This window comes from Furipterus horrens, unplaced genomic scaffold, assembly GCF_987537825.1.
Source record: "Furipterus horrens unplaced genomic scaffold, mFurHor1.1.pri manual_scaffold_6, whole genome shotgun sequence".
Classification (NCBI taxonomy): Eukaryota; Metazoa; Chordata; class Mammalia; order Chiroptera; family Furipteridae; genus Furipterus; species Furipterus horrens.
Genome location: NW_028327176.1, coordinates 17,827,004 through 18,104,992, shown reverse-complemented (window position 1 = coordinate 18,104,992; position 277,989 = coordinate 17,827,004). Strand labels below are relative to the sequence as shown.

Genomic DNA, 277,989 nt, shown 5'->3' with positions numbered 1-277,989 from the left:
AATGACCAGACCAGCCCCCTCTCAGGAGATCTGTGGTTACAAAACTCCTTCCTGGAAGCATCTCCCAATGGGAGAATCCTTGCAATTCTGTGTGTCAAGAGGACAGGATGGTGGGGACCTTCCAGACACCATCAGAAGGCAGATGGAATGGGTAGGCAGACATGTGCCATTACCCCAAACCCCACCCTCAGGAACAAGATCAGTGTTGACACATCCTTGTACAAAGGACAAACAGCCAACTAACCTGCATCCCCCAGGGAGTGTGGCAAAGCATCACAGTCATTTCAGCAGTATGGCAGCGTCAGACAGACAGCAACGCTTGGGCCAGCTCACTTGGCCTGCTGGCCCTGCGCTGGGTCAGCCAGGAGAGGTGGCCACGGTTATCAGCAAGGACTCTGGAGGCAGACAGAGCCAGAAGACGCAGAGCTGAGCTGTTAGACGGCCCTGTTAACATGTTTCTGCACACAAAACACTGAGACTGATGGGTCACCTTCATCTCTGCTAAACGAGGGGAAACCCAGGAGAACAAGTAAACCATTTTTGGCAGGACTTGGAGACAAGCCTCACCTGGATGTCCAGGTTGAAAGTCCAATACACCTGCACGCTTTGCTGCCCCAACCACATGTCACCCCAGGCTCCTTCGGGGCCTGCTTGGGTCCTGGAGACAGGAAGGGCAGAATGGTACAGACCTAGGTCAGCTGTAAGCAGCCCAGGGTTGGCCGTGGCTCCTCCACACCAGCTGGATGGGTGTCCAAGGGAGCAGAGAAGGGTCCTATTTCACAGGACACATCCTTGTACAAGGGACAAACAGCCAACTAACCTGCATCCCCCAGGGACTGTCGCAAAGTATCGCAGTCATTTCAGTAGTATGGCAACATCAGACATACATCCAGGCACCAGAGCTTGATTGTCTCCTTAAATTAATAGGATATAAATGGAGTAGTTATTCTGTTATTTGAAAAGCTGACTCACAGCTGCACTGGGGCCAGAGAGCTCGGAGGCTCCGCCTGGCCACGGCAGAGGGGCCTGGCTTCTCTGTGTGGGGCTGGGATGGTCCTTATCTCTGTCCCTCATAGGAAAGGAGGCCTGGATCCTTAGGCCCTGCACGGGACAGACCATCTAGCTTGTCCTAGGCTATGCCTTCTCAGGGATCCCCACATTCTTCAGCCGAGACCTAGAGAGGCCTTCAAAGCAGGGCTGAAGACCCAGACTACCCCCCTGGCCCTGCCAGCCTCTTCCTAGTGGCTCCTGGAGCAGGTTGTATCATCTCTGGAAATAAGGGCAAGCAGTACAGTGAGTGCCAGACAGGGGTGGCAAGGGACAAAGGCTGGCAAGGAGGCTCTTCTTGGCATTTTACAGATCACTTCCTTGAGCCCCAGAGAAGAGATGGCTATCCCCTTAGAAATGGCAGGTGCTAGACTCAGTGACTATATTCTGTGCAGCAACTGGGTGTTAGGCTGGCCCCAGGTGGAGGGGAGGCCCACTTCCCCGGACCTGAGGGCTACCTCAGTGATGGTGAACATGCACATGGACATACACACACACACACACACACACACACACACACACACTGGGAAAGCCGCACCCCAGGAGCAGCTCTATGTGTGAGCGCAGTGGTTTAGGGTTAACAGCGGAGTTGCTTCTCCCTAGAAGTGGGTCCCTTGGCCTGACTTGGTTCTCAGCACCTCCAGGCCCAGGGGGACAGAGGCCGGATTTACCTCAGTCCATACAGGGCTTGTCATGTCTGTGTCCTCCCTCTTTGCCGCAGCCCCCACCCAAGCCTCTCTGCTCCATCAAGGGCCCTGATCGCCTAGGACAGAATCTACAGAGGCAACTCAGTTTAATGGGATTTTTTTTTCAATTCAAAATGTTCAACTCACCTATGTTTTAAATTAAGAATGGAGGTAATATAACTTAACCACAACTAAACATTTAAAACCTTCAGGCCCATGTAATGGATGGGTGGATGATGGGTGGATGGATGGATTGCGGGGGGTTGGGGATAGGAAAAGAGGAGAGAGGGTAGAGTAGAAGCAGAGAGTAAGTGGGAGGGAAGAGCAGAGTGCATCAGATGGCAAACCAGAAACCACTCAAGGTTTCCCAAGATAGGGATTTAACACAGGGGGTTGCGATGCCTACAAAATCGCTGGATTGGCTGGAGGAACAAAGGCCCAAGAAGTTACCACTAACTCCCAGATTCACCATTAGCTTTTAGCACCAAGAAGCTGCTAAAAGCTAATGGTGCCACCACCCTAGCCAGACGCTGTAGGGAACTGCCAGACAGTCACAGCTGCCGGCAGCCCTCAGGCAGGTGATCCCCGGACCTAGCCTCCCCTCTGCTGAAGGCTCACGTCTGCCACCCTGTGGAGGCCCAGGGCAAGGCTCTGCCTCTCTCCAGCCTTCCAAATGTCACATATGTGTGTCTCTGGAGGGACTTAAACTGTATCTAGAACTCTCTTGGCAAGGTAGTTCTCAGCCTTCCAGCCCCAGCAGCCAGGAGGTAGAAGGGGGTAGAAGGGTATCAGATACCAACGGACCACAGTCAGCACAGAGAAAAGAGAAAGGAGGGGAGGGGGGAAGACAAGCAGATGAAGATTCAGACCAGGGGCAGACAAATGAGGCATGGCAGGGAGCAAGGCAGAAGAATAACGTGGGGGAGGCAGAGGACATGGCAGAAATCAGCATGTCAAAGCAGACAGAAGAGGACTGGCGTTTAAGAATGCTGAGGGGGGTGTTGGCCGGAGGCCCAATCATTTGGAATCCCTCGTCCGTGGACGTGTTCCCTTGTGCAACACGGGTCAGGGCTGTGGCTGTGATTCTGACTTCACTGTGCATAAGAAATAACCTCAAATAACTTTGTAAGAAAGCTTCAGAGATTCTGACTTAGAAAGTCTGCGGTCAGGCCTGGGTACATGCATTTTTAAAGTTCTTCACGTAATGCCTGTGGTCCTCGAGTGACATTGCAGGACCAACGCTACTTTTATAACTTCACCGCACAGTGGAAATGCTCTGGGCTGCAGCACCCTGGGAGGTGATGGGTGGAATGCCTAAGTGAACTCAAGCTTCAGGCTTGCTAGGGTTAGAGGCATCCCACCCAACCCACCCCCAGCCACATCACTGCCTGGGACATCTTCAAGATCTCTTCCTAGGTGCTCCCAGCACCCTCCTCCCCCTTCCTTCCAGAGATGTCCTAGTTGGTTTTTACCTCTAAACAAGCTAATTAAGCAATATTCCTAGAAGAATCCATCACTCTGACAAGGCAGTTGATTAACCATCCGCTAGTCGAGCCAAAAGTGCTTAATATCCCAGCAGAACGGTCAATCATGAGCACAGCAGCAGCATGGGCTGCTGGAAACCAGGTGATGGCCGGAGCTGAGAAGATAGCTCCAGAATGGGTCCCGGGACCCTGCGTTACAGGAAGGTGGGCCAGCTTGAGGCTTCACAGGCTGGGGTATCTCTAACCAGACTCTGTGGTTCTTTCTGAGACTAAAAAATGCCTCGAGAGAGCTTCTAAGGTCATGAACCACTCTGGACCAGGAGAGAAGGGCCATGTGAAAGGGGCTTGGACATAAAGACATAATTCTTCAAGTTTACAGCTGTGTCAACTATATAACTGTGGAAGTGAGAGGACAGACAGGCTAGGCGATAAAATGACTGCCTTTGAGAGATCAATTTCAAGTCCAGGCTGATATATCTTTTTCTTTTCTACACTTAGACTGTTATCTTAAACACCCCCATTCCTTAAAAGATTGACTTTCTTTACTGCTAGGAATATAGTCCTTTTGACCAAGCAGGACGTGATGAAACACTGCCCCCTGATAGTCACAGTTGTCGCAGCTTGGAAACATCCCCATTCTGAAGGTTCTTGCCCATCAAGGATCCAGGGTGGGCCCAGAGGTGGAAACTCCCAGCCAGCCCCGCGGAGAATGTGCCTTCTGAGCTGCCATCTCTGCGAATTACCCCATCATCTATCTGACTCCATCTCTGCCTGAATTCTGGTCTCATTTCTGTTGTTTTGCATAAAGCGTGGATGACGTTGGCAAATACTCTGGACCACAGGGAAAGAAACAAACCCCCAGTGATGCCACCCTGACTTGGTCATTGCCAGGCCCTGTCATCTTACGTTTTTAAGTGTTTCTAATTATGTTCAGCCACAAAGAAAAGACAAGAGCGTATAGTCAGTGCTCAACCAGTATGAGGAGAAGGAGTGACTGAGCAGGTGCAGTGCGAAGGTAGGGAGCATGGGGAAGGGCATAGAGCATCGGGCCAGGAATCTGGAGCCTCTTGTGGGAGTGCCGGTTCTGCCTCCGTCCTGCTGTGTGTGCCTTGGGGAGTAGCCTTCCCTTTCTCTAAAATAAAGGAGCTAAACTTGAAGATCTCTAGGGTCCCTTCTATATCACAAACTTGGGGAGTGAGTTCCTAAGGATGCTAATCCACAGTCATTATTTAGAGGCAGCAATTAGCCAGGAAAGGAGCCGCTGGCCTAGCGGTGCAGCAACAGAAGCTCTTGCTGGGATCCACTCTCTGGAAAGTAAATCAGACAGTGATTTCCTCCTTTGCCCAGGCTGGGAGTTGCTGCTGCTTTTTTGATGTTGTGCTATGGAAATTGCAAAGCCCCTTCACTTACCCCAAGTCTTGCATTAGCATTAACATTGCCTTGGGGAGGTGAAATCAGGCCACAGTGCAGCTGCAGACGGTGGTGAGACAGTGACACCTAGTGGTCATCTCCACCAATCACAGTGCCTCTCAGCACTTAACCAAAGTCCCCTCAGCTCCCTATGGCAAATGGACATCATTAACTCACAGTGTGTGTAATGAGTAATGCAGGACCCTGGGTTGTCGTCTCAGTCTTGCAACTGCCTCTCTGTCTGACAGTCTCTTCAAATCGGAGTTTGGCCCTGAAGTCCTTCCTTGCAATCGCCCTGTTCTCTGTGACTCTGCGGTGGCTTATGGTGAATAGTCAGGGATGCTAGGCCCGCGTGGCAGGTGGGATAGCCCTGCCCAAAAGGCGCAGCACAGAGTTCATGTGGGCTTTTCTAGGGTGTGTAGTCCTGCCATGCATTTGCCTCCGCACGGCTGTGAGACAGGACCACATAGCTTCATTGCTGCAGATGTCTGGTGCCAACGCTGCCTCCATGCCAGCTGCTAGATGCTGCGCGAGAGAAAAGTAACAGAACCAGCCAGAAGGAAGCCTTGTTGAGTAGCTTTGTGTTCCTCTGGTGTCACCCACATGGGGTACCAGGATCTTGCCCCATGGGTCTGGTCCATAGGTTCCACTGTTCCCTAAAGAACAATGCAGATGCGTCCTTTCTAACACAGAGAGTAGAAAGAGGTTGTTTGCTGAGGCTTCCGCCCCTCCCTGCGGGGCCAGGGGCTCACCCTATTTCAGCACGGCTGAGCACACAGAGCCTGAGCTTGTTAGGTCTCTCCAAAGTCCCACATTATTCTTACCTTGGAAGAACTGGACTCCCTGCCTCTCGAACCACAACCCTTATCACTAACTTTTCATCTGTGTTTATGAGTCTTTCTCAAAGTATAACCTTTGTGTGCTGCGTGATTGCCACAGAAGATCTTGGTATTTTCCGAGATGCGAACTGCAAAAATGCTGGATGAGCTTGTTTGTGTGACTTTCACTACCCATGGCTTCCCTGAGAAGTACACAGTGGTGACACTCTGGAGACCTTTGAAAAAGGAAGTCATTCATTCAGGTTGAGGATGTAAATTCCAGAGTTGCCAACAGCTCCTGGTGCTGTGTGGTCATTGTTTTCCTTGTCATTAGGTGGTGGATGTAAAAATACCTTTTTGGAGATAGAGAGCAGGTGAATTATCAGTTTAAAACACATGTATTAGTCAAGGTCAATTAATATGAAGAATTATTACCAGTGAAAGGTAATTAACTTCTAAAAGGGGCAATATAGGACTCTAAGGAATACAGATCTAGAACATGCGGGAAGCAGCTGTTGCCTCTGGGGCTGGGGAAGATTACCCAAAACGGCTCAAAAGGAGCAAAGAGATTTGGTGAGATTCAGACCACCTTGGAGAGATCTTGAGTTTGGCTGTAGCCCATTGGATGGTGGAGTCCACTGGGTTTCCACTAGATGAAGCTGGCATCCAGGAGGCCCCCTTGCTGGGGAGAAGGAGACGGGGGAGCAGGGGAGGGGAGGCAGCTCACCTGGAGAGCTCAGAGGGCTGTAGGAAGGAGAAATGGCACACTGAAGCCAGGAGGGGGCGCTCTTTCTCTGTGCACCGTGCAGTGTCTCTCTAGCACCCTCTACTGACCACGCCTAACATTACACCAGTTGGCAACGGTGCACTGCTGAGAGCGCCCAGCTGCAGGATGACCAGGCCAGGCAAAGAAGGGTGGATTTGGAGTTCAGAGGCACCACGTCGATAACAGGCACACCTGCTCCGTGCCTGGCCCTGTCATATGCATCTGCTTCACAGATCTCATATCATCTCAAGCAATATCTCTTGCCATAGATAATAGAGTTTCCATTTTAATGTTGAGAAGACACTGTAAGCTGGGAGAAGCAACCTGAGAAGGATATGCAGCTCACATACACGGCCAAGCCGGTGGTTAACCTGACGTGTGTGTGACTCTAGTGTCTGGGTTTCTGCACCTGGCTAACAGCACCTCTCTGGGTAAAGGATAAGAAACAGAGTTTGTTCTTTTCCTCTGTTAGCATCACCTCTTGGCCTTCTCCTTGAACAGACGCACAGCAAAGCCAATGCCATGTGGGTGGTCTAAGGCAGTGACCCCCAGACCAGAGTCACTGGGAGAGCCTGGTGAAAACAGAGGCTCCTTGACCTAGCTCTGCAGATTCCAATTTAGTAGATTGGGGACAGGAAGCTGGACTCTGCACTTAACAAACTCCCCAGAACTCCCGATGCACCCCAAGAGAGGATTATCAACCTCCAGTGAGCTAGAAGTGGAAAGTGAGGAGGGGCCTGGCCTGTGACAGGGGAAGGAAACTTCATGCTAACAAGCTTCTCTCAGCCCCAGCGCCCCATGGAAAGGTCATTATTGATACCTGGCTTCTGAAATGAAAATCAAACAGGGGACATGGATCTGCTTTATGGGTGATGAAGTTGTAATCACTCTAACAGAGGCAGAATTGATTCCTATTTGTCAGTGGATAATTGGAGGATGGGCTCTGGGCCTCTTGGCCTCCTTGTGTGGTAGCCCCTTTCAGCATATTCTCTGGACAGGAGGCATTTCAGAGCTAGAGCGTGCCAGAGCTACTCCCTGCTGACTCAGGAAAAAGGACCAGCAGCTTCTGAGTGCCTCCCATGTGCCACAAACGGTGCCCCATGGTCTCCGATCCTTAACGCCTCTTGCAAAGTTTAACAGCAAAACTCTCAGATGAGAAAACTGAGGGTGTTGCCCAAGGTCACACAGATTCAAGGGGCAGAGTTGGGATTCACATGCGGGGGGTGGGGGGTCTCTTCGCATGGGCCCACAAGGCCTGGGAGAGGAACCAGCTCCTGGCTCAGGGTCCCTGCGGGGAGAGGGCCAGGATGGTCCATCAAGAGGCCGACTGCTTCCCTGAGGTGGCTCAGCACTTGGACCAGGACTGCCAACACTTGGGCCATGAGGCCCCAGACATGCCTCAGTGGGGAGAAGTGGGTGCTGAGCCTACCCAGCCACCCAGATCTGAGGTGAGAGAGGTTGAGGGAAAGGCAGGGATGTGGCCTTTTTAAAAACTGGTAATCTGTTCACCAGTAATTGGGGCCCAAGTGAGGTTACAGTATCTGATCAATTCTCCTGAGTCACTGTAGAAATGGCCTCCTGTAAAATTACATCTAGGAAGGGGGACAATTCAGAAACATCTCAAGTGCGAGCCTGTTGAATCCTACAAAGGGGTGAGAACAGCTTATGCCCTTCCATACAACACGGCCTAGCCAATTCCGGCTGCAAGGGAACTCAGCATGGCTGACCTGGGCCTTGTGCCTACAAAGCAGAAACCAGTTTAAGAGCATTTGTGACCCCCACCAGCTCTACCTGCTCAGGTTTCTCTGCAGTGGCCAGCTCGTGCCTGTCACATGGCAGGCCATCTGTAGCAAACCAGGTGACCTGGTGTAGTCAAACGGGTCCAGGCTCAGATCCCTGCTGCTTCTTGGCTATGTGGCCTTGGTCCTAAACCCTCTGGGGCTAGCTGCCCTCCTCTGCAAACAAGCATTTTAAAAATACCACTTCTCATCCAAACCCATAGGATGTATACACAGCACCAAGCGTGAACCCTCATGCAAGCTGTGGACTCTGGGTGATGAGGACGTGTCAGCTGTAGCTAATGTATCCCTCAGGGGCGGGGTGTTGCGGGCAGGGAAGGCTGTGTGTGTGGGACGGGGATTATGGGGAACCTCTGCTCTCCCCTCAATTTTTCTGTGAACCCAAAATGCTCTAAAAATCTAGTCTATCTAAAAGAGGGGGAGGGGGGAAATCACTGGCTCTTAAGGTTGTTGGAGAATTAAATGGGATAATGTCGTCAAAGGGCCTAGCCCCATTTGGGCCCACAGTGGGGTCCATAGTAGCCACATGAGGGGGTATCCCCTCGAAAGCATGGAGCAGACCCGCGAGGGCCTGACTGTGGCAGTAGCACGGTCTCATCTCCATCACCGCCTCAGCTCCCTCAGGGAGCCCTTGAGCTGAGGACAGGCACAAAACCAGACTGGGCCAAGTGCCTTGTTAATAAATCAGGAGAAAGGACAGCAAATATGGCCCTGGGCTGAACATAATTAATAACAGGCTCAGGTCAAAGATTGGTGAGATCAGTTCCTCCCTCCTTCCCTCTCTCCAGACAGACCTTCTCAGAGCCAACAGAAGGAACGGGAAAGGACTCGGCTCTAGGGCAGCAGTGCACCTGTGGCTGGCCACTTCCCTGCTCCCAAACCCTCACTTGCTCCCCAGTGCCTTTGCCTGGCACACAGCCCCCGCCCCTGACTCGCTCAACCCTGCAGCCACTCTGCGTGCATGCCATTTTGTGGAGCAGAAAGAGTACAAGTGTGTGTCTAGAGACCCCAGGTTGGGACCCAACACTGTGGAATCTGTGTGATCTTGGGAATATCCCTCCCACTCTGTGCCTCAGTTTTCCCCAGACCAGAGGCCTTCCTTCCTCCTTTCACTGAATACATTGCTGAGTGTCAACTACAAGCTGGACAGTCTCTAAGTCCTTCCTATGGGGATATTATTTTTTTATACAGGGCAGTTTAAATTCCCTGGGAGAAATGTAAAACACACACACACTCAAAGTATAAAGAGGAAAATAAGGTTTCCTTAATCATGGTTCCCAGAGATGGTGCCTTTCCTCCCAGGCTCCATTTGAATCCACATTTCTGTGCCTACCTTTGTGGGAACGGGACTTTTGTTTGGGAAGTGCTTGGATAATTTGGAAGAAGACTTTGGGGTGTGATCTTGTCCTCAGTATCTGTCCAGAGCTGATTGGGGACAGAGGTGGATGCTTCCTGACTCCCCTGGAGCCTCCTCCATCATCCTCCGGTCCCCCCAGCCAGACCCCACCCCCGACAGAGGATTCAGAGCTTCTCTGGGAGAAGCAGAGATACTCAGACAAGCATGAGCTTGGCTCCAAACAGAAATGGTTCTGATCCTAGCCCTGCCATTTCCTTGCTGTGTGACGTTGGGAAGTTACTTAACATCTCTGAGATCCCCTGCTCTGTATTTGGCAGAAAGAATAAATTGCTACCTAACATGGTTGTTGTAAGGATGAAGTAAAATGACCCAAGTAATGTTTCTGGTCACATAAGAGCAATACCACTTTATTTAATATGAGATATTAGGTATCTCATCCTTAAATGAAATAATCCCTGTGAAGCGTTAGGACAGTGGCTTGGTGAAAGCTCCACATTTAATAGCTATTATTATCATCCTCATCATTTTCATCACCCTCTTCAACCGGTTCCCGTTCCTTCCCTCTGACCACCAGGTGGCAGCCTGGGGCCATGGAACCCGAGCCCTCTTTCTCTTTGGGCTGTCACCTCACAGAGGGCTTTGGTCTTTGGGTGACAATAACTACAGGGCTGTTGATTGAGCTCTTACCCCACGTGGTGCATGGGGAGCACTTAACAAGCACTTTGTAAGGACGTAAGGAGGGAGGTACAGCTATGCATCTTGGACAGGAAGGAAGATGTGCTCTGGCAGGAGGAGAGCTAATGGGGCAGGGCCGGGACTCAGTCCCCTCTGCCGGGGGCCTGGGTGCGGGGCCACTGAGACAGGTGGCCTTCTGGTGGGCTCTGCGGTCTTCATTTGGCAGAGAAGGACAGTGAGGCCCCAGGCATTAGAAGCCGTGGCCCCGACGCCCAGGAAGGTGCCCTTGCCCACACAGCCTGACTTCCAGGTGGTGTCTCATCAGTTAGTGTCCCCACTGCTGTGGGGCCCCACCTGGGCTCTCTGTGGGACCCTGAGAACCCCAGGAAAGCAAGCACCCTCATCTGATATGACTTCTTCAAACCCCCAGGTAACTTTGTCACTGGAGACACAGTGATTTGTGGGACACTTCCTCCAAATCCCAGCTAACCCCCCTTGACTGAACTCCTCTAGCAATTGTATTTTCAGCTGGGTGGCCTCTAATTCCCTTGGACCCAAACATTCCCCGGCAGGCACATGTGCAGGCATGTGTCCTGCTGGGGTCCCTCAGCCCACAGGTCTGAGCCAGAGGCCTGAGACCACCAGCGTGTCCCTCTCAGTATCTACCTCCTTTCCTCCCTGCTGGGAGTCTCACTTGACAGCAGCCAAGGCGCGCACACCCCCCACCCCACCCCTCCACCCTGAGCAACCCTCAGAGGAACACCCTCGTTAGGGTTAGGCCCTCGGTTTCCTCCTCTCCACATGGGGATGTGGATGAGGACATACTACGGTGAGATAGTGAATGAGCTGAAAGCAGTCTGGACTCTAACAGAGCTAGTTAGCTGCAGTTATCCTAGAGGGTCTACCTGCCCCCCCCCCAGCCCCGCCCTAGCCCTCCATGACTATCAGGGGCCCCCTCTCTCCCCTCTCTGGAAGTGAGGACCCCGAGGGACAGCAGCTCCTCCCAGAGGCTGAGAGGGGCCATGGAGGCGGAGCCCACCGTGGGCGTGCAGGGCTCGGGGCTGCTGGGCATCACCAGTTCTGGCTGCGGACAGGGCCGAGGACCTGCGGCTCTGACAAGGCGCAGGGTCAGGCTTGGGGCCGGACCTGCTGAGCGCCAGTGGGAATACAGGGCCAGGGAGGGAGGCGGGCGGCGCGGGGCCAGCCCCAGCCAGCAGACAGGGAGCAGACACAGGGAGGCGCTGCAGGTGGTGGCTCTGTGACCAGGACAGAATTATTGAATCACTGAGGCCCAGGTACTGGATCTTTTGTAACCCATAAGCCAGCGGGTCCTCCTGCCCCTAAGAAGGAGCTCAGATCGCTTCAGATTCCTTGTGGGAGTTCTAGTCCCTCCTGCAGATTTATGCTCACACTGGACCTCCTGCTGTGGGCTTGGAGCTGTGCCCTCCCCCCCCACCCCCACCCCCCACCCCCGTCTCCTCCCAGGTGCTGGCCTTGGCACGGATCCTGTTTCATTTCCCTACATCCATGCTATACTGAAAAACAAAATTAAAAACAACTCTCTCAACTACTCTCTGGAGCAGAGGACTCCAGGCCTTTCCGGGGGGTTATGCCTCACTTAGCTCAGAGCTCAGTAGCACACCAGTGGCCAACCAAGACCTGCCTCCTCCTAGCAAGACCCCGACCCATCCCTCTCCCGCTAATGCGGAGGTTAGCTCCTGCCGCAGCCTGGATACCGGAATTCGAGTCGGCGTGTGGAGCAGCTCCGGGTTAGATACCCAGGCCCATGGCCTCACCTTCCTCACAGGTGTGTCTCGTGTCTGAAACCTCATTCCTCTCTCAGGGGTCTTGATCCCCATGACTCAAAAATACATGGCATTCAGGCAATAGCTTTCTAACTTTTTAAATATAACAGAAACATTTTGCTCACAATCAAACTTCATGCAGGAACCCCAGTGCCTATAAAGCAGTAAAAACAGACCTGCTCAGCTGAGTCTGGACGAGGCAGAGGGAAGGGGAGCTCTTAATCCCAGGCTCAGATTCCACCAGGTGCTGCCCTCCATGCCCCCTGCCTTCCCCACCACACACACACACACACACACACACACACACACACACCTCACAGGGATCTAAGGCATCCAGGGCCTGGAGAACACAATGGGAAATTAAAATGTCTCTTTAACCATGTCAGGGCGTTCAGTTTAACTCTTAGTAAGATAAATGCCAGTTAAAACCGCACTGAGTTGCTCTATTGCTCCATCCGATTGGCAAAGATCCCAAAGTTTGGAAATACTCTGTTTGGGCAAAGGTATAGGAAACAGACACTCTTATGCATCATAGGTGAGATTCTCAATGGATGCAACCCCTGCAAGGGCAATTTGGTAATAATATCTGTAACAGAAACTCATATAACCTGAGACCCAGAAGTTCCACAGGGGCAGGAATTTATGCTACAGCTGATCTCTGCACAGGGAAAGTGACCTTGAGTATTGTTTGTGAACAAACTCAACATCACCAATGTGGTACGCCCATTCAACGGAACACTTCAGATCCACTAAAATGAGAAAACTTTCTCTGTGGATCAGGAAAAGATCTTCTAAACAAATACGTCCTGGAGCCCATCCTGGAACTAACAGGCTTCTCCATTACTATTATGCTATGGGGCGGAAGGATGTATGTGTTTTGAAAGAATTTGCATTGGCTGCAGGTAAGAGGGGGCAGGAAAAGACAAGGTGGGGCAGTTCTATGATACGTGTACAGTCTGTATGGAAGAAATATTTACTACTTTTGATTGGATGACAGGCAACAGTCCTGAAAGTTCCTGCACATATGGGAGGCAGTGGCCTCTGGTGGTCGCTACCGAGGTTGATTCAAAAAGCTCCCAACGCAGCTTTAGGAATGTGAGCGGAGTGTTGTGAGCTGTTCCCGGGTGATTAACCGGCAGCAGCTACCTTATCTCTTTCTCTCCCTCTCCAGCCAGCTGTAATTCAATTTAGGGCATCTCAGAATTGTTCTCTTTCCATGCACATTGCTAGGTGGATGAGGCAAAGTAATAGGACAGTGTGCAAAGTAGGCTACCATGTATGGAAATAAGTGGGAAGAACAAAGAGGTATTTTCTTGTAATTGCATAAAATAGTTCTGCAAGTGTAACAAGCAACTTGAACTCTGGCTCTCTGTAGAGAGAATGGGGTGGTGAGGGAAAAGGGATGGAGGCAAACCATTCATTGTCTGCCCCTTTGAGTTTTGAACTGTGTGATAGTATATCCTGTTCAAAAAATATATAAGAACAAAGAACTAAAAGAAAACATCTGCATGAAACAAAACTAAGACTTGTCTTAGTCTCCTGCTTTACCTGTACATAGAGGGATTTTTACTTTCAAGGAATCCAAAGTCAAGATGTAAATTTTATTTTGAAATGTTTTCTAATTTTGCTCAGTAAATAGGCTTCTAGACTTCTAAGCTCAAAGAGCTCTAGGACTCCTGGCTCCTGCTTCGAGTATAGAACTCTGCAAAGAGCATTGCTCTCACCCTTACAGAAAAGGAAAAAAGGAAATAATCTAAAAAATGACCCCTGTCTTGAACTCATCAAAGAGCTGAGACTGAAGTCTGTGAACTGAGTAGGGCAGACACAGGTCCTTGCTTACCTGTTATAGCTGGGAGAAAGAATGCCACCAAACTTTTTAAGGAATCATTATTTTTAATGAATGCTAAAGGCCAAGGGGGACCCGCATGGATGTATGGAGCCCTTGGGAGCTGAAGGCGTGAGGGAAATCCACACCCACTCGCTCTTCTCTGTGGACCACACCGGATGCTCACAAGAAAAACTGTGGGAAGGGGAGAGACCTGAAGAAAACCTCTCTTGGTGCAGGTCTGCGGGGTGGGGGAGGGGAGACCAATGCTTCAGGAAATACATGAAGTTCCATGTAGATCCTTCTCCCTATATCTCTGTGGAAAAATAAATAAATAAACCTTTGGGAAAAGAGCAGCAAAGTCTGTTGTCCTTAGGGCCCAGGAGAAGACCCGTTGCAGCTAGGACTAATCCTTTACCCCTGGGGGAGGGAAAAATACCTCCAGACAGTGAGTCTCCTGCACATGGAGGGGGTGTGGGAGGGTCACTGAAATATGCCCCATCTCCACTCCAGCCCCAAGCCCAGGCTAACAAGCACTGAATAGCGCTAACAGCAATCGATTGCTAGGGGATGATCAAGAGCAGGAAGAGACATTTTCTCTAAGATACGGGCACAAAGAGGGCCCTCAAGTGAGGGCTTATTAAGATGTCAGGTCACCTCGAATTCATAAGTACCTCTAGTGCAGCGGCAGTAAAACTCCTTGCAAAATATTTAGTAGAAATTGACAAGCTAATGGTAACATTGATAGGAAAGGTAAAGGAACTTGAACAGCCTGTTCTCCCGCCCTCACCCAGTGTTCCTCAGGCTGAGTGACTGTTCAGTGAAGTTAGAAGTTAAAAATCAATTAATGACCAAACCCACAGTTTCCTCGGTGCTTTTCTCTCTATTCCATCTGTCTATCCACCTTTCTGTCTGTCTGTCTGTCCAACTTGCTAGGTAGGCCTGAGTCAACCCAGAGAGCCTTGGTTGTTGCTGAACCAAGGTCTGTCTTCCGGCATCCTGCATGTGTGTATGCATGTGTGCATGTGTGTGTGTGTGTATATGCATGTGTTTATGGCAGACGTGTGTGTGTACGCATGTGTGCGTGTGTACGTGCATGTGTTTATGGCAGACGCAGAGGCAGGAAGAAATGAGTGGGAATGAGACGTTCTTTTCTTGGAGGAAAAGCCAGAGATGACATCTGTTCGGAAATATCCTGCCTCTCTCATGGATAAATATAGCGATGGTAGTTGATGTGTGGCTGAACAATACTTTCGAAACAAATCTGGGCAGAGTCCCTTGGAGAGGTGGCTGCTGCTGGCTCTCCCATTGCTCTTCTGTACCCTGAGCTCCCAGACAATGGTCAGGAGGGAGAGCAAGGAGGGGATCTGTGCTCTGCATCCCCAGCAATCTGTCAAAGCAGAGGAGTAGCAGGAGCAGCGATGCTCCTTAAAGGGCTGCTGGGCAGAAGGTCCGGGTCACCAAATGTCCCCCTCCAGAGAAGATCCCCAGAAGTCACTTCTCTCTGTGATGGGTGAGTGAGAGCTCAGAACATGAGGGCAGCCCCACAGAGGCATATTCACCAAGTGCGGTGGCTGGAGCAGATCACTGGAGCTAAGAACACATGATTTGAACCCAAGAGTGCCATTAAAATGACGTGGCCCCCAGCACAGCGGAGGCACCTGCCAGCCAGAACATGGACTCCAGCCCATGACAACAGGGAGGTAAGACAGCCACAGCATTTCACACCAGCTGAGACTTCGCTCCCCTTAGACCATATGCAGTCGATCCTCCCAGCAGCCCTGTGAGGTAGGTATTGTCATCCCATTTTTCAGATGGGGAGACTGAGAGCAGGAGTGATTCCGTGATTTACCCAGCATTTCACAGGTGGTCATGGCAGAGCTGGGCTTTGCCTCTTCTGGAACTGACTCTATGAGAAGGTGGGTGAAGTTCTGCTGGCACCTCAGTTCAACCCTGCCTATCAGAGGCTTTGTTAACTGTGGTCACTGACAGGGCAGCACCTGGTCCTAATTCTTGTGAGATCGTCACAGGTCCTCGAGAAGGAAGCAGCTGTGAGCTCCACACTTCTCTCACCCTCAGCTTAGCCTGGACCCCCTTACAGTACCTCAAGCATCTGTCCCTCCAACTCTACTGCAGGCCTGGGACACCTCTCTTACCTGGCTAAGCAATAGCATCTTCGGCTCAGGGGCTCCAAGCTCTGGTGAAAAGTTTCTTGACATCTTCTGGACCTGTGGAGTCAGACAGGCCCGAGATCAAATCCCACCTCTGCCTCTCTCCACCTTTGTAGCCTTAGGAAAATCAATGCCCTCTGTATTAATTTTCTAATGCTGCTGAAGCAAATTACCACAAACTTAGTGCCTTAAACAATACAATTTAACATCTCACCATTCTGGAGGAAAGGTGCCAGAATCAGTCTCCCTGGACTAACATAGAGGTGTCTGCAGGGTTGTGCTCCTTCTGGCTCCAGGGAGAATCCATCTGCTTGCCTTTCCCTGCGTTCCTTGGCTCGTGGCCCCACCTCACTTAGACATCTACTTCCATCATTGGGTCTCTTTCTCTGACTCTGGTCTTCCTGCCTCCCTCTTATAAGGACCCCTGTGATTACACTGGTCTCTGGATAATCCAGGATAATCCTCCATTCCCAGATCCTTAATCACATATGCAAAGCCCCTTTGTCATGTATGGGAACCTGTTTTTGGTGATTAAGATGTGGGCATCTTTGGGGGGAGCATTATTCAGCCTACCACACCTCAACATCCTCACCTGGAAACCAGAGGTGACAATCTGGATGGACCTCACATATTACTGTGAGAGCAAAGTTTGTTATGCAGCACCCAGCCCATACCTGGCACAAAGTGGGAAATGGAGTCACGAAAAGGTGGTCTCTCCTCTTCTGCATTGCTTTCTCTGGAATCGCTGGTGCCTGTCCCCAGACCTGGCTCTCAGCAGGGACTTAAGGAATCCATGTTGAAATAAGACGCCAGTGGTGACAAATGGCTCTGACCTCCCAGATGCCAGAGCATGGCTGTTTGCAAACTTAAAGGCTTCTAGGCAGCAGTGGGAGGAATTTGAGCAAAAACATGGAACGGTATGTTCAGGGACATAAATTCCAAGGAATGTTTGTTGGGAGAGTAGAACAGAAAATTATTCCATCTGTGTCCCACACGTTGGAGTTGCTCTCTCCCAGGTTGGCTGGGTTGAGACTCATTCCAACAGCCCAGCTAGAGGCTGAGGTGAGGTTCTCTGCCAGGGAGCGGGGTGGCCTGAGCCCTAGGTCCCCAGAGCAGGTGTTCCCGCCGCTGCCCAGATCTGCGAGGTGACAGGGGCTAGAGCAGCAGGTGGCTAGTCCAGGAGCACAGATGGGAAGACCCCATCTTCTGGGAAGGAAATCACAGCACTGCCGGGGGCTGGGTCCTTAATGGGGAGGCATGGGCCTGGGAGGGGACCAGACCCCCTCCTGATACTTCCTCTCCTGGAAGGCTCTCACGGGCACAGTTTAAACCCAGTTTAATTCAGTTCTCTGATTAGTAAGACATCTTTCAGCATGCCCTTCAATAAATGCATATTTACTTTTAAGTTTTATGGCATAAATTACTACATAGATATATAGTGTACACATTAAAACTTTCAAAAATATTAAAATAATAAGGGACGGAGCTATAAATAAACATAAATAGAAGACCAATAGTTTGATCCTGCATTGGAACCAATGAATGGGTGAGCATGGTACTAAAAAGTACATCTGCATTCATTGTTCTTCTGTTTTCTTGAATCTTGGTTCTTCGTATGTTCACTTCAGTAGGCACCTCTCCTACCAAGCAGGGTTTGAATCTTGTTTCTCCACCTGGCTTATAGAGTTGCCAAAGACTAAGAGCAAAGTGCATGGTACACAGCTGGTGCCTAATAAGTCATTCAGTAAATAGTTTCTGAACATGTACTTTGAGCCCAGCTTTGTGGAAGACTCTGCAGGTTCAAAGAACAAGACATGGGCCCACCTCGTGGAGGGAGCTCCACAGAGTGCCAGGGGGTTGAACTGGGCTTGGGGGAGGCTGTTTCATTTGAGGTAGATGAGCAGAGGAAGAGAGTCAAGCACAGGAGGCGCATGTGCAAAGGCCCAGGGGCCTGCAGGAGCCTGAGGTGAGCCTGATGTGTTTAGGGTGTGATCCCTGGGCAATTATGGGCTGACTCAGGAGGGAATGAAAGGGATGGCAAGAGAGAAGCCTGGTGCTGGGCAGAAGGTGGGCCACTGAGGCTCTAGGTAGGAAAAGTTTGTGGTCAGCCTCACTTCCATGGCTCTCCTACTCTGGAGTCCACTTGTAGTGCCCTTTTCTCCACCCATCTCAGCACAAGGGTAGGAGGAGGACCAGAGGACTGGTGAGAAGGCATCTCTCAGCCCTCTCCCCTCTCCAGTGAGAAGGACACAGACCAAAGCAGAGGCTCTGAGGGCTGGGTTTTATCCATAGACAGGCTCACGGCTCCCACCAAGGCTCCACCAACTTCCTTGTGAAGCCACTATGGGGTCCAGGTTTGAACAAGGGGCTTCCAAGTGGCTCTAGCAAGGGTTCCCACCCAGCTGCCTTCACAGCTCTGCGTGGAATGCCTGCTTCTAGGCCAGTGGTCCCCACCTGTGGATGGGTCCCCTTCCCTGCTCCCTGAGGTGGGAGCCTGTGTTCTTTCCGCTTTGGGCTCAGACCCCTGGCAATGCCCCAGAGCTGGGAGAGTTCCCAGCTGAGCTGGCCGCATTTGTTTGAATGAAGGAACTGTAAATGCTTTCTGAATCTCACTGGCCAGCAAATGGAAGGTGTGAAAACACTGATCCCTGAGGATGGAAGTGGGAGTTGCCTACAGGGAGAAGATCCAGGAGGAGGAGGGCAAGGGCCCCAAACAATTGCCCTGATGCAGCAGGGGCCTTGGGCCTGGAGACCTGGAGACCCGACCACCTGTCTGGGGCCCCAAGCCTCAGTGGTTCAGGCTTCAGTGTGGGATGGGAACTGGATGCGGGATATCAGATTTGGGGAAGTTGAGAGAAAAGTGGTTTATTGTTTCTTCCCAAATCGATGAGACCTAGGAGCATGGAGAGGGCAGGAGAGACGCCCAGAGGTACGTGCTGGGGCTGGGTCCCCATGAGCGGTGTGCTTTGTGTCTTCAAGGAGGTGCGTTGCACAGACCTGCAGATATGACGGGTGGCTTGTTGAGGATTGGAGAAGGAGCATCGCGTGTAAGAGAAATTTGGAGCAAGGGTCATTACGATCCCTTGAAAAACACAGGAGGGAGAGGCCCATTCTAGTCTACTTCAGAATACCCCCAACCCATAAAACCCCAGGACACAGTCACTCTTGGCAGTGGGCTATTTCTGTACGCTGGCTCTGGGGTGCTGGGACAGGGATGAGGAGGGCCTTCAACACCACTGCAGGAATATTGTCAGTCCATCTGGGGCAGGGGTAGCTGACACAGGAGAGCCTGCAGGCGGGACCTCTGTGGTCCCCTAGTTCAGAGACTCAGAGGCAGGAGCTACCACCCAGCCCAGAGGGTTCACTGAGCCCTTGGGGACGGGATCCACCGAGAATGGGACTGGGTCAGGCCCGAGGAAAAGGAGTAAAGGCTGCAGTGTTGGCTCTGTCCATGACCCCCCGGGACCCAGCTTGGGGCCCCTTATCTGGGCAACGAGGAGGGTGGGCTGCATGTCCTCTGGGGTCCCTCTCAGCTCTGATATTCTTGGCTCTGTCTGGGCTCATCCAGGCTCTGCCCTGCCCTTTTCATCTTCCAGCCTGAGCCAAGAGCCCGCCAAATGGTGGGCCACCTGAGAGGCAACTGGGCACCACTGGGGGCCTTCAGAGAAATTGCGAATAGCTGTTAGTTTTCTTCCTGAGAAGGAGGAGAGGTGTGCTGAACCCCATACCACCCCCCGCCCTCTGTGGGCGCAGGGAGAATGTGCCACCCTCTCTTCAGCTCCGAGGCCTCTGTGGCCTCATGGATGACTCTGAAAACAAGCCATCAGAGGGAGGAACAACAAGCCACTGTCCCAGAATAGCTCTCCGAAGCTCCGTGGCTGCCAAATCCCATGCCTTTGCAACAGACTTCTGTTTTTCTGACAGAGCCCAGCAGGCCACCTGAGGGGCTTACAACACACACCGGAGGACTGGCTGGGTCAGGGGTGAGTGCTCGGTCTTGGGCCAATGGATCAAATCCCACGACCCAGGGTGGAATGCTGCCAACTTCCTTTTGCAACTTACCCTGATGGAGGGACAGATTAAGGGACAGACCCTGGGGTAAGAGGCCCTTAGATCATAAGCCAGGGAGAAAGATATGAAGAAACATTCCCCCTTGCTGGTCACCAGGACTTACAGCAGAGAAGGAGCACCGTGGAGCCCAGTGGAGCCCGGCCATTGTGCCCGCTGCTGCAGAAGAACAATAATTAGAGACGAAAACTCGAATGGCTGAGATGTCATTCGGATGTGCTGATGGCTTTACCTGACAGCCCATGGGGCCAGAATTCAAGGGGTCTGTGAACTTGGGTGGAAAAAATTTTATATCTATTTTCATTAACATTCAGCCAAAACTTAGCATTTCCTGCTATTATGAATGTAGGCCACAAACCTCAGACATTTTAGCGGCATCTGTGATTCATCACCAGTAGAAATCACAGACGCTTTTTCATATCACAGTGCGCTGGTTGCAGATATCTTAAGTTATTGTTTAAACTCATCACAGCTTTGGGATTAGTTGGTGGTGGTTAGACCTGTTACTAGATCTTGCTGAATGTGCTAACAAAGCACGTGGGATACAATATGACAAATCTGAGAGTTTAAACGATACTTTGGTAACTGCATTTCAATGTAATGCCTTTCCTTTGCAATCCTGTGTATCCTCTTTTATGCATTCAAGCATATTGCTCTGAGGAGGGGTACGTAGCTTCTCCAGATTGCCTTAATGAAATTAAGGATTCACTTTCCTGTATCCCCTGGTGTGCTGCGTGTGTGGCTGGGAAGATTCCATGGTCCTGCAAACCTGCCTTTGTGCAAACAAAAAGTGTATCGGGAAGCCCAGCCCATCACAGGAAGGTAGGGCTGCTCTGGTTGGATTTGGCAGTAGGGGTTTCTTAAGAGCTACCTTGCCCCCGCCACCCATGCTTCCCCATTAGATGCCCCTTCCCTTCTTCCCCCCTTCCCCCCTCCCCCCCTTTTCTTCTTCCCTCCTTCCCAGGAGAGCTCCATAGACTTCTAGATTTCCACAGAGCACATCTACAAATCATCAACCTAATGCAACCCCTTTCTGGGGACAGAGGAGCAGTGCCAAGCACTCACCTTGGTGGCAACGCCCCTTCCCATCTTGCCCCACCTGCCCTGGAAGTCCTGACTGCAGGCAGGTCCCGGGATTGGGGTCAGCGAGATATCAGTTTTAAACTCAAGGTGAGGTTTCCCGTGTGTGCTTGAAATAAACCAGGAGAGAGGGTATCCTCTTCACTATGAGCTTTGGGTTCGAATACTGGTTTGACCGCTTACCAGCTGCCTGGCCTCCATTTTCATCTGTTAATTTGTAGTAACAACAGCCCCCACCTTAAAAGGTTGCTTGGGGGATGAAAGGAACTAATTCATGTAAAGAGCTCAGCCAGTTCAATAAAGTCCTTCTGCAACCTGATCCTTTTCTCTGGGGAAGAGGTGGACACCTGTTACAGCCTCCTCCACGCCCCCCTCCTCCTCATACTCTGCCCCTGAGGTACCTCCCTGACACAAGTCACCTGGGATCTGGTTTTCACCACCCAGGCCTGAAACACTTAGTTCTCCCCATCTTTCCAAACATGTCACTTGGCGTTCATGGGTGTTTTGGTGGCAGCAGCAGCAGCAGCTAACCCAGACAGCACACACTGTAGCTATTATCTAATCATCTGATAATTAGCCTGACATTTAGAAAGGGCCTCGAGGGCCTTGGGATGACAATGCTATTTTCAAATGCAAGGATTCTGTAATTTTGCACCTGTGCCAGGCAAGATGCCAACAGAAGGGAAACATGGCCCAAGGTTTTACATGTCCTCAGCAGTCCCTGGCGTGTTCAGGCAGAGGCAGGGTATCAGGAAGCTAAGGGAGCAGGATCTGTAGGGTCCCTCAGCGCACAGTCCTGTGTTTTCTGTGAAATTTGCAAAAGCGGTGTCTGTTCGTATATTTTCTCCTAAAGATGCTCTCCAGAATTGTATCAACTCCACAATACCTAATCCAACCCTGGATGTGAAACGGAAGTTGGCTCTTGGGTTGGCTCTGTCTAGAGCTGACTCTGACAGTTATTGCCAGTTTAGACGTGGCAAATAAATGTGGGGGTGCAAGTCACAGAGAGGGTTGCATTGTGGGCAAAAGAATTTGGTGATTCGTTGGAACAGAGAGGAGCCTGGGACATGGGGTCGTCAGGCAGTCAGTTCTCCGCTCTGCTACCTTCTGGCTGGGAGAGTTGGTTGCAGCCACAATACCTCAGCCTGGCAGTCCTCCACCATAAAACGGAAACACTCATTCAAAAGATGTATACGCCCCTATGGTCATTGCAGTGTTATTTACAATAGCCAAGAAGTGGAAGCAACCCAAGTATCCACTGATGGAGGAATGGATAAAGAAGAAGGGGTGCATAGACATAGTGAAATATTACTTGGCCTTAAAAGGGAATGAAATCTTGCCATTTGCAACATGGACGAATCCAGAGGGTGTTATGCTCAGTGAAACAAGTCAAACACAGAAGGACAAATACCATATAACTTCGCCTATATGTGGAATTTTTAAAAGTTCAAAACAAATAAAGAAACAAAACAAAACAAAAACAGACTCATAGAAACAAAGCACAAGCTGATGGTTGGCAGAATGGAGGGGATGGAGGGATGGGTAGAAAAGGTGAAGGGAATATAGTCTATAATAGAGTGATACCTCTGCGTGGTGACATTTGGTTACTAGACTTAGTGTGGTGAGCACATTGTAAAGTATATAAATGTCAGCACACTATGTGGTACACCTGAAACTAATTTCATATTGTATGCCAACTATACTTGACTAATAATAAAAAATGAAATGTAATTAAGAAACCTGATCTGCCCACAACACAAGGTTGATAAAAAGAACAGCTGGGTTATCTGTCAGCACACTGAGATGATGTTGCTGGTAGTGACTGCAAAAAACACATAGAACACTGATTTAGGGATTTAAAAAAGCCAGAAATAAACTCTCTCCCCCAGTCCCTGGCAAGTCTTGGAATGACGTACATAGCCTGTGTGTGCCTTCCTTGGCTAAGAAATAAAATGGGGGAAACACAAGATACTCCCCTCACCATCCTTATCAGGAGCACAGGGCTGAGGAGGAGAAAGCACCGTCATAGGCCTCCAGCTTCTACAGCCTAGACCTTGTAGAGTAGCCTCTGGAACAGATGACCAGGGAACAGCATGTGGCTTCAGCCAGGACACGGAAGATAGAGGTCAGAAGTAAGTGAACAGCAACAAGGCCAGGCTCTGTCATTATTTCTGTCCATGACCCCACATTCCAGTTGGGCTCAGACCCCACAGCTAACACCTTCTCTCCCATTTTCCCCACATCTGATGAGTTGTTAAGTCTAAAATTTCCACCTCAAAATCTGCTGCTGTGTCTGCTCCTCTATTTCTGCAGGCATGCATTTCCTCTTTGGCCAAGAGCAACAGACATCTAATTAATGCAGGGCTTTCAAACAGATAGGTGTAGGTGGGCGGAGAGTTCCATCTGCTTTGCCCTCCAGTGACCAGGCAAGGCTGGGGGGTGAGGGGGCTGGCGCTGAGACTCTAGACTAGCATTTTGCAGCCTCAGAAAGCCTTGTTAGTTAATCTCAGTGTGCAATTCAAATGTCATCATTTTTATGTTGCGTCCATGTGGGCAGTTTGGGGAAGCACCGATCTCCCAAGTGCCCCCTTCTGCCCACTCAGACTCACCCTAGGCACTGCGGTCAGATTCATCCCCACAGAACCCAACTATAGCCAGGAAGCTTGCGTTCAAGAATGGCCATCAAGAGCCTATACAATATGGAAGTTACTGAAAGCTAAGGGCAGGCGAGAGGGACCAACACAGGGTCTTTCTCACAGGGGGGTGGAGGGGATGTGCAGAGAAAGGCAGCCCTGGAGGACACCTGGGATGGTGGTTCTCAAACTCCTCTGAGTTCAAGTACCACCTGCTACCCTTGTGAAAATGCAGATTCCAGGGCCGCCTCCTGCCCCACCGAAATGTCCCATCGGTGTGTTTGCCTGCAGAGCCAACAGTGCGCACTGTTAGGAAGCAGGCTGATGGCAGGCTCCAGGGCCACATGGAACGCACTTCAAGAAGCAGCACCCTGGTGACCTTCCCTGACCTGCAGATTTCACCCAGGTGGCTCATAAGATGACATAATGGCATATGGGAAGGAATTTGTGTTTTAGCCTAAGTCCTCAAATCAAACATATCACTTTAAAAATATATGTAAGAATAAGGGATCCTTAAAATATGAAATGTGGTTGAAAGAAAGACCATCTGGGCGAACCAAAGTTGCTCATCCCCAAGAACACTCCCCCAGAAAAGGCAAACTGCATGCAAAATGCAAAATGCAATCTTGAAGAAAGTCTTAAAATCCTAGAAAGACGTTATTTATAAACTATAACCAAGGCAGTGCATTGGGCAGGCAAAGCCGGCCAATGGCCCTCTAAAATGTGCCGACACGGGGGTTACTTTGAGGACATGGAACTATGTGTGTGGCCAGATGCTGACTGGCCAGGGGGTTGGGGGTGGGTACATGTGCCCCTTCCTTTAGGAGGTTCCCAGAGTGGAGAGAACTTATTCGGTGGCATTGTTACCTGCAGGGTGGATGATGCCTCAGCCACAATTCCAGCTGCCTCAGGGACCTGTGCCCTTCCGCAGCCAGGTGACTCTGCAGGCTGTTGGGACTTCTTCTGGTTCCCAGATGGAGAAACGGTCTGGCTCACAGGAATGCCACGGACACATCAGGCCGGTGGCACTGGACATTTGAAATCCAGACTCATTTGAAAATATGAATCACCCATTCACCATGATTTCGAGGGGATGTTTGCATCTTCCAGTTGACATTGGCCATCGCTGTGGCTTGTTGTCACTGCTTCCTCCTCTGCCTACTTTATACGCTGCATGAACCAGTTCATCACAGTGCAAAACCCCACCCGAGGGCTCAGGTGTTAATGGGCTGTAGCTAAACAGTGACCCAGCAACTTCCTTCAACCAGGACAAAAGCTGTGGTCATTCCTCTGCTGAAGGAAGACTGAGAGGTGGTTCTGGAAGGGCAGCTCCATCCGGCTGGTTTGGACGGGTTCCACGCCAGTGGGACGGGCACTGCTGACAGTTTCCCTGAGGAAATGTGGCATTTCTTGGCTTGGCTCCACAAGGACGATTCAGGAGGAGGCTGAGAACCAGCAGGAGGAAGTGATTAAAGAAACCCGTTTTCAGCTCTTGTGTGAGGCTCTATTTTTAACGGCGATAAAGTATCTGTCAAGGAAAGAACCACAAAATGCTCCTCTTAGAGACGCATCGAATATTCATGTGGGCGTAGGGTAGAATAGCCAAGTGTTAAACACCGAGCTGGAGACAAATATTGCCATCATAGATTCTCTTTGGATATGATCATAAATATAAACTTTTATTTTAAATGGGAAATTAGTGCTGCTTTTTTGTTATTAAAATGTTTAATATTCAGGTGTTTAGGATGACTCTGGTGCAAGAACAATGTCTCAGCAGCATCTTCTGCAAGTTGGCTCCCACTGCCTCACTGTGACGTGCGTTTATAACATTCACAGATACTCCTGGTTCTGAGGTCACAGCCAATGTCAGCTGCTTGTGATGGTGACAGTGTCCAGGCTAAAGGGCTCCGTTTATTCTTGAACAATAAGCAACTAACAACAATTCCTGGATATGAAGAAGTCTCAACCAGGACTTCTTGCAAGATTCATGGCACATATTATATTAAATAACTAAAAATTAAATGTAGCTTTTCTTTTTTTTTCCATTTTTAAGTATATTTTATTGATTATGTTGTTACAGTAGTCCCAACTTTTTTTCCTTTTGCTTCCCTCCTCCCAGTAACCCCTTTCCCTCCAGCAATCCCACCCCCACTTAGTTAAAGTCCATGGGTCATGCATATAAATTCTTTGGCTTCACTCTTTCCTATATTATTCTTAACTTCCCCCTATCTATTTTGTATCAACCAATTATGCTTCTTGATCCCTGCACCATTTCCCCATTTCTCCCCCTCCCCCCTCCTAGCTGATAACCCTCCAAATGATCCCCCTACCTATGATTCTGTTCCTATTCTGGTTTGCTTAGTTGGATTTTGTTTCTATTTTTTGGATTCAATTGTTGATAGTTGTGAGTTTGTTGTCATTTTAGTGTTCATAGTTTTGGTCTCCTTTTCCTTAAATAAATTCCTTTAACATTTCATATGATAGTAGCTTGGTGATGATGAACTCCTTTAGCTTTACCTTGTCTGGGTAGCACTTTATCTGCCCTTCCATTCTAAGTGATAGTTTTGCTGGATAGAGTAATCTTGGTTGTAGGTCCTTGCTTTTCATCACCTTGAATACTTCTTGCCAGTTCCCTGTTGCCTACAAAGTTTCTTTTGAGAAATCAGCTAATAGTCTTATAGGCACCTCTTTGTAGGTAACTGTCTGCTTTTCTCTTGCTGCTTTTAAGCTTCTCTCTTTATCTTGAACCTTTGGCATTTTAATGATGATGTGTCTTGATGTGGTCCACTTTGGGTCTAGCTTCTTTGGAATTCCCTGTGCTTCCTGGACTTGTATGTCTATTTCCTTCACCAAATTTTGGAAGTTTTCCTTCATTATTTGTTCACATAAGCTTTCCATTTCTTGCTCTTCCTCTTCTCCTTCTGGCACCCCTATGATTCGGATGTTGACATGCTGAAAGTTGTCCCAGAGGTTCCTAAGCCTCTCCTCATTTTTTCCAATTCTTGTTTCCTTGTTCTGTACTGGTTGACTTTTTTTTTTTCCCCTTATGTTCCAAATCATTTATTTAAACCCAGGTTTCCTTCCCTTCACCATTGGTTTTCTGTGGATTTTTCTTAATTTCATTTAGCATAACTTTCACTTCTTCCCTTATGTGTTTACCATACTTAAGCATATTTGTCAAGCCTGTGAGCATCTTTATAACCAGTGTTTTTAACTCTACATCTGTTAGGTTGGCTATCCCCTCGTCACTTAGTTCTCCCACTGGAACCTTGATGTGTTCCCTCTTTTGGGCCATACCTCTCTGGTCTCATCTTGACAGACTCCTGTAATTGTTTGCCTCTGTGTCTTAGGTAGAGCTGTCACACCTGTTACATTGTAAGGGGCAGAGCCTTAGGTGTTCATCAGTGTGGGGCAACCTGTTTCACCATGTTGCAGCATTGTATGGGGGGGGGGGTCTGAGAGGGAGCAACACTACTTGCTCAGCACTCGCCCCTTTTCCAGGCACTTCTCCCACTTCCGTATAGGACTGGCGCCTCTCTAGCTGTTGCCCTAGCCATTGTTCCCAGAGTGAGTAGGTCTGTGGATGTTCCAGGACTGTGGGGGCCCTTTAAACAAGCGGTCTCTGCTGAGAGACCGTCAGTTTCTTCCTCTGCCCCAACCCCCACTGGTTTGCACAGTCAGAAGTAATGAGGCTTTATTTTCCCCGGCGCTGGAACTGTGAGCTGTGCTGTCTGGTCTGGTGCTGGGAGTGCTTCCCAGGTGTCCCTCCCTACTTTTTAAAACATGTGACTGCACTTTCCATGGGTCTGCCACTGCTGCTGCTGCCACCACTGCCGTCACCACACTGTGTCCTCTTCACCCTGGCTCTGCCCCTCCTACCTGTCTGGACAAGTATTTCTTCTTTATATCTTTGTTTGTTGGACTTCCATGCAGCTCGATTTCCTGGAACTTATGGTTGTCTCTAGTTTTGAGGTAGTTGTATTCCTTCTTAGTTGTGGAGGAAGACACCTGGCCCTCCATCTTGGCCAGAAGTCCCAAATATAGCTTTTCTATGTTAATTTGTTTATTCAAGTAATGCTTTCACCATAGAATTCTATCAAGATTAGAATCGTAATCTAATTTATATTATTCTGCCTTGTGTTACAAATTTACTTGTTATAAACTTCACTATAGGTGGCTATGATCAAATCCCCGTTCCAGATCATTCCCCCACATGGAGCCTCAGGGAGGGGTACTGCATGGAGCCTCGGGGACCAGCGTCTGGTGTAGGCTTGGAGCACACAGCCCAACCTCCTGCAAGATGCCTGCCAGCATGTGGGCCTTCAGCACATATCTGTGGAATGCATGAGTGGCAAAGTAGAAGAATAAATGAAGAAATGAATGAAGATGTAAGCCAGAGCCAAGTTAAGAGGAGTTGGCACCTGAAGACTACATGCTCTAGGTAAGGTGAGGTTTGAGGGGCAGACCTAGAGCAGGCAGGAGGACAAAGTTGAGCCCATTGGGAGCCCTGATATATATACAGAGATGGTGGGACAGAAACGAGGCTCCAACAGGGCAGCTTGGCCAGAGGTGGGGAGTGGGTATCCTGGTAGGGAGGCCCATAGGTGTCCCAAGAGCATGTGAAGTTTATACAGGGGACACAGAGCTTAGGAGCAGGACTTCATACCCCAACCAGGGTGAGTCATAGAGGAAACAGAACTTGGGCCAGGTGTCAAGGCCCAGAGGGTCCCAATGACAATTGGAACAGGAGCTAGAAGCATGACTTGGCCACTGGAATAAAGCCTGTTAGACCTGATCAAAGCCAGTGAAGGACCCTAGCCAGGCAGGCTCAAGGACAAATCCCCCAAGCCACTGAACTTTAAATATTCTCCTCAACTTAGGAAAGAATCTACCCAGGGACCACAGCAGGGATGAGCCCACATGAAGAAGACCAAGCGGTCCCAGGGAAGAAGTCCAGGAGGCTATAAAAGTATGAAGCCAAACAGGCCATTGCACTCAGCAGAGAAGGTGAGCTACATGTTTAAATTTATTTCAGGCTTTGGTTTGCATAGGACAAGCTGTCTGAGGGGCCTTGAATATCTTAACTGATAATCAGTTGACCAACAATAATGTGGCTTGCATTGTGCTTTCTGTTAGGGACTGGAGGCATGAAATAGTCATTGAACAGGTGAGTTTATACTAAATATGCATAATGTGTCACTATTCACAGAGAAGAAAATGAGGGTGTAAAAAATGCCATACCAAGACAATGCTGCAGATGATCATGGGCAGCAGAGGTCAGGGAGGGCTTCCTGGAGGAAGTGGGATGTGCCCCGACCTAGCGAGAACATTTACCACTGATACCTTTGGAATTCCTGACTGCTCAGAACACTCCCCTCAGAGCTAAGGAAGACATCTTACTAAACTGCAAGACAACCAAGGGAAGGAAGAGAGAATTCATCTTTGTCTGGTGTACTCACTGAATTCCATCTTACAGGTGAAAACCTGTGGCACAACAATGCCGGGGCTTGTTAGTGGTAGAGTCAGACAAGAAAGGGGGCTCCTGTCAAATAGGGTCCAAGTCCCCACAGTCTTTTCTGACACAAAAGAGCTGCCCTCCTGTCTCCTGCTAACTGGACAGTTGGTTTTGACTTCAAGGTGAAGATTTTGGCACTTTGGTTGGTCTGGGATTTTTCTTTGTTTCGTTTTGTTTTGTTTTGAAAAAGCTATTAAAGGAGGGAAAGGGGGGGGAATAACTTTTTTTTCTTCAGTGGTAGGACTGGATCTGCCTTTAGATCCATGCAAGAAGGCCCCCCTCTGGGCCACTCCGGTCAGGAGGAGGCACAGTGGCCTCCACAGGCTGTCATGATATGATGGTTGTATTAGTTTCCTATTGTTGCTATAGCAAGTTACCACAACCTTCGTGGTTAAATTGACACGGGTGCTGACAGGACTGCTGCATTCCTTTCTGGAGGCTTTTGGGGACAATCCATTTTCTTGCCTTTTCCAGCTTCTAGAGGGTGTTGGCATTCCATTCATCCATCCTCAAAGCTAGTATTTCTTACATGGCATCACTCTGACCTTGTCTTCTGCCTCCCTCTTCCACTTTTAAGGACCCTAGTTATTACATTGGGCCCACACTGATAATTTATGATATCACCTCCCCATCCTAAAGTCAGTTAATTAGCAACCTTAATTCTGCCTACAACCTTAATGTGATATAACATATTCGCAAGTTTCTGAGATCAAGACTTGGCCATCTTTGTTAGGAGAAAGGCACTATTCTGCTCACAGTTTCCAAAGTCAGAAGACAGAATGTACTTTATTGAACAATCTGTTGACTTAGTTTATAATTTTAAGTATTTAGAGATGGTGTGGGGTCGTGATGGCCATGGTGAATGGTGCTGCAGCACTGTTAGTGGAGTGGGAAAGCTGAGTTCTTGTCTTTGGCCAGCAGCTTCCCGCTCTGCACAGTTTCCAAGGCTTCCCCCGCCCCATGAGCCTACAGAGGAACACATCATCTTCATTGTCTTACTTCTGATTCAAACTCTGACTCCCAACACCTTGCTTTCCTTACAATAGCGTTCTTCCCAAAGAAAGTGAATTTCCAGTTCTTTTTGCTTTCTACTTTTCATAAAAAGGATAGAAGCAAGTGAAGGAACCTCCTACTCATTCTAGCCCAGTAGTGCAGACACATCAAAGGATGCCAAGCCCCTCAGGAAACCAGAGAGTGGCTTACATCATCCTGCAGCACATCGCTAAGCAACTGTGGGATCAACATCTGTTTCCATGGAGATGTCCCTTCATCACCATTCTCCAGGCGGAGCAGAGAAGTACATCTGGGGGGAAGGAATATGCTGGGCTGTGCCAGAGAATAACACACGCCAGAGACCATGAGCAAAGGAATTATGATCAAAATGAGAGGTTGATGAGAGAGAGTGGGCTAGAAGGGGAAAGAGAGAGGGAATGGGCGGGCCCTGGATGGGTCCAGAAGGAGTCATCTGGTCCACCTCTCTCAATATACAGAGTGGCCAAGAGAGGCCTCAGACGCCTGTCCAGTCTTACACAATGGTTCACAGGCCAAGCTGGGGCCAGAAGCCAAGTTTCATGCCTCCCTGCCTAGGATCCATCCCACAGGGAGGGGAGGCACTAAGGAGCAGTAATACTCTTTCCCCTGTTGGTTCCAGGCAAGCAAAGATGGTTCTTGCTCCTTTTGCTCTGGCCTTTACTTTGGCCTGCCCAGCACAGTGCCTTTCAGGGACAGCAGCTCCCACTCAGCTAAGACAAACCTTGTGGCTACAAGGCATGGCCTTCTGAAATGAAAATGGCAGAGGGAAACAGAAGGGACTGCTGTTCACCCAGCACTCGCTATGTGCTTTTTACAAACTATCTCAACTAATCCTCAAATTCCCAACGTGGGGTGTTACAGCCTCAGTTTATAGGCAAGAAACTGAGGTTCAGAGAGTCAAGGTGGCTTATTCAAGCTGATAATAATAGCAGACTTTTAGAGTTCACTTACTATTGCCGAGCTGAGGTCCTGGCCCCAGCTCAGCCTGTGAACCATTGTACAAGATAAAGTAGGGATGTGAGGCCCCCCTTGGCTACTCTGTATATTGAGAGGGGTGGGTCAGGTGATGTGTCCCTGGGTCTGCCCACTGACTCTCTGCTGGTCCCATCCAGTGCCCATTCTCCCTCCCTCTCTCATTCTATTCTCCCTCTCTCATCAACCTTTCACTTTGATTATACTATAGTTTTTTGCTCATGACCTCTTTACAAACACTAATTCATTTCAGCCTCACACAAAATCTCTGAGGGGGTGTTATTACCTGTCAGTCAATAAGTATCAGGGCCAGGCTTTGCAGCCTGCGGTGGTGCTCTTTCCACTGACTAATCTGACCCCATTATCTACAGTTAGGGCAGCAGATCAGGAGGCGGGCACACAGGAATAAACTGATGATAGATTGATATTGAAACAGGATTCCTTCTGTCACCTGCTTCTGTCACTCAGCATTGTGTTTTCAAGCCTCATCCATGTTAAAGAGTGGTGTGCTTGATTCATTTTTGCTGCATTATTATTCATTCTCTGGGTGATGAAGTTTTAGGTTGGTTCTGATTTTTCTGCAATATCGCTGTTGTGGAACTCTGAGTCATGCCTCCTTGTGCCTACGTACAAAGTCTCATTGGGATCCATACTTCGAGACTGAACTGCTGGGTCAGGGCATGAGTAAGGGCAGCTTCGATTTTATAAAATGATGCCAAATTATTCTCCAAATTCTTTTTATCAATTTATGCCTCCACCATTAGTGTTTTTGAGTTGTCTTTTCTTCACATCCTCACCCACACATGGAATTGGCAGAATTTAAATTTTTGCTAATCTGATACAAACTGAGTATCTTTTCTTAATTTGCATGTGTCTGAACACAAAGAGGCTGTGTATTTTTATATACTTATGGGAATTGAGATTTCCTCTTTTGCTCATTTGGGAAGTTATTTTTTTTTATTGATTTGTGGAAGTTCTTTTTTCTGGAGATTAATTCTTTCTTAGTTGAATGGGTTGTAAATATCCTCCCCCAACATGTAACTTGTGTTTGCCTTAATTTTTTGTTTTTTGAGCAACGGAAATGGTTCATTTTAATATAGTCCGAATTCTCAGTCTTTAAAGTTTGTGCTCTCTGTGACTGGTTTAAGAACTTCTTTCCTGTCTCAATGCTATAAGATTTGTAACACTTTTAAAGTTCTGCTTTTCACATTTTGATTTCTTAATCCATCTGAAAATTATTTTTTGGTATAGTAAGAAGTAATTTTTTTTTCCATTCAGGTAACCAAATATTTTCATGATGTTGCCACTGATTTGTAATGACACTTCTGAAATATCTCTAGTTTCCATTTGATTATTGATTTATCCATGTGCCAATACCACACGGCGTACTTACTATAACTTTATAAACAATCTTGCTATGTGGCCAGAAGAGCCCACCCGTGCCTCTTCCAAGTACCTCTGCCACTGTGGGTCCTTTGTTCATTCGATTAGATTCTATAGCCTATTGTCAGTTTCCATGTAAAAAAGGGGGGGGGGTTTATTAGGATTGCATTGAAAATATAGATTAATTAGGAGATCAATAACATTGTTAGTATATTGACTTTTCTCACCTATGAGACATTGCACACTTTGGTTAGGGTTATTTCCTTTCTCTGAGGTAGCTGATAAGTTTTATTATGAATGGGTGGTGAATCATAGCAACTGCTTTTTCTGCATCTATTGAAATAACAACATGCTTTCTCCTTCATATTTTTGTGTAATAAGTGATAGTAATAACTTATCTAATACTAACCTTTATAATCCTGGCCTACACTTGGTCATGAAATATAATTTCTTTCATACATTAATGAATTTCTTAAGCTAATGTTTTGTTCAAGATTTTTGCACGCATGTTCATAAGTGATGTTGAACTACCAATTTCCATTCTCTTTTCCTTGTTTTGATGGCAAGTTTTACCAGTTTCATTAAGAAGCTCATCTCAGTTTTAGAACAATTTGTATTTTTAAAAAGGGTATATCTAGCTCTGGAATTTTATATGTCTGGGGTGGGAAGGGACTAGCCTATTAAGCCATGTAAGAGTTTCTTTTATTTTTTTTAATCGTTAGTTAGTCTCCAATTTAATTTATTTAAATGAAAATTCAGCCCTGGCTGGTGTGGCTCAATGGGTTGAATATTGACCTGTAAACCAAAAAGTCTCTGGTTCAATTCCCAGTCAGGGCACATGCATGGGTTGCGGGCCAGGTCCCCAGTTGGGGGCGCGAGAGAGGCAACCAGTCTATGGTTTCTTTCGTACATTGCACATTGATGTTGCATTCCACAAGTTCTTGATGTAATATTTTTCACTGCAGTTAAGTCATAATAGTTTTCTAGCTTTCATTTTGATTCTTTCACCCATGACTTACTTAGAAATGTGTGTGCGCATGCATGTTTTTATTTCCATATATATGAGAGGCTTTATGTTATGTTTTCATCCCTGATTTCTAACTTTTGGTCTGTGTGATACTGATCCTTTGAAAGTAGCTGAGACTTCATTGGTTCACACATAGCCAACCTTTGTAATTATCCTATATAGATAGATGGGTAGATGGATAGAAAGAAAGAGGGAGAGATAAAGAAAGAAAGAAGAATTAATTGAGAACAGTATAATTTGTTCTAAATACATTTGAGAATAATATGTGTTCTCTCAGCAGTAAGTGGAGAACTCTACTTTTAAATTATGTTTGTTTCTGGTGTTCAAATTCTCTATATCCCTACTGGTTGCTTATATGGCCCAACAACTGTGATAGAAATGTACTAAAGTGACTCACTATGACTATGGATCTGTCAGTTCATCTTTTACAAACTCTCAGGCTATTCTTCCAGTAGGACTATAGTTATATTAGATTCCCCTTTTCTAGTGTTTCACTGGTATCTATTCTTCCATCCTTTCACTTTTGTCTTCTAGAGTCCTTATTTTTTTTAATATGGTTTTTTTTTTTTTTGGATCCCTTATGTCTTTTATATATTTCTTGTCAACAGAATATAACAGAATACTATTTCTCTCTTTTAACCAATCCAACAATTTCTGTTAAAATGAGCAAGGTTAATTCTTTCAAATTTAGTGAGATGTTTGATATGTTCAGATTCTTTTCTATCAGAACTAAATTGGTGTATATATCTATATGCACATTGCTTTTTAATTTAACTTAATTTTGTTTTTTAAAGCTTTGTTGAGATATAATTGACATACAATAATCCACAGGAGGGAAGACTGGGAGGAAAGGGTGGCTCTGATTTTGTAGAGTCAGTGAGCTAAATCATTCATCATTGTCCCAGGAGACCAAGAGGTGCAGCCAGGCTGGGATCCCTTTATGGAAGCCCCCACCCTGCCAACTGGGATCAGCCAGCACACTGGAAATAGAGGAGACATCACAGCTCTCTAGGCTAGACTCTGACCTCACTCAGCCCTGATGAGATCCCCCATCTGCCCAGGGTCCTTGCTCAGACACAGCACTCACCCTGCCAATTCCCTCGTTCTTCCACTTCTAGGGCTGGATCCCAGCGGCTCCCTTGCAGGCCTTTATCACCTCAAGAATCTGACACGATACCTGAAACATGAGGGGTCACACCAGCATCCCCAAACCCATGTGTGGAGTCCACCCAACAGAGAGCAGGTTCCAAAAACCAAACATGGAACAGCAGCCCCACAGGGGTGCAAGGCCATGGCTGGACAGATAGACATGAAAGATGTCCTCCAGGACACAGCTGTGAAACAATGTGATTAGTATGCGGGGCAGGGGTAGCAGGTAGGACTGAAAACATTTTCCTATCCCAGACTACTATTCTCAGCCACTTGTCCAGGATGCAAGCTCTATTATTAGCATTTTGTGAATTATTTTTCTTTCAACGTTATTCCATACAGAAAACAGCATATACAAGGGTGGGCTAAAAGTAGTTTACAATTGTGAGTATGTTAAACACAGTTTATTCTTGTATTGTTATTTATTGATTATTGTATCATTTACCATACTAAAAACTATAAACCTACTTTTGCCTGACCCTGTATATGTATATAAATAGGTTACACATCCACATCCACACATTACATTGAATCTTAACCCCAAATGGAGCCATCTGTTCATTTTAATGGACTAGATGCTAAGGATACACCTGGTCCCTGCTGTCACAGAGTCTGGTGGGGGGTACAGACAATCACCAAAGAACCACACAAATAAAGAGATCCAGGGAGGAAATATGTGTGGCCCTCTGAATTGAGATGCCCTCCAGGTGACAGCAAGCTAGGCACCCCAGACCTGGTATCTAAAGTGCTTCCAATCAAGAGCAGAGCCCTGAGTCACTGCCCTCATCTGCTGCCCAGGGCTCACATGACTCAGAGCCCCCACGCCACCTGGTCCCCTGGGAGCGCTTCAGAGGAACTGTAGACCAAATCACTCCCTATGACTCAGGCAGAGAGAGGCACAGCCTGGCCTGGCTCACGCCTACTGCCCATCCCCTGCCTGAAAAACGGTGGTGGGCACTGCGCTGGCCTCTGAGTGACACACCTTTTCAGAGGTGTGCTGATGGAGTGACAGTCTCTTCCTGGCAGGTATCCTCAGAATACTAGCCATGATTACATGATTAATCCATGGCTGCAGATGAGCTTGCCAAGGGAGGCATGAGGAATCATGCTCAGTTCCACCTCCTTCCTCTGTAGACTGCTCCCTGACCACACCTTTCTGCCCAGAGTCCCCAAGCTGGGTCTCTGGTGCCCTGCACACCAAGGCCCAGGCTGGTGTGTACACAGGTCTTCACAGGGCAGCCACTGCCCCAGCCCCTCAAAGTCCACACACCTGAGCCCAGCTCCCATCCTCCGCCAGAGCCCAGCTCTGTCCCCTGTATCCCCTCCTTCAGTGCCTCCACCTGCTGCCCTAAATCCTGGCCTTGAAGGCCTGAAGCTCACTCCAACTCCTCCCTTTCCGTCACTCCTATCATCCCATCCTTCCCCTTCCCTCCCATCTCTCGCTTCAGCCTTCTCTCATGCCCTTTCCTCCAGAAGGGCTCTTCTGGGAACCCACTCACTAGCCTTGACATCATCTCCTAAGTATGTCTCGGTGGCAATTCTTCAGCCTCTGCTGGCATCTCCTCAGGGTTTGTGGCAAAGACCACAAACTCACAGGTCCATAGAGGGCAGACAGGTGACAGGAGGGAAGCAGGCTGAGGGTGAGTGGGTACAGAGCTGCAATAGGGAGTGGTGAGGACTGGGGCCAATCAGAGAACGCTTTTCCTCCTTGGGGATGGCCTCCAGCCAGCCACAGCTAAGCATAGCCACAAGGGAGCCAAGGTCCCAAATAGCCGGACCTCCCAGAGTTTCCTAAGAACCAGCTTTGTTTATGAAGCCTCCTACTTTATAAATGCTGGTAACGAATTCACACCTGAAACACTGAAAACTTTCCTCCGTCCTGCCTTTCGGCAGGTCCTCTGGCTGCATCTCCCCTGCACTCCCAGCACTGTCTCCCCACATCTGCCCTCTCTACAGGGGGCCCAAATCACGTGGCACTCCAAGACACGAGGCTATGGTTACTTCTGTCACCCTTCCCCACTCTTGCTGATGCTGCTCCTCACACTGCCTGGGGTGTTCCCTTCGAAAGCTGCCCAAGGCCTAGCCGCCTACGAAGGGCCACTAGCTGCCACGCCTTAGCCCCACGGCCAGTTACTGGGGCCGCCTCTGCTCCGCGCTTCCCCTACACGCTGCACCCTGTCCTGGCACAAGATGCGGCCCGGCCTGTGTTACCAGTGGTGCGTGTGCCTGTCCTCCTCACGCCGTGGGAGATTCTCAGATACAGACTCTGTCTTATTTGTGAACATGGTGGACAGTTCAGGAATCATGCTAATGAGAACTGAGGAAAGGGAACTAACCCAGCAACACAGTGTGGGCCTGGGAATTAGGGGTGTCTTGGACCCATTGCACACCCAGGGCCTGCCTCCTGGGCTGCACACCCAACTCCCCCAAAGCCTCCAGCCCTGAGCCCCACCCAAGTCTGTCGGGCGTGGGGATGGGCACCTGCGGAAGCTCTGAGTCACCATCTGAGCTTCGTCCTAACGTTTGGCCTAATGCTCTTCACAGGCCTTGTTGTTAGTAACCTGGCCTGCTTGTGCTTTGCAGTCCCACCCCCCCAACCCCGGTTTATAGTGAAAAACATCTGTATGGAAAAGAGCCTTGCCAGAGTGTTTGCACTTCCTCCCCACCCCTCCTCCTGCACCTGAAGTCCTGGTCCCTTCCGGCCATTTATGACTGTTTGCTGTGGAAACGGCTGGCTTCATGGCCCAGGAGGGAGCAGGTGCAGAGGCACCCAGAGAGCAAATAAGTGCATGCGAGTCAGCAAGCCTGCTGCTCGCTGTGACCCTGAGGAGCGAGCGCGGAATGTGGGCTGAGCAGCACCATGAAAGGTGGGCTGATGTTCTGGGAGGTGTGAGCTGGATGTGAGACGGCCTCCAGATGTGGATCTGAACGGCCCCCTAAAGGGTGAAGCTGAGCTTCTAGCAGCCTCCCTGTGGGAACCAGAGGCAACCCTGTTCGCGTCTTGCACACAGGCCTGTTCTCACTGTCCCTGGTGCCCCGCGCAGCTCCTGGGCCCTGCACTGCCACAGCCACATGGGCCGTTTAGACGTGAGCCTCTAGGACAGCGGTTCTCAACCTGTGGGTTGTGACCCCTTTGGGGGTCAAACAACCTTTTCACAGGGGTCGCCTAAGACCATCGGAAAACACATAATATAATTACATATTGTTTTTGTGATTAATCACTATGCTTTAGTTGTGGTTGGAGGTCACCATAACATGAGGAACTGTATTAAAGGGTCGTGGGGTTAGGAAGGTTGAGAACCACTACTCTAGGAGGACACAGAGCTGCCCAACAGGGCAATTCCCCTTCCACCCCTATGCTCTGTTCACATTTAGATGAGAAGGATTGTTGTGAGCACCAACTGAAAGCCTCAATGGGCCCTGGGGGCACTATTTAGTGGTAGCACTCACAGGTGCAGGAGTTACGACTGAGAGAAAGATCATCTGCTAAGGGACTAGCACCCATAGCAAATGCTCTTATTCCAAGCCTGTGTTTTGATCTTTCCTTCAACAAGTTCTTCCTAAGCACCTCCTGTGTGCAGAGCATTGTACTAAGCACTGCAGGACACAAAGGCACCAGCCAGGAGTCCTAGTCAGGAGGTGCTTACAAACCACTGGAGGAGGGGAAACACACAAATTGCTTTATGCGCTACAGCCATGAAGAAGGAAGGAAGGTAGAGAACCTATGAGGAGAGCAGACAAGGAGTCTGAGCCTCATTTGCAGATACTGGGGAGGGGTGTCAGCAAACAGAGTGCAGAATGGCAGGGGGTGAAGGTGGGGAAAAGGTGAGGGGCAGGGCTGGAGCGTATGAGGAAGGCCTGAGAAGGCTGCCTCTTCACGAACACCTGGCCCCTGACTTTGTGACTTTGTGAGTTCGTGGGAGTCCCTGAATGGTCACAGACAGCAGTTGGTGGTCAATGAAGGAGTTGGCTAATGAAAATGGGGTCTTCTTCTTTTGGGCCAAGAAGCTGTTTTATTGCTGACATTTAATCACAACCCGGTCATGGACAAATGAAGGACTTGGATCCCATTAGCAATATCTGCTTTGGGACTCCAGTTGTGCCGGCTCCTTGGGACTAGGGTGCGAACCCGAGAGTCAAAGCTAGTCCCTGCATCTCCTACTTTAGGAGAAGCTCAGTTGCCAGGCTCCTCTTCCTTAACTTTGGTCTTGACATTGCCAAGATGAAGGAGGTTCTCCTCCCAAAAGCAAATAATCATCTTGTCTCCATGGTTAGAACCTCTATAATCTCATAAAAGGTCATGTCTCTAAATGGGAAGCTAGGCATCTGCCTGGTTTGTTTTCATATCACTTCTACTCAAGTTCAAAGCACTTGCTACACAAGTACTTACCCAATTTCTCCTTACTAATTAGGAATTATAGCCTTGAACAAGGTGAAACACAAGTCTTCAACTACCTCCTACTCTCTGCTCTTCCACCCCTCTTTTCCTCATGGTGAATTTCTGTCTGCTCTGAAGTTCTCATCTAGAAGTTAAAGAGCTGATTCCTTTTGGGGCTGGGAGGGGATCCTTAATCCTGGCATCGCAAGGTTTAGTTATTGTTTCAAAGACTCTTTCCCAAGAGTTCCCATAAGGCCTAGGAAGTTTATGCAAATTAAGATCTCCCTCCAATTTCCTTCCCCTCGCCTCATGCCAGAAGGCTTGGGCAATTTGGCAGGTCAGGCTCGACTTTGACCCAAAGCCACAGATCTGATGAAGAACAGCTTCATGATTCAAACAGCATCCGTGTTCTTTTACTTAATAAGCTCCCAGCTCTACTAATAAAAGCTTTACCCAAAGAGAAGCCTTCTGTGTCCTGAACTAACTCCTGTAGGTCCATAGCTTTTGGGTCAGAGGAGGCCTGTGTTCTATGCAGATCATTTATTTCAAGAATGTTCTAGATCTCAATTAGCTGCTTTTGTGACTGACTGCATAGTTTTGCACAACTGCTCAGTAAGAATGATTAACCCTGGGAAGCATGCATCTCAGAGGGAGACCAAGCACTTCTCAGAATGATCCCCTATACTTCAGAGAGGCGAGGGATACTGGGGTGTGTTCCTCATGAAAAGTAGTGTGTGACTGAGATTTTGGGAGGGATGGCACGCTGACCATGATCATTGCATGAGCCAAGGGAGCCATGAATAGTATCAGCCCCGACTTCCTGCCATTTACATATTCTTTGCAGGTGCCCTTTTTCAGTGTCTGGGCTGCATGACAATTTAGTTGAACCAGAACCATAACTTAAAAGAATTGCAACCCTGGGGTCAAATGATACCAAATCATGATTGTCAAACCACTTGAGGGCCTCAAATAAAAGGACCCATCCTTCCTTCTTTTCACAGAGAGCCAACATTCACTATCTGGAAGCACACAGAATTTGAACCTGGGTGACCAGATAGCACAACGGGCCCCAGCATTTTATTCTCCATCATGGAAAGGAGTCTTGTCTTCTCCTCTTTCCCTTTCAGGCTCTCTTGAACATGTTCATGCAGCCCATTCAACCATACCGTTCATGACCTTTTTTTTTTTCACTTAACCACCATTCTTCATCTTCTTATCACCAAGGCTCTAACTTCTCTAGTTTAGGAGATACCGACTGGAAATTCTCTATGAGTACATGCGGTCAGCTTCCTTAATGGCCTTTGAAAGTCTCCCTTTATCCTGCCTCCATAGTCCTGTCTGTAGGATGTTTGGGCAATGTCCTAGCAGAAGGTGGAACAGAGTGTCTAAGGGGCAGGACACAGAGGAGCTCAATAAAAGTGGCTGTTGTGTGCCCTTGGACAAGTCATCTGCCCTCTCTAGGTGCCAGTTTTACCATCAGCTCTGACTTTTGCTAATAAAGAAGACAAAAAGGAAAGGAAGAGAACACAAAGAGTTATGTAAGAAAGAAGAGATAGTGCCAGAGGCTAGGGGGAAAGATATTGCATGTGTTCAATTTAAACTAACTTCTACAGTGTGTCCATTCCAAGTTTTAATTGTAGGACTGAATCTCAAATGCAAGATGGTAAATCCAGAGCCCATGTGAACTACCATACGGTGGGGGGAGGGAGTGACATTTTCTCAGCACATGTTTTACATTTATCATTTTGTCATCCTTATGGTGGCTCTGAGCTGGGTATTATCATCTCTATTTTTCAGTTGGGGAAGCTGAGGCTCAGGAAGGGTAGGCAGCCTTGAGCTTCACCCAAGCCCAAGCAGTGGGTCCACAATGACACTAGAGTTCAACCCAGATTGGCTTGTGTGCAGAGTATGTGCTCTCCCTGCAGCACCAGGCTGTCCTCAGGGAAGTTCCAAGTCCCACCCACAGACCAGAATGACCTTGAGCCTCTGCTGAAGATGAGTAGCTCTAGCCTGAGCTTTACTGACCTACCTGGCAGGACAGAGTGTTAGTCACCAGAGGGTGAGCTGTTGTCAATGGTCAAGAGTGAAAATGAGGGCAGAGAAGCAGAGCCAGGATTAGCTTGTCACATGGTACTAATCACCGAGCATTAGGACTCTTCTTCTATTGTTAGCGGCTTGAGGATGAAGCTGGGAAAGAAGCCAGCATTGACAGCATCTCTGTGGTACCCTCTTGACTCCATGAAGACTTTGTAAGTGTGAACATGTCTTTTCCCTTTAGTTTCCCAAGACTAAGGGAGAGCACCAGAGATGCTAGCCATAGTGCGCTGTCCTCAGAACTTCTAGCATCAGTGGGTGGGGTGGAGACCAGCTGTGGGTCTCAGGGCAGGGTCTGGGGCCCGAGAGCCCTATCAACAACCTGTGCTTTTGCCTGAGTCTGCACAGAGCAGAGCTTTGACATGGAACAGGGAGTTGGTTGGATGGCTGGGAAGATGGGTGAAATCGCCAGGCCACAGAGTAAGGACTCTTAAGGGAAATATTCTGGAGCGGGTTTGGCAAAGAATGGGAAAGTGTGAGATGCTGGCGCTCCTTATATATGAAAAGTAGAAGCCTCCACTCAGTGGTCTCCCCTGAATTGATAAGCTGATCTCCCCAGTTTCTCTTTTAACTACTGTAACCCACCCTTCATGCAGCACTAGGGTGACCTCTTCATTTATAACATGAATCAGATTGTTACTTCCTGTGCCAATTCTCCAGTAGGCAAGCACCATACCACGTACATTTTATGCTGACACCTGCAAGGCCCTGCACGGACTGGCCCTGCCTCTCCTTTCCTCCACCACCCTGCACCTCAGTAGCTTTGCTGCAGAGCCACTGCCCCTCCCCGATGCAGTCCACACCCAGGTCCCCAGGAGATTCAATAAATGCTGGCTGAGTAAGTGAGCAAGGAGACCTGAGCTGCTGATCGGATCTTATCTGCTGTGATCTTTTTTCAGCTTTATTGAGATATTATTGACATATAGCATATGTAAGTCTAAGGTATAAAACATGATGATTATGTACACATGCATATATTGCAGAATGCTTACCACTAAGGCCAGTTAACATTTCCATCCCTCCCCATAATTCCAAAGTATATATGTGCACGTGTGTGTGCATGCACATGTGGTGATAACATGTAAAATCTACTCTCTTAACAACTTTCAGGTGTATAATGCAGTGTTGTTAATTATAGCCACGATGCTCTACATTAATCCCCAGATTTTGTACCCTTTGACCAACTTCTTCCAATTTCCCACTCCCCCAATCTCTGGCAACCACTATTCTACTCTCTGTATTAATGAGTTCAGCTTTTTTAGATTCCACATGTAAGTGGAATCATACGGTTTTTGTCTTCCTCTGTCTTACTTGTTTCACTTAGCGTAATGTCCATGCATGTTGTCACAACAGGCAGAATTTCCTTCTTCTTATGGCTGAATAGTATTTCATTTTGTGTGTGTGTGTGTGTGTGTGTGTGTGTCTGTGTGTGTGTCTCACATCTTTATCCATCCACCCATTGATGGATACTTAGGTTGTTTCCACATCTTGGCGACTGTGAATAACACTGCAATGAGCAACTGAGCGCAGCTACCTGACTTAGCGTTTTCATAAGTGGCATTGCTGGGTCATATCGCAGTTCTATGGTTAATTTTTTTGAGGAAACTCCATACTGTTTTTCTGTAGTGGTTGCCCCCATTTATACTCCCACCAACAGTGCTCAAGGGTTCCCTTTCCTCCACATTTTCGCCAACACTCATTATCTCCTGTCTTTTTGGTAATAGCCATCCTGACACTGGTGAAATGATATCTGATTGTGGTTGTCATTGGCATTTCCCTGATGACTAATGATGTTGAATACCTTCTCCTGTGCCTGTAAAAATGCAATATGCTCTACAAATTAGTTCATATTATGACATCAATGTTCATTTCTTGGGTTTGCTGACTGCATTCTGGTCATGTATGATGGTAAGGTTTTGGGGATCTGGGTAAAGTGTACACTCCTGCCTCAACATTCTCTGCCCTGTGGTTCCTTCTGCTGCGATGCCTTTTCCCCAGATATCCACACGGTTTGGTCATTCATTCCCTTCCTGTCTTCACTCAAGTATGTGGAGGCCTGAAATGTCATCAATTTTTCCACTGTAGGAGAATGTCCCTCAACCAAGCCACATCCTTCCCATTCACTTTTTAGGAAATAGCCTCACAATCTTCCTATTGAGACCATGAAGAAAAATATCAATGGTGGGAGAGGCTGGGTCAGTGCGTCATCTTTCTTGGCGGGAAGTAAGGAAGGTCAAGGGTAGGAGCCATGAATGGGGCCTGCAAATGTCCAAATGGGGATGTTGTTAGAACAATGGGCAGCTTCTGCCCACCACTCCCCTGCACAGGGTCTGGGGCCAGAATCAGGGCTGCTCAGTGGCTGAAGCCAACGGCACCCATTCCCTAGTCACCACCAGGGGTTAGATGTTCCCAGACACTGTGTGACCAGAAGGCAGGGTGTACAGGCCTACTGTGTGCTCTGTTCTGTGCGAGATGCATGCCCACTGCGGGGATGGGAAGAGACCAGAACCAGACCCTGTCAAAGAATTTTACAGAAGACTGCTGAAAACTCTTTACCCTTTTCCACCCATTTTTTAATTTAAATCTCATAGTATTTTGTGATGGAAGGAAGCCAGGCTGCAGGTGTCAGACACGGTGATCCAGTTGGCACGACCAGCGGGAGGAAGTGCCGCTTCTACCGTGGCTTCTACCACAGCTGTGCAAGCTCCAAGCACAAAGGCTCCTCCCTCCAGCCCAGTTCCTTCGAGGCATCTGCAGCCTACCCTTCCCATTTTTTCACTGTCAAAACACGGCGGCAGCCGGACCGCCTGCCGGACTTTTGACATGCTCAAATGAGCCATATACAAATTAACCTAGGCCCCAGCTTCCCCCATAAGAAATGAAAATAGACTTTGCTCGTTCCCAGAAGAAATGTTGATGGGCCTAGCACAAGACATTGGGGAAAAGTGGGGAAATGTAAATAACCTGTTGAATGTGTTGATGTATAAACTCACCCTAACCGAAATGTATGTCTGGAAAAGTGTGGAGCCAATGCCTGCAGCTGCGTAGGCGCGGGGTAGTTCCTCTGGGCCCTTCTGGGCAATCAGGCATTTCCACTCCGCTCTCCACTCTTCTGTTCCTCTGTCCCCATTCCCTTGCTCCAATGGACTCTCGTGATGAACCAGGAGTTTCCCTCTTACCTCTAATTCTTTTTCTCTCCATTTTCTTAATGAATCTGGTGTAAAAACCTAGACTCTTTTTCTGGGTGATTTCTCGGAGTGAAGGCAGCCTGATGGTTTGGTGCTGAAACCCAGGGGGGGCCCTGAGAGTAGTCACCGGCAGCTTGCAGGCAGGGGAGCGGCGGGCTGCGGCAGCACGTCCCACCCTGCTCGAGAGATCCGTGCATCTGATGACCTCCATCTTCGGACCCTTTGCCATGGCCTGCCCTCCATCCACACTGGACACCAACTAGTTGAGTTTCATCTCATTGGGTGAGTCTCTCGTCAGGTTGGCCATCTCATTTCAGAGCCTGCTGTGGCTCTGCTCAAAAGTTCTAGGCCTAGGTCAGTCTTCCCTGGGGCCTTGCACCTTGTTGAACTTCCACAGGTAGTTGGGGACGCCCAGCCTTTGGGCCCAGTCGGACTTCCAGAGGCAACAACTGGGGGCGTCATCCCCCTGGACAGTTCTCTTGGGGCCTCTGTACCTCACAGAATCAGAGACTTAAGTGGGGACACCCTTTAACCCTCCTGATTCATTTCGTCTCGGGCCCACCCTCTGGGGTGTCACTCTCAGCCCCATGGGAGCACATCACATCAGTCCCTGCCCCCAAAGGACTCCCCTTTGGGCTCTCTGCCAGAACCTCTGGACCCTTCAATTAGGACCCCAGGTAAAGCTAAAAAAGCTAATTTCTCTCTCCACTGTTACCTGGCCTCAATATCCTCTTGATAACAAATGCCATTGGCCAGAACATGGAACATTTGACCCTCAAATTCTTACTGCTCTCCACAACTACCTCAGGTGTAACAGCAAATGGCCTGAAGTTCCATACACGGAGGCCATTTTTACTCTTCGCAGCAGACTGTCTCTTTGCTCCTCCTGCTCCCCCCTCCAAATTATTCTCCTTCAACTGACCTCTACCCACAGTTCCTCAGTGTCAACAAACTCCCTCCACACCCCCCACCCCGTCCTCATCTTTTACAGAAGCAGACCCCTTGGACCTTGGACACCCTTTCCCTCCCCCACACACCCCCTCCGGGTCAACAGCTCCCCCTACAGTAAACCCTTCTTCCTCCTCCCCCTCCCCTCCTGTTTCTCTGGCTGAAGACGAGCCATTGCCGCCCCAGGACTCCACTCCTCTCATTTTGCCTCCCCACACCCGTTCTAGGGCTGCTCTAGTGTCCTAGGCGCCCCCACCATCCTTGGGCCTGTATCCTCTTCATGAGGTGGCAGGATCTGAGGGCATCGTCCAGGCACATGTCCCCTTTTCCTTCATGAATTTAGCCCAGATTGAGCACCATCTAGGGTCTTATACTGCAGATCCTACCCATTTTTGCAAGGAGTTCCAATATATAACTCAGATCTATTCATTAACATGTCAAGATGTCTATGTCATCCTAACCTCCTCCACCACCCCAGAGGAAAAGGATTGTATTCTTTCTGCTGCCTCCTCATTTATGGACACCCTACATGTCCGAGATCCCAATAGAAATCCAGCTGGATGTACTGCAGTTCAAGCAGCAGATCCTCACTGGAACTATCAGTCAGGGGCCCCTGATTTGGCTAAGATGTCTCATTTTCTCACATGCCTATGTAAAGGCATGTGTAGGGCTGCCCTTAAGGCCACCAATTATGACAAAATCCTAGAAATTATTCAGGAGGCCTCTGAGGACCCAGCCTCATTCGTGAACCACCTTATAGAGGCCATTCTCAGATACACCCACCTGGATCCCAACTCAGAAGAAGGCAAGCTCTATCTTAATACCCATTTTATTACACACTCTGCTCCCAATATTAGAAGAAAGTTATGGAAGCTGAAGTATGGACCCAAAACTCCCCAAAGGGACCTAATTTGGATTGCCTTCTGAGTCTTTAAGAACAGAGAGGAGGAGGGAAAACAACAAAAATTAAAAAGGGACCAGCAGAAATACCTTATGTCAGCTACTGCCATTAAGGGTCAGCCCATGAAAAGTCAAGGGAATACAGGCTTGCCAAAGTCTCCACCAGGACCGTGCTTCAAGTGTAAGCAAACAGGTCATTGGGCATGACAATGCCCCCAACCGTGACCCCTGCTGGGTCCCTGTCCATCCCATGGATAGAAGGGACATTGGAGGATCGACTGCCCTCTGGCCTCTGAGGGACCAGTAGACCACTCCAGTCCACTTCAGATCAACCTCAAAAGGATGAAGACTTCAGCATTCCAATCTGTTGGGGCTTGCCACAGATGACTGATGGCGCCCGGGCTCGGAGCCCCCATCTCTGACCATCTCGACAGCTGAACCCAAGGTAATCATGGTGGTGGCAGGTACGTTGGTCTCCATTATTGTAGACACGGGGGCGACCTGTACCATCCTTATTAAATATGCAGGAGTTTTACACCCATCCCCCATCTCTGTTGATGGAATTAACAGGGTCCATACTAAAACCTTAGCTATCAAATCCCTCACATGTACATTAGGGTCCTTAATCTTCGTACATGCTTTACTGGCTATGCCTGAATGCCCAGTTTCCCTCTTGGGAAGAGACATCCTGACCAAACTAGGAGCATCCCTGTCTCTTAATCTAGATGGAGGGGCTAAGGCCAACTCTATTTTCTTTTTGGCTTTAGCACAAGAAACTTCTCAAGAGGATACCCCTCATCAGCTGCGCCATTATAGTGTGAATGTTAACCCGCTTGTTTGGGACACCGAGAACCCAGCAGTAGACAGACACCACGAGCCAGTATGGGTCACCCTCAAGCCTGGAGCTTCATTCCCCAGTCGGTCTCAGTATCCTCTCAGTGCACAGGCGACACAGGGTCTACAGCCGGTCACTCACCACCTGCTCAAAGCTGGACTCCTACAGCCAGAAACCTCTCCTCCCAACACTCCCATCTTAGCTGTTAAGAAACCCAATAGGTCTTTTTGCGTAGGCCAGGATCTTCAGGCAGTCAGTGAAGTTACTATCCCAATCCCTCGTGAGATCTGCCTTTGAATATTTGCTGTTGAATGAGTCTTGTAAAGAACTTGACTGTAATCTCTCTTATTTTTGAGTCATAATGTATACCTTCCTTTTATTATATTTCTCCCCCTTCTCACCATTCTCTCATCTACCTACCTAACCCCCACTCCTGATCTCTCAAGATGATGCTCCATCCTACTCTCAGCTTATCGAAATTTGCAGGCAACAATTATTCTGACTCTCAGTGTTGGATTTGCATAACCCTGAATCCACAGGATCTGTTAATATTTCTCTTTTCTCCAATGACTCATGGAAACCTGACATTTCCACCCCCTGCTCTCCAGAGATCAGAGGCCTTAGCCAACCAATATCTGAAAAACCTCTCAACTTATGCTTCTAAGTCTTTATCTATTGCAGGACCAGTCTTCACCAGGGTCTCCATCCCCCAAGGCCAGCAAGTGCCCATTTGTGCTTTTCGGACTCAACATTCAGGATCTTCTAGCCCAGTAGGTCATCTGCCGGCTCTCCTGTGCAACTTCACGATCAATATAACACGCCAGGAGCAACACGAGAATCACCCGGCCTCTCATCTGAACCTGGCATCAAAACTTACATGTGCTCTCCAGTTCACGACCCCTCCCTACTAAAACTCGCTGGGACTTCCAACCATACCTCTTGTCCTGGAAACCCCTCTCCCCTGCTATTCCCCTTTGGCATCTCTAATCTCAGCTCCCCTGTGAGTGCCACCTGTCACCAGTGGTCTAATCTTAGTCTTAACCTACAAGGTCCTTTATAGAGAATTCCTCAGTACCTGATGCCATCCAGGGAATGACCTGGGCAGAGACTATCTCAGTCTGGGAAAAAAAACCCCAGACAATACATTTAGGAGGTACCTGAAACATCTACGGGGCACTCAATACAGGCACATCTCTGACAACTCTCAGACTTGCCTACCGCCTTTATCTTCAGGTATGCCTTCAACATTCTGGTGTTTTCTTTCTGTGTGGATCACAAGCCTACCTCTGTCTACCTACCAATGTAGGGGCACCAAATATTCCCTGTAAAAAAAAGTTTCAAAGGTCTGCTAAATATGTAAGTATGTAAGGGCTTTAAATGTTCTTTGTAAGAAGTAGCAAGGACTTGCTAAAAGGCCTTGGAAAAAGAAATGTAAAAAGGAGTGTTATAGCAATTGGTGATTTACAAGCTAAAAGCACCTCAGCCTCTATCACCTCCCATTTGCTTGCTTTTGTTTGGCTTATAACATTTGTGAAGGTTGGGCTTTGCAGAATGTCTAGCCCTTTGAAGATAAATTGCTTCACAGGGAGTTTGTCCCTGGCTGAAGAGCTATGCTGCCGCCGGAGATAACCTTATAGCCTTGCGAATTTCTGTTCCTGTTACTGCCAATACATTACTGCAGTCCTGCCCAGCCCCCTCTTCCTAAGGCTGTTTCCCGCCAAAGAAGAAACAAAGAGACTGCACTAGTATAAAAACCCAGCATTTAGACTCCATTGTAGGTTGGAGCATGTTAGAGACCAGCTCAGGGTCTGCCCAACTCCTGGCCATTATTAAAATCCTTTGCTTACTTTATACACCGCTTCAGAGTGTTCAATCTTGCCTATGTAGCCATAACACCAAGTGGACAGGGAACTGCACAATTTTCTTTCTAGCCCCTCCCCTATAGATGATGCCACCTGACTCAGAGATTCCTATTCCCCTTTCTACGGCGATAAGAGTAAAGTGAGCTCCAGTACCAATCCCCATCCTGGCAGCCCTTGGCATAACTACTGGAGTTGCAATGGGAATGGCAGGGCTGAGAACTTCCCTCAAATATCATCAGGAGCCTGAACAGAGCCTAGAAGATACAGCACAGGCTACTTCCAAGCTTGAATATAAGGTAAACTCCCTAACCAGAGTTGTCCTTCAGAATAGAAGGGTTTTAGACCTCCTTACTGCCCATAAAGGGGGTACCTGTGCTTTTGGCGGGCAAGACTGCTGTTTTTATGTTAACCAATCTGGAACAGTACAGGACATAGTTAATAGGCTAATGAATTGAGCTGCCCAATTAAGGGAAAATATAAGCAGCTCATCAGATTCATGGTTTGACTAACTGCCCCTCTGAAGTCCATCCTTCTACCCCTCCTTGCACCTTTGCTAACACTACTTTTAGCTCTCATTCTAGGACCTTGCCTCCTGCGACTCCTTGTCAACTTCATCAGAAGGACCATCAGTACAGCTACGGTGCAGACAGCCCACACCCTCATGCTCCTATCTACTCCTCGGTAACAACCCCTGCCAGCACAAGAAACAACAGAGATATAGACAAGGAAATATACACTCTAACTATGCCCTCATGTCAGCAGGAAGGAGCCAGAATGACTGCCATGCCCCTTTTCCCTTAAAACCTTCCATCATTGACACTGGACCTCAGCATCATTCTTTTTATTACAAACAAAAACTGGAAATGTCAGAACATGTGATCCAGTCGGCGTGACCAGTGAGAAGTGTGGCTTCTACCGTGGCTTCTACCATGGCTGTGCAAGCTCCGTACCCAAAGGCTCCTCCCTCTAGCCCAGTTCCTTCAAGGCATCTGCAGCCTGCACTTCTCGTTTGTTCATTGTCAAAACATGGCGGCGACTGGACCGCCCACCAGACTTTTGACATCTGCAAATGAACCTAAGTCCCAGCTTCCCCCATAAGGAATGAAAATGGACTTTGTTCATTCCCAGAAGAAATGTTGATGGACCTAGCACAATATGTTGACTGGGGAAAAGCAAGGAAATGTAAATAACCTGCTGAATGTGTTGATGTATAAACTCACCCTAATCGAAATGTATGTCTGGAAAAATGTAGAGTCAGTGCCTGCAGGTGCATAGGGCAGGAGACAATTTCTCTGGGCCCTTCTGGGTGACCAGGAGTCTCCACTCCCCCTTTCTTTCTTTCCCCTTCCCCATCCCCCTCCCCTCCCCTTCCTTTCCCTTCTCTTCCCTTCGCTTCCCTCCCCTTCCCTCTTCTTCCCTCCCATCCCCTCCCTTTCCCTTCCCTTTCCTTCCCTTCCCTTCCCTTCCCTTCCCTTCCCTTCCCTTCCCTTCCCCATGCTCCTCTTCTTCCCTTGCTCCTACAGACTCTCGATGTGGACCAGGAGTTTCCCATTTATCTCTAATCTCTTTTCCTCCCTTCCCTCAATAAACCTAGGTGTGAAAACCTAGACTGCTCTCTGGGTGATTTCTCAGAGCAAAGGCAGCCTGACAACAGGCATTTCCTCCATTTCTCAGATGCGGAACCCAAGGCTAGCTTTGAGTATCTTGCTCCAGAACACACAGTTAGGAAGCCATCCCAAGTCAGCTTTTTATAGGGCACCACTACGTCTCCACACTGTTGCGTTTCTTCCCAAGGCTAGTCATTGTTGCAGGTGTGGACATGTTTGGAGCTAAATGGCAGTATACTTGAAATATGGGGTTATGAGTTTGAATCCTGGCTCAACCACTTAGGAGCTAAGTCATCCTGGGCTTGACCCTTAATTAACCCTTTTGGGGTTTATATTGTCATAATGTGTGGATAAAGTCTGAGAAAGTGCTTTGCAAACTGCAAACTATCTGCCTGTTGCTCTTAGTACCTGTGTGGGGACAGCAAGGATTAATGTTCCATGGCTTGTTATGATTAGCAAATGGCCATGATACAAATCCTAGCTACATTATGGGGTGCACTGTACTGCACGTTGTCTGTGGATTACCTTTTTTAGTTCTCACTATAACTCAAGACAATGTTTGGGTTTCCTACTGCTATGTAACAAACTCCCCAAGCCCTAGTGACTTACATTCACAACAATCAGGTATTCTCCCTCAGACTCCATCAACTGCACTGCGGGCGTGGTCATTTGTCGTTTTACAATGGTTTCTGGAAGTTGCACTACCAGCTACTGTCCGCAACACATACTTAGCCACTTGCAGTAGACAGAGGAGCCACGGGGCTGGTGCCCTCTGCTGGTCAGCTGTGTTCTGGGAGCCCCCAGCCCTGGGGCACCACACTTAGGTGCCAGACATAGACCTATGCCTTGGACAGGACAGGACAGGACATCTGCTCTTATTTTATCTTCTTCATTTCTGTCTGGTTGGCTTCACACCTGGAAAGTGTTGCTTCCTAAACAATGGGTTCTTTTTTCTGTTTTTGAAAGAGGGAAAGTGCATATGTGAGCAAGGGCAAAGAATGAAGCACATTTTGAGCCACATTTCTACTTTTAAAAGTTCGTATACTAACATATTTTGATCAAGCATATCAGTCAAACATGATTTGATTCTCGTAAAAAAAAAAAAAAAGTAATTATTTTCCAGGGTTTGCATCTCCATTTTTTTTTTTTTTGTTTGTTATTTTAAATTTGTAAATTTCTGTACCCAGCTCTAGTTTAGAACAAGATCCTTTCTGAATGACTTCCAGGAATCACTGTTAAGAATTTACTGTGCAAAAAGAATGACTAAGATGCTGGGCTGGGCACTATTTGGGAAAAGAGAAATATGAGACATCTTTATCTTTGCTTTCCAGAACCTTATAATCCAGTTGAGGGAATAAGACAGAAAAATAACTGTAACAGAAGATAGTGTGTAGTACAGTCCAGCGGGAGTTGCTGAGAAATATCACCACGACAGGAGGCCATTTCAAGCTGGACTGATCAGGAAAAGCTTCAGAGAGAAAGTGGGATTTGACTATACTTGGGCTGGCAAAGGAGGCACCTGTCACAGGTGAAGAATATGAGAGAAGGTGGGAGAGGACGCGGGCTACATGAGGTTTGGGCACCAGGGAGATCGGGGCAACCAGATGTGCCAATAAAGATTCACCACACCTGGGGAAATCGGGCCGAGGTTGGGCTGGGGTGGGGACAGTTGGGAGAGGTAGGGTCCCGGCTGTCTGGCAGTCCGCAGGAAACCACCGGGAGTGTGAGTGGTTACCATGACTAACCCAGGGCCGTAGTGAGATCAGCTGGGGCCTGTGTACCAAGACTGGGCGTAGAGCGCCGGGAGCGGGGAGAGCTGGCAGGAGGCTCGCAGACCTGCCAGAGCTAATAACAGGAAGGAAGGGCTGCCCCGGTAGAGGAGGGCACAGGCGGATGGCACCTCGACTGTCCAGGCAGGATGAGACAGCAGGATTCTGCGCCTGCGGAGCTGGGACAGGAAGTGCAGCCTTGCGCAGGGAGAGGCGTTAGAGCGCAGCATTTCTGCTTCAGCAGGTTCCCGTGGAGAGAAAGACGCTTGGATACTGTGCTGCTTAAGTCTGAGGGAGCGGGGTGGAGGGGAGCCCGCTGAGGAATTCAGATGACCGACTGCTGGTGAGATTTATCTGTGCACAGCCCTGGAACTGATGGAGAGGACTGCTGAGCGGCTTTGTGTTCTGTTGTGCAGGGGTCAGGGGCCCTCTCTGGAAGCCACGCTGGTTTTCTCCTGACTCCACTGGGGGTTTGGGAAGCTCTGTGGTTGAGGTGGCCATCTAGCCATCTGCACCATTTCATCCTATTCTCTTAAGATGATCCTCACAGTCTTAAAATTCATGCCTCTTCTACACTTCACCCCAGGCGGAGGTCGGGGAGCAGCGAGTGGCCCCTATTGTATTTCTGGGCAAATAACTGGCTCGGGAATGAGCGCTGAACCCCAATTTAGGATTTCCGTTGAGCCATTTTGGGAGCAGCCTTTCTGGCTCTTTCCCACCGGACTTGAACATGAGAGGATGGAGAGCTGAAGTGGCTGCAGGTGTGAAGCCCCACGTGGATCCTGCAAATCCAGTCGGCACAGCCAGGAGCCTGCAAGTTGTCTCAGAAATTTACTTTAGAAATGTTTCCATGGGAGGAGGGCACCATCTGTGCGTAGATGAGCACCGCGCGTGTCCCAAGGCTTCCTAACTGCCATCTGAAGCACCCTCATTGCAGACCCACCCTTCACAGGGAGCCGCTGAAGCCGTGTGTGTAACTTCTCGGTAAAATGAGGAGCCTGGAAGACGAGTGAGGGGCTAGACAGACTACGTTCTCCTCTCTCCCCTTGGGTAAACAGAAGGTAGAAATTCCACCAGCCCGATGGGCCAACGCTTGACACTGACTCAAGGTCTAGACTCTTTTGGCCCCACGTGTCCCTTTGCCAGAGAATGGCTCTGGGCTCCCCTCGGAGTGACTCTTTCAAGCCAAGGGCATGTTGCAGAACCAGAAGACAGTGGAGAATCGCAGAGCTTATAAGGATTGGTTATGTAGGGGAGGAAAATAATTGTCTCTCTGCCTTCTGAGTTCTTTGTCCAAGAGCCCAGTGATAAAAGGCAGATTAACAAGAGAAAAATAAGCATAAGTCTATTAACATGTATCCCTCAGGTATACATGGGAGAAATCCAGGAAAAAATGAGGAACTCCCCAGCATGACTTCAAATTCAGGATTAAATACCATTTTAACAGGGAAAGGGGAGGGGGAGGTCGACCTCTTAGGGGAGAGTAAATGACTTTTAGGAAAGGTGAATGGGCCCTTGGAAGAGATGGAAGGTCTGACGGTTTGGGACCAAGGTTGCCTCTCCTGGGGCAAGAGTCAGTCTCCCTGGCTGAAACTCCTGGGGAGGGGATTGACGGCAATTGAGTTCCTTTTGGAGGATCTGTCTAATGTAGGCAGATAAGTGTAGTTCAGCAGAGAAAGCCTCTCCCAGTATTTCCTGTTTCTCAGGTGCTTACAGCTCAAAATATGTGAAAGTGGCATACTGTGAAGTGATGTGTCCTCAGCTCTTCCACACATTTTGGGATGTCATACTCTGCCACCCTTCAGTTCTACGATTTCAAGGGTGTGTGTGTGCATGTGCGCTAAGTACATTTTTCAGGTTTGGGTTCAAGATTTGCTTTTGTGGATGAAGCCTCTGATAGTAGGGGATAGGCGGCATACATATGGTCTCATGTACCTCTTACAGCTAGTGGTGCTGATACTACCATAAGAACCCCACACTTGTGGAACCATGAACTGGCCCCCAGGGCTGAACTGAGAGAGGGAAGGCAATCAAGTTCTGATGACATTCACTAACCCTGTATTCAGCTGTGGCCTCTGGATTCTCAATTCCGGAGGCAGTATATTCACTCCCTTCTCACTTAGACATTTCGAAGAAAAAATCTTTGAAAGGGTTCTGACTGTCTAGCTTTTCAACTGCTACATATTATAAGGCTAGAACAATGTGTAGAAACAAAGTAGCACCCAGTCATTTCTGCAAAGACAGAAACATAACACACTTGTAAACTATTTAATTCCTTCCACTTTATTCTGGGGTTTACATTACAGATAACACAACTCACAAACATACCTGTGGACATTGAAAACTAAGGCCATTCTGTGAGTTATTTTTAAAATTTGGTGTTTTGCACATAATGATCCTTTAAAAAACAAATTACCAAAAACCAAGATTCTCTTCCAAAATAAAAGTTTACGGTTGGTCCAAGACCACTTTAGGGCCATATCCAATCTGAAGCTCGCCCTGTGACGAGACCCTCTGTGTTCTCCACAGCACACGATAGCTCCACGGCAACTGCTGCCTTGGCACCACGCTCTCTTCTCCAAATGGCATCAAAAGTAGTGTTGACCGCAGTGCCCAGCGGCTATAAACCACTCCCAGTGAGTCGTGAGACTTTTACCTAAGAAACACACTGCAGAGTTCTTGGAACATGGAAAAGAAAGAGACCTGTAACTAAGGCACTGAAAGCACATTGTTTATATAAAGAAATGTAAACAATTTAACACCAACAGGCCCCCTCCACCAAGTCTCCTATATTGTGCACGGGGCACGGTGGTCGGGGCCAGAGCTTGAAGTCCAGGTGAAATGAGAACGGCCTCTCAGCGGGTTTCGCTCTTGGCTCCCACATATGGATTCTGACATGGTGCCGCCGAGCTGACTGATTTCCCAGTGACTCTGGAGGCTTGTTTCCCCCAATCTGTGTTTCAATATTGTAACAAACGGGGAAGGATTTCCCTAGGAGTTTTCAGTTAGGGGCTCTAACAGCCGTTTCTCATGTTCTCCCACCGAATTTCACAGTTCCTTCGGCTTGTTTCAGCAAAGGTGGCGGGTGGGAGAATGTGAGACCGGATCAGTGCCCTTCCTCTGGGTTCCTGGTTTAGGCAGAACGGTTCATGCCCTATATGCACCACACACGCTGTGTTTAAAACGTTCCCGAATGGCAAAGATTTAACAATTGGGCACAGAGCACTGTAACCACTTCGAAGTCCAAAGAGTTGACCTTCGAAGGCCTGGAGGGAGCCTGTGTGTCCAGCGGCTGCCGGGGAAGGTGTGCGGAGGGGCCTCTGCTGAGGTCAATCACACACTGAAGCTAAATTCATTCCTACTTGACATCATCTTATCAACTTCAGATAGCTTTAAGTTCCAGATCATTAACTATATTATTTCTTTACATTTTTTTAAAATAAGAAAAATACAAACGGGTTGGAAAACACAAATAAGCAACCTTCTTCTTTTTGACGTAATTTCTAATTCTTACAGGAAGTACATTGTCTCTATTCCTGTTTTAGTGCTTATGAATTTTGGGTAGGTAAAAAAGCCTGCATTTTATCTTAAACATGTTTGCTATGATCGAAAACCATTTTTAAAAAACGAAGAAAAAAAAAGATTTTCCCTTTTACAAGTTCTGACAGTTAAAGAGGGCACAGGACCTTGGCCACTGAGCTGTGAGAGGTGGGAGGAAGGGTGGACGGGCTGCGGGGACAGACCCAGCTTTTCTCCTCTGCCCAGGACAACGCAATCCTGATTACTAAGACTATTTCTGTTTCCAAATATAACCAAAGGAAGTAGGAGAGAAACCTAAATTACACACCCCCTTAAGAAAAAAATTAAAATTAAAATACACCCTAAGAAGCTATAGTTCCACAGCTGGGTTTGCAGCAGATGTACATAATAACTAATTAGTAGCTCCTGGCAGGATTAAAAACAGCCTCGAGGGCGCAGTTACATGTAAGCTGGTGCGTGCGGGCAGAGGACCGAGACAGGCCTCTTCTAATAGGGACTGTGTGTCCACAGCGTCTGCCCCAACCAGCACTTCCAGAAAGAAGCTGCTCAGTGAGTGAGTTCCGCTCACAAAGTGCTTACCTGTCATGGCAACGCGCGTCCCAGCTGTTGGATAGAAGTCACTGTCGAGCAAAAACGAGACGTAACGAAGGGGAAGGCATGCGTGCCAAAACAGTACACGGAAGCAATGAACGGCTTCTGAGGCTGGTTCAAGGCGGGAGGAAAGCTGGCAGGTTTGCTAACAGCTAAAGACTTCTAACTGCCTCAGGTTTTCTGCTGCTCTGACCAGCATCCTCATTACATCACAAAAGGAAGCCGTGCTGGGCTTCAGCAGAGTGGAAACAATGACCACACCGTTTTTCTGCCTCAGAAGGAGGTGGGTGCTGTTCGCTGGATTTTCCACTGACTCCAAATGACAGGAATATGTAGGTGAATAATTGGTCAAAAACGGGTTTAAATTTTACTTCTGAAAGAGCAAGCCTGGGACTAAAAATGAGAGATTCCCTCCCTTGTTATTAAAAAAGGACTCATTTTTGTGTTAGTTTGGTTTTAAGAGTAAAATTTGTCAAGGCTACAAGGTTGAATGATTTCGGACAAACCGTCATTGCTTTATCTGCAGGTGCTCTTCTGCCGTTGCCATCTTAATGGCAGACGTGAGACCCACGTACATGGAGAAAACACGCTAACCCTCCTTTTAGGGGCAGCTTTTAAAGGAATCTTTCAAAAGACACAGCTTCAAAGGAGGGTTTCTGACTGCAGTAACAACAATGTTCTACACTTTCCTTTTAAAAAGTGATTTTTACCGTTTTTAACATAGAAGAGGCTACACACCTGCTGACACGCCAATTAAGAAACCCGCACTAAGCAGGTGAGATTAAGAACAAGTGAAGAACTCAACTGTATGACTGCCTATCTTTAAAATTTCAAGCTCAGGTTTCCAAGTGGGAGCCTGTGGTTGCCCCAAGATGTGTCCATGTCTTATTTCCCACGTGAGGAAAGGGCACAGGTGGTCTTCCTATCAAAATGTTTGGTCAGTTTAAGGACAAGAGGTGTCTATTCTGTGGTCTTAAGGAAGAATGCGGTGGTTTGACTGGCATAGAAAGGGTTGGGAGGGAGGGAGCCAGGAGGAAGGGCCCGCACCCCGGCAGTCAAGTGCCAGCGTTTGAGCTGGGCCAGTCCTCGCAAGCTCCAGAGCTGCCTCTGGTCTGGGTGTTAGTTAGGAAATAGGACCAAGCCTTTGGGAAAATCTTGTGTGTACCTTGTCTGTGAATAGCCTGACGATTGTTTAAGAATACTCTGGCCCAAGTTATTTCATAGCGATTGCTCCCTGCTATTCATATTGAAATTACATTCAGAGATTTAAGAGAAAAAAAAAAATGTCTGTGTAGCAATATTTTCCCACAAAACTAAGTGCAAAATATCTTTAACAAATAATGATGGTAGTAAGAAATATTTGATATAGTCATGCAAAAACGCATCTCAGTTTACAAAGGCTTATCACATTTCCCAAATATTCCCTAGGCTGTTACACTGTGAACCTTATCTTACTCATCTTTCTTTGCATTTAAGTGTGACTGTTTGTGTAAAAAACGGTAACATGCAAGTTCGATGATCTCCAGTCCACCAAATATCCTCTCTTGCAGTACAAAGATGATAATGGTGATTATGAAATACCACCGAACAAAACTGTACAAATAGATAAGGAGGCACATTGCAGGGCTGAACAGGGTCCAATAAAGTATGGAGAGGAATTTGACCACAAGGACCCTGAGCTCAGACTTGCAAGGCGGAATCACAGTCTGTCCGGTAAAGTAAAAATCCTTCTCCCCTCGATAGAAGGAGCGCAGCCTCTCTTCTTTCTCCTCCCACCGCTTGTGGCACCAGAGCTGGAGGTCTTCCTTGGAGGTGGGGAGCGCGTCTATGGGGTAGCGGTGGACGTGGAAGTGGATCTCCTTGGGGAAGTCCCCGTGGAGGAGGTGCCTCTCTGTCTGGGGAATGTTGTGGGGGTAGGCCACCGTGATGTCGTGGACGGCATCAAGGTTCTTACCTGGGTTTGGGAAAGAAAACAACAGATTCAGTAATGAGCAATCTGGACAGCAGTGCTGATTCACACTGCAAGGCAGAGCCAAAGCCAGGAAAAAAGTCAGAACAGAGTGAACCATGAGGAACAAACAGGGCTATAAATACTGGTGTTCCTGGGCACTTGGGTCAATATTTACCAGTCACTTTTGGTTTTTCATCTGCTTGCTAATTACCATGGAGACCTTTAGAAAGAAATTATCTTCATTCGCAGAAACAGAAATCTGCATTCTAGAGCTGAATAAAGAAGCACATAAATCGGATCTGAGACAGGAGCAAAAGAGCATAGGACCATCCCTGTAACCCCAACAGGATTCACTACTTTGAGGCCTCCTAGTAATATACCCTTCTCTCCAAATAAAACAGAGACTTTCTCATTTTTAATCCAATATTACCATGACAGCTAATGGAAAAAGAAAACCTCGAAATCTGACTTGATAAAGTGGTCAGAAACACATGAAAATGTCCATGTGAATTTTTTTAATTTTTAAAACTATATCAACTTGAAGTCCAAGTGAGACCCTGACCTGGTATTACCATCATCCTTGGCACTCTCATGATTAATTATTTTGGAGGTGTTTTTAGCCAAGTCATATGCTAGATGCTGGAGATAAAGAGACGAAAAGAACAGGGCCCTAACCTCACGCAGGAGCTCCCCACAGAACCAGGGAGACAGGTGTGCACAGTGCCCGAAGCAGACCAGAGGGCGTCCACGCGGGGCAGGCGCAGGCTGCAGCGGGGCAGACGGAGCCTCCCGGCAGAGCGCGTGGTGGGGCCGAGGGCACTGAGAGCAGGCTGGGGGCGGTCAGCAAAGGCCCTCACTGAGAGTCTGAACTCAGTTCCAGGTGTAGAGAAGCACCTCAAATGGCGGAGAACCACCTCAGGGTTTTTAACAGAAAAGGGATCAGATGGTTTCACGTAGGCAAGATTTACCTTGGAGGCAAAGACAAGAATGGTTTAGAGGACCAAGAGCAAGAGAGGCAGGTGGAGTAATTCGACGGTCATTACCAGGCAGGGACGGCAAGAAATGAAGAGAAGGTAGTGCCAAAGGTGTTGACATGCGTCCAACAGTTACAAGAAAGAACTGACGTCACAGAGGCATCAGCTGGATCTGGGAGGATAAGGTGGAAGGAGCCCAGGGAATTGCGTGGATGGTTGGTGCTTTGAGATTAGAAATGTCAGCAGAGTAAAGGCGTTACAGGAATCATGAGGACCACCTAGTTGCACACTACAGAAGGTCCAGAGAGGTCAAGTGTTTTGCCCAAGGGCACACAGTGTGTCGGAGGTTAGTGTCTGACTGTTGTTCTCTTTACCACGTTATCTTCAGTGACAGACTTTGGATGTGGACTTGATTCATTAAAGAACTATATGACGAGGCAAACGACCTGTGGTACTGTGGTTGGCTGTGGGTGTGGAAACTGATTGGAAGGTAGCAGGAGGAAATCTGCTGGGTGGCAGGAACATTCTTCATTGATTAGGTGTGGATTACCTCAAATTGTACATTTAAAACCTGTGCATTTTACTCTATTTAAATTTTACCTTAATAATAAAGATATGCAGCAACTTTTCCACCTTGTCTCACCATGTTTACCCTTTCTATTGAACCTGTTAGGTTGTGCTCATTTTATTTTAATGATTCTTAAGTCTTCTGTCAATGTTTACTGTCAATCTCCTTTGCCTGATTTACTTAAGGGTAAGGACAGGTTTCAATTTGGATTAATGACTGTCTTGTAAATATAATCAGATCTTAATAAAGGTTTTGTAATAAAAAAAATGAAAATAACTACATCCACAAGGCTTAGATTCAAAACTGGAGGGATAGTCTGGGTGTGCTGTATGTTGTCCAGATTAGATCAGAGGCAAGGAGGTGCAATGAAGCACTAATGGAAGAAGGCTTGAGAGGAGCTGATCTGAATGCCTAGAAGGAGATCTAGCTCCAGAGGGGACAAGGGTATGCAGTGGTTAAAAGCCACAGGGAAAAGCATTTTAACAGCTGTCAAGACGTAACATATTCACTGTTTGAGGAAAGGATGGCTCACCACTTGCCTGGTTAGCTGTAGCAGGAATTTCCACACCAGAAGGTGGTTTGTCTGATTAAACATCCAAACAAAGAAAACCTACTTTAACTGGTACACTGAGCATGATCCATCAGCTAGGACAGTAATATAATGTCTTACCTGCTAACTGGCCTGCACTTCTGGCCAAGATGGAGGCCTAGACAGACACGCTGCATCTCCTTCCACAACTAAGAAGGAATACAACTACCTCAGAACTAGAGACAGCCAGAAGTTCCAGGAAACTGAGCTTCATGGAAGTCCAACAAACAAAGATATAAAGAAGAAATACTCATCCAGACAGGTAGCAGGGGCGGAGCAGGGGTGGAGAGAACACGGTGTGGTGGCAGCAGCAGAGGCAGGCTAGCAGAAAGCATAGTCACACATTTTAAAAACTTGGGAGGGACACCTGGGGAGCATTCCCAGCACCAGACCAGACCGCACAGCTCACAGTTCCAGCATAGGGGAAAATAGAGCCTCATTGCTTCTGACTGTGCAAACCAGTGGGGGTTGGGGCCGAGGAGGAAACTGCTGGTCTCTCTGCAGAGTCCACTTGTTTAAAGGGCCCCCATGGTCCTAGAACATCCACAGACCCACCCACTCTGGGAACAACGGGGATAACTTTAAACATGCCAACATCCGAATCATAGGAGTGCCAAAAGGAGAAGAGGAAGAGCAAGAAATTGAAAGCTTATGTGAACAAATAATGAAGGAAAACGTCCCAAATTTGGCAAAGGAAATAGACATACAAGTCCAGGAAGCACAGAGAGTCCCAAATAAGCTAGACACAAAGAGCACCACACCAAGACACATCATAATTAAAGTGCCAAAGCTTCCAGATAGAATCTTAAAAGAAGCAAAAGAAAAGCAGAGTTACCTACAAAGAGGTGCCTGTAAGACCATCAGCTGATTTCTCAAAAGAAAACTTTGCAGGCAGGAAGGGACTGGTAAGAGGTATTCAATGTGATGAAAAGCAAGGACCTACAACCAAGATTACTCTATCTAGCAAAGCTATCATTTAGAATGGAAGGGCAGATAAAGTGCTACCCAGACAAGGGAAAGCTAAAAGAGTTCATCATCACCTAGCCATTATTATATGAAATGTTAAAGGGACTTATTTAAGAAAAGACCAAAACTATGAACACTAAAATGACAATAAACTCACAACTATCAACAACTGAATCTAAAGAATAAAAACAAAATCCAACTAAGCAAACCAGAATAGGAACAGAATCATAAGTATGGGGATAATCTGGAGGGTTATTAGCTGGGAGGGAGAAGGGGGAGAAATGGGGAAATGGTGCAGGGATTAAGAAGCATAATTGGTTGGTACAAAATAGACAGGGGGAAGTTAAGAATAATATAGGAAAGGGTGAAGCCCAAAAACTTACATTCACGACCCAGGGACATGAACTAAGGGGGTGGGGGATTGCTGGAGGGAAGGGAGATACCAGGCAGAGGAGGCAAAGGGGAAAAATTGGGGTAACTGTAATAGGATAATCAATAAAATATACTTTTAAAAAGTTAAGCAACCTTTTGTCTATTCAGCATTGACCACCACTGTCTTTTTCCATAATATATCAAACTTCTCCTTGATCCTGCAGCTGGCTGAGTATTCCCGTGCACTGTCCACCGCAGACCTCAGGGCCCCTTCGCTTGTGCCCATCCACCCACCTCGGCCATAATCCTTGTTCTGCCTGTCTCACCTCCACTCCCCCCACTCTTTCCCCACTTTCTCTCTCAATGAGGAAACAAGGTATCTTTACCTCTTGTCACCTCTCATGCCACTTAGCCCCTCATTCAGAACTGAGTCCATATTTCATTTACTTTCAAAACTCCTCTGCAATCAACGTTTCTGCTGCCGCCTCAGCCCAGACCTTCTCCTCCCCATCCAGGTTTCTGGTCTCATCAGCCTCACTTGTTCACAGGCTTGGGTGGCCTCCTTCCCCACGCGGCTCCCGCCATCCACCCGCTCCTCCACTTCTCACACTTCTCACAGCTCCTCTTCATGCGTTGCTGGCAGGCCCTAGCCTTCCTCCTCCAGGTCATTCTCGGCGCTTACCGAGCAAACAGAGTTATGTATTATTACAATAGGAATGGTATATACTGTACTAGTGGGACTAACCCAACCCTCGCTTTCTGCTTCCTTCCTGACAACGTGAAGCACAGGGTTGTGAAACACTCATGGTACCACATACAGAAAGGTTCCTAAGTGAAAAACCCTAGATTCACTGTACAGTTGTCCCTCTCTATATCGCGGTTCACTTATCACGGCCTCCCTGTATCGCCAGGATTTTAAAAAATATTATATTTAATTATTTATCGTGGATATTTTGCTGTATCGCGGGATTTTGTGGTACTGTACACGTATGTTGTTAAAGTTACGTCGGTTTAAGAGTGTAGAATATGTTTAAGAACATAAGTAGTGTTTAAAAAGGCGTAACCTAGAAACATTCCAGAGAAATTTCTGAACACCAAGGAGAGAAAGAGCCTCTTATAAACTTGTAGTTTGAAAGAACCAGTTACATACAAAGTAAGAGCATAGATTAGCATTGGGTTTTTCTTCTGCAACATCAGACAATGGAATAATGTTTACAGACTCTTGAGGAAAGGGAATTGTGATCCGAGAATCCTAAATGCAACTGAAGTATCATTCTTCAGAAACAGCAAATGAAAAACACTCATGTAATCTGAGGAAATTATCCAAGGAACTACTCCTACCTAATGAGGTTGAAATTAGAACAAAAGTCTTCAGATAAAGGGAAATGAAGGGTGAAAGAAACGATGTTGAGCAATAAGTTTCAAATATGCTTTGTATAAGAAACATCCAATAGTGAAAATGAAATTGATAATGAAGGGATGAGCAAAGATATAACAAGGAAATGTATACAGCAGTCCCTCTCTATATCACAGTTCACTTATTGTGGCCTCACTGTATCGCAGGATTTTTAAAAATACTATATTTAATTATTTATAGCAGTTTTTTCACTATATCGCGGGGTTTTGCGGTACTGTGTACATATGCTGTTAAAGTTACGTACGTTTAAGAGTGTAGAATATGTTTAAGAACATAACTAGTGTTTATAAAAGTGTGAAAAAGGTTAATAAGGGACTGAGAACAGTTTATAAGTATGTGGGAAGGGTTTATAAAGTCTTAAAATATATCGTCGTCGTCGTCGGCAGCCGTCCGTCTCGAGAGACGATGGTGTAGCTTCTTAAGAGTCTATCTGCACCGCCGAGAATGGCTGTGCAGTCCGACTCGGGCGTGACACGGTATCTGTCTCCTCCCGTGTTGAATCGACATCTTGCGATGACGCTGGAGTGTCCTCTCCAGTGAAGCTGAAGCTACAGAGCCTGGGCGGGGTGATATGGAGGGTCTGCTGTTGCCCATGCAGCAGACCCCCCCTCTCTTCGCAGCTGAAGGGTCCAAGGGAAAGACGGAGTCAATACAGCTTGGCTTCAGGTGCGCCGCAGGAGTTGCCGGTGTTGACTACAACGTCAAACCGCCTTAGGGACTCCGGCTCCGGATTTTCTGTCGGGGTTTACTCCCTTAGCCTTTCCCCTGAAGAGGTATGCCGCAAGGCAGCGGAGGTTTTTTGGAGTCAGAGTTTTCCTTCTCTCATGTGCCCTGACTGGAAGATCGAACCAGCGACACTTAGCTCGCAGGCCGACGCTCAATCCACTGAGCCAAACCAGCCAGGGACTTAAAATATATACAAATACTAAAATAAATGTAAGGTTCCTACTTCGTGGATTTTCACCTCTCACAGCGGTGGGGGGTGAGGGGGGCTAGGACGTAACACCCGCGATAAGTGAGGGCATACTGTAGTGCAGAGCATGGAGGGCCGTGGAAGCAGACTGCCTGGGTTCAAGTCCTAGCTCTGCTGCTTACTGACTGAGTGAATTACTTACTTTCTTGGGGGCTTACTTAGTTCCTATATCTATCAACAACCTCATAGGGCTGTGAGCATTAAATCATATAATATATGTAAAAACACATAAAACAGGATCTAATACACAGTTAAGTGCTCAATAAACATTAGTGGCTGCTGGTGCTATTACTGAATCACAATGTTAGCATGTTAGGCTTTGACCTGTCATCTCTACTTTAGCTCCTAGTGGTCCGCTGGTGCCACTGTGGTGTTTGTGGAGGAAAAAACTGCATTCAAATGCCCTCTCCACCACTTGCCGTGGTTTGGATGAGCCCTAAAGATGTCCATCTATTTATATGATAAACAAGAAAAACATTGTAATGTTAGAAACTAAAAAAGACAACATGAAATAGGGAGAACTGAGAGGGGGAGAAGAAAGACAGTTTTTACCCTGTCTTCATTTCCCTGAGCTGCCCTGGATCTTTAAAGCATCACAGAAACTCAGAAATGCATTAAATGCCAGAGCCAGAGGAGGATGTGGAGAAAGGTTTTTGCACGTGGAGGGAGTTGGTCGACAACTTTTAAAGTTTTTATGATAAAATAAAGGTCTCCACACAACACAAAGCCACAGGTAACTCTTTACTGCTAGTAGCAGAGCTGACTTCTCGTATCAGCCTATAATGGCCCCCGGGCCCCATGGCCCCCAGCCCAGGGGAGCTCGACCACCAGACAAGTTAGCTTCCTCCTAGAAGGTTAAGAGGGAAGGGCTTAGCTCGCTTGCAGGGCTTGGTTCATACTTAAGTGACAATAATGAAATAATGAATATTCAAAAGTTGAGATGTGCCTTTATTTCATTTACCAATAAGGCACTAATAGATTAAGAAAAGAGAAGTTCCTGCAACTGCAAAGGATTTATACTGCCTTTAAATCTTTTAGTATGAAAATAACTCTTAAATATTCAAAGGAAGTGACCACCCTCAGTAAAAGACATTTTGAAAGATCTTATTGTTTTGTCAGTAGCCTAAATGACAAATCTAGATGCTGTCTGGACACTTGTCACCAGCTTATCTATCTGGGGCTTGAAAATGGATCTGCTCTGTTTCCGACATGGTGTCTTCTGGAAAGGTGCATATTTTCCTATTATTTTGTGGAGCCATCATTCTGTTAGAACATGCTCAGTTGGGTCCCTAGACTTTTACTTTTTTTCCTGGAAGAACAGAACAAGCAGTTGCTCAAAACATGTATTTCAAATTTTAATTTCTAGTCTCAGACTAAAGCTGAGAGAATTTTTAATAGGTTAGTCATGTTTCATTAACCAACAGAAGTTTAAAAGATATAACTGGAATTTACAAATATAATTACAGGAGAGAGTGTCTCCAAGCATATAAAGTTGAGCCTCTGATGATTAGAAGAGTCCTACCCAATATGAAAAGCTGACTGGGAATGGGAGAGAGCCAAAGACTTACACATTTGTATGTTTAAAATGAAAGCTGAGTGAAGAAATCCTGGTTTGCCCCTGGCCGCTAAAGACCAGATCCAATTATATAGTTCAGTGGCAGAAAAAAAGAAATATCAGCTTTTAAATGTATTTTTGGTGTATAGTGATCTACAAGCTTAGAAAACAACTGAAATTTTTCTTTATCCCCATTCCATATTATGTATGCTGAATATACAAAATTAGAATTTATTTTGGATCTCATTTTAATAGCTGCTTAAAAGTAAAAAAATTCCAAGCCTATTTTCTATTAGCCACATCTAAATCCATAAATCTAACTACATATTAAAATTAAAGAGTTTTAGATAAAGTAGCTGGTCATCTAAGATGCTTTGTGTAAAAAGAAAATGCCAAATCGTAAGATAAGAGGTTAGCATGTTTTTCAGACTTATGCACTGTTTTTAAGATTAAAAAAGAAAATTACCCCAACTGGATAAAAGTTGGGATTGGTAACTAAACAACTATTCACTGTGACACTTTGACACTGACATACAACAGTAGGTGGCCAATAATAAGTGTGACAAATTGGCACTACCCAGTACACTTCGAGGAATAGTTCTGAATGGACAAATTTGGATATATTTAGACTATAAATACCAGTGAATAAGACACCTTTCAGCACGCACGAACCATTTAAAACCAACTACTATTATAAGACTCAAACAATACTATTTTCTTTGTTAGAGGAAATACTACTGTTTCCTACGAGGAACATTATTCCTTTTTCCTTCTGTATAAGTTGGACACTTATGGAACAAAAGGGAGAGTCAGACAGCTCCTGGCCTGCCTCTAATCAGCTATGATCTTGACATGTTCCCTCTAAGCCTCATCTGTACAGAGGGGTAATAACAATACCTACCCTCACAGGCTTCTGTGAAGATTAATTGGGATAAGGACGATAAAATCCTTAGAAGTGCCTGAATATTTTCTAGTCTATGGCAGATTTGACAATGTTAAGTATATAATGCTATTTTTCAGCTGAAATTCTGGAATGCGGTACCAAATATTTTCTCCATCATTTCTCTCTGATAACAAAGGACTTCCTTATGCATGTTGGAATGCAGCCTCTTCATTAATTCAGGTATTACCATAGAAGCGTTTGTTTCCTAATCAATTCTCAAAAATCTGGCTTTAAATAGAACTACCAATTCCTCAAAGAAAACCTTGAGATTCTCTACTGTGCTATTTTTTTCTTTCTGCCCATGAGAAACACGGGCTCCCACTAGCTTGAGAAAAATTTCTCAGAGACGCCGTGGCTGGTGTGGCCCAGTGGATTGAGCACTGGCCTGCCTGGCCTGCAAACCTAAAGGTCACTGGTTGATTCCCAGTCAGGGCACATGCCTGGGTTGCGGGCCAGGTCCCCAGCTGGGGGCTTGCGAGAAGTAACCAATTGATATTCTCTCTCACACATCGATGTATCTCTCCCTCTCATTCTCTCTCCCTTCCCTCTCTCTAAAAAAATAAACAAAATTTAAAAAGAAATCTCTCAGAGCTGGCATTTCCGTCAGTAACTGCTACCTTACTTACACAGCACTCCCATTTCTATTCTGACCTCTTCCCCGGCGGGGGGCGGTGGGGGGGGGGTCTCCTCTGCCAACCACCAGAGCATTTCAGCAGTTCCTGCGGCCCCCATCAACAACCTCCTCTCTGACCCGGACAAGGCGGCCCGTCACTGCTGCCTATTGACCTGTTACAAATCTTAGCCTTACCAGATCTTAGATCCTTAGCTTCCAGTCCTGACTCCGAAACACCTTCTATCAGCCTTTGCCCTACTGATGCGGGTTTCTATCATACTGATGCGGGTTCCTATCATACCACAATCTTCAAAAGAGAGCATTTCACATGGGGAGGAAGGGAAGCATCTGCACTCTCAGGAGCAGGTAACTCAAGGAACAAAACTGCAAAGCGGGACCTCAGAAAGTTCAGGACGCTGGAATGCTTTCCCCTCTCCTGGAATTCCCCTCTCCTTCAACTGAGAATGTGTACTCATTTTCTCTTTTCATAATGGACTTTCTTGATGCCACACAAAAAATATTTTCAAGATATTTCAGCTGTAGCAAGTTAGAATATATTATTTGGCTTCATATGAGTCGGACTGCACAACCATTCTCGGCGGTGCAGATAGACTCTTAAGAAGCTACACCATCGTCTCTCGAGATGGACGGCTGCCGACGACGATTCATATGCACATAGTAATGCAAACTTTCTCATGCACACATAGTAGGGAAGGAGGAAAGACTAAAAGGATAAAAAATAAAAACAAAAACCTGGACAAAAGGGTCAGAAGAAAAAGGCTAAAAAAAGTATAAGAGCAAGTGGTGAAGCCAGGCTAATGAAGTAAGGGAGGAATGTTGGGGGAAACCCGATTAAGAGAGTAGTAAAAAGACCCGGAACAAAATTCAGCGTCCATCATTGAAAGACAGGAAAAGCAGGTTAGGAATCAGGAGGCAATAATGGTCAAGTAAGTCCAAGGAGTTTAAAAAAAAAAAAAAAAAAGAGCAAGACAATATTTATGTCTATAGAGGCCCTTAATTCAAAACCTTTATCTACGATTTGCTTATTTCTGGTGACACTGAACTTTTGATAAAACAGAAAAGACCCATTTAATATGTTGAACTATTTGGAATGAAAGCTGATGCCCAAACTAAGGAACACGAGAATGTATTAACTCGAAGCTCAATATTTTAATATAAAACAGAATTAGTGTATGGTTTTCAATGACGGCATGTTACAGCACCTGAGATACTCTTCAGTTTAGCAGAGTGACACCCGTCCTCGGCTTACAGAACCACTCCAACAGCAGGGTCTTAAATACTATGGGGATCTATGGCTATAAAGACGATCTTAATATTCTTAATCTTCTGATGTTAAAAACAATTTCCACCAGACTTTAATATAAAAGTGGATAAATCAAATGAAATTAAATCAGTCTGTACTTGGGGAGCTATCTTAATCAGAAAGAGATTTAATGAAAAGCCTTAGCTTAGATGACTACTTTAATTATTACAGGCTAATATTTGTCCACAAAGAAGGATTTGTTTCAGGATTAGTCAGAGACCAGGAGAAGCCAGAGACACCAATTCAATAATGGAATGCCTAATTAAATGATAACGGAATCCTAATTATAATGTATTGCTTTCCCCTGCACATGATTTATTTACCACAGCCGATTTTCAGTTGGTTCATTATGGAAAACTAAATAAAATACAATTACTAAAAATAAACGGGAGAAGAAAAGAGAATTGGTAAATTAAAACTTTTTTTAATATGGAGGAATTCAGATGTAACAAGAAGTATAATTGTTAAAAAACAGTCCTGCTGCAGAAGATATGACTATGGTAAATCAGTGCACGGAGAAACTGTACATTTATCTGTCTCACCCACATCCTTCATAAGTCAGTTGCTCCCCTTATGTGCTTACAATTCTGTATGTGCTTTCAATCCAGCGAATCAAAGGTACTGATGAGAAGCCTAGTGAGCGCTCACTGAGTCCTGGTTATGACGATGATTACAGATCCTGTGCTAGCTACAGCTTCTGGGGGAGATTTGAAGACGTGGAAGAAATCCCTGCACTTTGGAAGTTTTTAATCGAGTTCAAATACAAGTTATCATATAAACATATGAAAATTAATAACACATGAAGTGAATAAAAGTTAGTGTAAAATTTTAAGAGAAGTAAAGTGAGCATAGCAGAAAATTAGTACTGTGAGTTCAGAGAAGGACAAGATCACTGTTGGCTGAAATGCCTAACAGTTCTCAAAGCAAGAAGGTTATTATTTGGGTTTAACACGTGCATGAACTAGTTTCTTGAAATTTAGAAGAAACAGGGTCTTCAACATTGTAAGTAAATTCTAAAAAAATCAAGTAGTTATGGAAAAACAAACATCATACAAGTATCTCTCTCTTTTTTTTTAAAGATTTTATTTATTTTTTTAGAGAGAAGGGAAGGAAGGGAGAAAAAGGGAGAAAAACATTGATGTGCGAGACTCACCAATCGGCCTCCTCTCACACGCCCCCAACTTGGGCCCTGGTCTGCACCCCAGGCATGTGCCCTGACTGGGAGTCAACTGGGGGTGGCGCTCAATCCACTGAGCCACACCCACCAGGGCATGAGTATATCTTAAAAAAAAACAAACAAACTAATGCAACAGAGTAGAGTTCAAAGCCATTCTGATGGACATATAGAAACTTCATGGACAACAAATTGACATCACAAATCAATGAAGGAATGACAGATTGCTTAATACATGGTGTTGGAGAAAAATAAAACTGGGTCCTCAACAAACACTTTTAAAGGAGGATTCCATATGGATAAAAATGTAAATGTATAATGTAGTTATATAATTAGAGTAAAATGGAGACTATTTTTGTGTTCAAATAGTAAGAAAGGTTTTCTTAAAAAAACAAAAACAAAAAATTTCAAGAGCATAAATTATAAGGCAAAACAAAGTATGGTTTTGATTACATTAAGAATTTATGTTCAATGAGTATGTAATAGAGTAGGAGAACATATTTACAATGTGTAACACTAAACAAGGGATTACTATCCAGACCACAAAAGAACTAATGCAAATCAATACATCACTAGAACAAGCTCAATAAAATATGGAAGACACAGGGGGGGCAAAAGTAGGTTTACAGCTGTGAGTATGTGGAATCGTTTATTTTTTATTAATTATTGTATTATTTTCTATATGAACAACTGTAAACCTACTTTTGCTCCACCCTGTATAAACATAGAAGCAGAAACCCAGAAACATAACAGGCACATGAAAATCCTTTGTAATCACACAAAAGCAAATTAAAACAAGAAGGCATTACTTTACACATATTCCACTGGCAAAAAGTAGAACTGAATAACACCAAATGTTGGTAGGAGAGAGGGGGATAAAGGCACTCTCTTGGATTGCTAGTGTGAGTTTAGAGGACAGTAACCACTTTGGAGAGTAGTTTGGAGCTAGTCAAGTTAAGGTGATCTAATCCTATGACTCAGCAATTCTATTTTGGGGCATATACCCTAAAGAAATTATCCAACGGGTACAAAGAGCACCCATGAAGTCTTTGCTGCAAATGCTTCCGTGACAGGAAGAATTGGAGGTTACCTGGGTATTGCTGGGAGCCTCAATAGCTGAAATGTAGAAAGGACACACCACAGAGAAGGCAGCAGTCAGAAGCCAAGGATTAGAAATATGCATAATACCATAAATGCATTTTAAAAGCAAAATGCTAAGTGAGAAAGCAAGAACTAGAACAAGATATATAACAGTCCTAGTTATGTAAACTTAAAAACATAGGAATGTAAAACAAATTTTACAGAACACATAGAAGCAAAAAGATGCACTTCAAATATATCAGAATGCCTGTCTATGGAAGGAGGAAGAAATGGGAGTAGGGTACAGGGATAGAGCAGGATAAATAAAAAAGAATAAGACAAAAGAGATGCTTTGCCCAAGACCGACGATAATGTCCTGTAAACTGAGAGGACTATGATTAACTCGATCCTCTGAATCTCTGGTCTTCATTAAGTAATAAAATATTCTTAAATAATTAATGAACACTAGAAAACTCAAAGCAGGTCGTTTAAAATAACAGCCTCCCCCCACCCCAGACCCCCTTTAATCTAAATTAGCTACTCAAATAATAGCATATTTAGAAAGGAAGACCTAACAACAAATTTTTGAAGCAAAAGCCAAAGGTCAATCTTCACTGCCACTGAACATTATAATGTTAATATACATCCCAGGACGGGACAGGGTGGGGATGGTTTGTACCAGCCATGAAAACTATTCTAAGCTGGAGTGCTACAAGTTCTGAGGACAGGGTTATTTAGATGTCTGGTATTTTTGTGCATCACTTTAGTTTTAGGTTCAGTCAAGTGAAACCTGTCGAAATATTTTAAAATTTAGGAACAGCTTTGCGGTGACCACTTAGCTTTCCTTAATTCTCACATGTAACTCTACAACAGATCTTTATTTCAGCTATCTTAATCTTCAAAGAATTTATACTAAATGAGAATCTGTGTATCTTTTATTTTTTAACTTTTACTTTGAAAAAATTTCAGGCTTATAAAAAAATGTGCCAAAGTACTAAAAGGACTTCTAGTAAATTTCACCCACTTTCCCCAAGTGTTAGCACCTTGTACAGCCATAGTACATTTAAACAAAACCAGATTAACATCGATACTTCGCTATTAGCTGGTCTACATATCAAATTTTATTCAAATTTTGCCAATTGTTCCACAATTATCCTTTTTTGGGGGGGTGGGGGGGATCCAGGATCAATCCAGGAACTACTGTTGATAGTTATTTTGTGGACTGTTTGTCGGTTTGGATTCTCTGATGTTTCCTCATAATTAAATCCAAGTTATGCATTTTGGCATGAATACTTTGTTAGTGATGATATGCCCTTCTCAATGCATCTTCAGGATCTATTATCTTTTCAATACAAGCTGATGTGACTCGGGAGGGGTAACAGTCACTTCTTATGCTCACAGCACCATGGTTAATGTTAGGAATTACAACATCCCAAACAGTCCAAGGTTATGATTTCTTTTCTCCCAGTCACCTGAACTCTGGGATTTGATAACATACACATTGTCTTCCTTCTCTAAAATCCACAGCTCTTGATGTGAACTTCTCTTACAGCACTTAGCACCCTTCTAGTCGTTACTAAGTGTTTATGTCAAACTTGTATCTCTTGGATTAGATTATACATTTCTCAAGGGCAAGCTGCATGTCTCTCTCCCCTTTGTATTCTCCACATGGCTATGAACAGACTACTCACAGAAATACCTGTTAGGGAAATGATTCCTCTGTATTAAGAAGACTAAAAAAAACAAAACAAAACAACAACAACAACAAAAACACTGAATGCCAAAAAGTATGTAGGTACTTTTTCATATTATTTTACTCAATACAACAACCCCATGAAGTAGATCTTGTCTGAGGTTGCAAAGCCATTAAGGGGCAAGGGATGGTTCTAACGCAGGTCAATCTGGTTCTATAGCCCTGGGGTTAGGTTAAAGAATTTAATATTAGGAAACAGTTCAGCATTTCTCATTTTCAGTTTGGTAAACTGAAGATCAGAGAGATTAAGTAGTTTTTCAAAGAGGCTTAGAGTTGGCTGAATGAAAGGACTAAATTTAGAAGCCAGTTTCCTGCCTCCTTAGCTTTAGTTGGCTCTTTCCATTTCATAAAAGAACTGGAGCAATGGCCCTCAAATTGTAATTTGGCATTCTCAATAAGCACACTTTTTACAAGTTACAATCTGGAAGAATACAATTGGTCTTTACATTATCTTTTAAAAAGTCTCTCAATATGTTAAGTTTGGCAGCAAAAGCCTTTTAGACAAACTTAAATATTTTAATTTAATTACACTGCAAATATAACTGAAATTCTTTCCATTTCTGAAACATATTACAAACAAAACATCAATTAATCAACATTTGCCCACAGCAAAAGAAACACGCTGTTCTAATTGAGAACGTGTCCAATGGAAAAGGACTGAATTATGGTATGTTTTCTTGCATATGGTTCTGAAATGGAAAATTTTCCATTACTCTTCTAGGTATGGCTATGAAAACCTAATTCTATTTGAAAGAATTATGGCTCACATGTGAATTTTTAAATGGTTCCTTCACTGACCTGTAAAAAAGTGAGAACTGGCATGATCTATCACATTCTGAGGTTGAACTAGGTTATCTTTTATTCCAGTGAATTTACATTGCTTAGAGTATGTTTTCTACTTAATAATATGAATAAACTATTTTAGTAAGTATCTTTTATATCCAGCCTGACAGAGAAAACTAAAGGTTTGTAAGTGAGTAGAATGACCATATAAATGAATATTCTCTTGTGGTTCATTTATCTCTGCCTATAGTTTTTTCTTTATGGTGCTGCTACTATCCATCATTCTTATTAAAATCCATCATGACTCTTGGGGCAATATTTCCTTTTCTCTCTACAGAAATAGAAATACTCTGTTATAGTTGGCTCCGCTAGTCACAGTATGACTTCCAGTCTCTCTGACTTGTCTATTTTCAAAGTCTCTCTCCAGATATAACCTACCTTTCTTAACCATTGTCATATATATAAATATTGCCCACACTGAGAAAGTTAGCAAAGGTAACCTGATAGCAAAAGTAAATTCAATAAGACTCTCAGAAACACTAGCTTGCATATTTAAAATGAAGGCTAAACTTATTCTGGTGTATCTTTCAGTTTAGAAAACAGCTCAGTCATTCTAAAGCTAATTTGTCTCATATACTGTTGTGCCACAATTTATTTGCGTGTATGTGTGTGTGTGTGTGTGTGTGTGTGAGAGAGAGAGAGAGAGAGAGAGAGAGAGAGAGAGAGAGAGAGAGAGAGAGAGATATCCTGCCCAAAGTGCCACAGCAAAGTCAGTTTCAAAGTCAAACTAAGCTGTCGCTGCTCTGGGGATGGGACAGATCCCCTGATAGGACATCATTCTTGATCCTTTTAGTGTTTAGAATGCCTTAAACATAGTCTCAGAATCAGCTCTAAACCCCTATGGAAATAAGAGAATATAAATGAAAATTAACATCTGAGACTTCCAAAAATTAGAATATACCTTAAGAATTCATGACTGAATCATATGGAAGTGGGAAGCTTTTAATCTCATAGTTTTTTCATTGTTTTTGAAAACTCACCAACTCAAACAAGAATTTTATAAGATTGTATATGTTTCTCAAGAATAACGGGTATTATACTTTTGTATGTCCAATAGCACTTGGTTCAATGCTGTCTCCTTTTAGGCAATCAATCAATATCTGCTGAATAAATAACTACTGTCATAACTGGCTTAATAAAAATGTCTCAGCCTTGTTAACATTTATCTTCATTGAAATAGCAATGAAATAGATCAAATTTCATCTTAAAATAGTGAATTTAAATGTATGAATTAGTGATAATGGTATCAGATTGGCCAGAAAATCGGATGCTCATTTTTTTATTGCATCTGAACTATATATAGCCCTGCTGTATTTGAACCTCAGTCACATACCTGAAAAAAAGAGTTGCATGAGCCACTCATCCAAGAAACAGAATGGAATGCCACCTGCTGAACTCCTATTTTAAAAAGTAACTAGGGAAGCTCTATTTGCAGCCAATAGCCCTGGGTGATGAGTTGAGCCAACCATTATCTTATAAAGCTTGAGAACAGAGTAATTATGTTCATTTTAATAAAAACGTCAAATGATTTACAAACTCTTGATCAAATTTATGCCTCCCTCCTTTGTCTAGTGACAAGCAACATAAATGTCTACCTGGTGCTGTGGTGGGATTTGAGGGGACATGACTGAGAACTAACTAATTCCTGGGTCGTTATTAATGGGAATGTTCGTATGGGTATGCTTGGACTGAGAAGAACTTAATTTTTCAATTGGCCTAGTACTAGACAAATATTTGGCATTCATCAAAAGGAACAAATCTGACTTTCTATTAAGTCTTTGTGGGCCACCTCCTAGAACCCTTCTAGCTTGAGAGAACATAAGAATGATGGCACTGGTGAACAGAAATGGAGAAGCTGGGAAGAAAGTAAGGAGCCTGGGGTTAGACATATTTGAGGTGATAGACATAAACGAAATTATCCAATCCACTTATTGGAAACACAGGTCGGACAGACCTCAGAAGACGGAGAACAGTGGTAGTCACAAGCTTGGAGGTATATTCTAAGGGAGAAATGAATATAATTTAATGAGAGAAGAGCCAAAGGCAGAGGACAGACTTTGGGGAATCGCTTTTCCACTGGCGACCGGAAAAGGAAAGGAAGGCAGCAAAGGAGACTTAAAAGGGGAGAACAGTTATGAAGAAAACCAGCGAGATGAAAAGGTACTGGCAAATACGTAAATGAAAAAGTCCAAGATGCCCATGGGGTCTGGGCACATGAAAGCATTTTGATCTGAACTTCTGGTTTCTGGTTCCTGGTTCCGGGGACTGACTGGGAGGGGAGATGCTCCTTTTGGGTCAGGGCAGCAGCAGCTTCTGGCTTATTTCTTTTGGTTAACCTTCCCTTTGGGGTGATCAGCCAGAACTCAAGATTTGGGGAGTAAAAACTGTGAACTTGGTATTGAAGTTGGCACTTTCAAAACATAAAGGACTATTTAGAGGACGATACAGGACATAAAAGATTCTGTTCATCCATTTTTTCTGCCTGGCACTATCTGGAGTTGGTCTCATCGTTCACTGAAACTGCAACGGAATCTTTCTTTTTTTAAAGATGGAGCTTCAGGGCTACATATAGAAAAAAAGTGGAAGTTATGTTATTGATAAGGAAAACTGCTTTCACAATTACTTTTAAAACATATTTTGCTAGGCTGAAATTGCCTTAAATAATGATTTTAGATATTTGATCACTTAGAAACACAAAAGCAATTCCTAGGAATAGCAATGCACAGAAATCTGGAGAAATAAATACACTAAAATGAGACATGCAATTTGGTCTTCTTCAGAATAAATCTGCATATAGTGTCCTGCAGTGAGTGGCACACTTTACAAAGAAAATTAAATCCATGAAATTAACATTTTAATGAAGCAGACAATTTACATCAAGACTACTTACTGATTTCAGCTTCCAGGTGGCCTAATGAGATGAAAATGAAGTCTATACCTTCAGCCAGTCTAGGCTAGGGAGGTGGGGAGATTATGATTGAATTTAAATTAGAAAATACTGCTGTGTGCAAACATGTTTAGGCTAGCAAGTAGGCTTTGCAAACCTTGGCACCACAAATCTTAATTTAAAATACTTAAGGCAACATACACACATCTAACTTTTTCTGAAAACTGTCCAAAAACCCATGGGAAGCCACTGTACTGGGGAAAACATTAAAACACCTTTATCAGAATAATCCATTTAAGTTGTGTTATAGGCCTATGAAATATAAGAATGAAAAGGGAGCTAGCGTGAGGTCATCTGGTGCAGCCTCCCACCTCCATGTGACCACTTCAAGCACAGGGACCTTCTCATCACAGGCAGCTCTAATCTGCAGAAACACCCTCATCATGTGAGGAAATTTGAGGCTGAAATTGACCCCCCTAACTCCCACTCTTTAGTTTTAGGTTTGTCCTCTAAAAGCAAACACTATGATACCATTAGCTTCTGGGCATAGCAATCTTTCAAGTATTTAAAGCAGGGTCAGCAAACTAAGGCCCAGGGACCAATTCCACCTGTGTTTGTACATCTTACGGCCTAGGAATTCTTTTTTCCATTTTTAAATGATTAAAAAAGTAAAAATAATATATTTAACGACACATGAAAGTTCTATAAAATTCACATTTTGGTGTCCATAAATAAAGTTTTATTGGAACACAGGCCCACTCACTCGTTTGCACTACAACAGCAGAGTTAAGTAGTTGCAAAAATAACCATATGGTCTGCACAGCCTAGAATATTTAGAAAAGTTTGCCAAATCTTCTCTTACTCTTCTCTAAGCTAAGAAGACAGAGTTCTACAGCACATAGGAGAGATTTCCAGATTACTGGATGCCCTGCAGTTTGTCCTGTCCATTCTAGGTTGCTGAGGCACAGGGAGAGGGTGCGGAAGGGTCACACTGTTGTAGCCAGAAATGCCACACATCACTTCTGCTCTGTCTAGGCCAGAGCCAGTCACATGGCCCTGACTAGCTGGAAGGGTGCTTGCAAACAGTATGCTTCCACGTGCCCAGAATGAGAGAAGAAGAGCCTTAGTAATGTTTGCCATGGGTTCTAATCAATGCAAGAAGCAGTCACTGCTCAGCTGGTTAAGCGCTGTCTCGCAAAGCAAAAGGTTGTTTGCTAGTCTGACTTCCAGTCCAGGCAGATGCCTGCGCTGCAGGTCTCGTTCCCAGTAGGGGCACGTGCGAGAGGCAACCCAGCGATGTTTCCTTCTCTCTCCCTCCCTCTCTTCCCCTCTAAGAATAAATAAAATATTTAAAGAAGCAATCACCTGCCAAATTTCTCCCTAATCTGTAATGCCACTTCCTAAAGATAACCATTTCCAACCTTTTTAAACTGTTTATTATATCCACCTCCATATAGCTAAATAATATGCTGACATGTCTTAATTCTTTTTCACTTTTCCTGTTACCTATCAACTTCCTACTACAAAAAAAAAATTATATTATCTTGCTCTTACAACATTTCTCCCCATACCCTCCCTTCCTCCACAGTCCCAAATTAGTTACACCACAGTGCTTGGTAAGGTTAATATTTGGTGTTTACATTATATAATGCCGTATTAACAATATAGTTGTGTAGTAGCTTTTCAGTGCTACTACTTTCCCCTGGAGTTAATAATGACTTCGCTTTTCTCCCTGCTAATTTTCTAGAGACCTGCTACTAGTTAATCCCCGAACTCAGCCAGAAGTGTAAATCTCCTTCCAGTACATTCGTACACACCAGACAGCCTATAGTTCCATCATCTTGGAGATGTTCTCTGGGACCCCTCCAGGCTCCTGCTCCCATCAGGACTACAGGCATCAAGGTCTGCAGCACGGCTGTCTTCCTGGATCTTCTGTAACATTCCTGAGATCCCCTGCCTGTGTTTTCCTTGTTTCCTGTATCCTCTACCTTCATCTTTTGGGGCTTACTTCTATTGTTAGAACTCATCCTCTGTAGCTCCCAAAGGCAGGTATGTAAGAGGTGAATTTTGAGATCTCGAACGTTTGGAAATGGCTATTCTGTTCTCACATTTGGTTGAGCAGTCAGGTATATTCAGGATTCTTAGTTGGAAACTATTTTTCTTCCCAAAATTGAAGGACTTTCTCCACTTTTTCTACCAGTGTTGCTTTGGACAATGTGATGCTATTCTAATTTTTGATCTTTTGAATGTTATTTCCCCTCTTTGGAAGCTTTTAGGATCTTTGTTTTATTTCAGGTATTCTGAAATTTAATAATGATTATAATATGTGGTAGTTTTTTTCTTTCATTGTATTGTATACTCATTGGGATTTCTCCATCTAGACATTCATGGTTTTAAAAACAATTGGGATCAATTCTTGAGTAATTTCTTCAATAACTTATTCCCTGTGCCAAAGACTGCAACTTTTAGGAAATAATTTTTTTGAGTACCGTTTTACATATTTTGTTTCTTGTATAGTTTGCATTATATATTAGTGCTAAGCTTCTTATATGTATTTTATTTAACTGAGGCAACACAGTAAGTGTTAGGTAAATGTTTAATGTCCTCATTTACGAATGAAGTGATAAATCACCGAGATCACACAGCCAGGAAGAAATAGAATTATGATTCTAGCTCAACTCTTTCCTAATTGAAATGCTCTGAATTATTATGTTTTACTGTCTCTGATAGAAAATTGTATAGTCTCCACTCTAGAGATCTTATCTGTCTCTTAAATTTATATATGATCAGCCCTGGCCAGGTGGCTCAGTTGGTTGGAGCATCGTCCAGCACACCAAAAGGTGGTGGGTTCGATCCCCAGTCAGGGTGCATACAATGGTCAACTGACTGATGTTTCTTTCTCTCTCTCACATCAATAAACAAAAACAAAGACAAAAAAAATTAAAAAGAAAACTTACATGATCAAATCAAAAGACAAGGATGGGAAACCAGGACTGACCTTATACTGAAGAGTCAGCGTGACTGGAAGAGCACCACACAAAAATCAATGTGCTATCAAAGCCTTCCCAGTAGGTGGCCATGATGCTTAAATTTTCCACCATTGGAATGCACATAAAAGACAAAACGGAAGAAAAAGAAAGGTTTTCCGAAGAAACAATGGACTGGATTAATTGTGTTGTGAAAAGTTCTTAAAGAAATGACCCACAGCCTGATGATTCTGGGTAAGTGCAGGGGAGGGAACAATGCCCAGTGCACGCGTGTCCAGGGAAAAGCCCAAGATGGCCAAAGGACAGCAGGATCTCAGTCAAGGGCGGGGAGGACAGGGAGGGTAGGTGGTGAGCTCTGAACCAAACCTCACCTCTGACCATTTTACCAGACTGGCATCATGAAAAAACTTCTCAAAGTTCTCTTTAACTTTGGAGCTGAAATACTTTGGACCTCGCTGTCTGGTGCAGAAGGAATGAACTATAGACTCTTCTGAGGAGCATTTTCCAAGTTGCTGGTAAGATCCAGTACGATCCACAGTAGCAGAGGAATGTTCAAGGTTCTAAAAGCTCAGCAATCTACTTTGCTGTACTGTTAACACAACTGCAAGGATAATCTCTCTCAAACACACTTATCAGCCCATTATTTCCTGGTGAAAACCCTACAGGTCTTCCATTTGTCTATTTGAACCTAACTACTTAGCAAACAGATCCTTTGAGAAAGAAGCTGGGCGGTTAACAATGAACCACCCCCTAAAAGGAGAGGTTTGGCAGCGGCCGCTTTCCCTCGTCACTTACATTCACCCTAACGGCTCACTGTTGAAATTGGCCCCAAATCTGTCTTGTTCTAAACTTTATGCTATTTTCTTCTTCTGCATTTTTGAAATTCATAGAGTTTGACAATTATTTTATGTGCTGTACCAATTGAATTATACTATTTACAAAGAACTTATACACAACATTTATATCACTGTTGGTATGTCTCTGGCACCACATTAAAAAAATAGAAACCTTGCCAAATAACTTAAATGCTTTCATCGAAATGTATTATTTTCTGCATTTGCTAACCTTGGGATATGAAGCTTGAACCACTGACCATGATAAATGGGTCTGTGCTCAACTAGTCATATTCATGTGAATATGGAAAAGTATTTATTGGAGGGAAGTTAACTGGCCCACATGGGATTAAACCCACCATCTTGGTCTTATTGGTCTTTAACCAAAAGAAATAATACACTGAAGTAAAGCTAGTGTTCTGATTTGGTTATTTTACCACTTCAGTAATTATCTTCACTCACAGAGCAACTCAGTGTTGAAAAATTGCCCAGAAATATTACAACAGCTCTTGGCATGCAGTAAAAATATTTGAAAAGTGATAACATACCACATTCAAATTTAGAATCCCAAAATTCAGGCTCACTTCTGGAAAATTATGCAGACCTATTATTTAAAACCCTTAGTATAACTATTACTTTGATATAAATAAATAAAGCTTTCTAACATTAGTTTTCTTATTTTAATTTCATTGGGATGACATTGGTTAATAAAGTTATGTAGGTTTCAGGGGTACAGTTCCACATCATCTGTATATTGTATTGTGGTCATCACCCCAAGTCAAGTCTCCTTCCACCATCATTTTCCCCCTCTTCACCCTCTTCTCCCTCCCCCACCCCCTTTCCCTCTGGTGATCACCATACTGTTGTCTGTGTCTATGAGGTTTTTTCTTTTTCTTTTTTTACTTAATCCCTTCACTTTTTTCACCCAACCCCACAACCCAACTCCCCTCTGACAGCTGTCAGGCTGTTCTCTAACTGTGAGTCTGTTTCTATTTTGTTCATTATATTCCACATATGAGTGAAATCACATGGTATTGGTCATCTTTCTCAGACTGGCTTATCTCACTTAGCATACATTATTTTTTAGTTACCTAGTAAGGTCAGTAAATGCTCAAAGCTGCTGGGTGCTGAGGGATGCCAGCTAATGAAAAAGGGAGGACAGATGAGAAAGGTATTGCTCAGAAGGGCAGATGCTCCCGTTGGGAGTGGGCATGGTGCTTTCAGGAGGCGCCGCGAATCTAAGTTCAGCAGGATGGAGATAATGTGGAGGCATCTTTGTGTGCTGGCACGTAACTGCACTCAACACGTTAGTGATTTGAATGAAATGACTAAAGTTGGGTCTGCTCTAAAAGTCAGGAAGAGGATGGACCTAAGCGACAGACAAGGAATGGGAAACCACACAAGCAGGAAAAGGATGAGGAGGGCTGCTGTACCCCAGTAATGATGTATCACAGAGCAGTACCTAGAAAGTAGATAAAAGACGAGAGAAATGCAGTGGTAAGAAATGAGTGTATACCAGACAACAGAATGAAAACTGACTCTCTTTAAGTTTCAGGGAACAGATGTGTAATAAACCTCTTATCACAAAGAGACTATCATTAAAATTGATCTTTAAAGAACATAAAAGACAAAGAGAAAGGTCAAAGACAAACCAATGAAATCTACAGGTAATCCCTTTTGAAAACTAGCATAATCAAAGTTTGGTTCATGATTTATAGGGAGACTATATATGTATATAATGCTTATTTTATGCTTGATTACAATATTTATTTAAGAAGGTTCCAATATAGCATAAACTTTGTAGAGACACCTTTAAAAATATCCAATAAAATTTGCTTCATTTCTTTTCCTGGAGAAGAATTAACTATGCACTGTTTCACATCAACTACAATGGAATTCCTGAGACTAACAGGAATAAGAAGGGATGTCACACTTCTAGTCACTGTGCTGAGAAATAAGAGACCTTAAAGGTAACTGGCAGCTTTGGTGTAAATGCCTGGGAACTCTGATTCTGAAAATCTGTGTATACACCTACACATGTGCACACACACATGATTAAAGGAATCTCAGTAAATAAGACTAAATGAAACAGCAATACAGCTTGATGCAAATTAAGAAAATTAAGCCAAAAAAAAGGAATTCATAAAGGAGATCCAACCAGGAATTAGGTTCAACTAATCAACTATCTAACAGATATGTGATTAAGAAGAATAAAATGTTTAGGATAGAATCTAGTTGTTAAGTAAAGAGTGTTCATTATAAACTTCTTTGAACTTTGTTGTATGTTTAAAAAATTTCAGGAAAAACTAGGTGAACTGGCAGGACTATTTGAATACGGAGAAAATCATGTATCTGCCATAAACAAGTTTATGCAATGTCTGGGACTTTTCCTTCAATTTTTATAAGAATAACATATATATATACACATAGATTTAAAAATCAAATGGCACAATAAGGCTTATAACGAAAAATAGCAGGCCCCTATGTATCCTGAGTTTTCAGATCCTAAAAATACAGGGTGAAATTATTAAAACTTTATTAAAATATAAAACCCATTACATTTCTTGTGTAAGTTTTTTTTTTTTTTAATGATTATAGAAGGAAATAAATTGGAGAGTCACGGAATAACAAAATTTTAGAATTAAAATTGTACATGTTCTGATGACACACAAAATTATTTTCTAAAATGTCATCACACAAATGTCTCCTGCATGTAACTGGAGTGGGACGAAGAAACCACAGTGAAACAAACACAGAGAGCCTAGGTGGCCAGGGTTTCTTAGTGGTGCTGCTTATACCTTAGGCAAGAGAAGGAGGGGAAACCTCAGCTGATTAAGAAGCTAAAACAACTTAATTACTAAGATTTGAAAATTTATATCACTGTCCAACCAACTGATTAAGAAACTAACCTCAGTGAAATACTACTGCATGAGAGGACTAGATTAAATTTCTTTGAATTTTGTTTCAGGCAAAATTTCCTATTCTCCAACTAGATAGATGCCTGGATCAATCCCGAGAAAAATATAAGGGCAATATGCCATTTTGCCAGAATTTAAAAATTTTTTTCATAATGAAGTTTGGAGACATACTAAGATTTAAGAAGTATGGTCAAATTCTTGAACAGCTTGTCAGGGACACTCTTTTTAAAAAGTGATATTAAAATCTAATTAATTTGTTCTGCCAATAATTGAAATGAACAATTTCCCATGCACAGGAAAGTATTTTCTTAATGTGACTTTCTTTGGAAAGACAAAATATAATCAATCTGATATTTAACGGAAGTTTCAGTAAAATAGTCTCTTAACAGGGCTGGCATTCTCTTAATAAAGTTTAAAACTTCCACGTTTCATTTTGCCTTGGATAATTTAGACAACTGGAAGTAGCGATGGATTTCTCAGCTGTCCACTTACATGAACTGAAAGAGTTACAGAGACAGAACGGTGGATGAAGAAAGGGTGGGCAGGCAAGAAGACTGATACGAATTTAGATAACACGCAAGTCTGGGAGATACAAATTAGATAGCAACTCTAAAACTATTTTTTTTATCTACTCCAACTTTGAGACACAAAACAAACCTCCTTTTAGTATAAATGTTTTATACTAAAAGGAGTTTTCAAATAACAAATGTGGTTGTCCAGGAAAACCTTCCTAGAGACATGGAACATTACCCTAAACTATTTAATTTTGTTATAATCATGGAAAATTCAAATCAGGCAACATTAAATAAAAATGAGCATTAGTGGTAACAGTAATTCTCTTCCCTAAAGGAGCTTGGACCTAGATCATTAATTAGTTTCACTTCACAAAATGTAGGTTTTCAAGTGTTGAGAATAATTCTTGAATAAGTTTTATGAGAAACATCTATAACCTTATAAAATTAACCACCAATGAATGCTTATCATAATGATCCATATGCCAGAATTTACTAATATATTGGATTTGACTGTAAATTAAGGAAGTCCTTCAACTAAACCTTTATTCTATAGCCATTCATCACTGAGGACAGAGAGTTCAAGAGCTCTTTACTTTGGATTAATTGGGAAGAATGGGAAGTATGTTCCACTTTAGGTTTCTTTAAGAATGAATGGCATTACTGTTGCTTTAAGTGTATTTTGTTAAAGGAAACTGCTAGTAGCAGATTGGCAAATAATAGTTTCCACTGGATGTACTTTAGTATTATTTTGGGTCACCCCACCCCCACCCCACTAGTTAGCTATTAACTTATTTATCTTGTTCAGAACGTTTTTAAAAATTTTTACTGTATTTTTTCCATTACCATTTAGTTCCCTTATACCTCCCTCCCCTCTGCAATCACCACACCGCTGTCCATGTCCATGAGTCCTTTTCCATTTTGCTCAATCCCTCCACCCCTTAACCTCCGCCTGCCTTAGCTGTCACCCTGCTCTCTAAGGGTCTGTATCTATTTTCCTTGTTAGTTCAGTTTGTTCATTAGATTCCACATATTGAGTAAAATTATATGGTATTTGTTTTTCTCTGACTGGTTTATTTCACTTAGCATAATATTCTCCAGATCCATTCATACTGTCGCAAAGGGTAAAATTTTCTTCTTTTTTATGGCCAAGTAGTATTCCACTGTATAAATGTCCCATAGTTGCTTTATCCACTCATCTATTGATGGACACTTGGACTGCTACCATATCTTAGTGATTGTAAATAATGCTGCAATGAACATAGGGGTGTTTATGTTCTTTTGAATTAGTGTTTTGGGTTCCTTTGGATACATTCCCAGAAGTCGGATTGCTGGGTTAAAAGGCAGATCCATTTTTAATTTTTTGAGGCATCTCTATACTGCTTTCCACAATGGCTGCACCAATTTGCATTCCCACCAACAGTGCAAAAGGGTTCCCTTTTCTCCACATCCTCGCCAGCACTTGTTTGTTGATTTGATCATGGTTATTCTGACAGGTGTGAGATGATAGCTCGTGTGTTTAATTTGCATTTCTCTGATGATCAGAGCATCTTTTCATATGTCTATTGGCCATCTGTATGTCCCTCTTTAGAGAAGTGTTTATTCAGGTCCTTTGTCTATTTAAAAAAAAAACATTTTATTTATTTATTTATTTTTTTTTTTAAGAGAGAGGAAAAGAAAAGGAGAGAGGGAAACATCAATGTGCAAGAGATACACTGATCGGCCAGCTCTCACACTCCCCCAACTGGGGCCCTGGCCTGAACCCAGGCATGTGCCCTGACTGGAAATCAAACCATTGACCCTTGGGTTTGCAGGCCAGCACTCAGTCCACTGAGCCATACCAACCAGGGCTTTTTGTCAATTTTTTTATTGGATGGTTTGTTCTTTTGGTGTGGACTTTTGTAAGTTCTTTATACATTTTGGATATTAACCTCTTATAAGATGTATCAGCAAATATGCTCTCTCAACCTGTGGGGTGTTTTTAAAATATTTTGTGGATGTTTTCCTTTGCTGTGTAATAACACTTTAATTTGATGTAGTCCCATGTTTTTTTTTTCTTTTGTTTCCCTTGCCTAGGGAGATATATCTTATAAAATACAGCTACAAACGGTGTCTGAGATTTTGTTATCTACGCCTTCTACGATTTTTATGGTTTTAGGTCTAACAGTTAAGTCTTTCATCCATTTTGAATTTATTGTGTGTGGTGTAAGAAGGTGGTCTAGTTTCATTTTTCTGCACATATCTGCCCAATTTTCCCAACACCATTTATTGAATAAACTACCTTTAGTCCATTGTATGTGCTTGATTCTTCTGTCGAACATTAACTGACTACAAAGGTGTGGGTTTATTTCTGGGCTCTCTATTCTGTTCCATTGATCTATGCATCTGTTTTTATGCCAGTACCATGCTGTTTTGATTACTACCGACTTGTAGTATAGTTTGATATTAGGTAGCACGATCCCCCCCCACCCAAGTTGTTCTTTCTCATGATCGCTATTGTTATGCGGGGTCTTCTGCGGTCCCATATAAATTTTTGAAATATTTGTTCTAGTTCTGTGAAATACACCATTAAATTTTGATAAAAATTGAGTTGAATCTACAGATTGCTTTGGAAAGTAAGGATATTTTAATGATGTTAATTCTTTCTATCCATGAACATGGTATGTACTTCCACTCATTTGTACCTTTCTGCAGTGCCTTATAATTTTCCGAATACAGGTCTTTTACTTCCTTGGTTAGGTTTATTCCTAGGTATTTTATTCTTTTTGTAGCAACTGTGAATAAGATTGTTTCCGTAATTTCCCTGTTAGTTCATTATTGGCATATAAAAATGCAACTAATTTCTGGGTATTAATTTTGTATCCTGCTACTTTGCTGAATTCATTTATCAGTTCTAGTAGTTTCTTGGTGCAATCTTTGGGGAACTCTGCAAATACAGTTTTACTTCTTCATTTCTAATTTGAATGCCTTTCTTTCTGTCTGATTGCTGTGGCTAGGACATCCAGTACTATGTTGAATAAGAGAAGTGAAAGCAGACATCCCTGTTTCTTTCCTGATCTTAAGGGGAACGCCTGTAGTTTTTGCCTATTGAGTATGATGCTGGCAGTGGGTTTGTCATATATTATGTTTAGCTATGTTTCCTGTAATCCCACTTTGCTGAGAGCTTTTATCATAAACAGGTGCTGGGTTTTATCAAATGCTTTTTCTGTATCTGTTGATATGATCATGTGGTTTCTATGCTTCATTTTGTTTCTGTGGTGAATCACATTTATTGATTTGCGAATATTGTACCAACCTTGCATTCCTGGAATAAATCCCAGTTGACCATGGTACATGATCTTTTTGATGCATTGCTGCATTTGGTTTGCTAATATTTTGTTGAAGATTTTAGCGTCTATGTTCATTAGGAATATTGGGCTATCATTTTTTTTCTTTGTAGTGTCTTTATCTGATTTTGGAATTAGGATAATGCTGGCTTTGTAAAGTGAGTTTGGGAGCCTTCCCTCCTCTTGAATTTGTTTTGAAATAGTTTGAGATAGAGAAGTGTTAGTTCTTCTCAGAATGTTTGGTAAAATTCACCTGTGAAGCCATCTGGTCCACAGCTTTTGTGTGTTGAGAGTTTTTGGATTACTGCTTCAATTTCACTAGGTGTAATCTGTCTGTTCCGATTCTGTGGTTCTTCCTGATTTAATTTTGGAAGATTGAATGTTTCTAGGTATTTATCCATTTCGTACAGGTTGTTCATTTTGTTGGCAGATAGTTGTTCATAATATTTTCTTACAATCTTCTGTATTTCTTTGGGGTAAGTTGTTCTTTCTCCTCTTTCATTTCTGATTTTATTTATATTGGTCCTTTCTCTTTTTTTCACTCCATCTGTTGATTGATAAGTGCAAAGCAAACTGCGTATTAGCTATCCAATTTTCCTCTAAGTTGAAGGACCATAAGAAGGGAAAATTTTATACATTAAACTTGTAACATCACAGCAATGATATTACAAATCCTATAGTGTATTTCATATGTTATATCTAGACACGTAATGGATGGCATATTAATTAGCTTTGATCAGGCATATCCTTGATGGTTTATTAGTACTTACTATATATTTGTATTTTAATATAATATTTGGCACCTTTGAACTTTGTTTTACTTGTGTAAAAATAAATTGACCTTGCCCTTGAGTATCTGAGTTTTCTATGTATATTTAATATATTTCCATATCATTACCTGCTGCTAGATAATTAGTTCCTGAAATTCTTACTGAGTTTCAAACAGTGAAACCTAAGATGACTTGTTTCAATGTCAAGTTTCCATTCCAAAGTAAATTTGTAATTTGCTTATTAATTTGCCTCCTTTGTGTATGAGCCATGCCTCATCACTCCCAGAATACATATTAGGCTGGCCTTCACATAAGAGTGGGTAATAAAATACTGACTTTTGGTAGGGCAAATCAAATCTCTTATTCTTTGTAATGTATTCTTCACGTCTTTTAAGAAAGCAACTGATTTCCTTACCACCTATAAATTTAGCCTTAGCAAAAGAACAGCTAGGCAGCTTTTTTCCTATCTGAAAGGCAATCTCTCAAATACCCTAGAATATTATAATGCCAATGATGGAAGGTTAAAGTCAACAGCTGGCAAAAATCAGTTTTACGTTTCTTCACCCACAAATATTCTAGAATCACTAGGAGTTTGTTTGGATGAAGGTCATCCTTCCTATGCAGAAGATTCCAGAACTCTTATAGACACAGCAGGTTCCAAACTTCTTCACTAGATAAAGAACAGAATGATTATATAAGTGAAATCAAATGCACCAGAAGGGCAGCACTAAGGGAGATGCCCTTGAACTCTTCTTGCTCATGAGGAAACAATTATTACCTGTTCCAAAACGAAAAATTCAATAAAATAAAATAGAAAATGTCATACAGAAGGCAGAACACTTAGTCTGAATCACCACTTGGATACTAGGTTTTATTATAAGAGACCCTTTTCAAATGCGCTGGATAAGCAGCAAAAAATGAATCCTGGTTTTCTACTAAATATTTATCAAAGACAACGAAAGGGACACAGAAAATTGTAGGAGCAACAGCAGACCCAAAAGACACTGCACAATTACTGGGTAAAAGTTCATCCTTCGTAGTGGGATACTTCAATATGCTCTGAATAACAAGGATAAATAGCTTTTATTTATAGTTATATCTATGATTTTTCTCCTTAATATGGCACCCCTTGGTTATTCTCCAGGCTTAGGATAAATACATATTCCACTTTGCGCCCTTTCCTCAATTCAACCAATTCAAAAGAAATTAAAACAAGGTTAGCATCCAGCTATGCTGGAGAGTCCTCTAACATTATATCCTAAAAAGAACCATTGTAATTGTGTTGCATAAACTGATTATAAACCCCAGGGTGGTGACAACATTTTGTTCTCCATAAAACTAAATGTGGAACAATTATTTCAACTGGAAGACATTACATAATATTTTAGAAGTGTTCCGAAGCTCACTGTCATGAAAGAGCTATGGCAGTAGGAAGTCCCAGGTGAACCTGAGATTTAATATCTGGTGAACTGGAAAGCAGGCCTATTTGCTATAGGATCCAACTGCCAAATAACCAATTTGCAGAATTTACAAAATGTACTGTTTACCAAAATCTTGTTTAACTGTCAAGTATGTAGCAATTCATATTGGAAAGGAAAGATTTTTTTAACAACTTTTGAAGACTTCTGCAGTTTTATTTTCCTGGATTTCATGGGTGTTTTATTAATTTGCTACAGCTGGAAAAAACTGATGTGGGCAGAGGGACCAAAAGAAAGGGGAGCTTAAAGTCTCGGACTCCTGGAGCTCTGGGTTCAGACGGTTGTAGTGCTATCTCCGACAACTTTTCGTCCCCTCGCACCTCCTCCCAACCCCTGTTTGTGTGCAAGAACAAGGTGGCAGTGCAAAGAGGCCTCTGATTGTGTTTGGGGCCCAGACACAAGAGCATACACAGTAAAAAGGGCAGAAGAGAGGGGCAAGGTGTTTTCCCCAAGGAGTAGGTCTGAATCCCAGGGAGAGAGAAGGTTCTAATTAAAAGCTGAAGGAACTCCTTCCAGGAGGGACTTCCATCAGGACAGAGCAGTACAGGGCCACCTAGCCCTTGGCAGGGCGGGTGGCTGCCAGGGGAGCACAGGAAGCCACGCCCTACACAGCGAAGCAGGGTCTCACGCTGGGCCAGCCATCTTGGCGTGGTCAAGGTGGCTTCCCCGTATGGATTCCAGAGTTCAGACCGAGAAGACAGAAATCCTTGGAAATTACTGGTGGACAGTTGGAAAAAGATGCTGAAGTTCAGCACCCAGGCTGGAGGGGGATCCAAGACAAAACTTTTTTGGTATTAATAAGGCCTCATTTGAATTTTTAGTCTAAGAGAGGCTTGGGGACGCTCAGAATGGCTACAACAACATAAAGACTTGCCAGTTACCTCTTAAACATTGTTCTTGGATAAAATCAAATTGCCCTATTTCTAATAGAGGTAAACTATTTATCTAAAAGGAGAGCTGTTTGGAAAAAAATGTTTACCATAAGCAACTGAGTCCTTCGTACAAAAGATTTTTTAAGGAAAGGGAGAAAACTATAAACTATTCAAGTTTTGCTTAACTCTTTTATACCATTTATTTTCCATTTTCTCTTACATTATTACTTCATCACCCTACTCTTTTTGAAAAATTAAATTGAATAATAAGCCTTTTCATAGGTTTAAAAATCTCATATTACAAGAGAATTTTTCAGACTTCAGAATTTAAAGATAGCTTTACACATCAAAGTCTGTATCTTTAGATCTCAGATTTTAAAATTCAGTATAGCTAGTTTCTATTTAAAGTTTCCCCAGTGTGTTTTCTGTTTCTGAGAAATAACAAATACAGTTACTAAAAATAATCTCTTTGAAATTACAGTAACCGCATGAGAAAGATGTTGCATTCTGTAGCCTCAACGTTATTTTTTTTAAGCACTACCATGTTTAAATAACCACACATTGCCTAAACGTTTTATAAACAAGGAGAACTGAAATTCCTGAAATCTCTGAAAAGTCATCCAATCTTAGAACTAGCAGAGATCTCAGAAGTCTTCTAGTTCTACCTAGTTTATTCTCTTCCCAATTCTCACTAAATTCCCCTCAAGGCAGGGGATGTTTCTAGAGGAAGGGACTGTCCACCAGGGTCAGAGGACAGGGCAAGAAGGAACAAGATCTGGCTTTTATAGCCAGGAAGTCACTTGAGAGACTGTTCAGGTTCTGTGGAATCCAGGGGGTGAAGACGGGGTACAAAGCAGAGAGAAGCTACGAGGGCAGAGAGTGTGGGGACGGAGCCCACAGCCCCTCTGAGGAGCCTGTGTCTGCGGGGAAGAAGGAGGCAGAATGAAAGCTGGAGTAGGGATGGAGATAAAAAAACATTTTCTGTGTAGTTGTATAGTTTTTTGGTTTTTTCTTTGTAAATACTAAAGATATTTGAATGACGTTGAGTGCCGAAGACAAGCAAGCATTAGTAAGTTAAGAGCTTAAAGATACAGTTTAAAAAGGTGGAGGGGGAGCACAAAGTTTAAAGTGAGGTTTCCTAAGGGGCGTGAGGGCATAGGAGTCAGTGTGAAGGTGGGGAAGGGAGAAAATTTTAGACAGGAGGACGGTCTCTTTCATTACAACAGAAGAAACAATGAATGTAGACTCAGGTAGTCTGCAGGTTTGAAGAAAGAGGAAAATGGGTTCTGGTTTGATGGTGTCTGATTTCTCTGTAAAAGGAACAGGTGAAGGGAGGATTGAAGTGGTGCGGATGGGCAGGAGAGGCCTGAAATTATGGTCAGTATTGAGGGTCCCTCAGAGATCAGCAACTATACTGGACTGAAAAGTATGTGTCCCCCCCATACACACATGCACAAAATTTCTGTCCATTGGAACCTGAGAATGTGATCTTATTCAGAAATAGGGTCTTTGCAAGTGTCATTAGTTATAATGAGGTTGTACTAGATCAGGGTGGGCCCTAAATGCAGTGTGAGTGGTATTTTTATAAGAAGAGGGGAGACACAGGGGAGAAAGCCATGTGAACATGCAGGCACAGAGGGGGAACTTGTTACCACAATCCAAAGAATGCCAAGGATTGTTAGCAACCACCAGAGCGCCAGAAGTCGGAAGGGTGGGGAGGATTCGTCCCCAGAGGCTTCAGAGGGAGTGCAGCCACTGACAGACCCCTTGACTTCAGGCTTCTATCTAAATTCCAGACCAGGAAAGCATACATTTCTATTGTTTTAGGCCACCCCCGTTTGTGGTCATTTGTTCCAGAAGCCCTAGATAACTAATTTAGCAACCGAGGATTGACTTTGGCAGTGATCTGCATGGTTTGGGGAATTTTCTCCAGCTGAGCTCAAAGCCAGCGCAAATACGGAGAAGGCAGCATCTGGCAAGACCCAGGACCTCTTCCAGGTGTGGGCAACAGGATACTGACAGAAGTACAGTATAGTTTTAAAGGATGGACCACAGAGTATAACTGGGATGGGAGAAAAGAGGGAAGGCAGGAGGGTGATTCTGAATGGAGAAAAAAATAGAGGCATTAAGAGAAGAGAGATCTTAATGAAAGTGAAGAACAGCTATAAGGGGAACAACTTATTGATAGCTGTAATAAAAGAGACTGTGGTCAGAGAATGAGATGTTTAAACTTAACATTTAACAGGTAGATCAGTTCCAGAAGACAAAATTCAAAATAGGAAGTAGTGTGGATAATGGGACAATCACGGAACTGGGCCAAGTATGTCATCGGGTAGATGGTGAAGTGACCTGAGAGGATGGGTAGACCAGAGACGGAACAAGAGGCTGAGCCACGGGCTCTCTCCTCTCTTTAGGGAAGCGAGGGCTGAGGCAGAGGATGGAGAGAAGGGTCAACTGATATCTGAGAGGAGTGAAGGTTGCAGTTATTGGATGCAAACCACTCAAAGAAATCAGGATTCTTGTCCAACTCCAAAGTGGATAAGTTGGAGGTGAATTAAGGTTAAAACGTAAATAAGATGCAACAATAAACAGCTTTCACTAAAGGACAACAGGGAAGAAGCATGAGATTAGGAGATGGTTGTTTTAATAATATAGGCAATAAGGCAGAACGGATGGTCAATACAGGGGCAGCTGTTTGAAAAATGACCCACCCCTTGATAATTGAGATTAATTATTTATTTCTTATTTTACCCCATATTTCTTCTACAGATGTTGTAACTTGGCTATTACAAATTCACTATGATATTCCTGTCCTTTAAGGAAGCCTAGAGGTTTATAAACACAGTGTTATTGGTTCCTTAGTCAGGACAGCAATTGGTTCTTCATTTCCTACCCAACTCCTCCAGTTCATGGGTACCAAGTAACATTGTTGGGAAGATCATTGATGCTTTGTGATGTGCTTGAGAAGCAAAGTCCAAAGACCACTGAAATCCAAAGACCTTTATATTAATGTCTAGAATATAGCCAGTTCTAATGAATTCTAATCATTAAAGAAGTCTAATGACCCTAAAACAGAAAAAAGTCAGACTAATTATTATCATGGAAAGATTTTTTTTTTCTAAGCTGCATCAGTAACTATGACCAAATTCTGCTACTTGGAAAGGTGACTGTCCGATTATAGACAATAAACTAGAAAAGTACAAGAAATCCAAAGAACCCTCTAAAATACTGTCAGAGTTTATACGGCCATATGCTATGGTAAACTATACAAAGCAGTGATCTTTAACCTTCTTTAAGACTGAGACATCCAGACCTCGCCAGTGTGGCTCAGTGGGTTAGAGCTTTGCTCCATAACTAGAAGGCTGCAGGTTTGATTCCCAGTCAGGGCACAAAGTCTGGGTGTAGGCATGTGGGTCTGAGCACAGACAGGAGGCAATCAATTGATTGCTTCTCTTTCTCATATTAATGTTTCTCTCCATTTCTCTGTCTGAAGGAAATGTCCTCGGGTGAGGATTTAAAAAAACAAAAACAAAGACTCTGGCATCTATACCTTCAAAACCTATCTTGAGTGAATTCATTAAAATCACCGAGAAATCCTTTTTAGTATTACTAAAGCCATCCTATATATGAATTGGCTAAGCAGAGTGAGTAACAAGAACAACTGCAACAACAAAGCTATGTGTGGCTATACGTACCGAGAGCTGGAAAAGAAGCAAGAGCAGGGTAGCCAACAGGCTAAGAGTGTAGACAAGTGAGGTCTATGCAGGTGACTACAGCACAAACGGAGGTGTCTTAGCAGAAGGACAGTTAAATGGCTACAGGAATTTAGGGAAAGAAGAGACCACTTCTAGCTGACAGCACCAAGAAGCGGCATGGAGAAAATGGCTACAACTGGCAATTACTCTTTCTCTTTCATCTTTTTGCCCATTTCAAATATCCCTGCATCCATGGTGTTTTGTTTGAAAAATCACCCAGGACTTTATCATTGTGTTGGTGTGACTCTTTTTCCTGCTGAAATTATTTTACATATATACCAATACAGAGGAATCGGAACGAGGCAGTGAGTGGGAAGTTCCCCACGTAGGCAGAATGATTCTTTCCCCTCTCCTCTGCTCTTTATTGACTCCAGTTTATAACACACTGTCCCACTCTGGACAAAGTCAGCAGACACACTTAGAAATTAAGGGTTCCATCTGTCCTGAACACCCTTCCCAAAGTGGGAGTACGTTTCAGTAGTACCTTTCCAGAGACTGCACTGGGGCTGAGGTGGGGCAACCTGGGTGTACGTGGATGGATGGGTCTCGCTGAGGCAAGGAGAATATTCCCGGACGTGCTCTCCGAGCCTTGGGTAGGGGCAACGGCAGTCCGCGGACAGGGCTGCTATCATGGTGGTGACGCAGAAAACCACACTTTACTGCACTTCCGTGGAACAACGAAGCCTACGATCTCGGAGTTTGCAGAAATGGAATCCGAGTTATGATTGCTCTGTATCTCTATATCCAAAATGGCAAAAGAGGCATTTGGAAGCCTGAGAAACTTCTGGTTTAGCTCCTCAAATGAATAACACCAAACCAAGTTCTGTAATGCAAATTAAGATCTAAATACTACGTTCTTTTTTAACAATAAACCATAATAATGTCCTTCTAATTAATAACTCAATAAATAGGTAGTTACTTCTTCTGGTTAATTTAGCTATATCTTAAATTTGTGTGGGCTAACGCTTGCAATAAAAACACCAGAGAAATAATTCGAGTTCAAACAAAATGAACTGGTTCTTGGGGCAGAAGAATGGTCAGCAGAACACATATCTGAAATATTAAAAATTCTGAAGTAATATAAAAGAGGATGACCTTTGTAAGAGAACAGCAATCTTCAATTTGTGGAAATGTTATGAGCTCCTAGACAATGGGAACCAAGGCTTCATAAAGCTAAGAATTCTCAGGCAAGCTCCACCACATTTTGCTAAGTCGAACATTGTCATTTTCTGTAATTGCTGCCTCTTAGTTGTTTCCATTCTGATTTTCCCATCCTGGCCAAGCGTTGTGGGGCCAGCAGCATAAGATGCTCCCGTTGGTACACAACGTGCCTTCAGCACAGCACCATGAGTCACTGAGTGAGAAACTAAAAAGGGATGTAGAGAGGAAGTCTAATCTTCGGGTGCATGGCATGTTACTGGCATTAGCATCTTTACCATTAGAGAAGCCAATATAAAAGCTACAGAATAAAAAAGTTGGACGCAACAGAGAATGTGCTTGGTGTGAGTTCTTCATGCCTCGGAGAATACAAATAAGTCAAACACTAAAAAATGTGGCCACCAAGTTACAGTAATCATCTATAAACACAATATATTTCACTGCTATTGCGAAAGGGAAGTTAAATACACACACACACACACACACAAAATAATAATAATAATAATAATATTTGTAAATTGATGCCTGTGGGTTATTAACCTGAGAAAAAATTCTGACAAACTTTACCTTCCTATAGAGGTCTATTACTCTCTTATATAATTTGGTTGTGGATTTGCTTCGTTCATTAATTTATTCATTCAATATTTATTGAACAATATAGCAACACTGCCCTAGGCAGAGAGAGAGAAATAAGAGAGAGAGAGAGAGAGAGAGAGAGAGAAATGGACCCTAACAAAGCCATGATTCTTCCCCTAAAGGGAATTACAATTTAGGAAGATAAAATATATTTGGAAATTATGTGATTCTTAAGAGTGGTTCAATTGTTGCAGAAGCCTGGAGAGGGCACTGATAGCACTTCCAGCTGAACAGATCAGGAATCAGTGTACCTGAGCTGGGCGTAAAAGAACAGGCGGACTGGAGCAGAGGCAGAAGCCGGGGAGTGCTGTGGAGCGTCATCGGCAGTGAGGACAGGGCCTGTGCAGGCAGTGAGTCAGCACTGTGGCTGGAGCTTACAGCCGGTGGGAAGTCAGCCTGGGCCTGCAGCCTGAGTCAGAGAGCTCGGCAGTGCTTGTACTTGTTTTCATTAGCTTCCTTTTCTCATTTCCACAGCAACTATTCCAAACTCTCATTGATCACCTGCCCCCCCCCCCATCATCCTCCAATTACATAACCTCTGACCTGGCAGAGAGAAGCCTCCCAATCAAACAATCCCCCACTTTCTAACATAACTCCTCTCCAAACCAAAATACTATGTAATTCAGGTTCTTCAGCCTGGCCTTACAAAATGAGGAATTCCATTAACTTTGTTTCTAACCCCTTCTAACTTCTCAGAAAATTTGCTCCATCATTAATCCATTTCACTTTCAGCTTTTCCTCTATTGAATTTTCTCAGCCTTTAAAGATACTCACCTCCGCTAGTCATCCCTGAGGCAGTGTCCTGCAACTGACTACTCAAACTCTCTCCTGTCCTTTATCAGCAAACTCCCTGCAGGAACCATCTATACTTTCTAGCTCAACTTAATATCAATCTTCACTCCACTCAAATCTGGCTTCTGGCACCCCCATTCCAGCAAACTTATTCTCTGTAAGATCAACAAATACATCCCAGTTGCTGTACCCAGTGACTCTTCTCAGACTTTAAGTGCAAAGAATCTACTGGCACCTAGAATTTCAGACACATTGCTGATGTTTCAGTAAGTGAATCCATAAAGCCCGTGAGTATCTGACCTTGCAAACAGGCCAATACTGCTGAAGGAGATTAATTCATATCAAATCAGAATTTGCAAATGTAAAATTATGACCATTTACAGCCATCCACAGAAAAGTCAAAAAAATTTTTAAAGTCTCAAAGCCATTTCTAAAAACAGAAATAAGACATTTTTCCAAGAGTTCTTTCCTAGGAAAAAGCTGTGTAATTAGGATGAATCATACTTTTCCTACTATATGCCATTATATAGTCTGTAAATACCTCACTTGTGGATTAAGAGATATAAAAAAAAACATGAGGTGCAATTATTTTACTGAGTCTTCCTTTGACCTGAACATAAGTAATGCAGAAATCTCAAAAGAGGACTATTTTGGGATAACTATGTTGATGATGAAGCCAACAGATCTTATTTTATCTGAGAACAAAGTAATATACTGCTTAGGAAGATAATCAACTCTCTTAGAATTCTAAGAGAACAATTTACTCACCAGCCCTAGAGTATTTATAAACTCATAAACACTGTCTTCACAACTTCCACAAAGCCTGCCTCTCTAACTGTAGGTCTTACCACTTGAAAAGACGAACTGTGGGCTCCAACCCGGCCGCTCTCCTCTGTTGGATCTCCAACACTGACTGCACTCTTCCAACTTATTTTTTTCTCACCAAATCAAATCCTACTATTCCTCAAGATCCAATTCAAAGTCCAGTTCCCTACACTCGCCCCTTATTCTGCCCCTCACTACAACCCTTTCCTATTACACACCTGTCTGCTGTTACTGTGGTACTTGATCAATGTGGCCATAGCGATGGGTCCGTCACACATTTTCATTCAGATGCTGTCACCAGCATGCCTTGATTGCATAGTATTAACCACAAAACACAGACCTTACCTAAGCTTCAGATTATATTCATTTATAAAAAAAGACATTTTCTTTAGAGTATTTAAATATAAACACCTTTAATAAGCACAACTTTAATGATAATATGTACAGGACAAACTTTTTTATGTTTCCCTCTGTGTAAATTCTGTTCATCTGTCAAATCTAAACAAGTCAGCGTTACCTAACAAGTCTTTCCTAAATTCAGTTCTTACCAATGTCCATCCCTGAAGTGGATCAGCTTACTATTTTTTGGCTTTACAATAGTGCAAATGTGATACACATAATGAATTACACAGGATATTCAACATCTAAACTAGGCTTTGTGTTAAGATGATTTTGTCCAACTATTGGCTAATCCAAGCATTCTGAGCATGTTTATGGTAGGCTAGGCTAAGCTACGATGGTCAGTTGGTTAGGTGTATTAACTGCATTTTCGACTTACAGTATTTTCAACTTACAATGGGTTTATCAGGACATAATGCACAGTATTTTCAACTTACAATGGGTTTATCAGGACATAATGCCTCAGGAGTCAAGGAGCATCTGCATTAAAATGTAAGCCTTCATTATGACTGATATAGTAAATAAGAGGTAGCTACAGTCTATCTGAATTACTAAAGGAACTAATATTGGAACCAACATACGATGTTTTTACTGATCAGAAAGTTTATTTATTAGTAATTTCTTTAACAAAAACTAATTGGTAAACTATTTGTAAACTTTGTTTGGGTTTACTACTATTAACCTATTGTGGTTGCTAAAATTCTGTTCTAGGTGAAAGCAAGTCTTATGACCCAGAAAAGACTGTTCAAAGTATAGCAGGTCCTCAAATAATGTCATTTTGTTTGTCGTTTTGTTATGACATTGGTGGGAGGCTAATGAAACTTAACCCTTGTTTATATCAATTAGCCTATAGTAAAATTGGTTTGTTATATATCATTCTGCCACACTTTCAAGCATCTACTGGCAACGTTAAGTGAGGACTTCCTGTACTTTCCATGTATTCAAACCAACAGCATCAAGTTCCTCTCCTGTGTCGAAGCATATCATGGCCAAGTGGTAGATCTTTTACTAGAATGACATCTAAGAGCAGTCTGCAAAAATCGGAATAGTTTGTTGTCCAGATTTGAGGAATGTAGACTCAGTCAGAACTGCTACCCAAGAGTAGTGATAACTGCGCCTAGGAAAGGCATTGACTAACACTTCCTCTTCCGCTATAAATGAGCTCTTAACTATTGCAAATCACCAAGAACTTAACACAGTGAGTAAAATATAGGAAAACCTTGACTTCTAAGGTCACTGCTAAGGTTTATGGATGACTCCAGCTTTTCTAGCTTGGGTAATAAAGCCCTATACACATATACTAATACCTGACTTGGAACTGTGAGCCATGTTTTCCTGCTAAAGGCCATTTCAAATCTACAAGGAAACAAGGAAGATGTAAATCATAAATAAACTATGAATACAGGATTTTTAAACTTTTGTAAAACATCCTCAAAAGTTCTGCCAAAGTTTCTACATGGAACCCCAAACTACTTTCAGACTACATTTATACAACACAAAATTAATCCAAAGAATAGAGAATTCTGACAGATAAAATCTATCACCATCAAAGAAAGCAGCTATTAAGCTGCAGATACAGCAGACAATGCTTGACACAAATTTCCCACATTTAACATCTAAGAAATTGTGTAGCACCTTCACAGTATCAAAGGCTAGTTGTTTGTAAGTCTAAAAATCCCCATGCCCTGTAGTCTTTTAAAATGTGTTATACATAATAAAAAATGTCACAGACAGCTGTATACTTAACAGCACTCAAGCATTTGTTAGAAAAGCATTTTAGTCACCACAAACAGACATTAACATGAACAGTAGAGAATAAAAAAGACAAAGAGCACAAACATGACACTTGTCAGGTTTAAGACAGTGATTTTTTTTCACATAAAATATTAGAATGAAAAGAATCCAACACATTGTAGATTACTGTTAGTTCACTACACTCATGAGACTCTAACTGGAAAAGGTACTTTACAAAACAAAGATTGAGAAATAAATGTAAGTTTGTGGTTATAGTTTCGCTTTCAATTATCACTCCCAATGAAAAAGATGACCAAGCCACAATGAAAAGGATTTGCATTAAGTTATAATCATCACAAAATAAACACACAGAAATAGGCATGTTGTGTGTTTATGCATGCTCTGATAGCTTCTCCAAGTCAATAATCTTACCAAGCGAGACAATACTTAGAATTTGTTCTATGTGGGCAAATGTATTACTTTCCGGGCAGGGAATGAAAGTCACTGAAGACATGTATGCTTTCTTCTCCTACATAACTTCGTTAGGAGAAAGCAAGTGAATTGGAAAGTCGCTAACATACTGTCACCATCTTATGCTTCATGCAGTACATACAGAGCGGCCAGCTTAGGGTAACTGTACCAGGACTTGTTTTGCTCAGCCCAGATTCTATGGCAAAGTGAGTTTGGGTGCTTTTAGCAATCAGATGGTAAGTGTAGGGTGCCTATGTTATAAAATATATAAAATATGTTATATATATATATAATCATATAAATTTGTTATAATTACTTTATAATATATGTAAAATATAATTAGGCAAAAAATGATTCATTTTAGAAAGCTGTTCAGACAATTTTCAACACTAACAAGTAAACAATTTCTGTATTTAGTTTCATGTTCTTGTGGGACTGATTTTTTATCAGAATATATATTTAAAAAGTGAAGACACATGACCTTGGTTTGCGTGTGCATGCGCACACACACACACACCAACAAGATCAGTGTTGCTTTAACAATATCCTTGCAATACATAAAACAAACATCAATTTATTTGTTTTTTAATGAGAAAAGGTCCTAGCAACTGGAAAAAAATGCAGAAAAGGTATTTCAATAAGGAAGAAAAAAATCTATAAAGCCAAAAGAGAAAAGGCACAACCTTTATAAATAATGAAATGGACACATGCCCAGAATAAAGGAGAAACAAGGTAAAGCTTTTTTGGACAAACCCAAAAAAGACACATAATATACCCACAATGAAATTGTATACTAGATAAAAACCAATAGGCAAGCATACATTCCTGTTAAGATGAATATCTGTAATCATGGATCCAGAGTTTAGATTTAGGCCAACATCTCAACTTCAGTGAGAATGAGTTTTGATTTTCATATGAACAGGAAGCTAGAGTATATTGTTACATACATTTTGCATACACACTGAAACACTTGTATTTTGCTTCAAAACAGCATTACAAGGACAGAGTCTTAGTGTGGAGCTGCCACACAGAGAGTCAACACCGTGGTGCAGAGCTGCTGGCATCCTCTGCTGTCTCATGTCTCTCCCCTTCGTCTTCAGAGGGAGGGCTGACCAGACATTTTAATGTATGTAACAATATTCCTTCTAGTCAGTATACAATCTACAGAAAGTTATCACTCAAAAGCAATTGCACAAATTTTACTTACAAATCTTCTTCCACAATTCTGAGATTTTAAAATAAACATATTTTGTGTCAGTTATCAACATTGTTCAGCATGTCACTCAAGACAATATATAAACATTAGAACATCAATATTTAAGCACAGATAACTCTTTCCAATGAGGAAAATACACCTATATAATTTCCACGCATCTATGAAAACGATAACCTTCTACCCAACAGAAGAATGCATATCTGAGAGTTCTGCATTAATGGTGCCACATGACATGCACTCATTACCACCCAGGCCTCCCTTTCACACTAGCAGGCATTTACTGTCGCTGGCCGATGTGAGAGTAGTAGGCAGCTTCAGGAGGAGGTTTTTCTTCCACTGAACCCAAGTGGCACAGAGGGCACAAGCGGAGATGACTGTCCCATGAGCACTATCTCAGAATCTAAAACTGCCTGAGTAGAAATACTAATGAATCAGGAAAACACTTCAGAACCACAATTCCGTACTGATTTTTATGTGGTCAAATGACAAGATCCTGTTCATTTAAGTTACAAATACCATGCTTCTGTATGTCTCTTTTAATAATACAGATCATCTAAAACACAAACAAAAAATCAGCCTTTGTCCTTCAGTAGTTAAAAAAAGAGGAGACTGTCTTAAGAGAGTATTTTTTACCAAGTGAGCACCTGCCTTCCTGGCCCCCTAGCGCTGCCAGACGTCCACCCTCTGGGAGATAACGGGCTCCAAGGGAGTTAGTATCGGCCAGGGCCTGAGGTCTAGGCTGACGGTGACAGAAGGCATTATAATCAACGTGCACATATACCTGAGATGTGAGATGCTGAAGAGATCACCTACAAAAATTTGTACAAACCTAGACTGCGTACTGAGTAATATAATATTCACGACACTGCCTGAGAGCCTCAGATATAAACACAAACAAGACACAGTATCTACCCTAAAGGAGCTTTGAGTCCAAGAGAGACAGAAAAAGATTACTGATTATAGAAGTAGATGAAAGCAGTGACTGAGACCAATGCACAGAGTATGATGAGCAAGGAGAGGGGACCCCCGTAACCTGGAGAGGCGGGAGGTCCAATGTTCCGAGTTCTCATAAGACTGCTTTTCCTGAGCGGCTGGCCTGTGCTCGTCCCTCCATTAGCCAACGTGGACGAGAGCTCTGCGGCTGCGCGGAACACTGCACACAAAGGCGCTGTGAGGACGCTGGGCACGACCGCACGGTGTGAGGAGCTATGGGAGACAGTTCCCTCGAGTCCCTCAGAAACGATCAAGCATGTGGCTTGCTTCAGTCTCACGGACCTTGTCAAAGATTCCATTCAGTTTCCCTCTACAGAAGGTGCCAGAAAGCTCAGGGCCTATTTTACAGGAATATAGAACCTTGTAACATATATTTTGTATATTAATCTTATAACACGTACACTAACCTTATAACATATATACTAACCTTACATATTTTATATACTAAACTCACACCCTTATGTTATCTAACTTCCTTCTCTTACATTGTGGTCCTGCTGTTATTGTAATGCACATATTTATGTTTAAACCTTTATTCAAATCTTCAATCTTTACTGGGACATAGCAGAGTATAAAATTACATCAACCAAATGGCTGATTGGTTCAAAAATTTTTTTTAAAGTTTATCTTATATGCCAAGCCTGTGTTGAAGGCTGGAGATAAAACCTGTCAATGGGACAGACTTGATGCTCTGGAAACTGAGAATGGATGAAACAGGCAATTAAACAAGTGATAACACCGCAGGAAAAACTTAACATAGGGCAAGTGTAGTAGGAAGTGCATTCACACAGGGAACACAGGAGTCTAAGAGAGTGGGGAAGGCCTCCGAATGAACTGTCATCTAAACTGGAACTGGGAGCTTGAGTGCGCGGAGCTATGCTGCAGGGGAGAAGGCTCAGACTACTGCGCACTCGGGGAAAGCATAGCAGTTCGGTCAGGCCAGCACAAATGGTGCAGAGAAGGAGGTGGGAGACAAGCCCAGGGAGGAAGGCAAGGACCAGGCAAATCATGTTAAGGAAAGTGGATTGAACCTTCGAGCACTGTGCAACTAACTCGGAGAGGTCGGCCAGCAGCTGGCCCACTCAGATTTGCACTGTACCCTTTATAGTGCTTGCTGTTTTCTAGGCACTGTGCTGAATGCTTTATGTGCATGACTGTAGTGAGTCCTCACAAGGGTCCTACAAAATCAGGTAAAGTAAGCATACTATTATCATTCCTTTTATAGGTGAGGAAACTGAAGTTTACCGATGGAAAGTAATCTGACCAGTCACACCGCTCATCTTGGTGAAGCCAGACTTCGAACTCAGGTCTTTTGACTCCAGAGCCAGAGCGTGTACCGCAGTGTGCTGCCACCCTCATTTGGAAAGAGGCCTGACGTTCCAGCTACAATGTACAGAAAGTATTGGTTAAGGGACCAGAACTAGGAAGGCCAGCCAAGCAGCTGTATAACTCAAGGAAGATATGATGACAGTGCGAATAACAAGATTAACTTGAGAGATACTGAAGAGAGGGAACCAGAAGGCCTTGGTTGGGATTTCAGTGTCTGTGAGAAGGCAGAGAGGCGTGAGGCAAAAATGACTCCCAGGTGTATGGCTGGGGCAACTGAGTTAATGATGCACTAACATACATGGTGGCTAAGACAGAGGCTCTGTAACCAGACTCCCAGCTCTGCTGTCTAAAAGGTGGGAATTTCGGACTATTAGTTAACTTCTCTGTGCCTCAGTTTCCTCATGCATATAATGGAGATGATACTGATGCCTCTTCCAAGAATTAAGTAAACTAATTCATGTGAAGCTCTTAGAATAATACTAGTAAATGAACACTCAATTAATATCATCATTACCACCACCACCATTCCGTGGTGTAGGGATTAGAGAAGCAAAAGGCAGAATGACAAGTTCAATTTTGAACATACTGATGTTGAAGTACTTATAGAAACCTCCAAGTGGCAAAGGTCACATTTATGGCTCCAAACTAAACAAGGGCTTTGGACTAAGGATTGAAACTTCGGAGTCCTGAGCATGGACAGTCATTTAAGCCACCAGCCTGAATGACATGGCCCAGGGAGAAGGTGTGGGGTGAGAGAACAAAGGAACCTAGGAGAGCCTTTTGAGGAACACAGACATTTAAGAGACAGACAGGTATAAAAGAACCTGCAAGCTTGAGAAGCAACCAGAGAAGTAGAAGAAAAAATGAGAAGCTAAGGGGAGAGTATATTTCAGGAAGAACCAACAGTACCAAACGTTGCTAAAAGGGAAATAAGGATGAAAAGGTATTAATTGGATTTAGAAATAAAATCCTTGCCTTTAACGGTTTAGGTGACATGGCCATCGCTGTCCTATTAGGAAGGTAAAATACAACGTGTATTAAAACAGCTATTAATATACGATCTACTGTGCGAAGGCCTATTAGAGAGGAAAAGGATATTCAGTCCAGATGACTGCCAGCTGGGGGAAGTAGGAGTGAACTCTTAGAAGAAGATCATGAAAAGAAGAATAGTATTTGGAGTTTAAAAGAAAACATCAAAGCATTGCAGGTTTTGGACTTCACAGAAACAAGCAGAGGCAAAATTCAGAAAGCATAAAGCACAGTCAGGAATAGTCAATTAATTCAAATAGGTTGGCTCCCACTGCATGAAGGGGGGTTCTGAGTGGTGAAATCTAGACAGTAGACAGGAACCATTTTTACAGAAAGCCTTGATCAAGGAATATGGAAGTAATGCAAATATTTAAATGCCTTTCCTCCCTGGAAAATACCTAATTATTCTTTAATTCTCTGCTTACATGCTATCTCTTTAGTGTCAATTTAGGTAAAGATGAACTAACCTTTCTTTATATCCTCAAGTCATTTTCTATTCAGATCTCTATAATTATGTTTCCTAAATCTCATACTACTCAAGAGAACGGGCTGTGTCTTGGTATTTCAGCAAGCCAAACACCATTAGAGTGGTACTTTATCAAGACCGGCACCTGTGTGCAATACGGATTAGCAGAGAAAGCGGAGGCAGACCAGTCAAAAGGCCAGGAAGAGTGAAAAGTAATGAGATGCCACCTGTGGGGCCACTGTGACATACTGGGGGGTGGGATGTCTCTAAGAGATGCTTCCAAGGCAGTATCAACAGAATTTGGTGACCAAATGAAACAGAGCAGAGCGTAACGCTAACTAAGTATACCTTTTGGCTCAGTAATGAGACTTGGAAATATACCCTAAGGAAATAATTACAGAGATGTACGCATACTTGGTATTACTTATAAAGGTGGAAAACTGGAAATAAGCTTCATTTTGAACGATAGAGGATTGGTTAAACAAACAGTGGTCTATCTAATAGACTACCATGCATATATTAACATCATATTTATCAAAACTGTGTAAGGACAGTGAGAAAAATGTATACATTATAGTAAATTATGAAAAACTTTATAAAACAAAATATGATTTGATCCTAATTTTGTATGATCTATATAAAAACGTGGAAAAACACAGGAAGACTATATGTACAAGGCAGGCAATGGATTTTTCTCAGAGGTGACTGACAACGCTATAAATGCCCTTTTCTTCTTTATAGTTCATTTTCCAGTTTGTTTTACAATAAATGTTGTTTTTATAATAAAAATTAAACATCCTTTTTTTGTAGGAAGTAAGCTACTGTAAGAAAATCAAGTTATAAGGCTATTTTTTTCTGAGAGTTGGTGGGAAAAGAAAAACAGAACCAAAATTTGACAGATAGTATGAGCATCATATTTGTTTTTCGTAAATTTTGTTTTACTTTAAGGATTAGAGAAATGGAGGAAAAGCTGACATATATACAGGATCCAGAAAAATAAAAGAGATGCTTATAAAAGGATATCCTTGATGTAATTTTCCATTTAAACAAAATGCACAGTATAGCCAAGGATACCAGGGAGAAATCTTGGAAAGAGAAAGGAAAAAAAAAAAAAAAAAAACCCCTACAAAGATGACATTCCTATAGCATTTGGAATAGAAAAACTGTTAACTTATTACATAGTGTGAAAAACTATGGGCTCTGGCATCAAACAGACCTGGGCTTAAGTCACGATGCCTCTACTTTGCAGCTGTGACCCCGGGCAAGTTGCTAAAGTGAGTCAGTCTCCTTGGGTGTGGCACAGTGCAAGCCCCTGCCGAGCTCAGCACGGGAACTGGGTGATCTGTATGAGAGTGGCGATCGGGGTGGCTGTGAGCCCAGCACCTCACCACCAAACTGGGATTCTGCAGGTCTGAGACGAGTCCTGAGTATGTCAGTTTTTTAACAGTTTCCTGGGTAAGTCTACTGTATGGGTAGGAGAAAGAAACACGTGAACAACTCAGTGCCTGGCACATGGTTGGTACTTGGTAAATGTTAGATGGTTGTTTTTATGTACTGAATGCAGGCCTTCTATCATTCTTCATTAAGGCTGTCATGGCTTTTTTATCAAACACAATGACAAGATCTGTCCTAAGTATCTCAGACATTTCTGCTATGAGAGAATGAACTAAAATGAACAACAACAAAACAATACAAATGCCGTTTATGGTCCAAAACAATACCATGGCATTCAAAAATTCAATAAGAGTGACCCCAAAGGTCTCTGACATGTGGTCATCCATAGTTTCACCAAAGCATATCTGAATCATTCCTGCTTCATGATGCAAAGGACCAAGTCACTTCGCTGATCCATATGCTTTCCCACTAATCAGTATCCAAATTTCATTTAGGTTTTGTTGTAACTCTGTTCATCACCATAAACAGAGAAAAGCTTCTTCTTTGTAAAATGGCCTCAAAAGAGAGTCAACAGCTATGCTACAGATATATCTGCAAATTTTGGGAAATGTAAAAGGTCTCAGAAAATATTCTAGTAAATGTCAAAGATCTGTACAATTACATTTTTTAACATAAAGGAAAGGTCTTTTCTAGCAATAAAAAGTCACATGAAAAGGTCAGAGTACATGGCATTTAATGCACCAAATAATTCAAAGGTTTGTCTGCCTTTCTTCCTGACCTCCTAGAGCATGCTGGCTATTAAAAAGGATCTTTGAAATGCAACCCTGGGGGAGGCTCACCGACTAAGGTAAGTGCAGTGTGAGCCACAGAGAGCGGTGGCTGCTGGCCATCTTTACTCCCACTATATATAGCTCTATAGGCAAGAGACAGACTCAATTACCAGTAGGTAGTTGTATACAAAGCAAAAAGTTCAAGAAATTAAATGGTCTAACCACACTGCTGAAGACTGAGCTATCTATGATCAGTATACTGCGTTTCCTTCTTAGGTAACCACCAACTTTTATCAGAGCAGGTAGATAACTACCGTAGACCAAAATGAAGAAGCTAAAGACAGTACAATCAGATACTGCCTCTGTAATCTGGGTATTAAGTCAGCAATTCTTTCTCCCTCCATACAGACTGAAGAACTTTAATCAGATGTGCTGACCCTTATTACCTAGTGGGAATTTCTCTTTTCTTCAGTGGTTAACCCTCTACCACCTAGATTAGTGGAAGGACAGTATCCTTCATTCCTTCATATTTAGAATTTAGGCATATGAACTAAATATGGATTGAAACATGAATTGTTTTACTTTAAATTCAAAAACATTCTATTTCAAACCCAAAACTTAAGTAGACCCATATGATGTTTTAGCATCTTAACACATGAGCTGATTTGCTTGAGTGACTTGATTTGGAAATGGGTAAACTAAAAACATGACCATTTGGGGGCAGGAATTAAGTTTTTCAACAATAATGTCTCCATACAACCTTCTTAAATATTATATGTTACTCTACAACACAAGTCAGTTCAGTGTGACTGGTTTCGCCTACCTGACTGTGCAGCTCCACACTGGCCCAAATTCTGTGCCCTTCCTTAGAGTCTTCTTTTTCTGCCTATCCAATCACATAGTCTCTAAAGTCTAAGGAAAGTTCAATTTATTGAAAAAGCCTTACCCAAGCATTTCAACATCACATGATCTCTCTGTACAGAACATTCCTGTAATTATTCAGGATAATATTTATATACTATATAACATAAAAGTTAGTGTGTAATAATATTGTCTTATATTATTCTTAGATTTTTTTCCCCCATGTTTATTATCAATCCATGAAGATGGTAAACCTCTTGAAAGCAAGGTCAATCTTAAACAAGACAAACCTTCTAACAAATATGGAGTATTGTATCTTTACCCCCAACTACTTGAACCTACTTTTAAGATGTTTCAAATGTACATACTTATGCTGTCCAACGGTGAAAATAACTATTATTGCATGGTTACAATTGGCTTACAAAACAGCAAAACCAAACAATGGTTGGACCAAATCATTATTTGTATAAAATCAAGGAAGAATAAAGCAATTATTGCTAAAAATTATGAAGCACCAGAGATGAAATAAATATAACTAATTTTTGGTGCAATAAGAAGTTTATTATTAAATGCATAATAAAAAAAAGCAAAAACTTTCTCATATAAAAGTCTCCTTTCTCTAAGTTAGCAACTTCCTTTTGGGTTTGGGTTAATCGACTACTGAAAAATAATTACATAATCACATATTGAAATGCCCTATAATTTGAGGTACATATGAAATTAATTATCCATGACAAATACAGATCTAGGACACTATACTTGTCTTACTTTTCAGTTAAAAGGAATATTCAACTCAACTAATACTGATTGAGTCCCTATTATATGCAGCGCATTTCCTAACCTTAGATGGCTATGACCTAGCAGGAGTATGAAGCAAGTACACTGATGATGGCAATCAAGGCACTGGGGGTGGGGTGTAAACTCTCTGCAATTATGAGTCCAGGAACAACATATCTGTATAAAGTTAGAAAGGGTTTTACATTTCAGGATAAGTATGCATTTTCTAAATTTTCTTCATCACAATAAAATATATTCTAAAAAGAAGAACAGAAACTACTTTCCTTGTTTTGCATTTTTTCTTTCTCAATGCTTCCTAGTAAGACCTTCTAGCCTTAACTTCTTGATGTCATAAATTTCTCACTTTCCCATTCGTGCTATTGGATATCAGCACCACTGAATTCAGTTACCTGTGTGAGTAGTAAAAATGTTATTTAATTATAATTGGTTTTAGTATATGTTCTTCAGGATGCCATTAAGTAAATTTATTTCGAATTCGAATAGTCATTTAACACCAAGCTTCTTTAAAAAAAAAAAAAAGTTTCTTCAATTTATTGGGGTGACATTGGTTAATAAAATTATAGGTTTCAGGTGTATCATCTGATTTCGAATTGATTATCCAAAGCAGATCTCAGAAGCCTAGTGATCAGAAGTTGTGCTGGGTGCTTTCTGAGTCAGATTCCTTTTCTAAAAGGATACTGTGCCTAGATTGCCCCTAGGATCCTCTTCACCCCTGATTCTCGATGAAGTTTATTCTTTCTGTTCACATGGCATGACATCACCCCTGCCCCACACCCCCTCCACTCTGTGCTCTCCTCCTGATGCCTCCTGGGGCTGGCCTGCTCCCCTTGGCATCTCAGGCAGCATCAGAACCACTTCCTTTATGACCCCTATCTTTTTTTTTTCTTTTTAAAAATCTTTCTTGAAGAAAACCATCCAGATCACTATTATCACAAAGATAGTTTGTTAACTAAAATTACACTACAAATACAAAAAGCACGAAGTTACAGTAAAAAGAACATGGCTATTCAGTCAGACAAATCATATTCCAATAACTTTGACTAGCTTCTTCACTCAATTTCTGCTTCGATTTTGCCCTACAAGTTAAATATCAATAGTAGGAACTATCATGTAGGGCTGTTGTGAGGATTAATTGACAGAACACTTAGCATAATGCCTGGTACTTAGCAAATATTCAATAAATGTTAACTGCTGTTACTATAATAATTGTCATCATCCGATTTCTTACATCTATTATTATTACAGTATATAGGTCCATTATACTTTTCTAACTAAAGCAAATGGAATCATCTGTGTTTCTCTTTTTACTGGTATGGGGGTGGGGGAAACAGCTGCCAGTTCTGGCAGGAAAAATTGCATACTGTGGCTGTTGACTAGTACTCTGAGTGATGACTAAGTGATACACATTCTCCAAAGTTATAAATCAGTTTGCTACTAAAATATTTTCCAGATTTCAGAACTACAGATATATCCTCATCCACTATAAAACGATCCCTCAATTATCCTGCCTACATTTAGAAAGATTTTTATTTAGCAAAAGATGTGTTCCAACAGCATATACTTGTGTTAACAGAGAAATCCAGCAGACGAATGGGTTCCATGACATCAGAAATACATTTAATAAAATCATGAAATACTATAAAATATTAATTATGTGAGGAAATAAAAAATAACATTGTCAAGTGAAAAGAGTGATTCTAAATGGGAAGCCACAGCAAGTAGTACCATGTTAAAAAAACGAGAGGAAGAAAAGAAAGCCTCACTGCTTTAATGCCTTTGTGCCTCCCTATGCCTTTCCTGGGCACAGAGAACTGCATTCTCCACGCGCTTCTATGGGTAGATGGGCATCACTATTCACACGCAATGCAACCATCAGGCCCTTGAGTCCATTTCCTATTAACTATAAACACAGAATTCCGAAAGCAAGCCAGACTCACAGGGACAACATTTTCAGTCTGTACTGTAATTTTGGATTGACTGTATATTTCTTTAAAATCACAGGTACTTAGCTGTGAAGATGCTTCATCTTGGCAAGGTTCATTAACTAATGTTATACTGTACTTACTATCTTAAAGCACACTAAACCCTAATGAAACAACAATGCCATTTAGGGAAAGAAGAAAGAACTTGATACTCACATAATGTTTCAAGGCCTTTAATGATAGGAGCAAGCAGTTTTGTGACAAAGAAGCATTCACCAGATAAAGTGATAATTTGTCACAGATGTCACCAGATTTTTCTTCTGTTAGGTGACTCTAGGCTTTGAATTATTCTTGTAAAATTAATAACACTTCAGCATGTTCCTTTTTCAAATATATTAATGTGTGTGCTATTTATCTGTATATACATGTGTGTATGAATACATACATATATATATCTGCAGCTAAATAAAATGTAAAATTGTTTTTTTTACATAAAAAATCAAGACATAAACATTTAAATGGGTGTTGGATGTAATATAATCAATGAAATGACCTTGTCCCCACAGGCTCTTAAACAGACATGGTTCTAGAAGAAGTGTGTGAGGTACTTAGTATGAGACACAAACTAGGAAGCAGAATGAGGTTCTATCCCTGACCTACAAAAATGTACTAGCTGCCCTAGACGCCAGTTCTCTTTAACTATAAAATGAAGGTAGCATTACAGCCTGCCTACCAGTAAGACTAATTTGTTGAAGTGAATGAAATAATGAATGTAAAATTATTATAAAGCTATAAAGAACTATAGTGTAACTAAAAAGATACTTTCAAGGCAGTTTTGCTGCTTTGAGAAGCATTTAAAAATAGAATGATAGTTTAACTGTATATTTCATTTTGTCTATTCCAAAAAGAAAAGAAAGTATTTTGTTTTTATAAAAATATTTTTTACATTTCTAAAGAATACATAATAGAACATTTTAGGGCACGGAGTCAATCTAGTATAAAAGTATAGAATCTCATTTCTTGATATAAAATACAAAAAAGTGCTTTGTAAATTCTAAAGGGCCATATATGTACACACACACACACACACACACACGCACACAAAGTTTAGCAATTTTTGCCACTTATATAAAAAAGTACACTTTAGGATGGGTGCTTACCTTCCCTTAGACGTTCTACTACAAAAGTAAAGCCTGTAGTTCTTGGATGTAAGACATATTCATATTTCTGAAGTCCATTCTTTTCAGCAAAATCATTACTTCGAGCTTTGCTGTTTTCTAAACAAAACAATAGAAAATTAGAATCAGTAAAATAAAGGAAAATAATGCAAGGTAAGAAAACAGAATTTCTTTGACAAAAATGGAAGTTAATTTTTCTATAATTGCTGAGTATAGTATACTGAGTCAAATAAAAAGATATAAACACTTTAATCCCTAACAAAGATCCTAGAGTACGTATTTATTGGAATTTTGAAAATTTTATAACGTATTGTATTATCACACTTTTTATAATGGTTTATAAATTCATACTCAAATCTTTAAAATTCTTTTACGAGATTTCATAAAAATCAATATACAGTGAAAACTAAAATACAAATAAAATCCTAATAAACTAAAATTTTCATAAGTCTTTACATAATAAAAATTGAAAAACTAAATATAAGATGCTAATAAAATAAAACTAAAATAGTAATCAAGCATAAGGAGATTTATACATCTAGAAGAAATAACTAGCAATTTACCAAATATATCAGATTAACATTTTTTTAACCCAATAATTTAGGGCCTCAATGCAAAGTGAAATATCTTCCTTGCTTAAGCACACAGCATGCTAATATTACCAACCAAAACCACTCCACAGCAGAATGGGCACATGATTAGCACATCATGTACAAACATCTGAACATGGTTTGGCTGAGTATAGTTACAGAGTCAAGTATATGTTCCAAATTTTGGCAAAAACTTTTTTCCATTCCATGAGGTAACTTTATGAGTTCCAAGAAGAACCAAACCCATTACTCAGCAAACATATTTGGAAAAAGTAAAGTGTTCAGAAATCTGGCCTCAACCCCTGGGGGAGATCATGAAATAGTTTCTGATGACAGCAGATGTTAGAACCTGCAATCCTCAGCTGCATCCTGAAATTTATAGACTATTCTAAGTCACAAGAAAAAGACATATCTATAAACATAGCTTTCCTAGGACTAAATTTAAGACCACAGAACCCTCAAGATCTCAAAAAACCGCAGATGGATTCAAAATATTCAAAGAACACTCCTATAAAAGGGGTTACTTTATTATTATTATTATATTATATTATTATTATTATTATTATAAATGAGCAGTTGAGTCAAAGAACTAAATACCCACAGATCCCCAGCAAGTCAAAAGTAAAGGTCCTAAACATAACAAGTAATAAGCTCCTTTTACATTCATTTGAGGAGAATATCCTGGGCACAGGAGTACAAAACACTATTTCATCGACAGCTAACAGGACCTTCCATGGGAGGAGGAAGCCCAGGGACACTAAAATCATGAGCAGTTAACTACTCTTTCCGAGTTTGCTCTTCTAGCTCGTCAGACTTTAGGGAAGTGAAGACCACACTGAACTGTGTTGTAGAATGTGTATACAAGTCTAAGCAGTTCTAAAACAAAGTCACAATGTGGGAAGGCAGACACAATCAGAGAGAGAAATAGAGGTGCAGATTTTTCCCTCCATGCCCACTTCACTTAGCCACCCCCCAGACTCGGTGGTTACCGGTAACTGCACAAGCACCCCATTTTCTGCCCACAGCCCCCTGTCTTGTCAGCTCACTCCCTATAACACTCCAAGGCCAGCAGTCCTTCCACTCCAAAGGGCCAACTGGTCACTTGGCTGTTGTCAAACCAGCCAGGCATTGTTCCCACCTAAGGATCCATCCATTTGTTCTTCCCTCTACCTAGAATGCCTTCTACCCAAATATCTGCATGGTTTTCTACTTTATTCATTTAGTCTCTACTTAAATAGAAACTTAAGGAGCTTTCTCTAACCACCTTATATAAAATAGCACCTGGTGCCCCCATCTTCTGTTATCCTCTCCTTGTTTTTGTGCACAGCATTTATGAATGCTTGGTGTATTTTTATTAACTTATTCAGTTTTTTATCTATTTTTCTTCATAGAATTTAAGCTTCATGAAAGTAGGGACTTTGTTTTATATATACAGTTCCAGGCACTCATACATTAAATGAAGAAGTTTTATGTACAAGTGTACTGAACTGCATTTAATGTTATAATTGTTAAAACCTAGACAATCTTACCTTTCCAAATCAGAAAAACAGAACCCAGAATTATGGTATATCAATTGTCATGATTAATTTTGTATGTCAAATTAGCTAAAATTATTCCAGATGTTTCTGTGAAGGTATTTTTGATGAGATTAATATTTAAATCAGTAGACTTTGAGTAAAACAGGTTACCCTCCATAATGTGAGTAGGCCTCACATCTCCCCCCCCCACACACACACATACACACACCCTTTTGGTACTGTTTTTCAGGACAACCTTAATAACCAACAAAATTTTAAAAACTACCCAATCTTTAAAACACATGTTTTCAAAGAATAAATATAATGTGAGATTACAATATAAGTAAATCTATCATTTTAATTTTCCAGTTTTGTTCATAACATGTTTATATGCCCATACATATTCCTATATATGTGTGTATGTGTACATTTGTATGTGTGACTAAATGACACAAAAGCAACAGAGTAAAATTAGAATAGGTTTCTTTATGGGCAGTAGGATTAGACTAATTCTTGTACTCCTGTATTGCTAAATTTCCCCAAATTAACATAAATTACTTCCATAAGCAAGAAAAGCTATTACTAACAATAACATGAAGATAGAATATATGTAAAATTACATTCAAATATACTTATTTGAAAATGTGTAAGCAGGCTGGATCCAGAACTTAAGAGGATTACAAAACATTTTCATTGGGCTTAAACACATTTAGAGTTAACTGCAGTTAACTAAAAACACCTTTGGCCCTGACCAGTGTGGCTCAGTTGGTTGGGCATCATCCCACAAAGCAAAAGGTCGCCGATTTAATTCCCAGTCAGGGCACAGGCTTGGGTTGCAAGCCATCATTTTTCTCTCTCACATTGATGTTTCTCTTCCTCTCTTTCTCCCTTTCTTCCCCTCTCTCTAAAAATAAAGAAATATCTTTAAAAAATAAAAAATAAAATATAATAAAAACACCTTCAAATGAACATGTTTTCGAAATTGGAAGTATGTTGTTGGTAGCCTATTTAAAAAACAAAACAAAACCCCACTTTAAACTATCTGTATAATACTGTTTTTTAAAAGCTGTTTTAAGCTTTAGGATTGGTCTGTGTTCTCTATTTGGGAAATAGTCTGTATATGCTATTTTAACTTTAAAAATATGCAATTAAATCATATAATGGTGAGTACAGTGGCCCCTGAAAATATGCAACTAGATGTTAATTAAGTTCATCACCTAAAAAAGACATCTGAGAAAAAGTGAAAAATGTGTTAAATATATATATATATGTGTAAGCTCTGAATGCCTAATGTGTGAACAGTCTAACAATGATGTACCAAAGCAGCAGCAACCTTTAACTTTCGCCCCTTAGCTTCCAGTTACTAAGTAACTTCTTAAGTTGCAATTCTTTAGTGCACATTATGGCATTCACAAATATAAATTAACCTACCGTTTCGGTAAATGACACACCAATATAGCTGCTATTTCAATACCCAAATTTAAGTATTATACTTTCTAAGTATTATAGAACTTAAATATGGCTGTCCATTATAAGTTCCCAATGACTGTTTAGCTCTGATAATCAATCAATTTATATTTCCAAGCTTAAACAACATGCAGACAATATTATCCTCAGGAATCAATTACTTTTAGAATTTTAATTATAAAAATCAAATATATAGTATACAGTAAGCATATATTTTAGTATATAATACTAGTACATTAAAATTGCCATAGTTCACTTGGCTCAGTTCCATCTGCAATAAATTAGTCAAAGATCTCTTCCTTGCTATCAATGTTTCCCAAAATACTTTAATTTCTTGAATTGACATACTATGGCTTAGTCACCCATTCACTTACTTAAATGGTTGTGTAATTTGTATTTTCATTAAACTCTCTTTTTGGTACTGGTTCCATATATCGCTATGTCCAGAGGGTGAATTAGTATGTTCGTTTACATATTCTCCTCTCTTAAGCTCTAAGGGGTGTCCCTCTTGGTAGCTGTTAGTTGCCTCAATCTGGTATTGAGGATTTGGAAGCCAAGTTCATGGTCCATCTCTCCATACTGTGTGATTATTAGACTTCAGGTCTGTCTCCCCTGTATAGCAGACCTTCACCCACGGGGAAGTTTTCTACAGAACTTCTTGTCCAAGCTTACTCCTCAGCCCCACCCATGTTCAACCACAGCAGTTCTTCAATCTGTCTTAAATCCTGAACTGCAAATGAAGGCTTCATCTATAAAAATCACCTATGGTTTTAAAACATGTAAAGAGTATTTATTTAGCAAGGATAAAAGACTATATTTTGTTTTTAATCTTCTAAAGAATTCCCTGAAATCCAATGGCATTCTTGGCCTATGTAGTTTACTATCTGGGAAGGTAAAATTCCTATGTCCTTCTATGTCCCCTCCACAACTCAAGTATGGCTGTTTTCTTGAGAAAGGGCAAAGCTCTTCTTGTTTATATTAGAGATTTTAAAATACCAGGAGAAAGGCTACATATTAACTTAAATCAACAATAAATGAAACTCGTTACTATCAGCTGCTTTTCTAATAAGAAAGAAGTTGAGAAAAAAAGGTCTAATGGATAAATATGTATCTTGGAAGAAAACAGGAAATATAACGAACAGGAAGGGGATTCTTCTTTCTCAAGATTGGTTCCTATTCAGAGCTTTTGTGGTTCCATACAAATTATATAGAAGGCTGATACTTAAAATATATACTGAGACTCAAAATACAAAGGTCTAGGATGGCAAATATAAATAATAGTGATCTCTTGAGGTTGCCCAGCATAGATTCAGTGAGCTGGAGAACAGGTGTATTGGGTTCTAATGCGCTAGTGATTAAGTGACTGACCTTGGCAGTGGAATGTTAATCTTGATGGTATTGTTGATTTTTAAATTCCTTCATTTTTAAAAATTCTGTGATCCAAACCCAGGCTACTTACCTGTGAGATCAGTCCCTTCTGGGAATATGAGGAGTTGAAGTGGTTCACGGATATCACAGAAATAATCGATCATGTCTTCAAAGTGGCTCTTATCATCTTTCCATTTCCTGTGAATGAAGATATAGGCAGCAGCCTGCATGGCCCAACCTAGGATCAATGGAACAAGCATTTACATACAGTTTTACTGCCAATATCTGTATTACTGAATATAATTAATATTTCAGAGTTTTCATTTTACTACAAATGCTTTGCTATCATAATAAAAATCTCCTAGTACAGTTTAAATTCAGCACTGGTCTTGGGTTAGAAACACATACCAGAGAATATTCCTAAACAGGTTTGCTAAATACTGGGGTTTACTAAATCCTCAAAAGCCTCTTTCAAGCCAAACCTAGCTATTAAAATATCAAAGAAAAAAAATGCCCTAATATTTATCAGTAACTCATCCAAATGTTAACAATCCTAATTAAACAGGCATTTTAACCAAGCTACCTACAAGAGACAGACAACTGTGTGTTGTCAGGCTTGTAAAGCAGTAAGCACAGTTCTCAAGTCACGTATACAAGCACACTTCAGTATTTCCCCTCTGTACTACTCAATCTCTAAATCCAAATGCTATTTTCAATTCTAGCTACTTCTTTAGATTTCATTTAAAAGGGAAAATGTGCAATGGCTATAAACACCTTAATGAAAGTGTACACTGTGATCACATTCCCTTTCTCCAAAGAGGTAGCCCTAAAAGAGCCATGTTTTATCCAACCAGCTACCCCTCCCCAACCAGAAATAACTAGAACTACTGTGGTAAACACCTAACTCAGCTGATCTAAAGTCTAGTCCATAGTCTATGGAGCATGAAATGCTTCACCCAAACACAGTAACTATCTTAGCCAATTAAATGTTCTCAGAAATTTTACCTTGAACCAAGGCAAAAACAAGTTGGTAATACATATAAATGCAAATGGAGAGACAAAAAAGCATATGAGAGAGACAGTAGCAGCTGGGGCAAGATAAAGATAGTATACTGTAGTGAAGATCTTTAAAGAACAATCTTCTAGCTGAGGTGCCTAAAGCTGATTTTGATTGAGAACAAAAGACAGTTTTAGTCTCCACAAGCACTGGCCAGTCGACGGAGTGACCTCTTAGACATTGCTAAGAGTCCACCTCCTTTATTATCCTGTGTATCTTTATAACATACTTTCACTATTTGAGCTAGTGCAGATGAATGATAGTTCCTTACAAAGAACGCAAGTAAAACAGCTATCTTCATTTGTAAATATAGTAGTATCTGAGAATATATAAAATTATTAAATCACTTCTTAACGGTTAAAAAAACTGTAAAACTTTTATTTGGTTTGAATACATTCAAACTAGAATACGGTTTTCTACAAGTATAAATAAGCATATCCCAAAAAATCCACTTTAGTATAGGTCTTGCTGTTATGCATTCAATTATTACTCACCCACTGCACTGTCAGTATAGCCATCAGTACTGGACTTGACCCCACACCGACCCTCCCATATGGCTCTCCTCCTCCACCCAAGGACACCTAGGCCAACAGTGCAATGTCTGTTGGCAGGGTAGCTCCAGAGTGCCATTGCCTGGGTTGGAATCTTAACTCCACCACAAACCAGCTGTTTGTTAGCCTTGAATCTTTGTCCCTTATTGACCCCAAATGTAAAAACTAGCATAATGTGTAACAGTATTTACCTAAGATTGTTATATGAAGTAAATAAGATATTTAGCACAGAGTATTCAATAAATGATTATTATTATGATTAAGAAGTTCCAATAATACAAAGGATATTATAGCAAGAAACATAAAAATATAACAAAGATCCCATTCACAATAGCAAAATAAAAATGTCAAAAATAAATAAATAAATAAAAACCACCACCACCCTGCAGACATCACATGAAGACAACTACACAACTAGGGGGGAACAGTGAGACATACAATATTTCTGAACTCAACCCATATTGCTAATGATCTCCAGATTTATAATTTATTAGTTTCATTTAATTACAATAAAAATTCCAGAGGCATGAGGGTATGTAAGAATTTGGCTAGTTGATCCTAAAGATTACCTGTAATAAAAAAGAGGTGAGAAGAGCCAAGGTAATTTTAGAGTAGAAAAATAGTAGGAAAAGATTCACACCATTAAATATATTCATTAAATGTATTACGAAGCAACAATGATTAAATCAGAACAGTATCTCTGCAATAACAGACATATAAAAAAGGAGGCAAGACCTAGTAAAAGGCCCTGAAATATGTAAGAAATTTGGTATGAGAGATTTCAAATCAGAGGGTAATGAATAAGTTGATTGGGGTTTTTTGGTGGTGGCTTTTTTTTTTTACATTTTTATTGAGGTGTAACAGTAAACTATACAGATACTAAGTGTGTAGGTGTAAAGCTTATTGAATTGTTACATTATGCCTATGTGGCCACCATCCAGATTAGAACCTTTCCAGCATCCCAGAATGCTCCTATGTGCCCCTCTGCCAATTACTACCCCCCGACCCCAGCAAAGGAAACCATTATTGTCTCCTTTTACCATAAATCATAAAAATGAAATCACACAGCAGATATTCTTTTGTCTTTGGCTGAATTTTGTGTCAATGAGATACATCCACATCATTATGTGTAGCAGTATTTCCTTCTTTGCTTGCTGTGTAGTAGTCAATTATATGAATACATCACAACTTACTTATACTCTTGATGGAGAGATTTCTTGGATATTAGGACTAGCGTTCATACGCATATTCTCAAAGCACTCTTGTCGAACACAAGCACTCAAATGTATAGAGTGAATACTCAGGAGTAGGGCTAGCTACTGCATCATAAAATTCCTGCATGTCCAGCCTCAGGAGACAACACGTTTTCCCAAGTAACTATATGAACCGACACTCCCATCAGCAATGTATGAGACTTCTAGTTGCTCGTCCGATAGCCTCACCAACACTAGGTCTTTTGAGTCCTGTTCATTTTAGCCATTCTGATCCAGGTAGTTTTAATTTGCATTCCCTTACGATCAATGATGTTGAGAACATTTTCATATGCAAATTGGCCATCTGGCTATCTTCTTTTTGAAGTGCCTCTTCAGACTTTTTGCCCATTTTTAATGGAATTGTCTTTCATTAACTTGTAGGATACAAAGTTCTTCATCAGATAAATACACACAAAGGAAATATATACTATTCTAGGTGTCACATATACTGGAATGTTAAATATCTTCTTCAATCTGTAGCCCGCATTTTCTCACCCTTACTGGTATCCTGTTATGAACATAACATCTAGTATTAATGAAACCCACGTTATAAATCTTTTCCATTGTGCTTGGTCCTTTCTGTATTCTATTTAAGAAATATTTGTCCATTCCAAATTCATAGACATTATCCCAGGCATTATTCTAGAAGCTTTACTGTTTTAACTTATATATGTTGATTTATGATCATCTCAAATTAATTTCTGTATACTGTGTTAGGTAGGTAAAGGTCCTTGTTTCCCATATGGATATTAAATAGTCAAGTAACATTTATTAAAAAGACCAAGAGATTATTAATTTAAATAAGACATACTACAAAATAAATGAAAACATATTGCTGTAAAAAAAAAAAAAGTCAAACAATACAAAAGTAAATAGACTAAAAGATGAAAATACTTTTATTACCCTGTCCTTCAAGCCTAATCCCTCAATCATAATCTCTTTTTTGTAATCATGGTTAACAACTTGATGTGAATTGTTTCATATTTTAAAAATTCATTACATAGTGTTTTTTTAAAAAATACATTGAATCATACCTTTATACTGTTCTATTATTCGTTTTATTTTTCATTTAAGATGTCTATAAATATGGATCTACTTCACTTTTCAATATCTGAATTGTATTCTCTAAAAGTGCTTCTCAAACCAGTTTTGTTTTTAATTTCCAAACCATTATTGAGTTTTATAAATTACAATAAATTACTAGAAAGATGATCACACACACAATGTCACAATACTACGAAAGTTTCCAACTACTCTAGTTCTGCCCAGTAACAGTTTGCTAACTGGCACTGTTACATAAATCACATTTTAAGAAGCACTGTTCTATAATATAGATAAACCATGATCTAGTACCCTATTTATTATCTACAATCTATCCAATCTGAGAATCTGGCTTTAGTGACAAAGTTTACTCCATTCACATTTACTAGAACTGTTTTTTTCTTCTACTGACATCTTTTGTTTCCTATTTATTATACTTCCTTATGGTTTCTTGCCCAGCTTTCTTCACTTTTCTCCCCTTCTGTTTTTCGTTAAAATTATGTTTTCTTTACCCCCTTACTTTGTTCCGTAATAGAGGTCAGCGGAGCATGGAGCAAATCCAGCACACTGTCTATTAAATCTCCTTGGCTCACAAGTTAAGAATATTTTGTACTCTGTGAAAGTGACATGAAATTCAAATTTCATTGTTGAGAGACAAAGCTGGATGAAACCTTAGCCGCACTCCCTTGTTTATGTGTATCACCCATGGCTGCTTCGGTGCAGTGGTGGCAGGGGGACCAGGTGTGGCAGGACAGCACCCCTGCAAAGCCTGAGCTAGTTGCCACCTAGCCCTGTACAGTGAGTCTGCCTCTTGTCGCTCCTCCAAGGTTTGTAGAAATATCCAATAGTTCCCCAAAGTTGCTGTTATCATTATTACTGACACATTCCTTATGCTTCACAGAAACATTTTTAATTATTTAGACTCAGTATTAAGTGTGTTGGCTTCTTGGCTTGTCCGTGTTCCTGGAGTCCTATGTTCTTCCATTAGTTCTGAAGACATTTCTGTCAAAAAATGCTTGAGCATTTCTGAAGTGTGTTTGTTCTCAGTTTTGGAGGCTAAATAAAGCTAAAATCAGAATTAGAGATTCCAAATCATTTCCCCCTCAGAATTTCAAAGCTATTTTTCCACTCTCTGCTATCATCTAATACAGCTCATAAGAAGTCTGATACCAACCTGATTTGTGTAGGTAACCTAATTCCTTTCCTCTGGAAGTTTTAATGGTGCTTGATTTTAGCGAATTTCATCAGCTTGAGTTTAGGTATAGAACTTTTTCATTAATTCTGCTCAGCAGTTGGCACACTGTTCCAATCTGAGTCTTTCTTTAACACTGGGAATAGTCCTCCCATTATTTAATATATTTTTTCACCTCTTCATTCTCTCAGCCTTTCTGTCTGGAGCTTCTAATGTTAGATGTTAAACTTCTGGATCTGCTCTCTCATACTCTTCATCTCCTTTCCTTTTACAATGTGTCCAAGGGAAATTCCTTGGTTTGATTGTCCAACTTGCTAATTTGATCTTCAGCTGTGTATGGTCTGCAATCATCTCTTTAATTTTTAAGATTTACAACTGGCTCTTTCTCATAGCAGCCAAAATTTATGAATAAATAGTAAAAAAAGTTATGACAAATACAAGTTATAATTTTAACAAAATTGTTTATTAAACGATCACTATGTGTCTGGTACTGTTCTAATCATTTTTTGTTAATCCATTTAGTTCTCAAGACAACCTTATGAATTAGAAAAAATTATCATCCCTATTTTATGAATGAGGAAACTGAGGTACAATCAGATTCAAAGAATTGGCAAGTGGTAAAAACAGGTTTCAAATATAGGCAGTCTGGCTCCCAAGCTGATGTTTTTAACCAGTGTACTAAACGCCCTCTCTGCAATACATACTTGAATCTCTGCAAGGGTATTTATTAGTTAAACATAATTTAAATTCTCCTCAGAGAATTATCTATTCCTCAGAGGCTAGACTTCACATTTTTTTGTACTAGGCTATCTTTAAAGTGGTGCATTTTCCTAAAGTGTTGGTTCTGAATTGTCTTCCTATTTGCAAAGGGAGTTCTACACTCAACAACACTGGCAGGCAGAATGTATTTCTCCATTGCACGTGAGAATGTCTGTTGCTCCCTGGGGAAGGGAGCAGTAGCGAGTCCTATGCAGCTGTGTCCTCAAAATTTTCTAATGTTCTGTGTGTTTCAGAAATCTCAGAAAGGGCAGTAAAATGGCTGAATGAGGCAGCCTCTTGGACCTCCCCTTTGAAAATACGATGATTCTTCCCCTTTGTGCAACTGCCTTGTCACGTTCCATTTATACATCACTAGTGTTTTTGAATTTACTGCTTTTAGTGTAAACATTTTTCTCCCTTTCATAAAAATTACAGGAACACCTTGTGATGTTTTCCCCCCTTTTCACCGTCATCAAAGCATATTTTATTCCTGTTTAAAGTAATACCCAGATCTCTTAACATTCTTAAAATCCTCAAATGTACATTTTTATGACGTTTCTTCAATGTCTATGAACTGATAAATGACAGTGCAAGTGATCATGGCATCTGAATTTAGGCTTGTCGTTTTCACACTTTCCCACCAGAGGACATTCCGTTTATCACCTCAATTTCTCAGACAAGGCCTGGGAGCCTGGCAGGCTGACGAGGACAGATTCTGTGCACACTGGTGTGGTATTGCTACCAGTATCTTCTTTTTGAAACCCCATTTACGTTATCAGCACTGCCGTCTCAAAGCAGACAGGTGTGATCCCTGAGCATACTCTATTGTTCAAATCTATTCCGTGATTTTAGAACCTGATTTTCCTTGGCTTTTATTTCTCTTTTATCAAGTTCTAGAGGTAGCTAGGGAAAAACAGCAAATCTATTTACTTGTAGATTTTTAACATTCATTCTTTCTCAATAAAAAGTAAACCATTTTTATCCTTTTTCATTATAGTGTAGATGGATATAGTTAAGGGAATCATAAAAATATCTGCACTACTCACCTAGTACTGTAAAAGCTGAATTTCAAAGATAGAGTAATCTGATTTATCACTGTTGTCCACAGATAGATTAATTCATTTGTAGTATGGGACTATGAATGCAACACCAGAAACAAAAAGCAATATGGAAGACACAGATAAACAGTTCTCATCAATGCATTTTCAATCCTGAATACGGGGTGTGGATGCAACCAAGGAAATGCTACACACAGGCCTCTATTAAATGAGAATGAGTGATAATATTAACAGATACAAATTTTACAGAAACTCATATCACAACAACTGTGATCAAATACTATATTTACTGAGTACATATAACAATAACTACACAAACAGCCCTGACTGGTGTGGCTCAGGGGGTTGGGTGTCATCCTGCAAACTGAAGCACCGCTAGTTCAATTCCCAGTCAGGGCACATGCCTGGGTTACAGGCCAGGTCCTTGGCTGGGGCCATAGGAGAGGCAACCAATCGATATTACTCTCACACATCCATGTTTTTCTCTCTTTCTCCCTCCCTTCCCCTTTCTCTAAAAAAATAAATAAATAAAACCTTTTTAAAAACACAGTTACACAAATAAATCTAGAGTAAGTAATTAAATTTCTCAGAATTTCAACTTCTGCCAGGGTACTAAATGCTATACAAAGTTAGGAAAGTTCTATCTATTTTGAACTCACATTTTAATTTAAGCAATGCTATCTACATCCCTCTTCTATGATAATTAACTTCCAAGAAGGCTCTGGCTTTTAGAAACATTGAGAGGAGGCAGACAATTAATTTTTCCTGCCAATAATCCTGAAATCATTAGGTTTCAAATATGCCTGTGCTGAAAACACAAGACAGAAATCAAAGTATAAAATATGAGCAGGCAATTAAATGATATTCTAAAGTAAACTTAATTCTAAATGCAATTTCCAATTTGAAAGACCCAAGAATTGACAAAAATGGAGAAAACCATCCTTACTTCACCATACTCCAGAGAGATTATCGTATATATCTGTAGACAGCAGAAAGTCATGCTTTCCATTGAAGAAATACCTACTTATTGGGTGGGTTTTGGTTGCTAAGATGAGGCTTCTTGGTTATGATTACAATTTTGAGGTCCACAGCATTGTGGGACCAAAACCAACCTTTCCTACTGTGTGCGATCCGCCATCTAATCTGTTTCCTAGGTGCGCTGCCATCTGAGGTACCTCTCTCTGTTCCTGCTGTCAAACTGATTCCTAGACTAAGTGTGTTCCTAGCTCTGTACACTGAGGGGGCCAATAACAACCAGCAAGGCGTAAGCAGGTGTCCACAGCCAAATTCTCTAAATCTAAAAGTACTCCAAATATAAATGTATTTAAGAACATCTATTTGTTGATGCAAACTTCTGCTTGATTAAAAGATACATACATAATGAACACTTTGCATTCTAAAATCAAAGACCTAAATATTCTTACTTAGGATTTACTTACTATACCATTTACTTGACTGTCACAGGTAAAGATTATCAGCAACAACATTTCTAAGATATAGTTCGGCACTATTTTTATTGTGTAAGAACATTTTAAACCCTTGGCCACATAATATGTCCCCGCCAGGTATTCGTTGCACAATCATATAACACTCAGATATATCTGCTTTAAGCCTATGGAAAATATTTTCTATAAGATTACGATAAGCCGCATAGGCTTTTAAAACTCCCCTAATAATGACGTGTACAATAAAGACAACAGCCACTTCAGTTGTCCCTAGTATCGCAATGTTGCTCTCTCTTTCACAATGCCATTACAAGTTAGAGGTACCTCACTCAACCACAAGACAAGTGAAGGCATGGGAGTCAATTTAGCGACTGAAATTAAGGTGAAAAAACAAACTATAAAGTACCTTTGGGTCCATCTCTCCTACCTTTTTACTATTATTGTAAATACCCTTTTCAAAGCTGCTCAAACTGATCATTGTAAGACTTATTTTATTTGTGCTTCTCCACTAAATGCAAAGCACACACAAAAGCCGTAGAGCTCCCTTTAAATTGTTTTACTGCTTTCTCCTAAATTCATCCTCTTATAAAAGCATTGTTTTTAGGTAATTTTTAGAATCTACTTATTAATTTAGGCAAAGGAATTCCTTAATTTACAGTAGACCTGAGGGTATGGGAAGGCCTAAAGTCAAAATATGTTTCACAGTTCACATTTGGGATGCCTCGCAGCCTAAAGCAATGCACACCGGACTGAAGTATTAGAGACTGTACACATCCATGTAATATACAACTTAGGTAACCACTTGTATTAACTTCAGTAAGTGATTGATTGGATAACCTTAAAACCAGAGCCATTGCTCTCAGCCAAAGAAACTGTCAACTTCCACACAGCTCAGGGCTTGAGATTTGTCAGGAAGTCAGCTAACACATTCAAAACAAAAGATTCATTTAAATTACTTAGATCTCAGTGCAATCCTAAAAATTACTTAGTTCTCAATGTAATCCTAGAAAGAAGTATAATCCTGGTATACTGCCTGGCACGTGATTTAGCTGAATTAAACCTTTGTTCCCAATGCGTTTCCACGCCCCCACAAAAGAAATCAAACTCATCTCAGCCAAGCAACTCTGGCAACTGAAACTGCAAAATCAACAATTACAAAAACTTATTTTCCACCTAGCAGTAGACTTGTTAAGATGAAACTGATTTCTCTTATGTATCTGAAAATACACAGAGGCGTGTGTGGGACAGCTAGTCATAGAACGAAAATGGATAACTAGTCATAGAACAAAAATGTGTTTAATATTCTCTGTCTGCTATATTTCATTCGACAGTTTTTATTAAAATCTTGATTCATACACATTCAGTAAAATTTACTGAATGAGTAAATCAATCATTAGATACTCTTCTTTATAGCCTAGTGAAACGGGGGAACGCAAGTTATAGCAGGATGCTTTCAGCTGTAAATAACAGAATACCATTTGAAAGTCACATGAACAATGTGGGTGTATGTTTCTCACATAAAATGAAGTCTGGGCCCGAGGCTGGTTCCGACGCCAGGCTCCCACATTCTACTCTGCCATCCTCTTGGGCTCAAGATGGTTGAGGTAGCTCCAGGGATTAAATGCTCTCACAATAAAGCCCCAAAGTAGGGAAGGAGCACATCAGCCCTTCAATCAACCTTTCCTCTTAGTGAGGAGGACACCTACCTCCTGACAGATCCTCCGCATCAGGCTCCTTTGGTGAGGCTAGCCAACAGGCTGAGAAAGGCACTATCAGGTTATTTTCATCCTCAGTTTGGGATGTATCAGTAAGTCGTCGTTAAACTTAGTGAAAACATTCAAATATGTTCGCTGTAGAGGGTCCTTCCAAAAAGGCCCAGGCAGTTAGTTTGGTGATGAGGATTGCTTAGCTAATGTTAGGTGGACAAAACTGATACCTTGGTTGCACCAAAGAAATAGGGGTGAATTGTTACTGATACTAGGTCTTGTGGAAAGTTTTCTCCAATTTAGGAATGTACTGGTCTCATTTTTCTGAGTTGTGAAACAGCAGAGCAGCATAAAATTTTGTTAAATAAGAAAGAACCCACCAAATTGGATGAAATCAAAGACCTTCGTGGCTTACAGATGGTTCTAGTTTTAGTGAATATCCATTTCAAGTAGGAGGAAGCTGGATAGAAGGAGGAGAGCTTTCCTTCTCACAGTATATAAAGTCTGGTATTATAAACTGTAAATATCTCATAGAGAAACAATCATTCTTTATGCTTAATATACAATAGATAATAAAATTAAGTGACTTCAACAAATTTAGTATTAAAACTGAGCAACATCTTTAAATAAATTTATACCTTACTCTTATAAATACATTCATGAAATACAATTAAAACTGCAAAGCTGACCACACAAAATGGATTATCTTTTCAGTCAACATATGGTCCCTGTGTTGCAACAATTCCGTGTTGAATAGCAACATGCTCTATCATCATTTCTCTGAGTGCTCCAGCAGGGTACACAACAAATATGAAGGGACTGGTTTTTTTATTCATGATCTTTAAAAAGAGAAACTCTTATAAAACATCAAAGGCATTTAAATTAAACTTTCAGTTATTTCTGTAAATCAAATGCGACCAAACATTTTAAAAAATATTTTGGCAGACAGATTATACCCTGGGAGACTGAATTTATGGATAGCGTCCTACCCAGTTTCAAATATCCCACTAAAGCAAACACCACAGGACCTTCTGAACATACATGCACTCACAGGCTCCAGACACCTTGAACAAACTGAGATTCACAGAGGGCCAACCTGTTCCTTCTGACTTCTCCCTGACTCATTCAAAACAATCTAGATATATTTCACCACTGACAATTTTCCTAGCTTTCACCATTACACTACGTTGCAGTTTTAGAATTGAGTTATACAATTTACTTTGTCAGGGAGATTTTTAGTTTAATACATAATATGGCCGTTTTTTAAGTCATAATCTCTTTAACATTTACCACATTATGCTTTCTAAAAGCCTCAAACTCTTCTGCTACTCCACTGTGATTAATTAATGGTCCAGAAAAACCAAAAACCATGAGCTGGGTGGGCACAAATGGCATATGCATTTCCTAGTACAACCTCAACACACAAATGGACATTTTATGACACCTTTGGGTTTAATATTTCATTTCATTACATTTTGCTAAGTGGTTAAAAAGTTGGTTAAAAACAAGAATCTATGTGTATATCACCATTAGAAACAGCTGACATCTAACCATAGGACATTTTTTCTTAAAATCTAATTGCATATATCTTAGCAAACTCTAAACAGTTTAGTTAACTTACCAAAACTCTTTGTAACTTAACCTGGAATCTAAAAACTCTTAATGATTTCTTTCCTGGCCTGCTACATAGGTCTGTTACTTTTATATTTTAAGAAAAGAACTTTCAAATTCCCAACTCTCATCCATTCTCCAACCTGGCACTACAGATTAAAAATATTATTTTTCTTCACTAATTATATTCCAAACATCTGGTAAACAAAATTTTATTAAAAGATAATTATAAATAGCAATATTAAATACTCCCTAAAGTCATGCCAAATTGTCAGCAAGCTAAGTCCAGCAGTCTGAAGCCAGAGATAGCTGTGACCACTAAGACACACCCATACTTTTCCCTTTCTTTCATTTCCTCCTGCAAATTCCAACTGTAATACTCTCATTTGCAAATGAACTCTGTTTGGGATTTCTTTGCTGCCTACACTTCGCCTTGCTTAATTTACTTTGCACTTACTCACTACAGAGATACTAATTTTTTTTTTCTCCAAAATCTTTTCTCATTAATGGTTTGTATTTTCATGAAATCATATCAAGTTGGCAAATATTTAAGAGCCTACAATATGTAAGACACTTTATGAGAAGCTTATAGCTCATGTGACAGAAGAAAATAGGCAAATGGGAAAATCTAAGAATGGCATACTTACACATAAACACAAGGCACGAGAAGAGACAGATTTGTAATGATAAAAATGGGTATACTGGTGCACAGTAGGCGGAAATAAAGATGAAGTGATCAAAGAGAATACGGGTCTGGGAGTCGCAGGGAAAATCAGAGGTCTAATACGGATCTCCATAAGGCAACAGTGGAGGTTCCAAATGTAACTACAGAAGTAAAAGGCAGCAGCAAATAATAATACCCTATCGACATTTAACTTCATCCTCACAACCACCCAATAAGCAGTACTACTTTTTGGAAACTGAGATATAATTTGATGTATAACATTATTAGTTTCAGGTACGATAAAATGATTTCATATACAGGTGAGCAAAGTAGGTTTACAGTTGTTCGTGTAAAAAACAATACAAGATATTGTTTCACGTACTCACAACTATAAACCTACTTTTGCCAACCCCATGTGTGTACATACAAGTGATTTTCAATCTTTGCATCACATGGCACATATAAACTATTTACTAAAATTCTGCGGCACAACAAAAACATTTTTTGTCAATTGACAAAAAGAAAAAAAACTGGTATAATTTTGATTCATTCACACCTGACAAGCGTTGGCTGTTGTCATTTTTTTATTTGACAAACAGAGAGGAAAGACTAAATAGTCAGGTACTGCACATTTTAAAAATTCTTGTGGCACACTGGTTGAAAATCACTGATATATAGTGAAATGATCGCCACAATATGTCTAGCGAACAACTATCCCCACACATAGTTACAAATTTTTTTCTTAGGATGAGAACTTTTGAGATCTACTCTCTCAGTGACTTTCAAATATACAATACAGCATTATTAACCATAGCCACCATGCTGTACATTATTCCCATGATATTTATTTTATGACTAGTAAGATACTGCTTTTTGACCCCTTTCATCCATTTTGCGCCCCCCCAGCTTCTGGTAACCACCAATCTGTTCTCTGAATCTATGAGGTTTTGTGTGTGTGTGTTTTAATTCCACATATAAGTGAGATCATATGTATGTTTTCCTCTGACTTACTTAACATAACGCCTTCAATGACCATCCATCCATGTTGTCACAAATGGCTGGATTTCCTTTTTGTATGGCTAAATAATATTCTATATTGTGTGTGTATACGTGTATACCACTTTTATTTATTGAGTCATCTATCAGTTGACAGTTAGGCTGTTTTCATTCTTGGCTATTGTAAATAATGCTGCAAAGAACAAGCTTGTGCAAAAAATTTTTCCTGTTACCTAGACGTAGAATTGCTGGATCAAATGCTAGTTCTATTTTTAATATTTTGAAACAAATTGCTCTCTTCCATATTGTTTTCTACAGTAGTTGGAGCAATTTATATTCCTACCAATAGTGCATAAGGATTCCCATATCGCCACATCCTTGTCATCATTTATTATTTCCCAAGTGTTGTAAAACAGAAAGGTGTGAAGTGGTACTTCACATTGTGGATCTGATTTCCATTTCCCTGATGATTAGTGATGTTGAGCACCTTTTCATGTACCTGTTTGCCATCTGTATGTCTTCTTTGGAAGACTGTATTTAGATCCTCTGCCCATTTATTAATCAGATCCCATTTTTTGCTACTGAATTATATTCATTCTTTATATTGTTTGGATATTAACCCCCATTACATAAGATTTGACAATATGTTTTCTCATTCTGTAGGCTGCCTTTTCATTGTGTTGATGGTTTCCCTTGCTGTGTAGAAGGTTCTTAGTTTGATGCAGTTCCACTTGTTTATTTTTGTTTGAGGTGTCAGATCCAAAAACTCATCACCAATACCAATGTCAAGGTACTTTGTTTTTCTTTTAGGAGTTTTATGGTTTCAGGTCTTACATTCAAATCTTTAATCCTTTATAGTTAACTTTTGTATTTGGTATTAAAAAAATGTGTAAGTTTCATTATTTTATATGTGGCTGTCCGCTTTTCCCAATACAATTTATTAAAGAGACTTCCATTTTCCCATCAGATATTCTTGACTCCTTTGTCGTAATCAACCAAAAATTATGTACAGGTTTATTTCTGGCCTCGCTATTCCGTTCCATTAATTTGAGTCTGGCTTTATGCCAATACCACACTATTTTGATTACTACAGCTTTGTGATACAGCTTGAAATCAGGAAGAATTATACCTCCAGTTTTGTTTTTCTTTTTTAAGATTGCTTTGGCTAGTCAGGCTCTTATGTGTTTTTATACAAATTTTAGGATTGTATGTTCTATTTCTGTAAAAAAAAATTCCATTGGAATTTTGATAGAAATTTCATTGAATCTGTAGGCTGCTCTTCATAGTATAAACATTTTAACAATGTTAATTCTTCCAATCCATCAATACAGAATATCTTCCCATTTATGTGTGTCTTATTCAATTTCTTTCATTAATGTCTTATAGTTTTCAGTGTACATACCTTTCACCTCTTTAGTTAAATTTATTTCTAGGTATTCTATTATTTTTGATGAAATTGTGAATGACAGTGAAGTTGTCAATTAGTTTTAAGTTTTTTGGTAGAGTATAGGATTTTCTATATATAATATGTGATCTGCAGCTAGTGAACAGTTCTACTTATTTTCATTTTTGGATGCCTTTTGTTTGTTTTTTGGCTAACTGCGCTGGTGGAGACTTTTAATACTGTGTTGAATAAGAGTGACAAGAGTGGTTCTGTTCTTACAAAAGAAGCTTTTAGCTTTTCACCACTGATGTTAGCTGTGGGCTTTTTACATGGCTTTTACTATGCTGAGGTCTATTCCCTCTATACCCACATCAGTGAGAGTATTTAAAATAAATGGATGTTGAATACTGCCAAGTGCTTTTTCTGCATTTATTGAGATGATCATATGATTTTTATCCCTCATTTTGTTAATGTGGTGTATCACACTGACTGATTTGTGAATGTTGAACCATCTTACAGTCCTAGAATACATCCTAATTGATCATGGTATATAATTTATTTTTTAAGTATGCTTAAATTGCAAAGAAAGAATTAGAATAGTCATTATTTGCAGATGACATAATACTACATAGAGAGAACCCTAAAGATTCTACCAAAAACTATTAGAATAAATGAATTAAGTAAAGTAGCAGGATACAAAATTAATATTCAGAAATCAGTTGCATTTTTATACAATAATGAACTATAAGAAAGAAAAATTAAGAAAACAATCTCATTTACAATTACATCAAAAAAGAATAAAATACCTAGAAACAAATTTAACCAAGGAGGTGAAAGACCTGTGGTCAGAAAACTATAATACAGTGAAGAAAGAAACTGAAAAAGATACAAATAAATGGAAGCATATACTGTGCTCATGGATGAGAAAAATTAATTTCATTAGAATGTCCATACTACCCAAAGCAAACTACAGATTCAGGGCAATCACAGAACTAGAACAAATAATCCAAAAATTTATATGAAATCACAAAAGACCCTGAATAGTCAAGGCAATCTTGAGAAAGAAGAACAATGCTGAATATATCACGCTACCTGATTGCAAACTCTACTACAAGGCCATAGTACTGAAAACAGCATGGTACTGGCATAAAAACAGACGCACAGATAATGGAAAAGAAGAGAGATCCCAGGAATAAACACACATTGACAGTCAATTAATCTATGAAAAAAAGGCAAAACTATACAAAAGGGTAAAGACAGGCTCTTCAATAGATGGTGGTAGGAAAACTGGGCAGATATATACAAAGAAAAAACTGGTTACTTTCTTATGCCATATTATAAGAATAAACTCAAAATGGATTAAAGGCTTAAATGTAAATAGTTTATTCTCTCTTTCAATGTCAAATGCTTCAAAAAAGATAATCAAATAAAGTAATCTGCTGTAGTTCAGTAAGAAAAAAATGAAACTGGTGACTGTTTTTAGGCCAGTGAAGAAAACATGGTAATGGCTTTCATACTTCAGTGGAGTTGAGTAAATTAGTCTTTTTTTAGGTGAATACATCACATATAATATGAATGAACAACTTAATTTGTGAATAACCTACCAAATCCAGGAACACTTTTTAGACTGGCTTTGAGACAAACTTTCTCCAATCTGAGGTAGCTATATCTCATCAGACAATTCCACAGGAACATCCAGTCCATTCTCGTCCGATGGTTCATGATAATGACACTTCTTTCTCCAGGAACAAATGCATCACCTGTTATAATCACTTTTACACCAAACATGGTCTCCAGCAATGCCTAAGGCAAAACAAAATAGATATATAACACAGTTATTTCCCATACATAAATAAGTCAAAAGCATAGTGGCTCCCATCAGTCTTCTATAATAAGCCAGGAAAAAGAAGTTAATCTGGAAGAATGAGAATGTGAAGGCACCATTTCTATTTTTAGTTCTACTAATTTAAGTTTCTGGCAGTTTTCTAATTAAAAAATGCTAACTTTCTTTGAAATTTTGAAGATACTATGTTAAGAAGAAAAAGGCATACAAAATTCCAATGTGTAATTTTTTAAGGGTAAAGGGCTGAGGGAACATAAAGTCAAACTTTTTATTTCATACCTTCTATACTATGATCCTTTTAAAAAAAATACACATATCTGTTTATTTTAACAATACATAAAGAATAAAAAGTGTATTTTGACTAGGATGCTGCATCCTTACCACTTACAACAGAAAATGCTCAAAAATTTGCTACATTTTTAAATTAACTTTTCTGATGGCCAGCATATATTAATACTACATATGAAATATTTAGAAGAAAAGTATATTATAGACTGGAGTTCTTGAAAGAGAAATAACAGATACTAAGACAACTTGATTATTAACTTCAATCCCCAATTAAATTTCTAAATAATTTATAATACATGTAATAAATTTACTAGTTAATATTTGATATCATTATTAATGGAGAGAAAACTGGTCCAAGGCCAATAAAAAAATAAGAAAATAAAAAGTAAATTAAAATTTCCTTGGCGATATCATGAAAACCTTGATCAAATTATAGCAAATAACCTCTGGTAGAGTCACAATGGAATATGATACAACGCAAAAATAAATGAAGTGCAGGTATCTACAATAATATGCATAACACACAGCATAATGTTGAAAAACAGAAGCAAACAAAAAGTATATATATACAGTAAGTGTCTATATGTAAAACTTTCAAAAACGAAGATATTTTAGTGGTAAATAGATGGGAAGTACAATTATAAACATCAAGGAAATAACTACCTTATAAGACAGGTTAGGAGAGCGTTGTGACTGGAATGAAGTAGCTTGCTGGAGTGCTGGCAATGTTCTATTTCCTGACCTGGTTGACAGTTATACTTTAAAATTATTAATTAGAATGTGCATTTATGTTTTATTAACTTTTCAGTATGTTTGCTATATTTCACACACAAAGTGCTACTTTTTAAAAAATATGATACAAAAGAAAAATAGAACTTCAACAACAGAAGAATAAATAAGATTAAGAAAAAAAGGTTAAAAGGAATATTAGCCAAAGGAAAAAAAAAAAAAAGTTAGAAATGATGTATGTCCAAAGAAGTACAAAGCAGAGCATAAGATCTTCTCAGAGTAGAAGGGGATCACTTGGGCTAACACAGCAATGGATATGCATTAGGTCCCCATTAAATTACTTTCCTTCGGCTGAGATTCACTTTGGTGCCTGGGTATTTAACCTGGCATTTATTAAGCCCTAGAAGGATGGCCTTCAAGAGGTCAATCAGCATGTACCCTTTTTGAAATTATACACAGGTACATTGCTAGGCAAAATGCCTATAGTTTTTATTAGATTTTCAAAAGGGTACATCAAACACTCAAATAATTATAACCCTCACTCCTCCAAAGACTCTGGGAAGTTAAGTCCCTATGAAGGAGGCTTCATGATGGGGCGAATCATGGCAGAGACTGCTAGGCTTGGACCCACAGTAAGAAATTCTTTTTCTACTTGTAAGCATAAAGGACCATAAACTATCAAAATGAATCACTCCATTTTTATGTCTTGGCCAAGAGGATATGTGTGACTTCACCAGCCATGGTTAATTTGCATCGACTCCTCCCTGCTTTACAAATATGACATACTTTTCAAATTTACAAAGAAATGAAATGCAGGATACCCTTCCCTTAACTGGCAGAAAGAGAGAGTTGGCTATTAATTGTGCTGTACTACAGACAGGAGCTTCTTAAGCCTGGAAAAACCCAATACAGCAATTCCAACCTTCTACATGCAATTTCTAATACATGTTTCCTATATATCCTCATTTGTTTTTCATTTTGGAAAATGTTTAAAAAAAAACCCACATTGTTTTTCCAAGAGCATAACATATGACATTTTCTCCCTTACCATCTAGCACTCTATCAGAATGTGCCTGAAGGTTACATATAACCTTTTGGGCAGCCTCTATCTCAAGCTCACATTAATCATTTTTAATACCAGACAAGACATAGCAAGTCAACATTATTTACAGCTCCTTCAAGGCAGAATAACAATCACACCACACAGAGATAGAGTTGCAATGTCTACAAAGAACTCCAGGATTCAAATAATCCAGATTAAAAGCTCAAAAAAGGACACCATTCTCATATTTCTCATATTTGTACCATTTCTAATATAGATGCTACTTTCAGCAATACAAAATTAATCTTATAAAATTTTATAATGCTTTATTTCTTCTGCTGAAATAAGAGCTACCACTCATAACTTTTAACTAATTCAACAAATATTTCTGCTAGAATTAGAACCATGGAGGCAATTTTTGAGGAACTTTTATATACCACTATTTACTACCCCCAAGAGCTGCACCATGTAAGGAAACATTAAAATGAGAGGTTCCCCTCATGATCAGAGAATGGGTTTTTCCATCATGCCCTATGCGCTCATTTATCATTCCAATGGATCTTCATTAAATCTGAGGTAAGAACAACTATGTTCCTCATCTGCTTTGTCTTTTCAGACTCAGCTTCAGCCTGGCTCCTCAAATCCTTAGCTATTTAAGGCCTTGCAATTCCAAGTCATTCATCAAACACTAAGCACCCTCTTTCTTAAGAGAAACAGTCTAGACAGAAATTACCTCCATTAGTCTGTGTTTGTTGAACACCTGATTGTTCTAGGACTGGAATGAAATCAGCACGCTGTGGAAGAGACTCATATCCTAGGTGAGGAGTTAGAAAATGACCTCTAAATTCCTAAGTCATGATTTAAGATGAAAGGACAGAACTCTTAGTAATCTTCATAATCATGGCAACTAACTAACAATTGGACTGTTGAACAGACTCGACTTTGAAAAGCAAAAACTTCTCTGGACACATGCAAAGTTTGACTCTCATAGTATTATGCTGAACAGAACCACCCCAAAATGAAATAAACAAAGACATGCACGACCTATTATAGAAATGTTCCAAGAGAAACTGAGAGAGTCACTCCACACACTGTTCTAGCACACACGTGCAGGTTAGGTTCAGTGACTTCTAAGTTTCATCTAAGATTCCAAAAGATTTTACTGTGGTACCTCATTTAACACAGAAAATGTGCTCTTTGAAAACAGCAGAGCAAGAAAAATCTTGCCAATGAAATCATTTTAAAGGATGAAAGAAGCTTATAAAAGTGATCATTTTGTGATTATTTCTGTGAACAATAGTCTATTCATTTGCCTTAATTTATCTGTAGTGAAAATGGTTTTTAACTGTTTGGGACCATTTAAAAATAAAGTACACCGACTGTAGGGGAAAAATGACTAAATTCCTTCTAAATAAAAAAAAAAAAGTGATCTTTTTGCTTCAAAATAAAAACTCCTTTAGTATCTTGTAAAAGTATGAAATTAACAGTCATAAATGACACCCTGACAGTTTTTCTCCATTCCTTTGAACAGAGATGTTCACTATCCCAAAACTAAAACATCACTTTTCTGTAACCTACCTATAGGTTTCACTTCAATAAATTTCTTAACTGAAAGACTCTCCACCTGATACGCTGTTAAAAGTAAGCAAGGCACTAAGTCAAACAGCTAGATAGTAGAAGTTTTTTGAAATATATACCAGTATAATACTATAATGGTGTTTGGATCTTGCCTATGTGTTAAGTTCTCATATCAGATAATAAGGCAGAAGTGAGGAACAGATGAAATTACCTTTGTAAATCTCATAGGAAGGTGCCTCTCACTATCAATGAGTCCAGCTCAGCCAGTTCTTTCTGAATGTTGGGCCAAATTTCTCCAGCTGACCACCAGATGAAGTGATTGGCTGCTTGTTATTTTAAACACATGAATCATACTCAGCCCAGGACCACTCACATTTCCCATTTCACGTCACATGAAGTGAAGGTTTGGGAGAAACCCCATATTCTTCTCTCTCCACTTTTCGCTCCCCCATCCTAGTGTATGTAATTGAAGTTATAGAAGGTAAACAGATGTATAATGTAATTCTGTAGTAATAATACTGGTACTAGTAGTAGCGGTAGCCATGGCAGAATTTGTCCAGTAAAATCCAGCATTTCTTCCATAACAATACATTTAAATTGTGTGCATGACTGCTCAGGGAAGGGAAAAAAAAAGTCTACATTTCCCAGATTCTATTACAACTTTAGCTGTTCTCAGCAATGGGTGAGCAAGAGAGACATGTGCACCTTGTAATTCATTGATCTAAAAGAAGGGTGCCTGTGCTTCACCCCTTTACACTGACTGTAGAGTGGGGCAAAGAAATGGCAGTGACCGGCCGTGACCACATAGAAGAGGGTATTATGCCAGGCTGGGCAGAAGGAATCTCCATCCTTAAATGACATCAGGGGGCAGAGCTACCCTGCCAACCTGGACCTGAGGATAAATAAAGCTCTACCTTATTCAAGTCACTGTATTTTAAATTTTCTTTGATAGCACAGTTGAGACTACCCCTTAAAATGAATATAGGAACAAACATTTGCTGCATACTTCACAAAGGCTTTAATATCACCTCATTTAGGTGTCATAGTAACTCTGAGGTAGGTAGGTAGTATCAGTACCCCCCTTTTTTTACAGATGAAGAAAGAGAAGTTTAGAGAGGCTAAGTAGCTTAGCCAAGTTTAAATGACCAGAAAGCGGTAAGGTCAACAGTGAAATGAATGTGTGTGCCATCAGGCACTCTGCTTATACCGGCTCTCCAAGGAAATCTGAGCGGACACTGTAAATCATTACAATTGCAACAATTTCTACCGATGTAGTAACTACAAGAAAATTCTCAGATCTTTTAAGGTTTTGGTAGAGAGGTTCAGTGAAAAACATAATCAAAAGATTATATACTGTGGAAAACTAATGACATTAAAGAAAATAGAGTGTAGGGGCAAAAATAGACTGTTACCAAAAAGTCATTTACCTCTAAATGTTTATTTTCAAAATCTATATATAATGCTGATTTGAGAGGTTATCTACTCTTTCTTATTTTACAGATGATGAAACCTAATGAACAGTTATATAAATGACTTGAAAAGAATTAAACATTTTTTAAATGAAATGTCTATGGTTTTATTAATGATTATAAGTGGGATTAGACAGTTTATAGATGACTTTAGAAAAACTACTTGTGATAGTTAATTTTATGTGAACTGAAACTATGCTTGTTTTATTTAATATAAATATTTTAAGGAACACTCACTTGGTAAATAAGCAAGTGATAGTGGCTGTGGAATACCATAAGATGACTATTTTATATTAAATGGCATGTTTGATAGCTGCTATGAAACAACGGACATCATAATTTTAAAACTTAAAAATCCGACTCTAAGAATTCATGGTCTGGAAAGTCAAGTTCTATCCTCTAACAAAGGAAGTAGTCTTTCAGCCAAATATAAATAAGGCAAAAAAGAAGGTAGTCCAGCTGTGTAAATCTACAATTTGAAAAGTTATTTTAGGTAGAAGGACTATTACTTCCACAAGGACAGAGGTCCTACCTGTCCTGTTCATCATTACATCCTAGCAAAATGTTTGGCACATGGTGGACACTAATAGCTGTTGGGTGAATCTTCAGGGATCCCACTGACTACTTTTGCAATAAACAAAAGTTACTACAAAACATCTTTCTATTAAAAAAAGAAAAAGAAATTTTGCATAAAAGAGTAAGAAAGATCCATACCAATAACATAGGAATAGCACAAATATTCAGTACAAAGTATTTCCTACAGGAGAGGAAAAGAAAGAAGAAAAAAAAAAGGGTAGTGATTGCTGCTTCCAGCCCTGGCAGAGCAAATGATACTAGACTTACCTTACCACCCAGTTGACTTCAAGGAAAATACGGTCATAATGAATAAATAGAGGAAGAACCAAGAAAGTAATGAAACCAACAAAGAACAATAAATTCTAGAATTTAAAAGTACAGTATTTTAAATAAAAATTCACTATGTGAAGAAAATAGGAGAAAAGGTCATTGAACTTGGTATCTCCTTTGTGACACTATTCCAATACAAGAAATCTAACAAAATTGTAGTCCCAAAAGGAGAGAAGAGAAAGAATTAAACAGAAAAAAAATATATGAAGAATGAATGACCCAATTTGGTAGAAACAAACTAACCTACAGACCTGAGCAGCCCAATGAACACAACAAATTAAACATAAAGAAAACTACATTTAGCTATATCATGATCAAACTGTTAAAAAACAAAGAGAAATCTTGAAAGCAGTCAGAGAAAAATGACTCATTACATAAAGAGAAGCAAGAATATTTATGTTGGCTAATTCTTCATGAAAAATAATGGAAACTGCAAGACAGTAGAACCTTAAAGTATGAAAAGAAAAAACAGTTTTTATAGCCAGCAACACTATGCTTCAAAATGAAGGCAAAATAAGGAAAACGACAATTAGATGAAAACAAGTCAGCTACAGGAGCCCTCCCTACAAGAAAAGCTGAAGGGAGTTCTTCAGGCTGAAGAGAAATGACACTAGATGGAAACTCTTAATTTCCAGAAAGAATAAAGAACGTTAGAATGGAAAATATTTAAATAAATATAAGAGACTATATCTTTTTTTCTTCTAGTTTTCTTAAAAGACATGACTATTTAAAGCAAAAAAATTTAGACTACTGCATTACGGAGGTAATGATGTTAAGTACAGATGTAATAAGATAATGCGGCACAAAGAATGTAAGAATGAATGCACTTCAGTTACAAGGTTCTTGTATTTTACATGATGCAGTAAATATTCTAAGGTTGCATTAGGTAATCCCTAAGCCATGACTAAAAAAATTACAGTCATACCTCAGTATTCGTCAGCTTCAGAACTTGTGAAACCCTGTACTTGTCACAATGTGACAAGAAGAAAATGTTTCAGCACTCAGCGCCTGCTCAGGACTCGGAGCACTCGCTAGAACGTGTGTGAGTCACGACACTGCCCCGCAAGGAAAGATGCTTATCACTCACCACTTGAAAAATTCCTTCAGTACTCTTCGGTCTCGGCGCTCGTCACCAGTTCCAGAACAAATTAAAAGGCAAGTACTGAGGTACCACTGTATATAGATGTAATTTTCTTCCAAAAATAGAGGCGAAAACACTGCACATCTCATTTTATGAAGCCAGCCTAATTCTGATACCGAAGTTTGAGCAGTTTGACCTTGAAATTTTTTTAAGTTTGTCTACTCAGCCAACAAATGTTTCTAACACGTACCTTGCCGCATGTATTTCAGCAACCTGTGTCTCTGTGTTCTCTACCAGAAGAGAAGGCTTTCTTGCCAACTGTCCTCTTCCACTGTGAGGGAACCATACTTTACTGAGACTGATTTTATTACTGGTATCAGCTTTTCTCAAGTCAGGCATTCCCTGCCTGCAAAGAACTCTAAACCTCCTTTTGAAGCAATCAAGAGGTACCAGTGGACTTCTTACTCCTGGGGAGTTAAGGCTCCATGTGACTTTGACCAATCCTATCACTTAACGCTCTAATGGCAGCAGACAAGCTGGGTTTAATCTCAGCCGTGCTTAAATAACACGCTTCTGTGTGTGACCTTGCGCCAATTACTTAATTTCTCAAAGCTTCTATTGCCTCTTCTTGTAAAATGAGAATAGTGGTCACACCTGAAATGAAGCCGTCCTCCTAAAGCACAGTATCTGCCACGTAAGTGTCAACAGCTAGGATCATCGTGACCCTTGGGTTTTCACTTTGATTTCTCCTTTTAAGAAAATCTAACTCTTCTCCTTGTATTTGAATTAAATACGAAACCATACCACAATTATTTTTTTATCTACCAGTATGCTGTCCCTGCCTTGTGCTTGTAGAACAGACAGCTTTAAGTGCAAATACAGAAGAGAGGGAAGAGGAAGGAAGGACAGAGAGGTGGGGGGCTACTTTTAGTTTAACAGTATCATATTTCATAAAAGTTATCCCTGAATAAAAAGTTTAAATAAATTAATCTTATAAACAGAACAAATGTAATTTCTAAAATTATTCATCACAGAATTCCTTTTTAAATATGAAAATAAGGGTACACTGTAAATGATTTCTTAAAATTCAATTTACAAGAAACTTCTAAGAAATATCTGCTCCATCAAGATTAGTACCACCTCCACTGTCTCTGGAAATATTTCCCAGTCGCTCTCTACCTGAGGGGTCCCAATTCAAAAGAAACGGGCAAAGAGGACCCTTCAGCAGCTGAACAAAGAGGACGCCTTCCTAGTTTCTCTTTTTCAGGTATAACCTCCACCATAACAAACCAATAAACCAGTAACACTAAGTTCTACGTGTTGCTCAGGAAAAAGGAGGAGCATCACACTCGGAGGAAACACAGCCTATTCAAGGTAAAGGCAGCTGCATACACGTCATTCCACTTTTAGAGAAGGCACAGCAGGAGAGAAGGATGGAAGCCTCTGGGGTCCCAGACAGGGGTGGAGTCCGGCCTGGAGTCCTCCTGGAAGTGCCCAGCTCAGGATCCCAGGGAGTGGGCTCCTGGCAGTACCCACTGGCCTTGCAGACAATACCTGGCAGTTCTAAAAATCTGCACATTTTGTATGTACTTTTACCTCACAGATGTTGTTAACCTAGCCTGCAGATAGGAAATCACTTTATTTCTTAATTCTGTGCTTACTGGGAAGAATTAAATCAATCACATCAATACCAATGTTTTTTAAAGTTTGTTATCTAAATCTTTAATTTTTGTCAGTTTCATAAGATAAATGGAAATGCAAAATAAAATTAAGGTTGCAAAAAAGTCTTCAATCTGTATCTTTAGATTTGCATGTTTTGCTATGCATAAAGCATACATACCTCAATAAAAATGTTTAAAAGAAAATTCACAATACAAAAGAAACTATTTTTAAGTGTCTTAGATATGTTACTTCAAAGGACAAATTATTTTTGCTTCTCTCTTGTTTTTGTATTCCCCTTGTAAATTCTCATGCCCCTCTTATACAACAGGGAAGACTTAAATCCGACATTTGACTAAATCTGACTCTTACAAAGTAAAAATCAACAGGCTAGGCCCCTTTGGTGCAGGCAGTCTCCTTCCCTGGTGTGCCACTTACCACAGGAAGCGTGAGCCAGGTTGCCACAAGGCGGTTGTTGATCCAGCGATACCAAGATGGGTTTATAAACATCAAAGGTAAAAAGGGACCCAGCATGAAAATGCTTCCAAAAAAGCTTCCCCAAAACAGAGTGAGTATAAAGTAAATCCCTTTCCATGACACCATGATTCTGAAAGATATAAAAAAAGGTATAGTTTGTTACTACACATATAACTGCCCAAATTCAATTTCAGAATGATGCCTAGATGATCTTTAATTATAGGGCTACAGAATAGGCCCTGATAAATGATATTAAGAACTTGAGTGCCATAGAGGTGACCCTCTTACATGACCTACTGGTCTAACAAGTTGTCATTCTACTCAAAATTCATACTTTCAAAAGAGTAAATGTCTGACCTCCAAAAATTAAGCTATCTAGTTTATGAAGCCTTTGTTTTTCTGTTTTTTTTAATCTGTTTATTAGTATTAACATAAACCTGTATATTTTCTTTTCCAGGATATTATCCAACAAAAAATTTTTAATTTTCCCAAGTTTTTTTATATCCTACTATAACAAACAGATTTAATGATCTAAAAACTGCAGAACAGCTTCCTAATTGTGACTATGCCTTCGAGTGATGACAATTTTACAGTGCACTAAAAAGTTTTTTAATCTAGAAGTGTTAATTATTTACATTGGACTCTGAAAGGATATCTTTGGTCAATTAGTCTTAAACTGGCTCTTTATGAGCTGAACAGTTAAACAGCAGTCGGGCTTCTCACTCTCTTTCTTAAATTATTTGCCAAAGGATTATAGCCATTCCTCCGTATCTGCAGGCCCTACATCTGTGAATCCAAGGGTGGACAGAAAATATTTGGGGGGGGGGGGGACATTACTCTGTTGCTGAAGTACACAGTGTAGTTAGGCCTGTGATGGTCACATCTGTATCAAACACGTACAGACTTCTTTTTCTTGTCATTATTCCATTAACAATTCAGTGTTAATAACTTCACATAGCATTTACACTGTATTTTAGGCATTATAATCTAGAGATGACTTAAAGTATATGAGAGGATATGTGTGGATTACATGCAAATACTATGCTATTTTATCTAAAGGACCTGAGCATCCTCAGATTAATGGAAACTAATACCCCATAGATACTGGGGGATTACTACTTTTGTGGATCCTCAATACCAGAACATAATGACTGATGCTTTTTGGAAACACAGTCTATAGTAAATAAGCAAACATTTGATTTTACAACCTAAACTATATTAAAGCAAAAATATGGTTTACCTCAGGATAATAAAACTATTGGAAATATTAAACTATAAAAACAATAATGATTAAGAGAATAAATCTTGAGAGAGAGCAATAATGGCCTGAAAATTTATATATTAAAAAACGCTATTCCAGCAATCAAGACCTCTGAATATTTTTAAAGAATCACAACAGCAAACAAATAAAATTTCAAATGTCACAGTGCTTTAAAAGACATCAAATAATAAAACAGGTCAAATTCCTTAACAACACAGAATCAAGTTTATCTGAGCAATAAGTACATTATCAAATCTCTAGCAAGGCTTAACAGCATGGGTACAAAATTGTTCAAAGTACAAACAATAAATATCTCACAAGAACTTTCTTCTTATCTCTGAACTAGGAAGTGAGGTGGGGGAGTGAAGGCGGAGGGAAGACCCCTGGAGAACAGTGGTCAGACAATTAGGTCACACAGGGCCCAGAACTGTCCGCGTCCCACAGGCCCTCCTTTGCGCTTTCTCTGAGGCTCATGCCCTCCTCTTCGCACTGAAAGGCATCATAGGCAGCTTCTCTCCAGTCTTCAGTTTAACTTAAGGCTTTTCTTAATCAGGAAAAGAAAAAGCTTCTAAATTCAGCATTTTCACCCCCTAATTCCTTTTATACCCTCAAAAACAGCAACAAAAACAAAAAACAAAAAACAACCCTGCACCGCTGCCACTACATTTGAAAACTTGTTAACTACCTTTTTCTATCTACTGCTTGTTTCTGCCAATTGCCCGTCAGCTAGTTCTAGGTTTAGGTACCCCTAAACTCCCTATGAGGTGTAAGATGCACTTCACAGTGTATTCACAGCTAAGTCTGCCCCCCAGCCTCCCACTGAAGGCTCTGGCCCGCTTCTTCCTCACCTACTAAACTATTCTGCATTTGATGTGATTACAATAATATATATAAAGGAGCTGAGATACAATCTAATAAAATCTTTTCATTTTCCAGTAATGAAGCTGAGGACCAGAAGATGACTCTCCTAAGTCCACATAACCAGTCAGTAGCATCAAGTCTTTTCTGCCTTGTGCTTCTCCGTGCAAAGGGGCTGGCTGGGAATCAGGGAATGGAGTCAATGCTAAACATATTTAAACACGGATTTAAAGGGACGTGTCACGTGAACTGTATTTCATCCATTCATATGACATCCTGGAAAAGGCAAAACTAGAAGTGGTTGCCAGGTTAGGGGTGAGGACAGGTGTGATTATGAAGGGGCAGCACAAGGGGGGTTTTGGGGGTTGATGAAAGTGTTCTGTTTCCTGATTGCAGTGAAGTTACAAGACTATGCATTTAACTCACAGAATCTAACAACTAAAAAGTTTTTTATTCTGGATGTAGATTAAAACAGAAATTTTAAAATTATGCTATGTGAGCTTTTAGGCTATGCCTGGCACTGCTTCATATTTCATATATTTTACATGAGTGAACTTGTTTAACACTCACAATAATCCCATGCTGTATTTTCACTGCCCCACCTTTCACATACAGTATTTCCTCACTTATGACGGGTATTACGCTCCAGACCACCCCCCCCCATGAAGTAGGAACCTTACATTTATTCTACACTCTTAAACCTACGTAACTTTAACATACATATACAGCACCGCAAAATTCCGCGATATAGCGAAAAATCTGCAATGAATAATTAAATGTAATATTTTTTAAAATCCCACGATACAGTGGGGCCGCGATAAGTGAACTATGATATAGAGAGGGACCGCTGTACAAGGTTATTGAGGAACAAAGTGGTTAAGTACTATGTTCAAGATTAATATAGCTAGTACACTACTAAATGGCAGAACTGGGATCTGAATCCAAGTAATTTGGTTTTAGAGTCCATGCTCAGTCTAAAATGCTACACTATGCTTCTTTTTCAGGAATAGATTACTTCTGTAATTAAACACACACATTTTAAAACAACTGGTCTATAAAATAAAGATTCCACAATTCTAAACCAAACTATTAATACCTCGTGCAAAAAGTATTTCCAATTTTAGAAGATCACAGGAACTTAGTGAAGAAGCCTAATGCCTTTCTTACCTTAACCTAACAGAATGTATAGCACACAAAACCTGGGGAGGGCCGAAGAGGGGGGTCGCCAGCTTCTGCTGGGAAAAAAGGTCTGGCTATATAACTGGTAATGGTTGTATAACTGGTAAATTAAACATCTCATCTTTTAAGATTCTTTTTTATAAAAGGCTACATTACTGAGAAGTAATTACAAATACTGCAATTTTATATTATTGTGTGTTCTTTGTATAATACTGATGGCGTTCTCTTTAAAAAAAAAAAACGCCATTTGGAAAAGAAGTCATGATAGTTTAAAAATGGCACATCCATTTTATTGCCAAAAAGAGAGACGAAGAACACAAAACTGTTGGTCACGTTGAAAGGCTGTGCCTAACACTTCAGTGTGACCCAAGAACTGTTTCCCGTAAGACCACGTTCCGTCGATGAGTTAACAAGACCTCTCACCCCACTAACTTCCTCGCTCATAATGTGATTCTGATTCTGATGCTTGCCGATGCTGTCCAACCATGTCTGGTTCAAACGATCGCAATACCAAATGAAGGCAAAACGGAGCACAGGAACCGGAACCGCCCACCGGGCTTCTAATCCAGCGGCATGTACTATTCCTGAAGTATGACAATGTGGGAGGATACTCCCCGACGAGGATTAACGGAAGCCGTTGGGAATTCCTGTAGTTCCTTACTCAGGAAGGAAACACACTTCACTTCATAAAATCTCCTCAGTTATTTTATTCACATAACAATCCCAATGTTAACCAGTATGGCTCTCACAGTCTAACACCGACGCTAAGTATGCTAAGAAACTATTGTAAGTCAATGTGACACGTGCTATAACAGAGGTATAACAGAAGGAAGCAACACGTGTAAGAGTAGATCAAAGGCGAGATGAACTCTGCTAAAAGGGATTTAAGAGGGCATTAGACTCTTGGAGGATAAGAGTTTGGGTGAGGGGAGAGATTATATTGGGCAGTAACACATGCAGAGTCAGAGAAATTTGAAACAGCATGACTTAATAAGCAGGGAACTGTAACTCATTAGATATTGAGGTATAGGGTACACATCAGGGAGCTGCAAGAAGTCACAAGGACACACATCCTAGGGACAAAGCACACACACCCAGGCCAGGACAGGGTGGGAAGGCATATGACTCACGTTTTGGAGATAAATGTTTAAAGTAATATGGTCCACGTAAACATGGACTCAATCAGTATACAAACTAATTTTAATAAGAGCCTTAAGAGCACAGAGCTTCTCTGCCCTTCAAAACAGACAGTGCACGGGACATGTGACAAAAATCCCAGCATTGATAGATGCTGGTATCAGAGGGCTGTGAAGCACGATCATCTGCTCCAGCTCTTCCACTCAACAGCCCAGCGATCATGGCCACATCAATTAACCTGGATGCTTAGAGATGAGGAAGCTGGGAAAAACAAACACTCTCAAAGGCCTACTTTTTGACTGCCTTTTAAGCACCTACTATTTACTAGGAACATTATGGAAGGCTCCTGATATTTATATATTTAACACCTAAAAGGTCAACTCCCCATGAACAACCCAAAGGTCCATGACATGTGAGTTATCTGTAATGCTGCTGAAACTCAAAGTTGAAAGTTGAACACTGCAAGGCTGGTGTCAAAAAACAAGTCATGTTAGCACTGGTGGAATAGTGGTGAGCATAGCAGCCTTTCAAAAAACAAATCATTAGGTAGCAATAATCTGGCCAACTGTCCAGTATCGTAAGCCAATGGGCCTTTATTCTGTTCTACTTACCTCATATGCGCTCAATGGGGGAAGTGATATGCCACAGATTTGTAACTTTGAGCTTTTAAAAGGATCCCACCAACATCTGCAGAGTCCTATCAGATACCCTGACTGCTGTGAGCCCTTGACTGTGGACTTCCAGGAGTCATTTATGCATGAACTTGCCCACTACCTTCCCCAGAAAAAGATCTGGTCAACCCTCTGGGAAGCTGAGGTCAGACTGTCACTCAGAAACTCTGTATCTATATGAGTCTTCATCTAATAGTGGCAATGTCAGATAGATTATGCTTACTTCTCAAGTTTTCAAGAAAAGTTATAAATATTTTATTTAGGGATACATATATCTGTGGTAGATTTTTAAATAAAATAATGAGTAACATAAAAGAATAGTACTTGTCATGGAAGGAAGATATAGGAGGCTTCTAAGGTACTGGAATATTTTTTCTTAAGGATAGTGATTACTTATGTGTCCAACGATGACTTTTAAAATATTCTATCAATGCTAAACGTAAGATATTTTTGCCAATCTGCACACATACCGTGTACCAAACACTGTTCCAATTATATGATACATTAGCAACAACAAAAATGTGTTTAGTGATTACCATTCTTGGTGGAAACAGGAAAGGAACAGAGTTTTCACTTTTTGATTCCTGTAATATTATTTTAATTTTTATAAAGAATAAGCATGCATTACTTTGTAACTAAAATATTTTAATTATAAAATTTTTAAGAACACATTAATTAATCCAGGTTAGAATTACCTCTCTTTGCTTTAATGCCTAATTAAATGCTCTACCATAGAAAACAATCCTTGGGCATCAGTGGAGACAAATATATGAGACAAGTTTATAATTTTTCCAAGACTACTCCAAAATAAATAAGCAACATGTTGATCTTGACTCAAATGCCAAAATCCAACACATATAATAAAAGTGTAAAAATGAATGTTAAGTACTGTATATATGCATATGTAGTAACAATAATATTACTTATTATTTGTCCTCACCCGAGGACATGTTTATTGATTTTAGAGAAGGAAGGGAGAGAGAGGGTAAGAAACATTGATGTGAAAGAGAAACACCGTCAGTTGCCTCCCATATGACCCCAACCCGGGAACAAAACCCACAACCTGCGCACGTGCCCTGACTGGAAATCAAGCAAGCCACAACCTTGTGGTTTACAGGACAATGCTCCAATCAACTGAGCCACACTGCCACACCTGTATATGTAAAATGATTGCAAAACGGTTACTTAGCGATGAAATAAAAACGTTTTAACATAGAGCTAAAACAATTACACCGATTATTGAGATTATTACACAATGTGAAAGAATTTAACTGTGTTTATTATTTAAGTGAAATGCTCTTGATGCACTACTCTTGTAAGCTAGATGAATACTTCACACCCAGACACAATAACACTGATTTAGCTTTTTCACAAATATAAGTGAAATATTTATGAGCTAATTAATTTCAAATTCAATACATTTTTAAATCTCTAAAGCATGTTAATTTGCATGACCTGATTCTGATGAGCATTTCTCCATTTTTCAGAATTTAGTAACATAAACACATCTGTCTCGCCTGATGAAATGGTATGCTTTGTTTCCCAATAAGCACTGAATTAGTTTTCAAGTCTCAAAAGACAGTGGCTCATAAATTTAACATTCAATTCCAGAAGCAAAGATTATGGTTTTTATTATCTTTCTCCTCTTACAATCTTTCATTTTTATTCTTATTGGCATTATCACATTTGTCTTTCATTGTAAATCACTTGAAATTCTTTCAGGAAGCAGACTATCAATTAAAATAAATTTAAGCCCTGGCTGGTGCAGCTCAGTGAATTGAGCAACCGCCTACGAACCAAAGGGTCCTGGGTTCAATTCCCAGTCAGGACACAAGCCTGGGTTGCAGGCCAGGTCCTCAGTTGGGGGGCACGCAAGATGCAACCACACATTGATGTTTCTCTCCTTCTCTTTCTCCCTCCCTTCTCTCTAAAAATAAATAAAATCTTAAAATATAAATAAAATAAAAATAAACTTAAAAGAATGCTGCCATTAGTGTGATAATTTTATTCATCTTTACTTATTTTACTAATTTTTTTTTTTTTGGTGGGTTTCTTTTTTTTTTTTAATGTGTTTTATTGATTATAATATTACATTTGTGCCAATTTCCCTTCCCTCTGCTCCCCTCCACCCGGTGGCCCCCCTCCCTCCAGTTGTCCCCCCCTTTTAGATCATGTCCATTAGTTGTGCATACAGTTCTTCTCAACCTCTCTGTCTATTCCATTCCCTCCTACCATGATCCTTAATTCCTATATCATCTCCCTCCCTCTCCCCATTCCCCCTCCCTGTTGACCTCCCCCCAATATGTTCCCCGTAACTATAGTTCTTTTTCCAGTCTCGTTGCCTATTTAGTTTGCCTTTGTTTCAATTCCCTAGCTTCTGTTGTTTCTTGTGATGCAGTTTTCATTTTAGATTTCATTGTCTTGATCCTCCTTTTTCTAAACCAGTCCCTTTAACATCTCATATAACAGTGGTTTGGATCTAATGAACTCTTTCAGTTTTATTTTGTCCTGGAAACACTTTCTCTGTCCTTCTATTCTGAATGACAATTTCGCTGGATAGAGTATTTGTGGTTGTAGGTTTTGGATTTTCATTACTTTGAATATTTCTTGCCAGTCCCTTCTTGCCTGCAGGGTCTCCCTTGAGAAGTCAGCTGATAGTCTAATTGGGACCCCTTTGTACATAATTCTTTTCTTCTCTCTTGCTTTTAAGATTCTCTCTTTATCTTTAATTTTTGACATTTTGATTATAATGTGTCTTGGAGTGGTTCTCCCTGGGTCCAGTTTTTTTGGAACTCTCTGTGCTTCCTGGATCTGTAAGTCTATTTCCTTCCCCAAGTCTGGGAAGTTCTCCTTTATTATATTTTCACTCAATTTTTCAAGTTCTGGTTCATCTTCCTCGCTCTCTGGCAAACCAATGATTCTTATGTTGGGCCTTTTATAGCTGTCCCAGAGGTTTCTGATCCTCTCATCGTTGCTTCCCATTTCCTCTCGCTGCATTGGTTGACTGCTTGTTCCTTCTCCATATTCCAGTTTGTTGAAATGAACTCTGGATTTTACTTCCTCACCATCTGTCTCGTATGTGGTTTTGTTCCTTTCGTTATGAGTGTTTTTCGCTTCTTTCTCATCTTTTTCCAAATCTTTTGTGAATTCTGTAAGCCACCTGATAACAATGGCCCAGAACTGATCATCTGACAGGTTTCTTATCTGTTCATCTGTCAGGTTCTCCATCTGTTGCCTGGTGAGCTGTGCCACCGGGATTTCTATAGTTGTCTGCCTCATTTTGACAGATGCGTTTTGTTTTCTTGGGCCGGCTGTCCGGGGCAGTGCCTGTGTACGCGTCACAATCCAGCGACCGGCGCCTGTCCGCGACCTATTTCGCAGCCCTGTGGTGCTTTCTTTGGGGGCGGGGGTCCAAGATGGATTCACACAGTTATTCCGCTAGGAGACCGGGATCCGTCCTCCCGCCCCCCTGGGCCTCACTGTTCAAGGCGATGTGGTAGCTGCTTTCCCCAGCGTTGGGGTCGCGAGCTGCCGGGGTTCGACTGCAGCCGGGGTTGTTCTCCCTGCCGCTGGGATTGTCCTCCCTGCCACTGTCCCTGGTGCGACCGCAAACAGCACCGCCCCCTTTCGCTCTTCCTACCTGCCCAAAGAGCGCCGCTGGTTTATAACTTCATATGTTGGGCTTCCATGTAGTTTTATTTTCTGGAATTTCTAGTTATTCTTTGTTTTGAAGTAGTTGTATTCCTCTCTAGTTGTAGAGGGAGACCTAGCGCGTCCGTCTAAGCCTCCATCTTGGCCGGAAGTCCTTTACTAATTTTTTTTAAAGTCTCTCCTAAAAAGTGTCAGAAAATCACTAAAAAAATTTTTATTTTGGAATTATTGTAAGAGATATTCTAAAGACAAAAAGGTAAACTCCTTTAATAAGCAAATCACTAAAAGAAATAAAAAACAAAAATTAGCCAAGAAGAACTTAAAACACCTTTCTGTATCCATTAAGAATACATAAGACAGCAGAGGAGGCCAAAATGCTAATGTATAAAGTTTGCTCTGGCCCCTTTACCTGTGTGGGAAAATGACACAAACAGGAACAGGAAAGGGACAAACCAGGCAGTTTCACACTTCCCGAAGCAGCACAGAAGAATAATATTTTCCCAAATACAAAAAGGTGCAAGGTAAGCAGGCATTCTAGTTAATACCAGATAAAGCAAAACCGCAGTTTACCAATTTTTATAAAACACAAGACAATCAAAGAGCAGAATGAAGTCGAACCTCAGATCTACCCAAAATTAAGCAAGGACTTTCAATAATCAACTGGATTTCAGTAAACAAGTTTGCTAACTCCCAGGGGAAGGAGGGAGTCCATTCTAACAGTTCCTACAACTGTATTAGGACATCAAGGGTTATATTGGGTTGGCCAAAAAGTCCATTTAGTTTTTTATGTAAAATAAAAGACACATTTTTCTTTCTCACCAGTAACTTTATTGATTAGGATGTTTTGAGTACGCCAGCTATCTCCTGTGGGGGACAGACAGGCTTGGTTTAAAAGACTCTGACCCTGTGCAGAGCCGCCCCCGCTGGGCCCTTAGCCAGCAGGTTATCTTCCAGGCTTGCTCTGAATCCCATACTCCAGGAGATTTTAAAGATAGAACAGAAATACAAAGCAGCTTTTAAGGAAAAGGAAACCCGGTCTGTTTTTCTCTAAACAGCCCCAAATTCTTGTCAGTAGGATGTGAAAAATAAAACGATTGAGTAAATGTTTTTAAACTTGTGTAAAATACCTGGGTGCTTCTCCCTGTATTGATCTGCATTTCCCTTTGTTATGACTCCCAACCATTTGGTGAAGGGCTGCATTTCCCATGTAGAAAGTAGATAAAAACCCTGGCTAATAAAGAAACGAGGGCGATTTTCCACAGAGAAAACCCCTCCCTTCCTTCCTCAGATGGTGAGTGTCTGCGTAATTTCTTCACCCACTCCGAGGGACCCAGAGTCTCTCTCAATCTCCCGCTATTGGCTTCTTGTGGGCAGAGGTCAGGGCACCGCGACACATATCCCAATGCATAAGTCAGCCCCACAGCAAAGATTTGTCCAAAATGTCAATAGTACCAAAAAACTGGAAACCACTTTTGACATGTTCCATCAGTCACAGCACTTTCTCCAAACACGGCACAAATCTTTTTTTGTGTTTCAGTTGCATTTTTACCTTTCTTGAAATAAAGTACAATACACTAAAAATGTTGCATATTTTCTTCCATGTTCAGTATCAAAATGGCTACATAAAAATTCACCAATTTTGATAGGCTTCTTTTAAATGCATGTAACAATACAATCTAACAAAATTATTTCGAATGAAGTTACAGACAACTAAGCTCTACTAGAGCCATTGAACAGAAAAAATACTACATAAACTTTTTGGCAAACCCAATATAATGACACTAATCTCTTAAAGTTTAGTGAGAGAAGAAAGTATCTGCATAAATAGTCACAGTTCTCAAAACTGTGATGTAATTCTTAAAATGTATTCTAAAGTTAATACATAAAAGATGAGAGTATGTCCTATACGATTCTATTTATCTACAGTTCAGAAACAGGAAAACTAATTGATAAGTTAGAAATAAGGATAATGGTTATCCCAGGAAGGGCGGAGAAGGGGTGGTGACTGGAAGGCGCACCACGGGGCTTCAAAGGTTTTGGTAATGCTCTGTTGATTCGGGTGATGGTTACATATGATATATTCACTTTATGAAAATTCACTGGGCTCTACAGTTGTGACTTATGCATTTCTATAGGTATGTTATATTTCAAAAATATTTACAAAAAAGGTTATTATAGTAATTTAAACAGGATACTTTATAAGTAATCCAATTTAATATATACAGCTTACAGGAAGAAAATACAGATCAATGAACAAAGAAATCTTCAACCTCACTATTTTCAGAAAATGTAAATTAAAACAACAAAACACCTTTTTTTTTTCTCACAGACCGGCAAAAAAAGTCTCAATTTTGTCTCTGATATTCTAAAAATCATTTGTTGGTGTCTTTGCCTTCACAGCTGGATGCAATCAAACTTTAGAGGGCAAGCTGATAAAGAGCTATTGTAATTTTGAACATGCCTACCACCACAAATTCCTTCTCAGTATCTACCCTAGAGAAAGACTCAACTGCAAGTGTAACGAAGTTTCATTTCAGCATTGCCTGTAACAAAAAATTCAGAAACACAAACGTCCATTAAGAGGGGAATGACTGAATAAACTGGTATAGCCAACATTATGAAACACTATGCAGCACTGCGAAGAATAAGGTCAAGTTATATTTTCTGACATGAACAGCTCTCCAAGATACGTTGCTAAGCAAAAATAGTAGAATACCATTTTTGGAAAGGGAGAAGAACCACACCTCACGCCACCACCAAATGTAAATACACATAAATCCGTGTACAACGATTCACGCTAATGTTACTATGGCCACCTCTACGAAGGTGGAAGAGCTATAACTAAGGGTGGTGGTCCAAGAGGAACAGACCTTTCCTGGAATGTTTTTAAAAGAGAACGTTTTCATTTGATACGTGAACAGTAAAAAGCATAGGAGGGAAGGACAAAGGGAGGGAGAAAAGGAGGAGGGGAAAAAGAAGCTTAAAGTATAGCCAAAATATACGAGCTTACCAGTAATGCCAGTTGTGCCTATTTTTCCCACAATCTCATGATCAAAGACAGAATGATTAAATGTTGAGGTAGAAATAACCCATCCCCTGTGGCCAAATAACTGTTTGCCATACTTTAAACTCAAAGTAAATTTTTACAAATTAAAAACATAAAAACAAATTGAGATAGGAATGATAAGGTACCGTTGGAAAACTAAAGCACACCAGGACCTCCAAGGATCCTTGGCCTAAAAGTAGTCACTTAAAACCATCATTCGATTTACTTTAGCGCATTTATCTGTTAACTTGAAGTTTAAGCTCGCATTTTGCTTTCCCTTCATGAGACACAGGACAACGCCACAGGAACATATTGTATATAACATCACAGGATAAAGTTCTAGCAAAAAAGATGTTAGTTTAAAAAAATATTTTATTTACTTATTTTAGAGAGAGGAGAAGAGAAGGAGAAAGAGAGGGAGAGAAACATCAATCAGTTGCCTCTCCTATGTACCAGATTAGGGACCGAACCTGCAACCCAGGCATGTGCCCTCACCAGGAATTAAACTAGTGACCTTGCGCTTTGAGGGACAACACCCAACCACCTGAGTCACACCAGTCAGGGTGATAAAAATTATTTTAAAAGTTAGCAAAAACAGAATGTTCATTTCAAACTATACCTGTGTCTCGTCGGCAGCCGTCCGTCTCGAGAGACGATGGTGTAGCTTCTTAAGAGTCTATCTGCGGGAGGCTTAGACGGACACGCTAGGTCTCCCTCTACAACTAGAGAGGAATACAACTACTTCAAAACAAAGGATAACTAGAAATTCCAGAAAATAAAACTACACGGAAGTCCAACATATGAAGTTATAAACCAGCGGTGCCATTTGGGCAGGTAAGAGTTAAAGAGGGCAGTGCTGTTTGCGGTCGCACCTGGACAGGGGCGGGGCGGCGAGGAATCCCAGCTGCGGTCAAGCCCCTGGCGGTGCGCGACCCCGGCGCTGGGGAGAGCGGCCGCCGCATCGCCTTGAACAGTGAGGCCCAGGGGGGCGGGAGGACGGATCCCGGTCTCCTAGCTGAATAACTGTGTGAATCCATCTTGGACCCCCGCCCCCAAAGAAAGCGCCACAGGGCTGCGAAATAGGTCGCGGACAGGTGCCGGTCACTGAATTGTGACGCGTACACAGGCACTGCCCCCGACAGCCGGCCCAAGAAAACAAAACGCATCTGTCAAAATGTGGCAGACAACTATAGAAATCCCGGTGACACAACTCACCAGGCAGCAGATAGAGAACCTGACAGATGAACAGATAAGAAACCTGTCAGAGGCTCAGTTCTGGGCCATTGTTATCAGGTGGCTTACAGAATTCACAAAAGAGCAGGAAAAAGATAAGAAAGAAGCGAAAAACTTTCATAACGAAAGGAACAAAACCGCATACGAGATAGATGGTGAGAAAAAAAAATCCAGAGTTCATTTCAACAAACTGGAATATGGAGAAGGAACAAGCAGTCAACCAATGCAGCGAGAGGAAATGGGAAGCAACAATGAGAGGATCAGAAACCTCTGGGACAGCTATAAAAGGCCCAACATAAGAATCATTGGTTTGCCAGAGAATGAGGAAGATGAACTAGAACTTGAAAAATTGAGTGAAAATATAATAAAGGAGAACTTCCCAGACTTGGGGAAGGGAATAGACTTGCAGGTCCAGGAAGCAAGGAGAGTTCCCAAGAGACTGGACCCAGGGAGAACCACTCCAAGACACATTATAATCAAAATGTCAAAAATTAAAGATAAAGAGAGAATCTTAAAAGCAGCAAGAGAGAAGAAAAGAATTATGTACAAAGGGGTCCCAATTAGACTATCAGCTGACTTCTCAAGGGAGACCCTACAGGCAAGAAGAGACTGGCAAGAAATATTCAAAGTAATGAAAATCCAAAACCTACAACCACGAATACTCTATCCAGCGAAATTGTCATTCAGAATAGAAGGACAGAGAAAGTGTTTCCAGGACAAAATAAAACTGAAAGAGTTCATTAGATCCAAACCACTGTTATATGAGATGTTAAAGGGACTGGTTTAAAAAAACAGAAGCTAGGGAGATGAAACAAAGGCAAACTAAATAGGCAACGAGAGTGGAAAAGGAACTGTGGGTACGGGAAGCATATTGGGGGGAGGTTAACAGGGAGGGGGAATGGGGAAAGGGAGGGAGATGATATAGGAATTGGGGATCAAGGTAGAAGGGAATGGAATAGACAGAGAGAGGTTGGGAGGAACTGTATGCACAACTAATGGACATAATCTAAAAGGGGGGGACAACTGGAGGGAGGGGGGCCACCGGGTGGAGGGGAGCAGAGGGAAGGGAAATTGGCACAAATGTAATATTTTAATCAATAAAACACATTAAATCTGAAAAAAAAAAAAAAAAAAAAAAAAAAAAAAAGAGTCTATCTGCACCGCCGAGAATGGCTGTGCAGTCCAACTCGGGAGTGACACGGTATCTGTCTCCTCCCGTGTTGAATCGACATCTTGTGATGACGCTGGAGTGTCCTCTCCAGTGAAGCTGAAGCTACAGAGCCTGGGCAGGGTGATATGGAGGGTCTGCTGTTGCCCATGCAGCAGACCCCCCCTCTCTTCGCAGCTGAAGGGTCCAAGGGAAAGACGGAGTCAATACAGCTTGGCTTCAGGTGCGCCGCAGGAGTTGCCGGTGTTGACTACAACGTCAAACTCCTTAGGGACTCCGGCTCCGGATTTTCTGTCGGGGTTTACTCCCTTAGCCTTTCCCCTGAAGAGGTATGCCGCAAGGCAGCGGAGGTTTTTTTGGGGTCAGAGTTTTCCTTCTCTGATGTGCCCTGACTGGAAGATCGAACCAGCGACACTTAGCTCGCAGGCCGACGCTCAATCCACTGAGCCAAACCAGCCAGGGTAATAATACCTGTGTCTACTTTAGCCAAAAGCATAGTCATAAAAAGAGAGAAAAGGGAAAAGTTAAAATAGCTGCCTAAATTTACCAAGATATTTCAATCATTTCATTAAAACAGAAAATAACTACCAATTAGAATCATTCCAATCATTAAAAGCTCATATATTTGTACTATTAAACACTATCTTCAGACAAGGTACTACAAAGAACAGTAAGAGTCTCTACCCTCCTAGGGCATACCACCTAGTAGAAAGAGATGAATAAATTTGAAAAGAATGGAGGGAGAGAGGGAAGCAATACAAGAGTGTGTGTATTAAATGCCAAGTTCGTGAAAAACCAGGATGTGTGACAATCACTTAGTAAAATCTTAGAAGTCTAGAATGAGAATTAAGATCACAGAAACAGACTCATAGATACAGAGAACATTTTGACAGCTGCCAGATGAGAGGGGGGTTGGGAGAAGGGGTGAAAAGGGTTAAGGAATTAATAAGCACAAATCAGTAGTTAAAGAATAGTCATGGGGATGTAAAGCATTGGGAATATAGTCAATAATATTGTATTAATTACGTATTATCAGGGTGATCACTTTATAAGTTACATAAATGTCTAATCACTGGGCTGACCACCTAAAACTAATATACTATTGTAATCGACTGTAACTGAAACATAAAAAAATTATTTTAAAAAAGATCACTGAGCTTTAAACATCTTTTGGTTTCACAGATGATTCTCTCATTACACCAATGAAGAAGGTGGGGAACAGGAAAGCTGAGGGACCTGACTTGTGTTCACAGTGGCACAGCCAGTGGAGACAGCAGGGCTAAGCCCTCCCATCTCCAGTTACCAGCTCAGTGTTCTTTCCATTAGAAAGGGGTCCTAAATGGCTAAGACAAGCAACGAAAACATTCAGAGGAATTAAGATACAAACAAGGCCTGGGCCTGGAGGAAGAATAGTACTCTGTCAAGCTAAGACGAAAGAGAAAGGCGGAGAGGCCGATCTCTTGACATTATTTATTCTTTACAGTGCACACTGTACAGTCACTGGTTCAGGTCTCAGGATTTCTGTTGGGTTTTGTTTCTTCCAATTTGTTTCCAACAAATGAAGTATTAACAGCAAGTTGTTGGTTTTTTTTTAATGAAAAGTCACCACTTTTTTTCTGTGTAAATAGCAAGCACATCCACATTTCAACAATTTCCTGTTGTTACACAAGGTTTCCTTATAAGTCGTAAAAGTTAAAACCACATACACCCACACTAAGTGGAACATTACTACATGAAACCATTTCAGAAAGACTGGCTAGTATATCTCTATTACACCTCCTACCTGTTATTCAAGACTACCTTCTTTCTTCAAATTACTTATTATAGCCTTGCAAGTGTAAAATATACCATATAACCCAGCAATTCCACTCCTAGATATACATACCTAAATTAAATGAAAATATCTGTCCATACAAAAATGTATACACAAAATGTTCACAGCAGCACAATTCGTAATAGTCAAAAAGTGGAAACAACCCACGTATCCTTCATTTGAAAAATGAATTTAAAAAGTGGTACAGCCATCAGTGAACATCATTCAACAAAAAACGGAATGAAGTTCTTGATACATGCTACAACATAGATGAACTTTGAAAACATTACGTTAAGTGACAGAAGCCAGTCACAGAAGTCCACAGATCGTATGATTTCATTTACATGAAATGTCCAAAATACACTGAGACAGAATTAGAGTAGTGATTCCCTGGGGCTGGAGGTAGGTGGAACGGGGGTAACTGCTCATGAGTATTGTTTGTTTTCAAGGCTAGAAAAAAATGTTCTAAATGTTGATGAAGTAACGTCCAGCCTAAGAAAAAGTCTTAGAAGAGTTTGTTTGAGCCAAACTGACAACTGCTGGGAAGCAAACCCTCAATGGATTAAGAAAACACTTAGGAGAATGGCAGTTTTGCAGCTTGTTTTACACACTGTAATCAAGGGACACCTAAGGAGGGTTCCATGAGACCCACCGGTGGTAGCTTAGGGAGGTGAGAGAAGGCAAAGCGGGAACTCTCCGGGATCGGATAGAGTAAAACAAAGACACTTCTTCTACATTGGTGGGTCCAAAAGAGTTAACATTACAGCACGTAAAGACGTTATGTGGGCAACAGCATAACAATGAGGGGTTCTGTGGTCTCTTGCTCTGATGGGAGGCTGCGTTCTGAGGGGTCTGGAAAAAGGGGGATTATACTGACGTTCCAAAGGTACATTAACATAGATGCAAAAAGACAAAAGACAGGCTCACTTAAAGACTGGCCTTTGTCAAGGAAGCTATAGGCCTAGGACACGGCTCCCAGCCATGACCCTTTTAGTTAGGAATGTTTGTGTTCAGACCCTCCTATGTGAGAACTTTCGGTCTCTGAGTCTGTAAGGCCTCCCCTGAGCTTGTCAGGTGTAGTGTGTGGCCCCCCCTTCGTCCACGTGAAGTCAGGTAATGGTGATAGCTGCACAGCAGTAAGCGGCCTAAGTCCTGCCGCCTCGTGCACTTTTAACTGGATGATGATTCATGGAATGTAGTCAAAGGTTAACAAACCTACTAAAATTGTATGCTACATATATATAGAAATACATATAATTTATATATACATATGTATGTATTTTTCTGCAGAGAGGGTCACTAACTTTTATCAGAGGGGTCTGTAACTCAAAGAAAGTTGAGATACTACTGCTTTAGAGAAACAACTATACAGTAGCCTAATATGGTCTCCTGTTGTAAAGGAATTCTGGAAATGCTTTTAACTCTCAAGAAATTATGTTGTGCAGTTTTCAATTATAAAATAAATTTATGAAGTATCTGGGCAATGAGGTAGAACCAAGGATAAATCACATATCGTCACTATTCTAGACAAAAACTAAGTTGGTAAATGAAAACACCCACAAAGTATTGTAAGCAAAGGTAGAAATATTATAGATTATAATATTACTTTATTTGAAAAAATAATAATAATATTACTTCATTTGTATTTATTTGAACTAGGCTTTGTTTTAAAAAATATCTGTGATGTCTTTATTATTTAATATCTCATAATATAAATGAAATCAAGTAAGTTTTATTCAAATTGTTTCAGATTGAATTCCATTAATATTGCTGATATTCTACAAAATGGAATTCTGGGTGAATGCTATAAATGTATAAAACAGTTTTTTCTGACTTATTCTGAAAAACAATGACTGGGTTTTGGTTCATATGTAAAAGTACATTTTGTACAAATAACAAGGTTATTATCTGGAACATCTACTTTGCTATTAAAACATTACTTCTATGAACTTTTTCCCTAAACTTGCAAAAGTCAAAATAAATAACAGGCGGAGAATGACTCTAGAACTCACCCCATGTGTTTTAAAGTGTTTCAGGTAGCATGTTCTTACCATTAACAAATAAAAATGCAGGTGCAGAAATATGAATGCCAATAAAAATATTTCACTTGGTAACAAAAGCTCATGAAGACTTAAGAATAGCAACTGTATTTATAGGATTTTTTATATTTTTCTGCAGACCTTACAAATGTAATTACTCTATCTGATGAACAAAAGGAGGTCGTTTTCAGAACAGTTAAATGCATAAATTATAAAAGCTGTCTCTAAAATCACACTGCCTATAAAAGCATCTATAATGGGAAGTCGGTTGAAGGGGCTTTAGAGATAACTTACTCCACTGGCGTGCAAACCTTTTTGACGTTCCAACGCCTCATTCAAAAATCTCACGGAGATACTGGTGCCCGTACTCTGAAGGACAGGATGCAGCCTGCCCTGACCTGGACTTACACATGCTACCATTTGATGTATTCTGACTGGCTAGTTTTTGTTCGTTTTCACTGTATATTTACAGCAATAAAATCATGCAGTCAAAAAACAATTTACCAAGAAGTCTCATGTATAAAACAAAAGCAGAGCGGCTGCGTCCACAGCTGTCCTCCGCCCCCGGACCTGACTCCTCGCCCTGACCCGGACCTCTCCTCCCTCAGGGGCTTTAAAGAACGTCATCTGGAACCACTGGCAGAGGCAAATCCTTCACATCCCAGGTGATGCAGTGGAGGTCTAGATTCACTTTTCCTTACTGCTAAGAGAATTCTGTGTCTAAGACGGCCTGGGAGTTTGTTTACTCCTCAGATGATCTTTGCATAAAGTTAATCACAAATTCACATATTTTTTAGATAAAGGGGGCCTAGGACAGGCCAGGACTTCTCACTGTCGGTTTAGTCCATTCTGCCCTTTTTTTTTCATATTGTTAGTAGACATGGGACAGAGAGACAAATACTATATAAAGTGCTTCACATAAAATATCCCTAATCTCACAGCTCTGGAAGTAGGTCAAGTGCACCATTTTACAGCTGAATAAAGTGAGCTCAGAGACATTCAAACATGTCCAGACTATAACTGGCAAGGTTGTGGGAAAGCTAGGATTCAAACCTGCATCCATTTAGCTCCAAAGCTTGTACTCTTTCCAATAAAACACATTATGTTTGGCTAGCACAAATGTCAGACTAAAAGAGAAAGTGGGAATCCATGATCCAGGCAGAAGAAAACACTAAAATAACATCAAAGTGATAAGTGCCTACTCACGTGAGTCCCCAAGTTAGCAGCACTGAAATTGGTTATAAAAAGTGCGGTTGCCAATAAATTGAGAGAAAAAAGAAATGAAGTAAACATAAGACCCACAAAGCAAAGTCAGGTTTAAATTAATGAGGCATAGCTGCTGAATGTAAAGAAAGTTTCATAAACACATATTCAAGAAATTAATAATGAGAAAAGGAATTGTTGCCCTTAAGCAAAAGCATGAAGTCCAAAAACAAAAAAAAATTAGTCAGAAGGCTGCCACAAAGAGTAAATTCCACTCTTCTTTAAAATAAAAAATTTACCAAAAACTGTCTTTCAGACATTTAACAAAACACCACAAAAGTATTAGTTCTTAATGCAGAGTCTACCATTTAAATAAACAAAATTTCCGTTTTTCTCTAAAACATCACTGACCTTGATCACCGGCAATGTTGCTGGAAAAAGAATTCAATGTATATGCTAAAGTCAAAAGTATCAAAGTTAAGTTATTATAGAACTTAACTGATAAACTTCAAAAGCAACATTCCAGAAGTTACAGAGGACAATGCTCCTCCAAGGAACTAAAGGAACTTGAACTGGTGCTGAGGAGCTTCACGTCGTGATCTGCTCCAAGCACCTCTGGAAACACCAGGCTATCAGGGAGGCTTGAGACTGCAGGATGAACACCACACATCTCCCAAGTCAATTGTAATGTATTCTGGAAACAATACTTTTACCTTCAAAGCAAGCACATATGATAGATTGTAAAATTCTCGTGGAACCTATAATCCAGCAGGGGAATCAAATACTCAGATATGAAACAGTTATAATAAAGGCTATGAAAGAATATAATAAAGGCTGTGTGCTCTTCTAAGAAGGCCAGACAAGTCTTCCTTAACTAAGTAAAGTAGAGAAGCTAACATAGAAAACTTCTGTATTAGTTTTGGCTTTTCGGTTGTGTGTTTACTTGGGGATGGAGCAGGTGGAGACAGGAGTGGGCAGAGGCAATGTGTATGCCACCCCATGTCTCCAAGGCAGGAGGGTGTTTGTTGGGTTCAGGGAATAAAATAAGATTCAGATTAGAGTTTTCATTATAATAATATTACCTATATATACTATAGCTATGATGTCAGATGGGCACTAGACTTATCAGGATGATCACTTGATAAGTTATGTAAATGTCTAATTACTACGTTGTACACCTGAAGAGTACAGTGTATCAGCTATAACTGACCCCTGGCTGCTGTGGCTCAGTGGATTGAGCATCTGCCTGAGAACCAAGTGTCGCTGGTTCAATTCCCAGTCAGGGCACATGACTCGGTTGCACGTCAGGTCCCCAGTTGGGGGCACGAGTGAGAGGCAACCACATAGTGATGTTTCTCTCCCTCTTCCTCCTTTCCCCTTTCTGAAAATAAACAAATAAATTATTTTTTTAAACTGTAATCGGAAAATAAATTTAAAATCATAAATTAATAATAATCACACATAAACTGCAAAGTACTAAAATAGGACCTCATTCTCTTTACAATCTTGGAGAGGGCAAATGAGAGGCTTTTAGTTAACACAAATCCATCGAGTTGCATATCACACAGTGCAATACACCACACTTTGCTCTGCACTCCCTCATTTGACCCTGTGGCAACCTGGGAGAAAGAAAAGGTAGGAGTTCTACAGGTGAAGAAATGAGCTGATGCCCAAGGTCAATAAAGCCAGAACATGAACACTGTGGAGGTGGCTATGAACCTATGGGACGTCCTCCAGAGTTACTACAAGTGTCCACATGTCTACCACCTACACGCTCCCCAGCAGAAAAACACCAAGTAACTTCATTTACTACCTGGGAGGCCTCTGGGTGCCAAAGGTTAGAGATCCAGTTGTGCTATTGCTACATCACAGAGCTTCCCTGAGCCAGCGGACTAATTCAGAAAGAGTAACCCCAATACAGTATCTATATGTCCACAGCAAGCAACAAGTCAAAGACTAAAGCCCAGTTAACTGCCTCATTTAAACATGAAAAGTGTTTTTATACAGTTCTTTAGAAAAACCATGAAACAAGCTTTGTACCTACTGACTGCTTATCTACACCCCTGGATTCATCGCCCACTGGGTTCATTCCCCTCTTGTAAAGAGTGGCTTCAGAAGCACCACCGGGAGCAGCAGAGCAGATCACGATGCCTGGGTTCCCCTTTCAAACCCAACGACTAACCACACTTGCACAATTCTGAGAACGTAATAATGCCAAGCCCGGCCATCCAACACCCCCTCCTCTGCCCTCGCACCCCGCCCCTTACTTCTTTACCTATGAAATGGGAAAACTGGGTCTAGACCGTGGTTGTCCATGGACCAGGACTCCCCTACAAGCATCTAAGAAATCTTGTTCTTTGTTTTTTGTCTTCTAGCATACTCATACCTCATATTGCATTATATTTCTCTTTTATTTTTCCTTTATATTAGTTCGGGAATTATATTGATTTATTTTAATTATGTGGGTAAAAAATTCATTAACTGTAAACTTCATTTCAGGACACTAAAGAGAATATCACAAAATATTTACCATGCAAAGGGGGCTTTGGGTTAGAGAGAATTAAGAATTAATTGACTAGACGATCTCAAAGGTTCTTTCCAAGTCCTGTAATTTACTGATTCTATTAATATTTTGAACACTAATAATGATAAAGACAGTGTACATGATGATTTGTGGGCAAGAACAAAAATACTAAATCTGCTTCTGCACTTGATTAAGTAATTAAATTTGTAGAGCAGTAATTCTACCCCATCACCTAGGATGTTATTTATTGGAATACTGTGTACTTTACTTTTAAGAAAAATAGAAAAAGGTGGCTCAGTTGGTTGGAGTGTCGTCCTGTACACCAGAAAGTTGCAGGTTCAATTCCCAGCCAGGGGACATACCTAGGTTGTGGGTTTGATCCCCAGTTGGGGCTTATATGAGAGGCAACTCATCGATGTTTCTGTCTCTCCCTCTCTCTCTAAAATCAGTATGTCCTCAGATGAGGATTTAAAAAAAAAAAAAGGAAGCCCTAAGGTTGCGAAAGATTCAGCCCATGTGTCCCAATTATCAATCAAAAAAATATTTTATGAAATGGGTATAATGTGAAATGAATCCTGAAATATCAAAATAAAGTTACACAGATTTGGCATATTCCCCTTCACCCCAAAACAGAGAAATTGTTATACATTTCAAATGACATTTATTAAAAATTATTAAAACAGAGAAGTGATGCTTTAAGGATCAACTTTCCCATTAAGGGAGCTTGGGGGTAGGAGGAAGGGAGGAGAAATCCAGATATCAAAGGGACATGATATGCATTTATCATGCTACTGTAAAACTTACTGTAAACCATAATTTTTATGAAATATATTTTAATATAAATATACATGCACATAGACACACACACATGCATGCATATTTATATTTTTATGTATGATCTCATTTGATTGCCATAACAACTTATCGAGGTAGATTTTATTGTCACTTTTTCTCATGAAGAACTTGTAGTTAAAAGACATTAAATAACACAGAGATTTCCAGCAATCAGGACCATGTGGAATAAAAGCCTATCAAAATAAGCCTAAAGCTCTACATCAGGAGGAAAAAAGTTATCGAAGATTATACAAAGTCAACTCTATAAAAGAATCCAGTTAAGCTTTAGCAACTGACCTAATTTTATGTATGAAACTATTTTGTATTAAATACCTGGTGCCTCTATATGCTAAGTGCTTTCACATACATTATCTTATTTGCTATTTCTCATATTTCATCTTAGTTGATATGTTTGTTAAGATATTTATCATTTGATAGCCTCCACTAATCCAACCATAAGAAGGAAAAGGAAAACGGACCAGTGGTCTCTAGGGGTTAGGGAGAGAATGTGACTTGAAGGGATAGCACAAGGGAGTATTTTTGAGTAATGAAACTCTTCTATATCCTACTTATGGTAGGTATCACTCATCTATACATACTTAAACATTCATAGATTTACATTAATAGAGAAAACAGCTATTAAGAAAAAAAAACCTTTTACTGCATTTCCTTAACAACATGATATAGAAAATGGTAGATACAGAGTATTTCTCCCAGACTTCATTTCCTTTCAACGCCACAGACTATGCGTTTACTTCATGGAATAAAATAACTTTGTAAAACACTTCAGTCCTTTGATAGTTCACGTTTTATGGAGATTCTAATGAGACAATACAAACTTATCTTTTTTAAATCATAAGTTTCTCCTGGTATGTCAACATTTTAAAAAATCAAGTTATTATAACAAATAAAGACTTTACAAAAGTAAATGCTTTCCAAATTTCTTTATAAGTTCCACTACATGAAAACTATATTTAAACTAAGTAATAAGAAGTTTCTACTGACGACCATTTCAAAATCAGGAAGGAGTAAGAAGAAATTACTGAGTATCTTCCTTCACAATGTGCCAAACATTACTGGGTACTTTTGAAACTGTCTTATCTCACTGGACAATCTCTTGACCCCTGGGAGGGATATTTTTCCAATTTTATGAAGAACATGGGATTCAACAGGCTAAACAATGCAGCCCACAGTTCCTGGGCTGAGAAAGTGCAGGCAAGACAAACCAGAGCTTTAAAATGAGAGCCAGTTTTAGGGTGCCCTGTAACGGGATAAATTCACAGTATGTGGAAATTTATAAATGAAATCAACAGTCAGTGCAAAATACCCTTTTCTCATATCTAAAACAAGCAACTGTCAAGTATTTGCTATGTTTTATAAAATTCTTCCAAACAGGAAGTCTGAGATGATACTAACAAGCCATTTCATGTACTGGATTTGACTAATAATAAAAATTTTTTAAAATCAAACTCGCTAGTATTTCTTGTTACCAACAACTAAAAATACCTAGCATTTTAAGTCAAGAACATAAGCTATTAGTGATATCGACCACAAAAGCAGAGACTCAAGGATAAAGTGTCATAAACCCAACCTTTTCTTACCCACTGAACTCTAAAGTTCTTAAGGGATCCAAATTCCTACACCTGGAACTCAAGGTTGTCTACAATCTGACCCGAATTTCCCCTACTATTCAGCTTCCTAACACTCCATCCTGGCCATGGCTGAATTCTTCCTGTCCACGAAACCCAACATGCACCTCTTCACATCCAAGGTTCACTCCACCTAAAGAAATTCACTTCATCTACAAGACCAGCTCAGCTCTCTCCTCCCCCAGTCACCCTTCCCAAATACCACATTTTTCGCACTGTAAGACACACCTGCCCATAAGACGCACCTAGGTTTAGAGGAGGAAAATAAGAAAAAAAATATTCTGAACCAAATGGTGTACTAAAATATTTCATAAAATACAACAGAATAATATTTCAACCATGTAAAGTGAACAGCAGTCAACAACGGTATTAAGAACCATCATCACTGTCATTAACAAATGAGGAGAGACTTTAAGGTTCAAGTACTCTTCTAGTTTCCTGGGAACCCCAAGAACTCATCATCGCTAGTGTCAGAATTTATGAAGCTCAGTTGCTCACAATCACTGATATCACTTTCTTTGCTATCATCTTGCTGACCAGACGTCCTGAGATTCAGCAGTTAAGTGGGACATTTAAGCGTCCCCAGGGGTTTCACGTGGGCCCACTGCTTCCTCTTCTAACAGCTGTCGCCACCGCTGACAGGTCAGGTAATACACATCATGGTCTGTGATGCAGTGTTCGCTCCATAAGACACACAGACATTTTCCCCCTACTTTTTTTTGGGGGGGGGGGGGGCGGGGGGGAGTGCGTCTTATGGAGCGAAAAATACTTTATTAGTTCAAAACAGTCTCCTCCTTTCCTCAGAACTCCCATAAGGCTTATCTGTCCATTCATGATATACATAGTTATTGAATCAAGCTGGTCCTTATTTCATCGGTATATTATTTCTACAGGACAGAGACCTGTGAAATCTATTCCTGTATTGTTCACAGCATCTCATACTGACTGGTAGCCAGAAAATAGATGCATTTCTTAATTTTAGGTTACAAACTAATTTAGGATGGTACTTAAGTATATTTATGTAATATATGTGATATAAATATCTAATGTATGTTTGACCTAGACATAGTATTATATAGATTTTCTTTCAGAATGAAACCTCATAGAACAGGTCATCGTTACTGAAGCTAATGCATAAATGATAGCCTCTCAGCAAAGAAAATCCAATGGCAAATTCTGTATTTCCTTTTGATACCACTCATTTAAATTATAAAAAATGTACTGGTTATCATTTGGCTATATACATTCCTACCCACTGAAACCATACCTTCTCTCTCGCATTTAGGACTCTCAACAACAATACTGTCCAATAAAAATATAATGTCAGTCAAACACGTAATTTGTAAATAAAAATAGATTAAATGAATTTTAATAGGTTAACTCAATATATCTAAAATAGTATCATTTCAAGATATAATCAAAGTACATTATTAATAAGCTACCTTATATTCATTTTTTATAATTTGTGAAAGCTACAGTGCTTCTCAATTTGCCCTAGACACACTTGCAAGTGCTTGATGCCACATGTGTTCAGTGGACACCATCAAAGACAGTGCAGCTTAATTCACTTCTACACAGAGGAGTGTGTCATGCATACTGATGACCACAAAAATGTTTCATGCCGTATTAAAATAAATTTGTTGAAAAGTAACAAGAATCATTTAAGTATTAAAATTTGTGAGTTCAAAACGTTAGTTTTGTTCAACAGGAAGCCCTTCAAGGTCCTAGTTTCTTGAAACTATTTTACAGACAAAGAAACCCAGAAAAGTAAAGTAATTTGGTATCTCTACAGGAGCTCCCAGGATAATCTCCTTTATGACTCCCAGGCCACCTGTAGTGAAACATCAGGCTCACCCACAAATTAGCCAAACCTTCATTCTCTGGGGTTGAATCCCAGATATGCCTCTTAATAACTGCAAAATTTCCAACCTGCTACTGCCTCAACTGTGAAAACTGGGGTAAAAGAAATACAGGTCAGGAGCTGTGAAAATCAGATGAGTTAATATATGTAAAGTGCTTGTGCAGCAATCAGTTGGTACATAGCACATACTTAGTAAACTGATATAGCCAAGATTCATCACATGAATTTAGTTACAAATGCTTCATCTGAAAGGTAAGAGTGTGATGAGCTTTCTGCAATGTTTTAAGAGTAATGGTTGCGGGGGGGACTGCTGGGGGAGGGAGATGCTGGGGGGAGGGGAGTAAAGGGGAGAAAATTGGAACTATTGTGACAATATAATCAATAAAATACAAAAAATAAAAAATACTTCTAAACAACAGGAAAAAAATAAAAAGAGTAATGGTTGGCTTCTTGTACACAAGCAGCTGGCTCTCTTAGGCCTGGCTGAAGCCACAGGGCACTCCCCAACCCCTAACTTGAAAAGAACTGTAGACAGAATTACCTTTTCTTCCCTCACCTGATGACACAGAACCATTTCTCTACCCACTGCATCTTGCCTGTGTAGTAAGAAGCAGTGAAGCTCTACTTCGTTACGGAGCAGAGACCCACCCGTTCCTTTCCTCCTCACTGGGTCTTAGGAGGGTAAAGGAGAAATATTACATTTGGTTTTATTCTACTCACACCTTGTGAGTTATCTTCTCTGCATAACATCCATTCACTTGGAGGGGGGAAAATCTAGCTTATCAGATCTACCTCTGAAATACAAAATTTATCTTTAATCAGAGTAAGATACTTGCCAAGGTCACAGAATGAGTTAGTGGCAGAGCTAGGTCTGAACTACAAAGTCAAGTGTTCTTAACTCCAAAGTACAATGAGGTCATTTGATAACTTATCAATGCAAGGGACAACTGGTCATGTAGCAAAGTAATTACAGACTGAGACAAATGATTTGATGGTTTATTTAATAAAATACAAATTCAGAATCAATAATTTAACCACTGTAATAGAGTCTAAAGAATCTCCTTAGGGTCAATGGGAAGCTGCCTTTAATGAGCATTATTTAATTCCTTATGGAAATACTGTAGTAACAGTAAAAGAAGACATCGAGGACAGAATTCAAGATGTTGAGAATGTAATACAAGCTATGTAGTGACTAGTTATATAATTCTGTTGAGAATCTAATATAACTTTGCAGTGACTGGTTATATAATTCTGAACTCAAAGACCCTTTCTAGCTCTAGAATTCTAAGTATCTAGGAGGAAAAATTTAAGTCCACGCAGCCTAGATGGGTAGGATCTAGGTAGACTTGTGATACAACAGAAACACTCATTGAGAGCTAAAGATTGTTTCCAGAGGGGGAGAAAAATGAAAGCTCTAAGAGCCAGAATCTGAAAAATCAGGAGCCAGGGAGACAGCCTAAGAGAGCCAAGCTGTTCCGAATATAAACCATTAAAAGGAAACAGAAAGCATGCATGACTGTAAGGGCAAAGCTCTCGGACAACTGCCATGCTGGTGGGCTGCGTGGCTGCAAAGCCAGCACAGCCTCTATCCCTGAGACTGTGCATTTACTGAGCACGAAGCCAACATTACCTTCTTCCCCAAGTTATAAATGGATAATGCTATTACTTTAGCAACAAGCAATGAAAACTGCATATACAATTACCAGATTTTAGTGTTGGAATTTTTTTTTAAACTTACAGCCAATGTAATCGAATACAAATTTACTAATATTCATAATGATCGTTGTGCTTCACCGTATCTGGGTCTAACTGGACATAATCCATTTGATCTGCTGTAACAATCATGACTACAGAACCGAACACTTCTAATGAGACCATTAGGGAAAAAGGGTTTTTCCTAGGTTGATGCTGAAGACCTTGAAAGCTCTGATGGTTTTGTTTATAGCAGCTTCATTGAGATATAATTCACATAGCATGAACCTCATGCATTTAAAGTTTATATTTCAGTGGTTTTTAATATATTCACAGAGTAGTGCAACGATCACCACAATCAGTTTTATAAGTTTTCATCACTCTCACTGACGGCTGAAGAGCACTTGTGGTCTCCTCTATTTAATGGCTCTTTTTCCAGTAAGCCACACATTTCTATTCACCTGATCCAGGTCTCAGCCCAAAGTCCCTTTCCCAGAGAGGCCTTCTCTGACGACCTAATTTAAAACTGGAACCCCAACCCCATGTAGCACACACTCCAAGCATCAGCCCATGTCCAGCCACCCACCCCCCAGCCCCACTCCATGCCCCACTTCATTTTTTCCAGAGACTGATCACATTTAGCATTCCAAATGTTTTACTTGTTTATTGTCTGTAAATTCCAAGCAGGCAATTTTTGTCTGTTTCATTTACTGCTGCACCCCCAGGGCCTAGAACAGTACATGTTGTAAAAGTTTAATGTTTGGAAGAACGGAAAAGGGAGGGAGAGTTGAGAAAAGGAACTGGCTTCGTTACTACAAATTTCACTAGTTTGTAAGATCTTTGTTCTAATTTATTAAATCATGGGTTTTCTCCAACATGTTTCTCCTTTAGAATGAAAAGTTAACCAGAGAAAACTAAAATAAAGGAAGTTAACCAAATTTAACACCACTGCAGACACCAATATCTATCTATGCCTTATTTAAAATTTTTTCCCCAACGTTTTATTCCTATGATCTTTGCTGAGTGGCTAAACTGTGTACCAAAGAGTATACAAAAGAAATACCAGGAGGTAAGTGAGGCATGGGAGAGCAATGGGGAAAAGGGGGGGACAACTGTAATAGAAAAACAATTTATAAAAAAAGAAATACCAGACAAAGTCACTCAAGACATGCACAAATTATATACATGCTGCCTTTTTCCTTTTTTCTGCTTTTGTTTTTTGTTTTTTATGTGACTAGCAAATACCTAATAAATACCATAGAATTTTGGGAGAAAATATAATAATTGACGTAAGTGAACTGGAATAGTAAGAAATTGCCTCCTAGAAGTACGTATTGAATAGTATTATCATAGTAGGTAAAACTGAGGTAACAAATTTCAGAACCCAACTTAACACAATAGTTTATTTCTTGCGTGTGTAACAGTGGAGGGGAAGGGAGGATGACTTAGGCTGGTGGACAACTGTCTTCCACACAGCTCTTCAGGAACCCAGGTTGCTTCGTTACGGCTGTGGCTCTGAATCCCCCGTGTCCTACATGGCGGTATCCATCCAGCCATCAGAAGAGAAACAACACAGACAACCACCCCCTGCCATTTCCACCCATATCCCACTGGCTAGAACTCAGTCACGTGGGAAACAGGAGCTACCTCCAGGTTCAGGAAGAAGAGAATAAATTTTGGTGAACAGCTGGTAGTCCCTGCCACAGGTAGGATTTGAAGTGAACCAGGAAGGATGGGTAGAATGTAACCAGGAATGAGGCAACCACATGAATGAAAACAAGCAAGGCAAAACTAAGCAAAAGTATTCTGGCTATATTCTGAAGAACAGTGAAAGATGAAGTTGGTTGGGTGAATAGTTCCCTAGTGTAAACGGAAGACCAATCCCAATATATGTCAAAGTTTCTACCAGTCTATAATGAAGTGAGAAAAATAAGTACAGTTGATAACTTGTTAGTAGTGCTAAATTAATTTTGTTATTTTATACTTACAATTTAATTTTCTATGAGTTACATACAATGTCCCAGAGAAGGAAAACTCTGACTCCAAAAAACCTCCGCTGCCTTGCGGAGGGGAAAGGCTAAGGGAGTAAACCCCGACAGAAAATCCGGAGCCGGAGTCCCTAAGGCGGTTTGACGTTGTAGTCAACACCGGCAACTCCTGCGGCGCACCTGAAGCCAAGCTGTATTGACTCTGTCTTTCCCTTGGACCCTTCAGCTGCGAAGAGAGGGGGGGTCTGCTGCATGGGCAACAGCAGACCCTCCATATCACCCTGCCCAGGCTCTGTAGCTTCAGCTTCACTGGAGAGGACACTCCAGTGTCATCGCAAGATGTCGATTCAACACGGGAGGAGACAGATACCGTGTCACTCCCGAGTCGGACTGCACAGCCATTCTTGGCGGTGCAGATAGACTCTTAAGAAGCTACACCATCGTCTCTCGAGACGGACGGCTGCCGCCGCCGCCGCCGACGACGACATACAATGTGATATCATGAAGTTATAATTTCATAATTTAATTTTTACATTAAAAAATGTTTTTAAACATGGCAGTTAAAGCTATCTACAGTTCTAAGATAATGCCCTTTCCTTACTATAACAGATTCAGTCTGTAGGGAACAAGGAAGCTGGTGACTCTCAAACCAAAAGGAAATGACTAACAGCTAAGACCAACTGTAACTGAATCATGAATCAGGGGGTTGGTCTCTGAGTCAACAATAAATAAAGAAATAACACAAATATACAACTAAGGAAATAACACTCTACAGCTCATCAACGATTTCTCTGAGAACAAAGGGAGGAAGATATCCATCACCAAACACTGGGAGATAGAGCTAGACAACTCAACAAACAAGTTAGGGAATCTCCAAAGGAGAGCTAGAGACAGACCTATCACCCCTAGACAATCGCGCTAGATTGTAAACTCCAGAGCACCCAGTTAATGAAGAAACGGAGGAGGGACCCCTCGCGTTAGGGATAAAACCAGTTTGCTTTTTCCACTTCGGTGTGCCTGATGTCTCTGGCTGCGCACCCAGTTCTAGAGAACCGTGAGTAAACGCCTCACTTTGCAGTTCAAGTCCTGTGTCCTGGTGTTTTACTGCGGGCTTTTCTCACAAGTCTTTGTCCTGTAAGCAGTGGGGATTTATTTTCACTTTCCAGTTTTTTTGTATATTTTTAATGCTTTAATATTTTCTAACAAACTTGTATTGCTTTGGAAACTAGAACAGACTTTTTAAACAGTCATAAGAGTTAAAATATAAAAAACATGAGTTATGTGAAAGTGGGCAGAAAGTTTAAAATATGTAAATTTTGCTCAAAGTACACGGTCCAAAGATTGTAAAAAAAAACCCAGCTGACTCTTTTGTACCCAAGTTCAAACTCTTATATAAAGCATATAACACACATGACAAGTATTAAACTCAAAAGAGGAATTTAAGAAAACAAAAAAAACAAGAAACTAAAAAACAATCTGCTATTGCATTAACACAAAATTTTCTTTTTTGAATAACTACTGTTAACCTAAAAATGGTATATTTTATTCTAATTATTTATTGTAGTTTAGGGGGAATGTTAGTTACCATTGAAAATAGCAATAAAGCAAAATGTTGTTTTTACCAGAAAAATTCAAATGTCACCATTCAACTCTGAATAAAAATAAGAATTTTATTTGGAATAAAGAAGTGTTAGATTTAAACACTAAAAAAGTGAACAGTTAGAAACTACCATGATTAATGGAAATATGTGCTTATTAAAGACAGAAAGCTAATATCTAGCCTCTAGTAAAACCAAACAAAGCTTTATAAAAATCGCTTTTTCTACCCTTTCCCCTATATTCGTCTAATGGCAAGAGTTGAAAAAGATGCCATTGCACAGCGTGCCTGCCTCCTTAACAATGGAGAGGAAAAAAAGCTGTCAGAGAAATTTAAGTGGTGCATATTCCATTGACTGGAAACCTGGTGTATGCTTAAAAAGTTCCAAACATTCATGTAAAGGTTTGCCATGCCTCTTCCCAGGCAGCTTAGACTTATTCAGCTAAGGGATGACCCAACCAAATGAGGGCGGCCATGCAAGGAAAACGTATCTGCTGATAATTTCTAAAATTAATAGTTTCCAATAGTAACATACATCTCTTATCTTATCATAAAGCGTCCCATGGAAAATATTCAAGTATTCCTTGGCGAAAGATCAGCCTAAGTGGAATTATTATCAAAAACTCCTTCTACCACATAGCAGTCTGTTAATGTTTAGATAATGTAATTAGTCGGGTTCTAAAGAACCTTCTGCTTAACTGAGAGTTACTGCTTTTTAAAATTTTAACACACAATATGCCATTACCATGGGAAAAGATCTGTAAAGTTATTTCTACAAAAGGAAAGAATTTCAGTTCACTGAAATCCAATTTACCACAATTTGAAAAGTAAAATCATATTTGATGAAAAATTCAATTTAATTATTTAAAACTGAGCCACTTCTTTTTAAATGTCTGGCAAATATGTTACTAAATGTTACAGCCTTAGGCAAACATGTACATATTAAACACTCCGATCCTACCAGTTTTAATCATATTAAAATAGGTGGCTAAGATTTATTAAATGTATGGCCAAGCTTTAGCTTTCCCCTAAGTTCTGGACAAAGAAACAGAAACAGGATCTGCTCATCTAATGCTACTATCTTAAAATCACAATAAAACAATATTGGCTTATGGCAAAGTTCTGAGTTATATGATGCTGAGAAAATTCTAAAAATTTAATATAAGAGTCTCAAATCTAGGGTCATAGAGTACAATAGGAAGTCCCATAAAGTAAATGAACTTTTATAAAAATATCGGAAGTCATATTTCCAATGAGGCCATAGGCTTCAAAAAGACTGACTTGGGAGGCTGCAATATTGACTCCAACAATGCTGTCAATGCTTATAATATTTTTAAAGTTCTGTTTTGGAAAATCCCTACAGAACCTTTAGCAAGCACATTCTATAAATTACCCTCAATGAATGGTAACATACCTTCAAAACTGGAAAGCGAATCTAAATTTTTGAAGCAATTAAAAGTCACGTGGACATTGCTCTGTGGGAATATGATGGGTTATCGAGCAGAGTAATGCAACTTGGTCAAAAATTAGATGTAAACATAAGCAATGACAATTTCCTTGGGAGGCAGCCCTGGAAAGGTAAAACCTTCCCAAAGAGACTGCACTGAGCACATTTCTCAGTTGGATGCCAATGTAAATCAACTTTACATCAAAATATCATTCAATCCAAGTCTCACTTTACCAATAAGAAAACTAAGTTTCTAAGAGGTGAGAGAAATTGTCCCAAATTACCTGACTATTTAAAGCCAAACTAAGAACTGAAAGTCAGGTCTCCTGAACTGGCAAACTACTGATATTTGGAAAGTAGACTCTTCAGGACTACTTTCTTTCCCAGTAACTGCATTAATACATAGTATACTCTAAAGAATATATGAATGAGCTGCCATGGTATATTAAGACCATGTGACTCCAAATATAAGTAATATCATTCCCAGTGACAGAATCAAACAGGCAATGTATTAACTTCTCATTCGGTAGCCATACTTTCCACACTATTATGGAAAAACAAACTAGAGAATTTTTTAAATATCCAAATGATTCCTATTTGCTTTCATTTAATGACAGGAGTGCTTATAAAATATTAAATTTATTATACACATTTTAAGACTAAGTTGTAGCCAGTGCTAATTATAACATGCCTGGGAAAAAGTTTAACCTACACTGATTAAAATTCTATTTATAAAAGAAAAATCTAAACCACAGAAACAGTGCTTAGTTTAGAACAAGAACATGCACATAACTGCCAAATGCAATCCCTGTTTAGATGTCTCTCTTACTGAAACACTATAATTACAAAAAACCAAAATGAATTTTTAAGTGTTTCAAAAAGAAATAGTCCTTGCATGAGTCAAGGCTTATAATTACTTTCTTGAAAAGGTAAACACTCCAAGTTTCAACTTAATATAATACTAACTCTAGAACTTAACACAGATTGAACATTCAATTTTACTCTAAAATAGAAGTCACCTATGAAATTCAGAATATTTTAAGTTAACTGTATCATTCTGCCCGGCAAATAAGTCTTTAAGTACCTTATGGGCCAAATATCTTATACAGACTAAAAAATTAGGTACACATTATTAAACTACCACATCTGTGATTGAAGCTCACAAGAAATCACACACTTAATGCAGCAGTGTAAAGACAATGTATCCAAAAGTAATTATTGTAGCTTGATAGAGACAACTGAATATCCTATCAGAGGGCTGCCAACAATTAAAAATGACCTTAACCTCTCCACTGCTACTTGCTCTAAGTCGGTCCTGGTTCCACCACTTTGTTGAGGGAGTACTAAAATGGAACTGAAGATGGTACCTACTTCAGGAATATTGTGAGGATTAAATGACATGAAGGTAAACTGTTTTGAGCAGCTGCAGGAACAGAACAAATGCTCGATAAAGGTTAGCTACTGCTGTCTCCTCCAAACTGAGGAAGTCACATCCATGACTTAACACTACTTTCAAAATCTCTACAACCCTCAGAGTGATAACTAGTGGCTCATATGAATCTAGAACCTTGAAGTTGAAGGACACTTGAGAAGCACTCTGGAACAATTACACTTAATTCAACAGTAAGACTCATGAGAGACTTTTTCCAGGGAAAGAAACTCGCCATCTCAACAACGCATATACGTAGGAACAGTTCTAATTACTAGAATGTTCCTTTTGAAGATTTCAGTGTACTGACTGCTGCCTCTCATAAACTTCTTATCTGAAGGCCGAATTCACTAGAGGGCATCACAATATTAGGAGAAATCATCTATCAGAACAAATCATGAAAAGGAAAGAATCATTTAACATTTATTCTGGCTAACAGAGAAATACTGTATCCAGTTGTATAAAACATGCATGTTAATTTAAAACTTATTATGTTTAAAGATACATTAAAATGTCAGAAAGAATTAAAAGTAGATTAGGTTAAAAAATCACAATACTTACATGTTCTGTACATAAGGTAATTCAGATTATCATAAAGCTCTTTCCAACTCCACAATAAGGCCTCCCACTAATTTTAAGCAACTTTAATAATTATATATTTATAAAAGCAAAGCATACAAAACCAGATTACATTTATTATTCCTCCCTGTGGTATAGTGCAGGTCACCACCAGCTTTTCATAAAAAGACCCAGTGGCAAAAAGAAAATTATCAACTTCTATAAGAAGATCCAAACCTGGATCTGTGTATAACCAATTATTTAAATTATCTAGTTAAAATCAAATTATTTTAAAATGTCTGCATTCAATAACAAAGTGACAGTACAACTGTAAGGGTCCATCAGGCTCCAAGAGGGTCCAGAAGAACTGTCCTCGGATGTCTTCTAACTCCCACTTATAATTCATACCAACATGTCCAGGAAAAAAACATGGAGAATGAGGCCCCGTTTATAGCACATGCTTTCACCATACACATTCCAATTCTTTGTGAGACTGTAAACTCTCACAAAGAGTTTGGCTCAGTGGATTGAGCGTCGGCCTGCAAGCTAAGTGTTGCTGGTTCGATCTTCCAGTCAGGGCACATCAGGGAAGGAAAACTCTGACTCCAAAAAACCTCCGCTGCCTTGCGGCATACCTCTCCAGAGGAAAGGCTAAGGGAGTAAACCCCGACAGAAAATCCGGAGCCGGAGTCCCTAAGGCGGTTTGACGTTGTAGTCAACACCGGCAACTCCTGCGGCGCACCTGAAGCCAAGCTGTATTGACTCCGTCTTTCCCTTGGATCCCTCAGCTGTGAAGAGAGGGGGGGTCTGCTGCATGGGCAACAGCAGACCCTCCATATCACCCTGCCCAGGCTCTGTAGCTTCAGCTTCACTGGAGAGGACACTCCAGCGTCATCACAAGATGTCGATTCAACACGGGAGGAGACAGATAACGTGTCACTCCCGAGTCGGACTGCACAGCCATTCTCGGCGGTGCAGATAGACTCTTAAGAAGCTACACCATCGTCTCTTGAGACGGACGGCTGCCGACGACGAAACTCTAAGTCGTAGGTAACAGAGATGTGCAGACTCTCAGGCAGAGCTGCCAACTGACTTCCCCCACTGCTCCCCAGCTTCCCCCCTCCCACAAACCACTTCTGACTCCATATGCAATCCTTGTCAACATTCTTTTACTTCATATAAATCTGTGGGGGTTTTTTTTCACTTTTCCTCTGAACCAGTTATACCATTTGCCTGATTCCCTCATTGATTATGAATTTAATAAAATCCTTAAAGCATGTTTACCTTTGTATCTGTATGCCATTATATGATCTCTTGGCATACTAGTCAACTTTCTTACTACTGGTAAGACATCCTTCAGTACTTAGATTATCAACACAGAAAGATACTCCAAAGAGTGAACATGAACTGAAAGGTCCATCTCTCCACGTAAATTAATAAACAGACCTCTGGCTTTTGAAAATATCAACCCCTTCTGAATTTCCTTGGCATGAATGAAGTCATGAGCACTGGATGAGGTGCAGGAATCAAGTTTCAGAACCTGCAGAGCTGAATCCAGACTGTAAGAAACAGCAACCACAACAAGCTGCTGCCCATTCATCTCCGCTATCCCCTTAATGAGCCCCTTGAAAAAGTTAAAACAGCTGAGGACAACGATTCAACCCAAAAGCAGAATTCATGTAAGAGGACAAAAGATAAGTGCAGTATGTAGTCTGCTGAAAGTTTTCGAAATTTGCCATCACTTTGAACGTGTCCACATTCATCTATCCACCCATTAAAGTAGGTACATTTTCACGTCACTTCAGAAGAAATCAACACAAAGGCCTTTGTTTAGTTTCATAAACTATCAAGAATAATTTATGTAAAGGGATGAGAAAATATTGATAACAAAGTCAAAGAAGATGTTCCAGACACAAGTGACCCAGAACAGGAGAACTGGGTGGCTTCTAAGTCCACCAGATTCTTCTCCATATCCCTGCTCTTTTATCCCAAAGACACTAAGTAAAATAAAAAGGATTGTAAAATATATATGTATACACATACACACACATATAAATGTTAAAGAGAGAGATAGAGCCAGGCAAACTATTTTTCAAGAGGAACACCGGTTCTCCACTGACTGGTGAGGCCATGGATGTATTGTACACAAATATCAACTATATTCAGAGATAAGAAATCACTGCACAATTTTTTAAACTCCAGAAAGAATGCTGAGGAAGGCATAATTACAATTTTTTAATGCAAAAATAGTTTAGGCAACACAGTGATCCACAGCTAATCTCTTCTCCTCATCTGACTTAAAACTCATTTAATGCATTAGCTAAATATGACACAAAAGATTCCATTACAAGACGGGGGTGGGGAGGGCTGGCAAGACTTAAAAGAAGCAAAATTATTCTAATAGGGTTCTTAGGTTTTTTCCCAAAAAAATATTTAGGAAAACTAAAAATATCAGAAATGAGTATGAAAGGACACAGTATCCTGCCTCTCTGCAAAAAAATATTTCTAAGACCTAACCAATCAAAGATATTTTGCATAAAACCTACCTATCATTATAATACCTATAAAGAAGACAAGTAATAAAAGTTTATCAAATGCAAGAACAATATGCATTCTGACTCTAGGGGCACTTCCATTTTTGTAAGAGAAGAAAACAGGCTCCCAGTTTTCTGAGCAATTTGCAGTGCAGCCATTGGTCCATGATCCGTTCCTCCTGCACAGGCCTCAGAGGAAGAAAATAATACTTATAAACATTTCTTTCAAATCAAGTAAGAAATTAACACGTGACAATTTACTGTACTTTAAAAGGCACAATCTGAGCAAACTTTGTTTTTTCACAACACTTCCAGCTCTGTGACCCTGAGTAAGTTATATGTGCTCTTAAAAACTTCATTTTCTTTATCTTAGAACAAGGATGATAAAACCAGAACCTACCTCAATGCCTGAAAAAGGGTAAGCACAGTGCATTCTGACACCAATCTCTGAGACGAGCTGGGTCTCCTACAATTCAATTCTGACAGTCACTTCCTGGATTAGCATCAGATCCCACTAATTAAAGGACAAGGTACCCAACCAGACTGCCCTTGCTTCAGACGCTATCAGAATTTCTATCCAACTCGGCTACAATTTGGCATTTCCACAGCCTCCTTCAAGTGCAATACTTTGCTAGAATGACTCACAGGACTCATTGAAAACACTATACATAAATGATTACAGTTTTATTATAAAGGACACAACTCAAGAAGAGCCAAGTGGAAGACGTGTAGAGCAAGGTCTAGGAGGAGAGGACGAAGGGATTCAGAGCTTCCATGCCCTCTCCAAGAAATTCAAATGTCACCCTCTCAGCAGATTGATGAGTTGACCGACCCAGAACTCCACTGTCCCAGAGTTTATATAAGGGGTTTTATTACAGAGGCATGATTAATTACATCACTAGCCAGGTGAACCAACTCAATCTCCAGCTCCTCTCCCAGCCCAGAGATAAGGGGGTGGTCAAATTCAAATCCTCTAATGGAGAGCTAAGTCTTTCTGGTGTGACTAGCCCCAATCTAGAAACTACTGTAGAGCCCACCCTGAGACTTCAGTAGCATAAACTCGGGTAGGGTTTAAAAAGGCTCATTATGCATAACAAAGGATACACCTACCACTCAGGAAATGCCAAGGGTTTTTGAAGCTCTGTATCTGGAGACACGGTCAATGACCAGATACATTTTTTATTATATCACATACACAATAAATGGAAGCTGTTATTTTAGAAAACAAGTACTAGGCTATTAAAATAACATAAGCATAAAGACAAGAAGAGAAAAACATCAAAAGCAGCACAAAAGAAGAAGCAGTAGGAGAAAAAGGGGTTTGGTCCAAATTGAGTGTGAAGAAGGTTCAAGTCCAGATAACTAAACACACAGCAACAGACATATCCAGGCTGAAAATGAAAATGGGACTGAGAATGAATTCAGTGCTAGCCCAGGTGAGACTAAAGGTGATGACTGGGGATTTTAAATAGACATTGGACAGATCTGGAGAACATGAACCTAGAGATGGCAGAAGACATGGCCAGAATCAGCTGTCAGCGTTATCCACATAGTTAAGATACACTCCATGCCCCCCACAAAGCCCTCACTACTCAAAGGATACAGTTAATGGTGTCACATAAGCATCTATCTGAGTGAAGTAAAAACAAGTATTGGACACAGCATCAAATGTAAGAGCTGAACTCTAGAACATACTCCATTTAATATTTTGGACTCTGAACAAAAAGGTACCTCATTTTTAACATAAAGGTTCAAAAAGAATCACATGACCAAATGCCAAACAGAAATGTCAGGTTTTGTTCTTTGACAGGAACATACTGTTTATTTTTTATCAACAGGAAACTTACAATGCATCTAATATAAATGTTTATTTTTCAAAGAAAAATTTAGGAAACAAACATAGAACATTTTAATAACACAACAACATAAACAGAACTGTGTATGATCAATTCACAGAAGCTTCCTATTCAGTTTATGAAGCAGGATAAACATTACAGGCATAGAAACCATCACAAAGACTTACTCAACACTTTTAGAAAGTATCTTCAATACCTAGAAACTGCCTTGTTAATTGTCCATGGTTCAGAAGCATCACAATTTATTTTTCCCCACAATGCACACATCATCTCATCCTTTTGTTGCTAGATTCCCAGAAAAAGAGTCCCAACTCTGCCTTTCAGCCAGTGAAGGTAACAAACAGGAGAAGAAAGGGAAAGCAGAGTTTGGGGACAGCACACTGGGCCAGTCAGATGATTCACAGTGTAAAAAGGCTGTCATGGACCCATGGAGCTGAGACATTCAAGTACTGACTGGATTAATTAACAGGCTTATTAACTCAAGAAACCAGGAGGATGGTAATGGTCATAATGCTTAGGATGGGAAGGCCAGAAGAGTGCGGTCAGAGACCAGTATGTGTCCCATTCATCCATCCATCACCCCCTTTCCCACCTGCCTCCCCTTCCCCATCACTCCAGGGAGAGCCAGAGCCAGCAAGTTTAAAACTGAGCAGCTCCCTGGAGCTTCAGCTTTTCTGATAGCAATACCGCTAGCCAGGATACGAACAGCAACGACAAAATCTGAGCCTGCATGCCAATCTTCATAAGAAACAGACTAAGGCACAGCTCCCCTCCCCACACCCCGTAATACCCAGGGTATTCAAGTTCTAGAAATGGCTGTAGGAGCTCAAAGGCATTCCTAACTAAAGGAAGCAGGCATGATTCTCATATACTCTGACTCTAAAGCCAAACTACAAGAACATTTCATTTTCCATAGAACTTTAAAGTATGTTTGTATCAAGCAAACTGCTGCTTTGTTTATAGTAAAATTTAATTTTGTTTTATCAGTTATAACCACAGATTATCTACCTATGTATAAACTCCTTGTTGTTTACAAGGTAGACATTTTGCACTGAGGCTCATTTTCATGATTCTAAATTGACAGTAGCTGAGGATGCCCTTGGATTGAACCATCCCACAACTTGCTCCAATTAATACACAATCCACAGAAGGCCAAGGTCTGCCCCAGATTACTGCTAATTCCTGAGGAGCTTAAATTCTCTCAGCCTCTGAGGATTCCCTCTTCTAACTCAAGCAACTCACCAATTCTACCTGCTCTGTCCACTCTCACCCTCAAGCCCGCCAAAAAACAGTTAAGTAAAAACATTTGTAAATTCTAAGGGTCAGACTGAATGATCAATTTAAATAAGATATTCTCGAGCCATTTTTCCTCCTCCTCTCTCTTCTTCAATCACTCCATATCCCTACTCACTAAAAATTGTTCTTGAAACCCCTAATAGTTATCCCTAGGTTAAGCAAAACCAGCCCCTTCCAGTTTATATTCCCTGGTGAGCAGGCCCACAATTATCAAGGTGCTTAACTCCAAAGCCTTCCATCTGACAGGATCACCCTCAAAGTTTTTTAAAGCAAAAAGGTAATTGTTACCCTGTTGAATCACATTTCCAGCTCTAATTTCCAGCTTCTCCCTAGTACAAAGGCGGGTAGGGCAGGGTCTTCTCCATCACTGTGTACTGTACTGAATTAGCAGGCTACTGTTCTAACAAATTGCTCACCAGATCAAACAGCACTTCCCATTCTTAAAGAAGCAAGGTCACTTGCATGTTAAAAATGTTCTACCCTCCAAAAGCAACAATTCAGTTCCCTCGGTCCATTCTTTCCAGTTATTGCCAGGGACACTTCACAACCTAACAACCAAGTAAAAAGTTCCCTCATTTTTTTTCCCCCCAGAGATTAAGAAATTAAGTCTCAGGAAAATAAAATAAATTGCTCACAACAACAACAGAGTTCTTAACACTTTGCATACAGGTGGCGAGAATTCTCGTCATTTCTAAAAGGCATTTAAATTCCCCGGTACGCAACGTGTTAAGATGTATGAGGTACTATGAGAACCGTGTTACTTGCAATATCTCTTTTAATCCTCACAAGACCGCAGCAAGAAAACAGCACTGTGACCCCTTTTTACAGTGGGTAAAAGGACTTAGGTTAAAAAATAAAACCCCCTGTCCTGACTGGTGTGGCTCAGTGGATTGCATGCCAACCTGCAAACTAAAGGGTTGCTGGTTCGATTCCCAGTCAGGGCACATGCCTGGGTCGCAGGCCAGGTTCCCAGTTGGGGGCCTGCAAGAAGCAACCACACATTGATGTTTCTCTCCCTTTCTCCCTCCCTTCCCCTCTCTCTAATAAATAAATAAATAAATAAATCTGTAAAAGCCTGAGCTAACAAAGGTGAAAAAATAAAATAAATTAAATTGTCTCATTAAAAAAATATATAAATAAATAAATAAAATCCCCTGCTCCAAATCACAATGACAGTAAGTGCTACAGTGGAATTCAAGCCCATCAGGCTTAGTTCAGAATTCAAGTTCTTAAAGGATAATTTAAACAAACAAAAAGATAACATTGTCTCTCCCATACAAATATAAAATCAACACCTTTCTATGATTTTACTTAACTCATTAATTAATTATAAAACAAAGAAGATGTTCCACTGTGTTCAAAAGTTAACCCAAAGAGCACAAACATAGAAGCAATTGGGAATGATGGTGAGGGTTTGCTTAATAGATCCAAAATAAGCTTCCTCCACAAAAAAAGGAAAACAAATGAACAAAAAGCATTTGTGTGCCTAAGGACAAGAATGATTTGCATTGCTGTCTGTTATTCACACCTCACCAAGTTGTAAAAGAAAATTTAAAAACAGTACAAGCTGCAGACCCTATAGATTAGATCTCCAGGAAAAGTGCTCTAGACATTACTTGGTTTCCACAGTAACTCTTCTGGTACATTTCAATGTCTTTCATAAATTCTCCTTACATAGCTCTTAATCACTATGCACAATGCCTATTTCTTTGTTTAGAAAAGAATCCCAAGGCTTCAAGATCTCTGACAATCACTAGAAACAGTCCCCACCATAAAACTAATCTTTCACTAAGATAAATTTTTCTCTATCACATACTAAACCAGAAATTTAGGCTTATTATGAATTTATAAATGAATGCAGAAATAAATTAATTCATTGGATGGTCAAGTTTTCTAAGAGATCTAAAACTAAGAAGTGTCTGGTTTTACAGTGTACCTACAGAATCATTCTGTGGAGAAATAAAGACATAGTTAAACAGTCACAAGTAAATGACCCAAAAATTAACTTCGTTAGTGCCTTACTGACCAATTTATGCATCTTAATTTCCACTGTTTTCTTCCATAAGAAAGTGTAAAGAATTAGTGAACAGAAACCACATTTAAAATGAAATAGGGAGCCCTGGCTGTTGTGGCTCAGTGGATTGAGCACTGGCCTTGCAAACCAAAGGGTCGCCGGTTCAATTCCCAATCCAGGCACATGCCTGGGTTGTGGGCCAGGTTCCCAGTTGGGGGCGTGCAAGAAGCAACTACACACTGATGTTTCTCTCCCTTTATCCTTCCCTTCCCCTCTCTCTAAAAATAAATAAATAAAATCTAAAATAAATAAAAATGAAATAGGGAGACCAAAAGTTGGAGCTCTCACACCCCACCTTGATAGTAAAGAACAGGGAGAACTCTTTGTAACAGCCCTCCCAACCTCCTTTCCCCTCTATAAAAGAATTTCCTCTACTTTATTGTAGCTGACTTGCAAATGGCCACCACAGTTGCATATTCCAGATTGCAATTCTTTCTTGTTCCCAAATAAATCCATTTTGCTGAAGAAATAGATGGCTGACTATTAATGTTTAAGGTCAACAAAAGTAATCCCAGTCTAATTTACACCTCCAGTAAAATCAAGTAAATGTACTTTCCCTACCCCTCCACCTAAGTGCACCCCAAAACCTTGAACATTATATATGCAAACAAACAAAAGAAGACTGTGAAGGTCGAGAGAAGGCAAACCAGCCAGGGATCCTGGGACTCGTGGAACGACACAATGGCGAGTCCCGGATTTTCCCGTTGCATCATATACCCCGTGGACACAAAGCTGAAGAAGCCAGTCACCCAGAAATGCCAAAATGGACTGATAAGAAAAAAGTCTCTGTTCTTCCGAAGAACCAAGGAAGGAGCAGCACAGCAAAACAGAAAATGTTTAAATAATAACCACTGCACTTCCAAAAATCAAAAACAAAGCACACAAAAAGAACTGTGGTCTGCCCCCACCCATGACAGCAAAGGCCACGTAGGGAGCCTAGCCTTCCATTCTCACCAGGCTGGCATGTTGTGCCTCAATATGACTCACCCCGACCCCCGACCCTGCAGGGGTAATATCAAAGGCCTGACCTTCTTCCCTGCCAGGTGGGAGGTAAAAGACCCACTTCCCCTGCCACATAGTGTCTATGGAGACCTCACTGCCAGAAAGGAATGAGGCACCCCTTCTTAGTCCCACGGGGATGGTATTAGAGGAGGCCTAGCAGAGAGTCAGGACTTGTACCACCTCCCTGGGCTAGAAGGCCACCGGCCTCCCAGTGGTGTCAGCAAAGGCCATGTGGGGGACTTAGTAAGGCAGCGAGGTAGTGTCAGTGCAGGACTAGAAAGAAGCTGAGACTTCCGCCCCTGCCTAGCAGCTGTGAGGAGTCCCACTTTGTGTGTCAACGGAACAATGCCTTGAAAACTCACAACTTACTCAAAATGGAAACAGATCATTTGAATAGCCCTGTAACAATTAAGGAAATTGAACTTGTAATTAAAAACTTCCTAGAAAAGAAATCACTGGGCCCACATTGTTTCATTAGAGAATTCTACTAATTGTTTAAAAAAGAATTAACACAATCTGTTCCAGAAAACGCAATAATGAGGACTTCTCAATTCTCTTTATGAAGCTAGCATTACCCTGATGCAAAACCAAGAAAAAGAGTATCAAAAAAGAAAACTACAGACCAAGACATGAATATAGACACCAGACCAAGACATGAATATAGACACCAAGCTCCTTAACATAATAGCAAACATAATTCAGCAACATACAAAAAGCTGAATTTAATCCAGGGATGCAAGTTTATTTCCATTTTCAAAAATCAATTAATATAATCCACAATATTAATAATCTGAAAAAATATTTATTTGAGCATATGGATCTATACAAAAAAACTATCAGGTAAAATTCTGTGTCTGTTTCTGAGAAAAACTCTCAGGAAAAAAGAAAAATGGGAATAAAGGGGAACTTCCTCAATTAGATAAATAGTATCTATCAAAAAACTTATGGTAACCATTACTACACTCAATGATACAAGACAAAATGCATAATGCACTGCCCCTATTATCGGGAACAGACAAGGATGTCCGCTCTCACCATTCGTATTCTTATTCAACATGGTACTGAAAGTTCTAGCCATGCAAAAAGTCAAGAAAAGAAAAGAAAAACCATATTAAAAAGAAATAAAACTGTTCCTATTTGCAGATGATGTGACTATTTACATAGAAAATCCCAAGAATTCTACCCCGCAGGCACCCTTGAACTAATAAGTGAGTTCAGCAAAGTTGCAGATACAAGATAAACATTTAGAAAAAAGCAACTCTATCTCAATTGAAAAGACAGCTTACACAATAAGCAGCAGGAGAAAAGCAGTTAATTACCTACATGGGAGTTCCCATAAGATTGTCAGCTGATTTCTCAAAAGAAGCTTTGCAGGCTAGATAGGATTGGCAAGAAATATTCAAAGTCATGGAAAGCAGGGACCAACAGCCAAGATTGCTCTACCCAGCAAAGCTGTCATTTAGAATCGAAGGGCAGATAAAGAGCTTTCCAGACAAGAAAAAAAACTAGAGGAGTTCATCATCACCAAACCATTATTATATGAAATGTTAAAGGAACTTATTTAAGAAAAAGAATCAAAACTATGAACAATAAAATGGCAAAAAAAAAAAAAAGTACATATCTATCAACAATTAAATCTAAAAACCAAACTAAGCAAACAAGAAAAAACAGAGACAGAATCATGAATACAGAGAGCATTTTGATGGGTGCCAGAGGAGAGGGGGGTGTGAGGAATGGGTGAAGAAGCGAGGGGATTAAGAAGTACAAATAGGTAGCTACAGAATAGCCATGGGGATGTACAGTACAGTATAGGAAATGGAGAAGCCAAAGCATTATATACTTGACTCATGGACATGAACAATGGTGTGGGGATTGCCTGGGGGAGTAGGGGGTGCTGGGTGGAGGGAGGCAAAAGGGGAAAAATCAGGACAACTGTAAAAGCATAATCAATAAAATAGAATTAAAGAAGAAAAGAAATTCTTATAGTGAAACTGTTATGTATCTTGGCAGTATCAATGTCAATATTCTGGTTATAATTATTGTACTATATAGTTTTGGAAGACATTACCATTGGGGAAAACTGGGTAAAGAGTACATGGGATCTCTATTATTTCTTAGAACTGCATGTAACTCTAGAATTATCTTAAAATAGAGTAAATTTTTTAAAAAGGTTGGCCCTGGCCATGTAGCTCAGTTGCTTAGACTGTCATCTGGGATATGCAAAGGTTGCCGGTTTGATTCCCAGTCAGGGCACATATAAGAATCAATCAATGAATGCATAAATAAGTGGAACAAATTGATCTCTCTCCCGTCCTCTATCTCTCTAAAATCAATCAATATAAATAAATAAATAAATAAACAGAAATCCCTAAACCCTGCTGTATTACAAATACACATAAACATAAGAGTATTATTACTGGGTTGGCATAAAAGTCCATATGGTGTTTTCCCATAAAATAAAAGATTTTTCATTTTCACCAATAACTTCATTGATTTAGATATTTTGATTATGTTGGCTATATTCTATGGTATAACGGTGATTGGTATACTAACAGTGATTGTTCTCAATTAATGTCTCGATTTGATCCCTATCAACTTCAACTGGTCCACTTGACTGCGGAACATTGTCCAGAGAGAAATCTACAGCACGAAACTTCACAAACCACTTTTGACACGTTTGCTCAGTCACAGCACCTTCTCCATACACTTGCACAAATCTTTTGCATTTCAGTTGCATTTTTAGCTTTCTTGAAATAATAAAGCATAATATCCAAAAATGTTGCTTGTTTTCTTCCATCTTCAATATTAAAATGACTACACAAAAAATTCACCAATTTTGGTAAGTTTTTCTTAAATGCACACTGATATAACAGGTGTCACAATACAATCTAACAAAACTGTTTTGAATAAAGTTAAAAGGCAACTAAGTACTATTAGAGTCATCTTATGGAAAAGACGAAACAAACTTTTTGGCCAACCCAATACTTTTCTCCAAAAGGAGATAACTAGTAGGAAAACACAGATACCAAGGGAAAGAACAAGAGATTGATTCTAATTTTGTAACTTTAAATAATTAGTCTAATCTCTTCACCTGCAAAACATAGCTTAACAAATACGGCAGCTGAATAATGACCTTCTCAAAAGATACCCTGATTAAGTATTTTGAGATGGGAGGTTATCACAGATTATCAGTGTGGACCCTCCTATACATAACCTTTCAAGAAGGAGGCAAAGGAAAATCTGACCACAGACAAAGAGAAGAGAAGACAATGTGACCACAGAGGCGGGGGGTTGGAGTGATTTACCACAAGTCAAGGAGTACAGGCAGGTAATCAGCAGGAGCAGGTTCTCCCCTAGACCCTCTGCATGTGGAACAGCCCACCAACACTTTGATCACGGCCCACTGATCCTGATGTTGGACTTCTGGCCTCCAGAACTATGAAAAACATCATTTCTGGTGTATTAAGCCACCAAGATGGTGGTGATTTGTTACGGCAGCCACAAGAAAGGAATACAAATTCTTACCCGTCTCCTGAAATGTTGTAAACAAATACGCATGGAAAAGGCCCCTCAGATGTCTGAAGTGCAAGTACAAAAAACACAACCAGACAGAGTTTTAGGGTTCTTAATTAAAAATGAGAATATATAGCAACCCTAAGATTGCAGTGTCAAAGAAATCTAGATAAAGAGAGAAATAAATATGACTTTGGGAATAATTATATCCAACTCTAAGTAGACTCAGTTTACCAAAGATTAGTCAATTCAATAGACAGTAGCTCTAGCAAAGATTCAATCTTGATTAACTGAAAGTCTAAAGTGTGCTGGTTTTATTACTACCACAAATAAACTCAATGGCACTCCCTGGACTACTTTAGATTATTTCAATTCGCTTCCACACTTCTCTCCCATTCTTACAGAAATCAAAGCAAACATAATTCTTCCCTTAATCAACTGGTCCTAATGAACAGACATGCTAAAAGTACAACTTAAGTTTCAACCTGTAGTTATTCACATTAACAAGTATGTCCTTCCTTTAATTCACAAACTCTCCAGCTTAACTATATCATAAAATATAAGTATATATATATATATATATATATACATATATATATATGTTCATAACAGAAACATTAAAAACCCAGTAGCATATTTTAATGAATTTCAGAATGTTATAATGGGACACACAAGTGTATTAAAATAGTGCTGAAACAATCATGTAACACATGAAAGTTAAAAAGGGCAAAAAAGATGTCTCATTTAAAACTCCATTATAGAGAATCACCCTAAGCAGCTACAGGAAATTACATTCAGCATGGATATTCAGAAATTCTGGACAGAACTTGTAATACAAGGCATACCCTATTCAAATAATTAATCTCTTACACTTAAAGCGACATAGGTACAGTATATTTTGAGTTTAAAGTGGATTAAAACAGGTATTATAGTACAGACTCTGGGACTAGGCTACCTAGGTTCAAATCCATGCAACTTACCCTCTCTAGACCTCTTTTTTCATAGATAAAATAAAGATTTAACTCATGGGGGAAGTTAGGAAGGTTCAAGGAGTTAAAAACTTAAGGCAGTTAGAACTAAACCTGGTATTTAGTAAGCATTCAATAAATTTTGGCTGCTATTATTATCATCTATTAAAGTAGAGGGTCACTATTACTACATACAAACCTCACAGTAGTTTCACAACTGCCATGCTTACCCAGCATCACAGGAAACCTAGAGGTGACAAAATCTCAATGATCTCTGTATTAAAGGCATTGCTTTGTTTATATCCCCCTCTAGACAGTAAGCTCAAGGACATGAACCATGTCTCATTCAATTCATTCAACCATGTCCCATACCAAGTTCATGGTAAGTGTTCAAAATGTTTGCGCGAAGTAAATAAACATTTTAGTGTTCAAGCCACTCCTGCTTACCATCATTTTCCTTCCTAATGCCCAGCAGGCAAATTTGTATTTAAAGGCTATACAATATAATGAAAAATTAATTCTAAGAAAGTATCTGTACTATAACAACAGGACAGCAGAAATAGTAAGAGCCACAGGCAAAGCCGCCTTCCCCAAGAACCCTAAACAGTCCTGTGGGGAAGTCACGGGAAGAGTCACTGTCAGGGTAAAACAGTCGTCTCGCATCACAGTCGAGTCATGCAGCCCTAAGAATGGGCGCCACCACTCACTTCTCTTCCCTCATTATTCCCTATTCCTATCTTCTCACATCATGTGCTTTGTGACAGCACTGGATACCAGCTCACCAATATGCTATCTCCCTGCTCCACGAGTTCTCCCAAGGGGATTAACTATATGCTTTTAAACATAAAATGAGGGTGATCTCCTATTTCAGATGGAAAACTAAGGGCAGCATAAATCTTCACCTTCTCATCCCTAGACCTGTAATCTGCTTCCTCAGAGGAAGTGAACAATTAACATTTTCAGAAACCTCAACTGAGAAAGACTGCAGGTTCGTCGCGGCGCTGGCTGCTACTCAGACGTCCGTCCCGTCTGCCTCCCAGTTGTCACAGGAGGATGCCCTACTGCCAGATGGGCAAGACTTGAGCAATGCCATGAACGCTTTCTGTCAAATCAGGCTGAAGCCCATGAAGGCCTTCTCTGAGCTCTAGCTCATTGCCACAGGGAACCCACAGAGGCTTTTCTTAGCTATATTATCACATTTGGAACCTTGCAGCCAAAGGAATTATAGCTAGTCCTCATTATCCAAGAGCAATCAGCATAGTAGGGGAAAAGGCCACACAGTGGTTTCTCTTAAATAGGGACATTTCATAATGATGAGAAAGAGATTTGATTAGTTTTCCCAAAAATAGAAACAAAATGTTAATTTATTTTCATGATGTATCTTGTATATACCAAAGTTTAGGTTATATTTGCAACTATGCACTAATTCTTAGGACAAGAAACTAAAGAAATGAATCAACTGGTAGAATTTGGGACATAATTCTGTGAGCAAACTGTAAAACTGCATAATGACAAATATGACTTTACATTTGCCTTCTGCAAGACAATTATATAAAAGTTATTTTTTACCCACAATTTAGTAGATTCTGCTTTTGTAAACAAAAATAGAACTTCTAAAATTCAAAAATAAAAATAGAAAAGTCATTCTGAAAAAAGAATAGACACATTTCATAATTTATTCCCCTGGAGCCTCTCATACAAATTCTAAAAAAAATGTTAAAGCACCTCTCCCATCAGCACCTCTCCCATCATCGCCCTGCTGGCTGTCCTCATCGAAAGGTAACCGGTCTAACACTCCAAATTCTCGCTAGAGCCTCTTTAAAGTGCACAAACAGTAGGTGTGCAACCTGAATTCTCACATGGACAAACACCCCTGTAACCACCACTCATCTCAAGACAGGGAACACTTCCACATCTCAAAAGGTTCCTTCATGCCCCTTCCCAGTCATGACCACCACCATCCCACAGGAACCGCTATGCTGTTCTTGAACTTCAATTAAATAGAATCATATAGTGCTTATGTTCTGAGCAGTTCTCCACGTTGTTCCGAATTCATGAAATCCTGCATCTTTGCAAGGTCTGCAATTTCACCTGGCAGGCGATTTGGATGCACTCATTTTATGTTTGTTGAGTGCTAGACAACTCAAGTGTTCTGAGTGTTTCAGTGGAGGTCAGCTTTATAACTAGTGAATTCATCTGTGATTAGTTCTATATTATTATGACACCTATGTAAATGTATTAAAAACTCTAATACCCATTCTTCTTACATTTTACCCCAAACACAACTTTACAACTTTGGCTTTCCTCCAATCTCCAATGGAGCCAACTTTACACGAGACACTGCTGACTTTTGACAATATACAGTATTCCCTCACTTACTGTGGGCATTACATTCTAGACCCTCCCCGCGATAGGTAAAAATCCACAAAGTAGGACCCTTACATTTATTTTAGTATTTATATATATTTTAAGGCTTTATAAACCCTTCCCACACACTTATAAACCATTCCCAGACCCTTATTAACCTTTCCCACTCCCTTATTAACCTTTTCCACACTTTTATAAACACTGCTTATAGTCTACACTCTTAAACCTACGTACCTTAACAACATATGTAGACAGTACCGCAAAATCCCGCGATATAGCAAAAAATCCACGATAAATAATTAAATATAATATTTTTTAAAATCCCGCGATACAGTGAGGCCAAGATCGGTGAACCAAGACAGAGGGACTACTGTAATTAAGTTTTCCATAGTCTCAGAAATCAGAGGACTTAGAGGAAGTTATAAACTGGTTTTGTTACATATTATTTGACCCAACAACCTTAAAGGGTTTATAATTCTCCCAAAACACAGTAACAAACAACTGCCTGTTCTAGCCTTTTTCTTAGTTAATATCACTAATCTCTAACCATACAGTTATCAAAAAAAAACAAAGAAACAAAAAATAAACTCATTTTATTCCTCTACTGTCAGCAGGTGTTCCCCTTCCCCACTTCATTATTCTTCACACCCAGTCAATCTTCCACTCAAAATGTGTGGACTCTGAACACCAATCTTCTGCTCAAAATGTGTGGTGGACTCTGAACACCAATCTTCCATTCAAAATGTGCGTGGTGGACTCTGAACACCAATCTTCCGTTCAAAATGTGCGTGGTGGACTCTGAACACCAATCTTCCACCCAAAAAGCGTGGTGGACTCTGAACACAGCCAATGCCCTGGGTCACTCCCTTACCAGTTCCTGTCTGGAGTATGGACACTGTTCTCCTTAACTGGTCTCCTCCTTACATTGTCTTTCACCCTGTCACCAAAGTCACCTCTTCAGAACATGAAGTTGATCCTGTTACTCATCTGATTAAGATCCTTCTATAGGTCCCTCTGCCTGCTGGATAAGGTCACACTCTTAGCTGAAAATTCACAACCTGGCCCTAACCTTTCCTGGATTCCTTCCCAGCATCTCCTGCAAAACTCTGGTTTGACCCCTAGACACCCCTACACTCTTACTTGCCCTGACTCTGCATTGCATTTTCCTTTGACTAGAAGCCCTTTCTCCCTTTATCCTTACTTTCTTGTCCAGGGTCACTGCAGCAAAAGCAACTATTCCCTCTGCACCTACCACAACTACATCACACTGTATTAATGATTTATGTTTGCCTCGTTCACTACTCTACAAACTTCTAGACCAGAGCATCTCCCTGAAATCCTTAAGGACAAGGTCAGGGTTTAATCTTTACATCCCAGGGACTTGGTAGGACAATTCTATAAAGGCTCAATGGAAAATAAAAAAATTGTCCCAGCCACTTTGATTCATGTCATTGTGCTTTCTATAAGTAGAAACAAACAAAAACAAAAAAAATTAGTACAGATATGTCAAAGCAATAAGCCTAACTTCTCTTTGAAAAGTCACCCAGAAAATTATTTCAAAAAGTTTAATAGAAACTAGAATCTCCCTTAATTATTGATTTGTCCTTCCTGTTAGAAATTAGTCACAGCTCTTTATTTTAAAATAATGGACATCAAAAATAAAATGAATAATACCACTTAACGAAAGTAACTGTAGTCATCCCATATAAATCCCTACTGGATGCCAATAGAATGAGTCATAGTTATTTATACAACTAAAAGATGACAAACAAAATTACTTCACTGAAAACTTCATATATATCCCCTTAACATGTAACACATCTATCTGCATTGCAGTTAAGGACACAAGCTGGAATCACAATGCTAAGTGTGTGACTTTGGGCCAATAACCTAAATTTCAATGTGCCTCAGTTTCCTCATCTGGAAAACAAGGATGATAAAAGTGCCCATTTCACAATATCTCCGGGTGACGGAGTTAGCACATACAAGGCCACTGGAACAGTGCCTGGCAGAGTAAATGTGTACTGATAAATGCCAACTGTTAACATAGCCTTTTTTTTTTCTTTTTTTTCTCACAACGGTATAATGAGATTGTTTGGACAAACGTGCTATGCCCATTTCAGAGATAAGGTACTGACAGAGAGGGTATTCAATTTCCCTAAGCCATGTTAAGTGGCAGCGTTGGAACTGGAAGCCATGCCTAACCCCAGGACAAACTGAGCAAACCTCCACCAATCCAGTTTGGAAGTAAGGTCCTTGTGGGTTTTCCAGTTTCCTTTTGTTAGCAACAGCCAGCCTAAAAACCTGGTGGGAACAGATGAACTACCCCACCTGCTCAAGTTAAAAGTCGGGAGAAGCCTCTGACACAAGGCAGGCACTCCAAAGACAACAAACAGCTATTGATGACTGAAACAGTACCACTGTGCTTTCCGGGCAACAGAACAAGGCACTCCACAAAATCAAGCCTGCTACAAAACGAGGTCCTTTAATATTATGCTTATCTGTCCCATTAAAGTATACTGTGGCCATACAAACTTAAAAAAGGAAAAAAAATTAATAATCTTCTTTTACTCTCAAAAACGTAAATTTTGCGAAAAGGACTTCAATCAAGGCATGTTTCCACGCTTTTTGAAAAGTAACTTGAAATGTCTTTGCCCAGATAAGTGGCTGACATGAAGAGACAATATTTCATCTCCATAAAACCTTTACCCATGCTTACTTTCAATACTTTCCTGGGCTTAATCTGAATTCCAATCCTCAGTCTTAATTACAGCCACGTGCACATGTAATATAGTAATGAGCTTCGAAGGCAGATGCAATGCTCCTGATGAACCCACCTGAACCAGATAAGTACAAGGAAGCAAACACCATGAAAACGACACCTACCTTTATTTTTCTTCAAATGGGCAAGCAGAAGTTAGGATACACCTTAAAGATCACACTTGCCAACAGCCCCTGAGTTAGGCCTACCTTTCCTTTTCTGCCACTGCCACTCTGGCACCTACAGGCAGGTGTCTGATACCTGTAGAACACACACGAAAGGCAGCTCCAGCCCTTGCCCTGGACAGTTCACGTCCAAGACTTGCACCTGGCGGCCTCTCGGGATATCTTGCACATCTGACTTAACAAAGGCAGAGCTCAGACTGTGTTCGGGTGGCGCGGCTCCCAGACCCGCCCAGGTCTGGCGCAGGAAGGTGTTGATGCTCATTTATAAAGAGAGACGGCACACCAGGTCCGCCACATCCCACGGCCACCTCGCCCTCGCGACCCGGCCCGCGCGGCCCCGCGGCCATCGACGCCTCTGCCTGCCTCCGGGAGTCGCTTTCCCGCGCCTCCTCTTACCTGGGCCAGCGACGCCGCCAGCTGCGTCGGGATCCCAGTTCCCGGTCAAGTGCCCATTACCCGGGCAGCAGCCCGAGAGGCCCGCGGTTCAGGGGGAAGAGCCCGTGGTGCCGCTCCCCCTCCAACTCGGGGATCCCTCGGTCGCCGCCGCCATTTTCCCCGCGCCGTAACCCCCACCTGACAATTCCAGTCTCCCACCTGTGACCAGCAGGGGACGACGTGCGACACCGTGGGGGGCGCGTGCGCGCGCTGGGGAATCCGTGGGGGGTCACAACCTCCGGGCAGAACCCGCCGCTAATTCATCCCAAAGCGGGAGGCGTCCGGCCCGTCGCCCTAGTAATGCGTCCCAACAGGCTTCAGACTGATTGGCTGCTAGCGCGGTGACGCGACGGCGTCCCCGGCTGCGTGGGAAGCCCGGGTCCCCCACGACCCGCCCCTGCTACCCGGCAAGGAGCACCCGGGGCGCCGGTCTTGGAGGGCTTTCTTAAAGGGTCCGCGCTCATTTCCTCGCCCGGGTGAGGAGGGCCCGAGTGAGTGAGGGACGTGGGGGCGAGAAACAATAGAGGCAATCTCACCGAGGCCATCGTCCCAGCGAACTGATAACCCGTCCAACTCCTAGAGTTTCAGATTGGAAAACAAATCTGGGAGGGTTAATTTACAAGCCTAGTTTACCAGGACCAAGTCAAGGCAAATCAGAGGGAGACCCAGTTCTAGAGCGCAGATTCCTGATACACAGCGCCAAGCTCTCCCTAGCACAGGCAGTATTTCTCGGAACTGGGAAAACGTTCCCTCCTCGGAGCACCCACAGCCCTTTTATTCAGGCCCCTGGTAAAAGATAGTCATCACTTTCTACCGTGGCATATGGGTCCCTAACCTGCTAGACTTCAAATCTCCGTCCTGGTGGAGACTAGTTAAACCTCTATTCCCTAGGCAATGTCTTCCTCCTGCTGAGCTCCAACAAAGATTCACTAAATTAAAATCTTAAGAATAATGAAACATAGCCACACATCACACACATAGCCTCTCATTCACGTTATGTTTATGTATCTTGTTTATTGAACAAGGCATGGGGCGAGGGTTGATTTTTTTTAAGTGCAAGGTTCCTGTCCTCACAAAGTTTATGCTGTAACAATAATGAATATCTAAGATAGGGATGCTTCATCCCTATCCTATAGCTTCACTATAGCTAAATTATATTCTCCAGATTCTCTGTGAATCAAGTTCCTGTGCTCCTCTTGATACAGTGAGATCTGATCAGATCTCTGGGGAGGAGAAGGGAGGGGCCCCAGGAGGAGTTTGCCAGAGGCAAGGTTACCTGTAAACAGTCTAGAACGGAATTGGCTGAGAAGTGGAATGCCTCCAGGGCGCAGGGAATTATGGGCAAGAAGATATGAAATAAAAGAAGGCTCTTGGATGGAGTGGCTTGGGCTCTTTCTGGCTCTCAGGCTCTTCTTCTTCCAGGATGCTTGGGAGGATCGTGTTGCATCTCCCTGCATTTCCCAATACAGTGCACAGCCTTTTGGATGGGAAGGAACTCCAGGCACAGCCTAGGATAGGACTGGCCTGGCAGAGGGTAGCAGGGTTATTCTTTGGGTGTTCTAGAGGGGATGGGCTCTGAAGCAGAAGGCAGCCATTCTTCTGAAATTGTGTAGCTTTTGTATCTTATGTTGTTAGTTTGTAAACTAACCGTGTAGAAATAAGATAACTAAAACTAACATGGGGAATGATAGGAGAACGCTGGTGTTAGAGTTTAGCCTTAAGTGACTAATGCATGTAGAAAGCTGTTATTCCAAAACTGTGAAGGTTTTGAAAAAAGACTCCTTTCCTTTATAACCAAATGTTTGCCTCTGGAATTTTGCCTAGAGGTTGGCGGTGGGCATCAGGACCCTACTTGCTGTTCGGTAACACTCTCCTAAGTCAGCTTCATAAACTCTCCAATTTTGTTAAGAAATATTGAAATATTTAAAATGTGCTAAAATTGCACTTGAAAGGAAGCTAAACCCTTAACAGAGGGAAATGCCAATACAATAGCCAATTACAGTACTTATGGAATCTTAAACCACGTTTTTATCTTTAAAATTAGATTGTGAGATTAAAAGATCTCTAAATTTTCTTTCCCCCACTTCTACAAGAATTTAAGTTTCTTGATGTCAGAGGCCAGGGGGAAATCCCTTAAGGCGCCGGAGATGGGTTTTGAAATCAGAAATCATGTAATAGTTTATCTCTGCATCTCTGTAACTGAACAGACCTGCCAACTGAGGAAAAGAACTCTATGCATTTGAATATAGTGGATGTTGAATAAAGGTTAACTGACTTGAATAAATCATCCTAATTTCTTCATTTCACCTTTTAGCCTTTGGTCTTCCTTTGGGTGAAAGGGTGGAACCTGAAGGGAAGGATGAAAACTGTGGAGTCCAAGGGTATTATTTCTTTTTTGTACCCCAAATACTTGTGACACCCATCAATGTATGGGTTTTCTACAGCAAGCAATTCTCCCATTCTCTATGGACACCAGTTGGGTGTCCTACAATATAATTCAATTCTGCCACTGACTACTCAGATGATTCCAACCCCCACAGGTTAAGGCTCAGCTCTGCCCCCCACTTCAGACACTAAACCAAAGTCCAGGCCTCCAATGCTTCTGACCAACTCACTATAAATTGGGTATTCCCAAGATGCCCTGCTTGGGTTCTAATTTGCTAGAACAACTCACTGAATGCAGGAAAATACTTTCCTTACTTTTACTGATATTCTAAAGAATAGACTTTTTGTTTTCGTTTTTTAAGAATACGATTTTGGAACAGCCAAATAAGAGATGCACAGGGCGAGGTATGGTGGATGGGAGGGAATGGGGACCTTCCATACCTCTTCCAAGTGTGCCACATTCCCAGCACCTCAATGTATTCAGCAACCCAGAAGCTCTCAAAATCCAATGTATAGGGTTTTTCATGGGGATTTCATTATATCATTGGCCATTAGTGATTAACTCAACCTCCAGCCCTCTCACCCCTCCCTGCAAGTCTAACTGTGGGGTTAACAGCTTAAAACTTCCAATCACAGAGTTGGTTCCTCTAGCAAGCAGCCTCCAAACGTCAAAGAGTCATTAGCATAAATTCAGATTAAAAGGGGCTTGTTATGAATAATAAAAGATCCCCCACCCCTCAACAAAATACAAGGTTTTCAGAAGCTTTGTGCTAGGAATGGGGATAAAGACCAAATATATATTTCTTATTATATCACAATATTACAGAGGGTACAAAGGAAAAGACTTGCAGGACAAATCCAAGAAGTATGGCATTGAAGCACCCCGGCTAGGTCTCATTGTGGGTACGATAAAACAGACCCAAACCATCTTACTGCAATTTAGGTAAATTTATGCTACAGTCATCCAGAAGATTGGGTGGTGGGGGGTTATATTCCAGGGTCCCTACAAAGAAAATAAAAAATGCCCTCCCACGGTGCACAACTGACCCTCTGAACATTTCCTGTAATGTGTATCTGTTGGGATTTCCCACATTGACCACTTGAACTGTGTGCTCAACCCACTATTCAAAATACATGAACTTATGATCTGGCTAGGTTTCCCAGTTGGTTGGAGTGTCCTTCCCACACACCAAAAGGTTAATGGGTTCAATTCCCAGTCAGGGCACATACCTAGGTTGCAGGTTCTATCGCCGGTCAGGGTGAGTATGATCGATGTCTCTTGATCGATGTCTCTCTCTCTCTCTCTCTCTCTCAAATCAATAAACATATCCTAGGGTGAGGATTTAAAAAATAATCGGCAGCCGTCCGTCTCAAGAGACGATGGTGTAGCTTCTTAAGAGTCTACCTGCACCCCCGAGAATGGCTGTGCAGTCCGACTCAGGAGTGACACGGTATCTGTCTCCTCCCGTGTTGAATCGACATCTTGCGATGACGCTGGAGTGTCCTCTCCAGTGAAGCTGAAGCTACAGAGCCTGGGCAGGGTGATATGGAGGGTCTGCTGTTGCCCATGCAGCAGACCCCCCCTCTCTTCGCAGCTGAAGGATCCAAGGGAAAGACGGAGTCAATACAGCTTGGCTTCAGGTGCGCCGCAGGAGTTGCCGGTGTTGACTACAACGTCAAACCGCCTTAGGGACTCCGGCTCTGGATTTTCTGTCGGGGTTTACTCCCTTAGCCTTTCCTCTGAAGAAGTATGCCGCAAGGCAGCGGAGGTTTTTTGGAATCAGAGTTTTCCTTCTCTGATGTGCCCTGACTGGAAGATCAAACCAGCGACACTTAGCTCACAGGCCAACGCTCAATCCACTGAGCCAAACCAGCCAGGGTAATAAAAAAAAAAAAAAAATAATAATAATAATAATAATAATACATTAATTTATAATACAGTTGGGTCATGGGCATCTCTGCTCATAAACTTTACAAGTTAGGTAAATACCAAGGAAGCAAAAGAGTTCAAATTGTATAGAAGACACTCTTGTCCTACATCAGGCTATAACTCTATTAATAACTCACCGATGCTTGGTAAAGAAGGTCCTTTGCATTAAGGAGGGTAAAACTATTCTCAACCCCTTATCCCTGATGATGTGGATGAAAAAGGGGTTCTATGGAAAGTAACCTCACTGGGTGATCTGATCATAAATTCCTAACAGGGCAGGTCATGGTGGGTGGTCATACCCCAGGCATATAGCTTTTGTAGTAAAAGGCTTATCTTTGCCTTAAGCAAGCCCTGTCCATTGTTTTTGAGCATCTAGGTTAACACATCTTTGAAATAAGCTTAACTGCCTGTAAGAGAGCACCTCGTTAACTATCCTGTTACCCAATTTCCACCTTGCTTTCTTCCACCTTCATGTAATCTTCCTTACATTCCCTCCTTAATATCAAATAAAAGAAACTGCAGAATTGTCATTTTCTGGAGCATATATGATCTTGCTTCCCAGCAATTGTCATCAGTTTTGGCTCAAATGAACTCTTATTAAAATTCTGTACAGGTTTGGATGTTATTATGTCAATAATGGAATAATAGTTTCTTAGATTTTTTTTTTCCCCATAGAATTTCCCTAAAATGAATCCTATTACTAATCCTGCTCCTAGTGTAAGAATATTTAAGTAGCACAGAGAAAGCAGCTCAAATCCCACCTTTTTCAATATAGCTTCAGTCTGGTCATGTAATAGCTCTGATACTCAAGTGCCTTCATCTATAAAATGGGGAGAATAATCTCTCCCTTGTCCACATAAGAGCATCCATACTTGGAGGTAATTTTTATGAGTTTATGTGAGCAGGAGGCAAAATCTCAAATGCTCGGGAGAATGAAGGAAGGGTTTTGCAGTGCCTTTTATGCATTTGGAATTAAATATGTGCTCCCTTGATGATGTTTAAGCCTTCCTGGAGTCTAAAAGAAGAGGATTACTCTGGCATTTCAAAGATGTGTCAACCTACATGCAGAAGAACAATAAACAGGGCTTACTTAAGGCAAAGATAAACCCTTTTCCAGGGAGTTATAGGCCTGGGGCTGACTACTTATCTTAACCTGCCCTAGTAGGAACCAGTGATCAAATCATGCTATAAGGTTACTTTCAGTCACTGAGTGTGCCAGCTTTATAGATCTTCTTTTCCTTCAACACTTCAGAATTGTAAAGGAAAGAGAGAATTTACCCTGTGTAGCAAGCCCTGGCCTTGTATCTCCCTTCTAGTGTAATTATTCTGAGGCAGTGTGTTAAAGCCACACATGGCTTGGAAGCCATACAGATCTTCATCTGAATCCCATTTTTGAAACTTGGTAAACTGGAAATATGGTGAAGTCACTTAATTCTCTTGGGCCTCAGTTTCTTATTTGAAACACTTGGCTATTAGAGCTTAACTCTTAGGAATGTCGAGCATATTGAATGAAATAATGATGACCTATTATTTATTGAGCACTGATAATGTGCCAGGTACCATGTTAGCCCTTTGTGTACATCATTTAATTCTCAGAACATCCTTTTGATGGGTGGGGATGATGAGACTCACAAAGGCCAAACAACTGGGCCCACAGTCTCACAGCCAGTGAATGGCAGACTCAGGAACTTGAGTGCAGGTCTCTGAGCCCAAGGCCCTTATTCCTCACTCTTCTCTCAAGCCGTATTGAATACTCTTTGGGGATTATTAGCATATAATGTAAAAATCTCCCCAACTTTTGCTCACTCCCTTAGGTCTCTACCCCAAACTACCTTGCCTCCAGTCTTCTAAGCTTGCTCCTTCCAGACACCTCAGTAGTCATCTCGGCCATTTATTACTGACAGTGTCCCTGTGTAACCTCGTCTTGAGCCTTTTTCTTCCAACAAGGCAGAGAGGCCCACTTCTGCAGGCAGATGGTTCAGGGGAATATGAGGGTTCAAGGTGCTCAGGTCCTTCTACTCAGACATCCCAACCCCAAGTCTCAAGTTTCTTCCCCTCCCAGTTTTATTGAGATATCACTGGCATAGAACATTGTGTAAGTTTAAGGTGTACAAAGTGATGATTTGATATACCACTATATTGTGAAATGATGATTTGATATACGGCTATGTTGTGAAATGATTACCACAATAAGGTTAACATAACACATCCATCATCTCGCATAGTTATGTGTGTGTATGTGTGTATGTGTGGTGAAAACTTTTAAGATTTACTTTCTTATCAACTTTCAAGTATACAGTACAATGTTGTTAACTATAGTCATCACGCTATACATTTGATCTCCAGAACTTAGTTATCTTACTTATAAGTGGAAGTTCGTACCATTTCACCACCTTCATCTATTTCCCCCACCCCACCCCTCCTTCTGGCCCTGGGAACCACCAATCTACTCTCTGTTTCTGTGATTTCAGTTTTTTAGATTCCACATATAAGTTAGATCATACAGAATTTGTCTTTTTTTCTCTGACTTATTTTACTTAGCATAATGTCCTTAAGAATCATCCGTATTCTCACAAATGACTGGATTTCCCTGAATAACATTCTATTGTGCATATACATATGTGTATACCACATTTTTAAATCCACTTATCCATCAGTGGACACTTAGGTTGTTTCCATGTCTTGACTATTGTAAATAATGCTATAATAAACATGGGAGTAGAGCTATATCATCAAGGTAGTGATTTCACTTCCTTTGGGTATATAACTAGAAGTGGGATTGCTGGATTATATGGTAGTTCTAGTTTTAATTTTTGTGGAGCCTCAATACTATTTTCTATAGTAGCTGCACCAATTAACATTCCCACAAAAATAAAAAATTCCCACCAACAGAGCGCGGGGATTCTTTTTCTTCACAGCCTCACCAAAACTTGCCATCTCTTGTCTTCTCAGAATGCCACTTCTTCCTTATCAAGGCCATGACTTTGGCATTGGAGATTTGCCTAGGCTGAGAGTTCAGCTTTCTCTGAAGTTCTGCCACTCTTATAGTTGAGCCCTAGGCCTGGTGTTCAGCTCTGGCTGCCCTCTGCCTGCAGGTGAGAATCTCTCTCTTTAAATGCTGCTAAAGAAGCCTCTGGCCCTGGCTGCTGTGGCTCAGTGGATTGAGCGTCATCCTGCGAGGCAAGTGTCGCTGGTTCAATTCCCAGTCAGGGCACATGACTAGGTTGCATGTCAGGTCCCCAGATGGGGGCGCAAGGGAGAGGCAAGCACACAGTGATGTATCTCTCCCTCTCTTTCTCCTTTCTGCTCTCCCTAAAAATAAATAAATAAATAAACAAATTAATAAATTATTATTTTTTAATGTTTAAAAAAAAAAAAAAGAAGCCTCTGACTCCCGCACGTTGCTTACTTAGCATCGGTCGCCCTCAATGCCACAGTTTTTGAAAACACTGACTTCCCCCATAACTCTCCGACACCAATGCTTTGCAACAGCTAGCGCATTCTCTTTGATTTGCAGCCTTTCCTGGCTCACCAGGAGTAAACTGCTACAGCATATCAGGAGCAATCAATTTTTCTCTTCTCACTGGCAATGGGATGGATCCTCATGGCCCTCCTGCCATCAAATGATTTCCCTTCAGAATCCCATCCAGAATCCCAGAAGCAGCGACAGAAGCCGAGACTCTGGTGCAGATGAATTTGCTAAGGAAGTGCTCTCAAAAGGCGAGGAATGATACACGCAGGATGCGTGGCAGAAGAGATAAATCAGGTTAGGATATGGTGTCAGCTGGAGAGTAACTGCAGCCTGATTTCACGGGAAGCTCTGAAGCATGAATGATACCACTGGGTTATTCAAGCTTGGGACACGGGGGGCCAAACTCTTGTATTCCTAATCAGTCCGTTATTGACTGCAGGCTGCCTGAGAGTAGGGATGCATAATAAGTGGGCCAACACAGCTCTTCTTTGGCTAAGGGCAGGGGTGGCGGTGGGGTCAGGGTCCCTGGAGAAGGAACAGCTGTGCACCATTGGCTACAAATGCTCACAGCAGCAGGGGGATGGGCCCCCCGTCTGGGAGGGGCACTAACAGCATCCACTAGAGACAAAACATAAATGCTAGGAAATCTTCACTTTTTCAGAGACTATATATATGATTGGACAGGCCTAGAACACCTGGGAAAGCCATGCAGCATAGAAACCACGGCAGTAGACGCTTCTGGGAAGAGAGATTGGACATCAGTAAACTGCTCCATTAATGTATTTCCTTCTGCACTGTCCGGATTTAACCAGAGGTAGGTATTACTGTTTTAATTTGGGGGAGAAAAAAATTAAAAGCTTCTTTGATGTGCCAGTGAGCTTAAGAGATGATGGTAACCTACTCTGCTGCCCAGAAGGGTAATTTCCCACACGGTTCTGAGCCTCCAGACTCCCACGAACTGTTCCGCTTCATAAGCCCTTGATTTAATAGTCACATTTAATAGGGCACTCTCTGCAATGCCCAGGGAGACTGTGACAAACAGGAAACCCCAAGTCCTTGTTCTTATTGTACTTTTATAATTATTGGGACACTCTCTCTGCCCATGTCATTACTTCCTCCTCTTCAAAATGTGATAGTAATAAGGTAAAATATGTCCTCAATAACAGATCTCAGAGAAGAGCAAAGGAAGTGCTGCCAAAACAATTGGAACAACTCTCTTCAATGGCAATGAGTGGATGGAGCAAGCAGCTCCATGCTGACAGAGGCCACGGACACATAACCAGGCATCTAACCGGAGGCCCAGGGCTCCCAGTTCTTACAGCCCCCATGTCCCTATTTGCAAAAATCCCTTTGCCTGAGATTTAGCATACTCTTGGTTATCCAGAGATATTCCAAAATCCCAAAGGCATTTGAAATAAAAGGTTTTGAATTCCTGAGAGGCAGTCTTGCCTTCGGCAGTTCAGGAGTCAGCGTTAGAATGAGTGGCTTAGAAGATGTGACAAATTTATGTTAGCACAAACCGGTGGTGGCATCTAATTCTGATATTCTCTTCCCCCCTACACACACACACACTCTGTTCTGACCAGTCCAGCTCACATCTCCTGGCTCCCTGACCCTTTGTCTCTGGTAGGGTTCAGCCAATGAGAGACGCCAGCAGGAGTCTGCAGAGTGGTCTGAGAAAGAGGTCAAGGTGTTTGTTACTGTGAGAAATGCTCACAATAAAAACCGGGACACAGGACCTGAGCAGCAAAGTGAGGCCTTTATTCACGAGTCTGCAGAGCCGGGCGCACCCTCACAGCCAGGAGAATGTACGCACCAAGTAGACGAAGAAAACTGGTTTTATAGTAATGTGATTAGCTACCCTACCCTAACTCGATTAGCTCCACCACACTCTCCTTCTCCCCTGTTTCTCCATTACTGGTTATTCCGGAGTTACAATCTAACATGATTATCTAAATGCCCCTACTGTGATTTGTAAATATGCTAATGCTGTCAACTCCCTTCTCTGAGATCCTCTAATTACATTTGCCCTTGAGACCCTCTAATTATATTTGCCCTTAAGACCCTTTAATTACATTTGCCCTTTGTTACTAATGACTTTCTACTGGTTTGGGAGTCACTATGTCCTTGTTTCTTACATTACCTTGCCCTGCCTCCCCACCCCACGCCATGGGGCTGTGGGGTGGCTTTCTACTTCACAGCTTCTAAGCTGTGGCCTTAGGATAGGTCCCACTTCTCACTCTCACTGAGTTTTGGGACCTCTCCCACCCCTGTCCCTTCAGGCAGGGCCAACCCTGTGGCAGCCTAATTTATAATATCTATCCCTCAAGTGCTTCATCAGCCTTTGTTAATTTCCCTTAAGGGGGAAATCATGACTCAACCTTTGTCATAACCCCTTCAGTCATCACTTCAGCATGCTCCCTTTGTATCTTGCCAAAACCCTGACTGATATATTGATGGACCTAAATTTCATTCAGACTAAAAAGATAAAAATGCCAGAAAGTAAATTTAGAACCCTGGTAATGAGTAACTTATCCAACGTAGTCATACACATATCTCCTAAAACTATTAAACACTAAACCTCTGTATGAGTATGGAATACTTTCAGTGGTAAGTTAACAGCAGTCTCAATTTCCAATGGCTCCAACCACAAAGATGTTTATTATTACTAACTCAAAGTATAGAGGTAGGCAATCTCAGAATTCATTTTGTAACTCAAGGATGACACAAGGACCCAAATTCTTTCCATCCTTCTCCTCTGCCTTCCTTAGCATGTTGACTTTAAATATTCATGTTTGTTGCTTCATAGCCACAAGATAATTGCTACAACTCCAGGTATCACAATTATATCCAAAGGCAGAAGACAGTAAACTGGGGGAAAGGTATTCTGCTTATAAGGCTTTATTGTTTTATCCAGGAACAAAAATCCTTCCCAGAAATTCCCCAACAAATGTCCCTAATTGTCCCTTTGGCTAGAACGTAGTCACATGGCCATCTTTATCTGTAAGGAGTGTGAGAAAGTAAGCATCTTAATTTCTAGACTCTATACGTGGATGTGGCCAAAAAAGAAAAAGAAAAAGAAAGAATGAAAGAAAGAAAGAAAGAAAAGAAAAAAAATGGAAATAGAAGGTGAGTAACCAACCAACTGTGTCTCCCACATCTATGCTGTAGGTGAACCATTGGGCCAATTGTCCCTCTCTGAGAAATTTTTTATGCTGTCTTCCAATAACAAATGTCTGTTAGACTGACTCTCAGAGGGGCAGAGTTGGGGGACTAGCTGAAAAAGGTTAAGGAATTAAGAAAAAAAACCTCAGAGACAGCAAACACTGTGGTGCTTATCAGAGGGAAAGGGGGTAGGGTGAGGTTGGAGAGTGTAAAGGGGGGATAAATGGTGATGGAAGGAGCCTGGACTTGGGGTAAACACACAATACAGTATATAGATGGTGTATAATTCTATTACATCAGAGAAGGAAAACTCTGATTCCAAAAAACCTCCGCTGCCTTGCGGCATACCTCTTCAGGGGAAAGGCTAAGGGAGTAAACCCCGACAGAAAATCCAGAGCCGGAGTCCCTAAGGCGGTTTGACGTTGTAGTCAATACCGGCAACTCCTGCGGCGCACCTGAAGCCAAGCTGTATTGACTCCGTCTTTCCCTTGGACCCTTCAGCTGCGAAGAGAGGGGGGGTCTGCTGCATGGGCAACAGCAGACCCTCCATATCACCCTGCCCAGGCTCTGTAGCTTCAGCTTCACTGGAGAGGACACTCCAGCGTCATCGCAAGATGTCGATTCAACACGGGAGGAGACAGATACCGTGTCACTCCCGACTCGGACTGCACAGCCATTCTCGGTGGTGCAGATAGACTTTTAAGAAGCTACACCATCGTCTCTCGAGACGGACGGCTGCCAATATAATTCTATTATACACCTGAGACTAAATATATTAACCAACGTCAGACCAATAAACTCAATAAAAAATAAAAAATCAGAAAAGGAAAAAGTAGCCCTGACTAGGTAGCTCAGTTGATTAGAGCATCATCCAGATATGCCAAGGTTGTGGGTTCTATCCTTGGTCAGGGCACATACAAGAACCAACCAATGAATGCATCAGTAAGTGGGACAACATATCAGTCTCTCTCTCTCTCTCTTTCTCTCTCTCTCTCTCTCTCTCTCAATAAAGAAAATAAGAAAATAAATAAAGATATCATTCCATTAAAAAAAAAGTCTGTTATCTCTTCCCTGTTGTTTCTCTGAATAGAAATGAATTTTAAGGTGTAATTCAACATATATTTATGACCCCTCACTGAATCAGCCCTGATGTCCACATGATCTGTCTGAAATGGCCATCCAGAAAAAAATGTATTAACTATATTTCCTATATTAGAGATTCTGTGGCATCTGAGTTTTCATTCCCAAGAAATCTCAAACACTTGCCTGGGAATGTGCCTTTCTTATACGGACTAACCTACCCAGAGTTCACCACATAGACACAGACAGACACAGACCCACAGTCAGACAGACAGACAGACAGACAGACACACACACACACACACACACACCCTTTTATACTTCAGGCCACTTTCCCTTGCCCTAATTACCCCAAGGCCAAGTACCAGATAAGGAGACACAGCTGCTATACCCCAGAGCCTAAATAATCCTAAATCTGCTTACTCTGTCTCACCTGTTGCTTTTCCTGGAAACCACAATAAAGGCTTTTGCAGTCCTCTGCCTCCTGACCAAACTGGCCTTCCCTGTGTGGTCCCCCCCGGGTGGTGTGAGCTCCCTCCTCTCGGGAACTGTAACAGGCTATCTTTTCCACAGCAATCTTCTGATCTGATGGCCTCATCTTACCTGAATAATAATAAAACTTACATTGTAAAACAAAACCATTCTCCATAACCTACTTACTTTGGTGGTCTTCTTCCTATTTGCCCTTTCTAGCCAGAGACCAGCCCTGTACCATTGTAGGTCCTGGACTACAATTGGTCAGGTCTTACCGTCCCTCCCTAGTATGAGCTCATATGTCCCCAGAGTTCCTACAAAACAAACAAATCTCCTTGCTCATATTGGCCACTTCCGTTAGTATGACTTAAGTTATGACAAAGACCACATGCTTCGGGGTTGAAGAGAAAGGAAAATAAGGGACATTATAGTAAAAGAAATCCATCTGCTACAAACTATATTATTTAATTTTACTATAACCCTAAAAATGATATGTTGTTCTAATTTTACAGATGTAAAGCTGAGGCTCAATGTGTTAGTTCCCTACTGCTGCTGGAACAAATTACAACAAATTTAGTGGCTTAACAGAATGCAAATTAGTTCTGGCTGGTGTGGCTCAGTGGATTGAGTGCTGGCCTGTGAACTGAAAGATCGCTGGTTCGATTCCCAGTCAAGGCACATGCCTGGGTTGCATGGAGGCAACCAATCGATGTTTCTCTTGCAGAGTGATGTTTCTTTCCCTCCCTTTCTCCCTCCCTTCCCCTCTCTCTGAAAATAAAGAAATAAAATCTTTAAAAAACAAAACAAAAAATATATACAAATTCATTCTCTGACAAATTTAAAGATCAAAAGTCCAGGATCAGTTTTACTGGTCTAAAGTCGTGGTGTCAGCTGCGTTAGTCCCTTCTGGAAGCTGTGAGACGAGAATTTAGTTCCTTGCCTTTTTTGCTTCTAGTGGGAATCAGTATTATTTGATGTGAGGCCCTTTTCTCTGTGTTTAAACACACCACTCTGATCTCTTCTTCTTCCAACCTCTCATCTTCTCCTTTACCATAGTAAAATCTCCCTCTGCTTCCCTCTGATAAGGACACTTGTGATTACATTTAAGGCCCACCCAAATAATTCAGAATAATCTTCCCATCTCAAAATTCTTCATTTTATTATAATAGAAAAGTCCCTTTTTCTGAATAATGTGTGGATAGCAAAATGAAGAAAATGGCATTGGTCTGGTCAAGATAGCATAAAGTATATAAAATAAAGTGGTGTCATTCATGCCAGCCAAGATGGCTGTCAATCAGCCACGACACTTTGGTTCAAGAGAGAAACTACCTAAGCCAGAGCAGACACATATGGCAAGGAGACACACCCAAGATATCTGCACATGTGATCAGAATAGCCATGTCTGCAGAACAGGACCACCCATAGATAGCCTCCTAAGGAAATTCCCCACTTGCCATCAGGAGTGCCAAGACCCTTATCAAATGACCAAAAGGGTGGAATACACTACTTTCAAGGTATAACTGAGGCAGGCTCCAGACCACTGCTGAGACAGCTGAGCTCCACATACTGTAGTATTGCTCCATGCCACGCTGATCTCCCTTGGCATTGGCCACTGGAGGCTCTGCCCTGCTGGACTGAGGACTCCATCTGTGCTGCTGCCCATCTGGTTCCAGAGACCCTTCCTTGCAAGACACTGATAACTCCCTTGCCCACCGTGCTGTCTTCCGGTCCTGCAGACTAGGACTCTAGGACTCATGTTCATTATCCCCCATTGATTGCTCTGTGGGTGTGTGTTATAATTATCTTAGATTGTTAGTGTGAGTAGGATATTAATGCACATTATCTTCTACTTTGAGTGAACCTGCATCAATAAAGCTCAGTGAATAGCATAGTTACTGTGTGTGACTCTTGTCTATTCCTTGGTGCCAGGCTGCTCAGCAGGCAGCTAGCTGAGCAGCCACCCAGCTGACTTATACGAAGGACTATATCACAAACGCATGTTCGTGACGTAGGGTAACAGTGATACGTTACAGGAATGAGGACCTGGGTATTTTTGAGGACCATGATTCTGCCTATGACACTGGGTCTCACTGAGCTCAACTTATGGGATCGGCATCCCACAAGCTGCAAGGCCTGCACTCTTTTGGAAGTTCTAGGTGTTAGGGCCAGGGACCCCATGTTGCCCAACCTAAAACCTGTCACCTGTGTCAGGGCTTGCAAAACAGGCTATGGCCAGTGGTCACTGTGTTCTTAGGAACTGTGGCCTGCAGTCTCGCAGGACCTGAGCCAATACCTGTGTTGAAACAAAGAGGGTATCCATCACTGGCCATGCACCCGATCACGAAGTTCCCAAAGTTTGGTTGTCAGAGGCAACCGAGGCATAGCTGCCAGCATCCTGCTAAGACCCGGTTTCTCTCCCTTGAGCATTTCCCAGGAGCAAGGGACGTAAATCCCTGCACTTTCTGGTCCCACAGCAACCATCCCTAACCAGAGGACATTGTTGTTTCACTTACACCCTGGACTCTGGAGCTGACCCGCAGGGTGACTCACTCCCTGGGAATCCGATCCACACCCTTAAAAATCCCCCTACCCCTTCCCTTGCTGCTGTAGTCTGCTCGGATTCAGCCCGCCTGCTTAACATCTTTCTATAAAGGCTTTGAACTCATCCACCTGACTCCTCCCTTCTTCTGGGCACAGACCTAACACTAGGCGGATCATCACTTCTCTGCCCCTTCCCATTTCTTCTTCTTCTTTTTTTTTTTTTTTCCTGGTTATAAGAGAAAGTTTATTTAGGAAGTTGCAGAGGTAGTAAAAAGAAGCCAGCTGGGCTGGGTAGGCTCAGGAAACAAGTTACAGAAGCAAAGGAAGGGCCCTTGGAGCCTAGGGGAGAGAAAGGTAAAGGTAATGGCCTGGGGGAAAGAGGAGGGGGAAGGGAAAGGTTTGGGCATGCTCCCGAGATGGTGAGAGCACCTCCCTTGCCTCTTCCAGTCTCTAAAGACCACTCAATTTCATGGCTTCTAGCTCCTTCCTTCATCTTTAGATCCCTCACTAACTCCAGCCCCTGACACCAGCATTACACTTCCTTTGGCTCTGACCCTCCTGCCTCCCTCCCTCCTCCCTGACAGGAACCCCTGTGATTACAGGAGCCCAGGAAAATCTCATCAGCAAAGTTCCTTTCTTCATATAAGGTAACATGCACAGGTTCAGAGAATTAGGGCATGGACATCTTTGAGGACCCATTATTTTCTGCCTCAGCAGAAAGCCACTCAGTGGCTGCTGGGGCCAAGGGTGAAGAGGAGTAAGGGAGGGCCTGCCAAGGAGCAGGAGAAAATTGGGGGTGATGGCTGTGATGATCTTGACTCGGTGGTGGTTTCATGGGTAGGTATATACATATGTCAACACTTATCGAAGCTCATGCTTCAAATAAGTATGTGAAGTATTAATATGTTGTATGTCTATCCCTTAATAAAGCTGTTAAGTTAACTTAGAAAAAACCCTGATGCTCAGAGACCTGGCAGCCAAGATGCACACCCAGGTCAGTTCACCTGATACTGAAACCTGTGCCTGTGATAAACTGCATTTCTCTATCCTCTCTTTTCTCTATTTGGGGTGATAATATTTGCCCCTTACAGCTGGGAGTACATTTTTACATGCTCAGTAAATGGTCACTTCCATGCCTTTCCCCCTTTTAGACTTACTGACAAGCCAAGGTTTCTGAGTATATTCTGTTTTATAGAACCTGAAAATCACCATTTTCTTCACCAAAGAGGAAGAAAAAGACATCTGAGAAAAATGCCAAATGGAGTCAAAGAGGATAGTAAATAGGCCTTATCTTCAAGGATTCTCGGCCATAAATGTCCCAGACTCTAAAATAGAAACTAAAACATAAACTCGAATATAAGTGTGTTATTCAGGTTTCTCAGAAATCTGCACTGGTTCATTCTGTTGACTGGTGTTGAGAGTCGATGCTCATGAACCAATAAGAATAGGCAAGCAAATAAAGGCAGACCAAATAACAAAAGAAAGAGAGAAAGAAAGAAAGAAAGAAAGAAAGAAAGAAAGAAAGAAAGAAAGAAAGGAAGGAAGGAAGGAAGGAAGGAAGGAAGGAAGGAAGGAAGGAAGGAAGGAAGGAAGGAAGGAAGGAAGGAAAGAAGGAAGGAAGGAAGGAAGAAAGAAAGAAAGAAAGAAAGAAAGAAAGAAAAGAAAGAAAGAAAAAGAAAGAAAGAAAGAAAGAAAGAAAGAAAGAAAGAAAGAAAGAAAGAAAGAAAGAAAGAAAGAAAGAAAGAAAGAAAGAAAGAAAGAAAAGAAAAGAGAAAAAAAGAAAGAGGCAAGATGGGGAAGCTTTCCCATTATTACAAACAGTGAATGGCATGCACATTGATCCTTTTACCTGAGGTCACAAAGCCCTTTTTATTGATGATGTACCTGGATTGGTTCCTACTGGTGAAATAAAACAGAATGATACTCCTGGCTGGTCAAGAAGTCCAAACCAGGGTTTCCTCAAAAGAAGAAAATGTACCATGTTGCCATCATTTATGCATTTGTGTATTTAAAAGGTAGTATCTTCTGTTCCTAGATAAATTGAAAACGTCTTAAGAAAAAGTCCACATTTCCGTTATCCCTGCAGTTCTTTATGGGACACTCTCTACTGGGGCTGCCGCATCCTCGGTGGTCTTAGGCTTCTGATTCAGGTTGTAGAGTTCACCTCAGATTAACTTCCATTTCTTGGTCTCTCTACATTTTCTGCCCCCTGCCATGCATGTTAGATGATCACATCCAGCTTCTGTTGGTCACATCAATCAAATTAGGGAAATAGACATAAATAAATGAAAGGTATGATGGGAAAGAATAGCAGATGCCACCATCCTCAGTTTGTCACCATAAAATACTGTCTAGTTCACAGACCGGCAGGTGAGCTACCAACATAAAGTGAATTTAAGACGTATAAGCCATGGTTTCATACATGGTAAGGACAGAAGAAAGAGACAGGCACAATTCAGTTCCACTGCTACTCATCAGCTCTATGGTTTGAAGCAAATTAGTTTACTCTGAGCCTCAGTTTTCTCATCTGTAAAATGAGAGTCCTAAATAGTTTCTGCCTGTGGTGCTGTTGGAAGGCGCTACATTCAGTAAATGCTTAGCAGATGGAAATTGCTTTCTCCTCCCTGCTGCCTCTCCTGTCCGCCTTTATCTAATTAAGCTTATGAATTTGCTCCAGCTAAATGCCGCTGGGGAGACGAAAATGTGAATGTCAATCAACCTAGAAGGAAAGTGCGAGTACACCATGACCCATGGCGAACCGTTAGTCCTCAAAAGCGCTAAGAGGAGGCAGTGTTGGCTCGCAGCCACATTTTGGCACTGAATCATGTCCTGTTTTGCACTGTTCTCTAATTGTTTCAAGTCATTTCCTCTCACTGAGATCCAATTTCCCAGCTAGTAAAAGCATAAGATCTTCTTTAAGCCTCCTCTAGTTCTTCTCAGTTCCTTCTTCTACCCATATGTCTCTGCTTGCATAATAGAAATTCAGAAGATGGTAATGGCAATGGAGAGACAAGTGAAGACCTAGAGCATGTTCTCTCTCTCTAGCCTGAGGTTGAGGCATAGATCGGGGGCTTGTGGCTGACGTTCAGAACACTCGCTTTCCTGGACTGTCCAATTTCAATGTCATCACCCACCACACTCAGCTCAATTCCCGCCACTCAGGGAGTATCTCATGGCAAAACCAGTGTTCAGAACAGTCTTTTTAGAATTAGGTGGTTCCCAGATACCTGCGGGTTCTGCTGCTTCCCAGAAGGTAGCTAAAACGGTCACACTTTGTACTTACTCTTGAACCTTGGTTCTCAACTTTGGCTACACATTAGAATCGCCTGGGGAGATTTTAAAACAGCAGAGATCCTTACTGTGTTGGTTTGGGATGGGGTCTGGGCATTGATATTTTTTAAAGCTCTTCAGGCAATTCTAAGTGCATTCAAGATTGAAAATCATCTATCTAGGTCAGAGACTATAGTTATTGGGCTCATAACTGTTTATCTGAATACAGTGGAGTTGAAAGTGTAAATGCCGTTGTATCTGAACCCCCAGTACTTAGCATGGTGCCTTCCACGTAGCAGGTACGCATTAAATGTTTGTTGGGGAAATAAATGGATGAATAAAAAAACCAGTGTGAGATTGTATAGTGGAAAGAGTATTGGACTAAATGCCAGAAATCATGTTCCCAGCTGTGATATTTTTATTTATAATAAGAAATGTATATTTAGTCTTCTTTCTTGTACCTGATACATAGCTCCTAAAACCCTTGGAATCTTTTTTTTTTTTAATATTTATGGGGTGGTCTCCCAGAAAGCCTGTAGGTAACGTAAGGATGGGGGCTGATGGCCAGGGGAAATACCCTGTGAATACAGGGTCGGAATTTTCAGGCGCACCACTCTGGGGAGGGAAGAGAAGTTTGGAATTGACCTCAATTACCAACTACCAATGATTGGATCAAGTACGCCTATATAATGAAACCTCGACAAAGACTCAAAAGGACAAGGGCTGGAGAGCTTCCAACTGATGAGCACGTGGAGATGTGGGAAGAGGAGCACACCCAGAGGTCATGGGAATTGCAGGGCCCTTCCCAAGTACCTTGCCTTGTGCTTCTTTTCCATCTGGCTATTCCAGAATCATACCCTTTCATAATAATCTAGTAAACAAAATGTTTCTCTTGAGTTCTGTGAACCACTCCAGCAAATTAATTGAATCCAGGGAGGGGTTCACAAGTGGGAATCTCTTATTTGTAGCCAGTCAGTCAGAGCCCAAAATAAAGGTAACAGTCTGGACTTGCCATTCACACTTGGCATCTGCGATGGAGGCAGTCTTGTGAGACCCGTGGGATCTGGTGCTCTCTCCAGGTAGACGAGAACTGAGATGTTGAGAACAACATATCAGACCAGCCATGATCCAACCACTATCCAAATATGGGCATTTCTTTTCTCTGAGCCTCCATTCACTCTCTTGGGGTAACGGTATATACTTTATCCTACTCGCAACATTATTGTGAAGATAGTTATGTATATTTGTATATTTGTACATTATAGTTTTAAGCAAGTTTTAGAAATGAAACATAACAGTCATCCTAGCCAACTGGTTTTTCTAACAAACCTGGAAACGTGGATCCGTGCAGGAATCGCTGTGTGGAGGCTGGATGGAAGGTCCTGGCGGGCCAGTCCCTCACTGCCGCAGCATGGTCCCTCTTCCTTCTAGGCAGAGGCCTGCATGACGCCTCTTCTTGGGGCTCTTGAGGCCACGCAGGCTGACTTACATCCTAGCTCTGTCAGCAAAACCTGAACGGTGGGCCCCCCCGCCCAGGGCCACCCTGACTGCCCTTGCACCCACCGCTCGGTTCTCAGCACAGTGCTGGCGCACAGGGCTGCTCTGTGGGTGACTGAAGGTGCCTGGCTCTGTGTGCATTTCGAACAAATGCCTCAGTCTCTTTTGTTTTGTCAACTCTCTGGCCACCCCTCGGATGGTTGTGGACTGCTGGCTCCTCGGTTTGGATGTTCCCCTGCTTCCACCTGGGAAATATTCTCTCTCTACCACCCGCAGTTAATTGGGGCCCTCACCAGCCAGGCCAGTCCTTGGCCTTTCATGTAAGGGTATTGGGAATTCAAAAACATATGGTGTTTTTGCCCAGGATCTTGCTGTTTTTATTTATGTTTTTAAATAACTTGTTTTTCTTATTATTACAAAATAACACATGTTAACTTGAAAAAAATTGGAAAAACCAAGCAAGCAAAAATAAAAAGTATAAATCTTTCATAAATCCCCCAGTCTTAGAGAAGCACTGTTGAATGTTCCTAGTTCTGTGTATGCATGCACATGCATGTGCATGCACACATGCATATATGTTTAGGAAAATGGGGCGAGCCTGTACTCGGTGATTTGTAACCTGCTTTGTTCACTTGACAATGTCTTGCTGCCTTAACTGGTCATCGTGCCCCATTATTATCCCCACGTTCGTGTCCATTGTGGCTTCTAGTTGTCATTAGTGGCTTCTAGTTCTTTACAAAATGAGCAACGTTGGTCAGAACAACCCACATCAGCCTGCAGTGGAGGGCTTTTCTAGCTAATTGATGGGGTGGTAGTCTGGGCTTTGGCCGGTGGTGTCCACTCAGGGAGAATCCCTACGTCCTACAAAATGTTCATTTCATCAGGCGCTCCAGGGCTAGGGCTAGAATAGAAGCAAAGTTGACTGAGCAGCCATAGCCCTAAAACTGCTACAGTTTCTATGAAACTGGAAAATTCCATTGCCATAGCCAATGTCAACAGCACAGGCAAGAAAGGAATGTAGGAATTCAAAGGAAGGGAAGAATATAATTAAGAGAGACTCTGGGTAACTGGAAAAAACTATGAAAATGACCAGTAGGCTCCAGCTTCCAGCATCGGCATCCTGAAATTGGATTGCAGGCATTGGCCCTCCCCGAAGCGGGTAAGGGAGCAGTCATGTAGCACATGTTTGTGTAAGGAATGAACCTAGGCTAGGTTCTGACCCCGATGGAAATAGTTAACAGCATCTGAGGGAGCACCTAAACACCCACCCCCTACCTGCTTTGGGGACAGATCCCCGATCTTAAAATGCTCCTCTGCACACCATGGGCCACCTATTGAGAGCTACAAACGCTCTGCCTCAGAATGGGAAGCCTGATGGCTGGTGGAGGGGAGGGCGCGGGGGGCTAGCCGGGATCTGTGACAGGGAATTGGTGGGGAGCAGAAGCAAGGGACATGCTTTCCGTTATAGACCTTTTGGTTCCGTTTGATTGTTAAACAATGTGCAGGTATTATTTGATTTTCATAACTATTAGAAGAGAACATTTTAAACAAGAGAGTATAATGTTAGATTATAAAATTTATGCTGGTGGCATTTTGGTGGCTGGATGGTAAAGAATGGCATCCGGAAACAAGGGAGCTCAGTTCAGAGGCTGCTGTGATCATCTTGCTGAGGATGAAACTGGAGGTATCTGAATGCGACCTCTCCGTGTCTTTGATGTGCGATGCAAGCGATACCTCCTGGCTTCTCTCTCTGTCTGTATCCCATCACCCTCCTCCTGCCTTTCCTCCTGGCTGTTCTTCTGAAGAGGACCCAATGTTGCCTGGATCTTGTGTCCTACTTTTTCTTGGTTTACCCATTAATCTGATGAAGCACATCTACCGTAACTTTCCAATCAAGGCACGTGGGAGGTAAATCTTCTGAATTTTTGAACTTCTGAATGTATTTTGATTCTGCCCCCATATCTGATTAGTGGATTGCCTCGTTATAGAATTCTAGTATGAAAGTAATTTTTTTCTTGCCAAATTTTATAAAATTTATCAATGGTATTCTAGTTTCCCCAGTTGCTCTTGAGGAATCCAATGCCATTCATGGATCCTTTAAAATTCATTTTTTAAAATACTCAGTGGGACCTTTAAATCTGAGCATTTATGTTATTCAGTTCTGAAAAAAAATTGAATTATTTGGTTAATAATTGACAAATAACTTTTTATTATAAATATATTATGTGTAATATTTTTCAGCGTAAATATGTTCCAGGGTACATCAGAGAAGGAAAACTCTGACTCCAAAAAACCTCCGCTGCCTTGCGGCATACCTCTTCAGGGGAAAGGCTAAGGGAGTAAACCCCGACAGAAAATCCGGAGCCGGAGTCCCTAAGGCGGTTTGACGTTGTAGTCAACACCGGCAACTCCTGCGGCGCACCTGAAGCCAAGCTGTATCGACTCCGTCTTTCCCTTGGACCCTTCAGCTGCGAAGAGAGGGGGGGTCTGCTGCATGGGCAACAGCAGACCCTCCATATTACCCTGCCCAGGCTCTGTAGCTTCAGCGTCATCACAAGATGTCGATTCAACACGGGAGGAGACAGATACCATGTCACTCCCGAGTCGGACTGCACAGCCATTCTCGGCGGTGCAGATAGACTCTTAAGAAGCTACACCATCGTCTCTCGAGACGGACGGCTGCCGACGACGACGACGAAATATGTTCCAGGCAGTTTTAGGTAATTGTTTACCTAAAATTTTGAAATGCAAAATTAACTGGGAATTCTGCATTTTTATTTGCTAAGTTTGGTCAATTTATTTACTAAAATTCTTATTATCAAATGTTAATATCAGATTCTTCTTATCAGACCTTGTGGGCTGAAGCTTATTTATTTTCACCTCATATGTCATTGTCTTAACTATTTTTCAACTTTCTGAAGATTTTATTAACTTAATTTTCCAACTTTCTATGAATTTTTTCTGCATCTTTTGAATTTCGAGAATTGTTTCTTGTTCTGTGATCTCATTTAATTGTATCCTATTCTTGTTTTATAGATAAATTATCTTTTCATATCCCCTTTTAGATTTTCCCCCTCTATTCCATGAATTACCTCCTTTTCTTCTGAGTTTCGTTTTCTGTGTATTTAGTTGGTCTTTTTTATGTGGTGCTTTCCTCAAAACGTCAGGTGATTCTTGGTTCAATCACCAAGACAATATTCTTGATCTCTCCCTCAGAAGGAGGCAGTAAAAACTCTCAGACACTCTTGATGGTAGGGTTTGACGAGTGGAGAGATTGCCTCTTACTGATGGGTCAAGGAGTCGTCATTTCACTAGTGTGGTGGGACCCCACTGATCAATTTGTGAAGGTTTCTGGGGCTGCTTTTAGGGTCTGAAGAGAATTCTATGAGATACAGCCTGGAGGTCAACATCTGGCAGCTGACAGGTATCTCATCTCCCACCATTACCAGATGTGTTTTATATTCCAGGCATATCAATAGACTCTTCTTCACACAACACCATCCACTTCCAGGTCTTTATTTCTGGAATGCTCTCCCTCTCTTTACTTAACAAAATCCTACTCATTCTCTAAAACCCAGATACATAACACTCTCTTCCCTCCCTCTTATGTAAGCTTACTCCCCACCTATCCTACCCCAACCAGGCTCATTAATTGAGTTCTGTTTTGTGTTCCCAGTACCTCTTGTTTATATCTTCACCAAAGCACCGTCACAGTCTGGCTGGCTGTTACACAGTTTTCAGCTGTGTCTATGCACCCCCCCCCCCCCAAGAAGCAAATGACCCTCCCAAGCAGGGAACCATTTCATCTCATGATCTCTGTATCCCTCCACATCTGTGAGCTCTTAGCACAGAGTCTTAACTCTAGAAGAACTCAGAAAACAGTTGAATGAAATGAATTGGCTGCTCACGTGTCCTGTCAATCTCCTGCCAAGTTTGTACTTGATGGGGCCTGACCAGCTATGAGGAGGGAATGATGGAGAGACAGTAATAAAAACCAGAATCAGGGGAAGCATGTGGACAGCAGCGTAAAAGGGTCAAAGAGATGGAATGAGGTGAAGGGAGGTGAAAGAATGGTCAAAAGACAGCAAGGAAGGGATTGAGATGCCTAAGAGATGAAGAGGAAGAAGTCAAAAGTGTTGTTCCTCCAGGACACTTGCCGCATTTTCTCCACTCTGAGCTAGGCGAGCCTCCGCCTGCGCACACAGACTCCTGTGAGCAGATCGGGTAGAGCGCCAAACCTCCTGTATTTCATCTTGTGTTTTCTTGCCAAGGAGACCATGTGCCCCCTGAGGACAGGACTGGGGTCTGTTGTTGTTTAATGCTTAGTACCTAATACAGAGCCTACTCTGTAAATGTTGGAGTAGATGGACAGATGGGAAGGTCAAGGCTGCTCTCCTGGGAGGAGATGGGGCTGAGCTGCACAGCTGCCCAGGCTGCTGTTACCCACCCCCAGCCGTGGGGTCTGACAGGTGCCCATGCCGCCTGGTCTGATGGAGAAGCATTGTTAGGTTAAAATGATTTGTGTTTACTGTAGTTGGTTGGTGCCCCACAAGCCAACTATATGTTACTAAGTCTATGTAGCAACCTGAAACATTTGTACCATACCATGTTAAATGGAAAATGTAGGGTACCAAATTGTATCACTGCAATTATATAAAAATAGATAGGGACATAGGGAAGATTTATGGCAGGAAATATTGCAAAACACTGACTAATTGTTGTATTCTGTTGGGGTTGTTTTTCTTTTCTTTATTTTCTAATATTTTTTGTAATGTAGTAATATCAAAAGATAGCTTTTTTGTAAAAACTTATACCATGTGCCAAGAACTTACAAAACCCTACAAACTTTGTACTATTATAATTCCCATTTCGGGGTTAAACAAACTGAGAATCAGAGAGGTTACCCAACTTGCTCCAAATCACACAGCTAATAAATGGTAGACCTAGACTCACTTTATATGACTTTATAATTTTAAGGCCAGATTCCATGTGTATTAGACTCATTGTAATCACTCAAAGTTAAGCTTTATTAGGTAGAATCTCAGCAAATATACCCATCCCTCCAGACAGCTCCAGGTTTTCTTAGATGAGATAACCAGTGGAAGAAATACAAGGGATTGAGAAAAGTAAAAAGCTTTCCCATGGACTGCCCCCTAGTCCTGCATTGCCTGCAGGGGGGCCCCTTCACTAGGGGCCTGCAATGTGGGAAAGTGGTTTCTTTTCTTTTTTGTTTGCTTTGGAGACATCAAAATTAATAACTCTATTTTTGATTTGGGAGCAGGGAAGAGAAAAAGAGTACATCTTTTTCCTTGTTGATGAAGTCTATGTGCAATTCCAGAGGTTGCCACTCTGCCTGAGGCTTCCAAAGCACATCATAACCCTGAAGATCATTTCCTGGTTTCCTTTTAACTCCATGAATCACCTCCTGCACCCCAGGATCACTCCCCTAAACAAGACAAGAAGATTGACCACCAGGGAGTCCTGGAAACAAACTCTTCATATTGAGAACAAGTTCTTCCTTGAGTAGGTTTAAACATGTGAGCACAATATTGCTCCTCAAAGTTACTGGTACACAGGGAGTACAGCTCGCACCCTGACACAAAGATTCAGGAAGGGGGGAATGTGTCTGGGGGCTGCCAAAATTTACCATTACTTCAACTGGATTTAGAGAAGTGGAAAGTTCCAATCTGTGTCAGAACACCTTCCTGGGGACAGGAAGATAGAACTAGAACTTTGAGTTCTGACATGATACAATTACTTCACAGATACTGTCAGGTGATTAGCTCTCAAGACCCAAGACATGGCTTCAGATGAAAAGGAATGCGTAGCAAGAGATAGGCTGGAACTCTTGCAGATTTCAGGTGTAAAAACAAAAGCATTCAGCAGGGGTTCTGAATATCAAAACAGAGAGAAGGGTGGGTGACGGCAAGCTATGGAATTTCTCTATCCTTTCTCATCATCTCCATTGATAAGTAGAAAAATCAAAGAATTCTTCCCTGATTAGTCAGACTTTGGGGCATACAAACAAAACCAAATTCTGCCAGAGAGAATTTGAACATGAGATAGGGCACTGAACATAAAAGCAATTCTATAAGTGATGAAGAGATAGAGGACTCAGATAGCATGTGTAGGAGTATTCATGTCAGAAGACAGATAGCCCTGGGTCTAGATAGAGAAGACAAGGTAGTTATTGACTGGGCTTGGCCATCAAGATAAGGGCTGGCGGGGCCGTGGGGGAAATTGCAAGCAAAGTATTGCAGTTCATTGACGGTCTTTGCCAGAAAGCAGACAGGACTCAGTAAAGCAATGACCATGTGACTCACATATCAGGGCCTGAGGTGACAAGGCCTCTAAGATCAGGTCTGAGGGGCAAGAGGAAAACTGGCACCAGCAGAATGTGGACTGGCCCAAAGGCAGGAAGCAAAGGGGAGTAATAAAACTAAACATTTCAAGGTAGAAAGAAAAGGTTGGTCACAAACTGCCGGAAAGCGATTTGGGAGAGTATTTTATTTAGGATGTTTACAGCCAATGTATCATATCCAAGTTTTTTGCCCATATAGTAACGACAAAGACAAAGCAATCAAATTGAAGAAAAAGAGAGAGAGATTTATTTTGTGTAGTTTTTAGGGCTGGCAAGGGCGGAGGTGGTGCAATGCAAATAAATGCAGGAGACCAATGTGACTGGAGTAAAGGCAACAGTGTGTGAACCCAATCGGAAATCCAGTTACACAGAGCACAGTGAAAAAGGATGGGGATTAGAATGGGTAGTTCGGTCAAGGAACAAGAAAGTTTTGTGAGACATTGGAAAATTGAGAGCATTCAGGGGTCTTGATCCTTTTCCAGAAAATAACCCTATTGCCCTTTACCACTACGTCTGTAAATACATGTGGGGCCCCAAAAGCCAGAGGGGACCCAGTGACAGCCCTGATAAATGCCACAGCCGGCTGCAGCTTCTGAGATCCCAAAGCTTTGCAGTTCTCACATGGGGACACCAAAGAATTGGGTGATCATTCTCAGTGGAGTAGAATTTAAAAGTTGGCCACTTTAATCTCTGGAAATTGAACATAGGAGATTCATACAGACTTGAATTCTGTATACACGTGACTTGACATTGTCCAGATTTTGATCATTATCTCCTCCCTATTCAGGGCTTTGCTGAGCCTCTGGCTAGATGGTGGCCATGACTTTCCCGCACAGGCCCCGGACCCTGTGTTTCTAATTCTGCTTTCCAGATTCTCTCTCAGCTGTTGGTGTCGCATCCCAGGATCACCGATTCAGCATCTCCATCACCAATGAATATTTACTGGGTGACCGCAAGGTACAGACCTTCCTGTTTGTACTCCAAGATAGAAAAAAAAAAAAAAAAAAAAGCTTGGGAAAGATATACTTGCAAACAGAAGGTAGATCTCCCATGTTCCACAGAAAATCAAGCACTTCCTCTTTTTATCACCACCGCTACCACTACCATCATCATCCAGATATTACTCACCTGTGGCTCCACTGGGCTGAGAGCTTTATATTGAATACCTCATGCAATCTTCATCTTGATACAATGAAGAAAATACTGTTATCATTTCCATTGTACAAATAAGGGACCTGAGGTTTAGTTTGCCCAATGCTAAGCATGTGGGGAGTGGCAATTCTGGCCTGCACCTTATCCGTTAGGCTACACTCCTGTTCATAATCTTCTTCTTATCATCTTATTTTTCCTGGCAAAAAATATTGTTATGAATTCCCCTACAGGTTGGGCTAGGTTAAATAAATGTTTAATTTAAGTGAAACCAATGAACCCTGAGCTCACTGGTGTTCATGGTTGCACTGTGAACCCACTGACTCCATGGATCTTGCTTTTGAGGGTGTTATTGTGGCCACTTCTTCCATCAGCGCACGTCCTTCAATCAACCGGCCTACCTTGTGCTGTGTGAGATAACACTTTTCAAGCCTCGAGCCCTGGCCCACTGTGACCCAGCGAGGGAAGAAGCACAGGGTAAATTCTCACTGCTGGCAATTCAGTATTTACTCAAAGTGGGAGGGCAAATGCTAAAGCTCAGATGCTAGGAGGCTGCCAGCTTGACTTGGTGTCTTGGCATTCTTAGTGATTGTTGGGGAAAAGCAGAATCCAGAAAGAACATCTGCCCAAGCTAGTCAGAAAGGAAACTGCTTTTGGTTAGCTAATTAATAACTTTTCATCTGCATCAGATGGTTCTGTTTTAGTACATTGGCTTGAACACAGGGGCCTGGGAGCCTGGATTCACTCCTTCACATTTTGTAGGTAGTGCTTTATGTCATTAACCTCTTAGCTCAGGTCCAATCCTGTCTGGCTGGGACCTTTAGAAGAGGATCTCACATCTGTCTTGGCTGACTCAAGGGCTGACTTATTCTTCCCTAAATGAGTGGGCTGCAGACCTGCAGGGCTTTATAGCCTATGATTTTGGGGAGTGGAGGCCCACATGTGTCTCTTACTGTTGCTCAGATGCTTTTGCCCAGGCACACACTGCATGATACACAGATATAAGAGAGGTGCTCACTGCTCTTCAGGGGCTTACACCCTGATCTGGTGTGTGTGGTATTGGGTGAACAGCAGAAAGATTTATCAACATGAGGCAATGATGCAACAATTCAAGCCAAGGTAGGATGAAGGGCTAAATTCTTCTATAGTCATACTGAAATAGAAGAGTTCAGTTTGGACCAAAAAGTTCTTGCAAAATGAAAGAAATTTAGAGGAGTCAGAGGACCTTCCTGGGATGACACCATGTAAGGTCGATGCAAAAGTAATGTCCGGCTTTCTTTTTTTTTTTTAATTAATTTTTTAAGTATATTTTATTGATTATATTGTTACAATAGTTCCAATGTCTGGCTTTTTTAAAAGAAAGTTTTAGATAGTATTTATTAAATTGGTGCCTCATAATTTTTTGATGTCACAGTGACTAATTTATACCTTATTTTTTCAGATTATTGAAGTATTGTTCACAATCATCCACAATATTTGCACCTGTGTTTGTCCTATCTGAAGACCACATTAGAAATGTTTTACTCTATGAGTTTTATAAAGGTGCCAATGCAAGTACAGCAGCAAAGTCTATTCAGAGCGCTTATGGGGACAACGCAGTGACTGAAAGAAGTTGCAGGAGGTGGTTCTCCCATTTTCTGTTTGAAAAATGAGCCAGAAGAGGATCATCCAAAAAAACTTGATTCTGTAGTGTTGGAAGCTGTTGTCACAGAAAACCCCACCATTACCTCTAGGAAACTTACAGAACAATTTAACGTAACCCACACAAGCATGCTACGCCAACTGAGAAGGATTGAAAAGGTTTCAGTAGTTGGAAAATGGGTCGCACACAAACTGTCTCCAGAGAACCTGCAACAGTGTGTTGCTTGTTGTGAATCATTGCTTTTGTGACAACTTCAGGCACCATTTTTAGATAGGTGTGTTACAGGTGCTGAGAAGTGGATCCTTTACCATAATGTTAAACACTTCTGATCATGGATCAGTCGAGGAGGAAGAAGAGTTCAACAACCAAGAGGAGGACTTCATCCAAAGAAGATCATGTTGAGTGTATGGTGGGATATGGAAGGAATTGTCCATTACGAACTGTTAGACAACAAACAATTACTGCCAATCTTTACTGTGAACAACATTGTCATCTGAAAGCAGCTTTAACCCAAAAGGGACCCTCCTTGGTCAATAGACAGGATGTCATCTTTCATCACGATAATGCTCATCCTCACACAGCTTGACTCACCAAAAGTTTCTTGAAAGAGCTTGGTTGGGAAATATTGCTTCATCCTCCATATTCTCCTGACCTTGCTGCTTCTGATTATCACTTGTTTTGGGGACTATGGAACCATTCTGATGGTCTTAGGTTGACATCAAGAGAAGAGGTTGAAAATGAGTTGGATTCATATTTTGCTTCAAAACCTAAGGAATTTTACAAGCATGGCATTTATAAGCTAGTTGACAGATGGAGTGAGGTTCTAGAAAGCAAAGGAGGTTATGTTAATGAATAAATATTTTCAAAATCATGGGCTTTTTCATTTTTAAAATAGACTGAGAAATCGGACATTATTTTTGCACCAACCTTATACAAAGGGATGGAAATGGCAGTGAGAATCAGGAGAGTGGGGGAATGTAAACTCCTATGATACCGTCTGGGCAGTAAGATGACTGGGTATCATGGAGCCAGGGTTCACGTTGGGGAAGCCAGGGCTACTTCCCTCCCACATCGTTCCAGAGCCCTCGAGGTGTGACTGAGCAGCCCTGCCAATGCACTCCACACAAGCTTCTCTCAAGCTACTCTGACACTTCGTTGCTTTTATACCTTTGTATCTGTGTTCCGCAGTTCTAGAGACTAATCTCCTTAAAGCTCAGGACTGTGGCTTATCTGTCCTTGCCTGACAAATAAAACATGCTCAATAAGTGTGCATTGAATAAATGAATGAATGAGGACATCACTGGAGATGAGGTTGAATAAGCAGGTGGGTTCATGTTGTCGGTGCCAGGCATTCTACCTAATTCTGCCTTCAGATGACTAGGTGTGGCAGCTTGAGCTTATGTTAGTTTATTCACTTATCCATTCAACAAATATTTATTGAAAGTCTACTATGTTCCAGGCACTATATAAAGCCTTAGAATACACAGTGATTAAAGGAGATAAAATTCTGCCCAGGGAGAGCTTACATTCTAGCAGGGGGACAGACAATGAGATCTGTCTACATGACTTGAGAGGCTCGGTGCAAAATAGAAGTGTGGGCCTCTCATTCAGACAGTAGGGAAGAAGTGTTGTTGGTGGTACTAAAATATAAAGTTTTCTCTCTCTTCTCATAGTCCCCCCTCAACATGTCATGACATTTTCAATGTACTATTTAATATCATCCTAAGAAAAATTGTAGTTTAAAAATTACCAGCATGAATTTTACCATTCATCTGTATATTGTGCAAGGCCAGTTTTAAATACAAGAGCATTTCACTCATATACGTAATCATGAAATTATATAATAAGTATTTCATAGCTCCTACTTGCATGTCTACTTAACTTTTCTAGGGCAGTGGAAATGCTGCCTAAAACCAATTCAATTATTTTTATTTCATTTTTTTTTTTAAATTTCACTTCTTGTTACATGACATTTTACCTTCAGCTTACTGTTGATTAAGCAAGGACTAAAAGGGGAAAAAATAACACTATGGGTTTCATTATGGGTCTCTTTCCTCCTAGGTCAACGTGTGGGTGGGTGGAAGGGGACACTGACCCTCCCCAGAGGCCACATCAGCACTTGCTGCAAATGCAGAAATAAGGCAATGGTGTTTTAAGAAACACAGATGACCAAGGTACCCTGTCATATCCTTTCCTACTCACGTTATTTCCCTGCACTATATTAGGACTGGGTGGGAATGTGCCTTTCAGGAAGCATTGTATATTTAAAAAGAACCACAAAACCTTCCCTTTATCCCACTTTGTCTTTTCCATTATGCTCCCTCGTAAAAGAGAGCTCTGTAAAGTTCATGACAGACTTGCGGATGTTCATCATGAAAGCTTAGAGCCAGAATATATGTTCACTGCCGTGGCTCAGTGGTATAAGAATTACAGAATTCTTGATGAAAAAGAATGTGTGTTTGCCTTTGTGGCGATGTTATTGGGATGATGCTGGAAGGTATGTGCTGATGTATGTGGGTGGTGAGCATGTGTTGTGTCTGGGTGAGGTTTAAATGTATTTGTGTGTGTGTGTGGTTTGTATGAATGGTTGGTGGCATGTTTGCATGTGTGCCATGTGATATTAATATTAGTTTAAGTTTTCTCAGCAAACTTTTCCTCTGGGCTGTAGAATATATATCTTGTGCTTTCCCCTGAAATGCCAGTCTGTTCTCATGTTCTTTTAAGTGAAATAACACGCAGCTTTTTGACATTCACAAACAAAACCCAGTGGTTTTTATCTGAGTCAAGTGCTCCCTGGGGCTTTGTTTTTTCCCCTCCTCCTTCCTGTAAATCCATTTTATGCATTGGAGTTAGAAGATGACATCTTGTTACATCATGTTAGACAGCACCATAATTTTTTCCAGCAAACCATTTCCAATCTGGCGAAGCAGACAGAGCTGAGCAAAGACAGACAACCCGGCTTAAATAAAGAATCAGCTCCTGGCCCTACGAGACAGGCCCAGAGGAACACTGTCCCCAAATCCAAAGCTGACTTGCCGTTTTGAGTTCTAACTCCTGAGACTGGAATGGAGAAAGCTATCCCATGCTCACAGCTCTCCCGGTGATATTGTGCAGGCTCTGTCTGCTGGAGAGAAGGGTGCCCGTTGGGGGAGGGGTGCTCCGTGCAGTGGGAGGGAGCATCGGAGATTGATGCTTTTTCCCTGAGGTCCTTTCTGTACTACATGCAGGTCAGGCCTGTCTTTTGCCTCCCAGCGGCAGCTGCTGTTTACAGTCTCATCTCTGTGTGCCATTCTGCCTGGGAGCCCTGTGGTCAAGTTCAAGGTTTGTGTTTAAAAAGAGGTGTTCTATGCTCAAGTGCAAGCCCACCATGGTGGACTTCCTTTAGCAATCTGCAATCTGAAACTCAGTGATGAGTGCAGCGGGGTGCCCTTCCCAGGTATCAGATTAGGGGTCTGGGTTTTCTCAGCCCTGCTGTGCGCCTGTACCCACAGCGTGTGTTGTGGTCAGAATCAGTCCTGGGTGGGGAGTTGTGCTGTGTCTCACAAACCTTATGCGGGTGACCCACCAGAACGCTCCTTCTAAATGTTTCATCGTGTCAGTCTTTGGTCTGGAAATAGGGACTGGCTCACAAGCTGTATGGCCTAGATAACTGAGGCACAAAACCTTAGGGTCTACAAAATCAGGGGTGTGTAAGAACACTGGACTTAGAACGAGGTGATCTAGGCTGTGTGACCCAGGGAAAGTGGGTGAAACTCTCTGAGATTCCCCTTTCTACATGCAAAGAGAGCGCCTGCCTTGCGGGGATGCTGCAAGGACCAAAAGGAGATCATGCATGTGTGAAAGTGGTGTGGAAACTTCCTGTTCTCCAAGTCTGTTATTTCAGCTTCTTACACGTCTCAAAAGAACAAGGCAAGAACTAAAGGTGGGAAGGAATTGAGATACTCCAGAGATAATAGAGAAAAAGACTCCTAGGGACAACTCAATCAGTCAGCAGATAAAAGTTTTGTTTTGTTTTTTTTAATTAACAAAATACTCCAGATTGAAATTTAGGTTGCTGTTAGTATATATTGTCAATTTAATACAAATCAGTAAAGATTAATTGAACGTATAGTACGTGCAAATCAGTCTAGTTGACACCATGGATACCAAGAAAAACAGATAGAAGTAATTAAAATGCGGTGTTTTTAATCACAAAATAAAGAAAATTGACCAGTACAGCAGAAAAAAAAATCCAGAACTTAATCTCACTATTTAATATGGGATAAATAAGAGACTAAGATTTATCTAGTCATACATTTAGAAAATGATTGATTTTGACCGATACTGAATATCATATTATAAAGGAAAGTCCAGTTTGACTAGAATTATATGTAAGTAGACAAATTATAAGACAAAACTAAAATTCAGCATAGAGGCTTTTCAAGAACAATGGAGAAATAACTTTCTCAATTTTGAAGCAATAAAAGAAATCATCTAGACTGACAGGCACAAATAAATATTTAAAACCTTTAAAATAATGAAAAGTGGTAACTAATATTAAATGCCAACAGAAGCTGGGGAAATTTTTTTTTAAATATTTTATTTATTTGTTTTTTAGAGAGAGAAGGAGGGAGGGAGAAAGCGAGGGAGAGAAACACCAATGTGTGGTTGCCTCTCATATACCTCACAACAGGGGACCTGGCCCACAACCAGGCATATGTCCTGACTGGGAATTGAACCAGCGACACTTTGGTTCGCAGGCCGGCACTCAATCCACTGAGCCACACCAGCCAGGGCTGAGGAAATATTTTTTATCAAGTAAAGCAAAGAGTATATACTGATACTTTATAAATTACTCATTAAAAACATAAATGAAACCTTAAGATCTCAATAGGTGAATGAAAAAACAAGATGAAAAGTAACTTACAGAAGAGAAATGATAGACTACCTGTTACCTCAAGGGAAAAAGTTTATCTTTATAATTAAGTAACTGTAGATTAAAGCAACATTAAAGTACCCATTTACAAGGTTAGATCAGAAGTTAAAATAAAATGTGACACCCAGTGCTGGTCAGGTTGTGGATGACACTGGAAACTCATACATCAGTGGTGGCAATCTGAATTGTCATAAACTACTTGGAAAGTAATATGACAATGCATATCAAAACCCACAAAAATATTCACACCCTGTGAGCCAGATATTGCTCTTCTAGTAGTTTATCCTAAAGAAAGAAATCAACAACAAAAAAGCTATATGATTAATGTTCAGTTTTGTATAATAATCAAAAACTGATAATAAATTAAATGCTCCACAAAATGGACACAGTGCAGAGAAATATTATGCTCATAAAACAGAGTTAAAGTAATTATACTAAAGGATTTACGTATGGAAAATGTTTATGATGAAATAACAAAAATGAGAACATATTTAAATTGTATCAAATAATAATTATAATTATATAGAATGAATTATACCTTTTAACAAAAGAAGAAGAAAGTGTGCAAAAGTATGAAAATATTTGTATTAGGGTATTAAGACGGTGACTTTTAAAATAAAAAGATTTCTTAATCTTGTTATATTGATTTCTGATTCGGTTAAAAATATTAAAAAGAAGAGGAAACCTCCTCATGTTGATTTGAACTTAAATTCTGGATGTATCTCTACCTTAGCTCTTGCTACTTCTACTTTGATCTGTGGCTTGTGGACAGATTCCCCCATTGTCCATCCCTAACTCCACTACAGGGCAAACTTCAAATCCCCGGCTGCCTGATGGCTTTCCGATGTCGCTTTTTGTGTCGCCACTATTCTGGCAGAAAACAAGGAAGGAAATGTTTTCGACAACCCCCAGCTTCCCCCTTACTATTGGAGCACAGCATCCCTCTTGGCCCCACAGTGCCCACTGAGAACAGCACACGCATCCACTCCTTGTCACACGCTCAGCTGTTTCACTGTAGAGAGAAGAAAACGCAGACAAGCTGATGACCAGCACACAGTCTGAGCTCACGCAATGAGCTTGGAACAGACTGAAAGAAAATACCAGAGGGAATTATGTGCTTTCCTTCATTCCTCTCCCTTTCTATTTTCTAGTTCCCTTCTTAGGACCAACACCGGAGTCCCTGTTCTTTTCTGCAGGTTGACCTTAGTTTCACCTGCAATTCAGTTCAGCCATCTTTTAGTGCCATGTACAGTTCCAAGCCCATGGCTTTCAAAGACATACTCCCTGGTCTCAAGGAGCTCGCTATCCAGTGGGAAAACAGATATTAAACCAAAAATTGCTCCCTGTATAAGTGTCATAAGTTTTAAATCTGACATCTAGCGGCACCCTCTGGGAAGCACAAAGAAGGTGCTGGAAGTTTAGAAATGGCATGATTGGGGGTTAGCTAGACAGAGAAGGGTGTGGTGGGACCCGGCAGATCGGGCTGGGATGAGATGGGGATGCTTGAGACAGAGGGATTAGTGTCAACCAATACCGACCTGAAAGATAGCAAGCACAGTGGGCTTAAGAACTGCCTTTCAGCTCCCTGATTATATCAGTTATTTAGTTATTTTAGTGTCCAGGATCCACTCCTTTTAATCATCTAGTTATGCTAGAGAAGCCCCTCTCTCGAACATCACACTTGGAGACCCCCAGGTCTTGGTCTGTTTTTTCACTCCTCTTCTCCTTAGTACTTCTGTCATTGCTCTTCCTGTTTCTCCCTAAGAGTGCCTGCCTTTGCTACATCTTCCTCTCTAACCCCACACTTAAATTTCCCACAGCTACCCCACCACTCTTCAGTCTCTTGTCTGTACCTGGGCTGAGGCAGGGATAGGGAAGGCAAAGAATTCTCTATGCTGCTGCTCCCACTGTCAGTGCAGAGAGCCCCAGCAGTCAAGGAGTGATGCTCATTTTTGCTTAACTTAGGATGGATTCTAACAGGATGCACCCATTCGTGGAGGGCCCTAATACAGGGCCCATGGAGGTCAGCTCTCTTTCTCCTATCTGTTCACGTGCTCTGCTTACCAAACACAATGCATGGAATGAACCTTCAAGTCTCTTTGTTTTATACTGTAGGTTAAAAGTCCAAGCAATTTCCACTTGTGGAAATGTGCAACCTTGGATGTTGTTAACTTTCCTGAAATGGGTTTTGAGGCATGTAGAGGCAGTCAGGTTACGAATTGCTATATTTTACAAATGTTGGTATTATCAAGTTTTTATATCCTGATGACCTTACTTCAAGTGGTGAATTCAAGAAAGTAATAGTATTAAACGAGTGAGGAACTGATTTCCAACAAGAGTGTGAAGACCATTCAATGGGACAAGATAGTCTTTTCAATTAATGGTGCTGTAACAACTATACATGCATGTGCAATAGAGTGAACGTGGACCCCTACCTAATACCTCATACCTCATTAATAATTAGCTCAAAATAAATCAAATACCTAAATATAAGAGCTAAAACTATAAAACTCTTAGAAGGAAACAGAGGTATAAATCTTCAGGACCTCAAATCGGGCAATGGCTTCTTAGATATTACACCAAGTGCTCAAGTACCAAAAGAAAAATTAGATAAATTGGACTTTATCAAAATTAATACTTTTTGTGCATTGACGGTCGCTTCTAAGAAAGTGAAAAGACAACCCACAAAATGGGTGCAAATAAGAATCTAGTGCACAGAATATGTAAAGAACTCTTATAACCCGACTACAAAAAGGCAAACCACTTAATTTAAAAATGGGCAAAGGACTCAAATAGGTATTTTGTTAAAGAAGATATGTAAACGGCCAATAAGCACATGAAAAAATGCTCACCCTCTTTAGCCATTAGAGACAATGGCACACAAAACTACAATGAGATACTACTTTATACCCATTAGGACGGCTATCATAAAAAACAAAAACAAAACAACAAAATAACAAGTAGAGGCAAGAACATGAAGAAATCAGGGTCCTTATACGCTGCTTGAGGGAAAGCAAAATGGTGCAGCTACTTTGGAAAAGTCTGTTAGTTCCTTCAAGTGTTAAATAAATATAGTTACCATATGATTCACCAATTCTACCTACATGTATATATATGCAAGAGAATTAAAAATATATGTCCACACAAAAATATATAAACAAATATTCATGGCAGCAACCGATGAATGTATAAACAAAATGTGGTCTATCCATACAATGGAATAGTACTGATGCACACTACCACATGGATGAAACTTGAAAACATTGTTATAAAAGAAGCTAGACACAAAAGGTCACATATGGTATAATTCCATTTATAGGAAATGTCCAGAGTAGGCAAATTCAGAGAGACAGACAGTGGATTAGTAGTGGCTCCCTGGGGCTGGGGGAGGAGATAATATTGAATGACTATTTAATGAGCATAGGGTCTCTTTCTGGGGAGAGAAAATGTTTAGGATTATTGGTGATGGTTGCACAGCATTGTGAATATACTCGTACTAAAAACTACCAAACATAATGCTTTAAAATGATTAAAAAACAAAAATAAAAAAGAATGAGAAGGGTCCTATACACATTGCGGCACGACATTTAAGCTGGTATCTGGGACTCCACTGTGACCCATAGGAGATATGATTCCATTTGACAAGGACTTTTGGGGCTAGGATCTGCACCAAATAAAACACAGGCTCTGTCCTGAAGGCTGCACACTCATTTGGAGGATCCAGACCCCTGCCTCACTAAGTGGAACACACCCGGAAGGGAAGAGACGGTCTGCTGGAGCAAAGGGAAGGAGTGGTTCATTCTGCCTGAAGGAGCATCGGAAACCCTAAAGAAGAGGAAACATTTTCACAGACTTTGAGGATGAGCAGGAGTTTGACAGCTGGAGAAGGTGGTGCACTGCAGACCGAGGGACCAGCTTGAGCAAAGGCCTGGAGGTGTAGAAAGCATTCAGAGCTGTACCTCAGGGTATGATTTGCACTAGGGTGTCTCTCTCCTTCTAGTATTCTGCCAGCGCTTTTCATTAAATATCACGCCCATTTCCACTTTGCTCCTTGGTCTTTGCCTCACGCGCTACAAGCTTTTGATGTAAATGGAAAGGAACAGAAACATGGATCTTGAGCCTTGGTGGGTTTTAGCAGCCTCCCCAAGGTTCCCTTGTTCTGTCCACGTCCTGCCTGTGGCTGTGGAAGCACCGGCACTGTCTCAGGCCTGCAGCTGTGCTCCTGCCCTGTTTCTCCAACCTGGGAACCCATCTTCACAGCAACGACTAGCTCTGTCCACCAGATGGGCGGGCCCTGCTTCCCTCTTCAAAATTCTCTGGCTTGATGGTGGCTTCTCCGGTCTAGCCTTGTCCCCCTGCCCCCGCCGCCCCCACTCCCCCACAACTGGTGCATCCAGAGGAGGAAACCAGGGAGGAGGCAATGAGAGGCTCGTGCCTTTCCCTCGGGAAGAGTCATCTGGTCTGGCTCGATGGGCAGCTGGTATTGCTTGGCTTCTATTTGGATTGGAAACCTGTTGCCTCCAGTGGAGGTAGAAAAACAAGTGCTTAAAACAAGTGCTCTTATAGGAGGAGTTTGCGCTTCATGAATTATTCAGTGAGGAGTGCTAAGCACAAAGCATTCTGGAAGGAAAGGCATTTTCAATATGGAGCGCTGAGACCCCCAGTGCCTCCCAGATGATAAAGCTAACAGAGTGGTCCTCTGGAGTGTGTTTGACTGATATTTGCTCCCTGATGCACTAAGCATAAGCCTGGCTTACTGTGTTTACATTGTCGGGTCTTAGGAGCATAGCTGATCTATTGCAAACATGAGGGCCCTGGACAGTGGAGATGTCTCTGACCAGGCTTTTCCCTAAAGCCAGGAATAATCCCTTGCCCCAGAGATCCAGTCTGATGCAATATTCAGTGCTCCCAAACCTCCTGCGCTTAGGGGAGTTCAGGACAGGGAGACAGACATCTGGTCTCAGGCAGCTCTGCTCAGGATAGACTTGTCCTCCCTAGGGCAGATCTCATCAGCAAATGAGGCCTATGGGCCTGCTGGCAACCAGACCTGCTGCCCTGTGACCCCTGGGTAAGGAGTTGAGGACCAGGCAGCATTGTAAATCTGCTGCCCAAAAATCCAGATAAAAAGAAACACGGACTTAACACGGGCTCCTCCTTGCACAAGTTGATAATTTTTTACATCAATTTCTATTCCATTGTCTCCAGTTCTCTAAGCAATGAACGCTCTGACAGCACAGACAAGGACCAGATGTGCGGCGGAGGGTCAGTCTGTGCTGGTAGGAGTGAGGACAGAGGAGGGGAAGTGGGCCTGAATGTCATTACTTGGAGGGGTCGGGGGTCAGTGACAGTGGCAAGGAACAGATTTTTCCAGCCGCTTTCAGGCTGAGATTTGCACTGCATAATCTGAATGCTTTTATCTGTTTCTGAAAATAGACAAGAATTTTTTCCACAGGCTGCTCCAATCTGGCCCTGGAGACGTGAGGGAGGATTGCTGGGAGACAGTTGTATGTAGTCCAACAAGTACACCCCCCACCCCCACCCCCCACAACTAGCCCTTCTCCATATCGGCGATATGGAGCCACATTACCTTAACGCCCCCTGAAACGGGGAGTCAAAATGGCTTTTCATTCTAAATTCTGTATAGCTCCTGATAGGTGGGGGCTATCATTTCTTACTTTTACTTAATTATACAGGTTAAAAGGTTTTTGTGAGGTCAGAAGTACCTGTCCAGAGGCACTGGTTCCTTGAATCTACACAGAACAACCTATGTGAGAAAAGTAAATGACACAAATAAAAAAAGTGGGTTGATCAGAAATTCCAGTTTATGTTTGTTACCAGTCCCACAAATCATATTCTCTACCTTTGTCCTGGATTTAGACTACAAAGAAGCATCACAAATTATCTACAAAGATCTTCTGGAAGGTTAACGCTGGATTAAATCAGACCCCATCTCTCAGCAGCTGGTCCTTCTCATCTCAGATCAAAAGGATCTTGAATCTTCTGAGTGAACTGCTGTCATGCAAACAGCAGGGGAACCTCTAATATTATTTACATAGCATTTTAGTCTAATTATGTATCAGTTTCTTCTTGGTACAAGCCTCTCTATAAATATAGAACCCAAGACACAGAAAAAGAAAACAATGTTTAGGGTCACATGGAGTCGGAGGTGGAACACAGATCAGTGCATCTAGATACGGCCTCTATTTAGTTCCACAATCCTTTCTACTCACCTTTCACCCTCCTACCAAGAACAAGAAGTTATTTGTGCTGAGCATTATTAAGTGAAGCAAGCCAATTTCACTGGTTTTTCAGCTTGGATTTTCGTGGGCTCAGAGGAAACTGGTACTAGTCTTTGAGGCTGGAGTTTACTTGTAGATTTCCTCTAAAAGTAAACCTCGCTGTAAAGAGAAGAGTGCCAGAGTATTCCAGAATGCTGCCAATGTCCTGGGTCTCTGGGACTCCTTGGTGGCCCTTAGGACCACAACACTCCATGGTTAACTCAGGTATCATGAGGAGGCAGGAGAAACAGCAGAAATGTGAACTCCTGCTGTCACCTACTGCAGGATGAGGACTCTTCTCAGAAGCCTCTTCTGTTGTGAGTCCATTTCTTTCAGCTGCACACCATGCTGAGTGTCAAGCAGAATGTCTCCTTCGTGGGTCCCCCAGGCCCCCCGCACTGGTACTGCAGTGTCACGAAGACTGCTGCAGCCTGTGGGAAGGTGGCTCCAGCCTGCTGTGTGTCTCTCTGGTGGTCAGCCACCCGCTCATCAAGGAGAAGAAGGAATGGCATAGAGATCAGAGGGAGAAGGGGGGCGACTGGCGAGAAGAAAAGAAAGACTGAGAAGACTGTAACAGAGAGGTAGGTGACGCATTTTGAAAGAACCAGGGCGAGCCAACGAGAAAAGGAGAAAAGGTGAAAAGGTCTCACCAAGAGAGTTGGCCTACAGAGGCACCTGTGCTGACTGTCCCACGCCCTGTGATGGACCAGGACAAATAGCCTAATCCTCCCAGGGACGTTCAAGCATGGTCAAACACAGGGTTTCAAGGGAAAGAAAAGCAGGAAGTCCGTTGGTTTCAGGTCCTCGGGAAAGAAATGGGCTGGCATCTGACTCATCCTATTCTGCTCCCGGCACCCAGCACTTACAGAAGCTGTCAGATGAGGTCAGCTCACCATCATTGGTGAAAGACTCCAATTTGGTGGCATAGGGGGCCAGAAGCTTTATCAACATTATTCTTTCCTTTTCTCAGCACAACTTGAGGTGGATAGAATTGCATTCTTTTACAATAAGTAATTTTATGGACAGAAAAAAAAAATGAAGGACAGAGTAGGGACAGACATTCAAAAGATATCTAAGAAAAACAAACGAACGAACATTGTCCTCCTTGATCCATCATGAGACACATGGTGTGACAGAAAGCACATGGGCTTTGGCATCAGAAAGATGCCCTGCCTTTGCCATTCTGTGACCTTGAACAATTGCTTTAACATCTCTGATGCTCAGTTTTTTGTCTACACAATGGGGAATAATAAATACCTCCCATGCAGGATTTGTGTAAGAATGGGCAGTGACATGCACATGGTACCTGGCATTTGGCAGGTCAATAACTCTGAGCTGTTATTTTTCTACTATCTGTTAGCTCCCACCAGCAGCATGAGAACCAACTTCTCCAGGGAGCATAGTTTCTAGAAGTTCCACCTCCCTAGTTTTATTTGTTCTGAGTATTTTAGAAAGGTACCAAGAATATTTGGTTGAAGCAATTTCTTTTTAAGTCCAGATAGGTGAATAACTGATTCAGGGTCATGACTAATGTAAACTGGTGGCAGAGGTGAGACAGGCACACCTGGCTTCCTAGGCCATCCCCCTCATTTGCCTGCCTGCCTGTGTACTGGTGATCCTAATAATCCCTGAACACAGTCAAGTGCATATTTGCTGCCAGATTGATAGCGGGATGGCATGTCTTAGTGATAACTCTTCAGAAGAAAAGATACGGGCAACCTAGATGGACTGGAGGTCTTCCCTCCTTTTTCCTCCCCTCTCTCTCTACCACCTCAGGTCAAGGTACAAGGCAGACAAACCATCTCTTGGGTGCCAACAGGGGCAGCAGAGAGACTTCTGCTCACAGTGTACTGATGGCTCCCACCGGCTTCTGCGTGAGCTTTTCCTGCTTCCTGGGAGGAAGGAGTAGCAGGGACTGGCCACTGTGAGAGGCTTTGTCCGTGGGAGGCTGTCCAACGGCTGGGTGGGAAGTCATCTCCCAGTGAGAAGGCTCGAAACTGGCCAGAACCTCAGGGACAGCTGAGCTATTAACAGAAAGTAAATCATGTCTGAGGCCTTGAAAGTCCCATGTAGTAGAGAGGATATTTCTGTAGACTTTGAAGCACATCTTGAAAGACTTGCGGAAAGAAGGAAGGGAGAGTAAGTCTCATCCTGGGCTGTTTACTAGAGGTGGAATCTGGATTGTGGGTAACCCCTCTTTCTTCAGGGCTCTGGAAGTAGATGTCAGGAGAGCAGGGTGTTTAAAATGAAAGGAGAGAAAATGCCTGAGGCCAACCCTGGGCCTGATCTTGCCTCAGGGCTGAGTTCCACCACAGGCCTCCCTCTCCCTTCAGTCACTAGCAAGAAGAGAGGCAGAAATGGGTGAAAATGAGGGGAAACCTCTGTTTCTTACAAAAAAGCGATCTCTTTTCATGTCCAGGTAAGACTTTGTCTTCTAGAAAACTGGGTACTTGGGTACTCATTGGGGCAGAATTTATTTCCTGATGCCAGCTCAGAGGGTCCAGATGGTCTGTCCTTTTTCATCTGGGCATGGAGGCCTTCGTGTCGGCCAGATGTTTTCAAGGCTGTGACAGAGCATCCTACCAAGTCTAGGACAGAGGCCACCTTGACCGCTCCCCAGGAGGACTTCCTGTGTGCATGTGAAAGGGCAGGTCAGCCCACCATGGGGATGGCCGGGCTGCTTCCTGAGCCAGGACTCCCTGGAGTTCCAGGCCGTCTCTTCTCCCATAAGGATGCCCTGATGATCACCTCATGCTCAGTTTCCCTCCTCTTGCTCACATAAGTTGCCAGGTTCAGGGCCTGCAGGTGAGAGGAAGGCTGCTTGCCCCCTCCTCCTCTTTTTCACACACATCCTCACTCTCACGCCTGCAGGATCTCCACTCTTGACTGACTCTATCGGCCCAGCCTCATTTCCTTCCACGGCAGGGCCCTGGAGCCCAGCGTCGGGCTGGTGTGCACTCTAAAAATAACTGTGTCCGAGGTGATGAATGGCAAGGCATTTGCTCTCCTTTTCCTGCCTGTGCGTCGGGGCCTGAATCATGTTGGGAAATGACATTCTGTTAACACAAGCACTTTTGTTTCCTCCCATGCTCTCTCACCATCCGGTGGGGGCCCTGGTAAGGGCTGGCTTTCAATTTTTAAAGCCTCCCTGGGGGTCCATTCAATACCCTTATCCGTGGATGTTAAGGGAAGCTGTAGACAGAAACGATGCATCTTGGGACTCCCCAGGGGAGGCTAAGGGTGGGCTGAGGCACTGACAGGTCCCTACCCAGACTCACCAAAAGAGGTCCGGAGCACCAGGCCCCCAGGCCAGCAATGCCCCCAGGGTTGGCGCCTGCCTCTGCTCAGCACCTGGCTCAAGTAGCCCCTCGGGGAGTGACTATGGAGAGGGAAGTGAAAGAGACCCAGACAGCTGATTGCATAGCCACCTGCTTCCATCAGAGAGTGGCTCTAGTGCCACCTGCTATCCAGCTTGCTGGGGAGTAGACTTCTCAGCAATAGAGGGGAAGCATTTTGGGAAACATTTTAACATTTTCCAAATTAAAGAAAGTGTGACTTCTTCTGACCTTGTTCTAAGTTCTGGGAGGCCAAGGATCCTGCTCAGCTTATCTTTGAATCCCCATGAGCCCCAACCTTGGTGCCTGGCTCAGAATAGGTATTTAGTAAGTTTTTAAATTTGTTTTGTTTTGTTTAAAAGAAATAGATAGCACCTAGGGGGTCTCAATGGTTCATTTACCTTTGAAAGAACAAAGGGTTGGACTTCTGGTATCTAGAGATTTGGGCAAAGCCCAGATGCTAGGCCTTGAGAAAGATAATTTCTTATAGACTGTCCTTCAGCTTTGAGTCCATCCCAACTCAAGGCCACTTGGGAGCCCATGATTCTCCAAAGCAAAGGATTTGACAGCTCATCTCCCTCAAACAGAAACCAGCTCCTTATCAGAAGCCTTTCTTTTCGTTTCTAATTCTCACGTCTAGTTTCCTGCTTGGATCTGTATGGGGTCTTGGTTTAAGGCAGCGGTTCTCAACCTGTAGGTCACAACCCCTTTGGGGGTCGAACGACCCTTTCACAAGGGTCCATCCCATAAGACCGTTGGAAAACACATATATAATTCATATTGTTTTTGTGATTAATCACTATGCTTTAATTATGTTCAATTTGTAACAATGAAAATACATCCTGCATATCAGATATTTACATTACGATTCATAACAGTAGCAAAATTACAGTTATGAAGTAGCAACAAAAATAATTTTATGGTTGGGAGTCACCACAACATGAGGAACTGTATTAAAGGGTAACGGCATTAGGAAGGTTGAGAATCACTGGTTTAAGGGAACCTGTTTTAAATGACCTTTCTAACCTTCATTGAACAGATCCTCTTCACCTTTAACGGGTTCTCAAGCCAAATGACAGACGCTTTGGGCTTAAGCAGTGAAACCATAATCGGAAGCCCAGGAAATCCACATTTCTTGGTTCCGAGAGAGTTTCATTGTTCATTGTTGGACTAGAATAGAATGTAAGCTGCACTCACACATGTGTTACCCATAGACCCACATGTGGTCATCCCTCCCATCTGTGTGTCTGGAAATGCTCGAGGAGGCTGGAAATGGGTCTTAGCAGCTGCCTGCATGCTCTCCTGCTCCCTGTGCATCTGCACACCCCCCATCTTTTCTCAGAATTACAGACATGCCTGTCCTGAAATGAGGAGAGGAACATGTGGGCCTGACACCAAAAGCACACACCCCTGAGAAGGCCATTGCTGGCGGTGGAGGATAGCAGCAGACTGGCTCACACTAGCCAGCAGAGGCCAACACACACTGTGAGCCCAGTGGGCACAGATATGCTACGTACAGCAGGAGAAGACACAGCCAGGTAGGCAAGGGGCTGATATGGGAGGATCTTCAGGGCAGAGAGACAGGCAGACACCACGGGAGACTCTCGGATTCCAAAAATGGGGGCATAGACACACACACTCTCTGGGTGCCAGAAATTGATGGAGGACTGGAGGGAATTGGGGCTAGGGAAGGAGGAGAGCTCCAGCTGAGGCTCTATCACCAGCTCTCGGGGTGACCTTAAGTATCCTCGTTGGTAAAATGAGACAGGATGGGTCTCTAATTCTGCAAGGCTGACACAACACACCTTTCTATTCACAGATGTGGATGGAATCTGTCAACAGAAAGAAAAGAACAGCTTCTGTGGCTCCCCAAGTTGGAGGTGGGTTGGTCCAGGTGGATCCTACAGAGAAGTCTTCCCTCTGCCCTTTCAGCTTGTTGACTCTTTCTCCATAACCCTTTGTAATGGGTCCAAGTGCTTTTTCTTAAGGTGCTTGGGCTCTACTTTAGTCGCCCTGTTAAATTCCACCTAACACCTCCTTCTCAGGCCTCCTTCCTTTCCTTTCTTTTCCTCCTCTCCCAGCTGCCCTTAGACTGGCTTTCTCCCTCTGACCTCCCTGGCTGCAGAGTGATTGGGAATCCTTCTTCCAGGTTCTCTGGGCCCTTGGTAGAGGTCAGAATGTCCCCATGCCACCTGAACAGTGTTCTTCTCCAGTCTCCCACTCACAAGCATTCCTTTAGAGGTGTGTTCCTAGTTTGGGGCCTCTCTTCCCCAAGTCAGAGTCTCTGAGGGTCTCTGTGCTCCTGCTTGCTCTCCCAACTTTCCCTGTGGCCATTCCCTCAAGGCCTTTGCTGAATCTACTCACTCCCAATATTTCTTGGTTGAGCACATAACTCTTGGTAGCTCTGTCTTCTTGGTCTTGCCCCTTCTCTAAGACTTTGATTTTCTATTTTTACTCTAGTTCTTACACTAATGGTCAGAGGTAATATAGAAAGGTATCGCCAAGGACAAAAAGATCATTTACACCTGAACACCCCCCCTCCCCCAGCAAACCCCAGTTATCTTGCTTGAGACAGGGTCACCATGCAAATTCCAAAGGGCCAGGGAAGCTTAGCCCCTGTAGGTTAAGAAGGCTAACAGAGCCCAGGGGTGCAGAGTGGAGCCAAAACTCATCTTCAGGGTGTCTTTACAGAGGTGACCAGACAGCTCCAGCACTGCTGAATGCAATGCATTTGCACACAGTACATTCTCAGTTCTGCCAGATCCTCTCTCTCTCTGTTTGTAGGAGTCACTCCCTGGCTGAGGGCTAACTGCTCGGGAGGCTTTTGATCTGTATGTGAAAGAGTAACCAAAATCAATCCAAAAGTCAGCCCAGTCAGCTAGCTCTCTCCTTTTCTTCTCTGTTTCTACATAACATCCAAATAGCCCTCTTCGGATGGGTGCCGGCAAGTAACTACTCTAAAATGAAAGGGCAAGGACATCTTTTCAGAAGAAAGTTTTTAAACATGGGCCCTGTAACGTAACCTTTCCCTCTCTGTGCGGTAGGCTTTCTAGGGTAGCCTATCTGCTATCCTAGTTTCCTTGCTGTAAGGATAAATGAAAGGCCAAGTGAGTGTGAGAGCACCTCCTGGGCTGGAGCTGGGGCTGGGGCTAGTTACCTGACAAGTCATTTATTCCAGAGCACAGCCCGGCTGCTTGCCAGGTCCTCCAGGGTAAGCCCAGCCAAGGAGAAATCCGCGCAAGGTGGATGCGTCCCAGCATGAGTCCTCTGCTTCCCAGCCAGGGCCTTCCAGCACCTCGTGGATGTGCACAATTAGTAATGCTTTTGAGGACGATGATTTGGTCTCATGGAAAAAGGAGAACGGGCCCAAGATAGTGTCTGGTAAACTTTGACATTCTACCCCAAAGTGATCTTACACTCATGTAGAATCACTAAACAGCTGTGTGATCATATTACAGAATCTTCCTCAAGAGCCAACTTGTCATGGGATCCATCCCCAAATTCCAAATTTTCTCAAACAAAAGGGGCCCTGATGTGGAAGGAGCTGCAGTCGGCCAGATGGGAGACACGTGGATATTGCCAAGACTAGGAGCACCCTTTCAGATGTTTTGGCCCAATCCTCCTCATTTTGTACATGAACACACACACACACAAACACACCAAAAAGCTGAGCTCAAAAAACAAACAAACGAAAAACCAAATCCGAGGTCCAAATAGAAGAGAGAATTTCACCCAGTAGAAGAGCTAAGACAAGAGAATGGGACTCTTGAACCACAGAATCCCTAGGCCAAGGTGCCCACCCATCTGTTAGGGTTGCACAACCCTCCTTGAGCCCATTCCTTGATGAACCTCTATGGTGAGATTCTAGGCCAGAGGGGCAGCAATGAAGATGTATTGATAGAATCTACCAAGAGGAGAAATCTGCCAAGAGGAGGAAGTGGTGGTGGCAAAGTTCAGGTTTTACTAAGACATAAATAAAAAGTTACACAAGATGAAGCAAGTCAATAGGTCTGTGACATTACTAAACACATGTACAATTGAGGTCTTTTTAGAGGATCACATGAGAAAGAGCAAATAATGGTAGTCATTCAACATTAAGCATCTACTTTGTGTAGGACATTGTGTTAGTGCTACAAGGGACCAGCAAGGTAAGTGTGGCGGAGAGTAGCAGTTCCAAGAGCTAGTCTGGTGTCTGTCAATGACAATGTTTTTACAGGTACACGCATGTGCACATGTGCATTAAGGAATGGAGTATCTCATAAATTTATTTTCTTTATTCTGAGATCATGTCCTGTATTTCTGGGCTGTTGTTGGCACAGCTTTCTCAATTTTAAACACTATCCTCCCAATAAAATGTTGGCAACCTAATCAGGGTTCTTTCAAGTGTTTTTGAAACTATAGTGTTTGATGAAATCCAAAAGTCTGGTAGCCATGGATGTGGTTGAAAGAGCATGGGCTCTAAGGACAGACGGATGTGGGTTCAAATTAGGATTCAGCTATTATTAACTATGTGACCTCGGGAAAACTTCTTAACGTTCAGAATTCATGTTTCCTACCTGGGACACAAAAAGCCCTCAGATTAGTGGGGACTTCCTGTGGAAGTCCTCACAAATATTTCCCATCTCTTAGGCATAGTTCATGCATTTGTACATGCACATGTGCACCTACATTGTACGAGGTGCTGTGTGGGAAACAGGAGACCTTTAATAGCCTTTGCTCTCAAGGAGCTAAAAATGTTGCTGGTAGAACAGTCTACCTCACCAGAAATCATGGGGGAGGCATAAAATCTAGCATATCTTTCTTCGTCCCCTGAACAGTTTCTTAGGTTTGGTAACAGTGACAGAATTTTCAGATATTGCCTTACCCAGTTCACATTATATTGTTTTTTCCATGGCTGGTTTCAGTTTATACTAAGGTTCCCTCAAAACTCATAAAGTTCTCTTTAAAACCTCATAAAATTTCACCTGTGGATGTTTATGGCCCACAGGATGTGAGCTATGTCCGTTTGGTTTTGATAGATTTACCATTATTACACTTGGGCCCCCCCATTTTTCCACCGGCATGGTGAAGATGGCTGCCTCTCAACTGAGCACAGGGGGGCTCTCTCTTTTATCCCCCAGTGAGCTTGGCTTATGGGCAATGATTCTTACTCCCAGACTTCTGAAGTCCAGCAGTTGGTTCCAGCTCTGGGCTGTAGGTGTTCTCCATGAAAGTCACTCCACGCTCATTTCAGTCTCCTCAGGCTCCTCCCAGATGCCATTCCCAGGAATCCACCCACAAGAGTTTGCCAGTCTGAACAGGGAGAAGCATTTGAGAGCAGACAAGGATATTAAAGATGTTCCTGCTAAAGTCAAGGGCAATTCTCAAATGCATAAAAACAATCCAAAGTAGTTCCTTTTTCTGTTGACCCAAATTCATCTCCCTGGGACATTCACCCATTGACTTTAGTCCTGTAGGATAGTCCTATAAATATTTACAGAAAGACATCGTGTCTGTCCTTTAAACTCATTTTTTCCATGCCAAATGCCACCCCATGCCATTGAATCTGATTTTAAGGACATGGTTTCCAGGCTCCTTGCCATCCTGGTTGGTCCCCTTTGAGGTTCCCATTGGGATGTGTCTGAATCACGCTGGAGTTAAGAAGCTTCTTTATGAGTAGATATCAGACTGCCTTGCTCAAGATCCTTGTTCCCAGGATGAAGGAAGTTACTTCAGGGGTAGCCAGATAGAGCTCCAGACCAGAGAATCTATTGCAATTTGAGGCCACAGAGTCAGAATCCAGAACCAAGTACAGAGATGTTTACTGGGATCAGGAGGGAGAGGTCACTGTAACTGAAGGCAACTCAAATTCCTAAGTCTCCTGCCCTGGGGTATGTGGGTCTGGGATAAGATTGACATGTAAGAGGCTCAGGGAAGAGGCTGGAGAAGCAGTCCAAGTCAAGAATTACTTGGGGGATTATTTCATAATGTATATAAATAGTAAATCACTAGGATGTACACATGAAACAAATAGAAGACTGTATGTCAATTACACATCAACAAAAAAATAAAATAAAATAAAATCCTAGTAAAGGAAAAGTGAACTGGGATAATCACAGTGGGTCCAGGGGTCTCACTGAGGAAAACCTGAACATTTTAATCCTAATTCTGGCTGCTCAGAGGACTTGTGCCATTTCCCCCATTATGCTTTTTTATTTTGAATGTTTTTGACAGTTGAGAGCAATATAAAAAATACTACTATAAACATAAAATAAAAATAGATTCAAAATTTGAAAAAAATGGTTATTTAACTCTAAGCTTCAACAGAATGTTGACCTATCCCTTGTCTGTATTATTGCCTAGAAGGACAGATACCAAACCTGCCCTATCTTAAGCACAAAGGGAACTTATTGGCTCATATAACTCCAAGGTACTGGGGCCAAGGGCAGCTCCTGCTTCAGAAACTGTTGGATCCAAGTGACTAAGTTGATGTTCCTCTCAGGCACATGTTTCTAAGGGGTAGTTTCTAATAGCTTTGGTTCACTTCCTCCCAGCTTCATATTCAGCTGAAAATGAGCTTATGTTTCCTAAGAATTCTAATAAAAAGTCCCAGAATTGGGTCATGTGCTTATTTCCAGAGCTCAGAGATGGATATCTAACCATGGGAGGCAGAGGATGATAGAGGGAAAGGAGATCCTGGGGAAGCACACATGGGAGGTGTCCACTACCCTGACTCACTTCAGGTTAGCTCTGGATTTGGGGATACCAAGCCTGGGGTGGAGGAATGGGAAGAGTAATGAGTTGAGGGTGTCTGCCACCTGGAAGACCTCCTCTTTGTCAAAAGTCTGCCCAGCACTTCAAACATGGTTCAGCCAGTGAGGGGCATAAAGGGATGATCTCCACATTGCTGGCCCTGTCCTTTAATGAAAGCCCCAGCCTGGAATGCACATGACCGCCTGAAGCTTCAGTACAACTGCTGGGCATTCAGGCAATGCCTTTGGAACCTCTGCACATAAATCGTCATTAAGGCACTTGGTCCCCATCTGTTCTCAGTTGAGGTGTTGTATATTCAAGATCTAGCTTTTAGTTCTATCCCTTTCCAACTTCAGGGGACATTTTCTGGGATGAAAAAAGAACACTTAGAGCAATCTTGCCTCTCTTCATTTTTTTCTTCCTCTGGAAATAATCACAACAAAGCCTCACCATAATTTTAAAATCCAAAGCTTGGCTGGGCTCAGTAAGCCAGGGTCTAACTTGGACTTGGACATCAATGCCAGCCTGAACTCAGCTCAGCCTGGATTCTTGCTGAGTTGTTTATCTTTCCCTGATCTTAGTCTTAACACTCTCTTGTGAAGGCTTTTCGGGAGAGGGGCACTCCTCAGAGCTGGGACTTCTGGAGAGGCTGCGTGACTTCATCCTTCCTGACCCCTGGCATCCTGCTTTCTTCTTTTTGGACAAGAATCTTATCCTTCCCTGTCCTCCCTTTCAACTCTCCCACTCTTGGAGCTGGAAACTTTCCTGACAAAGTCAAGTCATAGGTGACAAATCATATATAGGTCACATTCCCATGTCTCCTCCTCCTCTTGGCTACCCTTAGGCTAGAGAATCTGGAAAACGTCAAATGACTCAGAAAGTGAGCTGAATGGGTTCTTCATGCTTCACATTTAGTGCCAGGGAGCAGAGCAGTGGCTGATGCAAGAATTGGACACAGTAGGAGTTGAGCAAAAAAGATAAAAAGAACCCAACCGTAGCTAAGTACCCCTACACAAATTACTTAGGAAAAGCACTCAGGGGAGACTCATACATGGCTGTGGATCTTCAGTTGCTGCTGGAAGCCAGGCAAGGCAGGGCTCTCTGCCTGCAAGATGTGCTCAAAGTTTACAAAAGTCCCCTCTCTGTGCCCAAGGCCACTGAAAAAGAGAGTGATGACATCAGGCAATTGGAGCAGCTGGAATTGGGTTCAGCAAAATCTTAGGGTATGGACAAATGTCACTTATCGCATCCACCAATGACAAGCATGGGAGGAAAGGCCCCCATGGAACAGTGACTTGTATTCGTACTGTTCTTCAGCACATTCAACAGGCTGTGTGCCCCTGAGCAGTGGTAGCAGCCTACAGGCACGCAGCCCCCTGTCAATGCAGAAGACCCACTAAGTCCCTGCTGGCTCCACTTTCTCCCAGGACCACCTCTTCACCCCCATATCATATCTCTCCAGTCCACTGATCTTTCCAGGATCTTGCTCCATCCGGCTCCCTCTCAGTTCCCAATGCAGGGGGCCTCCTCTGGTTTCTCTGGGTAAGTGTCTAAAATGGGATGATCTGGTATCCCCATGCTCTTCCCAGTCAATGTCTCTTTATACATTTTTGAAAAAGTTTATTGATTTGAGAGAAAGAGAAGGAGGGAGAGAGAGAGAAACATTGATTTGTTGTTTTACCTATTTGTTGATCTACCCGCAACCTTGGCACAGAGGGGCAACGCTCTGATCACCTGAGCTACCCAGCCAGAGCTATCTGTTTTATTTTTTCAGGGAGCCCCCTTTGATGTCATGAGCCTTTTCTTTTTTCAATACAACCCTCTTTGTATACATTTTTAAAAATTAGTTTTCAAGATTTTAAAATTTGGAAGTAAAAAATAAGCAGTGGCTTTTTCCCCCTTTGCCTTTCTATTTGAACAATCCTAATTATCCCCAAAATGACATAGATGTCTGGAGGAGAATTAAGCCTGAGAAAGTGTAGACAAGAAAAGCGCAAAGATTGATATTTCACTATGTGACTACATTTCATTCGCATTGGTTCCTTGCAGCCAAATAATTCGGTCACAGAAAACAGACCTCCACAAATAATCTTTCTTTTTTCAATAACAATTTAGTTGATATATTTTCCATATACCATACAATTCACTCATATAAAGTGCACAGTTTGATGGTTTATAAAAATTATATTCATACTTTTTATTCTGAGTAATATTTTTCTTAAAATAATTACTCACAACTAGCAAATGGCTTAGATATGTAGCATCCTCACATTAAATGTCTTAAACGTATAATTAATATGCAGTTTTAATATCTGCTAAATTGAGAGTGACTTCGATATAGTCATGATTTGCCACAATGTCCTTAACTCTAATGCCTGGACTGACCATGTTCTAGTCTGTTGTGCTGTTACAATCTGCATTGATGCTCATCAAAAAATTCCTAGCTTACCTAGTCCAAAGGGATGCCAGGGTGGGGTGATTTACCAGTATTGTCCAATAATCCATGCTTTGAAGACTGTATAAGTGCATTCTATTTTAAATAAAAGCAAAATCTTTGTGCTTTGGGAGAGTAGATACTGGAACAATGGTGATTTTTTAAATTCTACATAAGTCCAACTCATAAAATCCATTCCAGGTATGTTTGTGGGTACCAGTACCACATCTGTTCCACTCTGGGTTAGGGGTAAAAGGAACTTATATTCATTAATTAGCCCAGCCTTTCACACAGATTGCATTCACAAGAAGATTCTTCCTATAGGGGAGAACCAGATGAAGTAACTGAGTTCAAAGTTGCCCAGCTAGTAAGTGGCAAAGCTGGAGGTTTTAATGCACGTCTATATAAATCTAGAATCATTCTGTTCATAGCTCTTTTCCTGCCTCAGGTTGCCTCTGAGAGCCAAACATAAGATGGAAACTATTCTAGAAAAGTTTCTGAACTTAAATTCTGAATTTCTCTGCCTTTTGGGAAACCCCTTAGAGGGAAGCTATGCCATAGGCTGGTGTTCTCAGAATGTGGTTTTCCAGTCACTGGTTTATCCGTTGTGGCCGCAGGTTGACCATCTGGAGGCTTGTAAGCTTTTGCCATGGGCCCCCCTCAAAAGAAACAGATGACATGGCCAGAGCAGGTTTGCTAGTAAACCTAAAGCTGCCAGACCCCTCAAGGCCTGGTCCCCAATTTTGCCTTTGTAACTTTGTAACCTTGACCTTAGAGAGCAACCCCCCAAAGGCATAAGCTGCAGCCTCTGCCAAACCTGCACCCACCCCATCTAGAATGTCTCCCTTCTTCTCTCTCACAGGCATGACTTCTCCCTCCCTTTTTCCTGAGGCTATCCATTCTTTCCTAAGTGCCCCTTTAAATGCCAGGTTCCTTGGTTCCGAGTGGCCCCTTCATCAGTCACTTTAATTGTCATCTTCTGCACCTCAAAGCAGTTTTCCCCAGGAAGGTAGACTGGGTGTCTGGGGTCTCCAACAGTGTTCAAACGTTTCAGGAAACCAAGGGAAGAAGCACATTTATCTGTCATCAGACCTCAAAGGTCAAGTGAAATGTCAACTGGCATTGTACCAGGCTCAATTGTACCTGTTCACATGGTGACACTGAGTGCTTTGTGCTCATCAGAAGCCTGACTGGCAAACACATTCATCTATGATTAATAAGAACATGGAGAAACAAAGTCATCTTAATGGGTCATTAAAAAAAAAATCCTCTGATTGCTTGGAGACCAAATCTTTCCAAAGCAAATGTTTCGGGACAGGCACTTGGAGGTGAAAATACTGGGAATCACTCCTTTAAACATTCCGTCCCCAGAAGGATTCACCTTTATAAGAGCAGAGCAGACCCTGGAGCCAGGAGGGAGCAGTTTGAAGACACTGGGGTAGATCGAGCAGAAAACATGTCCAATGCCGGAACTCCCAAACTGGGGCTCCCAGAAGGCTCTCCTGGGGAGACAGATGGCTTTTTAAGAAAGCTATCACTGAAAGGCCCCTGCAAATATCTTTCTGCAACCCTGGCCTCTGATAGCACCCTCAAGGTGGCAGGAGCAGCTGTCTTTGTGTGGCATCTGGTACAAGAGTAGTTCATCTTTTGAAAAACCCTACATCTTAGCCTATCTCTCAGCCCCACATTATCTACTCTGAAAATGGTAACTGGGCAAAAGAAAAGAAAAAGAAGAAAAACAGAGGAGCAGAGTAAGAAAGAGTACAATGAAAAACAAAGGAGAAAGTGAAGGGAGGAAAGTAAAAGAGGGAAAGGGCGTTAGATGAGAAAAAAGAAAAGAAAAAAAAGCGTATGACCAGTGACACCTGAAAAATAGTGAGGTCTGTGAGAGAGACAGGGCCACACAGCAAATCGTATCTCTTAGAAACCCCCAGGAAAGGAAAGGGTGCCTTCCCTGCAATTGTAAGATTCCTCCTCCACCCCAAGGCCCCTGGGTATCCTCCCACTTCCCCAACAACACAGGGTGGTAGCTTTGGGGAGTCCTCGGAGAGAGATGACTTAAGTCTTTCAGGATTGCAATGGGATTTTGCAAACCCCAAACAACGCATAACAGAGCAATTGCTCAACTGATTCCTCAAATACCACCACCTGGGGTAAACGCGGGCCAGCTGTTACACAGCTGCACCACATCAGCACTCAGCGCCAGAGGTGGAGAGGAGCTGTAATTCAACAAGATAAAGAGGAGCCTCAAGGCAAGACCATGCTCAGTGAGAGCGGCCACAGAGCCCGGGGGAGCCTTAGCTCAGCCCATTGGCCGGGCTTCTCCTTCTCCTTTTATTATAAATACACTCATATAAAAATAAGTACCACTCTACTTTTGTATAACACTTTATAATTTAAGCATTTCCCATGCATTATCTATTTGGATCCTCTAGCATTTAAAATTGTTTAAAAATTAGCGAAATGTTAAATGTGTTTATAGTTTTTCCTACCCAACTCGCATATTTTCCTACAAACATTGTCTATCACTTTCTTATAAATGCAGCACATGCAAAAAAAAGGAAAAAAATTCCTCTGACCTTTTTTTCCGTCTTTTCTAAAGCAGCCTTTCCTCCTCTGGCCAGTTCTCTTGACGCCATAATTGTAGGGTTTTTTTGCAGTTTTGCTTTCCTGTCTACATCTCCAAGATTGTAATCCTTTGTTCCCTTTCCCCACTTACCTTCAGAAAGAGATTTGTTCTTTGTACCTGCAGCCTCCCCTTACACCTCCTCCAGCGTTAGATTAGCCACCTGTTTTTAAATTCTTTGATGACAGGAGGATCATCAGAGGCACAAAGTTAGAGACTGTGGAATCACTTCCTTCCTCCCTATCTCCCCTCCTTATCTCTTCTCCCAGGGGGTTCTGCCCCTAAATATTATATTGTCTTGAATCCAGCTCTTCCCTAACTAGCTGGGCAACCTTGGGAAAGTTACTTAACCTCTCTGAGCTTCCATTTCCTTAACTTTAAAATCAGGATACTTGTAGAACCGACCTCATAAGTTTATGGTAAAGACTTAAAGAGGTAACGGCGCCTGAGTATTACAGAGCCTTGTACCTGGCATGGTGCGGGGCCCCAAATGTCAGTTCCTAAGCTCCCCATCCCACTTTTGTAACAGAGCATGGGCCGTCCCCAGAGTCCCCACAGGGCCTGGTTTTGAGGGTGGGGAAGGGAGATAGTATAGCTTTTAAGGTACCTTTCATATCTATGGCAGATTGGTGACTAGATAATAGCTGTGCTGCAGCCCAGGGAAAAAGGGCGGTTGATAGGCTTAAGGTACTTTTCATAACAACAATGTATGATGCTCCAGGTCAGCATTTAAAATAAGAGCAGGCAGCCGTAATAGGAGAGGGAAGCTACACAAGGGGTGGACGAAAGTCAGCTAGGAGGTCTGGGGTGTAAGGGGGAAGCCACGTGGTTTGCAGAGAGAGTCCACCACGAGGTCTGGAGTAAGAAAGAGGAGACCCACTGGGAAACCTGCCTGGAGAACATGGCGGCAAAGCTGATGAGGCTGGAATTGCGGGGACCTGCCTAACCAAGCGTCGATTGGTCGGAGATGCCTGAAATGCTGAAGTGTGACTGGGAATGCTGAGCCATGGACTTCTGTGTTTCTGAAAGATGGTATCTCTGACTGATGTATCCTGAAAGTGGCCTGGTTTGGCAGGGGGAAGCAGGACTAAGTGTTTGGGGTGTTTTAAAGGGAGGGGGACATAACAGTAGAGACCTGCTGTTATTCTGAGTCTGTAAAACTTTTAAATAACCCCCCTTTCCTTTTCCACCAAACGTTTGTATTGGGAGTCTCGCTTTCTGGCGGCGGGCAGTCGGACCCCACAGCTGTTCCAGAATAGCATAGGCTGGGGCTCTGTAACACTTTCACCTCTTTCCTCACCAACTAGGAGTGCAATTTCTCCAAACGATAAGAACACATGCCTATGGAATCCAAGACCTACGTTTAATTCCAGCTTTTCCCTCCTTGGACGTTCATTCTAGTCTCATTTTGCATGTGCATTAAATAGGGACAATAAAAATCTTCTGTACTCATCAATCAACGTGGCTGTGGGAATCAAACAAAAGTGTGTAAAAGTGCCTTCTAAACTGAAAGGTGCTCTTGTCAACACAATTATTAAGATATCCCGAGATAGTACTGTTTTGTCCTACTTCTTAAATTTTCCTATAGCTTCCTAAGGGGTTTTAAAAAAACAATAGCTGTAAAATGCAAAAATAAAATACCCCCCTTAATCATTTTTAAGTGTACAACTCAATAGTGTTAAGTATATTCACAAGTTCGTGCAACCAATCTCCTGAACTTTTATTTTGCAGTTGAGTACAGTCCTTGTATAAGAGCAGGGATATTAACATTTTTAAAAAGTGAGTAACTATCTCCTAAGAACACGTTCCCTTGAAGCACTTAGGGATGGGTGGGGAGTTGTCTGTTTGAGCAGGGAAGAACTTAGGTGATTTGGGCTTGAGAACATTCTGTTCAGCCAGAAGCTGTGAGTTTTAGAAGACAAGAAGCTCTCCTCTCATGCAGAAGTTAATCTCAGGAGAAGATGCTCTTTGGAAGATGGCCAATGGTACCCTTGTGAGAGAGAATAGGCCCAAGAAATGAGTGTAGAACAATGGTTCAGCAGAGCAATCATGGGACTGACCAACTCCTGGATGTAGTTCAGAAAAATTGGACCAAGAGGAGGTTGAGTTGTGGATAACACTAGAGTAGTGCATACTCATTAAGCTGTGACAGCCACACGAATCCATGCTTTAGCAATTCATTTTGATAATTATTGTATTTTTGAGTATTTGGGGAATGGAGATTGGGTTTATTTTTCCCAAATATTCTTGGCCTTCTCTGTGGGTTCCATTTGAAAAATGTCAATTGTTTTTCTCTTCGCAAAGAGAAAAAGTCATGGTCTAAAGATACTCACGGTGCTGCTCCTGACCCTCCCCTGGTAGGGAAGGAGGGAGAAGCCAGTGAGCTGGAGCAGAGAAGTGGAAATTCAAAGGGTAGGAAGACTGCAGAGATTCTGTGTCCATCATGAGTTTTCATCAACTCTCCCTCCTTGAACCATTGATTTCCTTCGCAATATCATTTCCTTTTCTACACCGTTTTAAATTAACGGCACTTCGCTGCACTCATTGATCATTTCACCATTTTTCTGTCCCTCGCTACATTTGTAGGAAATCGTGTGGTCTTCAGCAGTGAGGTTACACACTCAGGAGCGTGTCCCCGTCACCAGCCTGATGCTACTGCTTCCCTGAGCAGCGATGTCTGGGTGATCATTTGCAGGACCGTCCCGTGAGTGGCTCTCAGGAGGCAGACGACATTCTGGACCTCTCCCTCCTGTGCACCACACTCCATCCTTCTCTTTGTCCTCTGAGATACTGATGGGTATTGTCCTTTTCCTTCATTAACCTTCTCTATATTTATTCATCTCCAAGACCCTGTTTATGAAGACTTTCCTCATTTGTTCTGTGATTTTTGCTATTTCTGCTTCCCTTTCTTCACCTTTACAGGAGGGGGGGAAAATACTCTGCGTTGATCATTCCTGAGCAAGGGGAGAGCTATTCTGTTATTTAAAGACCTTGCCTTGATGCCTCCCCTTTGGCATTTTTGTGGGTATTTTTAACATGTCCTACTTCTTCGTGGCATCTGGAGAAAAGGGTCTTCTCTCTCCTTAACGATTGCTTTTATAGTTCGAAATTCTTCCTGTTCCAATAGAAACTTGCATATTTTCTATTTGGTCTTTTTAGGTTTGTAGGATTTTGAGAATTCTGTTTTGATCAGGTGGGAGAATCTTGGTCATTACACCACTTTTATGAGCCAGGTGAGTTTAGGTCAATCACTTAGCTCTGTGCACCTCTGTTTCTTCACTCACAAAGATAAATAGACTTTACCAAAGGGCAAAATGATGGGAAACACAATTTCTCAGCATCTTTACTGCTTTAACACATGGACTTCTATGATCAGAAGAGGTGGCTTTTATTCTGTAATAACCTTTATTTCATGCATATTCTGTTTTTTTATTAGCCTATTTCCCTTGTACTTTTAGTAAGTTTTTTCAGATGATTAAAATAATAAAGTTTGTGTAGCACCTTACAGTTTTCAAATATCTTTCATGTGCAATATCTAGCTTTGTTCTATTGCTAGCACATGTAACTAATAAACCTTAAATACTGCATCCTTAAAAATTGTTACATCAATGTATGATCATGATATGCTTTCTTTCTGTTACTCCACTTTCCCCCATAACATTATATGAGGGACTCATTGCAAAATTAATGTGTGTAGCTTTAGTTAATCTTTTTAATGGTTGCATAATATTCAGCTGTATGGCTGTACCATAATATATCTAATCATTCTCATAACAATGAGATCATTAGGTTATTTTTATTTTTTGTTTGTGACTATATATATATATATGTATATATATATATATATATATTCATGCAAATTTTATTTAATATATTTTCCTAGAGATAGAATTATTGCTTCTAGGATAGACTCACTCTTTGTGTAACAGCAATGAGCCCTACATCTTTGCAACCATATGTTACTTTTTGTTTTTAACATTTGACTCTATTCCTTCTCTTCATGACAACTGAATTCCTCTCTCTACATTTAAAATATGGCATTGGGACTTCTGGCCAAGATGGAGGCGTAGACAGACATGCTGCATCTCCCTCTACAACTAAGAAGGAATACAATTACCTCAAAACTAGAAACAGGCAAAAGTTTCAGAAAATCAAACTGCATGGAAGTCCGCCAAACAAAGATACAAAGAAGAAATGCTCATCCAGACAGGTAGGAGGGGCAGAGCCAGGGTGGAGAGGATGCAGTGTGGTGGTGGTGGTAGTGGCAGCAGCGGCAGCAGCGGCAGGCCGGTGGAAAGTGCAGTTACATGTTTTACAAAGTCAGAAGGGACACCTGGGGAGGGTTCCCAGCTCCTCATCTGACCTCGCTCACAGTCCCAGCACTGGGGAAAATCAAGCCTCATTGCTTCTGATTGTGCAAACCAGTGGGGGTTGGGGTGGAGGCAGAAACTGCTGGTCTCTCAGCAGAGTCCGCTTGTTTAAAGGGCCCCCACAGTCCTAGAACATCCGCAGACCCACCCACTCTGGGAACAATGGCCAGCGCAACAGCTAGAGGGGTGCCAGTCTGGTGCAGAAGTGGGAGAAGTGCCTGGAAAAGGGGTGAGTGCTGGGCAAGCAGCATTGTTCCTTCTCAGACCCCTCCCCCACATACAGCGCCACAACGTGGTGAAACGGATCGCCCTGTACTGACAAAACCCTAAGTCTTCACCCCTTACAATGTAACAGGATTGACAGCTCTACCTGGGACACGGAGGCAAACAAACACAGGAGCCCATCAGAATGAGGAGACAGAGAAGTATGGCCCAAAAGGGGAAACAGATCAAGGTTCCAGTGGGAGAACTAAGCAATGAGGAGATAGCCAACCTAACAGATGAGGAGATAGACAACCTAACAGGTACAGAATTCAAAACACTGGTGATAAAGTTGTTCACAGGCTTGACAGATATGCTTGAGTACGGCAAACGCATAAGAGAAGAAGTGAAGGCTATGCTAAGTGAAACAAAGGAAAATCCACACAAAACCAATGGTGAAGGGAAGGAAACTAGGGTTCAGATCAATGATTTGGAACATAAGGAAGAAAAAAATAGTCAACCAGTGCAGAATGAGGAAGCAAAATTGGAAAAAATGAGGAAAACTTCCCAAATTTTGCAAAGGAGATGGACATACAGGTCCGGGAAGCATGGAGGGTCCTGGGCGAGCTGGACCCTGAGGGGACCACACCAGGATGCATCATGATTGAGATGCCAAAAGTGAAAGATAAAGAGAGAGTTCTGGGGGCAGCAAGAGAGGTGGAGAGTTGCCTACAGGGGGCTGCCTATAAGACTATCAGCTGATTTCTCAGAGGACACTTTGCAGGCAGGAAGGGACTGGCAAGCAGTATTCAATGGGATGAAAGGCAACCTGCAACCAGGACTATTCTATCCAGCAAAGCTATCATTTGGAATGGAAGGGCAGATGAAGTGCTTCCCAGACAAGGTAAAGCTAAAGGAGTTCATGAACACCAAGCAATTATTATATGAAATGTCAAAGTGACTTACTTAAGAAAAAGATCAAAACTATGAACACTAAAATGACAACAAACTCACAACTCTCAACAACTGAATCTAAAAAATAAAAACAAAACCCAACTAAGCAAACCAGAATAGGAACAGAATCATAGCTATGGGGGTCATTTGGAGGGTTATCAGCTGGGAGGGGGGAGGTAAAATGGGGATATGGTGCAGGGAATAAGAAGCATAATTGGTTGGTACAAAATAGACAGGGGGAAGTTAAGAATAATATAGGAAAGCGTGAAGCCAAAGAACTTATATGCATGATCCATGAACATGAACTAAGTGGGTGGGATTGCTGGAGGGAAAGGGGGTAGTGGGCAGAGGAGAGCAAAGGGGAAGAAATAAAAATTGGAATTACTAAAACAATAATCAATAAAATATACTTAAAAAAACAAGAAAAAACCTAAAAATAAATAAATAAATGAAATACTGCATTGTGCTAAATTATATATGTTTTTCCTTTGATTCAAAAATTCTCATTCTGGAAATTTATCATATAGAAATAGTTAAGGATGAGCACCTAAATTAGCTATAATTGTTTTTTAAGTTATGAACATTATTACTGAGTACCTATGATGTGCCAAGCATTGCATAAAGCGTTTTAAGTATATTATTTTACTTAATTCTAATAATAGGTTTTGGTGTTGGTAATATTATTAAACTCATCTCATAAATGAAGAAACTGAGCCTTAAAGAGATTAACTTCCCAAAGATATGCCGTCCATATGCAGGGAATCTGGGAGTTGAAGCTAGATTGTCAGTAGGTCATGTAAGTTTAACCACTGCACAAGCCTCTATAACACAGTATGCAGTAAAGAAATGTGGGAAATAGCTATCCCACGATAAAGGAACGGTTGCCTAAATATGACTTATCTATCCAGAATGTTATGTAACCATTAAAATTGTATTGCCCAAATGTATTTATTGTCACCTATATGACAAAATATTCTTCACATGTTGGTTATGTAAAAAGATGTATTACAAAATGGTATTATGATGATCCCATATCTGTTTTTTAAAAAAGATGAGTGAACCCAGTTCCTTTTATATGCATAGAAGGTTTAAAAGAAGAGTTGAAGATTATCTTTGGGTGCATAGGACTAAAAGTATTTTTAAACATTATCTTTTTGACTTGTTCATTTCTTCTGATTTTTTTCCCCATAAAGATTACATATTACTTTTGTAATACAATTAAAACTAAGGCTTTTAAAATAATAAAAAGATCCAATTTTGCCAAATAAGTTTGATATTATTGAAATGGGCTTGAATTTCTAAGAAATTTATTTCACCTATTTGACATTCAGGTATTATCCATAAACTGACATAAATAATCAACCTTTCCCTTTCCCTTTTTTGGGGAGGCAGCGGTCATTAACACGTGCAAGCCTGTTCTTTTACTTTCTCTTTCCCTTTTATTCTTTCACTTTCTCTTTCGCATTCATTCATCTTTCCACAGCTTTTGAAAATCCAGATTCCTCTTAGGGCCCTACTTCTACTTTTGGAGACACTGGGCTCCGATACACCTTTGGCCTATCGCCCCTGTCTCCTGATCCTTCACTTTTCAGGAAACTAATTCCAATAACTGCACATTCTTAAGTAGAGCTTTATAGTTTAAAATGCTTTCACATGCATAATCTTATTTGATTTTGCCAGTAGGTCTTTATAGAAAATTGGAAGAAAAAAAAAAAAACCTTATAAAACCCATTTTACAGAAGAGAAGACTGAGCTTCACCAAGTTTGACCTCACTGAACCACACATCTAGCAAGTGGCAATGCTAGGAGCAAAACCTAGGTTTCCTGACTCCAAGCCCAGTACTCTTTCTTTCTACCATCCTATAACACCTCTGAATAGTTATCAAAGGCCACCAGATAGATAACAACTATTCCCCAGATTGGAAGACTTCTATCCTCACTGGGCGAGCAGATCCTTTCAACATCAGATGGGACCCAGGCAGTGCTACCAATGAAGGTATCATTGTGTTAATAGGCCACCCTTATCCCAGACACAGAGCAGGCACAGAGCTATCCATGGTCCTGAGATCACTTGTCCTGAGCCCACACTGACCCCCAGGGCTCTTGCCTGTCCGACTTGTTCATTACTTGGCGATTATTGCAACACTTACTCTTTTGAGTATCACTGACTATTCTGACTCATGTTGTTTATATTTCACTTCTTGGTTAGCATTTCAGAAGGTCTCAGGATGAGCAGTGTCTATGGGTCCAGAGTTCCATACATGCTCCATAACAACTTTTCTCTATATGACTGCTATACTTGATTCCAGGAGTAAACCCAGCTCCTTGGTAAATAATGAATTTCACTATTCACCTTAAGCCTTGAAAAATGAAAATCAATCTGCATCTATTTTTTTCTTTATACCTTTCTGCATATTTATGCTATTTGTTCCATGTGTATCTGCTTTCCATCTTGTTTTACCAATATTGTGTTAATGTCTTTTTTCCCTTCAGGTCTTTTTGTTTTTTAATGGCCTTGTGTGTCTCTTCCTTTCTTCTCAGCCTTTCTACAATGCTTTACTTCTATTGCCACTTCCTACTTCTGGGATTTTGGTTCCAGCAAGTTAACCAATACGCTTCTTAGTGTTAATTTGTCTTATCTGGCTTAGTGTTTCTCAAAAAATGGCTCAGAGTCTGTCTGAATCAAAATCCTTTGTGGCTATGAGTAACATTTAGATTTCTGGGTTCCATCTATGACTGATTCTTTTTGCTTTTGGTCTGGGGCCCTTCTTCTGGTTTCCCTTCTTATGGACTGGGAAATTTCTGTCTCCAGTAAAGCCCTGGCCAGCAATGAGAAAGTGGATCTGAGCTCTTCCTTTCCAAGACCCCACACCTCATTCTTATCAGTGACTATCTGTTCTGCTGCCCTCTGCCCCCTACTGGACTGTGGATGGTTTGTGATAACACTATGCTCTCGAATCTGTCTCTTCCTGCTTCTCCCTCCTTGTCATCTTCTTTGTCCTTCACCTTAACCCCACTTTTCTTTATTCTTAGTCTTGGGTAACCTGCTTGAATTGCTCTGGGGTTTCCTAAAGCTCTAGCATCTAGTTTGAATAGTTCCAGTATTCCTACAGTATTTCCTCACTCCTTTTTTGTCATTTCTATGGGACACGTGTTTTTATTGTAGAAGGTACCATTTACAAGGCAAAGCTAGTTTGGTTCTAAGGATAAAGCTGGGAAAGAAGTGAAATATATATACGTGTGTGTATGTACATATATACACATATGTATATATACACATATATATTTAGATAAATATAGATAGTATAGGTATAGAAACTGAGCTGAGATCTGGAAAAGTTACATACAAGGCCAGTGACAGAGATGATACTGGAAAGATGCTCTGAAAATGTTTATAAAGCAATTCAATTCCACAAATACTTCTTGAGTCCCTACTATCAGCAAAGCACTGAATCAGTCATTAGAGATACAAGATGGAGAAAAACTGCTCTCTCTGGTTTTGTGAAGTTTTCAGTGGTTAAGAGGATGTTAAGAAATGGTCAAATAACAGTACCAGATGCTATGTGCGATGATTCAAGCTCTAAAACATTTACTCATGAAATATGAGGGCTTAGAGGAAGGAAAGAATGCTTGAATGCTTTTTACTAGGAGGTAAGGAGGACTGGCAGAGGGAGAGATCCTTGGGCATGTGGAGTTTGAAGTAGGCATGGAAAATCATGTAGAATTTCCAGTGGGATTACATTGCATGTCTGGAGAACACCCTGGGTGTGTGAGGTTTAGGAACTTTAGAGAGATAACTTCAGACTACATCATGTAAGGCCTTCAATGTCAAACTAACTTGGAGGTGGAGAATTCTACATCTCATATCCTTAGACCAGGCTGCCTTCACACATGCGTGGGGTAAATACAGAATCCTAAGTATCATTTTGCAAATAATAGCACAGATTTGGGCATGTGAAATGGAGATCTTGACCAAATGGAAGATGAGGCAAGCACAAGAGTCCCTGAGCAAGGTGGTGGCAGCTACTCTGAGCACCCAGTGGGAAACAGACACAGCTGCCCTGGAGAGGGCAGCCCTCCATCTCAGAAAGAAACTGCCACTTGGTGTCCAGGACTTGGGCTGGCTTTCTGAGGAGTGCCCTGAGTCTGAAATACAGCATTGATAGCCCGAATCATGGAGTCTTGGTTGTGTCTTCTACATTGTGATAATGATAAATAAAAATCCCTATCAGTGACTCAAGTCACTTGGGCAGTGAAATGGGAAAATGTGGGAAAAGGTGATGTTTAAGTATAAGGCAAAGAACGGACTTTTCTAAAGCATGTATTAGCAGCATGTGGCTAAAAATAGCCACCTGTTCCAGGTTGAATTCCAAATTGGAAGAGCCCTTCACATACCAGATTCAAAAAGCATCTGTCGCATGGTAGCCATGGCAACAGGCATCCCTGAATAACTGTAGAGAGATGCCTTTGGAATGGGGCTGGTAAAGAATGTTGACAGGACATTCTCTGGATAAGGGGTGAACCTTTCTGCTCCTCCCTCCCCTGAGTTGAAGCCTCATCTTTCTCTCCTCCTTTCTGGCTCTTCTAATTTTTCACAGTCATTGGTTCTTGTTTTCTCTGAGAAGATATCTTCCAGAGTTGGTAGCTTTACAAAGGGCTGGACTGGGGGAGGAGATAGAGAGTAGCGTCAGACATCCCACTGACGTGTGGAGAAGGTTTGGGAAGTCAAGCTGCTTGGGTGAGCCTTGGGAACTTCTGGAGGACAGAGTAGCTCAGAAGCTAATGTACACTGTATTATTTTGCTGTTTGCATATTTCTTTTGATCCCCTTAAAATATATTTGTCACTTCATGGGGACAATGTTTAATGCTGTGGATCTTCTTGTTTCTATGCTTTTTAGTTTTTGTAAATTCCTTGGAGGCAGGTAGCCCTTTTTTAGGTCCCCACACAACATCAGAGCACTTCTCTACCCTGTCATTGTAGCTTGTGCGACCCAGCAGCATGGGGTTCTCTTAGGGCTCAGGATGCCCACCCCAAAGCTGTATTCAACTCTCCACCTGTCAACTCCCAGGATCCCAAATCCTGACAAATGCTTGAAATGTATTAAATAGGACTCTCTTGTACAGGTTCTCCTGGAAGACAGTTGTAAACTACGACTAGACTAATCCAAATCATTGTGCACAATAAACACTCTGAAGTGTATGCAGAAATGTAAATGACTAAAGATGCTTGGGATGACTTTGGTGATGAAGGCATAAGTGTGAGGATGAAAAATAGCCAGACTGTCCTGACTGTGTTCTCCAGGTGATGACAGCCTGAATAAGGGAAACATTTGGGCCCTGGAGAGAGGATTAAGATCAGGTTACTAGTCAGGTAAGGAGCCGGCATGTATTTTCTGAGACCAAGTCAGGAGTTCTGGTGATGGTCATGAGATCCTCACTAGACAAAATATGAAAACTATGTAGGTTCTTCTAGGAAACGCTCATCACAAGCGTAACTCTAGATCCTGGCTATTAGGGTCGCTAAGGGTCTGTTTCCCCTCTTGCCTCCCTGAAGAAAATAACATATTTATTGAGCACCTACACCTATGTGTCCTTCACAGTGCATGAAACTCTAGGCTTGACTGGCATGGGACCCTTCACTCATTCACTCATTCTACAAATCTCTCCTGAGGGCTACTGGGTGCTGGGTGCTACATGGCCCCTGCTCTCATGGACTTCAACGCTTGAACAAGAACGGAACATTGTTCTTATGGTTATGATGGTTCTTGACCATAAAGATGATCATTCCAGCTAGGACAAGAGGCCCAGGGCAGCACGGTTTAGTACATGAGTATATTAACTATATATTTTTTATTTTCTCTATTCTTGATGCTCTGGCTTGTAGAATCCTGTGGACCCTGGAGAGGAGCCACCCAGGGCTGGCTATTGCCTGGAGATAGCAAATGATCCCCTGTGTGTGCCTTTTTATGCAAACCAACCAATCCAGAGCCCAGACCTGCCAATGGCCTCCTTTACGGAGCTCTCACAGATCGAGCAGCTTCTCACAGCTTGAGTGGCTATTCCAGCCATATCACTCCAGGCCAGGAACCAGGCAACTAGTGGCAGTGGCTAATCTGGTGGGGGAGGGGAGGGGAGCTGCATCAACATCATTGTTAGTGGCTCCATATTATCCCACTGTGTGGCTATACTAAAATATATTTATCTATTTCCCTGTTACTGTACCTGTCATTTGCTTCCAAATTTTATTTAGATACTATTGTGATGAGCAACCCTGTGCATAAAGTTTTTTATTTTTTTTGTAAATTTGAGATTATACAGTCCAAAAACTGGCCCAAAGGGTAGCAATGATGGATGAAACCCGAAATAGCTTATACCAATACTTCCTCTCCTACTTGCAGTCCCTGCTCCCATGCCCGCCTCAGCAACCGAAGCCACGAGTGGAGCTCCACCCTGAGGATATGAACATGTTTAAGTTACTGTCGTATGCCTCCTATGGCACTGAGCATGGTGATCTGGAGCTGGCAGCCCAGTTTGTCAATCAGCTGAAAGGGGAGTCCAGACGAGTGGCACAGGACTGGCTGAAGGAAGCCCAGGCGACTCCAGAAACTAAACAGAGAGCGGAGACCCTGCCAGCATACGCCAGCGCTGTAGGAATAGGAACCACTCAAGTGCAGCAAGCGTGAGGCCGAGGAAGAGTTTTGTCACGTCCTAGTTCATGTCAAAGGAAATCAGCGGTAATACATGAAGGGTTTGTAGCACGGTGTCAGAATTGTCTAGAAAGGAGCCAGTTACAAATGCTGCTCTAAATGTGAACACCTGTTGCATATTATGGTATTTCCACCGCTATCATGTCGGTAAACTGCAGGAGTACTTTCTTGGCAGCTGGTGTAACATTTTCCATTTTTCAGGTTTTACTGATCAGGCTTGTAAGCCAATCAGAATAATATTTGTGATCCCTGTTACTATTGATTTTGCTCTTGCAGCACACTGAATAAAACCAAAAGATGAAGAAAAAGATGTTTACACGTTTACAAAGCTTATAACAAAATCTGTGTTTACTGTTAGGTCAACAAATCATGCCTCATCTCCCTCACTGAAGTTTGTTTCATTTTCATCAAGGTTACGCAAGGATTAAGGGGGCAATAGTTCGATAAGGCTTGCTAGGAACAACAGCAGTTCCCGCGTCCATTCCCAGTTCCCCTTTCCAGAGGCAACTCTGGAGTTTTCAACTCCATTAGCTGATTATTCTGGTATTTTTAAATATATATCTAAATAATGCAGTTTTATTGTTACTTCTTGATTTTAAAACTCAGAAGAAAAGAAACCAGAAACAGACAAGGTCCCACTCTGCTTCATTCCTAGATTTCACCTATCAGCAGTGTTTGAAAATTCGTCCGCAAAGTGCCTGTCCCTCAGGAGAGGAGTGGGTGCTCTCTCTCCATGATATAGAATATACATGAGACAAGTTGTTAGGGCCAGAGACCCCATGTTGCCTGCCCTGTAACCTGCCACCTGAGTCGGGTCTTGCAAAACAGGCTACGGCCAGTGGTCACTGTGTTCTCAGGAGCTGTGGTCTGCAGTCACGCAGGACCTGAGCCAATACCTGTGCTGAAAAAAAGAGGGTCTGCGTCTTTGGTCATGAACCCAATCATGAGGTTCCCCATTAACAGAGGCAACTAAGGCATAGCTGCCACATCTTGCTGAGAACTAATTACACCCCCATCGCTCCTTCCCTTCTCTTTTAATCATTTACCGTTAAGTATCCTGACAGCCATCCCTAATCAGGGGACATTGTTCTTTCGCAAACACCTATACCCTGGACTCTGGAGCCAACCAGCAGGGTGACCCATCCCATGATGGTTTGCTCCAAGCCCTCAAAAATCCCCCACCCCTTCCCTTGGTGCTGCAGTCCACTTGGCTCAGCCTCCTTCTTGAACGTCCTTCAATAAAGGCTTTGAACTCCACCTGACTCCTCCCGTCTTCCAGGCACAAACCTAACACAAGCATTCTGTCCTAATGTTTGCAAAGTGTGAAGTAACATGGGAGAAATATTTCTATTTTAATACTGAGTGGAAATGGAAGCCAGTGTGGTTACTAGATACACAAGGATAAAGGGCCAAGAGAAGGGAAACTAATATCAAAGGTAGTTTCTGGATGGTACAAATATGGGTGATGTTTTTCTTTCTTTTTTTCCATATTTTCTGAAATTTCTATAAAGAGTATTTCTTTTATTGTAGATAAAAGTTTTAGTTTTAAAAATCTGATGAAAATCTTATTTTCTTGTTCCTGATTGCTATACAGTCACATCTGCCTAGAGCCTAGACCATATTAACTGGGCACCCCAGAAATGACAGTGCCCTTTCCTCTGTCAGCCCTGACCACCCCTGTGGGCTCCGCCCCTTGCAGAAGGGACAATGATGTGGACACTTAGTGTCAGATTCGGGAGTGGATCACCAGGGTGCTTGAACTGCTGTTGGAATCTGACACAGCAGCACCCGATTAGAAAACCTGCAAAGTGTCAGGACCCAGGGTGAGCGCATAACCAGCCGAAAGTCTCAGCCACCCAGACCCAGGCCCACTCCGAGCAGCTGGGGACTCAGTCCTGCGCTGATTCAGCTGGAGAAGAAGGAAGGGTTCTGGCTGGAAGAGCTGTGTGGGCAGGTGAAGGACTGAGGCTTGTGGGGACAGGATTGGCTGAGAATGTGGTACCTGGAAAGAGGTGCAAAGGAAGTTCATAATAAAGCAAGTTAGGCCCCAGGGGTGAGTGTGGGAATGTAGCTTAGTGTCTCAGCTTGAACCTCAAGGTAAGAATTCAAAGGGCAAGTAGTTTGTATGGCAAGTGCAGGAAATGCTGGTAGAGGAAGGAGGAAGTGGGACAGGGGAGGGGGCAGCTAATAAAGGGTGTGATATTAAGCAGCCAGTACTGTGGGTGACCAGAGCAGAACCCTGCGGGGAAATTCCGGGAAATGGTGTAGAGCCCGGGCTCTTCCCCACTGTAGGGGTGAGAATGTGGGGCTGTATTACCCACATGCTGTCGCTCCTTCTGTCACTGGTTGAGGGCTGCCTCTGGGAGACGTGGACCTCTGGCATTATCAGTGCGGTGCGACTTGGCCAGAGCAGCTTTCTGTGGCTTATGAAAAACTCAAATAAACAGAGGCAGCTACTGACAGTGGGAAATCCGGAGGAGCACATTCACGTGGCAAGGCAGAGGGGTGGGCCCTGCTACCCTAGGTTGAGGTGTCATTTCCTAGTAGTGGGTCCAGAAAAGTTAAGTTTGCTCTCTCTGTATAGTGGCCATATAATGTATTATTCAAACCAGGGCACTTTTACAGTGAGAGGGGACACTATTAAAATGGATGCTGGGACAACAGGTATAAACAGGGACTATCCAGCACTTGGGTATATAGTCATGCCACCTCTCTGGACATCCATCTGATCTCGGCCCATCAATCTTCTTCCTTCTGTGTTTCTGTTAACAAGTTCCACAGGGGTTAAAACAACTGAGGGAAAGGGTAGCTCAAGTGTTAACTAATGTGATCCAATGTATAACAAAGACTATGGAAGTTGTAAGAGATTAATTCACTTATTCATTTACTCATTCATTCATCAAACACCAAGTATCTACTCTGTCCCAGGCACTGTCCTAGGCTTGAGTGCCACAGAGGTGACTAGGACAGCATTGCTGCCCCCAAGAGACTTACAGTTTGACAGAGGAGACAAATACATAATAAAATGAATAATAACAGTGCAGAGCTGAAATTAAGACCTTTTTCTAAAGCTTATATGGATCATAATGATAGCACTGGGAAGAGGGCGACTAACTGTGTGTCTGGTGTGGTATGCGTGCTGAGGGGCTGTCAGAAAAGGTTTCCAGGAGAAGATGAAATGTGTGCCCAGAAGCTTCAAAACAGTTTCTCCAAGAACAAGCAGAAGGGTTGCTAAGCAGAGGGAATGGCATGTACCTAGGCAAAGATGCACAAAATGAGTATTTAGTTGAGCACCTATTATGCACCTGTATTGTTCCTGACCGTGGGGAATCATTGGTGACAAGATTTCTATTTGCAGGTATTTGTACCCCAATGTTCATAACATCATTATTCACAATAGCCAGAAGTTAGGAATAACCCAAGTGTCATTCAACAGATGAACAAATAAACAAAATCTGATATATACATAACCTTCCCCTTTTTATTTGTTACTCTTTTCTCCAAGAGGGAAGAACCTATTTCTTATTACCTGCAATATATTTACATTTGCTCATCTCCAGTATACATATAAGGTAGTTATCTCATACCCTTGTGAGAAATAAACATGACTCATATACTAGAGTACAGTGTCTGTATACAGTTCTTTTCATCTTTAGCCTTATAGTATATGATCAAATGTTGAATTCAAGTCTTAATTCTATTGACAAGTGTCGGCTAGAGCTTCACTTTCAGTCTAGTGGAGAAGAAGGATATTTGCCCAGCAATCACCATGGAGTGTGAAGAGGGAGGAAGTTCTGCTGAAATAGAAACACACAGTAGGTGCACTCAATCCTGTTACAGGTCAGGAAGGGTTTCCCAGAGCCAGGAATGTTTAAGCTGACCCATGTGCAGGGAAGCTAAGAATTGAGGCAGAACAAACTTAGAGGTGCACAGAAAGCAGGTTTAGACAGCGGGTAAAACAGATGCAGAAAGCGTTGCCTCATCAGTTTGAAGTACTAGGGTATGAATCAGTCCAGAAATGCTCAGAAAGGAAGGAAGAATGGTCCCAACATGAGAAAAGCAAGGGATTGATAGTAATCTTCCTAAGGTCTCATCGTGGCACTCTCTGAAGAATGAGAAAGTAAGTGTATAAACTATGGACTCATATTCTATCTTTAGATTTGTTTTTTCTAAACCTTTTTTGCTGTTTGGAAGTCCTGAGGGCCTCAGGAAGGCTTTATTTAGCACTCAGGTGATACCAAACTGGGCCAGAGCAGAAAGACGTGCACCCAGGGACTCAAGCAGATCCAGATGGTGGCTGGCAGGTGGGATGAGTCCAGAAGGTAGGACTGAGACTAGGAGACCAACTCAACAGAATTGTCCAGGTCGCCATTACCATTTGCCAACCCTGAGATTGCACCTAGAATCCCAAGCCCTTGCCTAGGGAGGCCTGGGGCCACAGTGGGTCCAGATCAGAGCAACGCCAGGGCTAAGAGTCTCCAAACTGAGGCGACGATCCTTCTTCTCCAATAGCCTGAAAGCTCCACCAGGGTAGGGCCCGGGGTTGCCTTTCTCACCACCATTTCCCAACACTCTACACACTGAGGCTCAGTAAACTCTGGAAGATGAATGGATGAATGGGTGAGGGAATGAGTGAACGAGTGAGTGAGTGAATGAATGGTGTGTGTGTGTGTGTGTGTGTGTGTGTGTGTGTATGTAAGCAGGATTTCTGGAATTCTGAGAGAAAGGCAGTAGAACTCCACCCGCTGAAAACTCCCTTAATCCCTGCTTTACTTTCCTCACCATCGCGGGACATGGCAGAGCCAATAATACCCCCCAGAACACAATCGTTAACTTTGTGCCAAAGGACAGAAGGGCGGTGCTCGCCTGTTCTCTTTTCGAACAGAAGTTCCCGAACAGCCCTTGAGGGACTGGTGCTCTGCAGCCAGGACTGAGTGCGGAGACAGAGTCTCCGAGGAGAGGTTACGGGGCGCGCTCCCTCCACGGAACCTGGAGCAGGGGGTCCGCTGACTTTCGGTGCTGTTTGTGTCTCTTCCTGCTTCCTCCCAAACAGCTCATCCCAGCTGGATCATAAATAAGGGAGCCATATAGCCACATATTTATAGTCTCTGTGAATCATTGGTGACTAATTTTTCCCATTTTGTAACCCCAAATAGTTTTCTCTTTAGACTCCCCATGAGAGCACGAACCAGCTAATCATTCAGGTGACAACACAGATTTTTATTTAAAAAAAAAAATCCCCTTCGTAACACGGGACAGAAGGTTTGCAAATACAAGCATCTAACCTAATAATTACAGTTTTGTCTTTCTTTGAAAGTGATATTTTTATCTGTACCCAGCTCAGGAGAGTCAAAGAACTTTTCCCACTGATGCTTTTGACTAGAAGAACTTTTCAAGGCTCTAGGTTCTGTCCCTGAACACCAGGGAAGATTGAAAAATAAACTCCCAGAGTGAGAGGTAGCTCTCCTATTTTTCCACTGTGTTTGTTGGCTGGGTCTCCTTAGCAAAGAAATGGTTATCCAGTATTTTGGTTCCATATCATTGTGTTCCATTTAGTAAAAGCAACTTACAAAAGGAGGTGGGGCAGCCAGTTTCAATGCCCCAGGGCCTCGACAAGTTCTCATTTAATACTAATCGTTCCCTGTCAGATTTGGCCCCTTGCATTTTGTTTTTTCATGATTAGCATTCTTCAGCTCCTACCAAAAGGCTCCATCGCTCGTGCATAGCTCAGATAACTTACTACATTGCCTCTAAGGAATTTCTTTCTATGGCGTGTTTCTAGAAAACTCATTCAACTCCTACGTCAAACAATGCAGGGTCCGAGGGCAGGGGAGAAAGGCCTGGAGTGGAGATCTAGGGTGAGAAAAGCAAGTATCTGAGGGTGCTGTCTAACCAGAAAACAAGACTTCCGGCATTTAGCATTTCTCGATTGTTGAGAAATCAATTGTCCAAGGTGTCTGGTACAAGGTGGCCTGTGTGTGAATAGGGGTGAGAGCAAATATGGACTGAGAAGGCGTAGACAGGTGGGTGGTGAGGCCCAGGCAAAATAGGGTGGCTAGAAGGGACAAAACTTGGGAGGCCAGTGGGCTTCTGAAGGACAGAGACATTGGGCTTTGTCAGGCCTTGGGCTCCTCTGACCTGGCCGAGGCCCAGCCACAGCACAAGGCTGGGAAGCTGCACCTCACTCCCCCCCACCCCCGACTCCAGCTAGGACTGGCTGCCTCTTCTGAATTCCCATCACAGTGATCATTTGTAAACTGGCAATCAGCAATGATTTCAGACACACAGTGTCATTTTGCCCTAGAGAGCTGAAACCTACTACTTTGGGTTGGAGTGAGTTTCTTGCTCCCAGAAGCAAATGACTTTTCACCTCTGGATCTCTACCCCAGGCATGTTTCAGCCACAGAGCCAGGCAGCCTTTAAGAAGCCAGGTTTTCCTGCCTGCCAACTGAGACTTGCCAGTGCTGATTTTACACATTCCTATTAGTTTTTAACGAGTATTTTGTTCTAGTTTTAAAATTGCAACGACAGGGCCATAAACTTACAGATCATGTGGTTGGAAGTGCATGCTAAAATTTTCTAAGGTTCTGTATGTAGGATTAGGCGCCCAACTTTTCATTTACCCCTATCTTTGGTCAACGACTCCACAAGTATTCATTGAGCGCTTACTGTATGCACTGTCCCCTGCTAGATACTATAGAAGGTATGAAAAAGGTCAGCAGGGAGGGAGTCCTTAGTCAGTGCCATCAAACCAGGCGCACTCATTCACCTCTCATACCCTCTTACCTCTCAAACCTCATTTCCCTCCGCCCTCTTGGTGCTCCAGACTTCAATAGCTCTCAGTTCCTAGCAGGTGATGTCTTCTCTCTGGTGACTTATTCATAACTGCTGTTTCCTTGGCTTAAAACACCAGTTCCCCCTGAACTATCACCTTTCCCAGGAAGTCTTCCCTGACCAACCCTAACTGTCCCTACCTCACCAAGTAGACACCCATATGCTTCCTGGGTGGCTCACAAAATCCATCATACTTCATCATTCCTTGTTTCATTACCTCTAACTCCTTTCGAGCTCTGTGAGGGCAGGGCCGGTGTCTGTCTCATTCATCACCACCCCAGTGCCCAGCCCAGAGCCCGGATCCCATAGAAAGGACCCGATAAGGATGTGTTGAAGGAGGGAAGAAATGTCTTCTTCCCGAGGTAGATGGAGAGAAGCTCTGTAGCAACTCCCTTCCTACTTTGGAGGAAGCTTCCATGTGTATCTTACCCATTTTGGTTTCAGGTTGGTGGCAACACACTTCTCCTCTCATGCCCCACGATGTTGGGGGTCCCGCACAGATCTTCCCAAGCCTGACTGGGTCAAAGCTGTGTGATCTCACACCTCAGCCACTGGCTAAAACACCTACTGACTAACTCCATGAGCATTTTCACACAGTTACCCATGAATCTTTGGATCTGTGGACTAGTTGGGGCCTGATGAGTATGGTCAGAATCACAGATCCAAGAGTCACAATCAAATGGAAATGGGATCAGGGCAGAAGTGTGTTGGGAGTACAGGAGTGGCCCTGGGCAGCTGCCTGGAAGACAGAAAGGTGGCTGGTGAGCCAGCAGGGGGATAGTCCATGGGTGGATCAGGCTGGTTTTGATGGCTACAGGCTAGGTGTATAAAGTAAGACCAAGCTTGTGCCCTCAATAAGCTTAAAACATCATATGTATACGAGGAGTTGTATGCATAGCAATTATACAAGAAGGGCCAGGGGAGTGTCGTCTTGGTTCAGGGGATTCCAGGAGGTGATAGCATTTTAGAGGCGCCTTGGTGGTGGAGGTTGGATGAGGGCAGAGGCATTTTAGTAGAGCTAAATGAATACAAGTGCTCCAATTGGCTAGAAATCATGTTGGGAGGAGACTAAGTCCTGTTAAACCTTCTATATATGCCAGGTCCTGGGATAGAATTCACTTCTAGTTAAGGTTTTACTAAAATTGATTTGCTTCTAGTACTTCTTAGAATTCTCACCATAACACAATGAAACAATAAATGATTAACCCTATTTTAGAGACAAAGAAGCTAAAGGTCAGAGAGATGAAGAAAATTTGCCCAAAGGCCTAGGAAGTCACAGTTGAGAGAGTGATGGGGAGAAGAAAGTTCGGTGGGCCATAAGGAGGAAGACCCGAGAGTCCAGGTACTCACTGCAGAGGCTTTGGATTTCTTTTTTAAAGAACACTAGCAATTCCATATGATTGTCTAAGAGAATTCTGAACCTGGGACTGGTGTTGACCCTTTGCCCAGTTTTTTGCGGGGTCTTTCATATGTGAAGTGTTAATGCTGTGTGACTCTTTCCCACTTAGGCAGTAAATGGGTAGTAGTCTTAAAAGAACTACAGAGCAAAGACACCAAGTGCTTGGATTTTGAGGCCCAAGGCCTCCATCAGGTGTGAGTCAGGAAAGATAAGGAAAAGATGAGATATGAAATATGTAAGTAATTTTTTTTTTTTTAACACTCTCCTCCATCCCCAACTAATATGCTAAGCTGGAGAAGAGGAGCATGGTTTGGAGAGTTAGATGCATCTTCAGGGCTTTATGGAGCCGTGGACCCTGTCTCCTCCTGGGTCCTGGGTGGGGGAAATGACAGAGTACTCTGATGAGGATGGGCATGGGGACCCCAGGTGAGCCTCAGGGAGTCCCCTTGGCCACCATGGTGCACTACGAACTAGAAGTGGCTAGCAAGTGGTATGTCTAGGCAAAGCACTCCTCTCTCCACCCCTTCTGCACCCGCCCTGTCCTGCCCCAGGTTTCCCACGGTTCTTCTCGGGGAATGGAAATGAGACTAGAGAAGGCGACCATGAAGTAGCTGCAGGCCTGCAGAGGACCCTGGGTAGGAACAAGGGCATGGTGCAGAGAGGATATTCAGCATGGAGCATTGGGCCAGGGGCAGGCCGAAGCATGGTGGGGGGCATGTAGGAAGACCAGACAGGGACACATAAGGTCTCCAAGGAGAACCCAGGGCAGATGAGCAGAAGCACAGCCTCCCTTTCTCCATGGGTGCAGCGGACCCTGCACTTAGCATCAACTCCAGGGAGGGAGATGAGAATGAAAATCCTGAACTGAATAGAGCTGAGTACTAAAATGATTGATAGAATGACTTAAGTGACTAATTTACCTAAAAGTAACTACATCAGTTTTTCTGCATCAGCCAGAATAGGGGCTTGAGATACAAAATAAATCCAATTACAGAAAAATGAGAAAATTACATTGTACATACCAGTTGTCCAACTGGGAAATTCAAGCCCTCTGCATTTACTTCTTGCCTTCAACACCCCCTTACCCATTCTGCACCCCATCCCATCCACTTCAACTCACTGAACTGTGGGTTTTTTAAGAAACCCAGGAAATTATGGCCTAAATATACCAAAGCTAGATGAGAACTTTGAGACAATCCAACACCCTCATTTCACTAGTAAGGAAACTGAGGCCCAAGGAACATGACTTGCACAGAGTCCCAATGTACTCAGGTGACTGAGCTAAGAAAACTTGGTTCTTCAGTTTTTCCCACCACCCTGTTTCAAACCAGTTCTTGTCCCTATTAGTCCATCCAGGTGGGCAAATCACTCCATGGCCCCTCCTCTGCAACCCTCGGCCTTGCCCCCCAGCCACAGCTCCTTCGCAGTCCTCTGTGAGCACAGACTCAAGCCACCCAGTCTCCCTGGCTGGATCTGTGATCCGGGAGCAGATGGCTCTGGGGATGAGGAGCTGCCTAGCATGCAGACTTATGGGCGACCCTCCCACGAACTGACCTCTTGGCCCCGGAACAAAGCACTTCTGCAACACACCATGGATCATGGCTTGTGGAGGACACATGACACATGCCAGAGATTCTTTCCAAGCCACAACTGCTTGGAGCCACGGCAGCAACTCTCTGCCTGGGGGGGCCTGCGAGCTCCTCCCAGGCCATGCTAGAAGGAAGAGAAGTTTTAGGCCTCAATGAGTTAGGAGCATGAGCTGCCAGGAGACCACCCTGAACACTGAGAACTCTGGGCCTCCCTGACATGAGGCTCAGCTCTAAGTCAACACCAACCTTACAAAGAGGGAAAGTTTCAGTGTTGAGATTATTGTACTAGCCCCAGGCTAGGAGCTTTTGCTCACTGTTCTCAATTCATCCCCTAAGTCCAGTAGACAGGTACTATTACCTCCTTCTTACAGATGAGAATAATGGAACGCAGAAAGATTAAGTGACTTGGCCAAGATTACACAGCTTTTAAAGAGAATCTGGAGTTAGAAGCCAGGTGTGTCTCACGCATTGGGCACTGTGGCCTTTAAGGTAGATTTAGTATGTCTCTAGCTGTAAGGCAGTCTTGGACATGCTACGGAGCTGCCCTGTGCGTTTCTCCCAGGAATCTCTTTCATAGGGCCCTTCCCACCAGAATTTGGGGTGTAGACAAGGGGACTGTGAACAGCCCAGCCTTGCAGATTAGGGGTTGGGCGTCAGAACACTCAGGCACTTGGCTTTACCTCACTGGCCATGTTCCCCAAGCAGGCACTTTCTCCCAAGGAGGCTGTTTCTGGGCAGTGATCAGAACTGGCTCTCAGGATTCCCTTGGGAATGTTTTAAGTTGTGGGCACAGCAGCCCTGTCTCAGGAGCAGCACTCCATGAAGGTTGACAACCTTTGAAAGCAGAGCTTAATGTAATCAAATAAGCCTACAACAAAATCAGTTTCACATGAGATTTAATGACAAGCATAATCACTACCGATCTATATGGAAATTAGACCTAAATGTTGAATGGCTCATGAAATTGACTGTAGTGTTCAGTTTTTACTCTTTCTATTCTCAGTTGGTTAGCTCTTTAGTTATAATCCATTATCTGAGTTGAAAGTTTTCCCTGGTGTCATGACTAGTTTTGTTTTCACTGTACTCCTGCACCTCATACCCACAGACACTGATCCCACACATGAAAAAATAGAGGTCAGCCCCTCTGCTAACCAACAGGGGGGACCTTCACCAACCCCTCCCATGGTCCAGGGATGAGGTTCGTGATTATTCTAGTTTCTTCTGCACTCACATCCTCCCCCATTACATGCAGACATGTGTGTGCGTGCACACACACACACACACACATACATGCATGCACTCATGCCCAAGCACGCCTTTTGACATGGGAGGAATTCTTGAATTGCCATCTATTCTCTACCCCCAAGCTTTGGGTGCTGGGTGGGCTCCAGGTGCAGGAACAGGAATGGGGGCCCTGAGGCTGGGAAGGCCTGGCCACAGGCCCCAGGGTGGAAAGTTCCCCTGCACCCGCCTTTCAGACCCTCAGCTGTGTCTGCTCCTGTTCTCTGAAGGGTTAAGGTGTCCTGCAGTGACTAAGTGGGGCCAGAGCCTGTCTCCCTGGTGGCCTGACTCAGAGAGCCGTGTGTGGTCCCCCTGCTACATCCTGTTGTGAAGGATGCTGTTCCCTGTTCCCGAGGCCCTGCTCCAATCCCCAGGCAGGCAGAGGAAGGAAGGCAAGGGAAACAGCTTGGGGGTTTATATAAAAGTCTGGCCCCCGGCCTCCTTCCTGCATGACTGCGTCTCTGGGCCCCCGTCACCTCCCTGGGAGCAGTGTGTTGTGGAGGGGCCCTCCCGGTCACTGCCAGAGATGAAGGAAAGGTAATTTTGGAATGTGCTAAAAATAGGCCTGCGGTTATTTTAGAGCCATTTTGCTTGAATTGGAGGAGCAGATCTTGGATTTGGCTCAAACGTCCTGTCAGTCCCACGGGTCTCCTCCTCCTCCATCTCCTCCTCCTCCTCCTCCTCCATGCCCGCTCTCTTGTCTGGGACATTCAGAGGTTTTGATTATGACCCACAGTGATTTTACTCGTAGGCTCTGTACACGCAGAACTGAAAAGTGTCATGAAGCAATACTTTACAAGGTATTTTATTTTCTATCCTATTTTATTTCATTTTTTAAAACCCCTGGTTATAACTTACAAATTTAATGACCCACTAGTGACAAGCATCCACAGTTTGAACAACAATCAGTCTTTCCTTTTGTCTTTTATCTGACTCTGTCACTAATCAATTATGTGGCTTTGGGCAAGGCACTTTGTAGAGCCTTTTTTTTTTCCCCCATCAAAGAAAAAAAAAGGGTTGGTTAATAATTTCCATGATTCTCTGAATCTATGTTTTTATTTTTCATCACATTTTTCCTTTAAAAAGAATCACCTGTGGCACTTCCTTGGCAAACCCAACTGGGGTCTCAAAATGTAAAAACAAGAGAGAGACAGAAGGGGGCTGGTGTCTTCCCTCCACCGGTCTAGCATGGCTTTGTGGTAGAGCTTTGGAGGTGGGCAGATCAAACCCCAGCTTCCAATGGATTAGCAATGTTGCTTTCTTAACTTCTCTGTGCCTCAGTTTACTCATCTGCAGATGAGGATGATATCTCTATGGGGTTGTAGTGGGGGTTAAATATGACAATGGCAGTACAATCCTTATCACTCCTCCCCTTTCCCTCTTCTCCACTCCTCTTCTGCCCTCCTTTCTTCTTCCCTTCCCTTCCTTCTTGGGTTTACTAAACTTCTGTGTGGAGAAAATTTATCAGCACTGCTTCCTTTATTTAGAGTTTTTTGGTTCACAGAACACTTTCACCCACAGTCTCCTTGGCCCTCACGAGAACCCTGTGGTTTGTAGGGTAGATGTGATGCCCATTTTATGGATTAGAAAAAAAGAGACTAAAATGACTTGTTCAAGGTCATTCATGCATTAGAGAATGTAGACTCAGACCTTCTCATGCTAGTCAGTGGTTGTCCCTGCAAATCTGTTAATTTAATAGCCTGGAGGTAAGCCCTTGACCTTGGAAGAAGCTAGGTGGTGACTAGGTAAATAACCAGGTATCATCACAGGCAAACTGACTTCACACACAGGTGTTAATTATTTCTGTGGACAGTTACCAAAAATTGTTTACAGTAAGCATAAAAAAGTTTGACTCTTTCTGACCTTTGCTATAATTTTCAATCAGCATATTTGTTATTTTTGTCTTTTTTTATTCTTAGCAAAATATATGCTTTATCTGGGCTTACTCATCATTGTGTCCCTAACACCTAGCACTGTGTCTGCCAAAATAAGTATTTGTTGTTCAAAAAATATTTGTTGAATAAATGACTAAACATTCCACCTGCAAAGAGACTGGGCCGGAAACTCTATATTTATGTACGGGGCTTATTTAATTCCTCTTGTTCTTTGATCTGGGTGACATTCACAATATGTATTGTCTTATATACATAAAGTGAATGGGAAAATCAAGGTAATTATATGGGTCACTTGAGCAGAAAGGACCAACTACTCCAACCTCACTTACTTGGTTATTTTAGGTGGAAGTAGTTTAAAACTTGAAGAACTAGAATAATTGCCTCTATTTTACGTGATTCTAGCTGTAGACGGATGTAGAAATGCCTTGCCATTAAGACTGTGGCACATCAGTGGACCTGCAGCACGTGGGCACATAGGCATGCAGGCATGCAGGCACGTAGGCACGCACACACACAGGAGCGCGAAGGAGGACAGGAGGTTAAGGGAGTGACAGGAAAGGCATCAGAAGTCTGGCTTTCTGCCAGGAGAAACCCTCCTTGCCTGGCCTTCTGCAGCATCTCATTGCCTCACCCTGAGTACGCACTGCAGGAGCCAATGCACTCAGCTCAGTCCTCGACCTTGGCAAGTAGGACTAGCTCCTAGCTAGACCCTCATGAACAGATGGGGATGGGCTGACAGACACAGTTTTACAGGAGATAACATTCTTCAATTTGGGATGTAAAAAAAAGAACGAAAAATAAAATCAAGCCCAAGCCAAGATGTTCGGCTTTGTTATGTCAATAGCAATTAAAGAGCTGAAGTTGTGCAAATGAAAAACAAATAGGCCCTGCTCTTCTCTGCTTTTCCTCCCTCTCCCTGCCGTTCCCAGCTCTGCCCTTAGCTCTCCATAGAAGCTTCAGCTCCTGATGTAGTCTGAAGGCACCTTTTATTGGAGAAATCATGTGTTCATTTGATGCCAACCTAGCCTGTAGCCTGGTTTCCCGCTCTGTGCTGCTTGCTTCTGCAGAAGTGGGATATCTCAGTAATCCACCG

At 41.9% G+C, this 277,989-nt stretch overlaps 1 protein-coding gene and 2 long non-coding RNA genes across 7 annotated transcripts; 2 read left to right on the top strand and 1 right to left on the bottom strand.

The window, feature by feature from the left end:
- Positions 1-55,466: 55,466 nt before the first annotated feature.
- LCLAT1 (lysocardiolipin acyltransferase 1) lies at positions 55,467-196,686 on the bottom strand. 4 transcript variants are annotated; one of them, XM_090281096.1, is made up of 6 exons: positions 196,539-196,686; positions 142,512-142,680; positions 133,083-133,281; positions 116,853-116,999; positions 111,802-111,918; positions 55,467-58,368 (listed from the first exon to the last, which is right to left on the bottom strand). In XM_090281096.1, the coding sequence occupies exons 2-6, from the start codon at positions 142,674-142,676 to the stop codon at positions 57,866-57,868; spliced, it is 1,131 nt and encodes a 376-aa protein (XP_090137222.1). In that variant the 5' UTR covers positions 142,677-142,680; positions 196,539-196,686; the 3' UTR covers positions 55,467-57,865. The 4 variants fall into 4 exon arrangements, with proteins under 4 accessions (XP_090137222.1, XP_090137223.1, XP_090137224.1 ...); XM_090281097.1 differs by lacking the exon at positions 196,539-196,686 and adding an exon at positions 196,341-196,525; XM_090281098.1 differs by lacking the exon at positions 196,539-196,686 and adding an exon at positions 195,969-196,018.
- Positions 196,687-236,502: 39,816 nt separating this feature from the next.
- LOC150005786 (uncharacterized) lies at positions 236,503-255,056 on the top strand. The gene is made up of 3 exons (XR_016511705.1): positions 236,503-237,119; positions 254,252-254,462; positions 254,825-255,056. It is a non-coding gene; the product is annotated as an uncharacterized LOC150005786 (long non-coding RNA).
- Positions 255,057-255,558: 502 nt separating this feature from the next.
- On the top strand, positions 255,559-264,018 carry LOC150005785 (uncharacterized). 2 transcript variants are annotated; one of them, XR_016511703.1, is made up of 4 exons: positions 255,559-255,875; positions 256,391-256,559; positions 262,316-262,562; positions 263,590-264,018. It is a non-coding gene; the product is annotated as an uncharacterized LOC150005785 (long non-coding RNA). The 2 variants fall into 2 exon arrangements; XR_016511704.1 differs by lacking the exon at positions 256,391-256,559.
- The last annotated feature ends 13,971 nt before the right edge of the window (positions 264,019-277,989 follow it).

Coding starts and splice junctions, on each gene's coding strand:
- LCLAT1 (XM_090281096.1), bottom strand. CDS start 142,676: ATGGTGTCATGGAAAGGGATTTACTTTATACTCACTCTGTTTTGGGGA. Junction 133,282..142,511: donor CCTGGCTCACGCTTCCTGTG/GTAAGTGGCACA, acceptor GTTTTGCCTTAG/GCATTGCTGGAGACCATGTT. Junction 58,369..111,801: donor AGTAGAACGTCTAAGGGAAG/GTAAGCACCCAT, acceptor TCCCAAACCCAG/GTAAGAACCTTGATGCCGTC.